The 288358-nt window shown below is 40.5% G+C and overlaps 2 protein-coding genes, 1 non-coding gene and 1 pseudogene across 6 annotated transcripts; 3 read left to right on the forward strand and 1 right to left on the reverse strand.

Annotated features, from left to right (window-relative positions):
* Positions 1 to 33481: 33481 nt before the first annotated feature.
* SLC16A2 (solute carrier family 16 member 2) lies at positions 33482 to 162697 on the forward strand. 2 transcript variants are annotated; one of them, XM_070462089.1, is made up of 7 exons: positions 33482 to 33865; positions 34066 to 34613; positions 142262 to 142406; positions 146111 to 146561; positions 147549 to 147692; positions 158265 to 158493; positions 160126 to 162697. In XM_070462089.1, exons 2-7 carry the CDS (start codon positions 34196 to 34198, stop codon positions 160344 to 160346), a joined length of 1608 nt encoding a protein of 535 aa, XP_070318190.1. In that variant the 5' UTR covers positions 33482 to 33865; positions 34066 to 34195; the 3' UTR covers positions 160347 to 162697. The 2 variants fall into 2 exon arrangements, with proteins under 2 accessions (XP_070318190.1, XP_020752032.2); XM_020896373.2 differs by lacking the exon at positions 33482 to 33865 and having other exon boundaries at positions 34016 to 34613.
* Positions 162698 to 189085: 26388 nt separating this feature from the next.
* RLIM (ring finger protein, LIM domain interacting) lies at positions 189086 to 215543 on the reverse strand. Of its 3 annotated transcripts, none has more exons than XM_020896369.2 (5): positions 215277 to 215543; positions 213401 to 213458; positions 198542 to 198734; positions 197514 to 197597; positions 189086 to 196318 (listed from the first exon to the last, which is right to left on the reverse strand). In XM_020896369.2, the coding sequence occupies exons 3-5, from the start codon at positions 198708 to 198710 to the stop codon at positions 194736 to 194738; spliced, it is 1836 nt and encodes a 611-aa protein (XP_020752028.1). In that variant the 5' UTR covers positions 198711 to 198734; positions 213401 to 213458; positions 215277 to 215543; the 3' UTR covers positions 189086 to 194735. The 3 variants fall into 3 exon arrangements, with proteins under 3 accessions (XP_020752028.1, XP_020752026.1, XP_020752029.1); XM_020896367.2 differs by having other exon boundaries at positions 213401 to 213463; XM_020896370.2 differs by lacking the exon at positions 213401 to 213458.
* On the forward strand, positions 206842 to 208736 carry LOC110138908 (serine/threonine-protein kinase VRK3 pseudogene; annotated as a pseudogene).
* Positions 215544 to 286173: 70630 nt separating the features above from the next.
* LOC139033243 (U6 spliceosomal RNA) lies at positions 286174 to 286279 on the forward strand. Its single transcript, XR_011485864.1, has one exon. It is a non-coding gene; the product is annotated as a U6 spliceosomal RNA (small nuclear RNA).
* The last annotated feature ends 2079 nt before the right edge of the window (positions 286280 to 288358 follow it).

Below are 288358 nucleotides of genomic sequence, written 5' to 3' on the forward strand. Positions count from 1 at the left end.
GTGTCTCCATACAAATTTTAAGACATTTTTGTTCTAGTTATGAGAAAAATGTCATTGGTAATTTGATAGAGACTGCATTGAATTTGTATATTGCCTTAGGTAATATAGTCATTTTGACAATATTGATTCTTCCAATCCATGAACATGATATATATGTTTTCATTTGTTTGTGTCTTCTTTTGTTTTTTTTTTTTTCATCAACATCTTATAATTTTTTGCATACAGGTCTTTTGTCTCTTTAAGTAGGTTTAATTCCTAGGTATTTAATTCTTTTTGATGTGATGTTAAATGGAATTATTTCTTGAATGTCTCTTTCTGATCTTTTGTTCTTAGTGTATAGAAATGCAACAGATTTCTGTGTATTAATTTTGTAACCTGCAACTTTACCAAATTCATTGATGAGCTCTAGTAGTTTTCTGGTAACATCTTCAGGATTTTCTATGTATAGTATCATGTCATCTGCAAACAGTGACAGTTTAACTTCTTGTTTTCCAATTTGGATTGCCTTTATTTCTTTTTTTCTCTGATCGCCACAGCTAGGACTTCCAAAACTATGTTGAATAAAAGTGGTGAGAGTAGACATCCTTGCCTTATTTCTGATCTTAGAATGAATGCTTTCAGCTTTTCACTATTGAGTATGATTTAGCTGTAGTTTTGTTGTATGTGGTCTTTATTATAGTGAGGTATATTCCCTCTGGGGATTTCTTGGTGGATCAGTGGTAAAGAATCCACTTACCAATGTAGATGTCTCTTTGATCCCTGAGTTGGGAAGTATCCTGGAGAAGGAAATGACAGTCCACTCCAGTATTCTTACCTGGGAAATCATTTGGACAGGAGCCTGGTGGGCTACAGTCCATGGGGTTGCAAAAGAGTTGGACATGAATAAGTGACTAAACAACAACATGATTTCTCTATTCCCACTATTTGAAGAGTTTTTTTCATGAATGAGTACTAAATTTTGTTAAAAGCTTTTTTCTCCATCTATTGAGATGATCATATAATTTTTATTCTTGAATCTGTTAATGTGGTGTATCACATTATTTGATTTGTGGATATTGAAAAATCCTTGGATACCATGAGATGAATATAACTTCATCATGCTATATGGTCTTTTTAATATATTGTTGAGTTCAGATTGCTAGCATTTTGTTGAAGATTTTTGCATCTATGTTCATCAGTGATATTGGCCTGTACTTTTAATTTTCTGTGGTGTCTTTGGTGTTGGTATCAGGGTGATGGTGGCCTCATAGAATGAGTTTGTAAATTTTCCTTCCTCTGCAATGTTTTGGGAACAGTTTCAGAAAGATAGGTGTTAACACTTCTCTAAATGTTTGATAGGATTGGTCCGTGAAGCCATCAGGACCTGGACTTTTGTTGGCTGGGAGTTTTTTAGTCACAGTTTCAGTTTCAGTGCTTGTGATTGGTCTGTTCATATTTTCTGTTTCTTCCTAGTTCAGTTGGGGGAGACTGTACTTTTCTAAGAATTTGTCTATTTCTTCCATGTTGTCTATTTTATTGGCATACAGTTGCTTGTAGTAGTCTCTTATGAGCCTTTGTATTTCCTTTTTCACTTTCAATTTTTTTTTAATTTTAGTCCTTTTTCTTTTTTCTGGATGAGTCAGGCTAAAGGTTTGTCAATTTTGATTATCTTTTCAAAGAACTATCTTTTTCATATCAAATTCAACTAACTAATTTTTCCTGCTCCAATCTTTATGATTTCTTCCCTTCTACTAACTATAGGTTTTGTTTGCTCTTCTTTCTCTAGTTGTGTTAGGTATAAGGTTAAGCTGTTTGAGATTTTTCCCATTTCTTGAGGTAAGATTTTATTGCTACAAACTTTGCTCTTAGAACTGCTTTTGTTGAATCCCATAGGTTTTGGATCATTGTGTTTTCATTTTCACTTGTCTCTGGGTATTTTTTTTATTTCCTCTTTGATTTTCTCAGTGATCTATTGGTTTTAAGTAGCATATTATTTACCTGCCAGGTGTTTGTGTTTTTTATAGTTTTTTTTTCCCTTGTACTTTATTTCTAATCTCATAGCATTGTAATTGGAAAAGATGCTTGTTATGATTTCAATTTTCTTAAATTTACCAATGCTTGCCTTTTGACCCAGCATGTGGCCAGTCCTGGAGAATGGTTTGTGTACACTTGAGCAGAGTGTATATTTTGCTGTTTTTAGATGGAATGCTCTATATATCCAGTCCATTGGTCTAATGTGTCATTTAAGGCCTGTGTTTCTTTATTTATTTTCTGTATGGGTGATCTGCCCAATGATGAAAGTGAAGTGTTAATTTTTCCCACTATTATCGTGTTATTGTCTATTTCTCCCTTCACAGTTGTTAGTATTTGCCTTAAATATTGAGATACTCCTATATTAGTTGCATATATATTTATAATTATGTCTTCTTGGATTGATCCCTTGATAATTATGTAGTGTCATTCTTTGTCTCTTATAACAGTCTGTTTTAAAGTCTATTATGTCAGATATGGGTATTGCTACGCCAGCTTTCTTTTGATTTGCATGGAATACCTTCTCTCATCCCTTCACTTCAGTCTGTATGTGTCCCTAGGTCCAACGTGGGTCTTTTGTAGACAGCATATATATGGGCCTTATTTTTGTATCAACCCAGCCAGTTTACGTCTTTTAGTTGGTACATTCAATCAATTTCCATTTAAGGTAATTATTATATGTATGATCCTACTACCATTTTCTTGATTGTTTTAGGTTTATCTTTTGTAGAGCTTTTCGTTCTCTTATGTTTTCTGTCTAGAGGAGTTCCTTCTGCATTTGCTGTAGAGCTGGTTTGGTGGTGCTAAATTCTCTTAACTTTTTCTTGTCTATAAAGCTTTTTATTTCTCCATCAAATCTGAATGAGAGCTTTGCTGGGTAGAGTATACTTGGTTGTAGGTTCTTCCCTTTCATCAATTTAATAAATATATAGTGCCACCCCTTTCTGGCTTGCAGAGTTTCTGTTGAGAAATCAACTGATAACCTTATGGGAGTTCCCTTGTATGTTGTCATTTTTCCCTTGTTGCTTTTAATATTTAATCTTTGTCTTTAATTTTTGACAATTTGATTACTACGTGTCTCAGTGTTTTCCTCCTTGGGTTTATCCTGCCTGGCACTCTTTGCACTTCCTGGATTTGGTTAACTATTTCCTCTCCCATGTTAAGGAAAGTTTCCACTATTATAATTTCAAATATTTACTCAGGTCCTTTCTCTCTCTCTTTTCCTTTTGGGATCCCTATAATGTACCTGTTATTACATTTAATGTTGTCCCAGAGGTCTCTTAGGCTGTCTTCATTTCTTTCCATTCTTTTTTCTGTATTCTGTTCTGTGGCAGTGATTTCCACCATTCTGTCTTCCAGGTCACTTATCTATTCTTCTGTCTTAATCATTCTGTTATTGATTCCTTCTAGTGTATTTTTCTTCTCTGTTTGTTTGTTCTTTTAGATCTTCTAGGTCTTTGGTAAACATTTTTTTTTTACATCTTATGCATTACTTTTCTAGGGTCATGGATCATCTTCAATATCATTATTCTGAATAATTTTTTGAAAATTTGCCTATCTCCACTTCATTTAGCTGTTTTTCTGCAGTTTTATCTTATCCTTCATCTGGGACATGATCCTCTGCCTTTTCATTTTGATTAACATTTTGTGATTGCAGCTTTTGTTCTGGAGGCTGCAGGATTGTAGTTCTTCTTGCATCTTCTGACTGGATGAGGCTATCCAAGAGGATCATGCAAGCTTCCTGATGGGAGGGACTGGCTGTGGTATAAATTGGGTTTTGCTCCAGTAGGGGGTGGGGGCAGCTTGGTACAACTTTAGTCCACTTGTCTGCTGATGGGTAGAGTTGCACTCCCTCCCTGTTAGTTGTTTGACGTAAATCATCCCAGCTCTGAAGTCTGCAGGCTCTATTTTCGGGTTAACGGTGACCTCCAGTGGGCCTCACATCAATGTGCACTTCCCATAACTGCTGCTGCCAGTGCCTTGGTCCTTGTGTTGAGCTACTGCCACCCCATGCCTCCACAGGAGACCCTCCAACACCAGCAAATATGTCTGATTCAGTCTCCTGAGGGGTTACTGCTTCTTTCCCCTGGGTCTTAGTGTGTAGAAGATTTTCTGTTTGCCATCCAAGAGTGGAGTTTTTGTTTCCCCTAATCCTCTGGAAGTCTTGCAATCAAATCCCACTGCCCTTCAAAGTCAGATTCCCTGGGGATTCCTAGTCCCACTGCTGCATCCCCAGGCTGGGAAACTTGATATGGGGCTCAGAACCTTTATAACAATGGGAGAACTTCTTTGGTATTATTGAAGGATAATTTCACTAGGTACAAATTTTTATACCAGTGCTTTTTTTTCCTTTTCTCTCTGTCAATATTTCAAATATTTCATTACACTCTCTTCTTGCTTGCCTAGTTTCTGCCTAGTCTGATGTAATTCTTATCCTTACTTCTCTATAGGTAAAGTGTTTTTTTCCCTTTGGTTTCTTTCAAGATTTTTTCCTTATTTTTGGTTTCCTGCAGTTTGAATGTGATATGCTTAGGTGTGGATTTTTTGGTTTTTATCTTGCTTGCTGTTCCTGAGATTTCTGAATTTTTGGTTTGGTGTTTTACATTTTACAAAATTTTCAGTCATCATTGTTTCAGATATTTTTTTCTGTTCCTTTCTCTCTTCTCCTGGTATTTCCATTGTGCATATGTTACATCTTTCATAATGGTTGTCCCACAGTTTTTGGGTATCTGTTCTTTTGTTTCATTTTGTTTTCAGTTTTAGAAATTTGATATATCCTCAAGCTCACTATTTACTCAGCCATGTCTAGTCTACTACTGAGCTCATCAAATACATTGCTTTTCAAAAAACAGTATTGAGATATAATTTATATACAGAAAACTGTACCTATATTATGTATTCAATTTGATGAATTTGGACGTATGCACACACCCATGAAGCCATCACCATAATCAAGTCATAGACATACTCATCATCTCGAAACATTTCTTGTGCCTTTTTGTTTTGTTTTGTTTGTGGTAAGAACATTTAACATGAGATTTATCCCCTTATATTTTTAAATGCACAGTACAGTATTGTTAACCATAGACACTAAGTTGTAAAGCAGATTTCCAGAAAGTATTCATCTTGTGTAACTGAAACTTGCTATCCATTTAGCAACAACTCTGTTTACGTCTCCATCAGCCCCTAGACACCACTATTCTATTTTCTTTTTCTAAGAGTTTGGCTATTTTACATACCTCATGTAAGAGGAATCATGTGATATTTGTATTTCTGACTGACTTATTTCATTTAGCATAATGTCCTCCAGGTTCACCTATGTTATTGCAAATGGCAGGATTTCCTTCTTTTTATTTATTTTTTATTTTTCATTTATTTTTATTAGTTGGAGGCTAATTACTTTACAATACTGTAGTGGGTTTTGTCATACATTGACATGAATCAGCCATGGAGTTACATGTATTCCCCATCCCGATCCCCCTCCCACCTCCCTCCCCACCCGATCCCTCCGGGTCTTCCCAGTGCACCAGTGCACTTGTCTCATGCATCCAACCTGGGCTGGTGATCTCTTTCACTATACATAATATACATGTTTCGATGCTATTCTTTTGAAACATCCCACCCTCGCCTTCTCCCACAGAGTCCACAAGTCTGTTCTGTACATCTGTGTCTCTTTTTCTGTCTTGCATATAGGGTTATCATTACCATCTTTCTAAATTCCATATATATGTTTTAGTATGCTGTAATGTTCTTTATCTTTCTGGCTTACTTCACTCTGTATAATGGGCTCCAGTTTCATCCATCTCATTAGAATTGATTCAAATGAATTCTTTTTAATGGCTGAGTAATATTCCATGGTGTATATGTACCACAGCTTCCTTATCCGTTCATCTGCTGATGGGCATCTAGGTTGCTTCCATGTCCTGGCTATTATAAAGAGTGCTGTGATGAACATGAGGGTACACGTGTCTCTTTCAGATCTAGTTTCCTCGGTGTGTATGCCCAGGAGTGGGATTGCTGGGTCATATGGCAGTTCTAGTTCCAGTTTTTTAAGAAATCTCCACACTGTTCTCCATAGTGGCTGTACTAGTTTGCATTCCCACCAACAGTGTAAGACGGTTCCCTTTTCTCCACACCAGCATTTATTGCTTGTAGACTTTTGGATAGCAGCCATCCTGACTGGCGTGTAATGGTACCTCATTGTGGTTTTGATTTGCATTTCTCTGATAATGAGTGATGTTGAGCATCTTTTCATGTGTTTGTTAGCCATCTGTATGTCTTCTTTGGAGAAATGTCTGTTTAGTTCTTTGGCCCATTTTTTGATTGGGTCATTTATTTTTCTGGAGTTGAGCTGGAGGAGTTGCTTGTATATTTTTGAGATTAATCCTTTGTCTGTTGCTTCATTTGCTATTATTTTCTCCCAATCTGAGGGCTGTCTTTTCACCTTGCTTATAGTTTCCTTTGTTGTGCAAAAGCTTTTAAGTTTCATTAGGTCCCATTTGTTTATTTTTGCTTTTATCTCCAATATTCTGGGAGGTGGGTCATAGAGGATCCTGCTGTGATTCATATCGGAGAGTGTTTTGCCTATGTTCTCCTCTAGGAGTTAAGTCTGATAACAGTCTATTGTGTTTGTATGCATGTGCATGCATGTGCATGTATAATATTTCTTTATCCATTCACTTGTTTATGGACATTTGGATTATTTTCTCAAATGCTTTCTTCTTTTCCATTACAGTGTTTTATTTTTAAAATTTCAAACACTTGTTTTGATTCTTTTTAAGATTTTCCATCTCTTTGCTTAGAATTACCCATCTGTTCTTTCATGCTGTCTACTTTATTCATCAGTGCCTTTAGCATATTTTATTTATTTATATTTTTAAAAATATTTATTTATTTGGTTGTTCTGGGTCTCTGTTGCAGCATGTGGGACCCCAAGTTGTGACATGTGGGATCCAGCTCCCTGACGGGGACTGAACTTGGGGCCCCCACACTGGAAGTGCAGAATCCCAGTCACTGGACCACCAAGGATGTCCCAGCATATTTTATTTTAAATTACTCGTGTGGTAATTTCAACATCCCTGCCATATAAGTATGGATCTAATGTTTGGTTTGTCTGGCTTCTTTTCAAAGTGTGTTTTTTACCTTTTAGAATGCCTTGCAATTTGTTGTCAAAAACTGTATGTGATGTAGTGGGTAAAAGGGATTGATGCAAGCTGGCTTTACTGATGTGGTATTAAGGTGTGGGAGAGAAACATTCTGCAGACCTACGATTAGGTCTCAGTCTTTTAGTGAGATTGTGCTCCTGGATAATGACTTTTACAAGTGCTTCTCAGTTGTTTCTTCCCCTTATGTGGGTCAGGAAGGTCAGAGTGTGCTGAAGTTGGATATTTTCCTTTCCCCAGGTTGGGTAGTCTCTGATAAAAGCCCAGTAGGTTACACCTTGATAAAATAGTTTGGAAGGTATAGCCTCACTGTGAAGAACAGGATGCTCTGGGCACATTTCCAAATGGCTCCTCTTCCCATTTTTCTATTAGAAGCCCAAGGATGTTTTTGTCTGATCTTCATTGTGGGAACTTGGTAGGGCTTCTGAAGGGAAAAATCACAAAAGTGTTAGGGCATCTCTATGACTAGACCCTTTGGAATTTTTAACTCTCAAACTTGCCCACACTGAGCTACCAGCTGTTCATCACTTATAGTTTAAGATTTTCCTACCCCAGAACTGGTTTCCATGGATGTTTCCACATTGGGTTTCTGTTCTGATAAATGTAATTCTCCGTATCTGCCTGTCTGTCTCTCCAATTTTGGGCACCTCAGTTTGTCCTGTATCCTCAATTCTCTCTGATGATCTATAGAGAGTTGTTGCTTTTCAGTTTGTTTGTTTGTTTTTGGCCATGCTGCGTGGCATGTGGGATCTTAGTTTCCTGATCAGGGATCAAAAGCACGCCCCTTGCATTGGAAGCTCAGAATCTTAATCACTGGACCATCAGGGAAGTTCCCAAGAGTTGCTGATTTTTAACTTGTTCAGTTTTTTAAGTTGTTTTTTAGACTGATGATTTGCAAGTTCCATACATGTACTGGAAAGTAGGTGTCTTTCCTCCATTTTAGAAGGTTATTTTTGCTGAATATATACTCCTTGCTTGATTTTGCCACCGGCACTTTATTTACTAAAAAATGTTTTACCTGTATTTTTATTTTTTTCAAACTTTTAAATTTTGTATTAGGATATACTGATTAGCAAAGTAGTGATAGTTTCAGGTGAAAAACAAAGGGACTAAGCCATACATATATGCATGTATCCATTCTCTTCCAAACTTCCCTCCCATTCAGGCTGCCACATAACACTGAGCAGAGTTCCATGTGTTATACAGTAGACCCTTGTTGGTTATTCATTTTAAATATAGCAGTCTGTACATGTCCATCCCGAATTCCCTAACTATCCCTTCCCCCCATCTTCCTTCCCAGTAACCACAGTTCATTCTTTCTAAGTCTGTGAGTCTATTTTTGTTTTGTAAGTTCATTTCTATCATTTCCTTTTAGAGTCCACATATAAAAGTTGTCATACAATATTTCTCCTTCTCTGTCTTACTTATTTCACTCAGTATGCCAATCTCTAGGTTCACGCATGTTGCTGCAAATGACATTATTTCATTCATTTTTATGGCTGAGTAATACTCAATTGTTGGAGAAGGAAATGGCAACCCACTCCAGTATTCTTGCCTGGAGAATTCCATGGACATAGAAACCTGGTGGGCTACAGTCCATGGGGTCACAAAGAGTCGGACATGACTTTGTGACTAACACAATACTCAATTGTATATATGTCCCTCTACTGATGGACATTTAGGTTGCTTCCATGTCTTGGCTATTGTAAACAGTGTTACAATAAACATTGCCCCCAGCACTTTAAATATGTCATCTCATTGCCTTCTTGTCTCCATGGTTTCTAGTAAGAAATTGGCTTTTAATCTTAGTGGGGATCCCTTGGACATGTTCAGTCACTTCTGTCTTGTTGCCTTTTTTGGGGGCTTTGGTCACTTTGAATATAATATATCTGAGTATGAATCTCTTTCATTTCACACTACTTGGAGTTGCATGAGCTTCTTAGATGTATGAATTCATGTATTTCCTCAAATTTTGGAAGTTTATGGTCATATTTCTTTCCAAATGTACTTTCTGTTCTCTCTTATCTCCTGAGAATCCCATTATGTGCATTGTGGTACTTTTAATGTTATCCCACAGGTCTCTTGGGCTTTACTCATTTTTCTTCATTTTTTCTTTCTACTCCCCAAAATAGATAATCTTGGTTGACTATTATCAAATTTACTGATTCTTTTTTCTTTTGAACCCCTCCAAATAATTGTATTTCTCACCTCTGGAATTTCTATTTGGCTCCTTTTTATAATTTCTCCATCTTTGTTGATATTCCCTATTTGCTCAGGCATCACTCTCCTGATTACCTTTAGTTCTTTGTTCATGGTTTCATTTCTTTAAGCATATTAAAACCATGCATTTAAAGTCCAATGCCTGAACTTCTTTATGGAAAATTTCTGCTCATGTCTCTTTTCCTGTGAATGGACCATATTTTCCTGTTTCTTTGATGCCTCTGATTTTTTACTGAAAACCAGACATTTTGAATATTATAATGTGACATTCTGGAAACCAGATTCTCTCTCCTCTTCAGGGTTTGTTTCTGGTGACTATTGTAAGTTGTTGTCTGCTTGTATAGTGACTTTTCTAAACTATCTTATGAAGTCTATATTCTTTGCTATATGCCTACTGAAGTCTGTGTTCTGTTAGCTTAATGATCAGTTGTTTTTACAGTTACCCTAAAAACCTGGAGCTGAGAAATGCAAAAAAGAAGAAAAACAAGAAAGGAAGAAAAATACTCTCACAATCTGTACTTATTGGTTTGATATTGGGGCCCTCCTTCAGTGCTTTGCTGGGTCGTTTACAACTCTGCCTCAGCTTCTACTTCTTATACATGTCAAGCCTGAAGACCAGTCAGAAATTAAAGCTTAGGGTCTTCTCAGGCCTTTTCAAGCATGTGTCTTGACCTTGTTATACATATGGGTTTTTAAAAAATTCCCTGGTATATATAAAAGCTTTTTTTAAATTTACTTTTTTATTGAAGGATAATTGGTATACAGAATTTTGTTGTTTTCCATCAAACCTCAACATAAATCAGCCATAGGTATACATATATCCCCTCCCTTTTGAACCTCCCTCCAATCTTCCTCCCTATCCCACCCCTCTAGGGTGATACAGAGCCCCTGTTTGAGTTCCCTGAGCGATACAGCAAATTTCAGTTGGCTATCTATTTTACATATGGTAATGTAAGTTTCCATGTTACTCTTTCCATACATCTCGCCCTCTCTTTCCCTCTCCCCATGTCCATAAGTATATTCTCTATGTCTGTTTCTCCACTGCTGCCCTGTAAATAAATTCTTCAGTACCATTTTTCTAGATTCCATATGTGTATGTTAGAATATGACATTTATCTTTCTCTTTCTGACTCACTTCACTCTGTATAAAAGGTTCTAGGTTCATCCACCTCATCAGAACTGACTCAAATGCATTCTTTTTGTGACTGAGTAATATTCCATTGTGCATATGTACCACAACTTCTTTATCCATTCCACAACTTCTTTATCCATTCATCTGTCGATGGACATCTAGGTTGCTTCCATGTTCTAGCTATTGTAAATAGTGCTGCAATGAACAGTGGGATACATGTGTCTTTATCAACCCTGGTTTCCTCAGGGTATATGCCTAGGAATGGGATTGCTGGGTCACATGGTGGTTTTATTCCTAGTTTTTTAAGGAATCTCCATACCGTCTTTGATAGTGGCTGTATCAATTTACATTCCCACCAACAATGCAAGAGTGTTCCCCTTTCTCCACACCCTCTCCAGCATTTATTGTTTGTAGACTTTTTGATGATGGCCATTCTGACTGGTGTGAGGTGATATCTCATTGTGGTTTTGATTTGCATTCCTCTAATAATGAGTGATGCTGAGCATCTTTTCATGTGTTTGTTAGCCATCTTTATTTCTTCTCTGGAGAAATGTCTGCTTAGGTCTTTTCCCCACTCTTTGATTGGGTTGTTTGTTTTTCTAGCATTGAGTTGTATGAGTTGCTTGTATATTTTGGAAATTAACCCTTTGACAGTTGTTTCATTTGCTATTATTTTCTCCCATTCTGAGGGTTGTCTTTTCACCTTGCTTAGAGTTTCCTTTGCTATGCAAAACTTTAAGTTTAATCAGGTCCCACTTGTTTACTTTTGTTTTTATTTCCATTACTCTAGGAAGTGGGTCACAGAGGATCTTGCTTTGATTTATGTCATTGAGTGTTCTGCCTATGTTTTCCTCTAAGAGTTGTATAGTTTCTGGTCTTACACTTAGGTCTTTAATCCATTTTGAGTTTATCTTTGTTTAAGGTGTTAGGAAGTGTTCTAATTTCATTCTTTTACATGTAGCTGTCCAGTTTTCCCAGCACCATTTACTAAAGAGGCTGTCTTTGCCTCATTGTATATTCTGGCCTCCTTTGTCAAAAATAAGGTGCCCATAGGTGCATAGGTTTATTTCTGGGCTTTCTATCCTGTTCCTTTGGTCTATATTTCTGTTTTTTTCCCCCAGTACCATACTGTTCTGATGATTATGGCTTTGTAGTATAATTTGAAGTCAGGAAGGTTGATTCCTCCAGCTCCATTCTTCTTTCTCAAGACAGCTTTGGCTATTTGGGGTCTTTTGTGTTTCCATATGAACTGTGAAATTTTTTGTTCTAGTTCTGTGAAAGATGTCATTGGTAATCTGATAGGGATCACACTGGATCTGTAGATTCCATTTGATAGTATAGTCATTTTCACAATATTGATTCTTCCTACCCAGGAACATGGAATATCTCTCCATCTGTTTATGTCATCTTTGATTTCTTTCATCAATGTCTTATAATTTTCTGTGTACAGTACTTTTGTCTCCTTATGTAAGTAAGTGAGAGTTAGTTGCTCAGTCATGCCCAGCTCTTTGCAACCCCATGGACTGCAGCCCACCAGGCTCCTCTGTCCTTGAGATTTTCCAGGCAAGGATACTGGACTGGGTCACCATTTCCTTCTCCAGGGGATCTTCCCAACCCAGGGATCAAACCCGGGTCTCCTGCACTGCAGGCAGATTCTTTACTGACTGAGCTACAAAAGGTAAGTTTATTCCTAGATGTTTAACTCTTTTTGTTGCAATGGTGAATGGGATTGAGTCCTTAATTTCTCTTTCTGATTTTTCATTGTTAGTATATAGAAATGCAAGTGATTTCTGTATATTGATTTTGTATCCTGCAACTTTGCTAAATTAACTGATAAACTCGAGTAATTTTCTGATACTCTTTAGGGTTTTCTATGTACAGTATCATGTCATCTGCAAACAGTGAGAGCTTTACTTCTTCTTTTCTGATCTGGATTCCTTTTATTTATTTTTCTTCTCTGATTTCTGTAGCTAGGACTTTCAGAACTATGTTGAATAATAGTGGTGAAAGTGGACACCCTTGTCTCGTTCCTGATCTTAGGGGGATTAGTTTTCACTACTGAGAATAATGTTTGCTGTAAGCTTATCATTTATGGCCTTTACTATGTTGAGGTAGGTTCCTTCTATGCCCATTTTTTTGAAGAGTTTTAATCATAAATGGGTGCTGAATTTTGTCAAAGGCTTTTTATGCATCTACTGAGATTATCATATGATTTTATCCTTCAATTTATTAATATGGTGTATCACATTGATTGATTTGCATATATTGAAGAATCCTTGAATTCCTGGAATAAATCCAACTTGATCATGGTGTATGAGTTTTTTGATGTGTTGATGAATTCTATTAGCTAAAATTTTGTTGAGGATTTTTGCATCTATGTTCATCAGTGATATTGGCCTGTAGTTTTCTTTTTGTGTGTTGTCTTTGTCTGGTTTTGGTATCAGGATGATGGTGGCCTTGTAGAATGAGTTTGGAAGTGTTCCTTCCTCTGCAATTTTTTGAAAGAGTCTTAGAAGGATAGGCATTAGTTCTTCTCTAAATGTTTGGTAGAATTCTCCTGTGAAGCCATCTTGTTCTGGCCTTTTTTTTTTTTTTTTTAATTCATTTATTTGGCTGCACCAGGTCTTAGTTGCAGCATGTGGGATCTAGTTCCCTGACAAGGGATCAAACCTGGGCCCCCTGCATTGGGACCAGAGTCTTAACCACTGGACCACCAGGGAAGTCCCTGGCCTTTTGTTTTTTGAGAGATTTTTTATTACAGCTTCAATTTCAGTGCTTGTAATTGGGTTGTTCATAATTTATATTTCTTCTTGTTTCAGTCTTGGAAGATTGAACTTTTCTAAGAACCTGTCCATTTCTTCCAGGTTATCTATTTTATTTCCATATAGTTGTTCATAATTGTCTCTTACAATCCTTTGTATTTCTGCATTGTCTGTTGTAACATATTCTTTTTCATTTCCAATTTTGTTGATTTGATTCTTCTCTCTCTTTTTTTTTTCTTGATGAGTCTGGCTAAGGGTGTGTCAATTTTGTTTATCTTCTCAAAGAACCAGCTTTTAGTTTTATTAATCTTTACTATTATTTCTTTCATTTCTTTTTCATTTATTTCTGCTCGGATCTTTATGACTTTTTTCCTTCTACCATTTTTTTGGGGGGTTGTTGTTATTTTTCCAGTTGTTTTAGATGTAAAGGTAGGCTGTTTATTCAATGTTTTTCTTGTTTCTTGAGGCAGGATTGTATTGCTATAAAATTCCCTCTTAGGACTACTTTTGCTGTATCCCATAGGTTTTGAGTTATCATGTTTTCATTATTATTTGTTTCTAGAAAATTTTTTATTTCCGTTTTGATTTCTTCAGCAGCCTGTTGGTTATTTAGAAATGTGCTATTTAATCTCCATGTGTTTGTTCTTCTTACAGTTTTTTTCTTGTACTTGATATCTAGTCTCATAGCTTTGTGGTCAGAGAAGATACTTTATACAATTTCAATTTTCTTAAATTTACTGAGGCTTGATTTGTGACCCAAGATATGGTATATCCTGGAGAATGTTCCAGGTGCACTTGAGAAGTGTATTCTTCTGCATTTGGGTGGTAATCCTGAAGATATCAATGAGATCCATCTTATCTAATGTATCATTTAAGACTTGTGTTTCCTTATTAATTTTCTGTTTTGATGATCTGTCCATTGGTGTGAGTGGGGTGTTAAAGTCTCCTACTATTGTTGTGTTACTGTCAATGTCTCCTTTTATGTCTGTTAGTGTTTGTCTTATGTGTTGAGGTGCTCTTATGTTGGGTGCATAGATATTTACAATTGTTTTGTCTTTCTCTTGGATAGATCCCTTGATCATTATGTAGTGTCCTTCCTTATCTCCTGTGATCTTCTTTATTTTAAGGTCTATTTTGTCTGATATAAGGATTGCTACTCCAGCTTTCTTTTGCTTCTAATTTGCATGGAATATATTTTTCCGTCCTCTCACTTTCAGTCTATGTGTGTCTTTAGGTCTGAAGTGGGTTTCCTGTAGACAGCATATATATGGGTCTTGTTTTTGTATCCCTTCAGCCAGTCTGTGTCTTTTGGTTGGAGTATTTAATCCATTCACATTTAAAATAATTATTGATATATATGTTCCTATTGCCATTTTCTTAATTGTTTGGGGTTGATTTTGTAGATCTTTCTTTTTCTCTTGTATTTCTTGATTATGTAAGTTCCTTTAACATTTTTTGTAAAGCTGGTTTGATTTCAGCTTTAAATTTACTGGAGGTTTGATTTGTGACCCAAGATGTGGTCTATCCTGGAGAATGTTCCATGTGCACTTGAGAAGGTTATTCTTCTGCATTTGGATGGTATGTCCTGAAGATATCAATGAGATCCATCTCATCTAATGTTCTTCTCTGAATTCTAACTTTAGCTTGTCTGAAAAGCTTTTTATTTCTCCATCAATTTTGAATGAGATCCTAGTAACCTTGGTTGTAGATTTTTCCCTTTCAGTACTTTAAATATATCCTTCCATTCCCTTCTGTCCTGCAGAGTTTTTGCTAAAAGATCAGCTGTTAAGCATATTTGGTTTCCCTTGTATGTTACTTGTTGCTTCTCCCTTGCTGCTTTTAATATTCTTTCTTTGTGTTTAGTCTTTGTTAGTTTGATTAGTATGTGTCTTGGCATGTTTCTCCTTGGGTTTATCCTGTATGGAACTCTTTGTGCCTCTTGGACTTGATTGGCTATTTCCTTTTCCATGTTGGGGAAATTTTCAACTATAATTTCTTCAAAACTTTTCTCATAAGCTTTCTTTATCTCTTCTTCTTCTGGAACCCCTATAATTCAAATGTTGGTGTGTTTGATATTCTCCCAGAGGCCTCTGAGATTATCCTTAGTTCTTTTCATTCTTTTTACTTTATTCTGCTCTTCAGAACTTATTTCCACCATTTTATCTTCCAGCTCACTGATTCATTCTTCTGCTTCAGATATTCTGCTATTGATTCCTTCTAGAGTATTTTTAATTTCAGTAATTGTGTTGTTTGTCTCTGTATGTTTATTCTTTAATTCTTCTAGGTCTTTGTTAATTGATTCTTGCATTTTCTCCATTTTTCTTTCAAGGTTTTTTTTTTTTTTTTTTTTTTAATCATCTTTACTATCATTATTCTGAATTCTTTTTCAGGTAATTTCCCTATTTTCTCTTCATTTATTTGGACTTCTATGTTTCTAGTTTGTTCCTTAATTTGTGTAGTATTTCTCTACCTTTTCATTATTATTATATTTTTTTAACTTACTGTGTTTGAGGTTTCCTTTTCCAAGGCTTCAAGGTTGAATTCTTTCTTCCTTTTGTTTTCTGCCCTGCTAAGGTTGGTCCAGTGGTTTTTGTAAACTTCTTATAGGGTGAGATTTGTGCTGAGTTTTTGTTTGTTTGTTTTTCTTCTGATGGGCAAGGCTAAGTGAGCTGGTAATCCTGTCTGTTGGTGATTGGGCTTGTGTTTGTGTGTTGTTTGTTATTTAGGTGAGGTGTCCTGCACAGGGTGCTACTGGTGGTCGGTGATGCCAAGTCTTGTGTTCCAGCAGTTTCCTTTGTGTGAATTCTCACTATTTAATAACCCCTAGGGTTAATTCTCTGGTAGTCTAGGGTCTTAGAGTCAGTGCTTCTTCTCCAAAGGCTCAGGGCTTGGTCTCGAGTTTTGCGTGGGTCTATATATTCTTTTCTGCTAGTCAGGCACTTCTGTCTGCTCTCAACTGGTATTCTGCATGCACTTCTGTGTCTGAAGGTGTATTCTTGATGTATCAGTGGAGAGAGATGTACTCCATGATCACCTACTCATCCACCATCTTGTTCTCCCCCACAAAACCTTTTAATATACCTCCTGCCCAGGCTCTTCCTTCCCAGGCTTCTAGATCTATTGTTTGTCTATGTTGTCCTTTGTCCAAGGCTGCTGTGCCCAATACCTTTGTATTTAAACACTTTTGGTAATAGCCTCCCTGGAAGCCACCTGACCCTAGTGGAGACTTTGAGTCAAGCAAAATAAAAAGAAACCGTTGTACCAGTTCTTGAGGGAGCCTCTAGGCAGATTGAGATCTATAACACAATTCTTGAAGAGTAAGGTCCATATTGCTCCCTTTGTGACTATCAACTTGCATCAGTTGTGCCAGGTACTGTCCTCATAGCTGCTGCTGATCTGGGGTGTGGGGGGTGGTAAATGAATGATTTAAAACACCATAGCACTTTCTTACTACAAAGCAACATCTTTAGCAAATTTTGGTGTTTTGAATCCCATTGTAAATTTCTTTTTACTAGATTGCAGAGCTTTTCTAAAGCTAATTCTGATAGTTTTTCTAGCTTAGTTGTTGCTTTTGGTGAGGGTTGTGTACCTGGAATGCCCTATTGCATAATTTTCGGTGATTGATCTATCCTAATTCTTGAAATATTATCCCCTGCTAGTTATGAGTGCCACTTGTAATCCAAGGACTGAAGTAGCTCTAGAATTCCCAAACAGTCAATTTTTAGGGGTGGCAGAGGGGATTGGTTAGAGAAGCAGACTAGGGACCTTTTCTTTAAGCCATGTTTGCGAAGCGCATTGCATAAATTTGAGAAAACACCATTTTTTAATATCATGGATGCATGAGAACTGATGGAAATTATGTGGCAAGGTATTAAATCCTTCCCATGCCTCTCAATGCTGTGGAAATAGCAAGTGGTTCTTTGACTGGGGAGCTGCTTCTAAGACTACATGTGAGAATAGGAAAATGAACCTGGTCAAATAGCAATAGTCTCTTCTTGAGATGGACTTGGGAGTCAAGCAAACTGTCTGAATGTTGGGTTAAGGCCAGGGTTTAGCGAGTCTTACTATCATTCGGTTTGGGGGCTGAAGGCAGTATATAGCTGACTCAGGTGTGACCGCCAGAGTTATAAAGATTTCTGATTTTTTCTTACTCCACGCTCAGCCCTGCACTACTGTACTCCATGGTCTCTGAGGTTTATTGAAAACCACTGTGCTCTGGAACTATTTGCTCTGAATGGATGCCAATCTGGGTCAAAAGGAACTCACTATCCATGCACATTGATGCTTATCCTATGGCCACTAGGGGGCAGCTGGGCTTGAGACTGTACACCACCCTGCCCCCTCAAAACTAACTTTGAATGACAGCTTCCAAATTTCTTCTGATAACTTTGCCCTGGAGTCTGAAGTACACTGCAGGAAAGTGGGCAGCTTTTCAAATCACATGATTCAGACATAGTCATCAAGTTACTCCTTGGACCAACAGAATATCCAAGTCTGGCTGTTGTGTTAGAATGTTAGAATGTCTGCACAGGGGTACCCTTGGAGGATCGCCTAGGCCAGGTTCAGGGGCTTTGGGATTTGTTTTTGTTTTTTAATTCTTTAAATAAGATGCAACTCCTTTGCATAGGATAGTGGTGATGGTTGATAGTGGTGATGGTTGACAGGGGGAACACCTGGGCTCAACCTTAGCCTGAAGAGATGCCTCAGAACTCTAGGGTAGCATGGTCCAACTTTCAGTCTTACTCAGAGTGCCTATATAATTATATATTATCTACCAGCCAGTGTGATAATGTTTATTTAATGTTTCTTTAAATTGATTCATTTTTTCTTAAATAAATCCAGCATCATACTATGTAATATAGATTTAATGTCCTAAGCATATTTTTCTAATTCATATTAAAATACATCCACAACTATTGAAATTTAAGATTTATTTTTGATAGCACTTAAAATTGTCTCTAGTCCTTGTATTGCACTTCAGGAGATGACACCAAAGAACACAGTCAAGAAAGTACTTGTCCTAGTTCATTCTATTGTCAGGGAAAGACACTAAAAGACCCAGAAAGGATAAGGGAGTTATCTGAGGTCACACAGTGACAGAGCTGGGACTTAAACCCAAGTCTACCGACTCCTAGTCTTTTGTTCCTTCAACTGTATCATATTCCAAGGGTATTAGAAAGCTCCTTCACTATCCAGAATCTCCCATGGGAAAGAAGGAAGGAAAGGAAGAATAAGAAATGCTATTTGCTTATTGAATTGGGACTGCTACAGAACCTGTGACTCTGGAGTTCCAAGGCAGGTGTGGGGTACAATGATTTCCCATGTCTCTCTAGGTCAAGTACCTGTGAGGTCTCATCTTCTAAATCCTAGTCTCATTTGCTCATGCACACAACATGAAATTATAGAGCACCTATTACATGCCTGAGAAGATAAAAAGGAGCTTAAATGCCAGTGGGTGAAACATCTCAGCAAATAGCTGATTAGAGTGCTGGGATGGGGAATGTAGGTTTCTGCAAGAGCAGAGAAAGGCTTGATGAAAGTGGGGAGGGGGAGGAGAGTGGTCACGAGCCCTGTCCTACACAACTTCAGAAGCCCTAGTCCAAAGGCTTGATTTTCTCTTCCCTCAACTGTGGAGACTGATAGGTGTTAAATACCTTTCAAAGTCTAGAGTTGCAAGGCCATAGCCATAGTCTTTTGTTTTTTTTAACCACTGACATTTGTCACCAATGTTCCTTCCTTTACCCTACTCCTTCATATTGGTTGCAAACACAGGACTCACTCTCCAAACAGGAATGAACAAATTGAATGTGACCAGAAAACTCAACTCCAAAAGTACTTAGAGCTGGGCTGTGGCTCCTCCCAAACTCCTCCCCCATCCAGACTTGTTCATGGGGCACTTCAAAAAGAAAGTGTTGGAAATGGGTCTGTAACTGATTAGTAATGTCTGATTCTGATAACCGACCCAGGGATTGAATCCAGGTCTCCTGCATTGTAGGCAGATGCTTTACCGTCTGAGCCACCAGGAAAGTCCCGATTCTGATAACTGTATTTGGCTTTCCATAGTTGGATGAGAAGTTGGGGATACATTCCCAGCCCCATTACACATTTGGTGCTTCCCCAGAAACCTGGACTGGACATAGGGATTTTGTTGCTGATTGGCTGGCATAGGGTCCATGTTTACCATCATCTCTGCTTCCCCACATACCCTCCAAAAGCTTCAAAAACCTAAAAGGAAGAAGGCCTGAAATATTGTTTCTTTCATAAGTATCCCCTGGACTGGGTTCCTCACAGCTAGGAAAGTGTTCACCTTGAAGGAGCTCTACTGATATAGGTGCAGGACTTAGCCACCCTGGTAAAACTGGCACCACTGAGACAATGAGTAGAAAGAGTACAGACCAGCCATAGCATCAGACTCATCTTCAACTGTCTCTCCCCACTTCCCACTTCTGTCTTCAGGATCCTTCTTCCCCTTTGTTGTTTTCTCTGTAGTTCTTTCTCACTCCATTCACACCCCCAGGGAGCTCAACTATACCAGCTTTCACCAATCTGATAAATTCATTTGTGGTGGGAAAATTTCTGGATGGAGATAAGAAAACATGGGTTCAAGTCTTGTCTTTTTCACTTACTAGTTGTGTAACGTGGAACAAAATAATTTCACCTCTCTGAGCCTCAGTTTCTTCTTTGCAAGACAGGCATGATAACCCCTGACCCACTTACCTCAGAAAACTGCTGTACAGATCAAAGGGGATACTGGACATGAAGTTGCTTTGTGAAGAGCCAATCACAATATACATGTGAAAAGTTAAGTGAATCACATCTCTATGGGCACTGGTATTTTGAAAGAGCATAACTTGAAGGAACCAGCCATTAATACAGCATTTTAAAAATCAGGATAGGATGGGATAGACGGTGGAGGCTCAAGTCACTTTGTTGACTTGATCAATCATGTGACAGGCAATAATTAAGCACCTACCATGTGTTAGGCATCCTTCTAGATACTGGAGATAATAGTCCCTGCTCCCATGAAACTGACATCCTAGGAGCATGGCAGGTACCTAAGAAAAATAGCCCCTGTCCTTCTAGCCTAGGAAACTGAATCCAAAGTCTAGTTCTGAGCCTAACGGCTATGGAAGAGCTTTCAATGACTTAATTCTTTCCGTACAAAATGTATTTTAGCATTAATTTGACATTATCAACCATTTGCTGAGGTCTTGTGTAGATCCAAAGTAATGTGTCATATATTCAATAACATGCATTTAAGTCAATAAATGTTTATTGAGAAGCTACTATGCACTTGTCACTCTGTAAGTGTGGGAATAGTAAATGGAGACGAGTGTGCAGAATTAAACAAGCTGGAATTTCTGTCCTTGGCTAGCCAAGTAAAAGAGGTAAGTACAAGAAGATAGGCCCATGACACAAATTTGGTGTTGCCTTAACAGTTTAACCCAGTAATGCATGAAAATAGATGCCAAATAAAAGTGAAATATAATTGAGTGCAAAGTGCTATGATAATTCTGAGGAGACATTTATGAGGCATATAAAATGGGAAAGCCTTATGAAAAAGGTGATATTTGAGCTGTATCTTAAAGGTAGAATATATTTTTAGTAAGTATAAAAGGAAGTAAATCACCTGCCAGAATGGTCACAAGTAAAAAGATGATAATCCCAAGAGGATAAATAAATGTTTCATAAATATATTAAAAGCCCTCAACCTTTTAATCAGGGAAATAAAATAAAAGCCACAATATCATTTACACCAGAATAAATAAAATGAAAAAGATTGACAATACCAAGTATTGTCAAGGATGTAGAGTGACTAGTGAGAGTACATATTGAAATAATCACTTCAGAAAACTGTTCATAAGCATCAACTAAAATGTAAAGATATGCATACCTTATGAGCTAGTAGTTCCACTTCCTAAGTATATATCTAACAGAAATGCAGACATGTGCGACACCAGTCATTATAGTCAAAGACTGGAAACAACACAAACATCCATGTCCATGTAGTTGTTGTTGTTCAGTTGCCAGTCATGTCTGATGCTTTGTGACCCCATGGACTGTAGCACACCAGGCCTCCCTGTCCTTCACCATCTCCCAGAGTTTGCCCAAGTTCATGTTCATTGCGTTGGTGAAGCCATCCAGCCATCTCATCCTCTGACACCCTCTTCTCCTTCTGCCCTCAATCTTTCCCAGCATCAGGGACTTTTCCAATGAATCAACTATTCGCATCAGATGACCAAAATACTGGAGCTTCAGCTTCAGCATCAGTCCTTCCAGTGACTATTCAGGGTTGATATCCCTTAAGATTGACTGGTTTGATGTCCTTGCTGTCCAGGGAACTTTCAGGAGTCTTTTTCAGCATCACAGTTTGAAGGCATCAATTCTTCAGCCCTCTGCCTTCTTTATGGTCCAGCTCTTACAACTGTACATGACCACTGGGAAGACCATAGCGGACCTTTGTCAGCAGAGTAATGTCTCTGCTTTTCAACACACTGTCTAGGTTTGTCATCGCTTTCCTGCCAAGAAGCAATCGTCTTCTGATTTCATGGCTGCAGTCATCGTCCGTAGTGATTTTGGAGCCCAAGAAGAAGAAGTCTGTCACTACTTCCACCTTTTCCCCTTCTATTTGCCATGAAGTAATGGGGCTGGATTCCATGATCTTAGTTTTTTAAATATTTAGTCTTAAGTCAGCTCTTTCACTCTACTCCTTCACCCTCATTGATGAGGTCTTTAGTTCCTCTTCGCTTTTTGCCATTAGAGGGGTATCATCCACATATCTGAAGTTGTTGATGTTTCTCCCACCTATCTTGATGCCAGTTTGTAACTCATCCAGCCTGGCATTTCTCATGATGTGCTCAGCACATAGGTTAAACAAACAGGGTGACGGCAGACAGCCCTGTCATACTCCTTTCTCAATCCTGAACCAATCAGTTGTTCCATACAGGGTTCTAACTGTTGCTTCTTGACCACATACAGGTTTCTCAGGAGACAGGTAAGATGGTCTGGTTGGTATTCCCATCTTTCTAAGAGCTTTCCACAGTTTGTCATGATCCACACAAAGGCTTTAGCATAGTTGATGAAACAGAGATAGATGTTTTTCTGGAATTCCCTTGCTTTCTCTATGATCCAGCAAATGTTGGCAATTTGATCTCTGGTTCCTCTTCCTTTTCTAAACCCAGCTTGGACATCTGGAAGTTCTTGGTTCGCATAATGCTGAAGCCTAGCATGCAAGATTTTAAGCATGACCTTACTAGCATGGGAGATGAGTGCAATTGTCTGATGGTTAGCACATTCTTTGGTACTACCCTTCTTGGGGATTTGGATGAGGATTGACTTTTCCTAGTCCATGTAGTATATTCATTCAATAAAATAATATGCAGCAATGAAAATGAATGAACTATGGTTATACTCAAAATTGAGGACTCTCAGAAACGTAGAATTGAAGGAATGAAGCCAGACACAAAAGAGTACACAAGTATGATTCTGTTTATATAAAGTAAAAAAATTAGGTAAAATTAATCTGTGCTAACAGAGATCAGGATAGTGGTTACCACCACAGCAGAAGGAGAGGTTGTAATTCTAAGTAGGCACAAAGAGGGCATCTAAGTTGCTAGTAATTATACAGTTACTGGGATATGGGGGCTGGTTAAATGGGAGTGTCCCATATGTGAAAATCCAATGATATGTACACATTCACTTTTTGAGCTAATAGTAAAAAGAGAAGAAACCAAAACAGTCCAGTGGAGGAAATGGAAGTCTTTCCAAATAGCATAAGAATAATAGGATATCCATATCACACACAAATATTCATTTGAAATGGATCATAAGTCTAAATGTATTATCTGAAATCATAAAGCTTTCAGAGGAAAACGAGAATATATATGACTTGCAGACATGCATTGATTTCTTAAACAAGTCACAGAAAGAATATCCAAACAAGAAAAAAGAAACTAAATTAGATTTTGTTGAAATTAAAAATGTCTACTAACATGTAAATCCATGGCTAATTCATGTCAATGTATGACAAAAACCACTACAATATTGTAAAGTAATTAGCCTCCAACTAATAAAAATAAAGGAAAAAAAATAAATAAAAATGTCTACTCATCAAAAGGCATTGTCAAGAAAATTGGTAATCAAACCATAGACTGGGAGAAAAATTTGCAAAACATACATCTGACAAAGGATTGGTATTCAGGACATGTAAAGTTCTCCTAAAACTCAATAATAAAAGATGAACAACCTAATTTAAAAATACACAGGGAATTCCCTCATAGTCCAGTGGTTAGGACTTGGCTCTTTCACTGTGGTGGCCAAGGTTCAATCCCTGCTTGGGGAACTAAGATTCCATAAGCCATGAGGCATAGCCAAGAAATAAAAGAATTCTTTTAAAAATAGAAACATTTGGAATTAAGAATGTAAACATATTTGAACATACACTTCACAAAAGATAAAGCCAATAAGGACATGAAAGGAAGTCATCAAGGAATTTCAAGTTAAAACCACTACTCGTCTACTACAATGACTAAAATGAAAAAATTTAAGTGAAAATACCAAACACTGGTGAGAATATGGAGTAACTGGAACTCACACTGCTGGTAGTAGCAGTATAAAACGGAGCAACTTATTCTGACACAGTTCTGACAGTGTCTTAAATAGCTGAACATCTATCTTACTCTCTGACCTGACATTTCCACTTCTAGGTATCAATGCAAAAGAAATGAAAATATGTCCATGAAAAAATAATTCATAGCAGCCTTCTTCATAAAAGCTGTAAGCTAGAAACAACCCAGAAGCCCATCAACTGGTGAATAAAATACAAATACAATACAAATACAGTGGAATATTACCCAGCACAACAGAGCTGAATCTCAAAAGCATTATGCTGTGAAAGATACTATGTTCAAAAAGCTACAAGCTGAATTATTCCTTTTATATGAGTCTCTAAAAAGGCACAACTAATCCATGGTGATTCTCTCGAGGGTGGGGGGGGAGGTTTGACTGGGAAGGCCCATGAAGGAAGTTTGCAGGGTGATGGTAATGTTCTTGATAAGGGTTTGGGTTAGTACTTGTCAAAACTCAGCAAATGTTTTCTTAAGGTTTATGTATTGCACTATATGTAAGTTTTACCTCAAAAGGAAAAAACTGCAAGAAAATTGAACTCTAACAATATACATACAGAAATATTGAGGGAAAAACATATAATGTCTTCAATTTACTTTGAAATGCATTAAAAAATAATATGGATTGATAGATCAACAGAGAATTGGATAGGTAGACAGATATGTGATAAAGTAAAATGTTAATATAGAATCCAGTGATGAGTATACAGGTGTTCACGGTAAAAGTATTTCAATTTTGGGGGGTTGAGTTGAGAAAAAGGAGACAAAGGCATTTGGGGGAAAGGAAAGAGCTCTGGGAAGTAGTCCAGAAACAAATTAGAGAATTGACCAGACCCCAGATAAGGAGGGGCCTAGTGGGGCAGCTCAGGAGTTTGGACTTTAATTTTTAGGCAATGAGGAATCATTTCAGATTTTTAAGGAGTTGAATGACATTATAAGAGGTAGTGTGGCATGGAGAAATGTTCTGTGATTAAGAGCTAACAAAGAAGGTTTCTGGTCCCACTTACAGCATGACCTTGGGCAAGTGGATTAATACCTCCAAGTCTCAGAAAGATTCAACAAAATATACCCTTCCTCCTTTGTCTCCTCCTCCGTCCAAAAAGAGGCCCTCGGGAAACTGAGTTTAATTGAACACAGAAGGAACTCTGTAAATATGTACTGAAGGAGAAAAATAAACTTCTTCTTTGTCCTTCCCCTCCACCCAACTCCTTTGCCCCTGCCCCTTGCACCCTTGCCCCTGCTACATTTGAATGATTTTTTCCTGCCATTTAACTTGCTTTCTTTATCTGCAAGATCAGCAAGTTAGACTTGAAACTTGGCCCCTGGACCAGAGCATACCAGTCACTTTCCTCTAACTCAGCTGCTTACTTGATTCTGGCCTTAATGCTCACCACTGTTTCATTCCTCTGTCTCTTACTCTCTAGAAATTTCCTGTGTAAGGGCCTTGGGGTTTCTAAAGGCCTTGAGGTCTATGGCTATCTTGGAGTCTGAAAAGCTACCCCAAAGAAATGGACCAGGAAATGTCTGAGAATGCAGACACACTTTGTCTACTCCAAGCCTTCCCACTGCTAACCTGAACCCCATCCTATTCCCACCCAGGTCTCCCCCATTTGGCCCTCTTATGCTCTCCTCAGCAGTTAGTGTCTCTACCACTAACCTGATATTAAGGGAGTTATATTTCTGGATGTGTTTGACTTACCTTTTTAGCTAGACTGAATTCTTAGAAGGACAAATGGGCATGGGGCAGACAAAAGATCCTGTAAAGCCAGAGCACTTCTTAAATTGAACAAAACAAAACAAAACCTGCCAAATGTAATACCTCAAAGACTTTACTAAAAGAAGCCTCTTGATGTGATGAGGAACTCCCATATCTCAACATGTCTCTGACACTACACTTTCTTCTTGAAGTTTCTCACTGTTTATTCTCCTTTAATAGTCTGACCCAAAGCCTGGCACAGAATTTCATGCTCCATAGAACAGATGAAACTAAACTGAAATGTTCAGCAAGACACTAGAAAAGGGAAGGAAATAACAAAAGGGAAATAAAAACCAACAGTACCTCAGAGCTAGCTAATTCTGGCCTCAAATATATGGCTTGATCTTAAGGCTAGCAATTCCTGATTGTATAATAGTTGCTCAATAAATATTTGTGAATGAATACCTATCCACAGTGGAAGTGAGACACCATTCTTATCCCTAAGGAATTTAGGTTCTAGTGAGGAGATGTGTTAAATGGATAATTTTAATACAATTTCATAAGTGCTGTGATAGAGAAGTGTTAGTGATTAAAAATCACAGACTCTGGAGCTAGACTGCCACAATGTGAATCATAGATCCTCGGGTAAATGATTTAACTTTTCCCTGTGTTAATTGTAAAACGACGCCCCTGCCTTATATGTATGTATGTCATATTGCTGTTCACAAGAATTTGAGGTAATTAGAAGGAAAAGCTTAGATAATTTAGATATCACCTTAAGTAAGTCCTACTGCTTCTTTAGGCTTCAATGTTCCCATCTGTATAATGAGTAGACTGGATTTTGTGGAAGGTACATTCCAGCTCTGACATCTAGGCTCTAGATTTTGGAGTTGAACCAATGCCAAAGAACATACTATGCTGTATTCTTCTTTTTCCAATGAAAGTATTCTGCAAACCATCCTGTTGTTAACATTTATTGAGCATTTACTACATGCTAACATTTATTACTAGGTGCTGTACCAGCTCCTTTCCATATTTCATTTCTCATCCTTGCAATAAACCTTAACAATAAGCCTCTTCTCTATTGTTTACAGTAAGCCTCCTACATACAAGTGAGTTCTGTTCCAAGAGCATGTTCATAAACCCAATTTGTTCATAGGTCTAACAAAGTGAGTCTAGGTTTCCAACTAACACAATCAGCTATCTAGTACTGTACTGTAATAGGTTTATAATACTTTTCACACAAATAATACATAAAAAACAAACACAAAAAATACAGAAAACATTTTTAACCTTACAGTACAGTACCTTGAAAAGTACAGTAGTACAGTACAACAGCTGGCATACAGGGGCTGGCATCGAGTGAACAGGCAAGAAGAGTTACTGACTGGAGGAGGGAGAAGAGGTGGGAGATGGTAGAGCTGAAGGACTGTCAGCAATAGGATATGGAAGGAAAGCTGCAATTTTACTCACACCTAATGTTGTTGGAATACACATTCACATCTTTGAAAGTTTGCAATTCTAAGGTTTGTATGTAGGTACTTACTGTATGGGCTTTGTTACACTAAATAGTTTAATCAATCAATTAATTAATTGCACCTTGTTTGTGTCAGGCATTTGTGTTAAATCCTAAGGACATAAAGATAAATAATGCAGACCCTATGCTCAAGGAGGTCACAGACTAGGAGAGGAAACCAGTATATAAAGCGCAAGGTTCATCCTTACACTGCATTGTAACCATATACCTAAGACACCTCTGTTTCAGTCCCACAAGGGAGCCACTCCTCAGGACGGGAAACTTTTAGCCAAGATTTAGTACAATGTTTAGCAGATGGTAGGCTCTCAGTTGGGCTTCCCAGGTGATGCAGTGGTAGAGAATCCGCCTGCCAATGCAGGAGATGCAATAGAGACAGGTTTGATCCCTAGGAAAATCCCTGAAGAAGGAAATGGCACCCCACTCCAATATTCTTGCCTGAAAAATCCCATGGACAGAGGAGCTTGGCAGGCTACAGTCCAAGGAGTCACAAAAGTTGGACATAACTGAGCAACTGAGCATGCATGCTTGCACGCGTGCACACACACACACAGACTCTCAATAAATACTCTTGAATAAATGAAAAAATTAATTAACAAAAGGTTTAAAAACTCATTCCATTTCTACCTTGGATATGATCAATAAACCAATCCATTTCACCCTTTCTCTCACTTCAAGTTTTGCTGCTCTGTACTACTCTCAGAGGGTTAAATCCCATCTCATTGTTCTCTATAAAGCTCCTTCTGCTTCTGTCATCTTTCTCCTCTATGCCTGCTCTAATAATAGGCCAACGATTGAGCAGAATTGCTTCCTTGGCATTCAGGAAGCAGGCTTCATGCATATGGTCAATTGATTTGTTTTTAATGTACCTATTATTATGAATAGCCCGCTGGCTCAAACTGAAATCAGGCTACATCCAATATCTTTTTCCTTCCATGCCTCCACTGTGGCTCCTAGGAGGTGTCAACATTCAATTTCCTTTCCCAATAATAAGGATTTCCATCAGTACTCTTTCCTGATTCTGGACAACAAAACCTAAGTCTTCTTTGCCTTTGGACTTCTTTTGCCATCACTATTTCTTTTGCCACTACAAGCATCCTGGCTCCTTTTCACAATCAATCTTACTTGGCTGTCAGATACAAGGTGGTGCCATGTCATCAGAACTCTTCAGTTACCCTTATAGAGATAAATAAAGAAAAGTGAACAAAGGAAGGAAAAATTATGTACTCATCTTGAGAAGGGCTTCCCAGGAGGCTCAGTGGGTCAAGAATCTGCCTGCAATGCAGAAGACGCAGGAGATGCAGGTTCAATCTCTGGGTCGGGAAGATCCCCTGGAGAAGGAAATGGCAACCCACTCCAGTATTCTTGCCTGGAGAATCCCATGGACAGAGGAGCCTGATGGACTATAGTCCATAGGGTTGCAGAAAGCCGAACATGACTGAAGCGGCTGAGCATGCACACACACTTCTTGAGAAAGTTCTCAATATGTCATTCATTCTCAAGTAGTTAGGATGATTTAGGCACAGGACAGAGGGATGATGAGAATGACCTATTGAGTTTTATTCAGCCTGAGACTTCTATTGAAAAAAAATAGAGGCCCAAAGCAAGCAAGTACTTTTGGCCTGAAATTGAGAACATCAGGGATAAACGGCTTTCAGAGGTCATCTGGTCCAGTGAATCCCAAGCAATAATCTGCAGACCCATGGCAGTCTGTGACATTTTCATCAGTCTGCTGACACTAGAAAACTTGTTGTCAACTGATCTTTCTTGAGAAAGATTTTCCTCAGTAAAACACTATGTCCTTACTACATTTTTTATATGTCAGTATTAAGACATCATTACAATAATGATATAATAGTGATGATACATGCCCTTACAAGACAATATTAAAAGTTGACATCTTTGTGGTGATCCCCAAAGTTTTGGGAGAAATTTTAGAGAAATTGTACTAGTCTTTGAGATCTAAAATTGTGGTTATTATTGTTTCGGTCTAGTGGTTTCATAACCTGGCAGTGCAGTAATATTACTGGGAACCTTCTTAAAACTATGTATTCCTGGCTCCCACCCCCAGAAGCTTTGATTCAGCAAGTGTGGAGAGGGACCCAGGAGTCAGTACTTGTACAAAAGTCTCTAGGTGATTCTAATGTGTAACCAGGTTAGGGAACTACTGCTTTGCTTCACCACTTGTATGATTAATCAAGGACACAAGTAATTGGAATGGTTCCATTGTGGGAGTATTCTGTTAGAGACAGAAATGAAGTACATACATTCTTTCCCTTGCAGTGTAAACCAGAGACCTCTGTTGGGGTTTTCTAAGATCCACAGACGGATAAGAAAAATAATTTAGAGTTTACAGGGGCCACACTCACTTCTCAAGAGCATGAGCCAAATTGAATGAAAAGGGGATGACAGAGGATGAGATGGTTGGATGGCATCACCGACTCAATGGACATGAGTTTGAGCAAGCTCTGGGAGATAATGAAGGACAGGGAAGCCTGGTGTGCTGCAGTTCATGGGGTCACAGAGTCAGACACGACTGAACAACAGCAACAACAACACATAGTAGGTGCTCTCTAATGATTTGTACCTATTGATGATGTCTGTCAACCAAGTCTGATTTAGAAATCTGTAGAGAAAACTTCATTCATCTTGAGACCTTAACTCTACTTCTATCACCTCACTCTCAACCTTGTATCATCCTTTACATCCTTCTCTTTTCTTTTCCTCAAGAGGACAAGGATCATTGTATGTTCCCGGGCTTGACTTAGTGACTGGCACATACTACTTGCTTAATAACTATTTGTGAAATGAATGACTGAATGGTATGACAAAGGCAAGAGGCATGTCTCCCCAGTTTAAGACTAACCATCCTATATACTTTGTTGAACCCACTCTGGAGATTCATGAAAGGAATAGAATCTCAACTGGAGGATAGTGAGGAGAATGGGTGGTAAGGGATGAGAGAAGAGCAGGTGTCCATATGTCATGGAATGATGGATAATCTGGTGTGTTTGGGGCCTGCCATGAATGGAAGAACAGGAAGGGGAGAAAATGTTAAAGAGTGGAGCTAGACAGGTTGAATATGAATGTCTCAGAGACAAGTAGCAGGTCCTTTTGTGTCCTTGGTATATACTATAGTCTGACACACAGAGGCTTTTAGTAAACACTTGCTGAATAATTGGGGCTGGTCCCAAAGGATAAAGGACTTTTATGCCTAGTTGAGGAACTTAAACTTAACTCAAAGAGAGAATCAATGAAAGTTTTTAAAACAGAGAAGTGTCATGATTAAAACTTGGACTCTGTGGGAGAAGGCGAGGGTGGGATGTTTCAAGAGAACAGCATTGAAACATGTATATTATCTATGGTGAAACAGATCACCAGCCCAGGTTGAATGCATGAGATAAGTGCTCGGGCCTGGTGCACTGGGAAGACCCAGAGGGATCGGATAGAGAGGGAGGTGGGAGGGGGAATCGGGATGGGGAATACATGTAAATCCATGGCTGATTCATGTCAATGTATGACAAAAACCACTACAATATTGTAAAGTAATTAGACTCCAACTAATAAAAATAAATGAAAACAAAACCTGTATTTTAAAGTTGTAATTGACAGGATTGTTTAGAAGAAGAGACAGAAAGCCACAGGCATCTTCAGATCTGATTTGGCTCTTAACTTCCAATCTTCACTAACACTATCATCCTTTCCTTCACTCAAGTAAGAAGGAAAGGTCAGCGTCATCTTTGCTTCTTCTTTTTCTCTTACTATCCAAATCTATTCTGTCAACTTTACCATAACAGCAGTTCACAGAGCCATCCCTTTGTCCTCATTCCTAGTCAGTGCCGTATTTCAGATTATCAACTTTTTATTACCTGGCTCATTGCTTGGTTTCCTTACCTCTTATCTTTCTAAGTCACAGTAACTTTTTACACTGTCACCATGGATTTTTCCCCTAAAATGTAGATCTGATATTAGTTGCCTACTCAATAATCTTCACTGGCTCTCTTGTATATCCAAAATAAAACCTAATACTTCTCAGTATGCTATTTAACAACTTTGTGATGTGGGTATTAACTCCATTTTGCAGATAAAGAAACTGAAGCTCAGAAAGGGAAAACAACTTGCTTAGGATTACACAAGTTTACAATGATAGAATAATGATTAGAATCCAGGTCTCCAGATTCCAGTGCTCTACCATTATAAAATACTTTCTAAAGAGGGAATAAATGGTAGGCACAGCATGTGTTTCGAGAATGGTAAGATGGTGGCTACATCATCTTGTCTTTTGAATGGGGCACATAATGTGAAGCTCATACAAGTGAGTTAAGATTCCTGTTCTAACCTCTTGATGGCTTTGTAGACTTAAAAAATTGACTTAAGAGGTTTCCTCACTTGCTTCCTCACTTGTGAGACAGGGACAAATCATTTCAATCTTATAGCATTGTTATGAAGATCCTATGAGATCATTTTTGTAAAGGGCTAGCATAGTCCTAGGTTCACAAGAGCTTCTTACTGTCATCACAACCCCCAATCCAGTGATCTAAAAAAAAAAAAAAAGTCATTTAAATGAGAACAGAATTTAAACAGGAGTCTGACATGAGCTACAAGACTCCGGGGTCTATTCCTGGTTCTGGGTTTGGAAATAACCCTTTTCAGCATTTTAATCAAGTTCCCTGAAAATGGAAGCCAAGGCTGGTGTTCCACTAGGGCAATAGTTGGGAGACTGTGAGACTGCTGAGTAAAAAATCAAACCTTAAGCACCAGTGCCCATAACGTCCATGATTCGTCACTCCTCATGACTGAAGCATTGAGGATTTTTATTAAAATGCAAACGTTTCCTGGGAGATGCAGTATACATATTAACTTTTTGGCCTGATTAGCTTTCATTTACCTCTTTCTATGAGTAGAATTCTTCATGCCTCTTTACTTTGTCCCTTTTAGGTAGGGACACCCAAACTCCATCCCCAGCCTGTTAAAATCCTTCTCAAGATTCAAGGGCTATCTAAGCCACTACCTCCTCCGGAAGCCTACTGTGATAACTCAGCCACATCCTGCCTTTCCTTCCTCTGTCCCTCTCCCGGGGAGTACCGCCCCAGCGGCCTGTTGTGAAGCTCAGGGAGCTCGAGACTTTGCCTTGAATTTCAGCTGTATTTGACTTGTCCCATAACTTTAGGCTAATAAACACCTTGATTTCCTTAAGCCTCAATCTTCCAGCCTGGGAAAAGCAAGTGATAAAAACACTCACCTCCAGGCAATAAGGAACGTGCTCTACTCCTCTAGCAATGACTGCTTTGCTGACTGGTGGAGGCCCCATGATTTGTGAATTTGGCCTCTTCCTCTCATGGCATGGCCTGTTACCTGGGACACGTCTACCCTCCCGCTCAGCTCACCCCGCCTTCAGCTGCTTAGTGACTATGTTCCTGGGCATCTGGCGCAACCCTGAGCTGCATTTTCACCTGCCGTGCAGTCTTTTCACCCAACAAGAAGGTTAATGAGATGCTGGGTAGAAAGGGCTTGGCGCTTGCCCGCCCGCTGGTGGGGAGCGAAGTAGCTTGGTAACCACACCACGAATTCATGATTAGTGCATTAGACGCTCGGGCCCTTAGGGGAAGCAGAGCTTCCCGGGATCGCTGGGGCCGGCCCCGAGGGCCGAGGCTGGAAACAGCCTTGCACTCCGGCAGGGAGCTCAGCCGCCCGCGGGGCAGATCACCCCTCCCGCCTACCCGGACCCGCTCACTCTCTAGGGAGCAAACTCTCCCTTTCCCTCGCTGGGCTAGGGCCTTAGTCTCGGACTTTCAGCGGGACTCTGGTGTCTCTATGCCAGAGGTGGGCGGAAGGGCGCGGTGGGTGCTGGGAAGACATCCCTCAGCTAGCGGCTCGGCCGAGTTCTCGAGCGCCCGAAAAGCCGCGGCGGAGACCCGAGGGACCAGCCCGGGATGTTGGGGGCAGAGCGGCCCTTGCCCAAACTGGCGGCTCGACCTGGCCCCAACTCCTACTTCTCCGATGCGGGAGAGAGAGCCGGGAGAAGCCAGAACTGAGCTCCGTCTCGTGCCCCGCCTGGGCCCGGCCCCCTCCGGTGCTACTGAACCTCCCTCCCTACCTGGCCCAGCCCCCGGCCCAGACCCGGCCCTCTACGGCTCCTCTGGGCTCCAGGTTGGCGCAAACAAAGCCCTGATTGACTGCCCGGAGGGGCGGGCCTCGCTGCCGGGCCGCCTCCTCCCATCCGTGCCCCGCCAGGGATTTGCCGGGAAGGGCGGGGGCGGAGGGGGAGAGACTGGGGTGGGGGGGCTGTTGCGCAGGACTGTGGGTGGGGGCTGAGCTCCTGAGCTCGAGAAGACTGTGCCCACCGTCTGTCTGAAGCTTGGGCTGTGTCCTCCAAGTCCCCCTTAAGCCCAAGGCGGGGGGGGAGCATAGGGACTACTGAGGGCGGGGTGGGGTTCTTAGGGGCCATCTCTCGTCCTGGGTTCCCTGGGGAGACCCTAGTTCCAGGCTAGTTGTGAGGAAGGAGCGAGAGTGGGAGTAAAGGATAGGCGGGGTCTTCCCTGGGGATTCTGGGTTGATCAATGCTCGTTTGGAGCCTGCGGGGAGGAGAGGGAAGGAGAACAGGATAGTTTATGCTCTCGTTTTTCCATTTTAACTATCCCTCTACTGGGCTTCTGGACTAGGAGAGCGGGATTCAGTAGTTCGGAAAGGGAGTTGAGGAAGGCAGTGGCGAATTGAGGAGGAGGTAGGCAAGTGTGAGGAGGAGGAGGAAGGGCTGGGGAGAAGAGCGAGGCTGTAGGGCTGCCTGTTGACGGAGGAAGAGGTTGAGGGGGAGGGAGAGGAGGAGGAGGAGGGGGAGGAGAGAGATGACATGGGGAGAGGAGGAGGGGGGTTGGACGGGGGAGGAGGAGTAGAGGGCTCGAGGGACCGTCTGTCTCGGGACAGGCTGGCCAGCTGGGGCGCGGAGCCGGGAGGAGGAGGCAGCAGCAGCAGCGCTTGGAGCAGCAGCAGCAGAAACAAGTACCAGCCACAGAGCGGCTCCTCCGGCCCGAGCAGCCACAGTCCCCCGGCCGCGATGGCGCTGCAAAGCCCGGCGAGCGAGGAAGCTAAAGGGCCCTGGCGGGAGGCAGACCAGGAACAGCAGGAGCCGGTGGGTAGCCCCGAGCCGGAGCCGGAGCCGGTGCCCGTGCCCCCACCCGAGCCCCAGCCAGAACCTCAGCCGGAGCCCCAGCCCCTACCGGACCCTGCACCGCTGCCGGAGCTGGAGTTTGAGCCTGAACCGGTGCACGAACCCGACCCTACACCCACGGTGGAGACCCGCGGCACCGCGCGTGGCTTCCAGCCCCCCGAAGGTGGCTTCGGCTGGATGGTGGTCTTCGCTGCCACCTGGTGCAACGGCTCCATCTTCGGCATCCAGAACTCCTTCGGCATTCTTTACTCCATGCTGCTGCAGGAGGAAAGAGAGAAAAATCGCCAAGTGGAGTTCCAAGCAGGTGAGCGGCCCCGCGCGCCCCACCTGGCGTTCTAGGCAAGGGTGTTCGTTCCGGCTGCCGCAGATCTCATATCTCCTGGTCCGAAGCGCCCCTCATAGTGCGCCGCTTGGACTTATCGCCGTTACGCCTAGTCCTTGGCGCTGCTAGGGCGCGGGTTGCTTGGCTCTGGGCAGCCTCGGCTGTGGAGACTAGGTGCAAGAAATACCGGGGGGTGGGACCTGGGACCTTCGTTGATCATACACAAAGAATGAACTTTTTTGCTCTGGGACATATCCAGACGCACCTTTCGGGTTTGTTTAAAGTACGCTGAGCGTTTGTACGGGGAGGAGGGGGGGAATATTTGCAGAAAGGGTTTTGTTGTTGTTGTTGTTGTTGTTTTGTTTTGTTTTTTGGGGGGGTGAAGTGTGAAGCCTTGGAGAGAGGAGAGAGTTGAAAGGTTGGAAAGACTTTGAGAGAAATACCGTATCTCAGATGTCCGCAGCAGCCGCTGTTCCTGTACAGGAAGTGGAGGTGTTTTCTGTCAAAAACACTTTAGGAATCCTGATGACTGAGCGAAGAGTCAAACACATGGCAGGCGTGTGTATCTGTTGGAGAGAGAGGAAGGGAGGGAAGGAGTGCGAGTGGGGGGGTGTGCGCGCGTCTATTTGCCCGCAGTGGTTACTGCCCAATAGGGAGGGCTGTCCTCTGCCACACTGAGGGAGCTAGCGGATCTCTGTGCCCTCTGAGCTGAACCCCAAACCAGGCAGGGAGGCAGTCTCCAGAGAGGCGTGAGGCGGCTGGCAGACTGGGCCCTGAGACTCACTTTGCACCGCCTCCAACCTCAGCCTTGCCCTCCCTGGCGCCTCGCGCCTCTTCGCTATCCACGGGGTGCCTCGTTAGTCTTTATACAGAAAGCCGGCCTCCACCCCTCCTGCCTACGGGTGGTGCTGACTTGGTCTTCTTTCCTAAGACAAGCAGGGCTAGGGGCATAGCTCTCTCTGTTCAAAGCCGCGGCTGCAGGACTGCATGATTGTGCGCTCCTCCCACTGAGCCTGCCAGTGGACTCAGAGAAGTCAAAGTAGCCACCCGGCTTTCTCAGCAAGCCGCCGGTGAAGCCCGTAAGCCGTTTTGATGAGGATTCTCAGGAGCGAGCTGAAGGGCTTGGGATGCCTTCCTCAAGGCTCACTCCCTCTTGTGGCTCCTCAGGACAGCTCCACTCTAGACCTGTTGCAAATTGAAAGCTTAGAATACATGGCTTTTTAAAACGCAGCTCAGAATGTGTTGCCCTGGGACTGAAGGGTTCCCTCCTCTCCCCGCCCCCAAACACACACTTCTGCTGCTCTCTGAGGAGCACTAGGGATTATTTAGTAAATAGAAACCTTGAATTCTGTGGGCATCCACCTGTGGATTCTCTGAGCCCTTGGAGAGCCTCTCCTACCGCTCTCAATCAAGGACTCTTTTGTTTTTTACTTTGCAGATTCGCTGGGCTGCCCTTAAAGAGGTTTTGGGACTCTTGGTGCCCCTGGCCTTGTGATCCATTGGTGTCCTAATGTGCAGGCCCCACTTGAAAGTTTGAGTGCGTGTCAATGGCTGTACAAGGCAGTCACAGGACTCCCCAGGCTGCATTGATGCCTGAGTGGAGGGGGTTCCTGACTGTGTGGAACATCTGGGCAGAAGGTCACTACCACACTCACCCCGGGACTACATTTTCCCTGTTTTGATGCAGTTCAGGGGCTCTTGGGAAGGCAGCCAGGGTAGGGTCTCTGGCTTTTGCCTAGATTACCTGCTGAGCACTGCCCTGTGGTTAAAGACAAGCTGTTGGCCTTTTAGGTCAGTGGCAACGTCTGGGCAACATTCATGTGAGTGAGCAGGCCTAGAGCAGGGGACTTAGGAGTGTGTAATAAAACTTGGAAAAACTACTATTCTACCAGGAAGAGGTTCACTGCTGGGGAACAAACTTCAAAGTAGGTGATCATAGGGGACTCAGGGGGAGGGCTGGCTGTGACTTTCCGGTCAAGACCTCATGGTGAAGCTGGGAAGTGGGGGTGGCAGTGAGCTGTACAGAGGTGTAGCTGGTGTGTACTCTGACACAGACTAGGTCCATTGAGGGGCTGGGGTTACTTGTTTAAATTATGGTGAGTATGGATCAGGAAAGGATGGAAAGGAATTTGGTATATCCCTAGGGTCTCAAACTACTTTGGCTTGGGTCCTCGCTGTATGTGTCTTGAATTCATGAAAATTATTTTTTATACTGGAGGCTCTAGGGAGCACCTCAGTTTTTATTTTTAAAATATCAGGAGCCCCCCCACTACTTTACTTGGTTCCTAGAAAATCTTATCCTCACCACTACCCTTCTTGAGCCCCTCAACTTTCCCAAGCAGCCATTTAGGTCCTGAGATTCCAATTATGTCTCTGCCTCCCTACACTTTCTGCAGTTTACTCAGAATTTCTCAGCTAACTGTGCCACGGTGCTGGTGTCTCAAAGGGATAGAAGAAGCCAGTAGAAGCTTGCTGAGATCTTTATCAGCCAGTGTTTGCCTAATAGCTATTCTGGGGAACATGGAATATACACCCATACAGTCAAGGAGGTTGGTGCATTGTCTGTTTCTATTAATGTCTGACATGCATTCTATCTCTAGAAATCTATGAATTAAATATTTGGAGGCACCCCCACAGCCCAGATTCTCTATGGCTAGGCCTATGGCCCTGCCCATCAGAACAAGACCCAGTTTCCCCCTCAGTCAGTCTCTACCATCAGGAACCTTCCATAGCCTCTTATCCTTCTCTATCAGAGGGCAGACAGACTGGAAACCACAATCACAGAAAACTAGCCAATCTAATCATATGGACCATAGCCTTGTCTTACTCAATGAAACTATGAGCCATGCCATGTAGGGCCACCCAAGACAGAAGGATCATGGTGGAGAGTTCTGACAAAATGTGGTCCACTGGAGAAGGGAATGGCAAACCACTTCAGTATTCTTGCCTTGAGAACCCCATGAATAGTATGAAAAGGCAAAAAGATAGGACACTGAAAGATGAACTCCCCAGGTTGTTAGGTGCCCAATATGCTACTGGAGATCAGTGGAGGAATAACTCCAGAAAGAATGAAGAGATGGAGCCAAAGCAAAAACAACACCCAGTTGTGGATGTGACTGGTGATGGAAGCAAGGTCCAATGCTATAAAGAGCAATATTGCATAGGAATCTGGAATGTTAGACCCATGAATCAAGGTAAATTGGAGGTGGTCAAACAGGAGATGGCAAGAGTGAACGTCGACATTTTAGGAATCAGTGAACTAAAATGGACTGGAATGAGTGAATTTAACTCAGATGATCATTATATCTACTACTGTGGGCAAGAATCCCTTAGAAGAAATGGAGTAGCCATCATAGTCAATGAAAGAGTCTGAAATACAGTACTTAGGTGCAGTCTCAAAAACGACAGAATGATCTCTGTTCATTTCTAAGGCAAACCATTCAATATCACGGTAATCCAAGTCTATGCCCCAACCAGTAATCCTGAAGAAGCTGAAGTTGAACGGTTCTATGAAGACCTCCAAGACCTTTTAGAACTAACACCCAAAAAAGATGTCCATTTCATTATAGGGGACTGGAATGCAAAAGTAGGAAGTCAAGGAACACCTGGAGTAACAGGCAAATTTGGCCTTGGAGTACAGAATGAAGCAGGGCAAAGGCTAATAGAGTTTTGCCAAGAGAACACACTGGTCATAGCAAACACCCTCTTCCAAGCACACAAGAGAAGACTCTATACATGGACATCACCATGTCCAACATGAAATCAGATTGATTATATTCTTTGCAGCCAAAGATGGAGAAGCTCTATCCAGTCAACAAAAACAAGACTGGGGCAGTCATAGCCATCTGACTACGGCTCAGATCATGAACTCCTTATTGCCAAATTCAGACCTAAATTGAAGAAAGTAGAGAAAACCACTAGACCATTCAGGTATGACCTAATCCCTTACGATTATACAGTGGAAGTGAGAAATAGATTTAAGGGACTAGATCTGATAGAGTGCCTGATGAACTATGGACAGAGGTTCGTGACACTGTACAGGAGACAAGGATCAAGACCATCCCCAAGAAGAAGAAATTCAAAAAAGCAAAATGGCTGTCTGAGGAGGCCTTACAAATAGCTGAGAAAAGAAGAGAAGTGAAAAGCAAAGAAGAAAAGGAAAGATATTCCCATTTGAATGCAGAGTTCCAAAGAATAGCAAGGAGAGATAAGAAAGCCTTCCTTAGTGATCAATGCAAAGAAATAGAGGAAAACAACAGAATGGGAGAGACTAGATATCTCTTCAAGAAAATTTGAGATACCAAGGGAACATTTCATGCAAAGATGGGCTCAATAAAGGACAGAAATGGTATGGACCTAAAAGAAGCAGAAGATATTAATAAGAGGTGGCAAGAATACACAGAAGAACTGTACAAAAAAGATCTTCATGACCCAGATGATCACTTTGGTGCAATCACTCACCTAGAGCCAGACATCCTGGAATGTGAAGTCGAGTGGGTCTTAGGAAGCATCACTTCAAACAAAGCTAGCGGAGGTGATGGAATTCCAGTTGAGCTATTTCAAATCCTGAAAGATGATGCTGTGAAAGTGCTGCACTCAATACATCAGCAAATTTGGGAAACTTAGTGATGGCCACAGGACTGGAAAAGGTCAGTTTTCATTCCAATCCCAAAGAAAGACAATGCCAAAGAATGCCCAAACTGCCACACAATTGCACTCATCTCACACCCTAGTAAAATAATGCTCAAAATTCTCCAAGTCAGGCTTCAGCAATACATGAACCGTGAACTTCCAGATGTTCAAGCTGGTTTTAGATAAGGCAGAGGAACCAGAGATCAAATAGCCAACATCCATTGGATCATCAAAAAGCAAGAGAGTTCCAGAAAAACATCTGTTTCTTCTTTATTGACTATGCCGAAGCCTTTGACTGTGTGGATCACAATAAACTGCAGAAAATTCTTAAAGGGATGGGAATACCAGACCATCTGACCTGCCTCTTGAAAAATCTGTGTGCAGGCCAGGAAGCAACAGTTAGAACTGGACATGGAACAACAGACTGGTTGCAAATAGGAAAAGGAGTACGTCAAGGCTGTATATTATCACCCTGTTTATTTAACTTATATGCAGAGTTCAGTTTGGTTCAATTGCTCAGTCATGTCTGACTCTTTGTGATCCCATGAACCGCAGCATGCCAGGCCTCCCTGTCCATCACCAACTCCTGGAGTCCACCCAAACCCATGTCCATTGAGTCAGTGATGCCATCCAACCATCTCATCCTCTGTCATCCCCTTCTCCTCCTGCCCTCAATCTGTCCCAGCATCAGGGTCTTTTCAACTGACTCAGCTCTTCGCATCAGGTGGCCAAAGTACTGGAGTTTCAGCTTTAACATCAGTCCTTCCAATGAACACCCAGGACTGATCTCCTTTAGGATGGATTGGTTGGATCTCCTCACAGTCCTTGAGACTCTCAAGAGTCTTCTCCAACACCACAGTTCAAAAGCATCAATTCTTCGGCACTCAGCTTTCTTCACAGTCCAACTCTCACATCCATACATGACCACTGAAAAAACCATAGCCTTGACTAGACGGACCTTTGTTGGCAAAGTAATGTCTCTGCTTTTTAATATGTTGTCTAGGTTGGTCATAACTTTCCTTCCAATGAGTAAGTGTCTTTTAATTTCATGGCTGCAATCACCATCTGCAATGATTTTGTAGCCCAGAAAAAATAAAGTCTGTCATTGTTTCCACTGTTTCCCCATCTATTTGCCATGAAGTGATGGAACCAGATGCCATGATCTTAGTTTTCTGAATGTTGAGCTTTCAGGCAACTTTTTCACTCTCCTTTTTTACTTTCATTAAGAGGCTCTTTCGTTCTTCTTCACTTTCTGCCATAAGGGTAGTATCATCTGCATATCTGAGGTTATTGATATGTCTCCCAGCAATCTTGATTCCAGCTTGTGCTTCTTTCAGCCCAGTGTTTCTCATCATGTACTCTGCACATAAGTTAACTAAGCAGGGTGACAATATACAGCCTTGATGTACTCCTTTTCCTATTTGGAACCAGAGTACATCATGAGAAACACTGGGCTGGGTGAAGCACAAGCTGGAATTAAGATTGCTCGGAGAAACAGCAATAACCTCAGATATGCAGATGACACCACCCTTATGGCAGAAAGTGAAGAAGAATGAAAGAGCTCCTTGATGAAAGTGAAAGAGAAGAGTGAAAAAGTTGACTTAAAGCTCAACATTCAGAAAACTAAGATCATGGCATCTGGTCCCATCACTTCATGGCAAATAGATGGGGAAACAGTTGCAGACTTAATTTTGGGGGGCTAGAAAATCACTGCAGATAGTGACTGCAGGCATGAAATTAAAAGACCCTTACTCTTTGGAAGGAAAGTTATGACCAACCTAAACAGCATATTAAAAAGCAGAGATATTTCTTTGCCAACAAATGTCTGTCTAGTCAAGGCTATGGTTTTTCCAGCAATCATGTATTGATCTGAGTGTTGGACTATAAAGAAAACTGAGTGCTGAAGAATTTATGCTTTTGAAATGTGGTTTTGGAGAAGACTCTTGAGAGTCCCTTGGACTGCAAGGAGATACAACCAGTCCATCCTAAAGGTAATCAGTCTTGAATATTCATTGGAAGGACTGATGTTGAAGCTGAAACTCCAGTACTTTGGCCACCTGATACGAAGGGCTGACTCATTTGAAAAGACCCTGATGCTGGGAAAGATTGAAGGTGGGAGGAGAAGGGGACAACATTAGATGAGATGGTTGGATGGCATCACCAACTCAGTGGACATAAGTTTGAGTAAACTCTGGGAGTTGGTGATGGACAGGGAGGCCTGGTGTGCTGTAGTCCACGGGGTCGTAAAGAGTCGTACATGACTGTGTGACTGAGCTGAACTGAACTGCATATCTTCACAGCCCTAAAGCTGTGCTGATTGGCTTAATGGGTCTAAGGTTCTGCAGATGATTGGTACTATTATGAAGGTGCCCCCCCCAAAAGGTTGTTTTTATGTTTAGGGGCTAACTCCACGTCATAGTGGTCTCTGGGCATGGGAAAGAGTCATAGAAAGTGTAAGGAAAGTGGAATTCAGTGCATTCTACAGCATGCAATGTCCAGTCTTTGTGAACTCTGTGGTGCATACAGTTCTGTGGTGGCAGTGTATCTTGTCCTTTCTCTTCACCTATTTTGAAAAGGAAACCAGCTTTCCCTGGGTCCTAAGCCTGGGAGGACCGGCAGGCAAAAAGTCCTTGAGATGAAGGCAAGTGACCAAGGTCTGATTTAGGGGAAAAAGGGAAAGATCAAGAGAGAAATGAGCCTATACTTTTTGTAGAGCTTGTGGGAAATTTGCGAGTTCCCCTAACCCAGACCAAGCAGCATACAGGACAGGGGCAACCCAACAATTTGATGGGAAGTCTGTAATGCCCCCCTGATATGAGAAGGGAGGCTTTTGGTGGAGAGAAAGAGCAAGGTAGCATTGGTTGCAGTCCTCAGATCATTATTGGAACCCTAAATGAGTTGTATCAGGGGCAGGTTAGGGTTGGGGGTCCAGAAGACAAGGCAGAACAAGTCAGAGTTGTTAACAATGGCTCCAAGCTTAGGTCTTTTTGGACATGCCCCAGAGTAATTCAGCACCCTGTACTTTCCACCTTGACTTCCAGTCTAGCACTGAGTCATAAAACATGATGGGAGGCATCTTTTCCTTTGCAGTTTATAAGCAATGACCCTTGTAGTCTCCCAGGTGGAGGTGGGGGTATGTCTCTCACCACTCAGAGAAAGAGGTAATAATAGTCAGGAAGGTTCATCATTGGGTACAAGATAGTTCAGGCTCATTTTCTAGGCATGGGATGAATGATACATTCTGTCTTTGAGCAGAGTCCCAAAGATAGGTCAGACCAGGGGCAATTTAGACTATCTTTCTCTTCCTCATTTTAGAAGCTTTCATTGCTTAGTTCAGTGTCTCACTGGGATGGCCACTAAATTGCTGACTTTGGGAGCCAGGTATCTTTCGAGCAAATATGCCAATGTCTTGCCTTTGGCTGAAGGACTTTGCCTACTGCCCATAGAAGACAGAGGTTGGCTCAGAGAACCAACCTCGGTCAGCCATAGAAGGTTGGCTCAGAGCCTGCTATGGAGCTTTGGGACATAGGGCCAGGCATCTTCCAAGCCACTCCTCTGACTCCTCTCCAATCAAACTGGGTCCCAAACTGAGACCCTGACTCATACTGGAGGGGATGAGGAAGAGAGGTTGCGGGTATTTGGAAGCCAACTGGGGGGTGCTTGTTTGAGCTGAAGTGGCTAATTGAAGTTAGATCCCTGGCTTATTGTACAGTGACCTCAAGTGCTCATTCTAAGTCTAAATCTGGATCCTAATGGGTTGGTGATCTCAGTAATGCCAGCTGGGCAGTGACTAGGAGTTAGACAACTTGTGTCCCTGACTTGCTCTGTGACTTTGAGCAGTCACTTTACCTCTCTGTACCTCAGTTTATCTAGTTGTAAAGTGAAAGGGTTTGACTAGATGAATACTAGATGAACTTCTTAGCTCTTCTGTTCTATCCTTCTAAAATTATATGATATTTTATTCTTCACTATTCACTTAGCATAAATTTTGACTCATTCAAACAAATGGAAATATGCTAATCTGCATGAATGAGGGTTTGAATGGGTTGGGAGGAGATTGGGAAAACAATGAAAAGCTATACAGACATCATTTCTCCATGTTGTGTGTACATATGCTACTCATATGTACCAAATATGGTTAAAAAGACCCACCTAAAAAAAACAGTATGTAATGGTAACTTCAGATCCATAACTGCTTCCCCCAGAATGTCTTGCTTAGCATAGAACTAGACCTCCAAGAGAATTCCCTCAACTTGGCCTGCTGCAGGCCAGCAGAGTGGTTCTGTATGCTGCTGTTTCCCAGCATTTGAGCCTGTTCTTACAAAGCATTAAACTGAAAGCATTCCCTTAAGCCTCAGTTTGGACCCCTCTCCTGAAACTTAATTTTCTATAGCTCATTCTCATTTCTCAGAAATGCGTGGTTAGTATGACCTTGGTTTGCTGTTACTTCAGGATAGAAGAGTAAACCAAGATTTATAAATTCAATAAAGTGGTTTCCTTTAAGGGGCTTCAGGCGGGGCATCCTTGTAGCTAGCTAAGGTCTGCTGCCTGGTAGTGGGTGTGAGAGAGCTGCTGCCTGTCATCCAAGAGAAGGCCATATTCATTATTCCCAATTTCTGGGCAACTTCAGCTTCACTCAGGATTTACTGAGAGTGACTACTGAAGGCACAGAGCTGTCTCTTTTCTTTTTTCTGAATTTATACTTGCTTTGGAAATATTTCCTCCAGTGCCATGAAGAGTAAATAAGCAGATGGACTGTCAGCATTTGCAGAAATATATAAAGGATGTCATCTGTACATTTTGAGCAGACCAGTTTCCCAGGAGAGTGTGCCGCTTTTCCCATCAGCATCTTTTTGTTTTGTTGCATTTTTTAAGATTTTATTTTTGACTGTGCTGGATCTTTGTTGCTGTGCCAGGGCTTTCTCTAGTTGCAGTGCATGGGCTTCTCATTGTGGTGGCTTCTCCTGTTGTGGAAGACAGACTTTAGGCCCATGGGCTCAGAAGTTGCAGCTCAGGCTTAGCGGCATGTGGGACCTTCCCAGACCAGGGATCAAACCTGTGTCTCCTGCATTGGCAGCCAGCTTCTTAACCATCGGACCACCAGGGAAGTCCTGCTTTGCATTTTGGAGAAAAAAAAGAATCATTTACTCTTTTCATATTGTGTGAAAGAAGGTGTGGGATTTCCTGTTTTGAAAGAACTATCTCACCTGGGACTGAATGAGTAAACCTTAGAGAAAACACTTTTTTCATAAAATGTTTATGCATACACACACATACACATACACATACTCTACACCTCAAGCCATGGATTATGAGTATTTTGCCTGAAAATGTCTTTTCTCGTCTGTTTATGGAATTAAGTTTTAATGTAACAGAAGCTTCTGTAGGGTTTGTGTGAGACTTGTACAAAGGGCCCAGACTGAGAAAACTTGTTAAGGAGGAGTGATGGAGAGAATATGGTCAGCCTAGATTGTACCTCTTGGCATGGATTCTTTGCAACTTCCCTATAGTAGCGCTTGGAAACATTTATATAAGTTTCTTTCTGCTTCCATCCTCCCCTTATCCTGCATCCCATTTAAAAGTTATTGGGAAGAGGATTTAGGATACTCCAGTCCTCTCCCATTTTAAGGATGAGAGAGGACTAAGCCTAGGGATGTTTAATCATTTGCCTTGAAGTCGAGGTATTGTGATTACTAATGTGAAATCACTTGACATTTATTTGTGGGTGGAGAATATGGCCTGCTTGGGTGGCTTGAGGAAGTACATGCTTTTTCACCCTAGCAGTCTTGCCCTTCTCTATTCTCTTGTTTGCTTTTTCTGGGATTGGTAGGAGAAGAAGGGATAAAAATGGCTATCCCAACCATATATTTTCTTGGCTTTTCCTATTTTCATAGGGCATTTGTAATACCTCTGCTTGATATGCCATCCTTTTGCTCCTAGTATTGTTCTTTCTTCTTTCTTTCCCTCACTCAATTAGAGGAACAACTAGGGTTTCAGATGTTCTACAGTCTTTACTCCAGACTGGATCTCAGGCTCATTCCCACACACCCTGTGGAAGTGTTTCTTTTCCCCTTTCCCCTCTCTCTTACTCTCCACTTTCCAAGGGAAGGGTGACTTCCTATGAAACACTCAAGAGTGTAGAAGCTATCGCCTCTGGATTTTTGCAGTAAGATTCACAGCCCTGGGACCCCAGTCAAAGACATAGTACTGTAGCAGGTCTTACTCAATAGTATTCAACAAATGTCCTGGTCAGTTGCACCCTTTCTCTTCAAATCTGCACTATCATTGTCCCTCAATTACTGAGCCTATTGAACTTCTAGAGACTTCAGATTGGTTTTTGGTAGCCTGAGGGGTTCTGAATAAAATAGAAATCTCCACTCTATTTTGATACCCTATCAATCTCTCTTCTTGCCCCACCCCCAAAAAGATACTATAAAATTGATTGTAGAGGAGTTGGAGGAGGCAGGAGACAAACACACTATACTTAAAAGTGCTTTTAGTGAGGATGTAGAGGGAGGAAATGAAACTCCCAGGTTAGTTGCTTCCCTGCAGCTGAAGGGAAAAAAAGAAATGTCACTAAACCAGCAGTTCCCACAGAATCTCTTGTCTAACTTATCCTGTGGCTCTGTCCACCCACCTTCTTACCTAGGCTAGAAGAGTATGTGCATGTGCCCATGTGTCCAGACCTGTGGGTACATGTGTATAGCTGGGTGTGTGATGTCTGTCTGGGCCAATTAGCACAGTTGCTTAGAATATGATGCCCATGAGATTCAGGTCACAATTTTAGTCACTTGTTTAGGTTACTGAGCTTCTCACAAGAAGAAGAACTCCTCTTCTGGTCACCACTCATGCCCTTCATGTGTGGTTGCCACTGATTCCAAGAGGACTGGGTATAAGTATGGAGATGACTCCCTATAAAACTTCTTTTTTATGGGGGAAAAAGTAACAAAGCACACAGCCTAGTGGTATCTGCTTTTTCACAGTGTGATTTCTTTGACATTTAGCTTCTTACTTCCATCAAGCACCCTGATCATAATAATAGTAATTGCTAACTTTATTTAGCATTTATCAATTAATTCTGTGCTTCTTTGAGATCCCATGGTCTATACAGTCCATGGAATTCTCCAGGCCAGAATATTGGAGTGGGTAGCCTTTCCCTTCTCCAGGGGATCTTCCCGACCCAGAGATCAAACCCAGGTCTCCCACATTGCAGGCAGATTCTTTACCAGCTGAGCCTAAAGGAAGCCCAGTTCTGTGCTTGACATTATATTAAGCACTTTACATGTACCATCTCATTTCAGTTCTGAACAACTCTATGAGGTAGGTACTATTATTTCCTCCATTTCACAGATAGAGACAGATACACAGAAATTAAGTAGCTTGCTTCAGTTCATATAGCAAATAATGGCAGAGCCAATATTTGAACCTAGGGAGTATGAATCCAGAGCTCCTTCTTTTAGATATCGTTTAATACATCTAAAGATGAGAGGGGCCAAGTACCAAGAAGGACTACTACAGAGTTTCCCATTCCTTTAGCCTCCAGGCATCCTTATGATTAAGGGATATATGAGACGACCATGAAAGAGCTTAGTAAACAAAAGTCTGACAGTCTTGTGATACATGGTATACTCTTCTAACCACTCATCTTACTCTACCTAGAGTCATGGGTCATTGGGTCCAAAAAGGGCCAGAGAAAGTGTCTCTTTTTAGTTGGTTAGCCTGAATGTCACATCAACTTTCAAGGCTTCAGTGTTCTCATCTTCATAGTGAGATTGACAGTATTTACTTTTATAAGACTGTGAAGGAGCATATGAGATTCTGTATGTGAGTGGTATTTGTCAATTGTGAAGGGGTTGATATTATCATCATCATCATCATATCATCCAGTAGCATTTTCCAGCTCCTAGAAAGTGAGTTGTTATACCTTTCTCTAAATATTTCTGCAAGAGGAATCAACCCCTCCCCACTCCATCTCGTCTCAATCTCCTGTCTGTATTCTTCTGCAATTTTACCCGGGTGTCTCATAGCTAAGGATTGGCCACTGGCCACGTTTCCTTTGTTCCTTAGTTCTCTAGGAGCCCAGGGAGAGGAGGGGCCAGATCCCAGGCCATATACATTCAAGGAAACAAGGCATGTTGAAATATTTACAGCTCTTGGCAGGAGCTCACAAACCTCCCTTTGAGTCAAGGACTGACTTTTTTCTTTTTTTTTTTTTAAATAAGGATTACTAGGCATTGGGGGCAGATGGTGGGTGGAGTTAGGGTGTCATTTCCTCCCGAGGGTCTCTCACAGAGCCTCTGTTCTCCTGCAGGTAGTGAAAAGAAGGAAAGGGATATTTAGGGTCAGAAGGTCTGGGCCAGGGGACATAAGCAAAGAAGGGACCTTGCTCTTTTGTATTCAGTTTTTGAGTGGGCCAATTTCCTTATGTTCTAAACAGGATAGCCCCAGAGAACAGAGGCCACAGAAGGCCAGAAGCCTGGAAGAGGCCTGCAATAGCAGTTTTGAGCAGCATTTCAGTGACCACTTGGGAACTTCCATTAAGACTATTTAGTAGGCAAATGTTTATACTATCTCACAATGAAAATATTTCTCTTTTGTTGTTGTTGTTGTTGTAAACAACAAAACTAAATTCTCAAGTCCTTCTTTGAGACAAGATTTCAAATATACTAAGACTCACCATCTTGATTTTCAGTTATTTAAACATGTGAGTTAGAAGGCATTTTAGAGACTACACATTCTTATCCATCTGGTTCTCATTTCATAGGAGAACTGACATCTGGATAGATATAACCTCAGTCAGTATTACAGGTAGATGATTGTAGTCAAGGTTGGTTTATAAGAGTAGTTGGGGATGGGTGTAAGAAGTATGGCTTCTGGCACCTTGGGAGTTCCTTAGTTCAGTCACTGGCATACTGCCCACTTTGTCTCCCTGAACTTTTCTAAAGTCAATCCACAGGCACTATGTTGCATAAAGAGACTGCATTATGTTGTAATAGGTATAATTTCATTTATTTAATATGAGACAAAATTCAAGAGGTGGAATGGTGAAAAGTCTCCCTGTTACATTATCTTAAAAGTGAAAGTTGCTTGGTTGTGTCCAACTCTTTGCAACCCCATGGACTATACATGGACTATACAGACTATTCAGTCTCTAGGCCTGAATACTGGCGTGGGTAGCCTTTCCCTTCTCCAGGGGGTCTTCCCAACTCTGGGATTGAACCCAGGTCTCCCACATTGCAGGCAGATTCTTTACCAGCTGAGCCACAATGGAAGCCTAAGAATACTGGAGTAGGTAGCCTATCCCTTCTCTAGCAGATCTTCCTGACCCAGGAATCGAACTGGGGTCTCCTGCATTGCAGGCGGATTCTTTACCAACTGAGCTATCAGGGAAGCTACATTACCTTACAGCTACCTTGTTCCCCTCCCTAGAGGCCACTAATGTTATCTGGGGTGTTCTTCCAAAGATATTCTGTATATGTACAAACAATTGTGTATGTATGTGTATATCCTATTTTAAAAACACAGTGGTAACCTGTAATTCACATTATCCTCCACTTTGTCTTTTATGTTGTTGTTCAGTCACTCAGTCATGTCTGAGTCTTTGTGACCCCATGGACTGTAGCACAGCAGGCTTCCCTGTCCTTCACCATCTGCCGGAGTTTGCACAGTCATGTCCATTGAGTTGGTGATGCCATCCAACCATCTCATCCTCTGTTGTCCCCTTCTCCTCCTGCCTTCAATCTTTCCCAGCATCTGGCTCTTTTCCAGTGAGTCAGTTCTTAACATCAGGTGGCCAAGGAATTGGAGCTTCAGCATCAGTCCTTCCAATGAATATTCAGGGTTGATTTCCTTTAGGACTGACTGGTTTGGTCTCCCTGCTGTCCAAGGGACTCTCAAGACTCTTCTCCAACACTATGGTTCAAAAGCATCAATTCTTCAGTGCTCAGCCTTTGTTATTGTCCAGCTCTCATATCCACACATGACTACTGGAAAAACCATAGCTTTGACAAGATGGACCTTTGTCAGCAAAGTAAGGTCTCTGCTTTTTGATACACTGTCTAGGTTTGTCATTGCTTTTCTTCCAAGGAGTAAGCGTCTTTTAATTTCATAGGTGCAGTCACCATCTGCAGTGATTTTGGAGCCCAAAAAAATAAAGTCTGTCACTGTTTCCATTGTTTCCCCATCTATTTGCCATGAAGAGATGGGACCGAATGCCATGATCTTTGTTTTTTGAATGTTAAGTTTCAAGTCAACTTTTTTCACTCTCCTCTTTCACCTTCATCAAGAGGCTCTTTAGTTCTCCTTCACGTTCTGCCATAAGGGTGGTGTCACCTGCATATCTGAGGTTATTGATTTTCTCCTAGCAATCTTGATTCCAGCTTGTGCTTCATCCAGTCCAGCATTTCGCATGATGTACTCTGCATATAAGTTAAATAAGCAGGGTGACAATATACAACCTTGATGTACTCCTTTCCCAATTTTGAACCTGTCTGTTGTTCCATGTCTGATTCTAATTATTGATTCTTGACCTGCATACAGGTTTTGCCAGAAGCAAGTAAGGTGGTCTGGTATTCCCATTACTTTAAGAATTTTCCATGATTTGTTGTGATCTACACAGTCAACAACTTTAGCATAGTCAGTGATACAGAAGTAGATGTTTTTTCTGAAAATCTTTTGCTTTTTCTATGATCCAACAGATGTGGGCAATTTGATCTCTGGTTTCTCTGTCTTTTCTAAATCCAGCTTATACATCTGGAAATTCTTGGTTCATGTTCTGTTGAACCCTAGCTTGAAGGATTTTGAGCATTACCTTGCTAGCATGTGAAATGAGTGCAATTGTGCAGAAGTTTGAACATTCTTTGGCATTGCCCTTCTTCGGAATTAGAATGAAAACTGACCTTTCCAGTCCTGTGGCCACTGCTGAGTTTCCCAAATTTGCTGGCATATTGAGTGAAACACTTTCACAGCATCATCTTTTAGGATTTGGATAGCTCAGCTGGAATTCCATCACCTCCACTAGCTTTGTTCATAGTGATGCTTCCTAAGGCCCACTTAATTTCACACTCCAAGATGTCTGGCTCTAGGTGAGTGATCACACCATCGTGATTATCTGGGTCGTGAAGATCTTTTTTGTACAGTTCTTCTGTGTATTCTTGGCACCTCTTCTTAATATCTTCTGCTTCTGTTAGGTCCATACTGTTTCTGTCCTTTATTGAGCCTATCTTTGCATGAAATATTCCCATGGTATCTCTAATTTTCTTCAAGAAATCTCTAGTCTTTCCCATTCTATTGTTTTCCTCTATTTCTTGCATTGCTCACTTAAAAAGGCTTTCTTATCTCTCTTTGCTGTATATCTTGAATATTATTACACAGTAAGTCCATAAAATCATCACTTAAAAAATAACTGCACAGTAATCCATTATATGGATATGTTGTAATTTATTTATTCAGCACTCTGCTAATAGGAATTCAAACTATAACCAATCTTTGAATATAGGCTTTAGAATCAAACATCACTTAATTCAAATACTCACTATATGGCTGGCCTTGACAAAGATTTTAACTTCTTGAAGTTTGAGTTCTCACATGTATAAAATACAGATAATAATAACATCAGTCATTATTGGTGTGGAGATTAAATGAGAGGAAGCATATAAAACATCTAGTGTACAGCCTGGCACATACAACCACAGATCACTGCTAGCTAGAAAAAATATGTATATGTGAAATTGAATGCAATTTTGGTGTGGTGATGTGGAAAAGGAGAGCTAAGTGTAAGGGCCAAAGGAATCAAAAGAGCTTTGCTAGTACCGTTGTAACTTGAAAAGAGATTTAGCTAAGTGGAGAGGAGCCTATGAATTGGGCAGTGGTCGACTGAGACTTGCAAATTGGACAGATCAATTGTTACTCAAAATTTGGGTCTTTGCCCTCTGGAAGTCCCTGACCCAGAAGGTGGAGTGGTGTCAAAAGGAAGGGGGAGAAGAAAATACTGAGGACATTTAGAGAAAATGGTATGGGGAAGGGGGATGTTTGGATATTAGGCCACAAAATGAGGTGCCTGCAAGTGGCTTGTGACATAGCCCACCCAGCCTACACCATCTGCTCTTCCATGTCAGCAGCCAAGCACTTTTTAAGAGGTCCAAGAAGAAGGATAACTGGCCTGAGAGTAGAAATAGCAGAAGCTCTCAGCCCCTCACCCTGAGTCCCAAATAGGTCCAGATGTTGTGAGCCCCAGGAGAGGGGGAGACAACTGAGTGATAATAATCCCTTCTCCATGTGGTACATTGTAATTTACATCTTAATTGACATTTATCCTTACAACAGAGACATTTATGAAATAAAGTACTCAATTGAATCTTATCATGTGCCAACATCTTTGATAACAAGTGCTATGTTGAGAGGTTCTGGAAAATGAAAAGTCAGTGTGGTTTGTATTAGTCAGGGAGAAGTTCATGGCAGGGAAGGGCTGTATAGAGATTCATATTCCCATTTTATAGTTACAGAAAATGGAGAGCAGACTGAAGGCAACTGAGTGGCCTAAGGTCATATACTTAATATATAATAGAGCTGAAACTAGAAACCAGGGATCCCAATCCATGTTACATGGGGGCTGAGATGTAGGACCTCCCTAAAACCTGTAACAGGTTTCCCTTAACTTGATAGCAGCCTGAAACAAATTGAAATAAAAAAACTAAGGGGGGAGAGAAACAAGGGTCATGGAAGGAAGGATATGGGCATAGCTAAGACCTGCTGGCTAAGGTCAAGAAAGAGCACCAGACTGGGAGTCAGGAGATCCAAGTTCTACTTCTGGCTCTACTACTGTGTTTGTGACCCTGACAAGTCTCTTCCACTTTCTGGCCTTGATTTCTCCCCTTAAGTGATAAGAAAGCTGGGCCTCCCAGAAACTTAGTGGTGCTTAGAACCAATGGTTTATATAAACCAAAGAGACATTGGATGCTCCCTGGCAAGGGGTCAGAGGATATAGGGACAACTTCTCTGATGAAAATTGAAAACAGATACTCTCAGATTTGAGAAAAAGATAAGTCTTGGGAAGGGTAGTTATCCCATGGTCTCTATTCCATCTTCTTGAAGAATTCCACCCGTGACAGGCAAAGAGAGAACATGTATGCCCAAGTGAGCAAGTACCTCAATGTGAAACTGAGATTTGGTGGGACAGATATGCTGAGACAATGCCAGAACTCTGTCCTGAATATTCTCTACTAACATCACTTTTCTAAAATCTTAGCTTTATTATTTTTTTGAAAGAGAGTTTGTGTCTTATGGACAAAGTACCATTGAAGTCCTACTTTCATGGAGCCCTCTTGAGTGAGCGCTGACCCTGGAGCCCAACTGCCTGGGTAAATCTGGCTCCACCATTTACCAGCTGTGTACTTAGGCAAGGGACTTAGCATCTCTGCACCACAATTTCCTCATGTGTAAGAGGAGGATCGAGGAGGGCATGGCAACCCACTCCAGTATTCTTGTCTGGAGAATCCCCACAGACAGAGGAGCCTGGCGGGCTATAGTCTATGGGATCACAAAGAGTCAAGCACGACTGAGCAACTAAGCACAAGAGGAGGATAACAAAAGTACTTACCAATAAGATTGTTAAAAGAGTTATATATATCTCAGAATTACATATGTCTCAGAACAGTAGGTGCTATAGAAGCATTTGCTGTTATTATCTCCCTAGTAAGCTAGTGTAACCCCAAGTGAGCCCAAGGGAGTTTAACACCACTCATTCAGGAATTTTGAAGGTAAATGTGCCTTCTCAAGACACCATCTGGGCTGCCCTGATGTTGGTCATTCCCAGGACCAGATTAATACCTTTAGAGACCCAAAGCACTGTTTTTCCAATTGCCAAATTCTGGAGCAATTTAATAAATTTAATAAATTGTAATTTTTTTTATTTTTGGTGCCCTTGCTTCGTTGATGTCCTACACTTATACTTAGTCCACCTGTTGGATAATCCTGCACTGGCCACATCAGCCTATGAGTTCCTCCTCTCATTCTGGAAGGTACCAATGATTGTGGGTGATCTACTCATCCACATATGACAATTTTTAACCTGAACAACTCCATCTACAATAAGGTGCTCTGTGCCCTGCCTCCCAGGAACTTATCCTGCCAAGCCCCTTGACCTCCTTGCCCACTGGGACATCCCATCCTAACTTGGAAAGAGGGTTTATCTTCTGGGGTGGTGGAGGGGAAGACAGGTGCCAGGAAGTCCCAAGAGGGGTCCCCCGCAGGAAGCTCTAAACATTAGCAAGTTAAAATTCTGGTGACTAGTTGGGATGACTGAGTAGTAGAGACAGGGAATGGTGAGGATCCCCTGCCTCCAGATGACTAGGAGACCCTCCCCACTTCCCTGAACCCTGACTTCTACAGGACCTTCAAATTAATGATCCTGAAGCTTTGGAGTTACTAACGTTCTCTCTACAACTCTTGACCAGGTTCTAACCATTCAAATGGTGAACAACAGGAAAGTTGTGTGTATTCCAAGAGCCATAGTGGTTTTTTGGCTTTGACCTAGATTTTGCCTATGGAAAGACTAGTCAAAAGCAAGTTCTTAAATTTTCTGCTTAACCAGCTGGAGGGACCTGTTGGCCAAGGTAAAGGAGGTTAGCAGGACCCCAAACAGGTTCCTTTGCTGCTTTGCCGTGGGATGACACCACTCACATTCAAGCCTAGCCAAGCCTGTGCTCCCTACACTACTCACAGAGTATCTCGAACATGGAAGGCTCAGTGGAATCGGTCAGACCAGATGTTGAGAGCCCACAGCTTTTAGGAAGAGAAAGACAGACAGCCAGAGGATAGAATAAGGAAGGAACAAACCTATTGTCTTGGCTTCTAACCCTAGGAAGCCTCCCCTTAGGCTCCAGGGTAACACCAGTGAACACCCACTCAAGAGAGCCATGGCTTTTTTGTGTTCCATGAGTGGATTTGGCCACATCTCCAGGCAGGACCAGAAACCTGAAGGCCAGTCTCCAGACCATGGTTCAACAGAGAATAGTACAGGTCCTAAAGCCCTCTTTTTAGTTGTTTCAGCACTAACAGAAAAGATTACCTTGGAATGGGAGGTCATAAAAAAGACTCTGAAGTTCAAGTTCCTTTTGCCTTATTTCTCCTTGTGCTGTATGTTATAGGGTAAGGAACAGGATCTGACATCAGATAGACCAGCATTAGAGTCTTCACTTTGTCATTTACCTAATTTGCAACCCATGAGCAGGTCATTTGGCATCTCTGAGCCTCAATTTACCCATCTGTAAAGCAGTGGTGGGAGGGGTAGTAATAATCTCTCACAGTCTTGTGATGAGGTTCAAATAACAGGATGGATGAGACAGTCCTTTGAAAACTGGATTTGAGCCTTATGTATGGATTATCGTCATGGCTGCCAGGTACATAAGTTTATCTATAGATTTGCACATGTACTCATGCATGTAGAGCTGAATTGTGGCATAACCAAAAACACATATATGTATAAGCAACCACTTGTGTGTACAAAACTTTATACATAATCATGATGTAGGCAACTAAAAGCATACACATAGGCATACAGATACACATTTATCTATATTGACAGCCTCTTTCTCTTTCTGGCACATATATATCCACACATAAGTAGATGTATATGTATATATGTATGTTTCTACATGCATATGTACATATATGTACCACCCCTTGCTGTACAGGTGAGCATACCATTCCCTTCAGCTTCTCCCCAGACTATTCACTTCTCTAAGGGTCTGAGAAAGGTCCTGTTTGTTAATTCCCCCACTTCATACTGAAATTGTCCCTTTTGTCCTTGCTGGGGCTTCTTCCTTGCTTCCATTTTGTTTACAGATTAGCACAGCTGCTGCCACAATTCAAGCCGCATAGTATGTGGTATCCACATGTCTGGAGAACATGGATCCTTATTCAGTTGCTCTGTGAATTGCACTCTATTATGCACAATATATTATTATCCATATTTGACAACTGTTTCATATTTTTTTCAAAACAAGTTAATCCAGCCATGAAAATAGTCACTGGCCCACATGCCCTGAGGCTAAAAGAAATTAGGTAGAAAGCCTAATGAAAATTAGTCAGAGCCTAAATGAGGTTGAATCAATCAATATCTCCTCTCCTTTATTCTCCTTCTCCTCTTCTTCCCATTCCTCTCCTTCTCCTCCTTTTCCCCCTCCCCTGTCTCCTCCTTCTTCTCCCTCCCCTCTCTCTCATGGTAGTGGTAAGGGGAGGGGGGTTGTGTTCACATGGTGTGTATTGGATTCAGAGAGATCCTGTGGTCATCAAGCCCTCATTGGGAGGAAGGAAGGGGAAGAAAGGGAAGAAAAAAGTTAGGATTTCTGGGATTATAAGCTGGAAGAACATAACTGGGGAATTAAATGGGGTGACACCTAAAGGAGGCAGATTAATGCCTACTTTGAGGCCATCTAGGATGGCAAACCACCCCAGCCTCCCCTTTATCACCTAGATGTGAGCTAATAAGTGATTTTGCTTGTATGCAGGGTGGGAACACTAAAAAGATTCCCTAGTGATAGAATTGAGAAGTTAAACTTAGTTAAAGAGCAAAATAGTTTTCCAGGAAGAGAGCAAGCCCAGGCCAGATGTAATGGGCCCCCCTCCAGGGGGCCTAGTCATGGCCCAGGGTGAGGAGAGCTTTAGGTAGGGCTATTAGATCATTTATGTTTCAAACTGTGATAATTTAAGAATAAAAGGGTACACTATTAATATTATTCTGAGACAACAGGTATAAACTAGGATTGTCCCAGGCAGACCAAGATGTATTTTCATTCTAGATTTAGGCCATATTGCTCTAGTTTTCCAGGAAAAGACACACTGTAAGGAGTCCTCACAAGTATGACTTAAAAAATGTGTGTGAGCGGGTTGTTGGGTAGTGGGGAGCAGGGCGGGGAGATTCAGTCTTGAGACTAGGGATTGTTTATTCTGAACACAAATTCCCTTTATTGTTGTTGTCCATAAATATATAATGGAACTCTATCCCAAGTATGTTTATTTTCTAGTCAGCTTCAGAAAAGGAGAAATTTTGTGTGTGTGTGCAATTTTGTGTATTGTGTGTATGTATGTGTGTCAAAGTTTTGAAAGCATGTATGAATGTCCCCTGGAGAAGGAAATGGCAAACTACTCCAATATTCTTGCCTGGGAAATCCCATGGACAGAGGAGCCTGGTAGGCTACAGTCCATGGGGTCGCAAAGATTTGGACATGACTTAATGACTAAACAACAAACAGCAAATGAGGGTGACTGGAAATATAAGTATATGTAACTGTGTGTATCTATGGGCATGTACATGTGAATGGACGTGTGAGTGTATTGAACATGGATGTGGTGAACATAAATAAAGTTGTGTGTGCATGTGTGTGTATGTGTGTGCACGTGGTTGCCAGGCCTGACCCCCTAATTCATTAAGTTGTGAACTTTTTAGCTTCCAGAGAACAATCACATAGACCACCACCTCATTGTGCATGTGAGGAAACAGGTATGTGTAATGAGACCTACTTTTACTATTTTCTTATCAGCGGTTGGGGGTAGACTAGTGACAGTCACAATAATCCTGATTGGGAGCCACCTGCCAATGGATTATGCATTGGAGTAAAAGCCTAGCTGTTTCTTTAAGGTTTCTGAAAACAACAGGTGCTTGGCAAGTATGGGAAGATGCTGCTTGAGAGTAAACTTGAGGTACCTGTAAGCCTAGATTTGAGCACAAGGGGAAGATTTGACAGATGGCCAGTTCCCCTAAGCCTGCCTTCCTGAAGGACCTTTTAGAATAATGGAAACTTTCCAGTGTTTTGAACATCATACAAAGCCTCCCAGCTCCAAACATACAATGTACAGATGAGATTTACCTTGGAGACAAACCCAGATAGTAAAGACCCACTAGAGGCCTTCACAGGATGTGGGCTAGACATAGGCTGCAAATATCCTCAGACTGAGCAATAGGACAGGAAAGCCTCTCCCCTTCTAATCTGTGACCATACGGCTCCTGCCCTCATCATTTTGGGCTCTGAGCAAAGGAAATGGCTATAGAGGCTCCAGGAATGTTAGAGTTGGTTGTTGGAATGGGAATTTGTGCCCCCAGGAGGGTGGGGGACTCTCTCATGAGCTCTGGCTTTTTTTTTTTTTTTTGGCAGTTTTTATTTTTTATTTTTTATTTTTTTTAAATTTTTATTAGTTGGAGGCTAATTACTTTACATCATTACAGTAGTTTTTGTTATACATTGATTTGAATTAGCCATGGATTTACATGTATTCCCCATCCCAGTCCCCCCTCCCACCTCCCTCTCCACCCGATCCCTCTGGGTCTTCCCAGTGCACCAGGCCCGAGCACTAGTCTCATGTACCCAACATGAGCCGGTTATCCGTTTCACCCTAGATAATACACATGTTTCAATGCTGTTCTCCTGAAACATCCCACCCTCGCCTTCTCCCAGAGTCCACAAGTCTGTTCCATACATCTGAGTCTCTTTTTCTGTTTTGCATATAGGGTTATCGTTACCATCTTTCTAAAGTCCATATATATGTGTTAGTATACTGTAATGGTCTTTATCTTTCTGGCTTACTTCGCTCTGTATAATGGGCTCCAGTTTCATCCATCTCATTAGAAGTGATTCAAATGAATTCTTTTTAATGGCTGAGTAATATTCCATGGTGTATATGTACCACAGCTTCCTCATCCATTCGTCTGCTGATGGGCATCTGGGTTGCTTCCATGTCCTGGCTATTATAAACAGTGCTGCGATGAACATTGGGGTGCATGTGGCTCTTTCAGATCTGGTTTCCTTGGTGTGTATGCCCAGAAGTGGGATTGCTGGGTCATATGGCAGTTCTATTTCCAGCTTTTTAAGAAATCTCCACACTGTTTTCCATAGTGGCTGTACTAATTTGCATTCCCACCAACAGTGTAAGAGGGTTCCCTTTTCTCCACACCCTCTCCAGCATTTCTTGCTTGTAGACTTTTGGATAGCAGCCATCCTGACTGGCGTATAATGGTACCTCATTGTGGTTTTGATTTGCATTTCTCTGATAATGAGTGATGTTGAGCATCTTTTCATGTGTTTGTTAGCCATCTGTATGTCTTCCTTGGAGAAATGTCTGTTGAGTTCTTTGGCCCATTTTTTGATTGGGTCATTTATTTTTCTGGAGTTGAGCTGGAGGAGTTGCTTGTATATTTTTGAGATTAATCCTTTGTCTGTTGCTTCATTTGCTATTATTTTCTCCCAATCTGAGGGCTGTCTTTTCACCTTGCTTATAGTTTCCTTTGTTGTGCAAAAGCTTTTAAGTTTCATTAGGTCCCATTTGTTTATTTTTGCTTTTATTTCTGAAATTCTGGGATGTGGGTCATAGAGGATCCTGCTGAGCTCTGGCTTTTTCTATCTGTGGCTGAGGAGTTATCTGTACGAGCGAGTAAGTACAAGCTGTGCATTAACCCCAAGTGGTAAGTACAAGCTGTGCATTAGCCCAGTGTTAATGAAGCCAAATTCCAAACCGTGGTTTAGTCCTCACTTGAACACATTCATGTTGTATGCATTTGCCTGACCAGTCACACAAAGGATAAAGCAAAAAGAGTATGGGGTGCTGCCGCACAATGAAAAAGCAACCCAGGTCTCATGTTGTGATATGCCAATTCAGACTCAGTCAGTGTTTATTGAGCATTTACTATGTGCCTAGCACCATGAGAAACTTTTACCTGTGTTAATTAACTGCTTGAATCCTTACAACAGCCCTGTGAAGTAGGATTCATCTCATTAAGAAGCTCCAAGAGGTAAAGTAGCTTGCTTAAATTAAGGCAGCTAGTAATGGGGAAATCAGAATTCAACCACAACTTTGGTTGGTTAGTGGTAATAAATCTATTTACATTTAAAATAAATTATTGAGAACCCACTGCATACCAGGTGCTATGCTAATATTTTTCCATGGATTATCTCACTTAATAGGCTTCCCAGGTGGTGCTAGTGGTAAAGAATCCTCCTGCCAATGCAGGAGACATAAGAGACACACATTCAATCCCTGGGTCAGAAAGATACCCTGGAAGAGGGCACAGCAGCCCACTCCATTGTTCTTACCAGGAGAATCCCATGGACAGAGAAGCCTGGTGGGTTACAGTCCATAGGGTCACAAAGAGTCAGACATGACTGAAGCGACTTAGCACACATATCTCACTTAATTCTCAAAATAGCCCTATGAGGAGAATACTCCTCCCTTTTTTTTACAGATACGGGTATTGAAGAATAGAAGTGCTAGGTAACTCATCCAGGGTCTAGTGCTACTATAGCACTAATATTGCCTGTTGATTCCCAAGTCTAGGGTTTTTTTCCCTGACCCACCATGAATATCAGATTCCCCATAAAGATGGTTCCTAAAACCCCTTCCAGTTTTGACATTCTAGAGTTTGGCAACTCTATGGTAACCCTTCCCCACTAACTCAAGCAGCCTTAAGTCACTTGGCTGTGTTCTCCTGCCATGCTCTCCTTCCCACTAGGGAAGAGTGAGCAAGTGACCCCCAATCAGCTTAGTCTGTTGGCCTGGGGCTCTGACTCAGCTCCCCCACTGCTGGCCCCAAGTACCAGGTGAGGTGCTTTCTGTATCAACCTCAGAAGCTGCTCGAGGCTCTAGGCCTGGGCCCTGTAATTCTTTCCCTCTGTAAAAACCAGGTAATATCTCCTTAAATTGGCAAATGATAAAATCCTGCAAAAGGGGCACAGAGAAGCTGCCTCCATGCCTTCTGTGACTGTACCTGTGTTTGTGTGCTCATTTCTCTGGGTGTATGGTACAGCCAGGAATTGCAGACAGAGGTCAACCTTTAAAAAAATAAAAACATTTTAGTGACCCCTAGTTGGTGTACAATTTTATATAAGTTCCAGGTGTACAACATAGTCACTCACAATTTTTAAAAGTTATGTTACATTTATAGTTATTGTATGATATTGGCTATATTCCCCATGTTATACAATATATCCTTGTAGAATAATTTATATTTATTTATTCATTTGTATATATAGTAGCCTTTACCTCTTAATTCCTTACTCCTATCTTGCCCCTACCATATTCCTTCCATCAAATGGTAATCACTAGTTTGTTCTCTACATCATCTGTGAGTCTGTTTTCTTTTTTGTATTTTCATAGTTCATTGTATTTTTTAGACTCCATGTATAAGTGATATCATACAGTATTTGTCTTCCTCTGTCTTACTTGTTTTACTACGCATAATACCATCTAAGTCCATCCATGTTGTTGCAAATGGCAAAATTTCACTCTTTTTTTTTAATAGCTGAGTAGTATTCCATTGTGTGTATGTGTACCACATCTTCATCCATTCATCTGTCGATTGGCGTTTAGGTTGCTTCTATATCTTGGCTATTGTATGTAATGCTACAGTAAACACTGGGGTGTATGTATCTTTTCAATTTAGTGTTCTTGTTTTCTTCAGCTATATATCCAGGAGTGGAATGCTGGAACATATAGTGTTATATTTTTAGTTTTTTGAGAAACCTCCATATTGTTTTCCACAGTAGCTGGACCAATTTAAATTCCTATCACCAGTATGGGAGGATTCCTTTTTTTCCACGTCCCCACCAACATTTGCTTTTGGGGTTCTTTTTGATGATAGCCATTCTGACAGGTGTGAGGTAATATCTCATTGTGGTTTTAATTTGCATTTCTCTCATGATTAATGATGTTGAGCATCATTTCATGTGCCTGTTGGCCATTTGTATATCTTTAGAAAAATGTCCATCCAGCTCTTCTGCCCATCTTTTAATGAGATTGGTTTTTTTATGTTGATTTGTGGAAATTGTTTATATATTTTGGATATTAACCCAGATAGAGATCAACCTTGATTCTGAATCTCTTTAGTAGGCTGAGATGAATATTTCCTTCTCTGCCTGCTCCATCAGACCTTTTCCTCTTGGAAGCTGATGATGAATTTTCCATCTTTTTCTTGAGCAGAAGAAGGCAATTTGGCTCACAGAATGATATTAGTCAGGGTCTGGTACCTGGTGGAGGTAATACTGATTTATCCAATTAGAGATGACTCAGATGTACCCGGTGGCCAGAGTATGGGATGAGCCAAGATGCCTGTGGAAGCAACATCTTGGTAGAGGAGTTCTCAGAGGAGGGTCCTGAGCAGCACTTGAGAAGTTACTATGGGTGGAAGGGCTGTGGTCTGGATACCTTTCCATTCTTCTTTTATCTTGATGCTATTTTCCTTCTCTATACTACCTTGCTTTCCTGGAATTGTATCCTGCCCTTGCCCCACTTCTCCACCCTTGTTATGTGTTACAGGGAAAGGAGAACTCTGAAAGGAATCAGAAAACGTGAGTTCTACTACTATCTGCAAATTTCACCACTATCTCCCTGTGTGACTTTGAATGATGTACTTTATTGCCCTGAACCTCAGTTCCATTATCTGTAGAACAGGAAAAAACAAACTGTTTTTTAAGGTTTGACTCAAGATTTAAATAAAAAGTATGCAGAAATATCTAGGACATTTCTTTTGCTTATTTTGAGAATCAGATGAGAGAATAAACTGTAAATATTTGGTGAGCTCTAAAGCGCTGTTTGCATAGGAGGAGCTGCTATTGTTAATACCCTCTGTTCCCTAACAGCTTTGCCATACATATATATTAAAAGTTACCCAGTCTGGCTAATGTCCTGTTCCCCTCTGATGCTTGCTCTGAAGATTAGGTAGTCATCTGTTCCTAGACTCTCTATGGCAGAGAATCACAAGGTTCCCACAGGGCCCTCTTTCTTAATACAGGGACAAACTTAGCTTTTTTGCACAGAAATTCTTTTTCACCTCACCCATAAGAGTAGCGGCAATCTTAAGTCAGTGCAAATCAGTAGGGAGAAATCTATTTGGAAAGATGCATCTTTTCTCAGTATATTTTTAGCCCAGTTTTGCAGATGAGGAAACTGAAGCTCAGAGAAGTGAAAGGCACATAGATAATAAGGGGTAGGTTCTAAGTTGCATGTATGAGTGTGTGTGTGTGTGTGTGTGTGTGTGTGTATTGAGGTGGGCAGGGAGTTCATCTGGAAGCATATGAGAGGTAAAAAGTCTGGATTAGCTATTAAGATAGCCATCAGTCTCCAGGAATCAAATAAAACCAGGCAGTAAGCCTAATAAAAGTCAAGCATTGCACCAAAAAGATACTGACTGTGCACTACCTTTTCATCTTCTCTATTTGGCTTGAGTTCCTACAGGAAGACTTATTTTATTTCACTGTATATACCACTAAATCAAATCCCTTATGATTATATAGTGGAAGTGACAAATAGATTCAAGGGATTAGATCTGATAGACAGAGTGCCTGAAGAACTATGAATGGAGGTTCGTAATATTGTACAGGAGGTGGTGATCAAAATTATCCATAAGAAAAAGAAATGCAAAAGGGCAAAATAGTTGTCTGAGGAGGCCTTACAAATAGCTGAGAAGAGAAGGGAAATGAAAGGCAAAGGAGAAAAGGAAAGATATACCCATCTGAATGTAGAGTTCCAAAGAATAGGAAGGAGAGATGAGAAAGCCTTTTTAAGTGAACAATGCAAAGAAATCGAGGAAAGCAGTAGAATGGGAAAGACTAGAGATCTCTTCAAGAAAATTAGATACCAGGGGATTATTTCATGCAAAGATGGGCACTATAAAGGACAGAAACAATATGGAGCTAACAGAAGCAGAAGATATAAAGAAGAGGCAAGAAGACACAAAAGCGTTACACAAAAAAAGGTATTAATGACCTGGACCACTACGATGGGGGTGGTCACTCACCTAGAGCCAGACATCTTGGAGAGCTAAGTCAAGTAGGCCTTTGGAAGAATTACTATGAGCAAAGCTAGTGGAGGTGATGGAATTCCAGCTGAGCTATTTCAAATCCTAAAAGATGATGCTGTTAAAGTGCTTCACTCAATATGCCCACACATTTGGAAAACTCAACAGTGACCAGAGGACTGGAAAAGGTCAGTTTTCATTCCTATCCCAAACAAAGGCAATGCCAAAGAATGTTCAAACTTCTGCACAATTGCACTCATTTCACATGCTAGCAGGTAATGCTTAAAATCCTTCAAGCCAGGTTTCAACAGTATGTGAACCAAGAACTTCCAGATGTATAACCTGGATTTAGAAAAGACAGAGGAACCACAGATCAAACTGCCAATATCTGTTGGACCATAGAAAAAGCAAGAGAATTCCAGAAAAACATCTGCTCCATTGACTACCCTAATGGCTTTGACTGTGTGGATCACAACAAACCATGGAAAATTCTTAAAGAAATGGGAGTACCGGACCACCTTACTTGCCTCCTGCAAAACCTGTATGTAGGTCAAGAAGCAACAGTTAGAACTGGACATGGAACAAAAGACAGTTTCAAAATTGGGAAAGGAGTACATCAAGGTTGTATATTGTCACCCTATTTATTTAACTTATATGCAGAGTACATCATGCGAAATGCTGGGCTGGATGAAGCACAAGCTGGAATCAAGATTGCTGGGAGAAATATCAATAACCTCAGATATGCAGATGACACCACCCTTATGGCAGAAAGCAGAGGAACTAAACAGCCGCTTGATAAAGGTAAAAGAGGAGAGTGAAAAATCTGTCTTAAAACTCAACATTCAAAAAACAAAGATCATGGCATCTGGTCCCGTCACTTCATGGCAAATAGATGGGGAAACAATGGAAACAGTGACAGACTTTATTTTCTTGGGCTCCAAAATCACTGCAGATGGTGACTGCAGCCATTAAATGAAAAGATGCTTGCTCCTTGGAAGAAAAGCAAAGACAAACCTAGACAGTATATTAAAAAGCATAGACATCACTTTGCTGACAAAGGTCTGTCTAGTCAAAGCTATGGTTTTTTTGAGTAGTCATGTACAGATGTGAGAGCTGAACCATAAAAAAGGCTGACCACTGAAGAATTGATGCTTTCAAACTGTGGTGTTGGAGAAGACTCTTGAGAGTCTCTTGGCTTGCAAAGAGATAAACCAGTCAATCCTAAAGAAAATCAATCCTGAATATTCATTGGAAGGATTGATGCTAAAGCTGAAGCTCCAATACTTTGGCCACCTGGTACAAAGAGCTGTCTCACTGGAGAAAACCCTGATTATGGGAAAGATTGAGGGCAGGAGGAGAAGGGGGTGACAGAGGATGAGATGGTTGGATGGCATCATCGACTCAAGTGACATGAGTTTGAGCAAACTCCAGGAGACAGCGAAGGACAGGGAAGACTGGCGTGCTGCAGTCCATGGGATTGCAAAGAGTCAGACACAACTGAGTGACTGAACAACAGCAACAATATATATAGCACATTTCGCTAGGTGCTATGATCAGATGGTCGAGGTGAAGTAGAGAACTGTCTCATGTTTCATGTCTGTATGAACAGACATATAATTGAGTGGAGTGATTTATAAAGAATGATATGGTCATCCCAGCACATAACACAATGCACTATATATAGTAAGTGTGTGATAAATGTGTATTGAAAAAATGAGGGACACAAGTAGGAGACCATGGCATGTTTGGGGAAAGGTTAATGCAATGTGGGCATGTTTAATGTCCCTTACTTCAGGATGCACTGCTAACTTCTCAGGGTTTATTTGCAAGGCTACTTTAAAGGTGGGATGTATTTGTTTTCCAAATCATTGTTCTTAACAGCCAAGGTTTGAGATTTTGGCTTTTCCTTTGACTACTGACAATGCCCCTCTGCCTAAGAAATCTCATAGGAAGCCCCCAAACTTCACTTTGCTGTTGGACACCTGGCAAATGACTTTCCCATTTCCTTGCCCCATCTATGGACTCTGATTTTATTTGTCAGGCCAAGATTCCACCCCTCCCTCTGCCTCTTTCCTCTGGGAAAAATCAGGTTTCTCAATTCCAGAGGAGAACTAGTCTCACCCATTCTCTGGCTGAGTCTGGAATTCTCAAAGAAGGTTTGCCTTGTCTGTACTCCAGGGGCACCTAGACAAAGTAAATTTTCCAGACATCTGCTCTATCCTTCTCTGGGCAGCCTGGTCTCCCAACCCTCATTATTCAGACTCAATCTAAGTCAATTCTCTGCTTTCTTTCCCCTTTATGAGAATATCTGGTTGGTGGGGGGCGGGGACCGGCTTCTTTCTTGTCTGCTCAGTGACACCTTTGGATGGAGCAAGCAGATTGCATCCCAGGTTCAAGTGGATTCTGATATAATTATCCTATATGCTAAGTTCCTTCAGTCATGTCCGATTCTTTGCAACCCTGTGGACCATAGCCTGCCAGGCTCCTCTGTCCATGGGATTCTCCAGGCAAGAATACTGGAGTGGGTTGCCATGCCCTCCTCCAGGGCATCTTCCCATCCCAGGGATCAAATCCACGTCTCTTACTTCTCCTGCATTGGCAGGTGGGTTCTTTACCACTAGTGCCACCTGGGAAGCTCATATGATTATTTAAGGACTGGCATTCTAAGCTTGCCTACCTCTCATACAGAGAGACCAAATTACTGGTGAGGTAAACTTGGAACAAAAAGAGAATTCTAAGACATTGTTACAGATACAGTTCTCCATAATGCCTTGGATTCAGCTTCCTGCCTCCAGTCATGCTAGAGAGATGAAGGTCTCTATCTATTTTCTTAGTGTCAGAAGTTCAGATTTTGGCCTAGGGCCTGGATGAAGATGAGGATGACAGAATGACAGAGTTACCTAACTGCAACAGAGAATGCATTCCTCCCCACCCGGTCCTGCCCCAACATGTAATTAAATACCTCTCCCTTTGCCACCCCTCAATAAGCTTTTGCCCTTTTCTTCCTAAATAAGGTTCTTAAGTTATTGACTTAGTTATTCAAATAAAAGTTTCAGTGTTCAAGAGACCATAGTTATGTCCTTTGGGTCTGAATACATGGTCAATTTCAACCTTTTTGAGTTCTCAGAGACGCCCACAAACTCCCTATGTGAAATGCCTAGATCTGAGTCATGTGAAGGTAATTACATGATAAAGGCTTTTTGGATGGTAACATTGATAATCATGATAAAGTACTTGGTCCTAATTTGACTTAGATTCATAGATAGCCAGGGCTGGAAGGTCCACAGCAGTCATCTAGTCCAGTGGTTCCTAGCCCTGGCTGACCATCAAAATCATCTAGGGAATGTGTTAAAAATACAGCTTCTCTGGGGCCCAAGATAAATCTAGTGATTCAGTTTCTGAGGTGGGGCCCAGAGTCTGTATTGTATTATAAATAATCTCATCAAGTGATTCTGATAACAGACCAGGCTTGGGAACTGCTTGGTTGAATCTTTTGGGTTTGGGTCAGTGGCCTGCAGCAAAGTGGCCAGACATGAAAATAAGGGCAGAGACATTCTGCCTTGGTTCTTACCATGCCCTCTTTGCATACAACACCCACATGCACTCTGCCATTACTTATCTTTCTGTGTCTCCAGAATTATGAATACTTTGATGATGGGACAAAGTCAGATCCATCTCTGAGGCCTCCAAGTTCTTGAGTTTGATCTTTGAAGCCAGACTCTCAGATTGCTGCATATTCTTAGCCTCTGTACCTTCATTTTTCCAGGGATAAAAGGTTGAGGTAGGAGCCACAGTGCCTCTCCTTCTTCAAAGAGCAGGGCCAGCTGTAAAGTTTCAAATGTGTGTACTGCCAGAGATCTGCCCAGAGCTGTGTGGGAGCTGGGAGCTCAGTTCTTGTGCTGAGGGAGGCAGAATGTCTAGTGGCAGCAGGTTACCTAAAGCTCAGACTGGGGCTAAGTGTCTGTATATCTTGGGGAATTTTGGCCTTATTCCCATCACACTATTGCTGGCGGCAGCCTTAAGTGCAAGGATAATGACATGCTTTGAAAAATGCCTTAAACGTCAATTATGCAGCATTGAGGCAAACCCTGGGAGTTGTTCCTGCATGTCTGCATCTTAAGCTGTGCTTATCGCTCTCACAGCACTGTGTTTCACCCTGCCTAAGTCTGCAGGGCTGTCCATAGCTTTGACCTGCTCTTCTTCAGGACTAGGCTAGGAAGTAGAATGGAAAGATGGCTAGTGGAGGGCAAGGCAGGCCTGACTTGTTTGCATTTTTATTCTTTGAAGTGAGCTCAGTGCCAAGCTAGGTAGGGGAGTATGGTAGAAAGAGCACTGACTGTCATTAGACCTAGGTTCTAGCCTCACCACTACTTGATGTGACTTGAGAGTAAGCCCTCACCCCTCTGTTTCCCCACCCACACAATGAAGAGGTAGTACTCGGAACCTTTCACTTTTTTTTTCTTCATTTATTTTTATTAGTTATAGGCTAATTACTTTACAATATTGTAGTGGTTTTTGTCATACATTGACATGAATCAGCCATGGAACCTTTCACTTTTGATTGAATGATGCTAAGTTATGAGCCACGCTGTAGGGTCAGAGAGAGTGTACCTAATGGATGTTGACCATTCCCTGACCCCATGGTGCCCTATTGATCCCACATCTTCAGTTCATTCTTGGAGAAGTTGTGCGATTACCCCAGGTTCAAGATCTAACCTCCAGAGCAATTTACTTAACATTTCCCTGTCCTACTGTGCTGGCTTCAGTGGGCCTCAGCTGAGCGATATCTCAGTGCAGCCTGGCTCCACTGCATTTCAGATATTTCAGCTTCTTGAAGGCAGCCAGGTACAACAGAAAATTGCTTTTCCCACTGGATATGAGAGCCTGAGGATACAGCTAACTTCGCTTTTCAGGATCCCTGGCTGTCTGTTGCCTGGTCTGCAGCATCTGTGGGGCTTTTTAGCACATTGACTGCCTTAGCCACACACCCCTCTAACTAGGTCACCTGCTGGCAGCCTGTGGTTTCTCTGACTGGAAAGGTCTTGATTCATCCTGTTGTGGGGAACTCTTCTGTTTGGCAATTTTACTCTGAGGATTTCTCCTCTGCCTAATCCTTCTCCTCCCAATAACCCTCCCTCCCTCCTCCTACTCTTCACCCTCCACCCTAATCCTCTAGGGATAATGGGATGGTTTTGTCTTGAAACAAGCCCACCCTTCCTCTACCACCAGTGACAGTAACAAGGGTTGCCTTGGGAAACTTTAGCATCTCTCAGAGTTATGATTAATAAATTGATAATCTAAGCAAAATTCATGCACTTGTTATATAAACAAGCAAGATAAGTCCTCTAGTCACCTCCTTCCAGCCAAATTGCTTTCCTTATGCCCTTCCTATTGAGAAATTATGGACGCCCCATTGTATGCCTCAGGGCCTAACGCAAGGTCTGACTGCCACATAATAGATACCAAATAAATATTTGTTGAATGAATCAGTTCAGTTCAGTCACTCAGTCGCGTCTGACTCTTTGCGATCCCATGAATCACAGCATGCCAGGCCTCCCTGGCCATCACCAACTCCCAGAGTCCACTCAAATTCATGTCCATCGAGTCAGTGATGCCATCCAGCCATCTCATCCTCTGTTGTCCCCTTCTCTTCCTGCCCCCAATCCCTCCCAGCATCAGGGTCTTTTCCAATGAGTCAACTCTTCGTATGAGGTGGCCAAAGTATTGGAGTTTAAGCTTCAGCATCAGTCCTTCCAATGAACACCCAGGACTGATCTCCTTTAGGATGGACTGGTTGGATCTCCTTGCAGTCCAAGGGACTCTCAAGAGTCTTCTCCAACACCACAGTTCAAAAGCATCAATTCTTAGGCACTCAGCTTTCTTCACAGTCCAACTCTCACATCCATACATGACCACTGGAAAAACCATAGCCTTGACCAGATGGACTTTTGTTGGCAAAGTAATGTCTCTGCTTTGTAATATGCTATCTAGGTTGGCCATAACTTTCCTTCCAAGGAGTAAGTGTCTTTTAATTTCATGGCTGCAATCACCATCTGCAGTGATTTTGGAGCCCCAAAAAATAAAGTCAGCCACTGTTTCCACTGTTTCCCCATCTATTTGCCATGAAGTGATGGGACCAGATGCCATGATCTTAGTTTTCTGAATGTTGAGCTTTAAGCCAACTTTTTCACTCTTCTCTTTCACTTTCATCAAGAGGCTTTTTAGTTCCTCTTCACTTTCCGCCATAAGGGTGGTGTCATCTGCATATCTGGGGTTATTGATAATTCTCCCGGCAATCTTGATTCCAGCTTGTGCTTCTTCCAGCCCAGTTCTCATTATGTACTCTGCATATAAGTTAAATAAGCAGGGTGACAATATGCAGCCTTGACGTACTCCTTTTCCTATTTGGAACCATACTGTTGTTCCATGTCCAGTTCTAACTGTTGTTTCCTAACCTGCATATAGGTTTCTCAAGAGGCAGGTCAGGTGGTCTGGTAGTCCCATCTCTTTCAGAATTTTCCACACTTTAGTGTGATCCACACAGTCAAAGGCTTTGGCATAGTCAATAAAGCAGAAATAGATGTTTTTCTGGAACTCTCTTGCTTTTTTGATGATCCAGCAGATGTTGGCAATTTGATCTCTGGTTCCTCTGCCTTTCCAAAAACCAGCCTGAACATCTGGAAGTTCACGGTTCACGTATTGCTGAAGCCTGGCTTAGAGAATTTTGAGCATTACTTTACTAGCATGTGAGATGAGTGCAATTGTGCAGTAGTTTGAGTATTCTTTGGCATTGCCTTTCTTTGGGATTGGAATGAAAACTGACCTTTTTCAGTCCTGTGGCCACTGCTGAGTTTTCCAAATTTGCTGGCAAATTGAGTGTAGCACTTTCACAGCATCATCTTTCAGGATTTGAAATAGTTCAACTGGAATTGCATCACCTCCACTAGCTTTGTTCATAGTGATGCTTCCTAAGGCCTACTTGACTTCACATTCCAGGATTTCTGGCTCTAGGTGAATGATCACACCACTGTGATTATCTGGGTCATAAAGATCTTTTTTGTACAGTTTCTCTGTGTATTTTTGCCACCTCTTCTTAATATCTTCTGCTTCTGTTAGGTCCATACCATTTCTGCCCTTTATCGAGCCCATCTTTGCGTGAAATATTCCCTTTGTATCTCAAATTTTCTTAAAGAGATCTCTAGTCTTTCCCATTCTGTTGTTTTCCTCTATTTCTTTGCATTGATCGCTGAGGAAGGCTTTCTTATCTCTCCTTGCTATTCTTTGGAACTCTGCATTCAAATGAGAATACCTTTCCTTTTCTCCTTTGCTTTTCACTTCTCTTCTTTTCACAGCTATTTGTAAGGCCTCCTCAGACAGCCATTTTGCTTTTTTGCATTTCTTTTCTGTGGAGATGGTCTTAATCCCTGTCTCCTGTACAATGTCATGAACCTCCATCCATAGTTCATCAGGCACTCTGTCTATCAGATCTAGTCCCTTAAATCTATTTCTCACTTCCAGTGTATAATCGTAAGGGGTTTGATTTAGGTCATCCCTAATGGTCTAGTGGTTTTCCCTACTTTCTTCAATTTAAGTCTGAATTTGGCCATAAGGAGTTCATGATCTGAGCCACAGTCAGCTCCCGGTTTTGTTTTTGCTGACTGTATAGAGCTTCTACACCTTTGGCTGCAAAGAATATAATCAATCTGATTTCAGTGTTGACCATCTGGTGATGTCCATGTGTAGAGTCTTCTCTTGTGTTGTTGGAAGAGGGTGTTTGCTATGACCAGTGCATTCTCTTTGCAGAACTCTATTAGCCTTTGCCCTGCTTCATTCTGTACTCCAAGGCCAAATTTGCCTGTTACTCCAGTGTTTCTTGACTTCCTACTTTTGCATTCCAGTCCCCTATAATGAAAATGACATCCTTTTTGTTTGTTAGTTCTAAAAGGTCTTGAGGTCTTCATAGAACTGTTCAACTTCAGCTTCTTCAGCATTACTGGTTGGAATAATACTGAACAAATGGAGACTAAACCAACCGAAGAAAAACAAAGGAAATAGTGCTAGCTGAGTCAGAAGACCTGGATCAGCCACTAACTCTTTTTTAAACCTTGATCATATTCCTTCCTCTCTCTAGGTCTAAGTCTCTCCCTCTATAGAACTGGATGCTGAATTCAGTGGTCCCTTAGAAATCTTCCATTTCTGTCAGTTTATGACTCTGTGATCTGAACTCTAGTACCAAATGCCCACCCACAGGAAGTGAAAGAAACCTCCATCTACTTATCACGTAGTATTTGACTCAAGTTAGTGGGAAAAAAGAACTTAACTCTGGATTTTGGACCAATCCAATGTCAGACAAGGCACTGCCTCCCTGACAATGGAGGGGAGGTGGATCAGGTGGATCAGGTCTCACTTCTATGAGTGAAAGTCACAACATTCAAGGTCCCCCACTTTTGCTCTTCCTACCCTTTCTTTGATGGCCCATGGGAAGTATTTTGTACAAATGGTGTCCCCTCAGCTCTAGTGGCAGTGGGGGTGGGCAGGTTCCTGACAATCTGGGAGTCTTCATCATGAAAGAAGAAATCCTTGTCTTGACCTTGAAAGTCTCATTCAGCCATAAAATATATACAGGTTTACCTGTCTGGAATTGAAGGAAATTAAGCAGTAAAAAAACAGAAAAGGTAGAATCTCTCTTAGTTAACTTTCTTTTCTTGTCCCTCTGTATTGGGTTTCTGTAGGGCTCTGTGGGTAAAGCACTTGAGCTTTAAAAATGCTTTTTATTAAGGATAATCTTTAAGAAACTTTCCAATCCCTGACATGTATAATTCTGATTCCAAATATACAACCAGTAAAAAGGTGGTTTGTTTTGTGCATATCCTTTTTAAAAACTATTTATTTATTTTTAATTGGAGGATAATCGCTTTACAATATTGTGTTGGTTTCTGCCATACATCAACATGAATCAGCTATAGGTATACATATTAATCTCCCTCTTGAACCTCTCTCCTACCTCCCACCCCATCCCACCCTTCTAGGTTGTCACAGAGCACCTGTTTTTGCTCCCTGCATCATAAGCAAATTCCGTCTGGCTATCTAGTTTACATATGGTAATATATATGTTTCCATGCTACTCTCTCAATTTGTCCCACCCTCTCCTCCTCCCACTGTGTCCACAAGTCCATTCTCTATGTCTGCATCTCTACTGCTACCTGTAAATAAGTTCATCAGTACCATCTTTCTAGATTCCATATATACATGTTAGTATACGATATTTGTTTTTCTCTTTCTGACTTACTTCACTCTGCATAATAGGCTCCAGTTTTATCCACTTCATTAGAACTGACTCAAATGTGTTCCTTTTTAGGGCTGAGTAATATTCAGTTGTATGTATGTACCACAGCTTCTTTATCCATTTATCTGTCGATGGAGATCTAGATTGCTTCCATGTCCTTCCTAGCTATTGTAAATAGAGCTGCAGTGAGCATTGGGGTACTTGGGTCTTTTTCAATTATGGTTTCCTCAGAGTATATGCCCAGTAGTGGGATTGTTGTTCATATGGTAGTTTTATTCCTAGTTTTTTAAGGCATCTCCATACTGTTCTCCATAGTAGCTATATCAATTTACATTTCTACCAACAGTGCAAAAGGGTTCCCTTTTCTCTACGCCCTCTCCAGCATTTAACGTCTGTGGATTTTTTGATGATGGCCATTCTGACTGGTGAGAGGTAATACCTCATTGTAGTTTTGATTTGCATTTCTCTAATAATGAGTGATGTTGAGCATCTTTTCATATGTTTATTAGCCATCTGTATGTCTTCTTTGGAGAAATGTCTATTTAGGTCTTCTGCCCACTTCTTTATTGGGTTGTTTGTTTTTCTGGTATTGAGTTACATGAGTTACTTATATATTTTGGAGATTAATCCTTTGTCAATTGTTTCATTTGCTATTATTTTCTCTCATTCTGAGGATTGTCTTCTCACCTTGTTTTTAGTTTACTTTGTTGTACAAAAGCTTTTAAATTTAATTAGGTTCCACATGTTTTTTTGTTTGTTTGTTTTTATTTCTGTTACTCTAGGAGATGGATCCAAAAAGATACGGCTGCAATTTATGTCAAAGAGTGTTCTGCCTATGTTTTCCTCTAAGTTTTATAGTTCCTTGTCTTACATTTAGGTCTTTAATCCATTTTGAGTTTATGTTTGTGTATGGTGTTAGGAAGTGTTCTCATTTCATTCTTATATATATAGCTGTCCAGTGTTCCCAGAACTGCTTATTGAAGAGGCTGTCTTTTCTCCATTGTATATTGTTGCCTCCTTTGTCAAAGATAAGTTGTCTGTAGGTGTGTGGGCTCATCTCTGGGCTTTCTGTCTTGTTCCATTAGTCTATATTTCTGTTTTTGTGCTAGTACCACACTGTCTTGATGATGGTAGCTTTGTAGTATAGTCTGAAGTCAAGAAGGTTGTGTATATTCTTTGAGTGTGATAAGTAAGGCTGGAGGTGGGGTTAGGCAGTGGGTATGTGACTATGTGGTGAGTTTCAGAGGGGAGGTAGAGGCAGCTTTCTGAGGAAAGGCAAAAAAACATTCATTGGACAAAGTATGTATATAGCCTAAAAAGTGTAATCAATAAATTGAAAAGTTGATCACTCATTCCTCCCACTTTCCCTCATATACACAGTTAGGCTCCATGATGAAACATCAGATTTAGGCAACATAATGTTTGAGGTATGTTCCAGTTCTGCTGCCCATTCTATGACTCTATGAGATTATTCCAACTTGAAATGTAGTTTGTCAATGATATCTCTGAGGTTATTTTCAATGTTTTATTCCAGGCAAGGAAGAAATGACCATGTCATATGACTAGACCTTGGTAGGCTTGGCTATGAATTGACATGAAATGTTGTTGGTTAGTGATGAGGGGATAAGCTATGAAGCAAGGAAAACTCTGAATCCTCAAGGCCCAGTAGCTCAGGAAGGGATTATAAAGGAAGTGTGTGAATGTGTATGAGGGGGAATTTCTCATAGTGATATGCCTATTTGCATTGACATATCATCTCCCTGGGGGGTCCCCCACCTGTCATGGGACAAATGTCTCATTGGAGAATGTGACAGTTAAATGTGCCACACTGGTCAAATGCTTTTGGTGTACTTAGCTTCCCTGGTGTTATAAATAGGAGGGAATGAAGCTGGATTCAAGTATGGCATGCTCTCTCAGAAGAAGGGACGTACCATTTTTAAAGGGCTTGGAGGAGCCCACAGTTAGCAAAAGGGTCCAAGGATGCCCTCTATATGAAGAAGGGAAAAGTCAATGTCTTTGTCCACTGTTAGAGCACAATTTGAGCTAAATGACTAGCAGCAGATTGGTTCTGGAACCCCCTCGGATCATGGTAAAATGACCAGAATGGAGTTGGTAAGTCTCCTAGGCACCCCCACCCCAAATGGACATGTGTTGAGGCTGGGCCACCCAGTTTCCACCACCTTTCTGACTGCCAATCATCAGCTCTCTTTCCTGAAGCATTACCACCCTACTCTCAACAGAGTGGGTTTGAGAACTAGCCTGGAGAGGGGCAAGCCTTCTCTTTTGTCCTAATGCAGGCAGTCTTATAGCTCCTGCTCTAGAAAAGAAAAGTAGTGACATGCCCATAATTCAGGTACCATTTTGGACTAGGAAGCAAGAAATGAGCAACACAGAAGGGTAGGGACTTATAGCATGTGGGACCCTCTAGATTTATCTAGTATACTCTTTTTCAAAGTGTGCATTATACCCCATTAGTGGGTCATGGAATTAATTTAGTAGGTCACATTCTGCATTTTAAAAAAATACAATACATCAGAAAGTGTTAGTTTGTCGCATAGAGTAGGAATAATTGCTGTTTTGTGAGATTTGTTTAAGGTAATATAAATATCACATGTATATTTAAAATATAGATTATTTATATGTACATTTTGCATCATGACACAAATGTGGCATATACATATATAGGTATGTGTAATACATATATATTTTGCACATATAAATACAGATATATATACAAATATACCCAGGTCTTCTTTCACTGATGCTCATATAAGTGCAATTGTCCTCAGTCTACTCTCCTCTAGACATATTCTAGTTGCTCTTTGTGTGTGGGGCCATGGAACCCCAGCATCCCTCCAGGTGATAGTCTGCTCAGAGCAGAAGAAAGAACAACTATCTCCTCCTTTGTTCTGATCAGTACATTTTGGACAACTCAGCTCAAGATTTCCAATAAGATGGAACATCACAACTTTGTTACCTGTTAAACTTATCGTTGTCTAAAACTCCTAACTATCTCTCCTAGGTCTCTACTAAGCCATAGCTCCTTCAGTCTATAGTTGTGCTGGTTTCTTTTTATTCCAAGTAGATTAACTGTCATTTATCTTTGTTGCAGTATACCTTTCACCTTGACTCTCCTTTTTTTGAATCCACTTACATATCTCATCCTTGACCATCCTCATGCATATGTAAATTTGATTTCATTGGCCCAGAGAGAGCGACATCTAAACCCCATGTAGCTCTTGTTCAGCAGGTCATGTTTATTTTTTTATAGGCCATTTCTTTTACTGTTCATCTATCCCTTCACTGTCTGGCTTCCATTATGCCCCAACTCCAGCCAACTCGATGTCCTCACTGTTTTCATCCCTGTACCTCAGACATACTTCTGTCTCTGGGCTTTTGACTAATCTTATGATAGTCTCCTTGCTCTAATTCATCTTTCATGACAAAGCTTAAGTCAATATATATTCTATGATGCTTTATTCAACAGGTTTAAATCATATCAATCTATTCTCTGAATTCCTAAATTTCTATTTCTTTTCCTATTACATCACACTTAATATTAAAATTCATAAGAATATATATATGCATGCATCTGTGTGTATATATGTAAATTAATATCTTGTTGCCTGCATTGGAGTTGTATTACTAAGTCATACGTGAGCACTCAAAAGCTAGACTGCCTAGATTCAAATTGTGTGTCCTTGTGCAGATTACTTTATCTCTCTATGTGTCTCAGTTTCCTCAAAATCAGGATAATAATTGTAAGCTTTGAATAGGGTTGCTTGTTGGTTTAAGTGAATTGATATACATATGAAGTACTTTGAATAGTGCCTGGCACATATAATGATAGGTAATAAACATTATCTATCATTATGATTATGTACTATATATTTCACATATTTTATCTCATTTAATCCGGGAGGTAGTTAGAGCAAAGATTGTTATCTCCATTTTATAGATGAGTAACTAAAGCTTGAGAAGTTAAGTGACTTGTTGAAAGGTCATACAACAAGTGAGATATCTTAGTGTTATTGAGCTGTTAATTACAAAGTAGAATAGAAAATGCTAAGGGCCATGAGAGAGAGGAGCAAAAGGCCTCTGGGAATTTAGAAGTTCTTCTGGCTGGGAGAATAGGGAAGAATAGTGATGGTGATGAGAAAGCAATGAAGAAGGAATGGGGTAGTACTAGCCTTGATAAGAATCAGGCCATTCCAGGCAGAGTGGACCCAAGTAAGGTGAGGGGTAGTGAAGGAGGTGGAGTGTTGCTCCTCCTACATTCTACTGCTGGTATAGAGGACCTGAGTCAAGAGGAGAATGAACCTGAAGAGGAGGCACCAGGGCATGAAAGACATGTGGGGAGCAGGCAGGAGTAGTTCTATGGCACAGGTAGGAGTATACTGTGTACTGTAGGAGTGCACTATGTGAAAGAGGGACAAGAAGAGCCTGCAGTGGCAAGCCAAGGCTTTGGACCTGTATTCCAAAATGAAGTGATTTTGCTCAGTCATGTCCGACTCTTTGCTACCCCATGGTCTGTAGCCTATCAGGTTCCTCAGTCCATTGAATTTTTCAGGCAAGAGTACTGGAGTGGGTTCCCATTTCCTTCACCAGGGGATCTTCTTGACCCAGGGATCGAACCCAGGTCTCCCGCATTGCAGGCAGACGGTTTACCATCTGAGCCACCAGGGAAAATATCTATTCACAAAATCCATGAATATCTGGCTATTGCACTGGGCTTTTACAATCCTTGATTGATTAGCCCTGGCAACTTTATCAGATGAGCCAACTGGCCTCTTGTGAAAGGTATGCACTGACTGCTCAGTTCTGTGTTAAGCTGTAGGGGACTGAGGAGAAAGAAAGCAAGATCTCTTTTCCAGGAAGCTTCCAGTCTAAGTAATTGACTTACTTCTGAGTTGTGATTGTTGCATGGTGAAATTGTTATTGAATGGATTGTGTTCTGTAGTTGTAGTTCATGAGTAGGGCTACAGGGGAGAGGCAGGAAATGGATGAAGAAACTGCCAGGAGGCTAGTAGTGCCCTACTGACTGGGAAAGGAGGTACAGAGAGGAGAAGTTATGAATTGAATTGGAGGTGGAAGAAGACACTTTGCTCCCTTCCCAACTGGGCAGCAAGCCATTCTTAGAGTCTAGTGTGTGGGCTGAGAGTCTTGGCCACATTTGAGCTTGGAAAACAGTGACTTGAAATAGGAATTACTACATACACTTCTACCTCAGTTCCCTGGGCCTTCATCTTCCCAGTGGGGAGATAATAAGAATGAAGAAGAAAATGCAGTTGAAGTGGTTTAAGCTCTTTAGGATGCTACTGCAGATACACTTGTGCTGTCATGAGATGGAAATGTAGATATCAAATTAAGATTATTATCACTACTACTACTATTGCTGCAAATACTGTTAATAAATATGTATGTGATGCTATCAAAGGAGCCTGCACTTAGGCACTGCCTCTACCTAGTGGGCTCACGATTAAGGAAAATAGTTTCGATTCCTTTCAATTTGAGCTCTAGATAGGCAGGTCCCTGAGATCAACCTTTCCTCATAGGCTGAGTTAGCAGTGCTCTTTTGCATACCCCACAGGTCAAGCCTTGAGTACACAGCAGCAGCAAAGCATCTCCCACTCCTTTCTCCTGCCTGGTAAATTCCTGTAATGTTGAAGAAGTTGGAAGAACACTTAGAGGCCATGAAATCCAACTCCTTTGTTTTACTGGTGAAGATATAGGGGCACAGAGAGAGACAGGAACTTGACCAAGGTCACACACTAAAGCAGTAGCAGAAACAAGTCCTCGACCTAGGTCTCCTGGCTCATATAGGCCAGTGTGTACTTTCTACAGCATCCATCTCTTGCTATTTCTTCCCTTTCTGTCTTTACCAACTCCCGGTCACTTGACCTGTTACCTAAGCTGGCATCAAACTGAGACTGTGGACTTCTTCCAGAGCAATGGTTCTCAGTCCAAGCTGCCTATGAAAATCCCTTGTGCTTAGTTGCTCAGTTGTGTCCAACTCTTTGTGACCCCATGGACTGTAGCCCACCAGGCTCCTCTGTCCATGGAATTCTCCAGGCAAGAATACTGGAGTGGGTGGCCATTTCCTCCTCCAAGGGATCTTCCCAACCCAGGAATTGAACCCAGGTCTCTTGCATTGCAGGTGGATTCTTTACCATCTGAGCCACCAGGGAAACCCTTGGGGATCTTTAAAAAATGCTGATGGGCTTGCCCTACTCCAGACCAATTGAATCAACATCTCTGAGTGGGGGTGGAGGGGCAACATTTTAAAAAGTTCTCTAGGTGATTCTAATGTACAGTCAAGATTTAAAAAAAAAAAAAAAACTTGCTCTACAGAAAGCAAACCTTATATCTTCGAGGCTTGAACGGCAGACTCCCAACAAATCAGGCTTCCCAGCCTCTACTCCATTGACTCTGGGTCACCCTGCACCTCAATAAGACCCTGAACCCTGAAATATAGACAGCCTACGAGTGTAAAAGTCTGAGATTCAGAATCACTGATACTGTCCTAAGCCCCACTGACGCCCTTGTCATCACCTTTCCCCTCATGCTAGATCAGAAGTCTTTTTTACTTCTAGCCTTCTTACTCTTTACCTACCATGAATGCTTATGAAGAGACTGCCTACCTCCAATGAGAAGCCCACAAACAATTTGGGCCAGTTTCTGACTTTTCTTGGAAGCCTCTCATATAAGGAATGTTTCTTCTCTGGCTCCCTCCAAAGGACTCATGCTACCCAGAATATCCTTCAGCTTCTACCCCATCTACTTGCAGTTCTTACACAGAGCCTACCTCCTATGCACCAGAACTTTAGGGAGAGTTAGCACAGAGGAAGGAGAAGAGAGACACCAGGCACTGGGAATTCTGATGTCTGTTCATCTATGCTTGCTCTCTTGCTGGCTCTGGGCCCGTAGTTGTGTGTAAGCTTGACTTGCCCAGGAATGAGGGATATATATATATATATATCTTTCCTTTCTTCAGAAAAGTAAAATTTATTGAACTATTCTACTAGTAAAATGAAACATTAGTGATACTGAATAAAAAGAACATCCTCTTCAACATACTCTATATACCTGTCTTTAAATAATCAGGCTGGAAGGGAATATCAATAACTGTTTGGCAACATAGACACTTTGCTATGTTGTAGTCTTTGACTACAAAAAAAAGACTTGGTCAGATTTCTGCTTCTTTCTCTACCTCCTACCACCAATGACTCAGTGCCCAAGAATGTGCTTGTTAAATCTCCAGGACTGGTGTTCTGTGGGCTTTTTAAAGTAAAATCAAAGCTAGCGCAATAAAGAAATCCCTTTGGACTAGTGTTGTAGTGAAAGTGAAGTTGCTCAGTCATGTCTGACTCTTTGCGACCCCATGGACTGTAGCCTGCCAGGCTTCTCCATCCACGGGATTTTCCAGGCAAGAGTACTGGAGTAGGTTGCCATTTCCTTCTCCAGGGGATCTTCCCAACCCAGGGATCAAACCTGGGTCTCCTACATTGTAGGCAGATGCATTTGCCATCTGAGTCACCAGGGAAGTTGCAGTTTTGTAGGGGAATGGTTTATTTTGTTCATGCCAGTAAGTGGTGTGTAGACTGGGGTGTCTGGAAAGCCCAGCTAAGCTCCAATCCCTGTCTTATCAGAGCCCTGCCTGGATCCTCTCAAGCCATTCCAAACCTCCACTTTGGTCTCTACCTATAACTGAGCTCTGACCCTGATCCTAATCCAGGACTTTTCCTGCCTCCTATCAAGTCTAGAAGCTGAGAGGTAGTCTGGAAAAGAGACACTGAGGCAGTAGCTACCCCAGTGGCTGAAGCTGAGTTGAAGCCATGGCAGTTACCAGAAAGAAAATGCAGATTAGTGGTGGCCTCCAGTGGTTCTGAAAGAGGGAAAACTCACTGAAGGACAAAACTTGGGTCCCCTCCCACCAAGGTCTGTTATAAGTTTAGGGTCTCTGCCACTTAGAATTGTATGACTGTAGGCAAGTGGCTTACATGTATCCTCAGTTTTCTCATCCACTAAGCAGGTATACTAATTGCCTGTTAGTACGGGTGTATAGACTAATGGAGGTTAGGTTTATTGGGTGGGGGGGCGGTGGTCAGCAAAATGTTGACTTGATCCCTACAGTAACACCCACTGTTAGAAGAAAACAGTTGTGTGTGGCATTCTCTCCAACTTTCACCCCACCTCCTTGGCCATTCTTTGTTTGCTTTGTGTTCTCCAGGCCCAGGTGATTAAGAAGCTAGAGAAAGGAAGTATAAGAGTGTGCTTGGCTTCCCTGGTAGCTCAGATGGAAAAGTGTCTGCCTACAATGCGGGAGACCCGGGTTCTATCCCTGGGTTGGGAAGATCCCCTGGAGAAGGAAATGCCAACCCACTTCAGTACTCTTGTCTGGAAAATCCCATGGACCGAGGAGCCTGGTAGGCTACAGTCCATGGGGTTGCAAAGAGTTGGACACGACTGAGCGACTTCACTTTCACTTCACTGGAACAAGAAACAGTCTATACATTCAGGGTACTTGGAAGGGCTGCTAGAATTGAATGGCTCTAATCGACAACTAGCATGGGTGGTATCAACATGTTAGTCCACGACAGAGGGCAGGTCCATGGAAGAAAAGAACCCATGGTTCCAGGTGGTCTGACTTCATTGTTCCAGGGAGAGGCTCTCTGATCCCTGGTCCTCTTCTGTTCTTTCTCTCTAGAGACTCAAGGTTCCAGTTGCCCTATGGATATGGGGAAAGCATATGTATCTGGGCAAAGAAAGGGTATCTTCTACTGAAGATAAAGATGGAGTTCTTTGGTACTCGAGAGAATGTACCTTGGTGACCTCTGACTACAAGGAGCTTAAGTGACCAAGGATTGCTGTGCTCTGAAACCCACCCCAGCATTTGTGCTAAGGTGCCCACTATATGGCAGAGATACTAAGGTAGACCCATTCATGAGAGACACAGAATTCCTCTGACTGCCTACTGACATCAGTCACATAAATCCCTGATGGCTTTTTCAAACCTTCCTTAGAGTGTAGAGCAGACTGGGACACCTCTACCCAAACTTCTCTACCTTTCCCTTTTGTTCAGGGTCAGACTTAGATTACATTCTCATGGCTCTCTTAACCTTCCCAGGCCCCCTTCTCCATGCTCTCATTTCCCTTAGTAAATCCTAGAACATTTAATCCTATTTTATTGTCTGATTCTTGAAACTCCAGAATAACACCAGTTCTGAGCAATGTGAAATCAAATGATTTGACCTGGAATTTGGATCTTTAGCCAGGGTCCTATGTGATGAGAAGACATGGGCCACCCTTAGAAAATAGTCAGCACTTTTCTAAACTTTGAGGAAGAATCCCTATGGTTTAGAGAAACTTTGTGCTGTCTTGCTTTACTCCAAATCAATGTCTTATATGAAAAAGATATGTTTTTTCAGGTTTCCTAACTCAGCGTCTTATATGACTTCTTATGGTGGAACATCTTTTTTTATTGAGGTATAATTGAGAAAACATTATAGTAGTTCCTGGTGTACTAATGATTCAGTATTTGTATATATTGCAAAATGATCACCACAATAAGTCCAGTTAACATCCATCACCAAATGTTACAAAATTTTTCTTATTATGAGAAATTTCAAGATCCACTCTCCTAGCTACTTTCAAGTATGCAATACAGTATTTTTTATTGCAATATAATTGTTTTGCAATTACAATAAACTGTGGAAAATTCTTAAAGAGATGGGGATACCAGACCATCTGATCTGCCTCTTGAGAAACCTGTATGCAGGTCAGGAAGCAACAGTTAGAACTGGACATGGAATAACAGACCGGTTCCAAATAGGAAAAGGAGTACGTTAAGGCTGTATATTATCACCCTGCTTATTTAACTTATATGCAGAGTACATCATGAGAAATGCTGGGCTGGAAGAAGCACAAGCTGGAATCAAGATTGCCGAGAGAAATATCAATAACCTCAGATGTGCAGATGATACCACCCTATGACAGAAAGTGAAGAAGAACTAAAGAGCCTCTTGATGAAAGTGAAAGAGAGTGAAAAAGTTGGCTTAAATCTCAACATTCAGAAAACTAAGCTCATGGCATCCGGTCCCATCACTTCATGGCATCCGGTCCCATCACTTCATGGCAAATAGATGCAGAAACGGTGGAAACAGTGGCTGACTTTATTTTGGGGGGCTCCAAAATCACTGCAGATGGTGATTGCAGCCATGAAATTAAATGACACTTACTCCTTGGAAGGAAAGTTTTGACCAACCTAGATAGCATACTAAAAAGCAGAGATATTACTTTATCAACAAAGGTCCATCTAGTCAAGTTTTTCCAGTGGTCATGTATGGATGTGAGAGTTGGACTGTGAAGAAAGCTGAGCACCGAAAAATTGATGCTTTTGAACTGTGGTGTTGGAGAAGACTTTTGAGAGTCCCTTGGACTGCAAGGAGATTCAACCAGTCCATCCTAAAGGAGATCATTCCTGGGTGTTCATTGGAAGGACTGATGTTGAAGCTGAAATTCCAATATTTTGGCCACCTGATGCGAAGAGTTGACTCATTGGAAAAGACCCTGATGCTGGGAAAGATTGAGGGCAGGAGTAGAAGGGGACAACAGAGAATGAGATGGCTGGATGGCATCACCGACTCAATGGACATGGGTTTGGGTGGACTCCAGGAGTTGATGATGGACAGGGAGGCCTGGCGTGCTGTGGTTCATGGGGTCACAAAGAGTTGGACATGACTGAGTAACTGAACTGAACTGAATTGCTTTATAATGTTGTGTTAGTTTGCAATACAGTATTACTAACTATTGTCACCATGCTGTTCATTACATTCCCAAGATTTATTCATTTTTAATTGGAAATATATACCTTTTGATCCTCTTCAACCACCTCAACTAACCACCAATCTGTTCTCTATATCCATGAGCTCTGGGGTTTCTTGTTTGGTTGGTTTTTTGTTTTTGTTTTATTTTTAGACTCCATATACAAGTGAGATCATATAGTATTTATCTTTCCCCCTCTGACTTACTTTACTTCGTATGATGCCCTCAAGGTCCATCCATCTTGTCACAAATGGCAAGATTTCATAGGAAGCTCTTTCTTTAGTCTAGCTGTGTATTGCCTCAGAAACATTCATTCCATCTTGATCTCCATTTTGGATTGGGAGTTAGGGAAGTCTTATCTCCAAATCTGCCACTAACAAACCATGTCACCTTGAACAAATCCTTACACTCTCTATGACCTTCCCTTTCTGGACCTCAGCTCTTATTTTTTGTGACTACCAATTTTTCTCTGTTTTCTCAGTCTTTTCTTATCCAAATCATGGTGTTCAAGATCTTCTAAAGGACAGCAATGTGTTGGAAAATGAGTGTGTGCAGTGTATGTGTGAGAAGGGTGGGGTAGGGTGGGGAGAGACATCCCCTCCATGCAGCTTGTTTCCAGCTTTGCTTGGCGGTTCCCTCACACGCAGTGCTAGGCAACACACATGGTGACCTACTTTTTCAAGAAGGCTCTTTTTGTAGTTACAATCTTCTTTACCTTGCTCCTTGGCCTGGGTTGGATCTACCACTAAATGACAGATACAGATATATGGAACAGAGGGTCTGCAGCTCTGGTATCATTACCAAATTAAAGAAGTTACAAAGTTGAAAAACATTCTAGCTCTTAGCTTTATGTTGCCAGAAACCACCCCAGAGATTTGAAACTTAATCACTTCCAACTCCTCCTAGGAGAGATTCAGCCTTAATCCCATCTCCAGCCCCATATGGAGAGGCCAGGTGCTTTGCTCCAAGCTCCTGATTTCTCTAAATCTAAGCCTGTGCCCTGTAGTGGCCTTCACTCTCCCCTACCCTCAGTGGAGTGTGTCTTCATGAGCCCTTCAGCTCAGGCCATGCCAGCTGCTTTCATAGCTGCTGTTCCCCCTGGACTCCCTCTTCCTGTCCCTTATTCTCCTTAGTGATGGAAACCCCACCTCTGTTGACCCAGTATCTTTGAAGAGGGTCTGGAGCTGCCCCTCTGAGTTTGGGTGGAGCCCCTTACAGGCATCCAGAGAATGACTGGGAATCAAGGTTGTTTGTGTTTTCTGGTTCCATGGCTCCTTTGAGGCTTGAGGTTCTCTTCATTTAAAGCGGCACTTGTACTGAGGTACAAGTTTCCTGGGGAGACTTCTGACTGCTAGTGTTTCACCCAGAGTTTTTGATTCCAGTTTAGTGTTCTTGTCCCAGCATGTCACAACTTTGCTGTTAAACCTGCTGCACATCCATGGAGAAAGGTCTTCTCCAGAAAGGAGGGGGAAGGTTTTATAGGACTGAGCAGGGAACAGAAGAGTAGCTGTGCTTAGGACGAGGGGAGCAGGAATTCATTAGGGATTCAAGACACCTGTAAAGAAACTAAAAGAAAATCCCATCAAAATAAAAGCCCTTCAGAAATACCACCCACAGGCTCAACACAGTCTTGGGACTCCCAAAACATTTGGGCCACCAATGTCTGCTTCTGTCTTGTGAGACCATGTGCAGGTCTCTTCACGGCTCAATTTCCCTACCTATCAAATGAAGAGACTAGGCTTCATCATCTTTTAGGACAGATAGTGAGACAGTAGCTAGCCTGAGAAAGACGAGATCTATATAACTCCAGAGATTATTCAGATCCCCTCAGGGACTGCAGCAGAGGGACAGTATGGATGAGGAGAAAGTAAATGAGAAAAGACTGAGTGGAGTTTCCGGTATCCTGACAAGAACCCCCACCACACTAATGCAGCCCTGCTTTTATATGATTTATACAATGTGCTTCAGTGTAAAATTGCAATTGGAAAGGAAAAGAGATTCCATGGATTTAAAAAGATTTTTAACTTTCTAACTTTTAGCTTGGAGTCTGGAAACGTAAGCAATTAGCTTTTGTAGCTTTTGTAGTAGTGACAGAAATAAAGAATTAAAATGGATGTTGAGTAAGCCCAGCAGCATCTGCTACAATAAACTTTTTGCTCTGTATCTAATTACTTTTTAATAGGTTATGAAGCTATAATTGATGTACAATAAACTGTATATGTTTAAAGTTTATAATTTGGTAAATTTTGGCCAATAAATGTACCCATGAATTCATTGCAATAGCCTAGGTAATGAACATATCACTCCCAAAAGTTTCTTCATGCCCTTGTGCAGTACATCTTTCCTTCCATCACCATCCCTAGGCAACCACTGATCTGTCTTCTGTCACTGTAGGTTAGTTGGAAGTTTTTAGAATTTTGTATAAATGGATGCATACAGTATGTGCTCTTTTGTCTTAGAAATTCTTTCACTAAGTGTAATTATTTTGAGATTCAAAATAATGTGTATATCAACATTTTGTTCCTTTTTATTGCTAAGTAGCATTCTACTGTATGGATATAACACTTATCCATTCACTTGTTGACAGATGTTTAGGTTATTTCTAGGTTCGGACTATTACAAATAAAGCTGTTATGAATATGTATGTGTAAGTCATTTACAAGTACCTTGTAACTGGTGACTTCCATTTTCAAAATGTGTTCAGCAGAAACTGACTTGGCTAATGTTGCATTTGTGTTTTTATTTTGTCCTCAATGCTATTTTTGGTAGTTTTTGTTGCTGTTGACATTTTACATCCTTTTGATGTTATTACACATTGTTGACCCTACAGTAACACTTCCCCAAGTATGAGGAATGGGTTTCTGAAAACCTATCCATGTAGGAAGAATTTTAATTAAAAACTTAAAACTTTTCATATAGGAAGTTGTCTGGGGTGGGCAGGGAATGAGAGCCAAAACTTTTGTAAATATTATGTGTTTACTAAAGCAAACTAATAATAATACCAAAAAAGGACAGTATTAATTTCTTTTTAAAGCCACTGGCTTAGACAAAGGCTAGGGTCTTCAGTTAGGAGAGACTAGAAGTCCATAAGTGGAAGGGGGGACACAATCCTAAAATAGTCAGTTTCAGACCTATTGCTCTGTAACTGAGCCAGAGAATATGGTAACATGGAGGAACCTGGCCTTCAGCGTTGGGCTGGCCCATGGCCAGCAAACAGCTGTTGTTTCAGGAAAGGGGTTCAGAAAGAGATCACATGGTGTGCATCTGTTAATAGAACTATCACTAGAATGAAATATGAGATCTATCTCATGTCTTCCTTCTAGAAATCCCCAAGGAAATTGCCATACTTTTATTTTACTCTTATTTTATTTAAGTTTATATTTCCTTAACAAAAATTAAAATGGCCTCATGGGACTATTTGAAAACCAAGAGTAACTCTCAATCCAGGAGAGTGTGGCTTGAGAAGATTTTGTCACAGTGTGAGAAGGGGCAGCCTGGAATGGGGAATCCAAGAACAAAAACTTTGCCCTGGACTCTAGAGTCCCTGCATGTGTTCCTGAGAATGAATTACTATAGAGAAAGGCAGGAACAGAACCCTTTAGAAAGCACTGACTCATCAGCTACTGCAGCCCTCCAGGTTCTTGCTGCCCTTGCTTACCCTTCAGATTCTTCCCCTGGGCCTTAAGGCCACTCAAACCAGCTATTTAAGTATTTTTTGCTATGCTAGGCTTCCAGGGAGGTTGGGGGTGGTGCTCAGCCCATCCTGTAGGTTGGAGACTGTTTGTGCACCAGAACAGTCCCCACTGGCAGGCAGGAAAGGGCTGGAGAGAGTTGGAGGGAGGCCTAGTGAGGAGCACAGTGCACTTTTCTTCCTCAGCCAATCCCCATTCTGGAGTGACAATTCCAGGGAGGTGGGATGCATTGTTCTTGGCTACCTGCAAGTTTCTGGGCAATGAACAAAGCAATCTAGAGGCTGTACGGGGGGAAAATGATGAGGAGGGGACTAAACAGGAGGTGGTGGAGGCTATCTGGACCAGGAGCCCCTGGGGCTGCCCAGGAGACTGACTGATCTGCTTACAAACATTAGAACTTCCCTCTCCGGCCCTCCCAGACCCCAGGGAATAAGGATTGCTTTGCTCTCCTAGATCAGGAAGAACATGATGTCCTTATCTGGTGGGGGAGGGCTTGTCAATACCACCTCCAAGGAGAAATGAGAAGGGAACCAGGAGACCTGCAAACCCAGCAGGCAACGCCATTGGGGGAAACCTAAGAAGAAGGATACAGACTCCATCCAACGCCCCAGGGTTCCAGGAGTCCGGATGGGCGGTGGATTCAGACTCCATACTCTCTCACCAATGCTTCAAAAGCCTTGGTGCTTGGGGGCTGGTGTGAACTTTCTACTTTCTTTGTCTTTATGAGCTTCTTCTAGACCTGCCTCTAAAGAGCTACAAAAGCCAAACAGCTACTCAGGCAACAGCAGCACTTCTCTGGGTCCCTTCATGCCATTCCTGTCACTTGAATGTATTTTTTTTTTTTCTATCAATAATTGTTTTATTTTTTTTTTTAATTTTTATTAGTTGGAGGCTAATTACTTTACATCATTACAGTAGTTTTTGTTATACATTGATATGAATTAGCCATGGATTTACATGTATTCCCCATCCCAGTCCCCCCTCCCACCTCCAGAGCAAAGTAAGCCAGAAAGATAAAGACCATTACAGTATACTAACACATATATATGGACTTTAGAAAGATGGTAACGATAACCCTATATGCAAAACAGAAAAAGAGACTCAGATGTATGGAACAGACTTGTGGACTCTGGGAGAAGGAGAGGGTGGGATGTTTCAGGAGAACAGCATTGAAACATGTATATTATCTAGGGTGAAATGGATAACCAGCTCAGGTTGGGTGCATGAGACAAGTACTTGAATGTATTTTATCTGAGATTTGCTGCAGACCCACGCTTCTTCTAGGACTATTATTTCTCTGTGCCTATTCTCAACACAAAGAAATTGACCCACTGAGCCTGGTGAAAACAAAGTTGCCCTTCCCTGAGTTGCTTTACCAAGCTCCAACCCACTTACAGCCACTCTGAGCACTGGTTCAATGATATTGGAGGTGCAATAAAACATCACCTGGCTCCCACTGCAAAGGCTCTAGAAAAATGGTTCTGAAGAATTTATTTACAGGGCAGCAATGGAGAAACAGACATAGAGAATAGACTTATGGACATTGGGAGAGGGGAGGAGAGGGTGAGATGTATGGAGAGAGTAACATGGAAAATTACATTACCATATGTAAAATAGATAGCCAACAGGAATTTGCTGTGTGGCTCAGGGAGCTCAAACAGGGGCTCTGTATCACCCTAGAGGGATTGGATGGTGAGGGAGATGGGAGGGAGGTTCAAAAGGGAGGGGATAAATGTATACCTATGGCTGATTCACTTGTTCCTTGGAAGAAAAGTTATGGCCAACCTAGACAGTATATTAAAAAGCAGAGACATTACTTTGTCAACAAAGGTCCATCTAGTCAAACCTGTAGTTTTTCCAGTAGTCATGTATGGATTTGAGAGTTGTACCATAAAGAAAGCTGAGTGCAGAAGAATTGATGCTTTTGAACTGTGGTGTTGGAGAAGACTCTGGAGAGTCCCTGGGACAGGAAGGAGATCCAACCAGTCCATCCTAAAGGAAATCGGTCCTGAATATTCATTTGAAGGACTGATGCTGAAGCTGAAACTCCAATACTGTGGCCACCTGATGCAAAGAACTGACTCATTTGAAAAGACCCTGATGCTGGGAAAGACTGAAGGCAGGAGGAAAAGGGGACGACAGAGGATGAGAAGGTTGGATGGCATTACCGACTCAATGGACATGAGTTTAAGTCAACTCTAAGAGTTGGTGATGGACAGGGAGGCCTGGCGTGCTGCAGTCCATGAGGTCGCAAAGAGTCAGACACAGTTGAACGACAGAACTGAACTGGCTGATTCATGTTGAGGTTTGACAGAAAACAACAAAATTCTGTAAAGCAATTATCCATCAATAAAATATAAATTAAACAAATCACCTGGTAAGAGGGGTGTGGGAATTCTGAAATTTAGAATTTGGGTTGAAACCATGATATCCTGATCAAAGTTATGGTTGCCATAGGTCTAGCATGGTTCAGAAGTCCATGGCTTTGTAATAATACATAATACTTATTGTGTACTTATTAATACTCTCTCTAGAGTATTTTAGCCCAGGCTCTACTTTCTTGGCCCAATTCTGCCAATCCAGGTAACTTAATGACCATGGAACCAATCAAGCCAGACACTTTTCCTGGAAAAGCTGATGGGTTTTGTTCAATTCAACAAAACTTTCTTGAGTACCTACTTTGTTGTGGAGGGATAGGTAGTCTTGAAGTGGAGGAGTGGAAACAGGGTGCTGGCTGGTGGTTATATCTGGGCTCCACATCTGGCAGGTCTACTCACTATGTGACTTCAGACAAGTTACTTCTCTTCCTTGGGTCTCAGTTTCCTTATAAGTAAAATTAAATGTTTGGGTTCCACTGTGTCATTGTTGTTTAGTCCCTAAGTTGTATCTGACTCTTTTGCAACCCCGTGGACTGTAGCCTACCAGGCTCCTCTGTCCATGGAATTCTCCAGGGAAGAATACTGGAATGGGTTGCCATGTCCTCCGGGGGATCTTCCCAAGCCAGGGATCAAACCCACGTCTCTTATGTCTCCTGTATTGGCAGGCAGGTTCTTTACCACTAGTGCCCTGATAAGCCTTTTTTACTGTTCCCAAATTTTTCACCCTTAAAAATATTTCCACTCCTGGACCATATATTTTTGAAAGATTTTTTAACCAATAAATATATTGCTTACATGGTAACTTATTTCCTCATCTTATTAGCTTAAGTAATAACTGCCCATCAGAACTCCTGACCAGTAAAGATAATGACTGTTACAGGCAAAGAGAAAGAAATTTCACACTTTAGTGAGCATGTGCTATGTGTCACCTTATCTTGGGTCAATCTAGAATTTCTTTGAGGGTTTTGGATTCATTCCATGATTTCTCTCCTCCCTTCCATTCCCTCCTTACTACCTTCTACCATTCTCAGTCAGGGGCCACTGGAATAGATGGTCACTAAGCTCCTATCAGCCGTTTACATGCCCCAGGGAATGAGTCCATGCTCCCAACTTGTTGCTCCCAAACCTGGCTCCCCTGTTTCTGTGACACTGCCATACTAGTCTCTCAAACTGTGGTTGCTTTGTAGAGTGGTAGACCTTCTTCTCTGGGTTGTTTGTCCCAGTTTTAAGGCCTCTGTGAAGTATGGTCAAGAATCCAGATGGGCTAGTGGGATGAGGGCAAGGATCCTCACCACAACTAAGCCAAGCTTGAATACCAAAGTTCTTTTGGTCTGCTTGCCATTGTTCGGTGGAGGTGGCTAATGAAGGGTATGCTTCTTATAGGTTCCTATATTGCCCAAAACAAAATGCTCTCCTGTGATTTGGAGACACATAGAACATTGGAAAACATGAAGTACATTTTGAATTTGAAAGTGGAATCCTCCCAAGGGGCAGATGCCAGATTGAGGGTAGCATGTTTGGCTTAGGGACAGTCCTCACCCTTCCCAGGCTGAACTAGGTCACTGTAAACCCAGTGAGCTCTCAGCCAGAGAGAGAGGTTTAAGTCCCTCTAACAGTTTACCCCTCTTATCTATTTTCCTGTCTTTCTCTGTCTCTGCTCCTCCTGTGCCCATATGTTAAAGAACATATTTTTAGAATCCTTTGTGATGTAGACAGAGAAACAAAGATCTAGAAGAATAAAGGACTTGACTTAGGCCACAGAGCAGCTTGTGGTAGAGCTAACTGGAGTCTAGGGCTGTGGGTTGAAAGAAGCTTCTAAAACAGAATATCCTAAGTGTGCGGGGTGGGGGTGAGACATGCAGAAAACAGGTTAAGACCCATACTGCGGACTCCGTGACCACCTCTAGAGTTGGTCTGCTATTTACCTAGTAGGCTCCTAGGACTGGCACCAAAGTTTCTCTCAGAAACAGAGATGCTGCCTCTGATTAATTCTTTTGGAGCTTGAAAATTGTGCATATTTAATTTTCCAAAAATAAAATCTTAGTATAGTGAGACCTTGTAGGAACAAGGCTCAGGGCAGGCCCTGGGGGAGGCAACTCAGAGAAGACAATTGAGAAAGCTCCCAGTGATAACTTTTGTGGTCTACACAGTTTACAAAAGCCTAACTGGTATTCCTGCCTCCTCTCATATATTCTACAGACTAACTATTGTCAGGGCATGCTCCATAAAGTGGAAATCTGACTTTGTCAGTTCCTAGCCCAGATACAAATCTTGAATCTCCATTGACTTGGTAAGATTAAGTCCAAACTCCTGAGCACGCTATTCAAGTTCCCAGGTTGCTTTCCCAGGCTCATATTCTTCCACCCAACACCTACATCAATCACCCACACATACCTTCTCCATTTACCTTCATGTCATTCATATTTCAAGCATCCAAACCATTGTTCATGCTGTTCCATCAGCTTGAAATCCTTTCTTTACTTTGTGATTATTTAATTATCCTTCAGGACTCAAAGATCACCTTCTATTCTATTAAACTTTTAAAAAATATCAGTTTTATTGAGACAAAATTCATATGCCATACAAACAACACATCTTAAGTATACAATCCAGTGGTACTTAGTATATTCACAGAATTGTATAACCATCACAACAATCAATTTTAGAACATTGTCATCTTCAAAAAGAAGCCTATACCCTTTAGCTCTTACTCCTCAAGTCACCATTCCTGCATTTTAGCAAACACTAATCTACTTTCTCCCTATATGTCTTTCATGTTCTGGACATTTCATATACATTGAACTATACAATATGTGATCTCTTTTGACTGGCTTTTTCACCTAGTATAATGTTTTTGGAATTCTCCTATGTTGTAGCATGTATTATTAATTTATTCATTTTTATGGCTGAATAATATTCCATTATATGTATATATCACATTTTGCTTATCCATTCATCAATTCATGTACAGTGGGATTGTTTCCATTTGGGTAATATTACAAACAATGCTGCTATGAACACATATTCAAGTTTTTTCGTAGATATATATTTTCATCTGTCATGCATATATACCTAGAAATAGAATTGTTGGATTATGTGGTAACTCTATGTTTAACATTTTAAGGGGCTGCCAAAATATTTTCTAAGGTAACTGAATCATTTTACATCCCCACCAGGAGTGAATGACAATTTTCGTTTGTCCACATCTTTACCAACATTTGTAATTTTCCTCTTTAATTATTATTATAACCACCCTACATGTATGCAGGCTCAGTCGCTGGAGTCATGCCTGACTCTCTGTGACCCTGTGGACTGTAGCCAGCCAGGCTCCTCTGTCCATGGGATTCTCCAGGCAAGAATACATGAGTGGGTCGCCATGCTCTCCTCCAGGGGAATCTTCTCCATTCAGGGATTGAACTCGTGTCTCCTGCATTGCAGGTGGATTCTTCATCACTGAGCCACCGGGGAAGCCCTATAACAACCCTAGTCAGTGTTAGTTTTTTGTTTTGTTTTGTTTTTTTGCAATTCTACATTTTCTTTTGACTTACACTTCTTTAATGATGTTGGACATCTTATCATACACTTAATAACAATTTGTATTTCTTCTTTGGAGAAATGTCTATCCAAATTTTTTTGGTCTGATTTTGAAAAAGACTATATTTTTAGAGCACTTTTAGGCTTGCAGCAAAATTGAGTGGAAGGTACAGAGATTTCTTATATACCCCCTGCCTCAACACACACAGAGCCTCTCCTACTATAAACATTCCAAACCAGAGTGATATATTTATTACAACGAGTGAACCTACATTGGTACGTCATCAGTATCCAAAGTCCATAGTTTACATTAGGTTCACTCTTGGTATCAGTACATTCTATGAACTCTGACAGATGTCGAACTCCCCCATTATAGTATACAGAATAATTTCGCAGCCTTAAAAATCCTCTCTGTCTTACCTATTCTTCTCTCCCTCCCCCTGAAGCCCCGGAAACCACTGATTTTTTTATTGTCTCCATAGTTTTGCCTTTTTCAGGCTGATATATAGTTGAAATCATATGGTATGTACCTTTTCCAGATTGGCTTCTTTCACTCAGTAATGTGCATTTAAAGTTCCTCCATGTTTTTTCATGTCTTGATAGTTCATTTCTTTTTAGTACTGAATACTATTCCATTTTCTGGATGAACCACATCCATTCACCTGCTGAAGGACATCTTGATTGTTTCCAAGTTTAGGCAGTTATGAATAAACCTGCTATAAATAATCATGTGCAGATTTTTGCATGGACATAGGTTTTTTGATTCATTTCCTTAAATACCAAGGAGCATAATTGCTAGATCATATGTTTAGTTTTGTAGGAAACTGCCAAACTGTCTTCCTAAGTGACTGTACCATTTTGCCTTCTCACCAACAACAAATGACACTTTCTGTTGCTCTACATTCTCACCATCATTTTGTTGTCAGGGTTATGGATTTGTCCATTCTTATAGGTACATAGTGGTATCTCATTGTTTTCATTTGCAATTCTCTAATAACACATGATATGCCATGTCTTTTCATATGCTTATTTGCCATTTATATATCTTTTTCAGTGAGTTATCTGTTAAAATCTTTTGCTCATTTTTTAACTGAATTGTTCATTTCCTTGTTGAATTTTCAGTTCTTCTTATATTTTGAATAGCAAACAGTCCTTTATCAGATATGTCCTCTACAAATATTTTCTCTCAGTCTGTGGCTTATTTTCTAATTTCTTGATATTGTCTTTTGCAGAACAAAATTTTTAAATTTTAATGAAGTACAATTTATCAATTTCTTCTTTCATGGATCATATCTAAAAAGTCATCACCACAGCTAAGGTTGTCAAGATTTTCTCCTATATTATTTTCTGGGAATTTTAGAGTTATTGCAGTACAATATGGAAAAAAGAGTGGTAAGAGGGAATATCCTTCCCTTGTTCCTGATCTTAGCAAGAAAACTTCTAGTTTCTCATCATTAAGTGTGATGTTAACTATAAGTTTTTTGCAGATGTTCTTTACCAGGTTGAGAAAGTTCCCCTCTATTTAGAGTTTGCTCAGCGTTTTATCAGTAGTAGGTTTCAGATTTTGTCAAATGCTTTTTCTGCATCTGTCGATGTGCTCATTTCATTTTAGTTCTTTAGTCTGGTTATGATAAATTGCATTAATTGATTTTTGAATGTTGAACCAGCCTTGCATACCTGTGATAAATTCTACTTGGTTGTGGTGTATATATCTTTGTATCCATTGTTGGATTCTAATATTTTGTTGAGATTTTTGCACATATGTTCATGAGAGATACTGGTCTGTAGTTTTTATTGTAATAACTTTGTCTAGTTTTGGTGATAGGGTAATGCTGGTCTCAGAATGAGCTAGGAATGATTCCCTCTGCTTCTATCTTTTAGAAGAGATGGCCAAGAATTGGTATCATTTCTTCCTTAAATGCTTGGTAGAATTCACCAGTGAACCCATTTGGGCCTGGTAACTTTATGTTTTGTAAGATTGTTAATTATTGATTCAACTTCTTTAATAGATATAGCCTTATTCATATTGTCAATTTCTTCTTGTGTGAGTTTTGGCCAATTGTGTCTTTCAATGAACTGATCTATTTTATATAGGTTATCAAATGTGTGCCATAGAGTTGTTCATAATATTTCTTTATTATCCTTATAACGTCTATGGGATCTGTAATGACATCCCTCTTTCATTTTTGATACTAGTAATTTGTGTCTTCTCTCTCTTTTTTTTTCTTGGTTAGCCTGGCTAGAGCCTTATCAATTTTATGTATCTTTCCAAAGATTCACTTTTAGTTTTATTGACTTTCTCAATTGATTTCCTATTTTCAATTTCATTGATTTCTGCCCTGATTTTTATTTTTTCTTCTACTTACTTGTATTTAATTTGCTCTTCTTTTTCTAGCTTCCTAAGGTAGAAGCCTAGGTTATTGATTTACAGATTTTTCTTCTTTTCTAATATAGGCATTTGATGCTATAAATTTCTCTATAAGCATTGCTTTCACTGCATCCCATAAATTTTGATATATTTTAATTTTCATTTAATTTAAAATTTCTCTTGATACTCCTTTTTTGACCCATATGTTATTTAAAAGTGTGTTGTTTAATCTCCAGATATGTTCGTATTTTCCACCTTTTTGTTTTTTATCTATTTCTAGTTTAACCCATTGTGTCCTGAGAGCAGATATCGTATGATTTCTATTCTTTCAAATTTGTTAAGGTGTGTTTTGTGGTCCAGAAAACGGTCTATGTTAATGAATGTTCCTTGTGACCTGGAGAAGGTCTCTTCTGTTGTTGTTGGATGAAGTAGTCTATAGATGTTTATTAGATCCATTTGATTGATGGGGCTCTTCAGTTCAACTATGTACTTACTGATTTTCTGCCAGCTGAATCTATCCATTTCTGATAGAGGGGTGTTCTATCTGTTTTTGTTTCACATATTTTGGCACTCTGTTGTTAGGCATATTCACATTAAGCATTGCAATGTCTTCCTAGAGAATTGACCCCTTTACCATAATATAAATGTTATTCCTGAGAGCATTTCTTGCTCTGAAATCTACCCTGTCTGTAATTTTTTTTTTACCCTGTCTGAAATTAATATAGCTACTTCAGCTTTATTTTGCTTAGTGTTAGCATGGAGTTATTTTTAGATTTTTCTTTAATTTCTTTTTTGTCTTTATTCATCCTTTTACTCTTAATCTGTATGAGTATTTATATTAAGAGTAGGTTCCTTGTAGGCAACACATAGTTGGGTCTTATTTTTTTATCCCCTCTGGCAATGTTATTTAATTGATATATTTAGACCATTAACATTTAAAGTGATTTTTTATATTGTTGGATTAGATTAATATTTTCCATATTTGTCACTGTTTTCTATTTGTGGCTCTTGTTCTTCATTTTAATTTTTGTCTGCCATTCTTTTTCTGCCATCTGTGGTTTTAGTTGAGCTTTCTGTGTGATTCCATTTTCTCTCTTTCCATAGCAGATAAGTTATACTTTTTTTTTTTTACTTTTTCAAGTGGTTGCCCTAGACTTTGCAATATACATTCACAATTCATGTCCCCTTTTATATAACACTATACTGCCTCATTAGTCTTATAAAAACAAAATACTCCTAATCTTCCTTCCTGCCCCTTCTGTCATTGCTGTCATTAAACTGTTGCTATTATTATTTTGAGCAAAAAATTGATCTGTTAGATCAATTAAAAATAAGAAAAATAAAAGTTTTAACTCATCTCCTCTCCAATTCTCTTTCTTTCTTTATGTAGATCAGAAGTTATGACCTATATTATTTTTCTTCTCTCTGAAACACTTCTTCTAAGATTTTTTTGCATGGCAGGTTCACTGGCAACAAATTCTCTCAGTTTTTGTCTGAGAAAGTGTTTCTCCTTTAATTTTGGAGGTTAGTTTTCCATGATACAAAATTTCAAGTTGGTGAGTTTTTTTCTCTTAGCATCTTAAATATTTCATCCCACTCTCATCTTGCTTAAATGACTTCTGAGTAGAATCCAGATATAATTCTTATCTTTACTTTTCTTTAGGTGGGATAATTTCTTTCAAGATTTTTTCTTTATCTTCGTTTTTTGCAGTTTGAATATGATATTCCCAGGTATTATTTTGGAACGTTTATCCTGTTTGGTGTTCTCTGAGTTTCTTGGATCTGTAATTTGGTGTCTGACATTAATTGGGGAAATTCTTAGTTCTTGTTGCTTCAAATATTTTTTCTGTTCCTTTCTGTCTTTGTCTCCTTCTGGTATTCCCATTATGCATATGTTGCATCTCTGATAGTTGTCCCAAAGTTTATAGATATTCTGTTCCATTTTTTCCAGTCTCTTTTTCTTTGCTTTTCAATTTTGGAAGTTTCTATTGACATACTCTCAATCTCACTGACTTTCCTCAACCATGTCCAATCTACCAATGAGACTATTAAAGGCATTCTTCATTTAGGTTACACTATATTTTTAATCTCTAGTATATCTTTTTTATTCTTTCTTAAGATTTCCTTCTCTCTGTGTACAGTGCCCATCTGTTCTTGTATATTGTCTACCTTATCCATTAGAGCCCTTACCATGTTAATCATAGTTGTTTCAAATTCTTGGTCTGATAATTCCAACACCCTAGCCATATCTTGTCTGGTTCTGATGCTCTCTCTGTCTCTTTAAATGCTGTTTTAGCTTTTTAGTATGCATTGTAATTTTTTAGTATAATTTTAGTATAATACTTTGCCCTGTGACCTCACTTCTCTAATGAATCTAAGAAGAGTTGTTGATTTTTCAGTTTGTTGAGATTTTTATTGCTTGTTAGGATATTATTGTTGAATTGTAACTGTTCTTTATAAATTCTGGATACTCAACCCTTTTCAGATAAATAATATGCAAATATTTTATCCTATCATGTTGGTTGTCTTTTCACTTTCTTGCTGGTGGCCTTTGAAGCATAAAAGTTTTTAATATTTTATTGTGGTAAAATATACATGATGAAATTTACCATTTTAAGCCTATGCTTCAGTGGTATTAAGTACATTCACATTGTTGTGCAATCATCACCACCACCCATATCCAGAACTTTGTTATTTTCTCAAACTGAAACTCTATACTCATTAAATAATAACTTCCCATTTTATCCTCCTATGAACCCCTGGCAACCAACATTCTACTTTCTGTGTCTATGCATTTGATTACTCTATGTAATTTTTTATAAGAGAAATTGTATGATATTTATCCTTTTTAAACTCATTTAGCAGCATAATGTCTTCAAGGTTCATCCATGTTGTAGCATACGTCAGTCGGAGAAGGCAATGGCACCCCACTCCAGTACTCTTGCCTGGAAAATCCCATGGACGGAGGAGCCTGGTAGGCTGTAGTCCATGGGGTCGCTAAGAGTCGAACACGACTGAGTGACTTCACTTTGACTTTTCACTTTCATGCACTGGAGAAGGAAATGGCAACCCACTCCAGTGTTCTTGCCTGGAGAATCCCAGGGATGGGGGAGCCTGGTGGGCTGCTGTCTATGGGGTCGCACAGAGTTGGACACGACTGAAGCGACTTAGCAGCAGCAGCATACGTCAGAATTTCTTTCCTTTCTAAGGTTGAATAATAGTCTATGTTTGTATACATCACATTTTGTTTATCCATTCATTAATTGATATTTGGGTTGTTTCCACCTTTCAGTTATGAACATAAGTATACAAATATCTGTTCAAATCCCTGCTTTAAATTATTTTGAGTATATAACCAAAAAATATTCTTAATTTTCATGAAGTTCAATTTATCTACTGTTTTCTTTCGTTGCTTGTGCTTTCATTGTTATAACTAAGAAACCATTGCCTAGTCTAAGGCCATGAAGATTTACCTTTGTGCTTTCTTCTAAGAGTTTTATAGTTTTAGTTCTTATATTTAAGACTATGCTTCATTTTGGGGTAATTTTTATATTTGGTGTGATGTATGGGTTTTACTTCATTCTTTTGTATGTGGACATCCAATTGACTCATCATCATTTATTGAATTCACTACTTTTTCCACACTGAATTATTTTGGCACTCTTGCAAACATTAAATTCACAATAAATGCAATTTTTCTGGACTTTCCATTTTATTTTCTGGACTTTCCATTTTATTTCATTAATAGATGTGTCTATCTTTATGCCAGTACTATACTGTCTTGATTGCTGTAGATTTGTAATAAATTTTAAACAAAAAAGTATGAGTCCTCAATTTTTTCAAGCTTTGGTCATCTGGGTCTCTTGTATTTCCATGCAAATTTTAAGGTCAATTTGTCAATTTTTCCAAAAATCAATGCCACTGGGATTTTTATAGTGAACCTGTAAATCAGCTTGGAGAGGTTGCCATATTAACAATATTAAAGACATTAAACTTTTTAACCTATGAATATGGGCTATAGTTTCATTTATTTAGGTTTTCTTTAACTTCTTTCAACAATATTTTATAATTTTCAAAGTGTTTTTACTTCTTTTGTTAATTTTATTTCTAAGTAATTTATATTTTGGTGCTATTGTTAACGGAATTTTTCTTAATTTCATTTTCAAATTGTTACTAGTATGCAGAAATACCATTGATCTTTGTATATTGATCTTGTAACCTGCAGCCATGCTAATTTATTTGAATAGTTTTGGGTTTTTTGTTTTTTGTTTTTTGTTTTTTTTTTTTTGCAAGATTCCTTAGGAGTTTCTATATACAAGATCATGTTGTCTGCAAACAGGGATAGTTTTATTTTTCATTTTGAATCTGGATGCCTTTTACTTATTTTTCTTGCCTAATTGGCCTAGCTAGAACCTTGAATTCAATGTTAAACAGACATGTTGACAGCAGACACCCTTGTGTTATTTCTGATCTTAGAGGGAAAGTAATCAGTCTTTCACCAATAAGTATGACATTGCCCTTGGGTTTTTCATAAATCATCTTTATCAAGTCAAGAAAGTTCCACTCTGTTCCTAGCTTGTCAAATGTTTTATCATGAAGGAATATTGTGATTTTTCAAGTGACTTTTCTGCTTCTCTTGAGATAACCATGTGTTTTTTCCCCTTTCATTCTATTGATACTGTGTATTACATTAGTTGATTTTCAGATTTTAAGTCAATCTTGCATTCCTGATATAAACATCAGTCGATCATAGTGTATAATCTTTCTTTTATGTACTACTGTATTAAACTTGCTAGCGGTTCATTGAGGATTTTTACATTGATATTCATAAGAGATAAAACCACAGTTTTCTTCTCTTGTGAAGGCTTTTGCTTGCTTTGGTATCAAGATAATACTGGCCTCATGAGTTGAGAAATGTTCTTCCCTATTTATGGAGAGTTTGTGAAGATTGGTATTAATTCTCTAATGTTTGACACAATTCACTAGTAAAGGCATTTGGTTGGATTTTTTATTTTTGATAGAGTGAAAAGTGTTTCGGTTACTAATTCAATCTTTTGTTATATTTCTCTTCAGGTGTTTTGTTTTTTCTTGCAACAATTTTGGTAGTTTTTGGTTTGTATGACTTTGTCTATTTCATCTAAGTTGTCTAATTTAGTGTCACACAGCTCTTCACAGTATTCACTTCTGCTCCTTTATTTCTGTATGGCTGTAGTGATATCCCCTCTTTGTACTTAATTTTACTAATGAAAATTTTCTCTTTTGTTGTTCTGATCAGTTTGGTTAAAGGATTGCCAATTTTGTAGATATTTTCAAAGAATCAACTTGTGGTTTCATTGTTTTTCTCCATTTTTAATTCTCTCTTTTATTTGTTTCTGTTCTAGTCTTAATTATTGCCTTCCTTTTGCATGCTATGTGTTTAGTTGGCTCTTCTTTTCTAGTTCCTTTAGCTGGAAAATTAGGTTCATGATTTGAGATCTTTGTTTTCTTTTAACCCTTTGTTGAGATAAAAATTCACATACCATAACATTTTCCCTTTTAAAGTGTACAATTTGGTGTTTTTGGTATATTTTCAGTGTTTTCCAACCATTTCTACTTACTAATTTCTGAATACTTTTATCACCCCCAAGAAGACTGTTCCTAGTAGCAATCTCTTCCCAACCTCTCCATTCCCCAGCCCCTGGTGAATCTACTGTCTCTATGGATTTTGCCTATTCTGGACATTCTATAGCAAATATTTTTGGTTGATAGGTTTTCTCTTTCATCATTTTGAATATGTCATCCCGCTGCCTTCTGACCTCTATTTTATTTGGTAGAAGTTAGCCATTAACCTTATAGAGTTTTTCTTGTCCATGATGAGTCATTTTTCTCTTGCTCCTTTCAAGATTTCCCTTTGTTTTTGGCTTTCAACATTTTGACTATGATATCTCTGAGGTATCCCTCCTTGTGCTTATCTTATTGTTATTTGTAGAGCTTCTTAGATATGTAGATTAATGGTTTCTTCAAATTTGAGAAGTTTTCATTATTTTTGAGTATTCTTTCCTGACCCAGGGATGAAACCTGGGTCTCCTGCATTGCAGGCAGATTCTTCACGATTTGAGCCACCATGAAATCTAAAATCTCACTGCATATATATTGGTGAGCTTATTGGTGTCCCACATGTGTTGGAGAAGACTCTTGAGAGTCCCTTGGACTGCAAAGGAGATCCAACCAGTCCATCCTAAAGGAATTCAGTCCTGGGTGTTCATTGGAAGGACTGATGCTGAAGCTGAAACTCCAATACTCTGGCCACCTCATGCAAAGAGTTGACTCATTGGAAAAGACCCTGATGCTGGGGGGGGGGGGGATTTAGGGGCAGGAGGAGAAGGGGACAACAGAGGATGAGATGGCTGGATGGCATCACCGACTCAATGGGCATGAGTTTGAGTAAATTCTGGGAGTTTGTGATGGACAGGGAGGCCTGGTGTGCTGTGATTCATGGGGTCACAAAGAGTCGGACACGACCGAGTGACTGAACTGAACTGAACTGAACATTTCTCTGAAGCTGTTCATTTTTCTTCATTCTATGTTCTCAACCTTTTTCAATTTGCATAATATATATGTTGATCTACCTTCAGATTTGCTGATTCTTTTCTTCTGCCATCTCAAATCTACTGTTGAACTCCTTAGTTTTTTAAATTAATTTGTTTTTAATTGGAGGATAATCACTTTACAGTATTCTGTTGGTTTCTGCCATAAACCAACATGAATCAGCTCCTTATTGAATTTTTCATTTCACTTATAATACTTTTCAACTCCAGAGTTTTCACTTGGTTCTTTTAAAAAAAATTCTGTTTACTGATATTCTCTTTGTGATGAGACATTGTCATCATGCATTATTTTAATTCTTTAAGTATGATTTCATTCAGTTCTTTGGAAATGTTTGTAACAGCTGATTTATCTTCTAAGTCCAACATTTGGCCCCCTTAAGACAGTTTTATCACCTAGTATCTCTTTCCAGTTTATGGGTTACACTTTCCTGTTTCGTAATTGTGTATGTTTCATAATTTTTTGCTGAAAACTAGACATATACAACAAGTCAGATAATATACTGTAGGAACTCTAGCTACTGTTACTGACTTTTCTGGACAAGGTTGGTGAAGTCTATTCCCTACAGTATGCAACCTCTAAAGTCGCAGCCATGGATATATACACAACATCACTACTACCAGTGATTATTGTGATTTCAAATGGATTCTGTTTCTTCCACTGAGATCCCCATTTAGCTTCTGAGTAATGTAACTCTAGTTAGTGGTATCATACCCAGCTATTAGCCTCTACTAATTACTCCTTAATTTCATTATTGTTTTTTTAATGATGCCTGTGGGCACAAGGTGTTCCACAATCCGATCCAATTAAAGTTGCTGCTCCATTGCAGGGGTAAAGTGTTATCAGTCTTTGAGGCTTGCTCACACTCTAGAATAGTTCTTCTTAGTTATTTCCCTGATTCTCTCTTTTAAACTTGTGGCTGGTCCACTATTTTACAGTCCCCTACTAAAAATTCTGAAGCCCCTAGTTCCTTCTAAATTGCTTATCACCAAGACCTAAATTATTTCTGACAATACCCTTAAGCCAGAATTTTTCCATTCTCTTTTCTAAATAAAGTTATTTCCTTTAGGGAGAGCTAAAGGGACTCTCCAATCTTAAAATACTTTCTTTCTTCTGGGTTGAACGTCTGCTTTATTGTATTTGAGCTGGAGGTAGGGAGAGGATCCCACATTCCCAGAGTGCCATTACTCTATGAGAAGGGTGCTAGGCAAGATGGTAGATCCTTATTTTTCTGACTTGTCTTTCCTAGCATGGAACCTACAACTTATGAGTAAACTAGGGCAGAGGTTGAGAAATCTGTATGTAGGCAAGGAAGCAACAGTTAGAAATGGACATAGAACAACAGACTGGTTCCAAATAGGAAAAGGAGTACGTCAAGGCTGTATATTGTCACCCTGCTTATTTAACTTATATGCAGAGTACATCATGAGAAATGCTGGGTTGGATGAAGCACAAGCTGGAATCAAGATTGCTGGGAGAAATATCAATAACTTCAGATATGCAGATGACACCACCCTCATGGCAGAAAGTGAAGAACTAAAGTGCCTCTTGATGAAAGTGAAAGAGGAGAGTGAAAAAGTTGGCTTAAAGCTCAACATTCAGAAAACTAAGATCATGGCATCTGGTCCCATTACTCCATGGCAAATAGATGGGTAAACAGTGGAGACAGTGGCTGACTTTATTTTTTGGGGCTCCAAAATCACTGAAGATGGTGACTGCAGCCATGAAATTAAAGACGCTTACTCCTTGGAAGTAAAGTTATGACCAATCTAGACAGCATATTAAAAAGCAGAGCCATTACTTTGCCAACAAAGGTCCATCTAGTCAAGGCTATGGTTTTTCCAGTAGTCGTGTATGGATGTGAGAGTTGGACTATAAAGAAAGCTGAGTGTCGAATAATTGATGCTTTTGAACTGTGGTATTGGAGAATACTCTTGAGAGTCCCTTGGACTGCAAGGAAATCCAACCAATCCATCCTAAAGGAGATCAGTCCTGGATGTTCATTAGAAGGACTGATGTTGAAGCTGAAACTCCAATACTTTGGCCACCTCATGCGAAGAGCTGAGTCATTGGAAAAGACCATGATGCTGGGAAAGATTGAGGGAAGGAGGAGAAGGGGATGACAGAGGATGAGATGGTTGATGACTCAATGGAGATGAGTTTGAGTAAACTCTGGGAGTTGGTGATGGACAGGGAGGCCTGTCGTGCTGTGGTCCATGGGGTCGGGAAGAGTTGGACACGACTGAGCGACTGAACTGAACTGAGGGCAGAGGTAATCAGAGACAATGGTCTTGGTGCCATGTTTGGAGTAGAGCTCTCACAATACTAGTAAGAGCTGAGTGGCCGAAAGGCTCCTCCATCCTCCTGGCTCTGCTTGTCTGGAACAAAGATTTTACAACACAGAGCTGAGGGAGGGATAAGAGGTAACTGTATCCTATACTTCTAGGAGTCACACTGGAGACCAATACTGGGACCTGGAGAAAGACAGAGCTCCCTATTATTGGCCACAGTCACTTAGAATAGAGCTTATATTACACTGAGCAGGATAAGGCAGAGATGGGAGTAAGTCACGGCCCAAATGCCATGGGCTATTGCTGTTCTTACCAAGATTTATTATGGTATTTTGGATAAATGCTTCTCGATTTGTCATATGTCATTAGAACAGCTTTTTAATAAAATTTAAGGAATTGTACCAATTATGGCTTTTTCCCTAGAAAATGGATCCACACACCACCATTTTTGAACTGGAGCCCTTTCTTTTAAGTTTGTAAACACCCTCCTACATGTCTTTCTATCACACACACACACACACACACACACACACACACAGACTCTTTTCTTTCTGACCCAAAATATCATCTCAGTGAGATAGTGGGAGAAGCCTGGACCATGGGACAAGAATTGGATCCAGGACCCCCTTGTAAATTTGTCCATCCTAGTAGCTTCTTCCTTAAGGAGGATAAAGACTAGGCTGAGGGTGGGGAATCAGAAAGCACCAAGTCGTGGTGAGGCCCCAGCCATTCTGCCCCCTGAGTAGTGGCAATAGTAAGAGATAGGCTTTACAGAAGAGAGGAGCTACAGGTCCCTGCAGCAGAGCAGATTGGGAAAACACCCTTGGCCCCTGCAGGAAAGAGACACAGGAAGACAGACTTGGGCCATGTTGGGCAAAGCACTTTCTAAGGGCAAGCTACAGAAAGGGCTGTTTCAGGAAGAAGTAGCTCCCTGACATCTGGGGGTTATTATCTAAGCAGAGGGCACTGTGTCGAGGGGCCTCTGTCATTCAACAGGAGGTAGGACCCCAGGACTGTTGGGGGCCCATAGACCCTAAAATGCTCCAATCCTTCCATCTTTGGAGGATGGACCTTGCCCGATCCCATCTGGCCTGGTCAGATGGCTCAGAAACACCCCAGGGACTGCAGGCCTTTTCTGGGGTTTCAAAAAGGAACAGTATTAGCATTTATTAGTGCTCTAACTGGCATTTAATTGCCAGTTTCACTCTGGTTTTTTGGTCTTTATAATGAATACCTGATGCACAGCCTGCCCCCAGCTGCCCCACCCTCGAACTTCTCCCTAGAGATCAGCTCCCAGCTGGATCTCACCTCACCAGTCCCTTCACCTCCACTCACACCCACCAACAAAGGTTGGAGGCAGGGATGAGCTTCCCCAGGGCATCTGCATTGCACCTTCTCTCCCTCCCCTTCCAGTGAGCTCAGAAAATTGGTCTTAATCCACCAGGCTTCAGTTGCTTAGCAACGGAAGAGCCTTCTCCTAGCAACCAGGAGCCACAAAGATGCTGCAGAGAAAAGGGGCTGTCTGGGCCCTGTGCCTGCTCAGCTCCTGACTGCTGCCTCCCTGATGTCTTTCTCATTGAATATAGCCAGCCTTCTCAGATGCTGGGTCTTGAAAGGCTGATCTCCCGGCCAGCTGCCTGACCTCACCCCCCATCCCACCTGCCTAGAGCTTCTCTGAATCCCACCTTCCAGACCAGCAGGAAGTAGCTCATGATCACAGCAAGGTGGCCCTAGGAAAGGCCCTCCTTCTGTCTCTCAGAGGGCGCTGGCTATGTTGGTTCTTCCAGTCTGGCCTGGTGGGTGGAAGTAGAGAGGGCCAGGCTCCTTTCGCCCCACCCCAGGTGAGAGCAATTCCTGCCCAGGAATAGGGGGTGGGGAGTGCATTGTAATCCCAGACCATCTGAGTCTGAAGGGAGGCAGGGTTCCACACTCAGGGCTTCTAAAGATCAGGAAGTTGAGACTCAGAGATGGGCTCAGGCCCACACAGCCTTCCAGTGAGAGGTGGGTCTGAATCAACATCAGAATACAGGGCTCCCCAACACAGTCAGCGCCCACCAGACTGCCAGGCCACTGTGCAGCACCATAGGCTTCTGCCTTCTCTCCCCAAAGGACAGAGAGGACAGATTTCTCCACTCCAAAGAGGAAGCCTCCTGCCTTCCTGCCTTCTGGAATGGCCCCAACAGAGGGTGATCACCAGTGCAGAATTTCCATTTGATGAGCTGCTTTCCCAGGATTATTTTTGACTCAATAAGAGTTCAGGAACATCCCCCAGAGGAGGTCTGTCTGAAATTCCTGACTCTGCATGGGTGCTAACTGGTATCTTACTTAATCGCAGACCTCCCTAATCTTTGCAGGAGGTGCACATGTACACCCACCCCACCCCCACCCTGCTTCTGTGGAGCCTCAAGCTCGGATGGTAAGGCTGCCCCCAGGAATAAACCATGGAAAGTGGGAGCTGTGGGAAACCAGCATCCAACAAGAGACCCCACCCCCATCTCTCCCCCTGGGCCAGGCTGCTAGACAGGGACAAGCTTTCCTCTGGGCAACTTCTTTCTACCTTCCCCCTCTCCTTGCTTCTCTCCCTCCCTTTCCCTTTTCTCCCTCCCAAGAAAAGGGCTTCTGGCTTCCAACTCCTGGCAACCAAACTGGGCTGCCACAGGCTGAGAGGAGCAGCACAGATGCTGCCTAATGAGGGGGCTGAAGTGAGGGGGTGAAATCAGTCTCTAGTCATATGTCGCTGTTGCTCACAAAACAGATACCAGGCTTTTCTTAAGTTTGCAATTGTTGTTCTCTATAATGAAAACCCTCCAAAGGCAGGCAGCTAAGCCACATTTGGGTAAACATCTCCTTGATCCACCCTTTTCTATTTCATATTAAAAGCTTTTTGTTGTGGAAAATTTCAAGTCTATATACAAGTAGAATAGCATAATGAACCTCCTGTGGACATCACCCAGCATCAACAATTAGCAGCCCCTGGCCAGATATCATATCATTGAATCTGCATTTCAGTATGTAGCTTTGAAACATGAGAACTCTCTTTTAACAGAACTACAATGTCATTACAACACCTAAAGTAATTAATAATTCCATAATGTCATCAAATATCCAGGCAGTGTTCAAAGTTCAAACACCTCATCAATGTCATGAAGGGTTGACTGTTGTTTTTTTTTTCCACAGTTTACTTGAGTCAAGGTCTAAAAAAAGGACACACAGAAATCTAGAGCTTCCCATTTGTGAATATTTTGGGGGAGGAAAACCTTTTCTTCTACTCTCTTAGGTTTAGCTCCTAGGCCCTGTGAATGAAAACTGGTAAAAGACAGACTGACAGGAGGAAAAAAAACCCAGAGCTTTATTTACATGTGCAACTTCCATATACACAGAAAAACTCAGTGATGATAACTCAAAGGTGTGGTTGGAATTTGGGGCTTACCTGCCAACTTGCTAGATGAAATAGAGGAGAAAGGTACTTGCCAGGAATATAAATGATTTTTGGAAACATACATGGATATTCAGGAGAACAAACACTTGATAGGAGAGGCTGTAATGTTTGTCTATATAGGTGTGAGTGATCTTTCTTTTTCAGGGCCGCAAACTTACTCAGAAAAAAGATTTGGGGTAGACTTTATTCTACCTTCCAGAAGTGGATCCCGAGAAGGAATTTTTGGTAGCTTCATTTCCTAGAGTTGCTGCTTTTAGTCAGATAAAGGAAGCTCCAAAAAGTCTTTTTACCCTGTTGTCTGTCGAATCTCAAATGTCTTCAGCTAAAATAATCTTTACACCAACTCTGGGTCCAAAGTGAGTCTGTACAGTATGTTGAAATCACAAGGAAGTGAAATTACCCTGCAAACCACTAACTCTGGGCTCTTCCCAGGAGACCTCCTGTGAGCTCTGCCTTGATTTATGTGAGGCATTATTAATTCCCAAACCTTGAGATTCAAAGTGATGAAATGAAGAGCTCAAGGTCACCCAGCTACTGAGGCACTAGGCCAGGCTGGTAACTCACATCAAGAGCCTAAACTCATAGCAACCACGCCCTGGCACTCCACCCATCCTGCCTCCAGAGGCAGGGAAGGCCTCCACACTGAGCCCACCTCCTAGTCCAGGTCCTACCCACAATGCGTCAAAGACTGACACATTCCCACCTCCTCTGACCACCCTGGCCCATTTCTCTCTGTTCCCAGGTGTCTGCCCTTGGGTGCATGTACCTCAGTCTCTCTCTCACCCAGAAGCACCCCAAGTACAGGGATGTTTCTGGATATATGTGACCTGCCCCAGCTGAGCCTCACCCAGAGTCATTTGGAAGGTGCTCCCCAAAGGGTAGCTGACTGACTGGCTGCCTGAGTGAAGGGCCTTCTGGAGGGTGAGTGGGCTGGATGTACTGGCGAGGCTTTGAGGAGAGATCCCAGATCCCAGGCTGGAGCAGCCATCAGACACACTCCACAGTGATAGGGGGTCTTTCTTGCCTGCAGAGAAGGAAAGGGATTGTCTAGGGAGCAGCCTGTACTTGGGCATCATGAAGACAGAGGCCTCTGGCCTCACTCCTGCCTCCCATAGGTCATTTACCCTCAAGACCTCAGGAAGTCTTCACATGTACAGAGAATACACTCCAGAGAATCGCCTGGGCTACCCTGCTGTTGAAGGAAGCCGCTCAGTCTGGAGTCTGGGGAAATTGGCTCTTGCCAGAGAGCCCTGGTCACAGGTCTGGGTCTCTGCTCTTTCACTATGCTGCTCCATGACCCTGGGCAGGCTACTTCCTCCCTGGGGATCTCAGCTTCCTCATCTATACAATGAGGGGGCTGCACCCGTCCATCTCCAGGGGCCCATTAGCTTCCATGTTTCTGTGATCTCCAGGAAAGGGAGACCCACAACATTCCTCAGTAAATGATTGCTGGTTTTAATTATGTTTACAGTCAAGAGGGTCCTCCTGCCTGTATCCTACCGTCTCTGAACCTCATTTGTCTGGCCGAGGCCTGCATCTAGCTAAGCTTCTTTATTGACCCAGAAGTACCTGGGTGGTGACAGCCATTTCCATCACAACTCAGTGTCAACGGTAGGAGAGTAAGCTCTAGCAGGGCCTCAAGGCCCTGCTCCCAATCCCTGAGGTATTCAAGAAGCAGCAGTGTTAAGACATCATGGAGACGAGCAATTGTGGCACCAAGTGGCTCCTTGCCCTTCATGTAGCCCAACATCCTCACCTTCCAGATAAGGAAACAGGGACAGGGAGGAGAAGAGCTTTGGGGTTGGAAAGAGCTGGGGACCTCCTCAGGAGGGATCTTTCCTGGGCAGGGTGGCTGATGGTAAAGTGGAGAGCCAGCCCACTAAGGAGCAGAGTTGTGGCATGAACTAAAACCAGTTTATGAAACTACCCTCAGGAAGCTCCTGGGTTATCCTGGGCAAATACAGGACACACCCACAGGCACACATGCACACATGCATGCATGCACACCACATAAGTCATAAAGAGGTCATAAGCACATCACTTTCCCAAGTGCCTGAGCTGGGACTCTAACTTGAATACCCACCAGGAGTCACTGAGTATCTTAGCTACTTCTTTTATTCAACAAATAGTGACCCGAGTGAATGGGAAGTGAATAGTGAACAAATGGGATGTGGTCCTGTCCTCTCAGAGCCTGCAGCCTAGCCAGGTGGGCAAGTGCTCCAGAGGAGAGTCCAACCCAGGAAACTGCCCCACCCCAGGGGCAGTGGGAATCCAGCAGAGTCCACCTCAGGGGCTCAGGGACCATCAGTGCTGCAGGCCCTTTCCTGGCTGTCTGTGCCCATTTCTGGAACAGTCAATTCTGGTTGATTGGGAAGGTAGCCTTGAGGAGCAATTGGTCTTCTCTCTTCAGGCCAGGCAGACATGGTCAAGGCTGCAGATGACCCTCTGGAACATTTTGTCATGTCAGTGATAACCGGGCAACTTCAGGGGCTTGGAGAAGAGGTGAGGCTCCCCTTCATCAGACCAGGGGTTCTCAAAGTAGTGGCCTGGGACCCCCAAGCTCTCTGTTGAGTCTTCAGTGGCTCTTCTGAGCAGAAGTTGCATATTAGCAGGGTGCCCTCCCTCTTGCTGGCTTTTGTGATGCCAAGTGTGGGTTGTAAGGCCTCCAAGAATGGCAATAGTTCAACTGCTCTGAAAAAAGTTTCCTTCCCACTCCCCATCCCTTACCCCTTGCAGAGGGCCAAGATATTTCCTTCTTCAAACCTGTGTGTGTGATTTAGCTTCCATCGACCTTGACAATTGACACAATGGGTAGGAAACAAGGCTGCCCCTTTTCTCCATCCCTGCTGCTCTTCTCCTATGTATGTGGGAGTGTGTGTGTGGGGTTGTGGGGGAAGTGACACAGGAAGGAAGAGGGGAAAAGTATGGGAAAATGTCCTGTGGATTCTTTACTTACTGAGCTCAGGGACACACAGAGATGTTTAAGTGAAACTTTCAGGGGAAAAAAAAAAAAAGAAAACACCTTATTTTACCTGCCTATTCATCCCTGCTGTTTGACTTCTGAGTCTTCTGGTTTCCAGGCTGTTTCATAAGTACTGAGGTGTTGAGAAGCTGTATGTGTTCTGGAAACAAGAGGAAGGGCCCTCTGGCCCCTGGGGCCCACTCCCACAGACTCTGTCCATATGGTCTATGCCACTGACCCTGGTATGGAGCCTGTGTCCCATCATCATGAAAAGCAATGATCCCTGTGGGTCTTCAGTCCTTTTGTGGGCCACACCTCCCCTCTTGCCCCCATGCCATACCCCACCCCTGTCAGATTTTGGAATAAGAGAGGAAGCATAGGTGTGGTGGCATCTAGGCCCTTATTTCTCAGAGCTGCGATCTGAGACCCAGGGAACACAGGGCAGTTGCTGTTTGTATAGTGATCAGAAAGCTGAAAGTCTCTATTTTACTTAGTTATTATTAATTTAAACCAGTGCCTTAAATTTTAAATATTCTGAAGTAAAATGCACAATCCTGATGAATCTGAAAGGAACAATTATAAACATCAGTATATCAACATAAACATCAAAACATCAATATAAACATCTATATAATTCTGAGCCTGTACTTTATTTATTCTATTTCACAGATAGACAAATTCTAGAGTCATTTGCTCAGTGTCCCACAGTGATCATCTGCACAATGAAACTCTTTTCTTAGTAATACCTAACCTTTGTAAATAGAATAACTGGATGTCATAATTTATATATGTTTTCCCATTCTTATTATTGTCATTAAAATTTCATGTGAAAATTGGCATAGTATGGGTGATAAATTAAGTATCCCCCTTCTTTACGTACCATTCAGTTTACTTCATAGTTTCTGGTCTTACATTTAGATCTTTAATCCATTTTGAGTTTGTTTTTGTGTATGGTGTTAGAAAATGTTCTAGTTTCATTCTTTTACATGTGATTGACCAGTTTTCCCAACATCACTTGCTAAAGAGATTGTCTTTTCTCCATTGTATATTTTTGCCTCCTTTGTCAAAGATAAGATGTCCATAGGTGCATGGATTTATCTCTGGGCTTTCTATTTGTTCCATTGATCTATATATTTCTGTCTTTGTCTCAGTACCATAATGTCTTGATGACTGTGGTTTTGTAGCATAGTCTGAAGTCAGGAAGGTTGATTCCTCCACTTCCATTCTTCTTTCTCAAGATTGCTTTGGCTATTTGAAGTTTTTTGTATTTCCATACAAATTGTGAAATTATTTGTTCTAGTTCTGTGAAAAATACTATTGGTAGCTTGATAGGCATTGTGTTGAACCTATAGATTGCTTTGGGTAGTATACTCATTTTCACTACATTGATTCTTTCAATCCATGAACATGGTGTGTTTCTCCAACTATTTGTGTCATCTTTGATTTCTTTCATCAGTGTTTTATAGTTTTATATATATAGGTCTTTTGTTTCTTTAGGTAAATTTATTCCTCAGTATTTTATTCTTTTCATTGCAATGGTGAATGGGATTGTGTTCTTAATTTCTCTTTCTGTTTTTTCATTGTTAATGTATAGGAATGCAAGGGATTTCTGTGTGTTAATTTTATATCCTGCAACTTTACTATATTCATTAGAAGATTATGTCATCTGAAAACATTGAGAGTTCTACTTCTTTTCCAATTGGTTTTATTTATTTTTCTTCTCTGATTGCTGTGGCTAGGTCTTCCAAAATTATGTTGAATAGTAGTGGTGACAGTGGGCACCCTTGTCTTGTTCCTGTTTTTAGAGACATGCTTTCAGCTTTTTACTATTAAGGATAATGTTTCCTCTGGGTTTATCATATATGGCTTTTCTTATGTTGAGGTATGTTCCTTCTGTCCCTGCTTCCTGGAGAGTTTTTTTTTTTTAATCATAAATTGGTATTGAATTTTGTCAAGGGCTTTCTCTGCATCTATTTAGATAATCATATGGTTTTATCTTTCAGTTTGTTAATATGGTGTATGACATTGATTGATTCACAAATATTGAAGAATCCTTGCATCCCTGGAAGAGATGCCCACTTGGTTATGATGTGTGATTTTCTTAATATGTTGCTGGATTCTGTTTGCTACAATTTTGCTGAGGATTTTTGCATCTATGTTTATCAGTGATATTGGCCTGTGGTTCTCTTTTTCTGTGGCATCTTTGTCTGGTTTTGGTATTAGGGTGATGGTGGCCTCATAGAATGAGTTTGAGAGTTTACCTTCCTCTGCAATTTTCTGGAAGAGTTTGAGTAGGATAGGTGTTAGCTCTTCTCTAATTTTTTGGTAGAATTCACCTGTGAAGCCATCTGGTCCTGGGCTTTTATTTGTTGGAAGATTTTCTATTACATTTTCAATTTCCATGCTTGTAATGGGTCTGTTAAGATTTTCTATTTATTCCTGGTTCAGTTTTGGAATGTTATACTTTTCTAGGAATTTGTCCATTTCTTCCAAGTTGTCCATTTTATTGGCATATAATTCCTTGCAGTAGTCTCTTATGATTGTTTTTTCTGGGTTTTTATTTTGATCATTCTTCTGCAATATATTTCTTTGTCGTCTACTTTGGTCTAATTTTCTGTGCTTGTAGTCTCCTTACCATAGGCTACAGGACTGTAGTTCCTGTTGCTTCTGGTGTCTGCTTCCTGGCGAGTGAGGTTGGAATAGGGGCTTGTGTAGGCTTCCTGGTAGGTGGGAATGGTGACTGCCTGCACATGGTGGGTGGAGCTAGGTCTTGTCCCTCCGGTGAGTAGAAACCTTGTCAGGAGTTGTGTTTATCAGGCAGCTGTGTACTCAGGAAGACTTTAAGCATAGTGTGTGCTGATAGGTGTGGCTGTGTTCCTGCCCTGTTTGTTTTTTGGCCTGAGACATCCCAGCTCTGGTGCCTACAGGCTGGTGTGTGGAGTCACATCATGGTGAATAAATGGCAGCTTCCAAGAGGGCTTATGCTAATGAGTACTCCCTAGAATTGTCACCACTAGTGTCCTTGTTCCCACAGTGAGCCACAGCCACCCCTTACCTCCACAGGAGACCCTCCAATACTAGCAGTTAAGTCTGGCCCAGTCTCTTATGAAGTCACTGCTTTTTCCCCTGGGTCATGTTATACATGAGACCCTGTGTGTTCCCTTCAAGAGTGGAGTTTCTGTTTCCCCTGGTCCTTTGGAATTCCTACCATCAAACCCCACTGAACTTCAAAGCTAGATTCTCTGGGGGTTCTTTCTCTCATTATTGGGAAGCCTGATGTGGGGCTCAGAACTTTCACTCCTGTGAGAGAACTTCTGTGATATAATTATTTTCCAGTTTGTGACTCACCCACCTGGTATGTATTGGATTTGATTTAATTGCATTGGAACCCCTCTTACCATCTTATTGTGGCTTCTTTGTCTTTGAATATAGAGTATCTTTTTTGGTAGCTTTCAGCATTTTTTTGTTGATTGTTGTTCAGCAGTTAGTTTTGATTTTGTTATTTCTATGAGAAAAGTGAGCTCATGTCCTTCTACTCTGCTATCTTGTCTCTAGGAGCAGTTTTAAGAAGATTTAATGGATGATTTTAGGATCTTTACCTCTTATTTCAGCCCAATACAATTCAGGTAAAGAGTTATAGGGTCCTGTCAGGTCCAGAGGCCTGGCAACAGCTTTTCATGTTGCTTTATATCCAGTGAGAAAGAGGCAATTCTGCTCTCCCTTATATACATTTTCTTCTATTTTCTTTAGGGGAGACAAAGTGGCAGTCATATGTATTATTTTATATAGTCCTTTTAATAACCTTATAATATGACTACCATTACCCCCATTTTACAGAGTAGGAAAATTAATTTTAAGAGGTTAATTGTATGAAGTTATACAGAAGGTAATGATGAAGCTATAGCTGGGCATTAAATTGTCAGAGTATTCTTTAATGTGTCTCACCAGAAAGGCCTAGGCTGTGTATAGAATAGCTACCTGGCTTCCGCCTGTGCCATGTTGGAGATAGTATTTACCTGGGCTGGGCAGATAACTCAGAGAATATGCACCTCAGGGTGGGAGGGGTTAGAGGGCTTCTATTCCCAGGGCTGATGGTGAAGAAATTTTTCATGGCAACTGATGATAACAGCACAAGCCAGTTGAGGAAGAAGGTTGGAGAGGATATGTTTGAACCCTTTTGGCATGTAGGGCAGGAGGGAAGAACCCAGTGCAGTTGCTGCCATCTCTGGTGGGCTCCATCTCTGCTCTGGCTCTGTTTTGTTTCAGTTTCTGGTGAAACCAACTTGGTAAAACTGTCTCCCCCTAGATAAGCATCACTTTCTATACAGAGAAGACTGTTGAAGGGTACTGGAGACACCACTTCCCACCCTGCCCTTTCATGTTCACCTGCTGCCAACTGACACGGCTCTGTTCATCCTGAACAGAGCCATTTCTCTCCTACTAAATCCCAAAGTCCAAACTCATAATTAGTCTTTTATGTATCATATTTATTTTTGGAGGAGTTTGTCTTGGCATGAGGCTACTCTCTCCAAAGAGTACATGCCTCAACAAATAGCTCCTGCTCCTCTTCACCTTGGTGTTTGTTAGCTTGTTCATCCTGCCCCCACATGGCCTTTGGGGAATACCACCCACATAGAAGAGTGGAACAGGTTGCAATGGAAGCTGGGCAGCCTGGTTTTACAGATACCTGCTACTCCACCATAACCCATCAGGTGTGGATCCTAACCCAGAGCCCAAACCAACCCTTAGCCCACTTCATGGAAAAACCCCTTGGGGATAGGCCCTCAGCCATTTCCTTTGAAGTGTTCCCTGAAATCCTATTCATCTTCCACAGGGTGGGAGGGTCCTGGGTTCAAGTACTGTCTGGGATAGAAGTATGTACTTGAAACCGTGGAGTCCTCCTCAGCTCTCTCCTCTATCCTATCTCTTTAATACATTAAGATTTTGTGTACTAGAAGGGCTTCCCTGATAGCTCAGTTGGTAAAGAATCTGCCTGCAATGCAGGAGATTCCAGTTCAATTCTGGGTTGGGAAGATCTGCTGGAGAAGGGATAGACTACCCACTCCAGTATTCTTGGGCTTCCCTTGTGGCTCAGCTGGTAAAGAATCTGCCTGCAATGCGGCAGACCTGGGTTTGATCCCTGGGTTGGGAAGATCCCCAGGAGAAGGGAAAGGCTACCCACTCCAGTATTCTTGGGCTTCCCTTGTGGCTCAGCTGGTAAAGAATCTGCCTGCAATGCGGGAGACCTGGGCTTGATCCCTGGGTTGGGAAGATCCCCTGGAGAAGGGAAAGGCTACCCACTCCAGTATTCTGGCCTGGAGAATTCCAAGTCGGACATGACTGAGCAACTTTCACTTCACTTCACTTGTGTACTAGAAATATATAACATGTTACCTGAAGCTCTAACAAATTAGTGACTTTGGGTGATACCTTTAATTTCTCTGGGCCTCAGTTTCTCCATGTGTAAAGTAAGAATGTTGGTTTTCCCATGGACACAAAAGCCTGGCAGCTACAGTCCATATGGTCATGAAAAGTCGAACATGACTGAGCACAGCATAACATAACAATAAAAGTGAGAAGGTTGGTTTCGATGAACACTAAGTGTTGCTGTTTTGAACTCTTGTGTATGTGGTTCAGTCTTAAGTCTGTTCTTATTGGCAGGTCTCCAGTTCAAGTTCCTTCCTACCATCCCTAAAAAATTCTGACATTGGCCTTATCAGTGGTGGTTCCCAATCCTGCCTCCATACTCATAGCCACAATGACCACAGTTATCTTTTTTTTAAATTTATTTATTTTAATTAGAAGCTAATTACTTTACCACAGTTATCTTTTGAACATTTCACTTCAACTGCGTGAGGGGTCTCCTTTACCTAAAGATTCAGGTCCTTTTCCTGACCCTGCCATTCAAAACTCTCCACACTCAGAGCTGGAGAAAGGTTCAAGACAGCCATCCTGTGAGGGTCTCTGGGTATTCTTAAACAAGGAATTGTCAAAATATGCTATCAGAAATTGTCTTAGTTTTGAAATATTTACCTTTAACAACTAAAATTTTAACATGCATCACATAAATACAAGGCAATCAATGTATGTCATTCAAAAGACAATTACAAGATTAATAGGGTCTACACTGGAGATCTTTTCTGAATGACAGCTCTTGCCAAGTTGTCCTTCTGACCATTTCCCACAATGTGGTCCCTGACATTGAACACTACTAGTTGAGCCAATCCATAACTTCCCAAACTTGACAGTGCCCTTGAATTACCTAGGTGGTGCATATGCAGCCAGACAAGTATGGTCCCCAGACTGGTATTTGGGATCACTGGACAAGCTCCCTTTATATGTGTATTAGCTTCCTACTTGGACTGGCTAGACCTTTGACTTGCATTGCTTCATAGCCACTTCAGGCTCTGGTATGAGGCCAAAACCCTGGCAGGTTCTTTGACAGTGTTCATTTCATGACTGAAGACCAGGATGGAAATGTGGTTATAACTGCCTGTATTCCTGTCTTCTCCATACCCTCTTTAGAGATAACACATGTGTGCATGCTAAGTTGCTTTTCCTGGCCAATTCTTTGCAACCCTATGGACTGCAGCCCACCAGGCTCCTTTGTCCATGGGATTCTCCAGGCAAGAATACTAGAGTGGGTTGCCATGCCCTCCTCCAGTGGATCTTCCAGACCCAGAGACTGAACCCGCATCTCATGCCTCCTGCATTGGCAGGCAGGTTCTTTACCCTTAGCACCACCAACTCAGAGCCTCTACAAAAAGAAACTCCAAGTCTTCAAGACCCTAACATTATCCTCTACCTTTACCCAAATTATTTGATTTTTTTTAAGCTTCTCTTGTCCTATCCCTGCAAACCCCTGACATTCTCTTCAGTAACCTCACTTTTGTGTCAGCAATCTTTGTCCAAGCCCTGAGGGCTCCACATATCCAATTAAAAGGAAACAGGGAGTATATTGGCTTTCTTTTATTTGATTCTCTTTTGACCCACACTGCTTCCCTTGCTGCCTTGTGGGCACACACATAGGTATTCAACTGAAACAAGCCCAGACTTGAGAGTTAAGAACTTCGAGGAATTTCTCTGCTCCTGGTACAGCAGGAAATCTGGGGCAAGCTATTTGCTTTCTTTGCACCTTGGTTACTTCATCTACAGATCAGGTATCATAAAACAATGAGAGATTAAACTCTGACTTTGCTGATAGATGGCATGTTCACCTCATCTGTGCATTCCAAGTATATGGTGACCACAGGGTGCCACAGTATAGTACCAATGGCTGGGAAGTGAATAAGGGAGTGAACACTAGGCTAAGGGTCAGAAGGCCCAAATTAGGCCCCTTTCTATTACTAGCTTGTTTTGTGTCCTTGGGCAAGCCACTCACGCTCTCTGGCTTCATTTTCTTCCTTTTGTAAAATAGGGTTATGTACCTTAGCATAGTAGCTAAGAGCAAGGTCTTTAAAGTCAGATAGACCTGGGTTGGTGTCCCAGCTCTACCACTTACTAGCAATGTGTCTAGTCTAGTCACCAAATCCCTTTTGGTCTGTTTACTTATTTGTGCTTAGTAGCTCAGTCTTGTCTGACTCTGTGACCCCATAGACCATAGACTACCAGGCTTCTCTGTCCGTGGGGATTCTCCAGGCAAGAATACTGGAGTGGGTTGCCATGCCCTTCTCCAGGGGATCTTCCCAACCTAGGGATCAAACCCAGGTTTCCCACATTGCAGACGGATTCTTTACTGTCTGAGCCACCAGGGAAAGTAAATGGGGGCTCTAACAGTATTCACTTGATGAGGTTGTTATGAAGATTAAATGAGATGACATAGCTAATACACATAAGGAATTTAACCTAGTGCCTGCCACATAGTAAGTACTATGCAAGTGTCAGCTATAACTACTACTACTATGAAGAAAAGGAAGACTTGGGGGAGAACATTTGCTGGCTTATCTATATCAGGTTATTATATACTTGCTATGAGGATGTAATAATATAAGTGCTGGAAAAGGGTTTGGAAGATAAAAGGATTTTTCAAAAGTGAGGTGATATTGAAATTAAAACACAAAGGTGTTAGGTCCCCTTGCTGCCAAGAGGTTTATCCTGAGTCTGTGAGCTCTGGCTTGCTCAGTGGTGGCATGAAGGGCTATTTCCTTTCCTTCCTACACACCTATCCTTGCCATCATGATGATTTTTTCCTCCTGGCAGACTGAATTAGAAGAGGAGATTTGAAATCTTGACCTCCATCCCGCTGCCAACTATCACTCCTACCCTTACTGCAGAGTCACCTCTCAGATAAGTAGCCAGTGCCCAGCCCAGGCCTGTACAGCACTTTCCATTTGCTCTGCTGAGGGTCTGGCTTTTAGTTGCTGCTGCTGCATTTCAAGTTTTGGAGTGTGCTGGAACCCATGGGATGCCATGAACACTCACTGCTCTGAGCAGTCATTAACTTCCGCACACAAAGATCAGTTGCATAATGACCATTCAACAAATCTGGGCTGGTTAAAGGAGGGAAATATGTGTCTGGGTGTGGAATTACCTTCAGTAGCAGCTTGAGAGAAGTGACTGTCTTCATCTGCTGTCTCCAGGACAGTATTTAATTTCTATTAGTACATGCCAGTTTTCTCTTTTTAAATTTATTTATTTTTAATTGAAGGATAATTGCTTTACAGTATTGTGTTGGTTACTACCAAACATCAACATGAATCAGCCATAGATTTACCCATGTCCCCTCCCACCTGAACATTCCTCCCACCTCCCTCCCCATCCCACCCCTCTAGGTTGTTACCAAGCTTTCAGTGTGAGTTCCCTGAATCATATAGCAAATTCCCATTGGCTATCTATTTTACATATGGTGACATATGTTTCCATGTTACTCTCTCCATGCATCCCACATTCTCCTTCCTCTCTCCCTGACCAGCTGTGTCCATAAGTCTGTTCTCAATGTCTGTGTCTCCATAGCTGATCTGCAAATAGGTTCATCAATACCATCTTTCTAGATTCCATATATATGCGTTAGTATATGATATTTGATTTTCTCTTTCTGACTTACTTCACTCTGTATAATAGGCTCTAGGTTCATTCACCTGATTAGGACTGACTCAAATTTGTGCCTTTTATGGCTAAGTAATATTCCATTGTATATACATACCACAGCTTCTTTATGCATTCATCTGTTTATGGACATCTAGGTTGCTTCTATGTCCTAGCTATTATAAATAGAGCTGCAATAAACATTGGTGTATATGTGTCTTTTTCAATTTTGGTTTCCTCAGGGTTTATGCCTAGTAGTGGGATTGCTGGGTGATTTGGTGGTTTTATTCCTAGTTTTTAAAGGAATCTCCATACTGTTTCCATAGTGGCTGTATCAATTTACATTCCCACCAACAGTGCAAGAGGGTTCCCTTTTCTCCACATCCTCTCCAGCATTTATTGTTTATAGATTTTTTGATGATGGCCATTCTGACCAATGCGAGGTGATATCTCATTATAGTTTTAATTTGCATTTCTCTAATAATGAGCAATATTGAGCATCTTTTCATGTGTTTATTCATGTCAGGTCTTTTATAGTATGTCACTTAATCTTCAGAAAACATTTAGCTGGCACTTAAAAAAAAACTTTTTATTTTGTGTTGAAGTATAGCCAATTAACAATGTTATGATAGTTCTAGGTAAACAGCAATGGGACTCAGTCATACATATACATGTATCCATTCTCCCCCAAACTCCCTTCCCATCCAGGCAGTAGTTGGCACTTTTATAATATCTATTTTCCAGATGAGGAAATTGAGGCTTAGAGATATGAAGAAAGTTGCTCAACATCAACCAGCAAGTAAGTAGATCTTGTTCTTAAATCCATGTCTATTTGACTTCAGAGACTGTACTCTTAACCTATACATTATAGAAAGAGTAATCCATTCCAGAATCTTCCTTGCAGTGGTACAGGTCCCAGCCTGGTTCCAGGATGGCCAGGTTGAAGCTATAGGAAATTTCTCAGTTGGGAAGAAGGTTGCCAACCATTTGTGACATGCAGGAACTTAATTTTTCTTCCTCTGTTCTTTTCCTCATTTTTTCCCCATCTTTTTTATAAAATACTCAACAGAAAGGGTCAGTATTCTCGGAAAAGGCATTTTACATTGAAAAATGGGTTCTACCCATGTTTTCCCAGTGCCTCCTTCTGCCGTCTTTTCCCTACCTCCCATCCCTCTGCTCTAATAAGGAATCCAGCAGTGCTAGGGATTGTCAGCAGATTCTTGTTCAGAGGCAGGAACATGGAGTAATCTCAGGAGTGAGATTTACTCTGGCCTTCATACATCCTTGAAGCCATAGCAGAAGGTCCCTAACTGTGTTGCTAATATTAGTGTTTACCTCAGCTTTGAGGATCAAAAACTTATTGATCCGAGCAGCCAGACTTACCTTGATTGATTACTCTGTCATATGTCTCAGGTTTACCATCCAAGGTTTCCTTACTAATTGCTGGACTGCAAGTATGGGGAGAGCTGCTTCTGGACACAGAGCTATCACCTGCCTACTCAAAGGAACTACCCAAACTGGCTACCTCCTTAGCTCAAGAGTGTTCTCAAAGCTGAGGGCAAAGCCCTATCTAGTTTCAATCTCAGGCCAGGAAGTGGCTCATCATTTCAGCATTTGTTTCTTGTTCTGGCTCTGCAGAGGCGCTGATGATTCTTGAAAACAGAGATTAGAAAATCAACCATCTGATCCCTGCTGCTTTTGCCTGGTGGTTGGACAGATCATTGGAGGCCTGTTGGGCATTGTGGTACAGTGGAAGGAGCACTATGTTAGGAGTCCAAAGATAAGGGTTTTAGTTCTGGCTCAGCTGGTAGGCTACAGTCCATGGTGTTGCTAAGAGTCAGCCACGACTGAGCAACTTCACTTTCACTTTTCACTTTCATGCATTGGAGGAAATGTCAACCCACTCCAGTATTCTTGCCTGGAGAATCCCAGGGACAGAGGAGCCTGGTGGGCTGCCGTCTATGGGGTCGCACAGAGTCGGACACGACTGAAGCAACTTAGCAGCAGCAGCAGCAACAGACCTACTGTCTTCTTAAATAGTTTATGTCCTCTCTGAGCCTTGATTTCCCCATTAATGGTTTTTTTAAAAGCTTTATTAAGGAAGAATTAATATACAATAAACTGCATATATTTCAAGGATACAGTTTGACGAGTTTTGACCTGTGTACACACTCATGAAACCATCACTATGATCAAAGTAATGGACATACCCATCACCCCCAAAAGTTGTCTTATGTCTCTTTATAATTACTCTCTCCCACTCTACTTTTTGTCCTTCCCCAGGCAACCACTAATATGCTTTCTCTCACTATAAATTAGTCTGTAGTTTTTAGTTTTACATAGCTAGAGTCATATGATATGTATTTTTTGGTAAGCTCTGGCTTCTTTCAAGCCAGCAAAATTGTTTCAAGCCAACAAAACTCAACAAAATTATTTTGAGATTCATCCATGTTGTTGCACATATCACTGATTTGTTCTTTCCAAACTTCTTACCTTCCTTCTTTCCTTCCATTATTTATTTTGAGATGGTGTTAAATTTTATTAACATGGAAAGGTTTCCAAAACATATTTAAAAATTTAAAAGCAGCTTATAAGTCATATGTACTATATATATTGTCTTTGAAACAACTATATAGATATATATATATATATACATAGAAAAACCTGGAGGAATACATATCAGTGTAAAAATACTTGTCTTCAGGTGATTGGGATTATGGAGATTTTTTTTGCCTTCCTTCTTTGATTTTCTAATTTTTCACTTGTGAAAATATGCAGCTGTTTTTAAAAGTAAGGAAATGTTACTTTATTTTGAATAGCTTTCTTTAGGTATAATTGACATACAATAAACAACTCATTTAAAATGCACAAAATGAGAAGTTTTGATATATGTATACATCATGAATCCATTACCATATTCAGGATAATGAGCATATCTATCATCCTCCAAACTCATCTTCCTAACTACAGGCAACTACTGCTCTTCTTTCTATCACTATGGATTAATATGTATTTTCTAAATATTTTTATATAAATGGAATAAAAAGTAGGCATTTTAAAAATTTGCATTCTTGTACTCACTACAATTGTTTTGAGTTTCATTCAAGCTGCTGCATATATCTGTAGTTCATTCCTTTTTAATTGCTGAGTACCATTTCTTGATATGGATATACCACAATGTATTTATCTATTCACATATTGATGGACATGATTGTTTCTAGGTTTTTTTTTTTACTATTACAAATATAGTTGCTACAAATATTCATGTACAAGTCTTGATGTGGACATATGCTTTCATTTTGGAGGGTTGCTGAATCATTGTAACTCTATATTTAAGCAGCTAAGGAATTTCTAAACTGTTTTCCAAAGTTATTGCACCACTTTACAGTCCCAGCAACTATTCAACTAGAATAAGTTCCAGTTGTTCCAAATCCTCACTAACACTTGGTATGGTCAGTTTTAAAAATGTTAGATGCTTTAATGGGTGTGTATTGGCATCTCATTAGGGTTTTTTTTTTCATTTATTTTTATTAGTTGGAGGCTAATTACAACATTGCAGTGGTTTTTGTCCTACATTGAAATGAATTAGCCATGGATTTACATGTATTCCCCATCCTGGTCCCCCCTCCCACCTCCCTCTCCACCCAATCCCTCTGGGTCTTCCCAGTGCACCAGGCCCGAGCACTTGTCTCATGCATCCAACCTGGGCTGGTGATCTGTTTCACCCTAGATAATATACATGTTTCGATGCTTATCTCTCGAAACATCCCACCGTCACCTTCTCCCACAGAGTCCAAAAGTCTGTTCTGTACATCTGTGTCTCTTTTTCTGTTTTGCATATAGGGTTATCATTACCATCTTTCTAAATTCCATATATATGTTTTAGTATGCTGTAATGTTCTTTATCTTTCTGGCTTACTTCACTCTGTATAATGGGCTCCAGTTTCATCCATCTCATTAGAATTGATTCAAATGAATTATTTTTAATGGATGAGTAATATTCCATGGTGTATATGTACCACAGCTTCCTTATCCATTCATCTGCTGATGGGCATCTAGGTTGCTTCCATGTCCTGGCTATTATAAACAGTGCTGCGATGAACATGGGGGTACACGTGTTTCTTTCAGATCTAGTTTCCTCGGTGTGTATGCCCAGGAGTGGGATTGCTGGGTCATATGGCAGTTCTATTTCCAGTTTTTTAAGAAATCTCCACACTGTTCTCCATAGTGGCTGTACTAGTTTGCATTCCCACCAACAGTGTAAGAGGGTTCCCTTTTCTCCACACCAGCATTTATTGCTTGTAGACTTTTGGACAGCAGCCATCCTGACTGGCGTGTAATGGTACCTCATTGTGGTTTTGATTTGCATTTCTCTGATAATGAGTGATGTTAAGCATCTTTTCATGTGTTTTTTAGCCATCTGTATGTCTTCCTTGGATCATTTGGTTTTAACTTGTATTTCCCTAATGGCTAATGATGTTCAGCATTTTTTTCATGTATTTGTTTACCACTCTTTGGAAAACTGTCAATTCAAATCTTTTTGCTTATTTTCAGTCAGGTTCTTTATTTTCTTGTTTTTGAAAATAAGAAATTATTCTCATACACTCTGGATATAATTCCTCATTTATCAGATATATTTTTGCCAAATATTTTCTCCCAGTCTGTAGCTTAAGTTTTAATTCTCTTAAAAGTATATTTGAACCAGCACAATATAAGGCAAATATCTTGCAATAAAATTTTTTTAAAAGTATATTTGAAGAATAAATTTCAAAATTTTGATAAAGTCAATTTTATTTATTTTTATACTTTGTGGTCTTCATGCTCTATTTAAGAAATCTTTGTCTAACCAAAGTTCACTATGATTTTATCCTATGTTTTCTAGAAGTTTTATAGTTTTAATGTTACATTTAGGTCTACTATCCAATTTGAGTTAATTTTTGAGTATGGCGTGAGATATTAGTTCAACTTTGTTCTTTTCTACGTGAATATTCAGTTGATTCAGTACCATTTGTTGAAAAATACTATCCTTCCCTATTGAATTATTTTTTATTTTTTCATTTATTTTTATTAGTTGGAATCTAATTACTTTACAATATTGTAGTGGGTTTTGTCATACATTGATATGGTATGGGCATAAAGATATACATATTGTTCAATGGAACATAACAGAGAGTCCAAAATATATTTTGACATTTTTAATTGAAAATCAACTAGCCATATAAGTGTGGGCTCATTTTTGGACTCTCTGTTATGTTCCATTGAACAATATGTATATCTTTATGCCCATACTGTAATGTCTTAATTGCTGTAATTTTATAGTCTTAAAATCAACTCATATCTTCTAACTTTTTCCTTCAATGTAACAATTATGTTTGCAATTCTATATCCTTTACATTTACAAATAAATTTGAGAATCAATGCCAGATTCTATGAAAAAAAAACCTTGCTGGGATTTTGATTTGGATTGTATTGTGTCTATAAGATAAATTGGGGGAGAATTAATATATGAACAATATTAAGTCTTCTGATGTATGAAAAAAATATATCCCTTCATTTATTTAGGTCTTCTTCAATTTAGCTCATCAAAATTTTATAATTTTCACTGTAGAGGTCAAATTTTCCACAAGTATGTTCATTATTTTCATCAAATTTATCCATAAGTATTTCAAATTTCTAATGGTATTATAAATGGCATTTTTATTTCAATTTTTAATTTTTCATTGCTAATATATAGAAATGCAATTGTTTTCGTATTATATCTTGTGAGCTTGTTTAACTCACTTATTACTTCTACTAATAGTAGCTTTTTTTAGTCTCTAAAGTTTTCTAGATAGACAATCATACTGTCTGTAGATAGAGTTGTAAAACTATGTTACTCTTATTTATAATCTGTATGTCTTCTATTTCTTCTTGTCTTATTTCTGGAATAAATATCACTTGGTCATTATTTTTATCCTTTTTATATATTGTTGAATTCAATTGACTAAAATGTTGTTAAGAATTTTACGACTGTGTTTATGAGGGATAATTCATTTGTAGTTTTCTTTCTTGTGATGTCTATCTGGTTATGGTATTAGGGTAACACTGGGCTCACAGAATGAGTTGTAAAGTATTGCCTCCTGTTTTATTTTTTGTAAGAGTTTGTGTAGGCTTATTATTATTGCTTCCTTAAATGTTTGTAATTCACCAGTGAAGCCATCTTGGTTAACCCTCTATGATTCTTGAGGGCCCTTTCATTTTTAACACTTTGCAGTTCTAGTAAGATGCTTATCGTCAATCTTTATATTTTAGATATGTGCATCTCTCTGTCTCCTTATTTTCTATCACTGACTTCTGCCTCCTTTCCATACTCTATCAGGTGAATTCATGTCTGATAATCAGAGTCTCTAGGCGCTAACCAACCCCTTCAGAGAAAACTGACGAAACTGTTTCAATTTGTAGTTCCGCTAAAGCACTGATGATTTGGGTTCAAGAACCACCACTCATATATGTTAGCCATTAGAGTAGATAACTGACCACTCTCCTACACCAATGGTTGCCATATCAGTGGCCATAAGGCATTAAGTAAAGCCTGTTATCCCTTAAGGACTGAGACAGGAGTTAGAAAGACTGCATTTTCAGACTTTATGTGGGTACTTCCAAGTGAGTCTCGCTGGGCCTCAGTCTGACTATCTGTAAAATTAGGAACTGGATCTCTAGGCCTTCTGATTCCAAAAGTGGAAGTAAATAAACAATAGGAGCACAGAGAAGGAGGTTAAATATACTAATAAGAGGGTAATAAGACAACTTATGTTTTCAGTGATTATTTGATTTTACAAGTTTTGACATTCAAAAGTAGGTAGCCCATTAAAGTTGACATGTTTTAAGATAAAGTGTGGAAGGTTAAAAATGGGGTTTGTTTAGATGGTGAATGCTTGGAAAAGAATGTTTTCCAGTATTGCTGTGCCAACCAAGAAAAGCATTATCACATTCTAATGAAGAGAAAAAATAAAAAATGTCAGGACAAATATGAAAACACTTCTGGGATTTTTAAATAAAGACTTGTTACAGATCTGGAGAAGAGTTCTAGACACAGTGGATGGTGAGTAGCTATCAAAGTAAATGGACTTAGGCTGAAAGCTAGAAGTAAAAGCTTCTCAATATAATGTTTATCAGAACATGGGAAAAGGTTTGGAATCAGCTTTCCTGAACAAGAGCATTACACTTATTCACTGGAAAAAATAGCTACCTAACACTTAACTCTGAGCTCTGTACAAGGCTAAAGAAACAGAAAATGAAGCTCAGTTGGAGGTCACTCTAGTCAGCCACAGAGAGAATGACGGGCAGGGCTCCTGCCATCTCATTCCCTAAGGAAGACCAAAGTGTTGCATTTTTTTCTTTACAGCACCCCAGCTGATCCCAAAAGTGCTTTTATTTGCCTCCTTTTAAATGGATTCCACCAGTGCTTTCAGTCATCTTACTAAGGTGTGCTGATCACCTGGCTAGATGTGCCAGCATACCATCAGCACAGTCCTGAGCTACCTGCCACCAACCCCACATGGTCCCCATGCCCTATCTATGCCATTCCTACTGTGCTCACTTATCCCAACTAGGTTTAGTCTCTTTACTATGTTCTGGGGACTCTAAATAACAATGGAGATGGGGCAGAAACAGGAATATTTCTGGCAACAGAGACTCCAATTCATAGTGACATTTTCTCCACTTAGCATTGAGTACTACAGTAATTGGGTACTAAGTAATTGGGTACTAAGCAAGCCTCAGAGTGTGGCCTCCTAATACTGTTTGCTGGTCTTTCATCATACTGTTCACCTTGTCCTGAAGCAGGGGCTCTTAAATGGAGACAGCTCTGCCCTCATGTCACCCCCTTCACCTCTCTCTCATCTACCCTTCCCCAGCTTTGCCTTTTCTTTGGCCTTGTTCCATCGTTCCCTCATTTGAGCTTTTGTTAGTTCCCCCACAGCAACAGGAATTTGTGAAAGCCTGTAATTTATTTGGAGAGTTTGGCTCTTAGAATACCCTCTCCCCCTTTCCAACTCAGAGGGAGAGCTCAGAGAGTTTGGCTTTTGGCAGCCAAGGAGTGGGGAATCTGGTCTCACATTTGAGTTCTTTTCTGAGCAGCCTCCCTGTATTTCAAAGACTTTAGCCTGTGAGCCTGGGTAAGGAGCCAGAGCACTAATTGGGCACTTGAGTGAAAAGACTTTGAATATAAGGAAACTTGAGGGCCAATAGGTCCAGAATGGAGCTGGAGAGGCCAGGGTTCTGCTTTTGCACTGCCCAGGCTCAACAGAAGCCCAGCTGGCAATGGGTGCTTAGAGGAAAAAAGGAGGGAGTGCCTAATGAATACAGACGTTGTATTCACTTCAGGTACAGAGATTTTGGGGGCCAACTTTTGGGGAGTACTTAACTTATTAAGGGTAGTACTTGAGGCTGAAGAAAATTCTGAGACTCATTGGCAGAAAATTGTGCATGATAGGTTTGTACATATTTAATCCTTAAAGTTCTGGGCTATGTTGGACAGAAAGTTTATTAGTCAGAAATTAGGCACTTGCTTAGCTCTTAGGACAGTTGCGCATTGAAAAAAAATGTTTTCTGCCTAATAGAATGTTGTGGGGTGTTATCTCTGATTTTGTCAAGTCTTTTTATAAAAATGACCCTCTATATCTCCCACTAAAATTTACTTCTCACCCTTTGAACTCTCCCACATCTCAACTACTTCATCAAAAATACTTCTTTGTCTACCTCACGAGAGCAAGGGTAATATGTGTGTATGTGAGTTGTTCAGTTGTGTCCAACTCTTTGTGACCCCATGGACTGTAAACCCACCAGGCTCCTCTGTCCATGGGATTCTCCAGGCAAGAATACTGAAGTGGGTTGCCATTCCTTTCTCTAGGGGATCTCCCCAACTCAGGGACTGAACCCAAGCCTCCTGCATTGCAGGCAGATTCTTTCTGTCTGAGCCACCAGGAAAGCCCAGGAGTAATATGTGGGACAACAAAAACTCTCTAGCTTTGATTCAAGGACTGTCAAGCATTCTAGAAAAGCTCTACACATCTTGTATTTTCCAAAAAAGGAAACTAAGTGCAAGAAAGATAAAGGATAACTGATAGCACTCTTTTATCATCAGCATGGTTATAATTATCATTATTTGTATTATCACTATTGGTCCTTTTTTAAAATATAGTCATCCCTTGATTGTTTTTCTCTTATAAAATTTTCTCTGATAACCTTTCTTGCTAACAATTATGCTATTTTTCTTCAGTCATTAATCTAGCTATTAAATTACCTTTTTTATCTGGTGGCCCTTCCCCTAAGTGCTGTGCTGAGTGCACCTGACTGCCCTCGTGGCCAGGAAGGTGGGCATATCTCTCCCAGGCATGCCACTGGGGGCCTGGGTGAGTCTTCTGCCTCTGATAAAGTTAGGTTTGCTGTCATCCATTCTCTGGGGACTCAGCTATCCAGAGCTCTGGTTTGTGTTGATTGCGTTGTAGGTTCTCAGGCTGTGTTCTCCACAAACATTTCATGTGGTCTGGGAGCTCAAATCACAGCTACATTTTTTATCCCTCCAAGCTCTGTGAAAGACTAAGGGGCATGGAGTCTGGTATCATTTTCCTGCCTCATCCAGGATGATTGGGTGGCCAAGTTGGGGGACAGAAGTAGCCCCTCCTTTGGTTGAAATACTTGGGGTGTGAGGGCTGAGGACAGACTCTTCTGAGGAGGAAAGGAGACCCAGCTATGTGGCAATGGGGTGAGCACTGTCAGCCTGGTTTTCAGGTGGCCTTCTTGTCCTGTTGGCTCTCAGTAGGTGCCCCAAGGGGATAAGAAGGACCTTGTCCAGCCTAGAACATCCTTGGGATGCTTGAGCCCCTGATTCATATGTTCTTAGCCAAGGAAAAGATTTGTCATTTCCAGGCCACTGAGATGGTTCTCCCCCTGCCCCTAGGGACCAGTCTGACCCTCCTTTCATGGCTTGTCCTATCATGCCTTTGGGAGCTGAGCAGGTGACCCTACAGTTCTGCCCTGTTTCCTTTCTCTCCAGTTAGCCACGTTCTTGTTCCCTGCTGCCCTGCCCCTCCTCACTGGGTGCTTGGGCTGTGTGTGTGATGTTTCCTTCATGGCAAGCCAACCATGTATTGAGGATTCACCATGTGCTGTGTGTGGCTCAGAAAGCCCATCCTGTGGCCCCTGTACTCTGAACCATGAGGACAGGGAGGGAGCTGTTCCATTCAAGGCAGAAGGACTAGATGGCCCTCTTGCAAATGGAATTCTGCCTCTTCAAGAATGCAATGTGAAGTTCCCTGCATCTATTGGTAATACAAGGATTTCACATTTTTTAGAACTATGGTGAGCATATGTATGTAAGTTTTTAGAGTTGGTACTAGAAATTGGTGGATTTCTAGGTGATGCTAGTGGTAAAGAACCTGCCTGCCAATGCAGGAAACATAATGAGGCGTGGGTTTGATCCCTGTGTCAGGAAGATCTGCTGGAGGAGGGCATGGCAACCTATTCCAGTATTCATGCCTGGAGAATCCCATAGACAGAGGAACCTGGTGGGCTACCGTCCACAGGGTCTCAAAGAGTCAGACACGACTGAAGCAACTTAGCATGTACACAAACACTAGAAGTTGAGGGGCTTCCCTGGTGGCTTAGTGGTAAAGAACCCAACTGCCAATGCTGGAGACACAGGTTCAGTCCCTGGGTCGGGAAGATCCCCTGGAGTAAGAAATGGCAACCCACTCCAGTATTCTTGCCTGGGAAATCCCATGGACAGAGGAGCCTGGCAGACTACAGTCCATGTGGTCACAAAGAGTTGGACATGACTGAGTGACTGAGCACACACACATACATCCTTAATGTAGCAACTTTTCTTTTCACTTAGAATGTCTGACCTCTCTGAAAATCTTCAAATAAAAATTTTACTCTGGTCTTAAACCATGTGATTTATATACATTTTTGTGAGTGCTTGGGTGCTCAGTCATATGTGACTCTTTGCAACCCCATGGACTGTAGCCCACCAGGCTCTTCTGTCCACGGGATTTTCCTGAAAAGAATATTAGAGTGGGTTGCCATTTCCTCCTCCAGGGAGTTTTCTTGACCCAGGGAATGCCCTATGTAAAAAGTGTCCCCTATTCTACTGTGAGATCCTTGACCACAAAGACCATATGTCACTCATTTAACATCCTCAGTGCTGTAGGATAGCTATGTGTTTGGGCCAGAGAAGATGTTAAATAACTGTTAAACAAATGAATGGCTTCATTTTAAAATGTACTTTTAGCATCAAAAGCTATATCAAAGTAATTTTCCCTATTCCTCCCATGAAGTATGGCTAAGAGCACTGACCAGTATATATAAAACAAATATAAGAAGACCAAAAGGTAAAGAGAAGAAAGCTGATGGACTAAGTATCTCAAGACTCAAGGAACAACACAGTGGTGAATTAAACTGAGTTTTTTTTTTTTTTACCTTATATATGTTACACATGGAGCTGAAAAAACTTGCACCTGGGAAATGCCAATACAGACAGATAAAATGAGCACCAAGAAAAGCCTGATTTCTCTAACCAAAAGACCAAGAGAGGGGCAGCCTAGCAAGACAGAGAACTTTTAGACAATAACCACTCCACTCCAACCAAACACCGTGGGAAAAAATGTGTCTCTTCTGACCTTTACCAAAAAAAAAGGCCTAATAAGGAACCTCAACTTATAAACTCACCCAGTTGTAAAAAGGTGCCCTAATCTGTCCCTCTACCATTCCAAGGTAGTATTAGAGAAAACTGAGTAGGGAGCCAGAAATGTCATTCCCTCTTAATGGCAACAAGGCCTATTCCTAAAACACTGTGTCAGTGGAGACCATGCAGGGAGACTGGACATTCACCCTTGCTAGACTGTAACCTCCAGTTCTCCTCCTATTTTTGAACAGGTACAAAGATGGTGTCAGTGAATGCCAAGTAGGAAACTAGGACTTTTAGCATCACTCAGTATACAATCCATTGAAGCAACATGGAAAATAGTAAGAAAAGACTCTTACCTCTCCCAACCAGTTAAGTATCAGAGGAAGACAAGTGGAGATCTTGAACATCAACTCCTGCTCACTGTAACAATGCATCTATCCTCCCCACGGTGTCCATGGAGGCTAAGCAGGGAACCTGGACTTCCATCCCCATCTCTTCCACCCTATCTAGAAATAATAAGGAGATACCTTGCTGGCACAGTGTCATAGTAGGCCTACTAATACACAAGGTTTAAATAAGACACGAAGTCTTATTATATTCAAAATGCCCAAGGTACAACAGAAAAACCACTTGTCACACCAAAGATTAAGAAAATCTCAACCTCAATGAGAAAAGAAAATTAACTGCCACCAACACTAAGATGACACAGATGTTGAAATTATTTGACAAGCATTTTAAAGCACCCACTATTAAAATGCTTTAATATGCAATTACAATCATACTTGAGACAAGTAAAACAATACTAAGTCTCAGCAACTAAATAGAGAATATAAAGAAGAAACAAGGGAAATTTTAGAACTAAAACATAGAACTGAAATAATGATAATTTTTAAAATTTCACTGGATGAGTTCCATTAAATAATGGAGAGGGCAGAGGAAATAATGAGTAAACTTGAAGATAGAACAATATATTATCTAGGGTGAAACAGATCACCAGCCCAGATTGGGTGGAGACAAGTGCTCGGGCCTGGTGCACTGGGAAGACCCAGAGGGATCGGGTGGAGAGGGAGGTGGGAGGGGGGACTGGGATGGGGAATACATGTAAATCCATGGCTAATTCATTTCAATGTATGACAAAAACTACTGTAATGATGTAAAGTAATTAGCCTCCAACTAATAAAAATAAATGAAAAAAAAAAAAAGAAATTATCCAATGTGAACAAGAGGGGGAAATACATTTTTAAAAAGTGAACAGAGCATCAGAGAACTGTGGTCCTATAACAAAAGATGTAATGTTCCTGTCGTCATAAGAGTGCTGGATGAAGAGGAGAAAGAAGGTGCAGCTGAAAAATTACTCACAGAAATAATGGCTGAAAATCTCCCAAATTTGACAAAAGACAAACCTACAGCATTAAGAAGCTAAGTGAACTACAAAGAGGATGAATTCAAAGAAATCTAGCTAAAACACATTAGAGTCAAACTTCTGAAATATAAACACACACTAATCTTGAAAATATTGAGAGAGAAGTGATACCCTAACTAAGGGAAAAGCCATCAAATAATAGTGGATTTCTCATTAAAAAACAAACAAACAAACAAACACGGAGGGCAGATGTAAGAAGTGATAAAAACATTTTTCAAGTGCTGAAAGAAAAAAACTCAACTTGGAATTGCAGATCCAGTGAAACTGTGCTTCAGGAAAGAAGGAGGAATCTAGGCATTTTCAAATGAATGAATATTAAGAGAATTTGTCACCAGCAGACCTACCTTTAAAGAATGGCCAAAGGAATTTCTCCAAACAGAAAGGAAACAATAGGAAACAGAATCTTGGATCATTAAGAAGGAAGAAAGAACTCTTTGCAACTTCATGAACTCTGTCACATCAGGTTCCTCTGTCCTCCACTCTCTCCCAGACTTTGCTCAAATTCATGTCCATTGAGTCAGTAATGCTTTCTAGCCATCTCATCCTCTGCTGCCCCCTTTTCCTTTTGCCTTCAATCTTTCCCAGCATCAGGGTCTTTTCCAGTGAGTTGGCTCTTCACATCAGGTAGCCAAAGTATTGGAGCTTCAACTTCAGCATCAGTCCTTCTAATGAATATTCAGGGTTGATTTCCTTTAGGATTGACTGGTTTGATCTCCTTGCAGTCCAAGGGACTCTCAAGAGTCTTCTCCAGCACCACAATTCAAAAGCATCAATTCTTTATCACTTAACCTTCCTTATGGTCCAACTCTCACATATCAATGATTGTTCTTGCAAATGGTCTAAATACATCAAATAAAAAACAGAGATTGGCAGGAAAAAAATACCCCAACCATAAGCTGTCTACAAGAAACTTCAAATATATATCTCCAGGGAATCATGCTGGTTGAAAAAGCCAATTTCAAAAAGTTACAGATTATATGACTCAATTTATATGTTTCATGAAATACTATTATAGAGATAAAAACAAAAATAGTGGTTGCCAAGAGTTAGGGATGGTGGACTGGGTGTGACTATAAAGGAGTAGCACAAAGGAGATTTTTGTGGTGATGGAATAGTTCTGTATCTTGATTGCAGTGGTGGTTATAGAAATCTATATATGCAATAAAATGATAAGTATGTACACATATTATAGCAGTGAAACTTTCTGGTTTTGATATTATAGTCTAGTTATATAAGATGTAATCATTAGAGGAAACTGGGTGAAGGGTTCATGAGAAGTCTCTGGACTATCTTGACTATTTCCTGTGACTTTATAATTATTTCAAAAGTTAAAAGTTAAAAACACTCAGGTTAACTTTTTTAAATCTATATTTTAAAAACTACTGATAATATCATACAAAATGGTGAGAAAATTTCTGCTTTCCTACTAAGGTCAGGTGCAAGACAAGGCTGTCCCTTCTCACTACTCCTTTAACATTGTAGTAGAAGTTCTAGCTGAAATAATAATACAAGAAAAAGAAATACAAGTATACAGACTGGGAAGGAAGACATAAACTTTCTTTGTTCACAGATGACAAAGTAATCTATGTAGAAAATATGAAAGAATTGACAAAAAATTCTGGAACTTAAAAGCAATTACAGCAATGTTTCAGGATATCAGATTAATATACAAAAGTCACTTTCCTATATACTAGCAATGAACAAGTAGAATTTGAAAATTTTAAAATGAATACCATTTACATTAGCACCCCCAAATATGAAATACTTAGGTATAAATCTAACAAAATATGTACAAATTTCTATGAAAAAACTACAAAATTTTGATGAACTAAAATTCAAAGAACTAAATAAATGGAGAGAAATCCAAAGAACTAAATAAATGGAGAAATATTCTATGTTCATGAACAGGAAGACTCAATATTGTCAGGATATCAGTCCTTCCCAACTTGATATATAGATTCAGTGCAATCACAATCAAAATCTGAGCAATTTGTTTTGTGGATATTGACAAACCAATTCTAAAGTTTACACAGAGAAGCAAAAGACTCCAAATAACCAACACAGTATTGGAAGAGATGAAAAAAGTTGGAGAACTGTCATTTCTTGACCTCAAGACTTACTATAAAGCTACAATATTCAAGACTGTGTGGTATTGATGAAAGAATAGATAAATAGATCAATGGAACAGAGTAGAAGGCCCAGAAATATCAATAGATCCACAGAAATATAGCCAACCAATCTGTGACAAAGAAGCAAAGACAATACAGTAGAGCAAAAGTAATATTTTCAGGAAATGTTTCTGGAACAACTGGATATCCACATGCAAAAAAAAATTAATCTAGACACAGACATTACCTCCTTCTCAAAAATTAACAGAATGGATCACTGACCTAAATATAAAACATTTGTATAAACACTAAATGTTTAGTTCTTTGAAAGTGAAAGTGTTAGTTGCTCAGTCATGTCCGACTCTTTGCAATCCCATGGACTATAGCCCGCCAGGCTCTTCTGTCCATGGAATTCTCCAGGCAAGAATACTGGCTGGGGTAGCCATTCTCTTCCCCAGGAGACGTTGCAGGCAGATTCTTTATTATCAGAGTCACTAGGGAAGCCCTTAAATATAAAACATGAAACTCTAAAAAACTCCTAGAAAATAACTTAGGGTAAACTTCGATGACCTTGGGTTTGATTACAGCTTTTTAGGCTCAAGACCAAGTCATAATCCATGAAAGAAATAATTGGACTTCATAAAAATTTAAAACTTCTGCTCTGCAAAAGACAATGTCAAGAGAATGAGAAGCTAAGCCACAGATGGAAAGAAAACATTTGCAAAAGACATATCTGATAAAGGACTGCTATCCAAAATGTACAAAGACCTCCTAAGACTCAACAATGAGAAAATAATCAACCCACTTTAAAAAATGGCCCAAAGACCTTAACAGACAGCTCATAAAAGAAAATATATAGATGACAAATAAACATATTAAAAGATACTCAATGCTATATGTCATCAAGAAAATACAAATGAAAGCAATGAGATGCCACTACATACCTATCAGAATGACCAAAATCTGGGACACGGACACCACCAAATGCTGGTAAGGATGTAGAACAACAAGAACTCACTCGTTGAGAATGCAAAATGGTACAACCACTTTGGAAGAAAACTTGGCAATTTCTTACAAAACTAAACATAAAATTTAGCATGCTCCTTAGTGCTTAACCAAATGAGTCAAGAACATACATCAACACAAAAATTTACACACATCTCTTTATAGCAGCTTTATTCATAATTGCCGAAATGTGGAAGCAACCAAGATTCCTTTGGGGAGTGAGTTAATTAAATAAACTGTGGTACATCCAGACAATGGAATATTATTCAGTGCTGAAAAACATCTTTCAAGTCATGAAAATACATGGGGGGAATTTATTTATTTATTTATTTAAATATAAATTTATTTATTTTAATTGGAGGCTAATTACTTTACAATATTGTAGTGGTTTTGCCATACATTGACATGAATCCACCACAGGTGTACATGTGTTCCCCATCCTGAACCCCCCTCCCACCTCCCTCCCCATCCCAGTGCACCAGCCCCAAATACCCTGTATCATGCATCGAACCTGGACTGGTGATTCGTTTCACATATGATAATATACATATTTCAATGCCATTCTCCCAAATCATCCCACCTTTGCCCACTCCCACAGAGTCCAAAAACTGTTCTATATATCTGTGTCTCTTTTGCTGTCTCACATACAATGTTATCATTACCATCTTTCTAAACCCCATATATATGCATTAGTATACTGTATTGGTGTTTTTCTTTCTGGCTTATTTCACTCTGTATAATAGGCTCCAGTTTCATCCACCTCATTAGAACTGATTCAAATGTACTCTTTTTAATGGCTGAGTAATATTCCATTGTGTATATGTACTACAGCTTTCTTATTCATCTGTCTGCTGATAGACATCTAGATTGCTTCCATGTCCTGGTTATTATAAAGAGTGCTGTGATGAACATTGGGGTACACGTGTCTCTTTCAATTCTGGCTTCTTCAGTGCATATGCCCAGCAGTGGGGTTGCTGGGTCACATGGCAGTTCTATTTCCAGTTTTTTAAGAAATCTCCACACTGTTCTCCATAGTGGCTGTACTAGTTTGCATTCCCACCAACAGTGTAAGAGGGTTCCCTTTTCTCCACACCCTTTCTGGCATTTATTGCTTGTAGACTTTTGGATAGCAGCCATCCTGACTGGCGTGAGATGGTACCTCATTGTGGTTTTGATTTGCATTTCTCTGATAATGACTGATGTTGAGCATCTTTTCATGTGTTTGTTAGCCATCTGTATGTCTTCTTTGGAGAAATGTCTGTTTAGATCTTTGGCGCAATTTTTTGATTGGGTCATTTATTTTTCTGGAATTGAGCTGCAGGAGTTGCTTGTATATTTTTGAGATTAATCCTTTGTCTGTTGCTTCGTTTGCTATTATTTTCTTCAATTCTAAAGGCTGTCTTTTCACCTTGCTTATAGTTTCCTTTGTTGTGCAAAAGCTTTTGAGTTTCATTAGGTCCCATTTGTTTATTTTTGCTTTTATTTCCAATATTCTGGGAGGTGGGTCATAGAGGATCCTGCTGTGATTTATGTCGGAGAGTGTTTTGCCTATGTTCTCCTCTAGGAGTTTTATAGTTTCTGGTCTTACATTTAGATCTTTAATCCATTTTGAGTTTATTTTTGTGTGTGGTGTTAGAAAGTGTCCTAGTTTCATTCTTTTACAAGTGGTTGGCCAGTTTTCTCAGCACCACTTGTTAAAGAGATTGTCTTTTCTCCATTGTATATTCTTGTCTTCTTTGTCAAAGATAAGGTGTCCTTAGGTTTGTGGATTTATCTCTGGGCTTTCTATTCTGTTCCATTGATCTATATTTCTGTCTTTATGCCAGTACCATACTGTCTTGATGACTGTGGCTTTGTAGTAGAGCCTGAAGTCAGGCAGGTTGATTCCTCCAATTCCATTCTTCTTTCTCCTGCTTTGTCTAGTTGAGGTTTTTTGTATTTCCATACAAATTGTGAAAGTATTTGTTCTAATTCTGTGAAAAATACTGTTGGTAGCTTGGTAGGTATTGCATTGAATCTATAGATTGCTTTGGGTAGTATACTCATTTTCACTATGTTGATTCTTCCGGTCCATGAACACGGTATATTTCTCCATCTGTTTGTGTCCCCTCTGATTTTTTTCACTAGTGTTTTATAGTTTTCTATATATAAAAATCTCTTTTGTTTCTTTAGATAGATATATTTCTAAGTATTTTATTCTTTTCGTTGCAATGGTGAATGGAATTGTTTCCTTAATTTCTCTGTTTTCTCGTTGTTAGTGTATAGGAAAGCAAGGGATTTCTGTGTGTTGATTTTATATCCTGCAACTTGACTATATTCATTGATTAGCTCTAGTAATTTTTTGGTGGAGTCTTTAGGGTTTTCTATGTAGAGGATCATGTCATCTGCAAACAGTGAGAGTTTTACTTCTTCTTTTCCAATCTGGATTCCTTTTATTTCTTTTACTGCTCTGATTGCTGTGGCCAAAATGTCCAAAACTATGTTGTATAGTAGTGGTGAGAGTGGGCACCCTTGTCTTGTTCCTGACTTTAGGGGAAATGCTTTCAATTTTTCACCACTGAGGATAATGTTTGCTGTAGGTTTGTTATATACAGCTTTTATTATGTTGAGTTATGTTCCTTCTATTCCTGCTTTCTGGAGAGTTTTTTTTTTTTCTTTTATCATAATGGATGTTGAATTTTGTCAAAGTCTTTGTCTGCATCTATTGAGATAATCATATGGTTTTTATTTTTCAATTTGTTAATGTGGTGTATTACATTGATTGATTTGCGGATATTGAAGAATCCTTGCATCCCTGGGATAAAGCCCACTTGGTCATGATGTATGATTTTTTTAATATGTTGTTGTATTCTGTTTGCTAGAATTTTGTTAGGGATTTTTGCATCTATGTTCATCAGTGATATTGGCCTGTAGTTTTCTTTTTTGTGGCATCTTTGTCAGGTTTTGGTATGGGGGAAATTTAAATATATGAAAGTGAAAGAAGCCAATCTGAAGAGACTATTCACTCTATGATTCCAATTATATAACATTTTGGAAAAGGCAACACTATGGAGACAGTAAAAAGATCAGTTGTTGCCAGAGGTTGGGAGGGTAATAGGGATGAATAGGCAGAGCATGGATTTTTACAGCAGTGAAAATATTCTATATGATACCATAATGATGAATATGTCATTAACATAAAGAGCTATATCCAATGTAATTTAAACTTTCTTTGACTGTGTAAAAGATACTTTAAAGCCCAATCATTATCAGTTTTCATTGTATTTTAGATATTCAGAAGGGCCAGATATTAGTGAGTTGTAGTTGATAAAATGTCAGTAAGATAATTTACCGAATTTAACTAATTTTCCTTTTTGTTCAAGTTCAATACACTTGAACTAATTTTTTTTTAATCTGGCCAGAATAAAAATACATATATCATAAATGAGATCTCCCACTGGCACTTCTTGCTTCTCTGCCCCTTTTCCTCTTCTCTTTTTTTTTATAACAGATTTATTGAGGTATAGTTTACATATGGTAATAGCCACTCTTTTTATATGCTGAATTCTATGAATTTTGACTAAAGAATACCACCACTTACAGTCAAGCTATATCACATTTCATTGCTCCATTTCATTACTCCAGAAAGTTCCCCCATACTCCTCTATAATGAGTCATTTCCCCTCACCTTTCCTCCTGGCATTCACTGATCTGTTTGCCCAGTTTTGCCTTTCTGGGATTACATATAAATGGAATCATTTGTGTCTGGCTTCTTTTCACATAATGCCTTTGATAATTGTTCTAGTCATTTCATGTATCAGTAGTTTATTACTGTTTATTGCAGCATTGTATTCCACTATATTAATGTATATTCACTTATTTATCCATTCATCAGTTGAAGTACATTTTGAGTTTTTGACATGTTTTGGCAGTTATGAAAAATCTGCAAAAACATCTAGGTACAGGTTGTTTTATGAATATAATTTTTCATTTATCTTGGCTAAGTACCCAAGAGAGTGATTTCAGGATCATAGGGTAATTGTATGTTTAACTTTTAAGAAGCTGCCAAACTGTTTTCCAAAGCAGGTATACCATTTTTGCATTCCCATCAGCATTGTATGAAATTTCCAGTTCCTCTACATCCTCACCAGTACTAGGTAATGACAATTTTTATAAAAGCTTTTTTAGTGGTTATACAGGTTTCAATATGCATTTCTTGAATGATTAATAATATTGAACATCTTTTCATGTACTCAATTACTATTCATGTCATACATTTGTGTGTGTGTAAAATGTCTGTTCAAATCTTTTGCCCAGATTTTAAACTGGATTCTTTGCTGACTTCTTACTGAGTTATGAGAGTCAACTCACACTTGTACTCTGGATACCAGACTTTTATAAGACGTGTGTGTTGTAAATATTTTTCTCTGTCTGTGTCTTGCCCTTTCGTGTTCATAACAGTATTTTTCAAAGAGCAAAAGTTTTACATTTTGATGAAGTCTAGTGTATTGATTTTTTAATGGATCATACTTTTGGTAATTATGAAATCTTTGCCTAACTAAAGGCTACAAAGATTTTCTCCTATACTTGCTTCTAAATATTTTGTTTTACTTGATTCATTTGTATTAATTTTTATATATGGTGTGATTATTGGTATCTACAAAGCTTTCATACATATGATCACATTTGATAATCATTAGATTAAAAAAAAACTTTGAGGAAGGCATATGGAGAATTTCAATCTCCATTTTATAAATGAGAAGACTGAGGATTAGAGGAGTGCTGTGTGACTTGCTCAAGGTCCCATAACTGATAAGAGGTGAAATCAAAAGGTATAAGGTAAAATTCTGATGAGAGTTCAGGTCTCCTGCTGTCTCAGGCCAAGTGCTTTTGGAGCCAGCCACTAAGATTCAAGATGGCACCCCTAGCAAAATAAAGATTCCCAGTGGAGATCTGGGAATCAACAACCTATTAGGTACTGAGGTAAGAGACACAGACAGTAGACTAGTCTAACCTCAGACTGTACTCCTCTGGCCCTTCTGGGGCTGCACAATTCAAGACAGCCAGAAGCTGGCCTGGCTTGCTGTTCAGGTGACACTCAGTGAATACTTTTTGATGATGATGAAGAAGACTTGGAACATACCCAGAGGAGAGCTCTCAAAGGAATTACAGAATTAGGAATTAAAGCTAAGAAGAAAAGTTAGGGAAACTAAGATTGTTTAGCCTAGAAAAGAGAGGCTCACGATGAAACTTGGTAACAGCCTTCAAAAAAAACAAAACAAAACAAAAAAACTTGTGTTTTCTTTCTGATGGCTGAGCAAGAATCTAAGTAAAAGGGCAAATTTCTTCCTCCCTGTTGAGGATTGTTACAAACACTTAACAGCCTTTATAAACAGAGTAAACTCTTCTTATTTGAGTTTAGAGTCGGGGATTTGCCAAACATGGGCTCTGATGAAGGATTTCAGCGGGAGGGTTATATGACTCTCTTGTACAGTGTCCTTATAAATCTTTGGGTGACTCCTGAACCTGCCCTGTGTCAATTCCAGGAGGCCTTTGTCTGTGGCCTTCCTTACTCCTTAGTCTTAGCATTTTCACAGGACTGTTATAGTGACCAAGACAAATCTTACCTAAGCTTCTGAAGGCTTAATTAACTTTCATGTTCCTTGGCACTGAAACCAAGTAGCCTAGTGCCTAAGGCTATAAATCTGGCTTAGTATCCCTGGAAGGAAGCCTGAAATGCTGGCTAGTCCAAATCTGACACCAGTGGTTGAATCCCCTGTTTTATATCTAGCCTCTGCTTGCACACTTCCAATGATGGGAGCTTCATTAATCCTAATTAGAGAGATAATACAATGAACATTGGACTAGAAATAAGGAGAGTTAGGTCTGAGGCCCAGCTCTGCCACTTAACTTGCTATGTGATGTTTGGCAAGTCCCTTCACGTTTCTAGACTTGTTTCTTTATCAATAAAATGGTAGTAGAGGAATCTCTTTGTCTTTGTTTGTGTTTATTTAACTGCTATAACAAATAGTCCTCGAAAATTCAGTAGTTTAAAGGAAAAGAAGTTTAATTATTAGGTAACATTCAGGGCAAGGGTTCCCCAGACTTGAGAGAAAGGAGGAACTCCACTCCATTCAGGGTCCCAGACAGAACTGATGGCAGTTCTGCCAGTCTTAATACATGGCATCCAAGGTCACTCTGCCATTATGGCCACCAAGAAAGCAGAAACATCATGGGAGTCTTTTCATGGTCCAAACCCAGAAGTGGCATGTGTCCTTTTTACCCACATTCTATTGGTCAGAATTCTGTCACATGATCATACCAAATAGCCACAGGAAACAGGCTAAGAAATGTAGTGCAACTGTGTGGTATCTAGCCTGACAACTCTACCACAGACTTGATCTCTAAAGGCCTCTTGCCCCAGCTTTGAAGTTCTGGGTATGCTTATGAACTAGACCCCTGGTTCTCATATTGCCTTGTTATAGGCACTTGGAAAATTGCCTAACCTCTCTGGCCATCAGGAACTAGCAGGCTGGCAGTGCAGGCCAACACAATGCCCCCTGTGAAAGGTCAGAGAAGAACTGACGTACCAGCTGCACCACCAGGTACCACATTAAACTAAAATGTCTTTGTGCTTCTTTTCTCTGCAGCATGGGTAGGAGCCCTCTCAATGGGAATGATCTTCTTCTGTTCTCCCATTGTGAGTATATTCACTGATCGTTTGGGCTGCCGAATCACAGCAACTGCAGGGGCTGCTGTTGCTTTCATTGGCCTCCATACCAGCTCCTTCACCAGGTAAGGCTAAGAATTGCTGGCCATTTGCCCTTGGCTTCTTTCTGGGCCTCAAATGGAGACACTCTTCTCATTGCAGAATCCCCTATGGCCTTTTCCATGTAGGGTCTTCAAATACCTTGCTCCCAGGAATTATTGTTCAATGGGATTTATCTAGATAAGGTCCGCAAGGACATATTGGTAGGGAATATACCCAAAGAGGACTCAACATTTCCAAAGTGGTGAGAGAAGCTTAAGCTTGGGCATTCATACAGCTGAGCCCAGGCCACTGAATGGCAATGGAACAATTGATGAGTATCATTTCCCTCTCTGGGCCTCAATTTTTATATCTACAACATGAAATTAGATCAGGTCTTTTCAGGTGTGTCTTCCACTCTGCCATTCTATTTCCCTTCAATATGTCACACATCTCATGACCTCAACTGCCCTCCTAGGAATGAAAATCTAGAGTAAGACCATGTGAACACCTACCATTAGAGGATTCTTGGGTAATCTTATGCTGAAAAAGAGGTCAGCTGAGCCCAAGGCTGTTTGGTATTTCTGATCCGTTTCCATTTCTGCATGGCAATGAAAAGACCCTGATGCTGGGAAAGATTGAAAGCAAAAAGAAAAGAGGGTGGCAGTGGGTGAGATTGTTAGATAGCATCTCCAACTCAATGGACATGAGTTTGAGCAAACTCCAGGGGACAGTGAAGGACAGGGAAGCCTGGTTTGCTGCAGTCCATGGGGTAGCAAAAGTTGGACATGACTTAGAGACCAAACAACAACAAATGTTAGGACAGTTTGGGAAAAAGATTCATGTCTTGGGCATGAGAAAGGATGTTCAGCAGCATCCCTCACTGAGATACAGACCCCAAACCCAGCTATCCGACTAGGCCTAAACTGGGTAAACTCAAATTCTGGTCCCATAGATCCCACTGGCAGAATTTGGTCAGTGTCCGGCAAGGAGTAGGTTACAAGTTCATATTCTCCTTATCTCTGCTGCTCTCCAGAAGCATATGTGTAGGAGAGGGGAGAAGGCAAAACCCTCCACCACAGCTTGAGGAATATGGCATTCCAAAAGAACTCCAATAATTTTCTGCCAAAGACACTTTGAAAGTTATGGTACCTCCTACTTCCAATCTCCTGGTGTAGGAGAATGCTGGCCTGGAGACACAGCTAACGTGTCAGAGACTTGTTTTCTGAGATTGGCTTCCCAGAGAAGGACCATGGTTATGCACTCTAGGCCTAAGGATCCACTCACAGCAGAGAATGATAATCGTGTTCTGTCACAACTGGGCCCTGTGAGGTTGAGCCCACTTTATGACTTGAGCATTTCTGGCTGCCCAGTCTACCCTCCAGCAGAGCTTGGGTCTGGCCTGCAATAGTTTCTTGGCTTGGTTCTATCCAATTGGAACAGAGGCAGGGAAAACCACATCCTGTCTGTAATCTGCTCAGCCCTCCCAGGGCTGTAGCTCCAAATCTTTTCAGGACCCCTCTGGTGGCCGGCCTCATTTGCCCTCAGCAGGCTGGTGCCTGGCTTCTTGTGAGAAGGAGTTAGGCCTCAGAAGCAGCTCCAGCCTCAGCACTACTCAGCAGTGGCCTGTGTTTAAGGCCAAGCAGAGCAAAGTGTAAACAAATTAGCAACATACGGATCCCATTTTCTTTCCAATCCGCATGAGCTCAGTTACAGGAGGGGAAAGAGCTCATATGTGCTTTCTCCTGGCATTCTTCTTTAGGCACACTGTTCCCCAGCCCTTAAGCTCCTCCCCTACTCCCTTTGCCCTTTCTGTAAGAACATCTTTAGAGCCAAGAAACTTTCTGGATGGCTTCACATCCAGTGGAATATGGTTCTGTTTATGGCTAGAACTCCAAGTTATCTCTCCTGTTGTGTCTAAATCAGGGCTCTGAGTTCCTTTGGATGGTGTGAGATGGGGCAAAGTTTAGGCAGGGCTTTGGCAAACCTACTCAGGGGCCTCCTGCCTCGGGGCCCAGGTAGAAATAGATCCACTACACAGCTCCCTGAACAGAATCCCATGCTTTACTCCCACTGGCCCCCTCCCTGAGTGTCTCCTTCAGACCTTCATAATGCATTTCCCTTAGCAAGGCCCCTAGCTTGGGTCAATCCCAAAGGGTACCTCGATTCAAATGGAAGGAAGCCCCAAGGAATTTGACAGAAGAGGAGCAATTGGCTTAGCTATGTGTTCTAAGTAGAGGCAACCCTTTTGAAACCAAAGCCCTTGCTCATACCTAATGAATGCAAACAGATGGAAAGCAATGATGACAGTGACTGTCTTAGAATCATGAGAGCTAGCACTACTTCATCTCTGTGCCATAGGTCCAGTCCTTTAGTATGAGGACTAGGTCTATTTATGAAGAGGAACTACCAGACCATGGAAAGCACTAAGTTATTAAGTGGCCAGATTAAAAGTATTGCAAAATATGTGGAGGCATCATAAAGAAAATAATTTTTTTACTAGTTTATGCCAGTGTCATCTGATGGCAGATTGCAAGCCAAGCTGACCTTCCCATAGCCTTTTCCATTCTGATACTTTGCCTTCTGTTATAGAAGGTTATGGCCAAAGCAGAGCCTAAGAGTTTTAGCCAGAACTTGTCCTACTTGGCCAGGCCAATAATTTCTTTGAGGTCCCATTTCCCACCAAGTAGCCAAGCTACTCTGGGAAACTAGTCCATATAATGTCCAAGAACAGGGGCCAGGATTCAGAAGTTAAAGGAACTCCTTATCTTAGGATCCCTATGGAGATTATCTAGGGCCTGGAGTAAAGGGTTTTGGGATATCCAGACCATGGGCATGGTTGGGGAAGGAGTATCTCTAAGGATACCACCAACCACTCTGAAATATTAAGGGCCCTGAACATGGAGAAAGACACTGAAGAGTACCATGGAGGGTCTCAAACATCCAGAATCTTGGCTCCTTGCAGAATTTTCTTGTTACTTGGGATAAAGCTTTGGTTACCACCCTACCCATGTTGTCTAGATGAGCAGTAAGTGAAACTGTTCTCTCTAAGCCACTAATTTACTCTTGTAGCCTCTCATCTAGACTTTGCATAGGATAGTTGTGGCTTTCTTTTGAACAGTACTGATGGGGCCCTATGATTCAAACTAGAGTCACACAGGCCTAGAGACAAGTCCAAGCTTTGCTCATCCCCAGTTATGCTGTGCTGTGCTGTGCTTAGCCTCTCAATCATGTCCAACTCTTTGCGACCCCATGAACTGTAGCCCACCAGGCCCTTTTGTCCATGGGGATTCTCCACACAAGAATACTGGAGTGGGTTGCCAAGGATCAAACCCAGGTCTCCCACATTGCAAGCAGATTCTTTACCATCCAAGCCACCAGAGAAGCCCAAGAATACTGAAGTGGGTAGCCTATCCCTTCTCCAGGGGATCTTCCCAGCCCAGGAATCAAACCAGGGCCTCCTGCATTGCAGGTGGATTCTTTACCAGCTGAGCTACCAGAGAAGCCCCCAGTTATGCTATCTTGGGTAAATTCTCTGAAACTCTGTCTCCCTATCTATAAAATGGGGATCAGAAGGTTCTATTTCTTGTCTATTCTGAGGGTCAGCAGTAACTGGGGCTGTGGGTTGAGGGTGGGGGATATAGATCTTGGTGCGGGGGGCAGAGGAGGGGGGCTGGAGGGGTGGGGTGGAGAAGGGCAGATAAATTGCTGGTCAGGCTTCTGAGAATAGCTCTTGGTGTCTCTCCCACAGCTCACTAAGCCTGCGTTACTTCACCTATGGGATTCTCTTTGGTTGTGGCTGTTCCTTCGCCTTTCAGCCATCTCTTGTCATCCTGGGCCATTACTTCCAACGCCGTCTGGGTCTGGCCAATGGTGTGGTGTCTGCTGGGAGTAGCATCTTCTCCATATCCTTCCCCCTCCTCATCAAAACACTGGGGGCTAAGATCAAGCTCGCTCAAACCTTCCAGGTGCTGAGTACCTTTATGTTTATTCTTACGCTGCTTTCACTCACCTACCGACCTCTCCTGCCAAGCTCACAAGACACCCCAAGCAAGAGAGGTGTCCACACCCTGTGCCAACGCTTTCTGGCTCAGCTCAGGAAGTACTTCAACATGCGAGTGTTTCGCCAACGTACCTACCGCATCTGGGCCTTCGGGATTGCTGCTGCTGCCCTTGGCTACTTCGTTCCCTATGTACACCTGGTGAGAAATACAAGGGTTGGTCTACCCTACCTGACCCCAAGAAGCTTCATGTAATCTGCCTGAAGTTCAGAGGGTAGGAGCAGAGGACATTGAAAGGGCAGAGCTAGGATCTTTGGAAAAAGACAAAAGAGGTATTTGGAGAGTAGGAAACAGCACAGGATGAGGGAAGACCTCAGTGGGAAATGGGGGAAGTTCCTTAGGGAAAGACCTATGCCTATGGTTTCCCCTACTGATAAATCTAGATGGATGCTCAAGAGAAGATAAGCATCACTGAGATACAGAAGACTGCCCCTAGATGAACCAACAATAGGGTTTTCTAAGAGAGTGTCTTAAGGAATGCTGGCCTTTGTAGTCAAGTAATTTTGTTTAGGAAATAATGTATACTAGATCTGTCTACCTTCATAATGTGTAGCAATCTTATAAAGGTACCAAGAGATCCCAAAATACAGTAAAAAACTCTATTCAGCTTTGTTTAACCAGCATCTACCCAACTTACATGATCACAGAAATGTTGGTTGTTTCCAGCTGTTATCTTGCACAGACATTGTGTTTCTTAAAACATAGTTTTGGAGTGTTACCTGGAAGTTGATGGATCCTTCTCCCTTGGTGACCTGTTGTTGCCCTAGGCTGTCAGTTCTGGGTCAGGGAATGGGGAGACAATAAAGGAATTCCTAGATTTCTTTCAGTTGTTAAAGCTGTATTCTGTCCTGCCAAGGCTTGGAAGAGGCTTAGAGACACCCACTGTCCTCAGCTGTTGCTCAAAAGCCCAAAATCCAGAGAGCCAAGAGATGTGCAGCCTTTTAAGCTGTTAGAAACAACCAGAGAGCTGGTTCTGGAGCTAAGGCTACAGGGGAGGGGGCTGCAGGAGAAAGCACTCTTGTCATGTTCCAGGGAAGTAAGCAGTAGAGGATTCTGGGTATGCTAACAATTAACCAGTCAGATCCTCTTCTTTCTCTTATCCTGGGGGCCTGGTGTTATGCTTTTCAGATGAAGTATGTGGAAGAGGAATTCTTGGAAATCAAGCAGACCTGGGTGCTCTTGGTGTGTATTGGGGCTACCTCAGGCCTTGGGCGCCTTGTGTCAGGCCGTGTCAGTGACTCCATTCCTGGACTTAAGAAGATCTACTTGCAGGTGAGTGTGACCACCCTGTTGACTGTGGACAGAATAGCCTGACACATGATGCTAGGTTATCTCCAGCCTTTGGGATATAATGGTAGGGTATATCTGACACAGCTTGCTATGTAACATGGGAAATCAATCAAAGTCTCAAAGCCTCAGTTTCCCTAGGTTTCAAGTGAATATCATCATCCCTGTTCTGCTCCTTCCTCAAGATGGAATACGGATCTAGTAAAAGCAGCCACTATAAATGAAGCTCTAAGAACACTTTCAAAGAAAATATTTATTTATAGAAGTTCTACCATCTGAAAGAGGGAAACTGAAGCCAGGAATTAGACGCTACCTGCCCTGAGAACTGAACTCATTGGTACCTTATACACTCTTGGAGGGTCTTAGGCATCTGTAGTACTCAGTGGCCCAATGTCTCTCTCCTCTAAGCCCAAGTGCACCACTTCTTATACCTCCAGAACTACTTGACACCAAACACTGGCTCTCAAATGCCATCCTCTTGATGGACACAAAAAAAGTGCCAGAAAAGGCCAGACCTCACTTGCCCTCTCCAGTCCTCACTTTCCTCTTCTGTATGATGAGAATAATTCTTTTCTTCCTATCTCACCTCACACGTGAGGATCAAAAGAAATAAAAATGTGACCAGGCTTTGAGAAGTAAAAAATGTTTTAACTCTGCAAACTTATATTCCTTCTCAAAGTGACACAGATAGCCGTATATTTTGGGCAGTATCCATGCTTGAGAGGCCACATTCTGTGTGAACTAGGCTCTGGTCTGGCTTGAATACAGACTACTGTTCAATCTGTCTGTCTTTATCTACTGGATAGCAAGTGTACCAGAAGGTACCCAAGTGTGGAACCCTATGGGGGCGTAACAGCAGCCCCAGATAACATGTGGTTCATAAGGAATCCATTTGGAAGTTGGTTGAGTTCTGACTCTACTGGAGATGTCCTGAAAGCACTTCCAAGGGGCCCTGACTACACACAGCAGGGATTTCTCTGTCTTCTGATAGCCCCAACTGTTTTCCTAAATACCCTCATATATCTTGGATGAGGATATGAATAAGGTTTCCTATTGTTTTTAACTTTGTGTTAGATTTGCAAGAGTTGGTGAATCTGCTTTGTCAGAGCTTAGGGGCACCATTATGGTCCATCCAGTCCAACCTCTCATTACAGTGATGGAGAAACTGAGGAAAAGACTCAGATAGTCATGGCAGAACTGAACTCCTGTGTAGCATTCTTTTCATATTCTGCTTTACCCTAAGTGATGGATGGCAGAACCAAGTCCCAGACATGATAAGTGACTTGACCAAGGTCAAACCAAAAGCCTGTGATTGAGATAAACCAATTATGAAAATTTAACTTCCTGTGCCAAAATCAACAAGACCTTACCTGGGTGACTTTTTGTATAGGACTATATGTGGCTTTCCCAGCTTCTTCCACATGTCCCCATTGTGGCCAAAGGGTGCTGGAAATCAGGGTAAGTTAGCATTTGGCCAGAGCTTTATCTTGAGGAGTGGAAGCAGTCTTTGCCCACCCACATAGCTAATTTCTCAACATATTCCCTAGGAGAGAGGTAGGGCCCAAGCAGCTCTTGTTTTCTATTGTTCCAAGAGGGAGTTCCAAGGGAGGAAGAGGCAATAACCAGTCAGAAGCAGTACTAGGCTTATGGCTCAGTGCTTCTGCTGTCCATTGCCCCTACCTATCTGACATTCTCTCCCTTTTCCCACTCTTAGTTGACCCAGTTTTACCACTTACAAAAAAATAAAATAATCTTGGAAGTTTAAAGCTGAAACATATCTTCATCAACTCATAGTCCCAAATTCCTCATTTTATAAACTGAGGAACTGAGGCCCAGAGAGGGAAAGTGATTTGTTCAAACACATTGTGCTGGTAAGTGTCTTAGTCTGAGGACATGAAACAATGAATGAACTTCTCCCTCTTGAGCTACTCTTGTGATCTTCTTGATCACAAGAATTTGCCTCCCTTTCTCCCTGGGTCGGAGCAGGGGTACAGGTCTAGGAGAGGAAAGGAGTGTACACAGCTTCAGGTTCAGAAAAGTCATCCACTAGACCTTCTGGTTCCTACTACTGACAAAGAGGCACATGTGTCTGGTGTAAAGCCCCTGGACAGTCTGTTGGAAAGGAACTAGTGACAACTTGCAGGACAACCTCACTTTGGGTCAAATCTTGAAACCTGTTTCTTGGTTCCAAGAGGGATTTTTAATTTCCAAGCCTTGGCAAAGCTTCATGGAGGTTATTAAGAGGTAGCTAGATACAATAGATAGTAATTACCACCAGTTAACGGGGTACTTTGTAGTATTTACTGGTATTAACTCCTTAATTGGCATATCATTATGACTTGGTTGATAGGTGGGTCTGGTTTTGTCTTACAGTTGCACATGAATCTCTTAGAGGAGGAAATGGGATGTATTCCTAGACTCTGCATATCTATCCCAAAACAGCCTAGGCAAAGTTCAAAAGTTCCTTAAATAAGAGTTTTCCTCAGATGGCATGACCAGGACATTTCTTATCCTCTCCAAAAACCAACCAATCAGCCTATCAAACACACTACCAGCAACAACACAGAAAATCTTTGGGGGCTTGAAATAGCCTTGGCCCTCCTATCTACCTTCCATCTGGTGATGTGGTGACATTTACACTTATCATGTGGTGACTTTTCCTGGGTAAGTCAGCCTGCAAATGGGCACTATTAGAAAATCCTGGATCCTGTCAAAGCCTTGGTTAACAGATCAAGTCTTAGCCCTGACTCTGGGACAACCTGCCTCTGCTGGCTACAGTGGGTGGAGCCCAGGTCTGGCTCACAGACACACATTGCAGGTGACCTTAATCAAAAGGCCAGTTGTGGGCAGAAAACAAAAGGAAGAAGGAATATGACCTCAAAGCCTGGGAAAAGGAGAACTCAAACACAGTAAGTTTGGAAAAAAAATGAAAAGACAGAGAAATATTTTGTAAATGAAGGAATAAGATAAAAACTCACAAGACCACATAAACAAGAAGGAAATAGGCAAACTACCTGAAAAATAATTCAGAGGAATGATAATAAAGATGCTTTAAAACCTTTAAAATAGAATGGAGAAAATGAAAGATTCAATTAACACATTTAACAATGACCTAGAAGAAATAAAGAATAAACAGAAATGAACAACACAATTACTGAAATTAAAAATACTCTAGAAGGAATCAATAGCAGAATAAATGAGGCAGAAGAATGGATAGTGACATGGAAGATAGAATGGTGGAAATAACTGCTGAAGATCAGAATAAAGGAAAAAGAATGAAAAGAATTGAAGATAGTCTCAGAGACCTCTGGGACAATATTAAATGCCACACCATTCAAATTATAGGGGTCCCAGAAGAAGAAGAGAAAAATCAAGGGTCTGAGAACATTTTTGAAGAGATTATAGTTGAAAACGTCCCTAACATGGGAAAGGAAATAGTCAATCAAATCCAAGAAGGACAGAGAGTCTCATACAGGATAGACCCAAGGAGAAACATGCCAAGACACATACTAATTAAACTAATAAAGATTAAACACAAAGAACAAATATTAAAAGCAGCAAGGGATTTACATGTATTCCCCATCCCGGTCCCCCCTCCCACCTCCCTCTCCACCCAATCCCTCTGGGTCTTCCCAGTGCACCAGCCCCGAGCACTTGTCTCATGCATCCAACCTGGTCTGGTGATCTGTTTCACCCTAGATAATATACATGTAAACCCATGGCTAATTCATTTCAATGTATGACAAAAACCACTGCAATGATATAAAGTAATTAGCCTCCAACTAATAAAAATAAATGGAAAAAAAATTAAAAAAAAAAAAAGGAAGATGCCATGGCTCCTGAGGGGGGGAAAAAAAGCAGCAAGGGGAAGGCAACAAGTAACATACAAGAGGAAACCCCATATGATTAACAGCTGATCTTTGAGTAGAAACTCTATAGACCAGAAAGGAATGGCAGGATATATTTAAAGTATTGAAAGGGGGAAACTCTACAACCAAGATTACTCTATTTGGCAAGGATCTCATTCAAAATATATGGGAAATCAAAAGCTTTATAGACAAGCAAAAGTTAAGAGAATTTAGTATCACCAAACCAGCTTTACAACAAATGCTAAAGGGACTTCTATAGGCAGGAAACACAAGAGAAGGAAAAGATCTATGCAAAAACAAAACAGTTAAGAAAATGCCATAGGAACATATATATCAAAATTACTTTAAATTAAATGGATTAAATGCTCCAAATAAAGGACACAGACTGAATGAATGGATACAAAAATAAGACCCATATTTATGCTGTCTACAAGTCACCCACTTCAGACCTAGAGACACATTCAAAGAGAGGATGGAAAAAGATATTCCATGCACAAGGAAATCAAAAGAAAGCCAGAGTAGCAATTCTCATATCAGACAAAATAGACCTTAAAATAAAGAATATTATGAGATAAGAAAGGATACTACATAATGGCCAAGGGATCAATCCAAGATTGTAAATATTTATGCACCCAACATAGGAACACCTTAGTACATAAGGCAAACACTAACAGACATAAAAGGAGAAACTGACAGTAACACAATAAGAGTAGGGGACTTTAACACCCCACTTACATCAACAGATCATCAAAACAGAAAATTAATCAGGAAATGCAAACCTTAAATGACACATTAGACCAGATGGTCCTAGTTGGTATCTACAGGACATTCCATCCAAATGAAGAATACAAGTGTACATGAAAGAAGACAAGAATTCAAGTGCACATGAACCGTTCTCCAGGATAGACCACATCTTGGGTTACAAATCAAGCCTCAGTAAATTTAAGAAAATTGAAATCATATCAGGCATCTTTTCTGACCACAATACTATAACACTAGATATCAACTTTGGGGGAAAGAAACAGTAAAAACACAAACACATGGAGATTAAACAATATGATTCTAAATAACCAACAGGTTACTGAAGAAATAAAAAGGAAATAAAAAAATTCCTGGAAACAAATGACAATGAAAACATGATGACTCAAAACCTATGGGATGCAGCAAAAGTAGTTCTAAGAGGGAGCTTTATAGCAATAAGATCCTACATCAAGAAATAAGAAAAACATCAAATAGACAACCTAACTTTACACCTAAAACAACTAGAAAAATAAGAAAAAAAAACCCAAGTTAGTACATGTAAAGAAATCATAAAGATTAGAGCAGAAATAAATGAAAAAGAAATGAAGGAAACAATAGTAAAGATTAATAAAACCAAAAGCTGGTTCTTTGAGAAGATATACAAAATTGACAAACCACTAGCCAGACTTATCAAGATAAAGTGAAATGAATCAAACCAACAAAATTAGAAATGAAAAAGAAGTTGCAACAGACATCACAGAAACACAAAGGGTCACAGAGTATTATGAATTACATGCCCATAAAATGGACAACCTGGAAGAAACGGACAGATTCTTAGAAAAATTCAACCTTCCAAGACTGAACCAGTAAGAAACAGAAATTATGAGGAAGTAAATCACAAGCACTGAAATCAAAACTGTGATCAAAACTCTCCCCCAAAACAAAAGCCCAGGGCCAGATGGCTTCACAGGTGAATTCTATCAAACATTTAGAGAAGAGCTAATGCCTATTCTTTCCAAACTCTTCTGAAAACTTACAGAGGAAGGAATACTTCCAAACTCATTCTATGAGGCCACCATCACCCTGATACCAAAACCAGATAAAGATATCACACACAAAAAAGAAAATTACTGGTCAATATCATTTATGAACATAGATGCAAAAATCCTCAACAAAATTCTAGTAAACAGAATCCAACAACACATTAAAAAGATCATATACCATGATCAAGTCAGGTTTATCCCAGGAATGCAAGGATTCATCAATATATGCAAATCAATCAATGCAACACACCATATTAACAAATTGAAAGATAAAAGCCATATGATAATCTCAATAGGTGCAGAAAAACCTTTCAACAAAATTCAGCACCCACTTATGATTAAAACTGTTTAAAAATGGACACAGAAGAAACTTACCTCAACATCAGTTCAGTTCAGTCACTCAGTCATGTCCAACTCTTTGTGACCCCATGGACTGCAGCACGCCAGGCTTCCCTGTCCATCACTAACTCCTGGAGCTTTCTCAAACTATGTCCATTGAATTGGTGATGCCATCCAACCATCTCATCTTCTGTTGTCCCCTTCTCCTCCTACTGTCAAGCTTTCCCAGCATCAGGATCTTTTCCAATGAGTCAGTTCTTTGTATCAGGTGGCCAAAGTATTGGAGCTTCAGCTTCACCATCAGTCCTTCCAACTAATATTCAGGACTGATTTCCTTTAAAATTGACTGGTTTGATCTCCTTGCAGTCCAAGGGACTCTCAAGAGTCTTCTCCAACTCCACAGTTTAAAAGCATCAATTCTTCAGTGCTCAACTTTCTTTATAGTCCAACTGTCACATCCATACATGACTACTGGAAAAACCATAGCCTTGACTAGACAGACCTTTGTTGGCCAAGTAATGTCTCTGCTTTTTAATATGCTGTCAAGGTTGGTCATAGCTTTTCTTCCAAGGATCAAGCATCTTTTAATTTCATGGCTGCAGTCACCACCTGCAGTGATTTTGGAGCTGAAAAGATAAAGTATGTTTCTGTTTCCATTGTTTCCCCATCTATTTGCCATGAAGTGATGGGACTGGATGCCATGATCTTAGTTTTTTGAATGTTGAGTTTTAAGCCAACTTTTTCACTCTTCTCTTTCACTTTCATCAATAGGATCTTTAGTTCTTCACTTTTTGCCATGAGGATGGTGTCATCTACATATCTGAGGAGGCTGTATATAACAAACCCACAGCAAAGATCATTCTCAATGATAGGAAACTGAAAGCATTCCCTATAAGATCAGGAACAAGACAAGGGTACCCAATCTCACCACTATTATTCAACATAGTTTTGGAAGTCCTAGCTATGGCAATGAAAAAAGAAAAAGAAATAAAAGGAATCTAGATTGGAAAAGAAGTAAAACTCTCACTGTTCACAGATGATGTGAAACTATAGATATAAAACCCTAAATATACTATCAGAAAATTACTAGAGCTAATAAATGAATTTAGTAAAGTCACAGGATACAAAATCAATACACAGAAATAATTTGCATTCCTATACACTAACAATGAAAAATCAGAATGCGAAATTAAGGAATCAATCCCATTTACCACTGCAACCAAGAAGAATAAAATACCTAAGAATAAACCTACCTAAGGAGACAAATGGAGAAGGAAATGGCAACCCACTCCAATATTCTTGCCTGGAGAATCCTTAGGGCAGAGGAGCCTGGCAGGCTACAGTTCATAGGATCACAAAGAGTCAAACATGACTGAGCTACTGACACATACACACACAAGGAGCCAAAAGAGCTGTATACAGGAAACGATATGACTGATGAAAAAAATTCAAAGATGGCATAAACAGATGGAGAGATATTCCATATTCCTGGGTTGGAAGAATCAATATTGTGAAAATGACTATACTACCAAAAGCAGTCTACAGATTCAATGTAATCCCCATCAAATTACCAATGGTATCTTTCACAGAACTAGAGCAAAAAATCTCACAATTTGTAGGGAAACATAAAATATCCTGAATAGCTAAAGTAATCTTGAGAAAGAATGGAGCTGGAGGAATCAACTGACTTCAGACTATACTACAAAGCTACCATTGTTATAACAGTTTGGTACTGGCACAAAAACAGAAATATAGACCAATGGAACAAGATAGAAAGCCCAGAGATAAACCTACACACCTATGGGCACCTTATCTTTGACAAAGGAGACAAGAATATACAGTGGAGAAAAGATAGTCTCTTCAATAAAAGATGCTGGGGAAAGTGGACAGCTACATGTAAAAGAAAGAAATTAGAACACTTCTTAACATCATACACAAAGATAAACTCAAAATGGATTAAAGACCTAAATGTAAGATGAGAAACTATAAAGCTCTTAGAGGAAAACACAGGCAGAACATTTTATGACATAAATCACAGCAAGATCCTCTATGTCCCACCTCCCAGAGCAATGGAAATAAAAACAAAAATAAACAAGTGGGACCTAATTAAACTTGAAAGCTTTTGCATAGCAAAGGAAGGGCTTCCCAAGTGGCACCAGCGGTAAAGAACTCATCTGCCAATGCAGGAGATGTAAGAGACATGGGTTCAATCCCTGGGTTGGGAAGATCCCCTGGAAGAGGGCATGGCAACCCACTCCAGTTTCTTGCCTGAAGAATCCCATGGATAGAGAAGCCTGGCGGGCTATGGTCCATAGTTTCCAAAGAGTTGAACACGACTGAAGTGACATAGCACACATGCAGCATACATGTACAGCAAAGGAAACTATTAAAAAGATGAAAAGACAACCCTCAGAATGGGCGAAAACAATAGCAAATGATCAAGGGATTGATTTCCAAAATATACAAGCAGCTCATGCAACTCAATACCAGAAAAACAAACAACCCAATCAAAAAGTTGACAGAAGACCTAAATAGACATTTCTCCAATGAAGACATACAGATGGCTAACAAATACTTGAAAAGATGCTCAACATTGCTTATTATCAGAGAAATGGAAATCAAAACTACAATGAGATATCATCTCACACTTATCAGAATAGCCATCACCAAAGAATCTACAAACAGTAAATGCTGGAGAGGGTGTGGAGAAAAGGGAACGCTCTTGCACTGTTGGTGGGAATGTAAATTGGTTCAGCCACTATGAAGAACAGTATCGAGATTCCTTGAAAAACTAGAAATAAAGCTACCATATGACCCAATAATCCCACTACTGGGCATATACCCTGAGGAAACCATAATTGAAAATGACACATGTACCCCAATGTTCATTGCAACACTATTTACAATAGCTAGGCATGGAAGCAACCTAGATGTCCATCGACAGATGAATGGATAAAGAAGTTGTGGTACATATAAACAATAGATTATTACTCAGCCCCCCAAAAGGAATGCATTTGAGCTGGTTCTATTGAGGTGGATGAACCTAGAGCCTATTATAGTGAAGTAAGTCAGAAAGAGAAAAACAAATATCGTATGTTAATGCATATATATGGAATCTAGAAAGATGGTACTGATGAACCTCTTTGCAGGGCAGCATTGGAGGTGCAGACATAGAGAACCAACTTGTATGGGGAGGATGGGAAGGAGAGGGTGGAATGGATGGAGAGAGTATCATGGAAACATATATAGTACCATGTGTAAAATAGATAGCTGGGGGGGATTTACTATATGACTCAGAAAACTCAGTTCAGGGCTGTGTGACAATCTAAAGGGGTGAGAGGGGATGGGAGGTGGGAGGGAGTTTCAAGAGGGAGGGGACATTTGTCTGCCTGTGGTTGATTCCATGTAGATGTATGCCAGAAACCAACACAATATTGTAAAGTAATTATCCTTCAATTAAAAATAAATAGATATTTTATATTGATTAATTATTTTTTAAAAACCAGTTGTGTTTCCAGTGGCCCTACCAGCCACTGGAAAGGCAGCTTTATTACTTCAGAGTAATTTTACTCAGCCCAAGGAAAGCCCAGTGGCTAGTCAGTGTCCCTGGGCCTGGCTTCAGGCTCCCTAGACCTCCTGAGTGCCTTGCTTCTCATTAGAATCCCCTTTGTTGTCTTGGCAGGGTGCTCAGACAAATCCAGAAGCCCCCAGAGCCACACTGCCTTGAGCATCTGAGATGGTGGTGTGTCCCATGTCCTAAAACCTGGGTGAACCTGGGTGAACCTCCTGGTTGTCTCCCTCATACTAAGGTGTTTTCTTTTAGAAAACTGCTTTTGGCAGTCTCCCACAAAAATGGGCACTGGCTCCTTCCCCATTTCAGGAAGCTGTGCCCCCATCTAATCATTATTCAAGTCATCCTCACTTCCTCCCCTTCCTCTTCCTAAATCTAACTTGGATATGAAAATACCAGCATGGTCTGGTCCCAGACCCTGATGCCTGTGGCAGACAAACACAGGATCAGAAAGCAGAAACAGCAATTCCCTTTATCTCAAAATCTAGTCAAAAGACATCTTCTTGAGGACAGGGGCCATGTCCTTTCTTTTAAAAATCTTGACAGAATCAACGTTAAATAGGGGCTCTCTTTAAAATTTTGAACTCTAAGTCCTTCTAAATGACTTAGAAGGAACTTAAGTAACTATTTAGTCCACTGGGCTTTCTGTTGACATCCCCTTGCCCCATTTTTCATGGGCTTCCCTGGTGACTCAGATGGTAAAGAATCTCCCACCTGCAATGTGGGAGACGTGGGTCCAATCCCTGGGTTTGGAAGATCCCCTAGAGAAGGGAATGGCTACCCACTCCAGTATTCTTCCCTGGAGAACTCCATGGACAGAGGAGTCTGGTAGGCTACAGTCCATGGGGGTCACAAAGAGTGGGACACAACTGAGCAATTAACACTTTGTCCCATTTTACAGACTGTATAAATAAGGCCCTGAGAAAGGAGATGTGATTTACTGTGTGGGCTTGATGGGCAAGCACAACATGACCACAGGCTGTTGTTCCTTTAGGTCATTTCCTTCTTGCTCCTGGGCCTGATGTCCATGATGATTCCCCTCTGCCGGGGCTTCGGGGGCCTCATCGTTGTCTGCCTCTTCCTGGGCCTGTGCGATGGCTTCTTCATCACCATCATGGCCCCCATCGCATTTGAGCTGGTGGGCCCAATGCAGGCCTCACAGGCCATTGGCTACCTCCTGGGTATGATGGCCCTGCCGATGATTGCCGGACCCCCCATTGCAGGTGAGGTTAACATTGAAGGGAGAGCATGAGTGGGGGGGGTCTTGTTTTCCTCAGGACCTAGCCCTCCTAAGTGCCTCTGCTTAAAGTCCCTTTCTCCCTCCTGTCTCTTCAAGTAGTCTCATCAGAGTGCATGAAACCTCTTACCACTATTGATGAAAGAGACTAAGCACAGTATATGTGCATGGATTCATTTGAGGGGATGGGGTTTTCATGGCTCTGAGTTTTTGTTGTAGACAGCATGGCTGATTCCAGGAGGGTAGAGAGAATAATGGGTTTGGCCTTCTGACCATTCTATTGATCCCAAATCTTCTCTCCCTCTCTCTCTCCACAAGCAAGTAATTATTTTCAAGGTAGTTGAGCAGGAAGAGAAACAAAAGTGGGCCCTGGTTTTATTAGTACTTAGAGACATCCCTTCCTCCTCTACCAACTTCTGAACTGAGCCTGTAGAAACCATTTAATTAAGACCACAACTCAAAACTGGACCTATGAAGCTCACTTATAGCAGGCAACAGGCAAAGTGTTGGCTTGCCATCTTTCACACTCCTAATTTCTCTCTCTACTTCCGAGAAGGGCATGGTTTGTACCCTAGAAAACATAGGAAACAAAGAAAACTAATAAGAGAACATCATTTCCTCTCTTTATGATTTATTGCAAATATTGATTCATGGGGTAGTGTCTCAGGCTGGCCAACTAGGCTAACTCAACAATTATTCCTCGAATACCAATTCAGTGCAAGGTGTTGTGAGGTCACTGGTTGTACTGCATTACAGTGACAAAGGCTCCTACTCAGGCCACTGTACAACAGCCACACTGTCCACTGAGGGAAGGAAGCTTCTACCTAACTCCTGATTCCAAATGTGGATCCCAGAATCCATATCTCTTTCTACTTTGCCTACCTCCTAAGCAGCCCCAGGGCCTACCTGCCTTTCATTAGTACTGTTTCTGGGCTCAGCCTCCCTATGGGATATCCCACATTAGCTTCTGGAGGTGAGCAGAGAAGGCCCCATGTATCATGCCAAACACATTCACCACATTGGCAACCTAGAAAAACCCAGAGGGGCCAACCATATCTGTAACTTGAAGGAAGGATACACATATACCCTAACCCTAACCCTAACCCTAACCCTAGCCTCCTCTTAGGGCAAATGAGCACTTCAAAGAAAGGGAAAATAGGAACTTGGCTGAGTTATTACATAAGAACACTCTAGCCTAAGTTGGGTGTGAGAAGGTGTATCACTGTGAACCAAGACAAGTCTTGGTCATCTTCTGTGGAGTTCTTTTAAAATAGCCTCCCTCCATACCTATCTCCATACCTTGGAGTGACTAGAAGTTAACTGTAGCTTATGAAAGTAAAAAATGGAGAACTTTGAGAAGTTTCATTTGCTTCTTTCATAATAAGCACTTGCCTCAAGAGCCTGCAGTCTCAGTGGCTCAGGGAGGAGCTGCTTGTCTTTATAATAGAGGTTTTGTGTCTTCCATCGAGGAGTGTTTAAACTGAGTTGGGCTCCCGGGTCAAGGCAGTAGAGGCCAAGATTCTCTGGATAGGCGTTTTGATGGCTCCTAGAAGAAGCAGAGGACATCTTTGTATAGTAGAGCAAAGCTAAACTTGACTTGTCTCTGTTAACTTTTCAGGCCTCCTCCGCAACTGTTTTGGGGACTATCATGTGGCCTTCTACTTTGCCGGTGTACCCCCAATCGTTGGGGCAATAATCCTCTTATTCGTCCCTCTGATGCATCAAAGGATGTTCAAGAAAGAGCAAAGGGATTCCAGCAAGGATAAGATGTTGACCCCTGACCCAGACCCCAATGGAGAGCTGCTGCCGGGCTCCTCTACCCCTGAGGAACCAATCTAATGCCTTTTATTTGCCATCGTGTGCTCCTCCCCAAACCTTTCCCTTCACCTTGCCCTGCTCGGCATTTACATTTTTGCCACCAGCACACTTGTTCCCAAACCTGCACACACAGCATTTCAGCCACCTGACCATCCCCTTGGAGCCGAAGCTCCAGGTGTTCCAAACTCATTAACCAAATTCTCCCCATGAATGCCTTTAAACTTGCCAGGGTCATCTCCTTCCAGGCTCTAGGAAAGCTTGGGATCACCCACTGGCCTTTGGAACCTCTCCATAAACTTTGTAACTCTTGGGGGAGGAGAAGGATGGGAATTCCTGGCCCAGCTTATTAGTCACCCACTAAAAGCAGCTGCCAAAGGTGCTACTGTGTCCCCAGGAGCCTGGGGGGAAGATCTAAATCTCTGTGTGCTGAGTAATTCCTTGACATCTGTCCTTAGGAACCATTGAGAGGTGTGGCAGAAAGGGCATAGAGGTAAAATGACACAAGGAATCTTGTTTAGCCTCAGTGTCTCTGAGGGCTGTGGCTTCCCAAGAGGTGTGGGTGACATCATTTTACAAGTGTATAGACAGTCTCTCCATCATAAGGTTAGTTAACAGTCTGCCTCCTCCTTTCCTTCCTCCTTTTATTCCTCTACTGCCTCTTCTCCCTTCTCATTCACCTCTATTTCTTTTCATAACTGTCATAGACTAATGGGTGCTTGAAGAAAGGAGGGACCCAGAGCTTGGGCCAATCAACCCCTCACCTTGGCCCAACCCACCCCTAACACTAGCATCAATTCCACTCATCTCAGTCTGAGCCACATCTCACCATTTGGCTCAAGCTTCTATAATCATTGACTGGAATAATAGAATATCACATAGGAAAGGGACCTTAAACACTATAAAGTTCCATTCACTGATTTTTACAGATTTTCTGGGCTAATGCATTAACCTGTAGGCTGTCCCCACTCCCCATCCTTATATCCACCTGTCCAAATGTGAAGAAATTACTCTCATCTCAGGAGGCAGAGGGAGACTGATGACAGGGGGAATGGCATGGTGGGGGAGGGGCAATAATTATTGACCTGGGGAAGGACCAATGCCTCCATCGCTCATTATTCATGACAGGTCAACATTTTCACCTGGGCCAAGCCAGGAAAATAACTGTTTGAGGGAAAATCCTATTTCCAACCTGGATCCCCCAAATGTAGAGGCAGCAGCTGCACATAGGGTTGGAAAACTTCTTTTAGAAAGGGCAAACCATCACAGCCTTTACTACCCAATGTGTCCCCTATGCTGGGCATCCTAGACCACTCGGTTAGTGGGAATTAAAGGTGCCAGGAAAGATAGACTCTGGACCATCTTCATCCTCTGAAGTAGGTACCAGGTACTTCCCTATGCCTAGGCTCTGGCTGACACTCTTGCTGAAAAGAATTTCCAGCCAGGCTGTGTCCAGCTAGCACAACTCACCTTATTAGGAACTCGCCCACTTCCTTCATTCAGCCTCTTTGTGTCTCTCCCATTCTAGGTATTTTTCTGTTGTATTCCTGTTACCCTAATCTTCTCACCAGGCACCTTGGCTGTCACTTAGAGCTAACAGTGACTTGCTATTCCAAGCCAGAGCCATCCCAGGGCCAGGAGGATTAGGTGGCCCCTGAGGAGCTCCAAAGAAGACAGTGGTCCCCACCCATGAGTTTTTCCGTTACAGACAGGCAGCTGGGGCATGGTTGGCCTCTGATGGCTTCATTCAAGGCCAAACTCTGGAGCCCCCTCCATTGGTCCCAGTCCAGCTTTTATCAACCCCCCAAAGGAAAACCCATTGGTTCTTGGCTCTGTGAACATGAAGGGACCTGCCTAATTACTACCCTGTTATCCCAAACAGCAGTGGAACAGGAGGAGCTGGCCCCCAGGAGCTTTGTAACTCCCAGAAGAAGCCACTGAAAATATTGGAGCAACATAGCTCCTGATTCCATTCTTCCCTGCCCACCCCAACCAAGTCACCTGAGGGCAGTTCTGCAGGGCCTCTTTTTTTACTCATGGTGTGGATAGCTCTTAAGAATCAGGCTGCCACCCACTTCTCTCCAGATGAAGGAAAGACATTCACGGGTCCCAAATCTGCTCTATCAGATGTCATATAACATGGCAGGGTGTCAGTTTACTTCTTCCACACATGTACATGTGCATGTGTGTGCTTGTGCGCTTTTGGGGAGAATGTTGGTTGGTGAAAGCAGCACAGTATTAATATTTAGGGTAAGATGCAGCTTCTTATTCACTACAGTTAAATCAAAGAGAATGAACAAAACTTGGGAGCTTGATATCTGGGACATTTAAATACTCAAAAGGTTTGGAACAAAATAAACAAATCTAAAAATCCAGCTTTGGTGTGTATGTTGCCTACACTGGTGAAATAGTCCTAATCTGGTTAACAGCAGAGGTTTAGCTTCAGAACTGAAATCATGTCACATCAAATTTCTGCCAGGGTCTATACTCTGTGAGAGCAGAAATCGGAGGAGCTATATAGGGTTGGGTGAAGTTGGGTGAACTATTCAGGACTGGATTTTTAGGGAGCTCTGAAGTAAAAAAGTGTTTACTTCACAAAATGAGAACATGGTTAATGGCTGAGTTGGAGTGGAGGCCCCATCAAGGCTACCACCTTGTTACAAGAATGCCATGTTGAAAACTATCAAAGACCTTGCCAATAATCCAGTGAAAGCCCCTTTTCTTCTCCCTTGTTACTGATGGGGTAACTTGAAGGGACTAGTATAGTTGGGTTAAATAACCAAGCAGCAGCCTAAAATTGAGGGTAACACAGAAGAGAGATCTACAGCAATGACAAAGTGTATCCTTAGAATCTCTGTTGTTCATACTCTGCATTGAGTTTAACTGGGGACACTAATGTCTGGATAAAAGGCACTGCAACAGGTTCACAGAGTTCATCAGTGACAGAGTAGGTTGAAACTTTGAACTCAGGTCACTGACTTCCAGTCCAGTCCAAACCTCTCATTTCACAGATGAAGAAACTGACACAAGGAGGGGGAAATAAATTGCCCACTTCATTCAACAACTATATATCGAACCCATCTGCAAATGAGTGTTGGCAGGACCAGATCCAAGCAAAAATGAAATCTGAGCCAAATCTGACTTTTAGCATAGCCCATTTTTTCACAATTAACTCTCACTTCCAACTGACATACACTTCTGGAATTCTCTCTTCTCAAGCCATTCCAGACTTTCATGCAGCCTTAACCTTGGAGAGCTGGTCCCACCTATTGCTCTTCTAGCCTCAGCAACCCAAGACATACAAATAAAGCCCATCTCCCTGTGGCTATACACTGGGCAGGAGAAGAGTGGAGAGGACTGGTTTCCTTTGCAAGAAGGTGGTTTACCACCCAGCTCTTGGCTATTGTTGTTTCTTCCCTGACTCGGTGCAGACATCCTCAAGCTGCCAGCCTCATCTCTTCCCACTGAGACTAATTACTCTGTTCTGCTGCCTAGCCCCAGGCTCTCCCACCCAAGGTCTGCTGCCCCCTCGATTCCCCCTTTAAGAGCCACAAGGCCCTAGTCTGTGTTTGATCACTCAAGATCATTAGATTTCAAAGCTGTGGAATCCCATAATTTTTATGAGCATATGCTCTCCCCTAGGGCCTTTTCATGTCTGAAGGGGCAATCAGCAGTTCCCTGCTGCTTCACAGCAGCAGAGCAGGCCAGCTAACAGGAATTACAGGTGCCTCCAGCAAAACCGTGGTATCTGACAGCTGGTGCTTAGATAGGGTGTGTGCTGGTTTGAACCACAGCCTTTGAAGCAAGTTCAAATTCTAATAAGCTGAAATTTAGAGAAGACTCCAGAAGAATAAGAAAAGGGATTAAATAACCAACTTCAGCAGGCATTGAGAAGGCTTTACTTTAGACCTTTCAAATCTTGCGTTTCAGCTCTCTCTAGTGGTCACCAGAAGCAAAGTTCCATGCCTGGTTTTCAAATCGTTTCAGTAATCTTTTCTAGGGACCTGCTTTGACAGGCACTTTGCTAGAACCCAGGGATTTCAAGAATGAAAGGAACAGATGTGAAGAAAAAAGAGAGAGAAGAAACACAAGAAGGAATTTGAACTACCTGCTTTCCAAGATGCCTTTTCCTTTTCTGGACCCCAACAGCAGGAGCCTATGGACCTTAAAGCCTTTGGCACAGGCAGGGGCTACCATGCCCCTTCCAGGTTGGAGGCCTCAGCATTTCCCCCTCCCTTTCTCCCTACGACTGGCCTCCCCGGGCCAGAACCTCTCATAAGAACTACGCTCTCCTCAGCGTTGGTTTCTTGCTGAGCTGGAGTGAAATAAAATTAGTCCATTGCTCACGACTAACAAGTGTCAACCCACGTCCAGCTGGAGGGAGAGAAGGACAGAGCTAACCCATGGGCGCTCCTGCTAGCCAGTCGACACGGGGTCTGATTTCGGCTGTCCGACAACCCTGGCCCAGGGCCTCCTCATTCCCCCTGTCCTACCTGCCCCAGAGATGGGAAACTAGAAAGGGGCGGGGCGACCGCTACTCTACTTTCCCCAACACACACCCACCCTACACTGCCCTCGCAACGACTGGGGATTGGGCCGTGGGATCCGCAGATGAGGATGCTAGCCGGCACCATTTCCCGCCAGATCCCCATGCCCACTCCACACTTGGAGAATGCCTGAGGATGGAGATGGGGCTGGAGTTGGGGGCAGCTCACCGGCCCTGGCTGCTCTCCTGGTCCTGCCACTGACTTAGAGTCACTTTAAGCAGGGTGGTGGGTGGTTCTTCCCCCTCCATGGCTTTCCATCCATTTCCCTGTCTGGGAGGGGTCGGAACCCGGGAGACGTGCCAACTGAGACGCATCTGCCCCTGCTACTCAAATGGGAATCAGACCCATCCAGGAAAACCAAGCCTTCCCTCTCAGAGGAAGCGGATGGGAAGGAAGGTGGGAGGGCCCAACTCCGGGCCCTGCCAACTGTCTGGGGAGCCAGATGGATAGACAGCAGCTGCACATGTCCTGACCTCAGCTCTTCCTCAGTCCCCCACTCCCACTGCCCTGCCCGGGCCACCACCACCAGGGATTGCAGCATTGTCACCCCCATTGAGCTTTGGGTCGAGAAACCTGGAGGTGATTCTGTCTGAGCCATCCAATAACACCCCCCCTCACAGCGACTCCCTACCAGATCTGTCCCCAAGGTCCTGATGGTGGGGTCAACCTGCAACTAGCAAGGACCTAAGGGCATCCCAGGTGGTGCTAGTGGTAAAGAACCCGCCTGCCAATTCAGGAGACAGAAGAGATGTGGATTCCATCCCTGGGTCGGGAAGACCCCATGGAGGAGGAAATGGGCAATCCACTCCAGTATTTTTCTGGAAAATTCCATGGACAGAGGAGCCTGGGAGGCTGTAGTCCATAGGGTTGCAAAGAGTTGGACATGACTGAAGTGAATTAGCATGTTCTCATGCAAGAGATTCCAGGCAGGAGGCCTGCCTGTATGAGGGGACTAGAAGTAAGAACTACCTCCAGAAAATGCTCTGCTCTGTCCCAGAGCAGCTATCCTCCTCTCTCTCCTCTCCAACCTCCAACCCTGGGTTGGCTGTTCCCATAAAAGTTGTCCCAGAACCCCAAGGGACAACCACGCTGGCTGATTGGAGCTCTTAACTCAGGCCTGCTCTCCCAACACATTGCCCCCAGATCCTACTCAAGATGAAGGTGAGCACCCACCAGATGCCCTGGGCTCACACAGGTGAACTAGCAGGATTTCCTAGGGTTCAGAACCCTCCTTAAAACATGGACAGGCCACCAGGAATGGAACAAGTTAACTCTAAGACCTGCCCCCTCAATTTGCTCCCCACCCAACACTCCTCCACCTTACTCTCCAACAACCTACTTCCTTCAGCTGGTTGCTTAAGAAGGGGTGAAAGAGGGGGCCAGGGCAACCATCTCCACTGCTCTCCCACACACATCCACATACATCCTTTCTCTCCCCAAGATGGAGTATTCTGAGGCCCAGCTTTGTAGATTCTTCTGCCTTAAAGCCTGTAAAGGCCAGAGTTTCCTCCTGTCAGTCCAAGACCTTCCAGCTACTTTGCCTCCTCATTTGCCCCCCTCCCACATACATGTGCACAGACATACTCCTTTCATCCTTGAGCTCCAAGAACACAAGAGCCTTCCCCTAGCATATTTGGACACTGAGGACACTTTAATGATAACAGGGTATCTTCACCTGTTAGAAGGCACAGTTTACAGGTCATAGGTGCTTCTATATCTCTCATCACACCTGACCCTCCCCCCAACACTGGAAGGCAGCTACTCCTGTAAGCCCCAGAAAAAACTGAATGCCAGTTTTCAAACTCCTTCTCCAAGGCTCTTTCCACTGCACCTCAGAAAAAGTATGGAAGTAAGTGAGTATTTCTTTTCCCTTGACTTCTCAGAAAGCCTTCTTGCTACTCCTGGAGTTAGTACCTGCTGTTCCTCAGGCCCAATCTACCCTTCAAGGAAGGCTCTGGGTAGTGAGTGGCACTACAGCCCCAAGATAAAGGCATAGAAAGCAGCAAAAGCTGAGCAAGAGTCCATGTGCACCCCTAACCACATACCCCAGCCTCTCTTTTGGAGGGAATGGGACAGGGAGGAGAATGTGGAAGAGGAATTGGGAATCTCTGATCTGCCTTTCCCTGGGGGCATACAATATTGTTTTCTGGGTTCCTCTTTGCCTCAAAATTGTTTGTTGTTGTTGTTCAGTCACTAAGTTGTGTCCAACTCTTTGTGACCTCATGGACTGCAGCACACCAGTCTCCTCTGTCTTCCACTATCTCCCAGAATTTGCTCAAACTCATGTCCATTGAATTGGTGATGCCATCCAACCATCTCATCCTTTGTTGTCCCTTTCTCCTCCTGCCTTCCATCTTTTCCAGCATCAGGGTCTTTTCCAGTGAGTCAGTTCTTCACATCAGGTGGCCAAAGGATTGGAGCTTCAGCTTCAGCATCAGTACTTCCAATGAATATTTGGGACTGATTTCCTTTAGAATTGACTGATTTGATCTCCTTGCAGTTCAAGGGACTCTCAAGAATCTTCTCTAGCACCACAACGTGAAAGCATCATTTCTTCAGCGCTCAACCTTCTTTACAGTCCAACTCTCACATCTGTACATGACTACTGGAAAAAACATAGATTTCACTATATGGACCTTTATCAGGAAAGTAATGTCTCTGCTTTTTAATATGCTGTCTAGCTTTGTCATAGCTTTCCTTCCGAGGAGCAAGCATCTTTTAATTTCATGGCTGCAGTCACCATCTGCAGTGATTTTGGAGCCCAAGAAAATAAAATCGGTCACTGCTTCCACTTTTTCCCCTTCTATTTGCCATGAAGTTATGGGACCGGATGCCATGATCTTATTTTTTTGAATATAGTTTGAAGCCAGATTTTTCACTCTCCTCTTTCACCTTCATCAAGAGGCTGTTTAGCTCCTCTTCACTTTCTGCCATTAGAGTGGTATCATCTGCATATCTGAGGTTGTGGATATTTCTCCCTGCAATCTTGATTCTAGTTTGTGACTCATCCAGCCCCACGTTTCTCATGATGTACTCTGTATATAAGTTAAATAAGCAGGGTGACAATACACAGCCTTGAGTACTCTTTTCCCAATTTTGAACCGGTCAGTTGTTCCTTGTCCAGTTCCAACTGTTGCTTCTTGACCTGCACACAGGTTTTTCAGGTGACAGGTAAGGTGGTCTCATATTCCCATCTCTTTAAGAATTTTCCAGTTTGTGATCCACACAGTCAAAGGCTTTAGCATAGTCAATGAAGCAGTAGATATTTTTCTGGAACTCCCTTGCTTTCTCCACGATCAAACAAATACTGACAATTTGATCTCTGGTCCTCTACCTCTTCAAAACTAGCTTGTACATCTGGAATTTCTCAGTTCACAGACTGCAAAAGCCAAGCTTGAAGGATTTTGAGCATAATATTGCTAGCATATGAAATGAGGGCAATTGTATGGTAGTTTGAGTATTCTTTGGCATTGCCCTTCTTTGGGATTGGAATGAAACTCACATTTTCCAGTCCTGTGGCAACTGCTGAGTGTTCCAAATTTGATGGCACATTGAGTAGAGCACTGTAACAGCATCATCTTTTAGGATTTTAAATATCTCAGCTGGAATCCCATCATGTCCACTAGCTTTGTTCAGAGTAGTACTTCCTAATGTCCACTTGACTTCACAATCCAGGATGTCTGGCTCTAGGTGAGTGACCACACCATCGTGGTTATCCAGGTCATTAAGACTTTCTTGTATAGTTCTTCTGTGTATTATTGCCACCTCTTCTTAATCTCTTCTGATTCTGTTATTAATAGGTCCTTACTGCTTCTGTCCTTTATCTTGTCCATCCTTGCATGAAATATTCCTTTGATGTCTCCAATTTTCTTGAAGAGATCTCTAGTCTTTCCCATTCTATTTATTTGCATTTATTTCCTCTATTTATTTGCATTGTTCATTTAAGAAGGCCTTATCTCTCCTTGCTATTCTCTGAAACTCTTCATTCAGTTGGGTATATCTTTCTCTTTCTCCCTCGCCTTTCACTTCTCTTCTTTCCTTAGCTATTTGTAAAGCCTCCTTGTGCTCAGTTGCTCAGTCATGTTCAACTCTTTTTTTTTTTAACCCAATGCAGTGTAGCCTGCCAGTCTCTTTTTCCATGGGATTCTCCAGGCAAGAATACTGAATTGGGATGACATACCTTCCTCCAGGGGATCTTCCCAACCCAAGGATCAAACCTGGGTCTCCTGCATCTCCAGCACTGCAGGCAGATTCTTTACCCACTGAGCCACCAAAGCCTGCTCAACTATTTTGTTTTCTTACATTTCTTTTTCTTTGGGATGGTTTTGGTCACTGCCTCCTGTACAATGTTACAAGCATAGTTCTTAGTTCTCATAGTCTATAGTTCTTCTGGCACTCTGCCATATCTAATCCCTGGGATCTATTTGTCACCTCCACTGTATAATCAGAAGGGATTTGATTTAGGTCATACCAGAATGGGCTAGTGAGTTTACCTACTTTCTTCAATTTTAGCCTGAATTTTGCAATAAGGACCTGAGCCACAGTCAGCTCCAGGTCTTATTTTTGCTAACTGTATAGAGCTTCTCTGTCTCCAGCTGCAAAGAACATTATCAAGCTGATTTCTGTATTGAACATCTGGTGATGTCCATGTGTAGAGTCATCTCTTGATTTATTGGAAAATGTTGTTTGCTATGAACAGCGTATTCTCTTGATAAAACTCTGTTAACCTTTGCCCTGCTTTATTTTGTAATCTAAGGCCAAACTTGACTGTTATATCTCTTGACTTCCTACTTTTGCATTCCAGTTCCCTATGATGAAAAGGACATCTCCCCCCCTTTATTTTGATGTTAGTTCTAGAAGGTCTTGCAGGTCTTCATAGAACTGGTCAACCTTGGCTTCTTCAGCATCAGTGGTTGGGACATAGACTTGGATTACTGTGATGTTGAATAGTTTGTCTTGGAAACGAACCCAGATCATTCTGCCATTTTTGCAGTTGCACCCAAGTTCTGCATTTTGGACTCTTTTGTTGACTATGGGGGCTACTCCATTTCTTCTAAGGGATTCTTGCCCACAGTAGTAGATACAATAGTCATCTGAATTAAACTCACCCTTCTGGTCCATTTTAGTTCACTGATTCCTAAGATGTCAATTGGAGAAGGAAATGGCAACCCATTCCAGTACTCTTGCCTGGAAAATCTCATGGATGGAGGAGCCTCGTAGGCTACAGTCCATGGGGTCTCAAAAAGTTGGACACAAATGAGCGACTTAACTTTCACTTCACTTTCATGTATTGGAGAAGGAAATGGCAACCCACCCCAGTGTTCTTGCCTGGAGAATCCCAGGGACAGAGGAGCCTGGTGGGCTGCTGTCTATGGGCTCTCACAGAGTCAGACACGACTGAAGCAACTTAGCAGCAGCAGCAGCAGCAAGATGTCAATGTTCACTCTTTCCATTTCCTTCTTGACTACATTCAGTTTACCTTGACTCATGGACCTAATTCCAGGTTCCTATACAATGTTGTTCCTTACAGCATCGGACTTTACTTTCACCACCGGACACATCCACAGTTGAGCATCATTTCTGCTTTGGCCCAGCCACTTCATTAATTCTGGAACTATTAGTAGTTGCCCTCCACTCATCCACAGTAGCAAACCGGACAGCTTCCAAATTGGGGGGGGGTGGTGGTGGTGGTGGTGTTCATCTTCCCATGTCATAGCTTTTTGCCTTTTCATAATTTTCATGAAGTTCTCGTGGCAAGAATACTGGAGTGGGTTGCCATTTCCTCCTACAGTGGATCACGTTTTGTCAGAACTCTTCACTATGACCCGTCCATCTTGGGTGACCCTGTACAGCAGGGCTCATAGCTTCATTGAATTACAGAAACCCCTTTTCTATGACAAGGCTGTGATCCATGAATGGGTCAAAATGGGATAAAACTCCAAACAGCTCTCCTATGCCTTACTTCCTCAGTCTTTCTCTTATTATTCAATAAAATTATCATCAGTGAGGGCTAATTTCCATGACCTTTCTAACTGCTCATAGACCCCCAAAGGACCCTTTGTCTGGTCTAGTTATGAGGGAAGAGGAGGCAAGGACCAGTTCCTGGGAGGCCTTGCTTTCTTGGGAAAGGATTCATGTGTCTAAGTAGTCAGCACAACTAGCTCAGAGGCTCCCTCTCTTCTCGACTTCTAACACTTTGTCAAACTATAGAGAGGGGATTCAGTGTGGACAGGAGTGGGGCAGGGGTAGCAAATATCCTGCAATTAGGAGTAAGGGAGCTTACAAGGTAGCACCCAGGGAAAGGAAAAGTGGAGAACATGCCTAAAAACCTGACCACAAATCTCAGTGAGGTGGACTTGTCCTATATATGCCTCTCAGCAACTGTGACCTTTACCCTCCTCCTCATCTCCCCTGCCCCCAGATGAGGGATTCCCTATATCTGCAAGAGAGCTTTTTGTCATCCAGCAGCCTCTACCTCTCAGTACCATATTTTTGGTGGGCTCTAAATTCCCAGATCCTGATAAATCCTAGCCTAAGCCTTTCCTTCAAGGTAAATAGCTTCAAGCATCCAAATCAGATCCCTCCAAGGGGATCCAAGGTTAGGACTCACCTGTCAACCACAATGACTGGGCCTGGAAATCAGAGAGAGGCAAGTTTCATAGAAAGTCAAGTTCTAGGCAAAGCTAGTTCCAGTTCAGTAGCTGTGTACATAGTTGTAACTAGTAAACTTCAGAAGCACCTTAAACATTATAATGATAGAACACAAGGGCTATAAAAAAAACTTACCTTAATTCCCTATTTCTAGTCAACCAAGTACTTTCTTCACAATCCTTGGTCAACACAGTTAAGGGCTTCTCTACCATGAGGAAATCAAAGACCCAAAAATCAGAAGTGAAATGGTGGAGAGCTTCTGATCTAGTAATTTTCATACTGTACTCTGTGACTCTTTGGGGGATTTACAGAGGTACCTCAAAGACTACTAAAATTTCTGGGTCTGGTTTTCCCTATTCTTCCAGTGAAGAACAGCTTAATTGCTGGGTATTATATATTAAAAAGGACTTCCCTGGTGGCTCAGTTGGTAAAGAATCTGCCTGCAATGCTGAAGTCCTGGGTTCAATCTCTGGCTTTGGAAGATCCCCTGGAGCAGGGTATGGCAACCCACTCCAGTATTCTTGCCTGGAGAATCCCCATGGACAGAGAAGCCTGGCAGGCTACAGTCCACGGAGTCACAAAGAGTCGGACACGACTGAGCAACTAAGCACAGCACATATATAAATAAAACCTAAGATGACTCTGAAAGTTGGAGAGAATAACACAGACCAGGTAGGAGTGAAGAACCTGAGGCAGAACCTGAGGGGTGATTCACTTGAAGTGAGTGCTGTAGGTTTCTGTTTTGCCTTAATATCCCAGAGTTGGTGATGGAGAAGCTAGAAACCCATAAATGGCAATGGGCATAACATATAAAGTCCAATGAAATCTTTTTTTTCTCTCTCTAGCCAAAGAATCAGGAAAGCAACAGTATAGAAAGATAGAAAAATTTTATATAATGACTGTTCTTCTACAGTCAAACACCATTGGAAAAATTGTGGCCCCACCACAGCCAGAAAAGGCAAAGTGGAGAGTCTAGATTTCCACCTTCATCATGCTATAACTGCTCCCTTCCATCACCATGGTGGTATCACAGAAAGCCAAATATAGAGTCCAGATTTTCATCCCAGTCAGGCAGAAAAATGTGGGAAATAGTAATGAGGCACCCCTGTCCCTTGAAGCCATGCATATATCAGACGAAGCCTAGTGGGTGCCTGAAATGAACCTCAAAAAGCAGTAATGATAAGCCCTTCACCATCTGTATATCAATGAAGGCCCAGTGAAAACCTGGGCATCTGTTAATACCTCGACTTGACAGTAATGATGCAGTGTACCCTTTCTCTCAATGGCACACTGTCAGAGGAGGCCTGCTGAAACTACAACAAAGATCTAATATTCAGGTAAACAGAATTCCAGAAAGAGAGGAGAAAGTAGGTGGGGCTGAAAAAGTTTCCAAAGTCATTATTTAATGACTGAAAACTCCCTAAATTGGGTAAAGGACACAGTCTTACAGGTTCAAGAAACTGAGAAAACCCCAAACAGGAGAAACTCAAAGAAATCTATGCTAAAATACATCATGTCAAATGTGAAAACTAAACACAAGCAAAAAAAGATCTTGAAAGCAGTGAAAGAAAAATGACGCTGTAATTATAGGAGAAAAAACAATTAGAATGACAGTACATTTCTCATCCAAAACCATGGTGGGGAGATAGAAGAAGTCATAAATTTTTTCAAGTACTGAAAGAAAAAGAACTATCAACTCAGAATTGTATAACGAGCAAAAAATTCTTGAGTAATTAAGAAGAGCTCAAGACATTCTCAGATGACAGAATACTAAGAAAATTTGTTGCCAGCAGAACTACCCTAAAAGAATGGTCAAGGAAACTCTTCCAGCAGAAAAGAAGTGACAAAAGAAGAAATTTGAAATGTCAGGAAGGAAGGAAGTTCAATGAAAAGAGCAAAAAATAAGAAAATACAACAGGTTTCTCATATCATCTTCAGTTTTTCTAAATTGTGTTTTAAAAAATAAATTATTTAACAATTGAAGCAAAAATTATAATAATATCTGATGTGGCTCTCAGTGTTTGTAGAGAAATTATTTAAGATAATATTATAAATGGGAGAGAGTGAAAAGACAAAAAATGAGGTAAGGTTTCTACACTTCACTGAAACTGGTAAAATACTGATGCCAATTGACTGTGATAAGTTATGCATATATAATATAATACTCACATCAACTGTTAAAGAAGCAATACAAATAGATATTCTCAAAAATCAAATAGAATTCTAACCCACAGGAAGGCAGGAATAAATGTGATAAATAAAAAACAGAGGGAAAAAAACAGAAAACAAACTATGAATATCAGATCTAGGCCATAATATATCAATAAATATATAAATATAAATGGTGTGAATACATCAACTATAGAGATTAGCAGAAAAGGAAATGTCAACCTACTCCAGTATTCTTGCCTGGAGAGTCCTGTGGACAGAGGAACCTGATCGGCTGCTGTCCATGGGGTCGCATAGAGTCAGACACGACTGAAGTGACCTAGCATACATGCATGCATTGGAGAAGGAAATGGCAACCCACTCCAATATTCTTGCCTGGAGAATCCCAGGGACGAGGAGCCTGGCAGGCTGCCATCTGTGGGGCCGCACAGAGCCAGACATGACTGAAGTGACTTAGCAGCAACAGCATAGAGATTAGAAGAGTGGATTTCTTAGCACTGTGCTCTATCCAAATGATCTAACCAGTTAGCAGATTAGAGTTATTTTTTAAATGACACAACTACATGTTGTTTGCAGGAAACTCACCTCAGATATTATAATGATAGGTAGGTTGAAAGTAAAAGGATGGGGAAAAGTATATCAGTAGATGTCAGTCCAAGTAAAATTATCAAAAGAGAAAAGACAAAACATAATGATAAAAGGGTTAGTCTACCAAGAAGATATAGCAATCCTAAACTGTTGAAGCAAAAGCTGAAAAAATAAAAGGGCAATAAATATTATAGTTGGAAACTCCAGCACTGTATCTCAAAAATTGACAGAAAAAAACAGACAGATAAATCAGTAAGGACATAGAAGAACTAAAAATACTACCAACCAGTAAGATCTAATCAACTCTAAAAAGCACTCTACGTCACAACAGCAGAATACACATTCTTTTTTTTTTTAACCTTTCTTTCCCCATTTATTTATATTAGTTGGAGGCTAATTACTTTGCAATATTGTAGTGGTTTTTGCCATACACTGATATGAATCAGCCATGGATTTACATGTGTTCCCCATCCTGAAGCCCCCTCACACCTCCCTCCCCATCCCATCCCTCTGGGTCATCCTAGTGCACCAGCCCCGAGCACTTGTCTTATGCATCAAACCTGGACTGGCAATCTGTTTCACAATTGATAAAATACATGTTTCAATGCTATTCTCTCAGATCATCCCACCCTTGCCTTCTCCCACAGAGTCCAAAACTCTGTTCTATACATCTGTGTCTCTTTTTCTGTCTTGCATATAGGGTTATCGTTACCATCTTTCTAAATTCCATATATATGCGTTAGTATACTATATTAGTGTTTTTCTTTCTGGCTTACTTCACTCTGTATAATGGGCTCCAGTTTCATCCACCTCATTAGAACTGATTCAAATGTATTATGTACATTCTTTTCAAGCACTCATGGAACATATACCAAAATAGACAATATTCAAGCCATAAAACCAACTTCAACAAATTTAAAATAATTGAAATCATGCATAATGTGTTTTCCCAGTGTAATGGAATCAAAGTAGAAATCATAATCAGAAAGACAACAGGAAAATCTCTAAACAAGTAGAAATTAAACAACATACTTCTTAACAATGCATAGATCGAAGAGGAAGTCTCAAAGAAAATTTTAGAAAATACAGACAACTGTTCTGTACATCAGTGTCTCTTTTTCTGTTTTGCATATCTAGGGTGAAACAGATCACCAGCCCAGGCTGGATGCATGAGACAAGGGCTCGGGCCTGGTGCACTGGGAAGACCCAGAGGAATCGGGTGGAGAGGGAGGTGGGAGGGGGGATCGGGATGGGGAATACATGTAAATCCATGGCTGATACATGTCAATGTATGACAAAAACCGCTACAATATTGTAAAGTAATTAGCCTCCAACTAATAAAAATAAATGGAAAAAAATACAGACAACTGAATGAAAATTAAAATACAACACATCAAAATACATGAGACAGAGCTCAAGCAGTATTGAGAGGGAAGTTTATAGCACTGATTGCTTATCTTATAAATTAGGAACGGCCTCAAATCAATAATCTAAGTTCTTATCTAAAGAAACTAGAAAAAGAAGTACAAAATAAACTCAAAGAAAGCAGAAGGAAGGAAAGAAAACACAGAAATCAATAAAACTGCAAAATAGGGAAACAATAGATAAAAGCAATAAAATAGAAAGTTAGCTCTTTGAACACATCAATGATATTTATAAACTTCTAGTAAGATTGAATACAAAGAGAGACAATCTAAATCACCAATATTTGAAAAGAAACAGGATATTACAGACCACACAGCTGTTAAAAAGGTAATAATGGAATACTTGAACAACTTTCCACTTATAACTTCAAAAACTAGAATAATTGGACAATCTCCTCAAACCCCACAAGAATTCAATCAAGAATTCAATCAAAAGAAAACAAAAAATAGAATTCAATCAAGGAAATATATTACTTGAATAATCCTATAAATAATCCTATTAAAGAAATTGAATTTGTAATTTAAACACTCCTCTAAAAGAAAATTCTATATGGATTCATTGGAAAATTTTGCCAAACACCCAAACAAGAATTAACAGCAATTTTCACATTCTCTTCCAGAAAACTTAAGATGAAAAACACTCCCCAACTGGTTTTAAGAGGCCAGCATTACCCTGATAATAAAACCAAAAACAATAACCAAAAATGAAAGCTATATACCAGTTTCCCTTATGAATATAGATGCAAAATTCCTCAACAAAATATTAACAAGCCAAATCCAATAATATAAAGAACTGTACACCATGACCAAATGGCATTTATTCCACAAATATAACGCTATTTCCATCTTTGAAATTCAATTGATATAATGCACCATATCAATAAATTAAAGATGAAAAATCATAATAATATCGGTTAGTGCAGAAAAAGCATTTGACAAAATCACAGTAATTCATGATTATGAGCTCTCTGAAAGTTAAGAATGGAAGGGAAATAATTCAGTTTGATGATGATCATCTATAATCAACATCAAACTTACGAGGAAATATTCTGTGCCTTCCTGCTAATATCAGGAAAAAGGTAAAGATGCCCATTCTCACCACCGCTATTTAATCTAGACACTGCAATAAAACAAGGAAAAAATGTATACAGATTGGAAAGAAAGAAACAAAATTGTATTTGCAGATAACAGGATTGTCTGCATAGAAAATCCTAAGGAATCTATGAAAATCTTACAGAATATGTACAGCAACATCATGGTAGATAAGACCAACATACATAAATCAATCACATTTCTATATATTAATACTATCAATGAAGATGCAGAAATTGAAGTTGAAAACAGTAGTATTTACAATAATTACAAAGAAAACAGGAAAAAAACTGGCTTAAACCTCAACATTCAAAAAACTAAGATCGTGGCATCTGGTCCCATCACTTCATGGCAAATAGATGGGGGGAAAGTGGAAACAGCGACAGATTTTATTTTCTTGGGCTCCAAAATCACTACAGACGGTGACTGCAGCCATGAAATTAAAAAACGCTTGCTCCTTGGAAGAAAAACTATGACAAACCTAGACAGTGCATTAAAAAGCAGAGGCACCACTTTGCCGATAAAGGTCTGTATAGTCAAAACTATGATTTTTCCAGTAGTCATGTATGGATGTGAGAGTTGGATCATAAAGAAGGCTGAACATTGAAGAATTGATACATTTGAATTGTGGTGCTAGAGAAGACTCTTGAGAGTCCCTTGGACTGCAAGGAGATCAAACTAGTCAATCTTAAAGGAAATCAACCCTGAATATTCATTGGAAAGTTTGATACTGAAGCTGAAGCTCCAATACTTCGGTAACGTATGCGAAGAACTGACTCATTGGAAAAGACCCTAATGCCGGGAAAGATTGACGGCAGGAGGAGAAGGGGGTGACAGAGGATGAAATGGCTGGATGGCATCACTGAATCAATGGACATGAATCTGAGCAAACTCCAGGAGATAGTGAAGGACAGGGAAGCCTGGCATACTGCAGTCCATGAAGTTACAAAGAGTCCGACACAACTTAGAACAGAACAACAACAAAGAAAATTAAATACTTAAGTATACATTTAATGAAACATGTACTGTATCTGTATGCTGAAAATGTTAAAATGCTGTTGAAAGAAGAGCTAAAAAAATCAAAAGGCATAGTCTGTTCATGGATTGGAAGACTCAACACAGTAAAGATGCCTATTTTCCCCAAACTGATAGTTTTAACTCAATTCCTATCAAAATCCTAACGAGATTACTTTTTTGGAAAAATGGACAAGATTATTCTAAAATGTACATGGAAAGGTAAAGGAATTAAAATAACTTTTTTGAAAAACAATAACAAACTGAGAAGAATCACGTCCTCTGATTTCAAGACATTATATAGCTATAGTAATCACAAGTGTGTAGTATGAGCTATGTAAGCTAGTTATATAGATCAATTGAATAGAATAGAAAACCTTGACATAGTTCCACACAAGTGTGATCAACTGATTTTTGACAAAGGTGCAAAAACAATTTATAATCTGTCAGAGCAATTGGATATCTATAGGCAAAAAAAAAAAAACATACTAAATATCTGGATCATAAACTTAAATGTAAATGTCAAAACTATAGCACTTTCAGAAGAAAACATGGGAGAAAATCTTCAGGACCTAGAGCTTGGAGAGGAGTTTCTTACACATGACATAAAAAACACAATCCAGAGGAAAACAACTGATAAATTGGACTTTATGAAAAGTAACAACTTGCTCTGCAGAAGACTCTTAAGAGGATGAAGAGACAAGCTACACACTGGGAGAAAATATTTACAAACCACACAGCTAACAAAGGACTCAAATCCAGAATATATAAATAAAACTCAATAGAAAAAATGTCTAATTGAAAATAGGCAAAAAGTGTGAAGAGATATTTCACCAAAGAGGATATATGTTTGGCAAATAGTCACACGAAAAGATGTTTAACATTTCTTGCATTAGGGAAATACAAACTAAGATCATAATGAGATATCCTTATATACTTATTCGATGTCATGTGTTCTCAGTCGTGTCCAACTCTTTGCAACCCCATGAACTGTAGCCTGCCAGTCTCCTCTGTCCAGGGGATTCTCCAGATAAGAATACTGGACTGCGTAGCCATTTCCTTCTCCAGGGAATCTTCCTGACCATTTTACAACTGTAGCAAAGACTTCTTTTTTAGTATCACACAGCACATGTGGAATCCTTGTTAACTCACATGGAAATTTTAAAAGAAGAACGCAAGTTTTGCCACTTATCTTATTTTACCAGCAGATTTTTTTTTTTTTTTTTTTTGGCTGCTCTGCCCTCGGTTTGCAGGATTTTAGGTCCCTGACAAGGAATTGAACCTGTGCCCTTCCACAGTGAGTGCACAGAGTCCTAACCACTGGATCACTAGAGAACTCCCTGGTTGTTCTTTTAGCTTGTGGGAGTTTTATTGTTCATTAGTTTTGCGCCTGGTGTATCTAATTATTTGCCTATCCAGACCCTGCTGTAGCCTGTAAATAGTGGCTAGGTGGTGAATAAGCAAAAATAAGAAGTTGCCATAGCAACAAAACTCTAGCCATTGGCTTTTTGCTTCACAGGCAATTAGGTGTAATCCTGGTTTATCTGGTACCTATAACATGGGCTTTTTTCCCCCTGAAAGTGAAAGTTGCTCAGTTGTGTCTGACTCTTTGCCACCCCATAGACTGTAGCCCCCCAGGCTCCTCTGTCCATGGGGATTCTCCAGGCAAGAATACTGGTGTGGGTTGCCATACCCTCCTCCACGGGATCTTCCAGACCCAGGAATTGAACCAGGGTCTCCTGCATTGCAAGCAGATTCTTTACCAACTGAGCTACCAGGGAAGCCTTTATCCCCCTAGTGTCTTACAATAGACAGGTCCCATCTCATTCTAGAACAACTGTATCTGTCCCCTGCCCGTTTCTTTCACACACACCTAGATTTTTTTTGAGCATCCAAAAAATATTGGGCAGATGCATTCCTCTTTATTGAAGTTGTTTTCCAGGCCACAAGCTCAACAGTTTCTAAATGTCTCAAAATTAAATGTACAGATTTCACAGTCATCGGAGGTTGGCTCAGACACCTCTCCGGTGCTATTAATAACTCAATAGAATGTCTCTCCCATTAAAGTACTAGGGAATTTACCTATGTGATTGTTAAGCTTCCCAACAAAGTTAGGCATCATTATCCCTGCTTTGCAGAAAGGAAGATTGAGACTCAGAGAAGATGTGTCATCTAAAAGCACACAGCTTGTAAGAGGCATATGAATCTAACTGGCTCTTAAACATGCATTCTTTTCACTACACCTTTAAGTCCTCAAATCACCTCTCTCATGGGCCATTTGCTCAATAGGATCATTGCCGCTCATTATCGGTAAGGATCTGAACACTTGTATTGCCTTTTAAAGTTCCTAGGGCCATGTGTATTTTATCCAGACATAATTCTAATTATTCAGTTGGATCTCCAGGTGAATAGATTCTTCTGAAGGAGCCAAGATAGAGGGAAGTTTCAGTGGGGCAAAATCCGCTAGGTGGTAAAATTCCTAGCCAAGTGTCTTTCTTGCACAGGACTAGGGTCCATGTCAAATATGCTATTTGCAGTGTCCTTTGTCACATAAACTTAGGTCAAGGTTAGAACCAGAAATTGAACTAGGGCCTCTTCCCAAAACTTGCTGCTTAATCTGAGGAGATACCTCTGCAAATGAATCAAGCTCCATGTGCACTTACCTGCAGCCCTAGACATCTCTGGACTTGCTTGGGTCCAGGAGGAATATGGCTATGAAGTCACCATTAGATCCATCCCAACAATTAGTGATGGCATGGCAGAGAGATGAGGTAGTAGGACTACAACATGGACCTACCAACTAGATTAATGAAGCAATGTATGTCACCATAACAAGTAGAAAAATACCCAATTTCCATATATTTTGGCTTGTTTCCTGTGTTATAGCCCAGAGCTTCCTTTCCTTTGGCTTCTATATCTGAAACCCAGAAGATGAACTAGTAACTTGGACACTGAGGTTGGGACCTCTTTTCTCATGGATAGGTTAGGGCCCTATGTCCAGTAAATAACTGTAATCTTTCAATCCAGAGTCCCCAATTTTTAAGCTACCAATTCTCTTGGGATGGTTTAATTTAGACCTGCTTAGATACAGACAGCTGAACTGAGTGACTGTCAATCATAATATGCCAAGGCATATTAGCTAATCCATAAATGTATGTTAAATTTACTAGATTCACCTGAGCTTGTTGAATTTAGCCTACACAAAAATTTAAAACTCAGCTGTCTCTTTGCTTCATTATATGGACAACCCTGCCCCCTACAGGTACTAGCAAAGAAAAACAGAGCAATGCTAGCCTAGTTTTCAGCGAGAAGAGCTTGTTACACTATATTTGTGGCATTGGGTTCTATAACTTGTGGATTTCTCAGTGATGGCAGAAAACACTCATTCGAATCAGATTAGAATAAAACAACATAAAAGTCACATTGTTAGGAAAACAAAGAAACCTAGAAAGAGAAATCAAAAGCTTAATGTACTTCAGGAGGGTAGTATGGGCTTAGTTTTCCAGCACTTACACTTGAAAGTAAAGCGGCAGGGAAGAAAGAGTCTCATGTGGTATTATGGAACATGCAGCCAAGCTAGAGTCAGGTCTGTCTTTGATTTTTCCACTTAGTTAAAATCTGAACACTTCACTCCCATGATCGAGACTCCAACAGCTTCTCATCTCAGAATAAAAAGTGGACTCTGGGAGAAGGCGAGGGTGGGATGTTTCAGGAGAACAGCATTGAAACATGTATATTATCTAGGGTGAAACAGATCACCAGCCTTGGTTGGGTGCATGAGACAAGTGCTTGGACCTGGTGCACTGGGAAGACCCAGAGGGATCGGGTGGAGAGGGAGGTGGGAGGGGGGTACTGGGATGGGGAGTACATGTAAATCCATGGCTAATTCATATCAATGTATAACAAAAACTACTGTAATGATGTAAAGTAATTAGCCTCCAACTAATAAAAATTAAAAAAAAAAAAATAAAAAATAAAAAATAAAAAAAAAAAAAAAACAAAAAACCCTATCTCCCTTCCCTGGGCTATAAAACCCTCAAGAATTGGCCCTTACTCATCTGTTACGTGTTTCCATCCTTCAACATTGCTCCTTTTCCTCCCTCCAAATAATGAGAAGAGCTCATTTTCTGGGACTGGAATAACCCTAATCCTCTTCATTCAGGTATTGGTTTATATCACCTCCTCAGAGAGGTCTTCTCCAACCACCCTATTCTGACTCAGTTACAATCACATCATACAATATAATTTTTCCCCAGCATTTAGTCATTGTCTTCAATTACATTTACAAATGTATCTGCCCCTCCCTACTAAAATGTAAGCTCCATGAAGGCAAGGGCCTGTGTCTTGTTCACCATTGTATCCTCTATATTTGGAATGGTACTTGGGACATAGATACCAATAAAAATTTTTTTTGATGATCAGTACTAGCAGTGGGACCTGGAGCAAATTAGTTAACCCATGATTCTACTTCAGTTATAAGATGCAAGTATTCAATTACCCCCCAACTGTTGTATCAAATAAGAGGGGAAGTGTAGGGGGAAAAAAAAAAAGCTTAGTTCAGTGGTCAATAAAGAGGTAGGTATTCAACACATCTATTTATCAATTCTTCAATCTGTATCCATCTCTCCTTCCCTTTCCCTTTCAGGCCTATGCTGACACTTTACATTAGCCTTTCAGTGAAATCAAAGTGTGTACACAATACTGGTGATTGGAGGGTGGGTGCTATAAGTCATGGTGTGCCTTTAAGTGGGTTCCCCAGCACCTCTCTGTAACAGTTGTGTGTAGATATTTCAGGTCATCCAAAGATGTCAGGGTCAGGGATTTTGCCCACTCAAGTTTCTAGGCTGATTTTTAAACTGGCATTTTAAACAGAAAATAAGGTCTAAGCCAGGCATAGTTAATATATGCTGGACAGTTAACTTATAAGGTATTCATGTGAACTGAAGGGAACATTTTGGGGTGGGATGGAAAGAAAGAACAAGAATAGCTTCTCCAACTTTTTTCCCAGGTGATTTTGACCTCAGACTTAAAAAATAACGGAGAAAGGGCCTAGTCAGTGCCCATATCTGTACAATGCTGCTGTGCTGTGCTCAGTCATGTCTGACTCTTTGCAACCCCATGGACTCTGTCAGGCTCCTCTGTCCATGGGATTCTCCAGGCAAGAATACTGGAGCAGGTTTGCATTTCCTCCACTAGGGGATCTTCCGGACCCAGGGATCATCCTGCATTGGCAGGCAGATTCTTTCCCACTGCACCACCTGGGAAGTCAATATCTGTACAAGGGCTGTTAGATAACAGCACCAAAATGAATCTTGGAATATATTCCTATTTAGTAGATTAGGCTGAATGATTTTCCTGCTTAAAAATGTAGATGCTACTGGTCCTCACATGTGGAGAAAAGGGATTAACTCAGATTCTGGAGAAGACAGTATTATTAGGGATGTTTTCTTTTTAATTTGAGAGGAGGGCAGAATTTGGGCTTAGTTGCCAAGTTGGTCTCTCCTTAGGAATAATTCTGTACTTTCATGTTAACAGAGCCTCAGACACTCTTCCATTCTTTTCCTTCTCCCAGGAAAGGGCAGGGCCAAGACAAAACAGAATGACTCTTCCTTAATTTTCAGCTTTAATCTAGGGGGGCTACACCCAAGATTCTGAAAGAAGCTGAATGATGTGCTCCTCTGGCTTCTTCCAAGTAGGCAGTCTGATTCAAGAGCTATAGATAGGTTTGTCACCCATGCAGATGACAGAGCAACTTCTTGGAAATTATTTGTATTACTTTAACATAACTGAACTCAGAGAATCTACATTAAACTTTGGGTGCTTATTTTGCAATAAGTAAATGTAGTAAATGTAACAACTGCTGTTTATTAGCTGCTATGTAATACTGCAGTTGTGACGGGCCTAACTTTTAATCATAAGAGCCCTCAACCAGCTAAGGTCTTTTGCTGTTTAAATATTTTATTTCAAACTTTTTTCCCTTATTGTGTGGCATGTGGGATGCATGGTCTGAGTTCCCCACCAAGGACTGAACCCATGCCCCCTGCAGTGGAAGCTCAGTCTTAACCACTGGACCACCAGGGGAAGTCCATTTTGCTAATTATTAATGCCTAAGCTTTGGTAGGCAGTGTATTCTTTTAACCTCAGAAGGGGAGGAGAAAGATGGTAGTTTTGTAAGCTTGGATAGACATTCTAAGCCACAGTTTTGATACACAATTAGCAGCATGTCTGTTTAGTTCTAAGGTAGTGTAGATGAGCAGATGAAGTGTGCATATCTACAGGTGAACTTTTAAAACTTAACACCATTTGCACTTTAATCAATCTCTAATACCCACTTTAATCAATCTCTCCCATATTGTTCTAGAACTGCACTGTTCAATATGGTAGCCACTAGCCACTTGTTGCTGTTGAGCATTTGGAATGTGCCTTGTTCAAAATGAGACATACTATAAGTGTAAAATAAGACACTATGAAAAAAAACCCAATGTAAGTATCTCAGTTTTTATATGGATCACATTTAAATATTTTTATTTAATGGGTGAAATAAAAGTATTAACATTAGTTGCAACTATTATCTTTATTCCTTTTGTAACATGGCTGCTGGAGCTTCCTAGGTGGCTCAGTGGTAAAGAATCTGCCTACTGAGGAGACACTGGTTAAATCCCTTCAGGAAGATGGTAGAGGAAGAGGGAAATGGCAACTCACTCTAGTATTCTTGCCTGAGAAATCTCATGGGCAGAGGAGTTGGGCAGGCTACAGTCCATGGGGTCAGAATTGCACATGACTTAGCAACTAAACAACAATGTAGCTGCTAGAGATTTTAAAATTACATGTGACTTGCATTTTATTCCCACTAGACAGCACTATTCTAGAACATTTGGTATAGATAGGGGAAACTGCGTTTTTTGTATCAGTCAGCAACACTATCCACTGAGAAATTCAACAATATCTCAGAGACTTTGGGTCCGCCAAAAACAAGGGGAAGAGAAACCTTGGACCAGCACAATGCCTAGTACATAGAGAACAACATACATTTATCTATTAGCTGAGGAAACAAACTCTAAATTCAGATGGGCCTTTGTTCACTCCATTACTCCTCAATGCTCCCCTCTAATACCATCTGCCATGGGGATGGATAATTATGCTATGTGTATCTTTTAAGGTTTTTGTAATACCTGATGTTTCCCCATTGAAGTACCTGCTTCTTGTGAATAGGGATCCTATTTCTCCATGTTTAAATGTTGAATGAGACGTGATCATCATTTTAAAGCACTCACCTCAGCAGCAATTTACTTATTCTAAATCTAGTACTTGAAATGCCATGTTCTTGGTTGCTTTCAGAGTAGAAGTGGATGTGAGAAATAGATTCAGGGGATTAGATCTGATAGACAGAGAGCCTGAAGAACTATGGATGGAGGTTCCTGACATTGTATAGGAGGCAGGGATCAAGACCATCCCCAAGGAAAAGAAATGCAAAAAGGCAAAATGGTTGTCTGAGGAGGCCTTACAAATAGAAATAGCTGTGAAAAGAAGAGAAGTGAAAAGCAAAGGAGAAAAGGAAAGATATACCCATTTGAATTCAGAGTTCCAAAGAATAGCAAGGAGAGATAAGACTTCCTCAGTGATCAATGCCAAGAAAGAGGAAAACAATAGAATGGGAAAGACTAGAGAGCTCTTCAAGAAAGTTAGAGATACCAAGGGAACGTTTCATGCAAAGATGGGCACAATAAAGGACAGAAATGGTATGGGCCTAACAGAAGCAGAAGATATTAAGAAGAGGTGGCAAGAATACACAGAAGATATATACAAAAAAGATCTTCATCACCCAGATAATCATGATGGTGTGATCACTCACCTGGAGCCAGACATCCTGGAATGAGAAATCAAATGGGCCTTAGGAAGCAACACTATGAACAAAGCTAGTGGAGGTGATGGAATTCCAGTTGAGCTATTTCAAATCCTGAAAGATGATGCTGTGAAAGTGCTGCACTTAATATGCCAGCAAATTTGGAACACTTAGCAGTGGCCACAGGACTGGAAAAGGTCAGTTTTCATTCCAGTCCCAAAGAAAGGCAATGCCAAAAATGCTCAAACTACCACACAATTGCACTCATCTCACACACTAGCAAAGTAATGCTCAAAATTCTCCAAGCCAGGCTTCAATAGTACATGAACCGTGAACTTCCAGATGTTCAAGCTGGATTTTAAAAAGACAGAGGAACCAGAGATCATATTGCCAACATCCGTTGGATCATCGAAAAAGCAAGAGAGTTCCAGAGAAACATCTATTTCTGCTTTATTGACTATGCCAAAGCCTTTGACTGTGTGGATCACAAGAAATTGTGGAAAATTCTGAAAGAGATGGGAATACCAGACCATCTGACCTGCCTCCTGAGAAATCTGTATGCAGGTCAGGAAGCAAGTTACAACTGTACATGGAACAACAGACTGGTTCCAAATCGGTAAAGGAGTATGTCAAGGCTGCATATTGTCACCCTGCTTATTTAACTTATATGCAGGGTACATCATCCAAAATCCCAGGCTGGATGAAGCACAAGCTGGCATCAAGATTGCCAGGAGAAATATCAATAACCTCAGATATGCGGATGACACCACCCTTATGGCAGAAAGTGAAGAACGAAAGAGCCTCTTGATAAAAGTGAGAGGAGAGTGAAAAAGTTGGCTTAAAACTCAACGATCAGAAAACTAAGATCATGGCATCTGGTCCTATCACTTCATGGCAAATAGATGGGTAAACAGTGGAAACAGTAACAGATTATTTTGGGGGGCTCCAAAATCACTGAAGATGATGCCTTCACCCATGAAATTAAAAGATGCTTGCTCGTTGGAAAAGTTATGACCAACCTAGTCAGCATATTAAAAAGCAGAGACATTACTTTGCCAACAAAGGTCCATCTAGTCAAGGCTATGGTCTTTCCAGTTGTCATGTATGGGTGTGACAGTTGGGACTATAAAGAAAGCTGACCACCAAAGAATTGATGCTTTTGAACTATGGTTTTGGAGAAGACTCTTGAGAGTCCCTTGGACTGCAAGGAGATACCAGTCCATCCTAAAGGAAATCAGTCTTGAATATTCATTGGAAGGACTGATGCTGAAACTGAAACTCCAATACTATGTCCACCTGATGCAAAGAGCTGACTCGTTTGAAAAGACCCTGATGCTGGGAAAGATTGAAGGTGGGAGGAGAAGGGGACAAGAGAGGATGAGATGGTTGGATGGCATCACTGACTCAATGGACATGAGTTTTGAGTAAATTCTGGGAGTTGGTGATGGACAGGGAGGCCTGGCGTGCTGCAGTCCATGGGGTTGCAGAGTCAGACACGACTGAGCAAATGAACTGAACTGTGAGTAGGGATCCTATTTCTCCATGTTTAAATGTTGAGTGAGATGTGATCATCATTTTAAAGCACTTACCTCAGTAGCAATTTACCTATTCTAAATCTAGTACTTGAAATGCCATGCTCTTGGTTGCTTTCAGAGTACATAGTATTCTTCTGAATTTGCTTATTGGTGGCAAATCTCCATGGAGAAAAAGAATTCTTCTAAACAGCCAAGATTCATCTCAAGGATAGAAGTAACATGAACAAACCTGAATAAGGGCTGCTTCTCTCAGTTGCTCACAAGTTCCAAATATCTTCTGAGCAACAATGACATTCTTCAAATGCCTGTGGTTGCCCAAAGCAACTTTAAAGGGCATTGACTTGGATGCCAATCAAGTAGTTGGCATACTAAAAGAAAAGACTGCAATTTTTTTCCAGTCATTTCATATTTCAAATCGTTGTAACTAGGGCCAAGAGCACATTTAATGAGACCGAGATGACCATTAACATTAAAGATTTGTAAAACGCATTCCTGCCTCCTTCCAAACTTTTGGAAATGAAATCCCTTGATACTCATAGTGCCCAAAGTGATTTACAGAATTTACACTATGTGATCTTTAATCCTCCTCAGATTTGCCCTTTAAATTTTCCTTGGCAAACTCCCCCAATGTTTAGTCTAAGAAATGATATCTCATAAGTAATTACTCTAGGACTTGAGACGTATTAAAAAAAACTAATTAGGGACTGTATTATGGCAGCAGAATTAAGAGCACATTGTGAAAATAAGCTCTCAAATCAGATCTGACTTGGAAACACTCTGCCACTCACTATGTGACCTTGGGCAAATTATCAAATAGAGTGGCAATAATATACCTCAGAATAATGTGAGGATTAATTTATAATATTTAATAAAATACCTGACAGCAATCAGAAAATATTATAGCTATTAGTAATCTATTTGCACAGTCTGATTTAAACATTGAATGAAGTTAAAGACTTCAAAGAAACTGGACCCTAGCTTTCCTGTTTTTTAAATGATCATTAACAATATGAAAGTCAAAGTCACTCAGTCATGTCCAACTCTGTGACCCCATGGACTACACAGTCCATGGAATTCTCTAGGCCAGAATACTAGAGTGGGTAGCCTTTCCCTTCTCCAGGGGATCTTCCCAACCCAGGGATCGAATCCAGGTCTCCCACATTGCAGGCAGATTCTTCACCAGCTGAGCCACAAGGGAAGCCCAAGAATACTCGAGTGGGTACCCTATCCCTTCTCCAGCAGATCTTTCTGACCCAGGAATCAAACCAGGGTCTCCTGCATTGCAGGCAGATTCTCTACTAACTGAGCTATGAAGGAAGCCCTTGTAACAATATAGTTTATAATTCACTCTGCTAGGTAATGGTCCTTTTCACTAAATTTCCCTCAATAAGATGCCTGTGTACTGGCTTACTTTGTTATCTAGAATGTGAACTTTTCAGTGGCATTTTTGAACTACAAACAGAATCATGAACAACACTAAAAGTAAAAGCTTGTGAAGGTATGAGGCAAAGAAGCACTGACCACTCCAAAATTATTCCAAGGAACCGTGTTCCTATGCCAGTGATAGGGTAGTTAGGCACTAGAGGAAATGAAGCTGTGATAAAATTCACCATTAGTTAAACAAATACCAGTACCAAGGGGAAGTCACATCCACATATCAGAATGTGATGACTTACTTAGAAACAAAGACTCTTAGGGGTTTAAGCAACATGTGTGAAAGGCTGGAAGTAGGAATGGAAGACAAAAGCTGTCTGAGTACACATGCACACCTAGACGAGTCTTTATACTTACAGAGGTCAAGGAAGGGAATCACCAGGTCAATAGTAATACAAGAAACATCAAAGATGCACCTACTTAAAATGTCATTTACACAAATGTTTCCAGGATTCTTATATACGAATAGACTTCAATCTTTTATTTTACCACTGAAAGATTAAGCCATTACACAATACAGAACGGAAGTTATATTTCATAAACCAGTACCTGCCCACACTCAAACAGTGAGGGGAATCAAAATCAAGGTTGCACTGTAATTCTACATGATTTTTAAAACCATGTCTATCTGACATTGGCGTGAAGCAACAGAATCTTTATCAGATTCCTCTTTTAAAAGAAAAACCCAAGGAGAGATGATCAAGCACAAATGATCACTTCATGCATTTTATTGATAGTCTATATTTTAAATCTGCAGTATGACATCTTACATAGGGAAAAAGCTTCTTCCTAAAAGATAACTATTAATAATCAAACCAGCTTTAGTATGACTGACCTTTCAAGGTCTTGTTTTGCTTTAAACAAGTTAATTTTAAGCAGGTGTAAAGAAAGCACTGTACAAAAAAAAAAAAAAAAAGGAAACTGGGTACATTCTCAAAATTTAATACAGGGCTTCCCAACCAGGAGTCTGCTGGATAGACATTGGAAAAGGGTGTTATGTTCAGCTTTAAATTGAAAGAAAATGAGAAACCAGACAAAGTAAGACAACCAAATTCACTTCACTTTGTGATCCTTTCTGCTTTTCTGAAAGTCTCTCCCAGAGGTCAGGAAGCCCTGGTATAACAATCACTATAGTCTTTACAGAACATACATTTATGTGCTTCATGTTCAAAGACATAAAGGCAGTCTTTGTTACTGTTCCCCCTCCAAATCCCTTTAGATTCTTATAGGCTTCAGAAAGCTCTCCAAAACCGCTGCCCAGTTCTTTATTCGAATCTAAGTAAACATCTATACCAAAGCAGCTCTTCTTGGGAGAAGACAAAACAGGCACAGATACATAATCAGGCCAATTGCGTACCTACTCAACTTGATACCGGATCACATGGCCCTACATCTTTAAAAGCAGCACCAGGAACAAATGGAGCTATAAAGAGGTAAAATCCAAACATTGGACAGTTAAAACACATACAAATCACTCAGTTCAAAGAATGTTAGCAAAGGGGCATTGAAAAGAGTTAAGGCTGGGCAGCCAGTTCAGCCATATCTTGGTATTAAGAAAAATCTGCAATATGAGGAACTGATATAGAGGAACCCTGAAATAACTAGGCACAGTCATACATTATGGGGTTTACTTTCACTGCATGTCTTTAAGATATCAGTCAATCTAAGCTTGGGGGTCTTTAGTAAACAAATCCTAACCAAAAATAAGTATTTTGGTGATTTTGAGACTGTTGGAGGGTGTGCCTATTTTCTTGAAATTTGAATTAGAACACGGTCTACCTACGTAGACATGAAAATAATCATAAAACTGATATAAACTGTTGTTATTCCTTGAACAGCTCAAATATACTGCATTTTAGATACAAAATGGAGTTACTCAAAGCAAGTGAGATTGCTTACTTGTTCCAATATTCCTATTTTAGTAATGTTCCAGTTAAGAACTCTTTTCAGAATGCTAAAAATGTAAAGGGTAGGTATATAACTCACAGCTGTTTCTTAGCTGCTTTCTAAAAATCTAATTTAAAAATAAATGAAATACTAGTTACTTGGACCTTGTATTTTAACTTTCCAAATGAAGCATAAGTTGATTTACATTTTTTTCAAAAGTGAACAATTTACTTGTTAATGAATTACAAGTTACTGAATATTGAATAATAATTATTGAATAATCCGTGGGATTTTCCAGGTAAGAATACTGGGTGGGTTGCCATTGCCTTCTCCAGGGATCTTCCCCACCCAGGAATCAAACCTGGGTCTCCTGCATTGAAGGTGGATTCATTATCAACAGAGCTACCAGGTAAGCCATTATTGAATATTACACATATACTAATGAATTATATTAAGATAAATGCCTGACATTTGAACATGTGCCTTATCAATCTCTTGCATTACTAAGGTACAGTATACTTTAGTAAGTAGCAATCAGCATAGTCTTATAAGACAAAAGTGCCCGCAAATGTGGCTTCTATGTATTTAGTACTGGTAATATATTTGACAGGGAAGCCGGTAAAACTTAAAAACTCAAATAAGGCAGATGACAAATATTTCTTGTTCACAAACAGCAAAGAAAAGAGGTGGAGTAAAGGGAGGAATAAAAATATCCTCCATCTTTAAAAGTATCAAAAACAACCACAAGGTGCCACTGTATTCTAGCAAGCTGTAAAAATGGCTTTTTAAAAAGCATTTTGTAACATTCACTTCCCTATTACATGGGTAGTTTGAGAACTGCTGAAAAATTAGGGCTGATGCTGCCCCACTTCATGTCATGGACATCTGAGAAGCAGGTGATTAAATACAAAGTATATTAAGCGATAACCCTTCATAAAAATAATTTGAGACACTGACATTAGGAGAGAATACTTGGCAGGGAAAGAACATATTTTTGACGGGGTGGTGGGGTGGGGGCGCAAGCGGATTACTTGAGGTAACACTTGTAACAGTTTCCTAACCTTAAATTTTGGATGAACTCCCATGATCATGTTTTTAGAGATTGCATGTATATACACATACATACATACATACATACACATACACACACACACAATCCTGGTACTAAATGTTTTTTTGTAATTGCTTATACAATTGATTACTTATACTCCAACACTAACATGAACACTTTTCTCAATCCCCAACCTCCATTAACACCACTAAGGTATAACTAATGTGTTCTTTTTAGAGCAAATATTCCAAATTAAGTTTGGTTCCTCTAGTGTTGCTGAAGTTTGCAAACTTTAAAGCTAACTTGTTCAATTTCGTTTTTAGTACTAATAAATCTCAATCACGTCAGCTGCTTGCCGGTAAACACCTCAAACGTTTCAGACTAGTAAATGAATTTTTAAAAATAATCTGAAATATTCAAGAAAATTCAGTTTTTAGTACTTTTTCCCTATGCATTGAACAACGTAATGCCCCAACATTGTTTTTTCTTGTTCCTATTATTGCATGAAGTCCAAACAAGGTCCTCAAGACCTTGTCTTTTTCGTAATAAAGAAAAAGTGCAAAGGTACAAAATGAAATGTAAAGTCTTTTGCAAGAAAATGCTCCCTCAAGAGAACAGGTGTTTGGATGCAGGTGGGAAAAAAGATTTTTGTTCTCCATTGTACATCTGACACCTACAAATGACCTTGTCTTCAATGTCCATACTAGAAAGTACATATTGGTCATGGACCTTGCAAAAAAAATAATCAAGTAGCAAATTCCACTAAAATATTTTTATCCATTCTACACAGTCCAATGGAAATTAATGAGTGCTACTGAAAAAGGTTTTCACATGCACATGTCCAATATGTGCACTGAAGGCTAAAAACTTAAAATTCTATTTCCAGTGTTTATGAATAGCTTCAGTATCTACATTCATAACCAGCATTCTGCATGAGTTAACCTCTTAATACTTCACAAATGAGTAATAATACATCTTGGGAGGTTAGGAAGGTACCTGTTAATAACTCTTTTATGCTTAGAATGTGATGCAGTTGTTTTTAAACTATTTAAAATGAACACCCCTATTATAATGGGACATTTTATACCAAGAGGAAAATGAGTTTGTTTTTAGCCAATCAGGACTACCCTGCAGATCTGAAAACCGTAGATTACACCCTTAGTAAAGGTACAGGAGGCTCACAAATATAAACGAATCCTGACTTTTACATGGACAATTTTTGTAGAAAGATAAAATGTATTACATAAGCGCCATAAACAGTAAAATCTGCTTATATTAAAAAAAAATAAGTGAAGCTTTGTTTGGACATTATTTTCTTGCAAGAGCAGTACATATCCTTAGTAAACAACTACCATATTTACAATTTCCTTGATACTTAGGTAGGATTGAAAGCCAGAGGAAAATATACAAGAATGAGCTTTGAAATAATCTTTACAGCTGAGTTGGTAACAGTTAAGGTAGCCAGATTTCTAAAGCAGACTTGTTTATTGTGTAGAGCATCTGACTACGTACACCTGGGTCATCAGCTCACTTTGTTAAGAGCCAAGGATGTGTTCAATCCCTCTTTGGGCGCACTAGCGTTTCCCAGAAAAAGACAGTCCTCCACAGTCAGACTAATCCTAACCCCAACTTGCCTCAAAAGAAAGTCAGCAAGAGTACTGGGGTTCTTCACAAGGCTTACTAAGGAAACAACATAAAGTGCATATCCCATAGATTGTGAGTCAGCCTTCTCATCTTCAAATATGGGCAGCACAATTAAAATTTGAATTTCAAATAACCAAAACGACTCACTTTTCACAAAAAATAAAAATCCCTTATTTCTTCATCTTGCCTTTAGGTATGAGATATTAGGTCTGTATTAGAGATAGTAACAAGTATGCACTGGTACCTTGAATAACCAAAATACCAAAAACAATGCAAATTCGAGACTTTCCTATTAGTATACACATCTGTGCCAACTTTAATTCTTATGCTAAATAAGTGGTTTATAGTCTCTTTCCTCCATTTTTTTTTTTTGAGAAGCAAACTTGCAAAAACATCAATGTAACTTGTGCTAGAGGGTAGTGGTTTGTTTTTCTTAAACCAAACTCTGCCAAATTTGCTTCATCTGCTCAAGTAGAATACTGTGCCAAGGATCTCACTATATGAAACCAGTTTATGTCTGTGGAATTACTGTCTTCACGAAAAGTTCTTCCAAGCAGTTTTCTCTGTTCTCCCTCTTTCATTTCCTGCCTAAATCCATACTCTGTCCTTTCCTTTGCAGGTCACAGTAGCTGTTCACATACATTAAATATTATAGATATGTTCTGCTCTTACATCTACACACTTACAAAAGCAGCTTTGTACTTTGTTTGGTGTGTTTTTTTTTTTACTATGTTGGCTCACAAAAAGCAGTTTTTTCATTTCTAAGCATGGTACTTTACAATTTTTAATGCATTAATACAACAGTGCATTGGAAAAAGTACTGAGCCTCTACAAAATAGCTTTACATTTTTAAACAAATGAATGTGATTTTTTCACTTACACAAGCATAGGCTTTTTTTTTTAATATTTCCACAAGATAAATATCTCAATTAAACTATAAGCTCACTCTACAGTGTGCCACAGTGATGGGCTTAGAAGACAGTTATACACTTAGAAGATCCTAATCTTAGTGTTATTTACACTGATAAGTCCATTATCACCTTGTCTGAAAGGTGAACAAATGATATTCAGAATGTAGCTGAATGTGTGCCAACTAATAACTGGGAACAGTATAGCTTTAAGCAGTCACTTAGGAAACATGTACTGTAACTGAGTCTAAACTGGGAATTTCCTTCACTCCTCTTTCCTATGGCATATGAAACTTTAAAGATCAATATGAAACAGGTGAGAGTCATTGCTAAGGCAGACCTTTTAAGGTAACAAAGGTGAAACTGACAAGTACATGATAAATCATCAGTAATAACCATTACTGATACTGAAATCAGATTTTTATGTCCTAACATGTTGCTTTTTAAATATTTCCTTTTATTTTGGAACAGAAATTAGAGAAAGGACAATGATTCAGTCAAAAAGCAATGACTCAATTTAGGTTGCTACTTTACATTTAAGCACCACTCAAAAAGTGGACAGAAAGCAAGTGATTCCTGTTTGCCCATCACTATACCAGCTACACAGCTGAGAGTTCAGACCTTAATCACACAACACTTTCTCTGTTACCAGAAGCTAAGACTGCTCTGCGACAAATAGGACAAGTAGAATTTTCGGATAACCAGCGATCGATGCAGTGGACATGGTACTCATGGGAACAAGGTAGTTTACGAAGTTTGTTGCCTTCTGTGTATTCTGTAATGCAAACACTACAGGTTTTTAATGCATCATTTTCACCAAAACTTCTCATTGCCAAGTTGTCAATCTGTTCTTTGGTGAGTCCTCTAGGTTGGTCATCATCATCCTCATTTAAGAGGAAAAACTGAGCGAGACTAAGGAAGGGCAGAGAGCCACTTTCATCAAATGTTACTGGGGCCCTGTGTCGACCCTCTCTCCTGGCACCTGATGAGCCTGATGATGAGCTTCCTTCATTACTGCCTTCAAACACCTCTGAGCTATTCTCTGAACTTTCACCATTGGAACTGGAACTAGGACTCGAACTGGAACTTGAACCAGAACTGCTACTACCACCAGAGCCCCCTCTTCCATTCCGTGACTCTGACCTTTCCATATTTCGACTCGAGACTGAGCCACTAGGCTCTGAATCACTATCACTGTACATAAAGTAGCTTAACTCACCAAAACCTGTCATTATCTGCCTTAACATGGTCTGAATTGCAACAGATGTAGTCTCACTTAAACCAGTATTTAAGATTCTACGAATTGGAATTCTGATGGTACTGACATAGGTTCTCACACCTGCTCGCTCAGAACGTGAAAACGTACGCCTAAAACCTCCTCGTTCACTTTCATAAGTGACGGTGTTGTTTGGTGTCTGAGACCTTGACCGAGTTCTGCTAGCTATGCTATCTCTCTGCCGATATTCTCCAGGACGAACTCTTCTTACTTGAAGATCAAGGACTATGGTTGGAGGTCTCTGGCCTGATCCTGTAGATTCACCATTGCCAGTTGTGTCTGAAGATCCTGCTCCTTGTGAAGCATTTCTTGTTCCAGAAGCTGCAAAAAGACCTCTAGTTAGTAAGTCAGGTCCACTGATTTGCTGTCTTAATGTCACGTGGTGCCGGGTTCTAGAACTTCCTTCAGTCTCATTTACCAAAGGATGCTCAAAAGTCTGAGATGAGATACTATGATGAGATCTTCGTGGAATTTCACTCATTGGATGTAGAGGTGATCTACTTCTTTCAGCTCTTGCTCGGGTTCTCCGATGGTCTGGGCTCCTACTTCTTGCCCTTCTCTGACCTCTGGTAGGTGGGGCTTCTCCTGTTAATGCTTCAGTTGAATTTCGTTCTGATCTGGGTGGCCTTGCAGATGTTGATTCAGATCGTGGATTTTCCACTTGTCTTTGGCTGTTGTTGTCCATACTTTCTCCACTAGAACGTCTTGTAGATGGTTCATTTTCATTCTCTGGATTCTGGCTCCCATTATTACGGTTAACATTGATCTCTAAACTGAATCTGAAATCACCACTGTTTGGATTAGTCCGGCTCACTGCTCTCCAAGATTGGTTTCCTCTTTGCCCACTTCTTGTCGTATTTCCAGTTTGTCTGACTGAGTTAAGCCAGTCTATTATAGAGTCACCATTAGATACATCATCTGAAGAGTCTCCACCTGTTTTTCAAAAAGGGAGGGGAGAAAAGGAACTATTAAAAATAGGAAATCACACTCTGAAACTTCATATTATTAACAGAAAAACATTCTGAACAGATTTCAATTTACAGATTTTTTTAAACAATACTGCACTGATTGGCAAGTAAAAGCAAGAAACTTTCAATTCCATTTTAAAACAGCAAGCTAATCCTAGAGAAATTTAAAGCATTTTTTAAAAAAGGGAATTGGGAGGAAGTCTATTTTTAGCATTGTATACAGAGCTAGTGTACCACTGGGGACTGTCAGAAGACATTTTTTCAGTCCACTGTCAAAACACTAACATAATCAAATAATGTAAAACACCAGTTAAGGTACAGGGCTAGTATTTTAGTTCAAATTACATTTTTTGGTTAAATTTTTATTAATCTACAGCATTTCTTTGGGCTCTTAAGTGCCTCGGATAAAAATACAGGACATTTAAAAACTATAAGACTGCTTTAGACATTGCAAAAATATAAACAAGATTTACAGGTTACTTCTTCATGTTATCAAGATTTTAAATTAACATGAAATTAGAGATCAGAACAAGTAAACAGTCTGAACCTAGCACAGTACATATACAGTACATTCAACAACCTAACTGTTATCATATTTCACACTGAAGAAGAAACACCAGACCTGAGGTAAGAACAAGATTTCTTAACAGTGCAACTATTTACATTTTGAGCCAAATAATTCTTTGTTGTGGGGGCTGTGCTGTGCATTTTAGGATGTTTAGCAGCATCCCTGACCTCCACCCACTAGAGCAAACAGCAAACTCCCAACCAAAAATGTCTCCAGACATTATACCCCACTGAGAACCACCAGATTAGAGAATGCAACCTTTCTGCTGGTGAGGAACTCAGGTTTATAAGGAAGGAATAATTCAGTGGGTATGGGGAAATTTCAATGAAGGTAGAAAATCAAGAAAAATCAAGAAAAATGATCACATTTAAGACAGGACATTCCTATATCAAAAAAATCCCAAAGGTGAAGCAGGAAAAAAAAAGTTAACATTCTCACCAAATATCAAGAAAATGCCAGTTCTTTTTATGAACAGTTACTTTAACACCAAATTAATTTGTGCTACTGCTGGATTATCTTTGGCTGACATTTATCATTAGGAAGCTCCTTATCCATTTCATCCTTTACACCCCCTCTCCCAAGAAAAGCTTACCTCTATTTTCATCTGAGTTTTGTGGTGGTGGGCCCTCTTTAATTTGCTGTAGTCTCCTCAGCAACTCTTCCTCAGTACTTTCACCTGAAAACAGTTTAAAATGTTTGCAAAGTTATAAATAAAATCCAATGATTTATCCATTTGAGATGACAACCAAAGAGTGGGAACCTGAGTAAAATTCACCTATTTGAGAGTATGACATTACAACTTATATTTATTTGTATTCCTTTCCAGTTTACAGTATGCTTTTGCATACAATATCTCATTCTTTAAAAATGCAACTCTGGGAGATAGATATTATCTGCATTTTAAGACAAACTCAGAGTAAGTGAGCTGATTTGTTAATATATAGCAGGGCAAGAAGGCCAACTCTGGCATTCTGACTCAAGTCTGGTACTGCTGGCTCAAAATGAACTCTGGCTCATAGTAACCATGCTAGCACCTTACCTTTTAAAATTTAAGCAATCATTCAAACATTAATAGAATTAAATAGAAATGAGGAGGAAGTGATATAATGAATTTTAACTAGAATCAAATGAGACCTAATGAGGCAAAACAGAATAACCAAGCACAAATTTCTGAATAACTGACTATTTTACCCAAGGCTAGCTCTGGTTGATTATGATTGGGACACATTCAGAGAATGAGAGATGATAAAACAGAGTTAAGTCTGTCCTAAGAACCAAAGTTCCCATTAGCTCTTCCAGACCACTGTCTAGTAAGTTAAATAAAGATAAATAACAAAAAGACTGTTCAGTTCCACTCTTTTCAATTCAGCTTACTATAAATTCATAATATAATTCCTCACTAAAAATCCTGACATAGGGATAATTCCAAATATGAGTGAACAAAATCAAGCAATAAGTACAGCAGTAAATTTCATTCTATATCCCTGGTATTAAAATCATACTTCACAATGGTAAACAAAACATTTTTTTGAAAAAACAGTTGTTTTTTTTAAAGACAAGCAATTTATATATATGTGTGTGTGTGTGTGTGTATAAATCTTTAAACTACACATTGCATACCTGGGGTGCCTAGCAAATTGTTATCCCTCATAAGCCTATAATCTTCTTCACTGAGGTTATTTACAAATTGATAGAAAGCTTCTTCCCGATCCAATCGGTCCATCTGACTTCTGCGCTGTGCTGCAGACTGATCACCACTTCCTTTATCGTTACAATCTGAGCTTTCCATCTTGATAAACAAGTGGAAAATTATCTAAAAGGAGAAAGGAGATCACTCTTGAAAACAAAAGTCAGTATATCTTCTATAGAACAGTTTTAATTATGTGAAAATCCAGAATTCAGGTTGAGACATGGATTTTAAGACCTCATATGAATGGAAACTTCATAATAGAAACACTGAAAAGCACTGTTATACTAGGAAAAGACTAGGTCAGGCGTTGGCAAACTATGGCCCATGGACCGAACTTAGCCCTGGTGACTATTTTTCCTCCTTGATATCTAAGAATGAGTATTACACTTTTAAATGTTTTTCTAAGAGAATATTTTATAATGTGTGAAAATTACATGGGATCCAATAAATAAATTCTTAGCTACTTGTCCAGAGTAAAGTTTGGTTAGAGAAATACAGATAAGAATTCAGCAGTGTAGCAAGAATTGAATGGTGTCTGTTCAACAAGGCTAGACCCAAGCAGCTTACTGAATTCTTGGCACTATTATAATTGCTTTTGTTTTTTAGTTCTCACAATGACACTGTGCACAAACACTGTTGTTATTGTTATTACTTTTTTACAGATGAAGAAACAGATAAAGTATAGAGAGGTTATATAACTTGACCAGGGTTACATAACAAGTGACAAGGCCAGAAGCTGAACCTGGACAATCTGAATTCAGGTTTCTCTATGCTCTATTGCCTCTCACAGAGATAAGACATGTAGAAAAGAAGTTCTAAAAATGCTAATGGTCAAGCCCACTTTCTCCATTTAATACAATGAGTGTGCACTGGTAATTTAGAAAAATGTTACAGTATAAGCATGGCACTTGAAATGCTGTCAAGTTATAATTTCATCACTGCAACTTGCAGTGCACAGATCACCAGTGCAAAGCAGTGACAGTGCCACACAGTCTCTGTCACAACTACTCAACTCCGCCATTATAGCAAGAAAGCAGCCCACAGACAATATGTAAATGAATGTGTACAGCTGTATTCCAGTAAAACTTGATGAACACTGAGTACCATCTCTAAAGGCACAGTATGGATTATTTTATTAGAGTAGATGGCAAATATTCTAATACAATGACACTAAAACTGCGCTAAAATAATAAAATATACATTAATATTATTAGACTAAGCACTGATCATACTATTTACAATTCACAAGAAAGCTATGGTCTGAAAAATTAGAAAATTTAAAACAAATATCACAAAGTATTTCCTCACAAAATTAATGAAGCTTCAACCAGAGTAAGTTTCTAAGTGGCTCATTTGTTGGCTAAGCAAGGAAAGACATTTATCAATGCTATGTTAGCTAACTTGTGTTTGACTGCAGAAGCTAAACAAATAGTCCACAGAAAATAAACTGGTTTAAGATTATTAGCCTTTTCATGAGAACAGTTGCTCAAAAAGTGACGATACTGGGATATATCAATCATCAAGTGAAAAACAAAGAAGCAAATGATTGAGTAGTTCCCTTTGGCTCTTGATGAGTTGACAAATATAACTGATACTATTCAGTTGCTTATTCAAGGAGTCAAGTTATTTGAGGAGTTTGAAGTAACTAAAGAAGTAGTCTCTATGAATAGTTTGCATGAACAACTAACTACAGGTGATAACATTTTCAAAGAAGCTGAGAAACACTAATTCAACACAACCTGAGGTGGAATCTGCAAAGATGTGTTACAACTGAAATGGTAGTTAAAAAAAAAATATGTGTAGAGCTAAAATATATCTAGTTGGGCAAATTTACAATTAAAATTATATGCTTGTATACTGATCAGACAGCGTACTTGTATGTGTGAAGACATTTTCAAGGATGAAATATGTAAAATCTCACTTCAAATCAGAAAACACTAAATGGACATCCGCAAATGATTCTGATGATAAAGAACGTTGAGCCCCAATTAAGCAAAATGTTATCCCACCAAAAAGAATACCATCCTTCTCACTAGTAGACCTATATTATAAAACATTGTACTCATTTATTATTACATCTAGAAAAACTTTGTGGAAATTTGGCTTCTCTATTTTTATATAAATAATTATGTAATATGTTCAATTTTGACTAGCAAAGTGAAAAAAATTTACTATCTGGCCTTTTACAGAAAAAGTTTGCCAACCCCTACTCTGGATAGTACATAAAACTAGCCAAAACTTAATTGTCACTATTTGTACAGCCCTAGGAAATATATATATATATATATAGTATATTCTTTTCCTTCTAACCCCAGATTGACTTAAATTCACAATGACAAGATAAAAGTTAATTCACAAACATGTGAAAATCTGATTTGTGGAAAAGCAGTCATCTATGTTGGTACTACAATTTAATCCAACACACAAAACACGAAGTATCTGGATGTTTATGTCAATACTAGAGAAAAATAAAAACAAACCATCTTTCAGATATTAAAAAAACAAAGAAGACTGTCTACCTGTCTGATGAGTCTAAACAAATTTTAGTCTATACATGGGTACATCTGGCTCTCCACTGTTTTTCTTAGATCATTATTCTTAGAACTAGTCTATCATTCTTTAAACAAATAAGATGAATTATCTCAAGGAAAGGGAAAGGGAGAGAGACCTTAATATTTTTTGGAGTTTCCTAATTTCATAACTAAGATTTCTTAATTTTGGTAAGACTAAACTATATAAATTTCTGAAAGATGTTGTTTTTTAAATAACTTGAAACTGTAAGACTAGAAGTCAACAGGTTAAATAAAACACCCATTAACATTATATGGGCCAGGCAATGAAAAAAAAAACAAGAAGCCAAAATTTTCCACAACTTAGTATTAGTAATAAATAGCACACAGTTAATTTAAAAAAAAATACAGAAAAGCACAAAGAAAGTTCAGCCATAATTTCCCAAACCAAAGAAAATCACACTTGGCTAATATTAAGCAATTAATATTCTGAATAGTAGTAACATGAAAGGACCAAGTCCACTTATGAAGGAATAGATCAATAGTTTCAAAAATAATTTCTAAAAACTGAAAACTCAGTAGGGTTGAAGGGCTTTAAGAATGTAAAGCTTTCAAAGAAGGCAAAAATTCCTGATAAGTTCTGACATTTGAAGGAAAGGAACCACAGATAACAGAAAAATCACATACCAAGGACTATTACAAGAATGGCACAAAGTCTTAAAAATAGCATCAGAGGTTAAAGCCCACAAGGAACAGAAACTTTCAAAAGTATGGGAAAGAGCTTTTAAATGGCTTTGAAAAACAAATCTGAAGTAAGAATGAGATCTTTTACTAAGCCTCTGGTACAGATGGTATATTAATAGAAGATGGTAGGTAGAGGCACTCAACTTCTATCTTATTCAGCAAGGAGAATCATCTTCCAACTGGAAGTAGTGGAAAAAACCAAGTTTCTCAAAGAAAAAAAAATCTAAATCCAAACAGCAAAATTTCCAATCTTTGAGAAATCAGAGAACAGGAGATACCAGATGATCTAATCTGCAAAGAAAGTGACGTCTATAAGCGATAACACAGCAAAATCTGGCACAAAACCTGGGGGTGTGTGTGTGTGGAATTCTGCTATAGACTATCAGATATATTGCAAACACGTAGAAAAACATGTTCACCAGAAGTGGAATTCACTGTCAAATTAACCTCATTTGCATTACACAGTCTTCTTTCACATAGAACTTGCTTTACAAGATTCTCACATTAAAATCACCTGAGGAGCTTTCTCTGGGGCCAGACAGCGACATTTTAAAAAATTCCGCAGGTAATTCCACTGTACAGTCAGAGTTGAGAAACTTTTTGATAGAGGCATCAGGATAATACTGCTGAAACGTCTGGCTTGGTTTTTGTACAGAGTCTGAAAAGCTTCTGCATCCTATTTTATGGAGAAATATAGGCTAGATCCATGCTTCTCAAACTTCAGCATACAAATGAACCACCTGGAAATCTTGTAAAAATACAGGTTCTGATTCAGTAGATTGGGGGTGAGGCCTGAGAGCATGCATTTTAAATAAGCCTCCATATAATAATGCTGATGCTGCTAATCCTACAATCAGTTTGAGTAGCAAGGAGCTTGATGACAATACAATTTAACAGATTCACAGTTGCTGAATACCGCTCTCAAAGATTATGGAGCAATGTTAACGTGCAAAGAGCCCAGTCTTAAGCATTTTGAAAAGAACCAAGTCAAAGACATACCAGCCAAATCTATAGACAACTCAACGCTGGGAGTTAGTAATGAAGATGTATATAATAAAAAAATAATCCTGAATTCTCAGTGGGCTGTGAGGATGAGTGGAAATCAACAAAAATGATGGTAAATGTGCTACTTTAAACACTTTAAGGGTTATCAAGCTGATGGGGAGAGGGGGGACCTGTCCTGGCAACATGAAGATGACTTGAAGTTTTTAGTTAACAAAAGCTCAGTTAAAAGCCTGTTTGACTTGACCGTTAAGAAACCCTAGAGTCACAGGTTGACAAACCTTTCCTAGGTCACAGTGTTCAGATAAAAATAGGCAGCAGTGTCAATGCTACTTGCTGTTCAGACCATACATGGTGTATTTGAAACATTAAAAATACATACAAAAGGACATTGACAAACACAAGAAAATATGTAGAGTGACCAAAATGGTGAGAAGCCAGGGAATACCATAAAATAAATGGCTGAATTACTTGAAAATGTCTAGCCCAAAGACAACACTAAAAATGGACACGATTACCATCTTCAAATATTTGGAGTTATAACATATAAGAGAGCAAACCACAGGGTCAAATTAGAGCCAAGAGTTGAAGAAATATGAAGCAAATAACTCTGTCTTTTAATAGTCAAACAAATAAGACTGTCCAAAAATAGAGATGCAACCAGTCTCTTCAAGCAAACTACTACCAATTTCTGGAAGTATTCAAGTAGAGGCTAGATATTAGGTAGGAATTTGAACAGACTGATTTCAAAAGACCCTTTGGACTAAAATGTCATTAAGAATAGACAGTCCCTTGGTTTCCTTATTCTGGGTCTAGGGTCATACTAAGCCACATATTCCCAGTGACACAATTTTGTTATAACATTTTCTTGACAGGACCAATCCACTTATACTGCCCCATCCTTTCCCTCCAACACATCTTGTACTTTACTACCTTCACACTTGTAATGCTCTCCCTTCAGCCCTCCATTTAGTCTCTCCCCATTTCACTCACCCCTCAAGGTTCAATGAAATCTTACCACCTAAGAAGCTATTACTGACTACCCCAGCTAGCAATTTTTTTCAACTATCTCTGCACACAGCATTTGCCTGTGCCACTAGTGTCACTTCCTGCATCACAAGGTCTTTTATATTTTTGAAATACTAATTTTATTAATATCTTATGTACCCAACAGATCCAAAAGATCATTTCAACATATTATCAATATAAAAATTATTGAGATGTATTATATTCTTTTTTAAAATTCTAAGTCTCAGAAATTTGGTATGTATTTTATACTTATAGCACATCTCAAATTGGATGCTAAATTTTCAATGGTTAAAGTGAAATGTAGTCCTAATGAAACAAAAAAGTCATGTTTAATGGAAAAAAATTTACATTATTTAGCTTAATTAAAATGAAAGACAATTAAAAGTTCAGTTCCAGTTAATTAATGACATTTCAAGTGTCCAGTAGCCACATGTGCTTACAGGTTACCATATCGGACAGTGCAGCTTTAAAGAATTTGTTCGTAAGGTAGAGAAACTCCACATACGGAAAGTGCTCTAAAGTGTTCCCAATATATTGTTTCTGCTCTATAAACCCACTATTTATGAATCCCCTTTATACTTTTCAAAAGTAAAATAATAATGGTGAGGGTGAGTGTTAGTCACTCAGTTATATCCAACTCTCTGTGACCCCATGGATTGGGGCCCACCAGGCTCCTCAGTCCATGGGATTTTTCCAGGTAAGAATACTGGAGTGGGTTACCATTCCCTTCTCCAGGGGATCTTCCCCACCCAGGGTTCGAACCTGGGTCTCCTGCAGCAGTGCAAACACTCTTTACCATCTGAGTGACTAAGGAAGATAATGGTGAATACTCTACAAAAACACATGGAATAGATGATTCTTAATTACAATCACCAATCTTCAAGTTCACTCTTGACCTAGAAATTCTAATATTTCCTACATGGAAACTAGAGACAAAAAAAAAATCATAACTCTATTTAAAACCCTCTCAACACTGTGATTTTGGAGACTGCTAAATCCTAAATAGCTCCTGCCTGATGAGTTTAGAAGTTGGGTTATTCCATTCAAGAGGGATTTTTACTTCGGTTTATTTTTTAATTCAAAATTTTAACAATGAGACACACAAAGTAACATGTGAACAAATCCAAATTACTATTACTTCCATAGTAACATGCTGCTCTCCTTTCCCCCTGTCTACATCAGAGAAAATAAATTATTTTCCCCACATGGCATCCTTGCAACACATTTATTTCAAAACTGCAATCAAACTGGCAAGGCTTCATTAAACAGAACACACCACGTTTTTTGCTAAGGTATAGATTTCCATTTAAAATGCTGTTCGTTTCTTGCAGATGATTAAGGCACAGGGAGAGAAAAAGCCTATTTGCTTCCCTACTTTTGCCCAAAGCATTCATTCTTTCTGCTTTATTCTGTATTTCCCTGGGTTGGGAGTGGAGGTGAAGAGATTCCAGCACTGGCAAGACAGATGTTACAGCTTTAGAGAGTTACAGCTTTAACATCTGCCAAGGTCCACCGGACTAGAAGTTAATTACATTTTGAAAAAATAAAGGAAATCCTGAATGTAAGCAATGCCTTTAAATGCCTTGTAAAATCATCTTATGAACATACGCCCAGTGAGTCTGGTCTCATTTTAAGCAGTGTCTTCACTACCTAAGTGGTAAAAAAAAAAATGAAAAAAAAATTTAATAATTCTAAATCAGAAGTTCAGAAAGTTAAAACATGCCAAAGATGTCAGGAGACTGCAGTTCAAATGATTAAATACAGATCTCTCTCCATTTTGGTGTGAAAAGATCGTTGAAAGATTATGTTAATAAAATGGGTCTCTAGATTCTACTCTGTGGTGAACAACATTGTGGTACATTTCCAGTCTAAATAAGGTATGAGAAAAAAAGAATCCCCATACCCCCTGGGCTCCTTCTATCATCATTAATGAGAAAATTTTAAATCTTTTCATTCAGTTACCTTATATTGAGTTATAATATTCATGTGCACAGTCAGAAATTTTGTATTAAATATACAGTTATCATCAATTTTAAACTTAAATATTTTTATGGAAAACTTAACCAATGAAACTTAAGAGAAAAAATGTGTAAGTGTTCTTAAATCACTTAGGTCTCTTCCTAGTTAAAAGTAATATGCATTGCCCTATTCATACAGCCCTTTCGCCTATATTTCATTTAAGCCTTACAACAATTCTATGAACTAGGAACCACAAACTCTATTTTACAGATAGGAAACAGAAGCAGAGAGAGAGGAAGTGATTTACCAAAGCCCACGAGGCTAGTAAATGGAAAGGGCCAGCAATTAAATCCAGGTCTCCTGATTCCAAATCCAATCAACTTTTCAATAAACGGTTCACTGCCTCCCAATATATCCTAAGACCATATACCTTAAAAATACATTCCTTCAATCCTAACAGGCATGTCCAACATAATCAACCTCACTATCAGCTTTTTAGTTGATGTTTGGGGCTTCCCTGGTGGCTCAAAGGGTAAAGAGTCTGTCTGCAATGTGGGAGACCAGGGTTTGATCCCTAGGTTGGGAAGATCCCCTGGAGAAGGAAATGGCAACCCACTCCAGTATTCTTGCCTGAGGCATGGACAGAGGAGCCTGGCAGGCTACAGTCCATAGGGTCACAAAGAGTTGGACATGACTGAGCAACTTCATTACTTTCACTTAGTTCATGTTCACTTCTGATATGAAAATTTCCAAAATGACAAAACATCTTTTATAAGCAGTATGAACCCAGCAGGGCTTCTTTTTAAACAAGTCAACTTTTAGTATTTTTGTTTTAAATACAGTTGCCCCTCAGATGCATAGCATATTTTATTAACCTTATTTATTTCAGGGTACTATGTGCCAATACAGCCAAATCCATTCCTGGAAAGTTAGTAGCCAAATTAGAAAATTTGCCCAGTCATTTCAAAAACTACTCATTGAGTCGGGAGGTCGGCATAGGCTGCGCGGGCGCAGTCCTCCCTCGGGGGAGAGGATGCGCGCGCAGCGCCTCCCGCCCTAGCGGAAGTTTCCGCAGGGCAACTGAGAAGGACACAGTTAAGATGGAGTTTCCAGCCCAGTGAATCTGAGGGCCAGATCGTGACCCCATAAAGCATGATCTGTCCAGCCTGTGGCAAAGGTATTGAAGCAACATTCAAATTCTGCCCCTACTGTGGAAAACCTTTGCCTACAGAGAAGCATGAGGAGTCCCAGTCCTTTGTTAAACCGTTTACATCATCCTCCCGAGGCTCAAGGAGAAAAAGGAACACCAGTTCCGAAACATCTTCCAAGAAAGTGAAATGGTCCAGCTATGCTACCTCCCCCTCCTTCTCCCTCCCCTCGGAAGGCAAGAGTTCTGGGTCTGAAGACACCTTGAGTACCAGTGGGAAACCCAAAGGGAACCTGAGCAGATCCCCAACTCCCCGTAGCAGCCCTCAGACGACCAGACAAAGCCCTCAGGCCCTGAAGCGAAGCTGGATGACCACCTCGCTGGAGGCTTTGCCAGTGGGGACGGTGTTGACAGACAAGAGTGGGCGGCGCTGGAAGCTGAGATTCATCCAGACCAGGGGTGACCAGGGCATTCTCTATGAAGCTGAGTCTGACTCCACCACCGGCAGCGAGACAAGCCCCCAGAAACAAAGATTCTCACTTAAACTAGATGCCAAGGATGGACGCTTGTTCAATGAACAGAACTTCTTCCAGCGGGCTGCCAAGCCTTTGCAAGTGAACAAGTGGAAGAAGCTGTACTCAATCCCGCAGCTGGCCATCCCCACCTGCATCGGTTTCGGCGTTCACCAGGACAAGTACAGGTTCTTGGTGTTTCCCATCCTGGGGAGGTGCCTTCAGTCAATCCTGGATGACTTCCCAAAGCACGTGATGTCGGTGAGGTCTGTGTTCCAGATGGCCTGCCGGCTGCTGGATGCCCTGGAGTTCCTCCATGAGAGTGAGTACGTTCATGGCAACATGACAGCTAAGAATATCTTCGTGAATCCACAGAACCTATGCCAGGTGACCCTGGCAGGCTATGGCTTCACCTTCCGCTATTCACCAGGTGGCAGACACGTGGCTTACACTGAAGGCAGCAGGAGCCCACATGAGGGGGACCTTGAGTTCATTAGCACGGACCTGCACAAGGGATGCGGGCCCTCCCGCCGCAGCGACCTCCAGACCCTGGGCTACTGTTTGCTGAAGTGGCTCTATGGGACCCTGCCATGGACAAACTGCCTTCCTAACACCGAGGAGATCATTAAGCTGAAACAGAAGTTTCTTGACAACCCGGAGGGCCTTGTGGGACAGTGCAGTCGCTGGATCACCCCCTCAGAGACCCTGCAGGAGTACCTGAAGGTGGTGATGGCCCTCCAGTACGAGGAGAAGCCGCCCTACTCCACACTGAGGAACAATCTGGAAGCTCTGCTGCAGGACCTGCGGGTATCTGCCTACGACCCCTTGGACCTCCAGGTAGTACTCTAGAACTTTCAGCCTGGGGTTTGAAATAGGAAAAAAAAAAAGGAGCTATGTGACTTAAGGCCTGCTGTAGAATCACAGATAAGCTTCTCGAAAGATCCCTCGAATGTGCATTCCTGCCGCTTCTTCAGGTGAAACTGCTCATCATTGGTCTAGATCAGCCTCAGGGAACCCGGAAGTTAGGCCCCAGATACTGTGAACTCCCTCCTTTCGACTGTCCCTCCCTTCAGCTGTTGTCTCCCGCCAGCCCCTGAGGCTTCAGGCAGAGAAGACCCCCGTTCACAGATGGGGGTCGGGCTGGTCCCCTCAGTGGGGACGCTGCCACTGGCACCACTAGGCTTTGACAATAAATGGTTTCATTGGAAAAAAAAAAAAAAAACTACTCATCTAGTCAGTAACTGTATGACCATGACTGTGTCAGGTAAATTTAATTCTGGGAAGGAAAAGCCAGCAAGAAGACCAAACTTGAGATTTATTCTATAATTAGGGAGTTTAAAGCAGATTTTATTCACTTTGAGAATTTTAAAGCATTTTTAGTGATTTCAATTCTTCTACAGTAATTATCATATATTAATATAAATTATGCAGATTACTATATTTCTGACCACAGCTATAAGTATTTAATTCTCCTAACCCACGTACACTAATCTTTAAAACATGTATTTCTGTTATGATGTTAGGGCAAAAAGTCACTTAAAACATACTGTTCAGTATTAATGGGTCAGGAGACCTGGTGCTAAATATAAGCACACATACTATATTCAATGGACATACTCCATCAATTAAGATTTAAGGCACCAAAATATACAGTTAAAAAAACAACAGACATAAAAAAATGAATTCTGAAATTCAAAAGGTTGTATGAGTATCAATTTTAAAATAAACCACATCTATTAAGTCTGGAAGAAATCACTTCTTTTTAAAAATCAGAAAGTATAGTGGGAGGGAGGAATCAAGATAACCTAATGTCAACCAACTACTGAAGTTATCTTGGGCACTGTCACTTTTTGGATGTGTTCAAACAAGCTCCAAAATTCAATAGTGTCCTAAAGTACAACACGCCAAATAAAAAAAAAAATCATAGGTATCAACATAAAAATGTGTCATACTGAAAAAGGGCAAGCATTATTCTGTTTGCAACAGAGCTTCTTTCTTGATTAAGAACCTCATAGAACAGATGAGAATTAATGACAGGCAAGCCTTGTGTATAAAGAAAATGTCAGGTCAATAATACCATCATCAAAATGAAAAATATTTAATATAGTTAAAAACAACAAAAAAAGCCAAGTCACAAAGAACTACTGAATTTGAGGTCTGGATATAAAATACCATCGTATATGTAGTTACCAAATGTGTTGGGAATTTTTCCTATATAGAATGATTAAAACTTTACAGCATTTGCAGCCAACAAATCAAAGGTTGACTGAGTAGCAGGGTGGAATTCAGCTCTGTGAAAATGAAAAAAGAGAAGATACTAAGTTCCAGTCTTGGCTGTAAGATTAACTATGTGAATTTGGCCAATTATTTAACCTTTTGTGTCTCAGGATCTCCATCAGTATTAGTGTACTGGATTAAGCTATCTACAAGATACCTTTCCAATTCTAATAATCCAGACTATGATATAACCCACATCACATTACAATATTAGGTTGGAAAAATAAAGGTCAAGAAACAACATGAATAACTAGGATGTAAGCAACCTGTGCTTTTCTTACTGTTATTTCACTCATACACTTCTCTCTTTTTATGACTATCTTATTTTTAAAAAAACAAATACAAAGCATTCCTCTTTAAAAAAATAGGGTAGGGTTTATGTTTCACTGCCTTATTGCACAGTACCTCTCACCACCCACACAACTTATTTCCATTATTGGCCTATTGGAGGATGGTACTAAGGCCTCTGCCACTGCTGATACTCCTAGAGCAGTATGAGATTATAAAATATCTGCATGGCAATGTTAGCTTAGCCTCACTTGTATTATCTTTATCACTTGAAAAGGACATCAGGGAAAAAAAAGGATTCAGCATGTGTTTAATCTCTTGACAGGAATTCTGCAGCTCACAAACAATTCTAATGACAACAACCTTCTAAAACAGTTAAATCAAAAGAATATTAAGAATGCCAACAAATCAAAGGATGGAGACCAGGCCAAATGCTGCCAATTCACAGGAACAAGTTAGTTTAAAAAGGAAACCATTATGACACTTTAATTCACTCAAGTACTTAAGACAGGGAATTTAATCTTCGATTACCCAGTTCATGTTCTTTTAGTATCAAGCTATGCCACTAAATTAGAATTTGGTCTTATGCACACTAACTCAATTCTGATTTCTCATTATTCTCAAGAAGTCAATGACTCAAAAACCCAAAAGGCTCATGTGCTTATTTTTAAAATGTTTTAATGCAAAAGTCATTGATTACTGGCAATTCTGGTGTTAGTAAATAAAGTACTATTTTTTAAGATATAAGTTTTCCACCAAAAATGAACTATTTTAAAATCATGTGACTGAAAAATATCATCTACACAAATGACTCCTATATTGTCTGAGGAAAATAATTTTGTGTTACAGAACCAAACACATTGACAACAGTGATTTCTGAACCAGTGCTCCTACAGAGAAATGATAACAAAGGTGACCACATATACCCAGTTTGTCCATATGAGTAGCAGTCTACAACTGTTGTCCTGTAGTGATTATTAACACAGCCTTCTTTCACTCTTAAAAGTGTCCCAGTTTGGATAAATTATAAGGTGACCTCAAATGTAATTGACACTAACAGGAACTTTGGTCAATACAAAATGAAAACTGTAATTACGAGTTAAACCCTTTCTTCACAGAATCAAATGTAGAGCAAGAGGAAAGAGACCATTTTTCATTTCAGAAAAATTTGAAAACACTGAACACAAATATCTCCTTCCCACCACAGAATGGATCATGTTCATCATCATGCAAATGCTGTAATAGCAGTCCAAACTGCTGCTCTGAAATTATTGCAGTAAGCCCACAAATCTATATACACACATGTACTATTTACAGATATTTGTCTTCCAAATATATGTGGTATTTTGACTAATGAAATTAAACCCTTGAGTTGAAGCACTAAAATACAAGACTTTGTTGTTGTTCAGTCTCTAAGTCACGTCCAACTCTTTTGCAACCCCATGGACTACAGCCGGCCAGGATCCTCTGTCCATGGGATTTCCAAGGCAAGAATACTGGAGTGGGCATTTCCTTCTCCAGGAGATCTTCCCAACCCAGGCGTTGAACCACTTCTCCTTCACTGGCAGGCAGATTTTTTTTTACCACTGAGCCACCAGGGAAACCCAAAATATAAGACTATGTACAGCAAAAACATCAAATATCTATTTCAGGAGCAAAACCACAAGTTCACAAATATACTCCCAAATTGTTGAAGATTGTCAAGATTTTTACCTCTAAAATAAATTGCTTTATTATCTGGGAAACTTCTATTTCAAAAAAATGAAAGAAAAAATAGAAGTGTTATTGCTTTCTTACACTGGGTATCAAAATGTCAAAGGATCATGTAGACTGGGTACTTTAAATCAATGGGCTATAAGGTTTGGAAATGTCTGTATTACAAAGAAATGTTATGGAAATAGATTTACAAAAGAAAAACATGTCGCAGTCCTAGGCACTGGCCCAAAATTCTAGCATCTCACTGGTCTGGTTTTGACAGAGGACTTTTCATGTTCTAATTTGTTATCCACTCTATGGTAAATCAAGGGAACAGGAGGTTGGTGAGTGGTTTGCTATTTCCCAATCCACTACAGCTATGGAAAAAGTAATACACATATTGTAATTGGATAAATGCAAATGTCCCATTTGATCTACTGTATATAAGGCCTCACTACATGTTCACTAACATGAAAAATATATCCAATCAGCCTAACACTTCTAGATATCACTTCATTATCAAGCTACTTCTTAAAACCACTTCTAATTTTAAATTGTTTTATCAAATTATATTACAAGCAGTAACAGCTGAAACAAGAACCCTGACAGACTGAAAGAGAGAGTGCAATCGTCAGATAAGTCTCACTTGCTTCATAAAGCAAAGTTCCTTCGAGTGTTAACAGAAGTTTTTGGTGCAACCTAACCTATAGATTTTTTTTTTATTACAACCTTTCATTTTCTTTGCATTTCTGATCTAACAACAAGTCTAAGGATATAAAAGTTTATTGACTTTGGCATCAGACAGACCTGGGTTAAAATGGGGGCTCCTACCACTTATTAGCTTTTTGAGACCAAATTATCTAATTGAGAACAAATTATCTAATCTCTCCAAGTCTCAGTTACTCTGTAAAACAGGTAACATCCTCATGAAGCTTGGCTGTAATGATTACAAAATCACGCATGTGAAGCACAGAACCTAGCACGTAAGTATTCAATACAAATTAATTATGAATTTAGGCTAATTACCCATCCCAGTTTGCATGGGACAATCCTGGTTTGCACCTGTTGTCTAGGAAAATAATGTTCCTTTTTCTCTTTAGAGCATCCTAGCTAGGGCAATAAATTATATGATTACCTTAACAATGATGATGAAAGAGGTTGATATCAATTAAGAATATTATATATTATGACTTCGGATCTTGAAGGAAAAATATAAAATGTCACACAAAATAATTATATTCCTGTAATATAGTCTACTGTTAGTTCATTTAGTTATTCAATAAACATTTAAATACTACTTATTTATACTCATCCCATTCCAACAGTGATTAAAGGAAGCAAATTTCTATTTTGTTCTTTCTGTTCTATACAGGTACTGGTAAATTTCAGACATTATTTTAAAAGAAGAAAATTGACAGAGCACTAATGCAGTTCCAGCTACTCAGAAACACTACCCTTTGAATTCCCAGTGAAAAACACCCATTTTCACCATTAAGAATGCCCGACACCAACTAACATATATCAAAGAAGCCCATTCAATTACAGGGCCCCCAAAACAGAATAAATATTTTAAAACATGCATTCTACACATAAATCATCAGGAGACGCAACAAAAAATAAAATTACCTGACTGTTATGACATAGTATTGTATACAATAAACTGGATTTTAGTTTTCTTCACTCTCTGCTCTAGAAAAAAAAAGAATCCATTATTCTTCCTCTTTTATAAGATAGACATTTTCTTTGAAACAGACACATCCTAAAAATTACATATCCTATGTATTTTAGATACACACCCGCCATTAATTCAACCTAATTCCACATTAGTATTAGGATATTTGGGGAGACTAAGAAGGTCAGAGGGAACCAACAATCTTATATGTTAGAAGATATCTTTTAAAGGCTGACAGCCCATCTACCTTTTAATATAAACTTATTTAAAATGGGCTTTTATGCATCAGATCAGTAATTATTTTCAGATTCTCACAGTTACTTTCAATAACTTATTTGGTACGTTACACTAGCCTAAGGCAGGAACTAAAGTATGAAGATCATCAGGACATTTTAGGCTAAAGAAAAACACTTTTTCAGTAAGAGAAGAGTATCCTAAAATAAAATTTAAAAAATATTTAGATTGGTCTTCCTGGGTACTTTATTTCTACAACTTAGAAAACTGATTCTGGGGCAGCGATAACTGTGCCTGTCTGCTCTCAAGTCATCCAGGACGGACATAATGTACCTGATGGGGTGATAAGAGTATTTTGTCTTTAATAATGACAAGAATTGTTTTAAAAAATGACTAGTAGTAGTGTATTTCTTCCTCCTTTCAATCATCCAAAGCCACTGCGGTTAATTCTGATTCAGGAAATGCGGACTCCTTATTTCCAGCAAAAGAAAAAATAATTGTGGGGCCTCGCTAAGAGTGAATGACAACCTAATATAAATGCTTCCTCTTTCCGCAAAACGAAAGAACGACCTAAATAGACAAGCCTGCTAGGCCTCAGATTCCCGGACTAACCTGTGGAATAAGTATGGTGAAACTGTCTAGGGAAGGAACGTGGCTGTCTCCTCCATCTTGAAATTAATCAGCATAAGGGAAAAAGGGACGGAGTATTCAGGAAGCAGAAGCCCAACCGGTTAATACTAGTTACTAAAGCTATGGCGTACGTGGCAGGTACCGCCCGCAGAAGCCGAGACCCTTAGGCATTTTTTTGAGGGGGGAGGGGTTGGGTTGTGCACGGATTGAACGGAAATTAACTTCAAAATCATTTGGCCCAATTCCCATCCTCAGCCAGGGAAAAACAACAAACACGCAACGGCTTTTCCCTCCCTTTTGGGGGGAATCCGTGGAGTGGTATCTGGCAAAGGATACGCCAGGGTTATTCAAGCAAGGGAGTAAACCACATTTGTCTTAGATCCTCAGGGAAGATGTCATCGTGGCCTCAGGGGGCGCCTAACTGATAGTGCCCTGCAGAAGCAGAAGGCTCAAAATGGGGTTTTGCAAATCCTGGGAAATCTAAAGGCCCGACAGTTCCCAGCATCTAACTTAGAGCAGTCTGATTTTTTTTCCCCATTTCCTAAACCCAAGCCCGCCATGTAAAAGAGAGGGGGAGGAGGAGGAGGAGAAGGAAGTCTCCAGAGAACTGAGGAGAGGAAAACCTGAGACGATCAAAGATTCTCATGCATGAGGCCAACACTCGAAAATCGCCTCCCCCAAATTCTTAAGGTTCTGGAGGGCCCCAGCTGCGGCTCGCGCGGCCACTGAGAGGAAGTACTACCTTCCTCCTTCCCCTTCTTAAAAAAGCCTGTCGACTATACACCCAACTAAAATGGCAGCGGAGACTACGCCACGGAGCCCCCCACAGCAACCGGTGCCTGGGGTCTGGAGGCGGCGCTGAGCCTCCGCCACGATGCACCACTCAGGCCATTTTGAGAGAAAGCAGCAGATGGGGCTTCGCTGTCTTCCTCTCGCTCTCCATCCGTTTCCCAAGGCTTCACTTACCCGGTTTTGGTGTCGGGATCCGACTCGGTCGGTTCGACCACCGCCGCCGGGGCTCCTGCGCGCCTCCCCTGCCGCAGCTCTCAAGCCCGCCTCCGATGAGTCGCTGGTCGAGACCCGCCTCTAGCCCAGCGCCTGCTCGGAGACGTTGCTCAGGCAGCCATTATCTTCCCCATTGTTACCAAGCAGCGACAGGAAACGCCTGCCCACAACAGGAAGTGATGATGCCGCGTCTTGGCCCCGCAGCCCCAGCCGATTATCCACTCCCAGCCGATTATCCAATCCCAGGCGATTCCTCGAAAAACCCTCGGTGAGAGGAGTAGGTGGCCGGCTGACGACGCGGCAGGGCGGGCCGCGGCCTGGAAAAGGAAAGCTGCTGTGCCGCCCACCATGTGACAGGCCCCACCCTCCTCCGCCATTTTGAATTGTGGCGAGAAATTGGCGTTCTGAGAACTGTGAGAACCTTTCCCATTTTGAAAACTGGAGGACGTCACTGTATGACTGCTGGAAGCCCTTTTCAGAGAGTGAGAAACGCGGTATTAGTCTAAGCTGACGTCGATTCACACAGTCAAGACTGGTTAATACAGCATCCTACCTTTATCCGAATACATTTATTGAATACCAACTGTAGGTGTCAAACACTAGTATAGATGTTGGGGATACAGCGCAAATTAAAGCAGACCAAAATCCCAGTTCTTGTGTATCTTTATATTCTTGGGGGAGGGACAATAATAACATATATATATATAACATAAAATTAATGACAAATGCTAGGGAGAAAAATAAGGCGAGGGAAGGTGGGTGGGAGAGCGCTCGGTGGCGGTAAAAGGGAATTGCAGTGTTAAAGAGTGGTCAGAGGTGGCCTCTCTCAGATGGTAATTCTGAAATTCTTGAAAAGGGGCGGTGTTTGTAAAAGGGTGGGAAAATCTGATAACGTTGGACTTTAAGGGCGGTTAAGGAAGACCTTTCTTAGATAGTAATGCATGAAAGAAGGTACTGTATGAGCTAGTAAGCAACAACTCGTTTTCACAGTTAAGAAAAACAACCACAGTTTTAGGATGTTATCTCATTTCCTTTCTCAATTTTCTGTTTTCTGTGTTTTCAGGTAACAGTCCAGCTACACTGGCTTTCTTAGTATTCTTCCAGCGAACTAAACTTGTTCCCACCTCTACAACTTTACTTAGGCTGGCATTTTCCTCTTCATATCTTTGCTCTCATCATCCAAACCTTTTCTCAATTGTCATCTCCTCAGAAAACACTCCCCTAACCACCCTATCTATACAACTTCCTATTACAACTTCTTATCTATACATATATATATACAATACATATATATATACTATATATATGCAATACATATTTATACATATATGTACACAATACATATATATATACATATATATATACACATAGATATATATAAAATATATCTATATTTTCTCCCCAGAAAACACTCCCCTAACCACCCTATCTATACAACTTCCTATACAACTTCTCACATGCCCTTACTGGGCTTCCCTGGTGGCTTAATGGCAAGGAATCCACCTGCCTACGACGCAGGAGACACATGTTCCATCCTTGGGTCAGGAAGATTCCCCTGGAGAAAGAAATGGCAACTGACTCCAGTATTCTTTCTGTGGAAATCTCATGGACGGGCGACTCTGGTGGGCTCCAGTCTATGGGGTCTCAAAGAGCTGGACACTACTTAGCAACTCAGCAACAACAACAACATCCCCTTCCCAGCTTAATTTTCTTTAAAGAAATTCATCTGAAAATATTTGTTTACCCCCACCCCCTTAACAGTAAGCCTCTTGTTCACTGTTATATCCCCAACAAGCTCATAGTAGAACCTCAAATATTATTTGAGAGAGTGCCAGCCTCAGCATGATGGCCATTTCATCAGCCAGATATGTATTTCACTCCAAGCAGTTACAACAATATCCCTCATACTTACCTGCTCAACTTTCAAGCATTCTTGATATTAATATTACCATTTTTGACAGTATGGAAATGTGGATTAGATACTGTGTCTCTACTCAGTGTTTGTCTTATATTATGTAATCATATACTAGAACTTTTACCTTTTTACCTAGTGTAAAGTGAATTCTTCAGTGGCCAGCAGTTGCTGTTAAGCTTGATATTGAGATTATGGCAATAACATTAGCCACTCCTTGACATATTCTTGAGACAAATATGGCTTAATGTAAAATATAAAATGATAAAAGAAGTAGAAAACATAAGTATATATGTCCATAGCTTTGGGGATGTGGAAGGACTTTCTAAATTTGACACAAAATCCACAAAAGGGATTACTGTTAAATACAACTTCATAAATGAAAGCTTCTGAATATCAACACACAATGCTAATAAAATTAAAAGACAAATGATACACTGAGAAAAATAATTTAAGTATGATTGCTAAGGATTAGTACTGGTTTATAATAAAAAGGGAAATTGGCAAAAATGCTGCATATATGATAAATATATGATAAGCATGTATGGCTAATATTACTACAGACAGTGTCCAATTTATGATGGTTTGACTTAAACAATTTTTTTGACTTTAAGATAGTATAAAGTGATACTTATTCAGTACTTCAGACTTTGAATTTTGATCTTTTTCTGGGCTAGCGATATGCAGTACAATACTTTCTGGTAATGCTGGGCAGCAGCAGTGAGCTGCAGTTCACAGTCAACCACATCTTGAGGGTAAATAACCCAAATACTAGTAACAATTCTGTACCCACACAACCATTCTGTATTTCAGTATTCAATAAATGACATGAGATATTCATCACTTTATGATAAAATAGACTTTTTGTTAGATGATTTTGCCGAATTGTAGGCTAATGTAAATTATCTGAGCGTGTTTGAGGTAGTCTAGGCTAAACTATCGGAGAAGGCAATGGCACCCCACACCAGTACTCTTGCCTGGAGAGTCCCATGGACGGAGGAGCCTGGTAGGCTGTAGTCCATGGAGGGACACGACTGAGCAACTTCACTTTCACTTTTCACTTTCATGCACTGGAGAAGGAAATGGCAACCTACTCTAGTGTTCTTGCTTGGAGAATCCCAGGGATGGGGGAGCCTGGTGGGCTCCCATCTATGGGGTCACGCAGAGTCGGACACAACTGAAGCGACTCAGCAGCAGCAGTAGGCTGAACTATGCTGTTTGGTAGGTTATGTGCATCAGATGCATTTTCCACTTAGGATATTTTCTACTTAGGATGGATTTTTTGGGACATAACCCCATCATAAATTGAGGAAGATCTGTAGTCTATGAAGTACTATTATAAATGTTTTTAAAAGTAAGTGCTCCAATGAAAAAATAGGCAAAGGACATGAATAGACAATTTGAAGGAGAAAACATTTGGCTGATAAACATAACAATAATAGTAATCAGAGTGAATAATCAACCTCACGAGTAATCAGAAATAAAAACAATGATATCTTTTTTTTGCCTAGCAGAATGTCAAAGATTAAACATTTTATAATATTAAGTGTTGGTAAAGATGGTATGAAATGTGCACACTTGTATGCTACTAATACAAATTGATACAACCATTTTAAGGTAATCGGGCAACATGTATCAAAAGCCTCAACATCCATATTGTTTGACCAACAAGTCCACATATAGAAATTTATTTTAAGGAAAATAAGTGGACAAGTTTGCAAAAGTGTACCTACTAAATATACAAAGGTGTTAATCTTAATTAATTGTATAGTATTGAAATACTGAAAAATCAGAAAAATATTCAACAATAATAAGTTACAGTGTATCCACATAATGGACTACTACATAGCCATTAGAAATGAGTAGCTAAAGAAATGGGTAGATCTGAAAATATGTTTTTAAATAGAAAGACAATCTATAAAATAGTACATATTCTATTTTTATATTAAGATACATGTGTGTGTGTATATATATATATATAGAAAAAAGTCTAGATGAGTATGTATGCAAATAAAATGAAAGGATTATTAGTCATTTTGACTTCTTTACCTCTTTCTGTTTTGTCTTGAATATTTACAATATGCATTTATTACTTGGTATTGAGAGAGGGGCAATTTTTATTTTGAAAGAAAAGTCTGTTTGAATCTGGAAAAAAAACCAAAAACGAATATCTCCCCAACTACTTATTCCTTCCATGTTTCAACAAGTCTACTCTCTTCTTTCTTTCTTCTCTCTCCCCGGTGTATTCTTTCAAGCTTTTTATAAGCCAGAGAGTGCTTACTTCCAACATCTAGGAAATGAATTCTCAAAACAGTTTATCCGATAATGGCGTTCAATGCCACACTAGAACCCAAGGAAGCAACCACTGAATAATTCTCATTGAGTTTCTCTCTAGCCTAATTACATCTCTCTCTTGTGCTTTTTACATATGTGTGATGTTCACATCATTTTTATCACTTCCTTAACAGAGAAAAATAAAAGAATATTCCAATTTTCCTTCTGTTCATTTATTCAGCAAAATGTATTGATCATCTACTATATGATGATCATCTACAGTAGATTGACCATCTGCTGTATTTCCCAGATATTAAATGGTGGCTGGGAATAGATCAGTGAATCACAAACCACAAGTCCCTGCCCTTGTGGCAAGACAGACATTGACTAAATACTTTTAAATGTAATGAACATTACAAAAGAGACATGGATACAATAGGAGAGATATATGAAAGGAACGTTTAACCTAGAAAAGCTGCCATTTTTAGCTGTGACTTGAGCTGAAGGAAAAATGATGGTTAGAGAGGAAAGGAAGATAAGGGAGGAGCCCTGAGGGAGGGAATAACCTATACAAATTACCTGCGGTCAGAAAATGGAGACTAGGAAACTGAAAGAATAGCTTGTTTTCTCTAGAAAATCATTCTATTTTATTTTCTTCATAGCACTTATCACACTGGAATTTATCTAGTCTATTTGCTTATGATGTTTACTGATTGTATTTCTATGTTTATAGTCTGTCAGTCTTCCCACTGGCCCACTCCCAGTGTAAAGTTCTGTGGGAACTGAGGCTTAGCCCCACTCCTTCACCACTGAATTTTCCAAGCCTGAAATACATAATAGACACTCATCAGTATTTCTGGACTAAATCAATGAGTTGCTGTGCTGTGCTTAGTTGCTCAGTTGTGTCCGACTGAGTGGGTTGCCATGCCCTCCTCCAGGGGATCTTCCCAACCCAGGGATTGAACCCATGTCTCCCACATTGCAGGCAGATTCTTTACAATCTAAGCCACCAGGGAAGCCCAAATCAATGAATTAGCTTGTAGTTCAAATTAGAGATTTTGGATCTTATCCTCAGAGCAATGGGAAGTAGTTGAAGAGTTTTAAAAGGATTACTTAAAAGCAAACTGATGAAGGATTTTTCATTTTTTAAAAAAGATCTTTATGGCTGCTATGTGTTCTTTTTTTTTTTTTTTTTGCATTTTCTTTATGGTGGATTTATTTACTATTTTAGGAGTCCAAACTCCTTTATTTTTAAGAAATTCAACAGGTTTTGTGGCATCCTCCTAAATATCTATTTATTTAGTTTGGATACTGCCTCTAATGTCTTTGTTAAAATTTTTTCATAGGAATCACTGAACAAAATCAGTTAACCAGAAAACCAGTATCTGCTTCTTAGCACTTCCATTTTGCTTAAGTTCATTCCTTTAGGAGTTCATAATAATATTCAAAACATGAATGGGTTTTAAATGTTTTCTTCAGTTTGCCCTGAGAAAGGGGCAACAGGATGGGAAGAGACAGCTGAGCTCATTCATTCATTTATTCATTGATTCAGTTAAGTCTTTCATTCAACAGTATTTATTGTGTGCCATGGCACTGTGCTAGGTCTTGGGGCTACCGATATAAAAGATATAGTCTCTGTCCTGAGGAACTTCACAATCTAGAGGAAAGGCATCCTGGGAGGATATATTTCATTTGCAGTCATTTTGTGACAATATGTGGAAGCTAAAGCTGATCTGTTGGTTCCATTATAGGGGCCCCAGCAACACTTTTTCGGAAGTCAGCCACAAGTTTGTATTTATAGAGTGTTTGAGGTCTTAAAAATAAATGAAAGATTAGAGAGTAAAGCACACAAAGTGTAAGAGTAAATCCCTTTTATTCCTTACCATCTGTGAAAGATATCTTTAACCTAAAAACCTTAAGAACATCTTGTATATTCGCCTTAGACTAGTTAAAAAGATTACAGTTGGTTTTATTCCTAGCAGCACAATGTCATGTTTACACCAGCACTGCTATTTAAGACCTAGTTGCTCTAAAACTCAGTTCATCTCTTTGAAAAGGTATATAGTGATGTGTATGATTTCTCCAACCAATGCCCTGTAAGTTAATTAACTGAGGTTGCTCTCCTCCAGGAAAATATACTCTAGAAAAAAATAAGAAGTGTTATTGCAAATATTCAAACATAGTAGAAATAAAATATGTACTGATACCTGCTTAATTATATCAGTAGTGGGGTAACTCAGTAGATTCACTGTCATGTCTCTTTTCCCCAGCTATTACAGCAACAATTAAAGAGTTCCTTTTCCATTCTATGCTTTGGGGGGATATAAAAAATAACCTGCCTAAGGAAGCAATATCAAGCACCTTATGTACCAAAACATCAACATTTCAGATGTTCTGGTTTAGAAAGCACAGGGCAGTTTTCCAGCTCATGCCAGAAACAACCAGGAAGTGATCTTCCTGTAACAAATCAAGTGCAATATAACAGAGAGAAGACAGAAAGCTTGGATTTAGAGAAGAAATACCCATCTTATCTCCAATTATTAATCTATTTTAATAAATACTTTGTCACTTATTTAAAATGGCAAATAACTAAATGTTTTAAATAGATTAAGCTGACTACGCACTTTCCCTGGCATCAAGCAACTTTATACCAAGTTTCTGTTTAGAGAGATGACTCTGTCCATGCTTATCTCTGTCCTTTTCAGTCATCATGAAAGCTTCAGGATCATCCGGCCCAACACCCATTTAAAGTTTCATTTCCATAGAGATCAGCTGTAAATAAACTTCTACTACCACCTGTCCAGTTTTACAGCCTCTCAACACTTTCCACGGAGCCCTCTGGGACTGCACACTCAATACTAACACACTCCCCTGCTTTCTCAGTCTATTCATAGAAAGATCTCTCCTTCTCAGCACTTTGAAAAGTGTCAGCTTCCAAAAGACCTCCTCTCCCCTCCAAACTCACTGAGAAATAAAAAAACAAGTGCAGACTTGGTTTTCCTCACAAAGACTTTATATCTCAAACCCAGAAGGAGAGTTGGGAGGGCACTTAGATAAAATACAGATTCCTAGGCCTCACTCTAATAATTTGATTCAGAAATTTTAGGACAGAACCCAAGAATCTTCATTTTATTTTATTATTTTGCATTTTATTTATTATTAATTTTTATTGGAATTTACAAATATACTCCAATAATTGTGTTAGTTACTGCTATACAGCAAAGTGAATCAACTATATATATACATATATCCCCTCTTTTTTTAATTTCCTTCCCATTTAGGTCACCACAGAACATTGAGTAGAGTTCCCTATGCTATACAGTAGGTTCTCATTAGTTATCTATTTTATATTAATACATAGTAGTGTATATATATTAATCCCAATCTCCCAAGTCATCCTACCCCACCTTCCCCTTGATATCCATATGTTTGTTCTCTACATCTGTGTCTCTATTTCTGCTTTGCAAATAAGTTCATCTATGTCATTTTTCTAGATTCCACATAGAAGTGATATTATACGATATTTGTTTTTCTCTTTCTGACTTACTTCACTCTGTATGACAGTCTCTAGGTCCATCCACATCTCTGCAAATGGCACAATTTCATTCCTTTTTATGGCTGAGTAATATTCCATTATACATATATGTATATGTATGTATATATGTATGTGTGTGTGTATATATATATATGTATATATATATCTCACATCTTTATCCAAGGAATTTTCATTTTAAAGAGACCCTCTAGGAGATTCAGATACAGGTTATCTGCAGAGAAGTGTTTGGAAGATGGGCTTTAGTTAAAACAATACTAATAGTTACCATCTACGGTGTCCCTAATATGTGCCAAGAATATTATGCACATTTTATCATTTAACTTTTACAAAAAAAAATCTTGAGATGTTACAAGCATTTTATAGTTGAGGGAAATGAAGCTTAAAGCAGCAAAACCAAAATTTGCATGAGATCACACAACTGGTAAATAATGAAGATAAATTTGTACTGTGTAAGTGCATGCTGCTTCTAACAACCCAGATCTCCAAGCTCCTAAACCAGAGGTCAAGTGAATACTACATTAAAAAATATGTTCCTAAAGATGATTGAAAAGGCAGAAAACCTAACTTTGCTGGAAATCATATTCCCTAGAAGTTCTATATATCTGACAATACTAAAGATATTGAATGGGAATGGTCTTTTCAAATAAAAGTTTTCACCTCCCTCCACCCTGCCCTCACAGACAATTGCAGAAATCAGGTAAAGTCACACATTTCTTTGGCTTAGGTTAATTTCTTGTTTTGTGTGTGTTTGTGGGTTTTGTTTGTTTTTTTTTTTTTATTTTTTTGGCAGGACATAAAGCACTTGGAAATACCTACAGAAAGGGTGCAGTCTCTGACTTCAAGAAGGCCTGAACAGTGCTCACCTGCTTCTTTGGTCCAGGGCTTGGTTGAGCAAGAATCCTAAAGTCATAAACAGAATATCAGACTTAGGCAGCAGTGTAGCTGGACTGGTCACTTTCCATTGGTGTAGAGTTGGAATTGTACAGTTTGGCTGGTTCATGTTGCCCGTTGAGTAAATGTAGTAAAAGTCAGTACAAGATGAGATGAGGAAACTAAGAGACACCAATACAGTTGGTATTAGCTCTAACCCTGAGCAATGCTTGCCAGACAAACAAGTTCATTTTAGTTTTCCCTTTGGCATTCCTCCCTAACTAAATTTCCAACCATCTACCCCAGGGTCTCACTGTCAGAGTTTAGCGAACCTCAGTTATTTCTAATCATAGTCAAAAGTTTATTATATCCCCTTACTATCAGTGATGTTTTCCTTTAAACTTATCCACATTTTAAAATGTATGTTTATTTAAAAGATATTTTGTATCACTATTATAAATGGAAAACCAGTATCACTTGTTATAAATGGAGGAAAATCAGAAAAATCAATACATAATTAGTAAAACAGTGTTCACCTGAATATCACCTAAGATCATGCTGATTGCACCTAATATGCTGACTAACATAAGCAAGAGAAACTTTGTCTATGGACTGGTATTCCTAGCCTGGAACCCAATGCTGTCCAGATGTTATTACTGCATTATGTTCCTTCTTTACCTTCCAAATTAAGCCAGTTCTATATTTTTCCTTTCAGGGCTCAAGCCTCTGGTGGCCTATTCCAAGGGGATAATTAGCTCAAATTGAATAAACCGATTTATAACATAGGAGAAGGATTAGAAGAGATTCTCTCCAGATAATACATATGGGTTTTAACTCTTGCCTTCTTGAAATAACTGTTATCTTTTTTTCTAGAAACCTATGATTGCCAAACCTCCAAATCACTGGGGCCAGAGCCTACCCTGGTGAGTCTGATTCCAGTAGAACTAAGGTGGCGTCCAGATATCTGTACTTAAGAAACAATCAATCAAACCTCCCCAAGTAATTTGAATGTGCAACCTGTTTGGGAACTTTGGAATAACCAAAAGAGAGGTCTTTTGAGGGGAGAAATAACAAGTTGATGGGGAAGATATTTTCATATAGGAGTGCTTGATGATATTTGTCAAATCACAGTGACTACAGACAAGGTTAATTCTGTAGACTTCTGTACCTAAGGAAGAATTTAATTGGAATTAAATGAGGTATATTCTTATTACATTATTAAAAGAATTTCAAAGTAGTGCCAGATACAAGTTTGGGGTAGGGGGCATAGACAGCCTGAGCCATATGCAAATATTCTGAGTAAATATCTGATAAAGATGGAATTTCAAATCAACTGAATGATAGACTACTTTTTAATCAGTGATTTTGAGACAATTAACTTTGTTTTTTTTTTTTTTTCAAGACAGGAATTATTTTTTATTGCTGTCAGTTATCTACAATTTACAAAATTGTAAAATACATCTCATTGAATCAGAATCATGAGAGGGTAACAGGCAGGAAGGCCAGGGGTCTCCAAATGGAAAAAAGAAGCTGCAGGTGCCAGACATTTTTATCTCTCTTAAGCCGCAGGAAGAAACAAACCAGCGATATGTCTTTCCTTCCCTATACAAATTTAAAAGAGGTTTCTCTTAAAGTGCTGTGTTGCCATGACACCTGGTCTCACCTGAAGCTAACTACTCTCAAACCTTGAGTTGACCAATACGTTTCTTTTTCGTATGGAAATGTTGTCTTAAGCTATGTTAATGAACCCCAGACTCTATCTTCAAGTTGGTTCCGCCAAATGGCCTAAATTTACTTACTCAGGTATTGTTTCCCTAAGCTATGTAAATGAAATTATTTGTTGGTATTCTGCCCTTCTACAAGATTCAAGTCAATCGTTTTATGGCCAGAGATGAATTATCTGGTGTCATTCTAAATTTTATGACATCCTTTTCATTAACAGACTGTGAGTGACTATATAACAGACAGCTAAAGACTAGAAGGGGGGTATTCTTTTGCCCCCTTCTGATGCCTATGTCAGAAGCTTTCTCTATCTCCTTTATACTTTAATAAAACTTTATTACACAAAAGCTCTGAGCCATCCAGCCTCGTCTCTGGCCCCGGATTGAATTCGTCTCCTCTGGAGGCCAAGAATCCCGCGTCTAATCGTTCAGCAACAACCTTTCATCTTGGGGGCTCGTCCGGGATCCTTCAAGACAAGGTAAGGATGCTTGGAGCTCTAGTTCTTTGTTCTCCTAGCAAACATGTTTTCTGCTGTACTTTACTAACTCTTCAGTGTGCTTGTGTGAATGAATGAAACGCCCTCGCGAAGCAAATGAGGAGCCCTGCTCTGCGTTTCCGCGGCGACCTCATAAGGCTTATGACAAAAACCTGTCTGGGGTTTATACCGACCTGCCAGTGGCAAGAGGCACCCAATGTCTTCTTCAGGAACCGACCAGAAACGGGCAAAGCGTGTGGACCGAACTCTCCTTTCTCGGTCAACTTTTCGGTCTCTTTGACCATTTCATAACTCTTTGGGAATTAAAAGTACTAACCTAATCTATCGGATCATAGGCTTTCAAGGGACTTGTAATCTATGTTGCTACTGTACTGTGGCCTAGGTCTCAAACTTGGATTGGTAGTCAGGAAGCGCCTAGCCTCGCTAGGCATGGAAAGTTCGGAAGCTAGGTGGAGCTCTAACTCCCAGAGCATCTCTGAGGTTAAAGGTGACTCGGATTGGAGCTGCAGTGGCTTTCTTTCCTTTGGTAACACTGGCTCTTAGTGGACCAGAGGAGGCTCTTATACCGGTGTGGTAACACTTGGAAGGAACATCTCAGTTTCATGTTTGTATCGGTCTTGCTGTGGTCAGGAATATACTTAGGGTCATGCACAGGCACTCAGGTGACAAATGTGTCCCCCAGAGGTCTTAGCCTGGAAAACATTCTGGAAGGTTACTCTGATTGCACCCCGGGTGGCATCAGAAGCAAGCGAGGTGAAGGGCTGGACGTCAGTCAGGGATGCCGTCAGGTCTACCCCTGGTGCATCCCCACCCCGTCTCGGTGGTAGAACCGGGAGGGACGAGTGTGACGCCTGCGTCGGTAAGGGACAGACTAAGTCCGACCAGGAAGGAAAAGCTTTTGGTGTAAAGTCTGTCTACACCCCCATCTAGAGCAGGGAGGGACGCCTCCGGTAGAAAAAATGGCGCTGGTCGCTTTTTTTCTCTCTTACAGATGGGAGCTAATAATTCCAGCCTCACTCCTTTGAACTAACTGTATCCTGAAAAACTGGGATATGTGCAGGGCAGCCAGAGAGACTGAGGGACAGCCACGCATGCTGTTGCCTCTTCATGAAGTACCCACTGGGAGAAATTATCAGTCTATGAGAGTTAATAAGCCTTTCTCTTATCAAGAGATACAAAGAATCAAGGAGGATCAGGGAGACTATTTAGAGGACCCAGAAAAATATATTAAAGCTTTTAAAGGTGTTACTCTGCATTATGACCTTACTTGGAAAGATGTGATGTATATCTTGGGACAAACGTTGACTCCCGACTCAAAGGCTCGAGTTTTGGGAAAAGCGGTTGCTTATGGAGATGAATGGCTTGGTAATGAATCAGTGGGAAAGAGAGAGGACGAGATAACTGCCCTCCCCACTGGGAGTCAGGCGGTCCCAGCTACAGAACCAGACTGGGACTATAACACTGCTAAAGGAAGATGGGATCAGAGTCATTTTGTCAGATGTATTCTTGAAGGTACTCAGGCAGGCGCGTTCTAAGCCTTTAAACTATGGCAAACTGGCAGACATAGAACAGGAGGAGAAGGAAGCTCCTGGTAAATTCCTAGATAGACTGAGAGAAGCCCTTCGCAGATACACTGAGATTGATCCCGAAAGTGAAGAGGGAAAAGTGATCTTAAAGGATAGATTTCTCACTCAGTCGGCTCCAGATATTCGCCGTAAGTTATCAAAACGGGCGCATGGACCAAATCAGTCTTTAGATAATCTGTTACAACTGGCTCAGTCAGTCTATTATGGAAGGGAATATGAGGAAAAGAAAGAAAGGCAGAGAAAGACGAAGGAAAAGGCGGAAGCTCTTGCAATGGCTATGAAAACCGTTCTTAACCAGCCTGAGAAAAATGCCCAGAGGGACCCAGGTGAAAAGGGATGGGCTTGCTATTGCTGTGGAAAGGAGGGGCATCTCAAGCGAGATTGCCCTCAGGCATCTAAGCCGCCCCCTGCTCCATGTCCGGTCTGCAAGGGACCACACTGGAGGAGAGACTGCCCCCAGAGGCGTAGGTCTCAGGGGTCTGACTCTCAAGACCATCAGGACTGAAGGTGCCCGGGGGTCCCCACACAAGCTCCCGTCCTAATTACACCTGAGGAGCCCCGGGTATTGATAACGGTGGGAGGCCAATCCGTCAATTTCCTTTTAGATACTGGGGCAACTTACTCCGTGCTTAATGAAGCCCCTGGCCCACTTTCTTCCCGATCCGCTTCCGTAATGGGACTGTCTGGACGAGCCAAACGGTATTACTTCAGTTATTCTTTATCGTGCAACTGGGATTCTGTGCTATTTTCACACGAGTTTCTTATCGTGCCAGAATCACCCTCACCCCTTTTGGGAAGAGATATACTGAGCAAGGTCCATGCCTCTGTTTTCATGAATATGGAGCCCTCCCTTTCTCTCCCTTTAGTTGAACAAAATGTAAATCTTAGAGTATGGGCTGATGGAAAATCTGTGGGTCGAGCACAGAATGCTATTCCTGTAGTTGTCAAGCTCAAAGACCCACACTTATTCCCACATAAGAAGCAGTATCCACTGAAACCTGAGGTTAAAGAAGGGTTAAAACCAATCATTGAGAATTTAAAAGAGCAGGGACTGTTAGTTCCCTGTAACAGTCCATGCAACACTCCTATTTTGGGTATAAAGAAATCAAACGGTAAATGGAGACTAGTTCAAGATTTACAAATAATAAATGAGGCTGTGGTTCCTTTACACCCTGTGGTGCCTAATCCTTATACTCTATTGTCTGAAATTCCTGAATGAGCCAAATATTTTTCAGTCATTGATTTGAAAGATGTCTTCTATTCAGTGCCTTTGGCGAAAGAAAGTCAGTTTTTATTTATTTGCCTTTGAAGACCCCACGCAGCCAGCTTCTCAGTTAACCTGGACAGTTTTGCCCCAGGGATTTCGTGACAGTCCTCACTTATTTGGACAAAGTTTGTCATGGGATCTACAAAACTTTAATAGCTCTGAAGCGGTAGTGTTACAATATGTAGATGATATTTTGCTCTGTGCTGAAACAGAGGAAGCTTGTTCACGAGCCTCAGAAGATTTCTTAAACTTTCTGGCAGGCTGCGGTTACAAGGCTTCAAGAGAAAAGGCTCAGCTTTGTCAACAATCTGTTAGATATTTGGGCCTAATCATATCAGAAGGGACTAGGGCCATAGGTCCTGAGAGAATTAAACCTATACTAAACCATCCCCTACCTATGACTTTAAGGCAATTGAGAGGATTTGTGGGAATCACAGGCTACTGTCACATTTGGATTCTGGGTTATGGAGAACTTGCCTGGCCTTTATATAAACTTATAGCTGAAACTCAGCAGGCCCAAACCAAGAAACTAGTTTGGTCTCCAGATACTCAAAAGGCTTTTAAGGTTCTTCAGATTGCTCTCCTGCAAGCTCCGGCTTTGAGTTTGCCCACAGGGTCAGAATTTAACTTGTTTGTCACTGAAAGAAAAGGTATGGCCTTGGGAGTTTTGACACAACCCCGAGGGCCTCATCAGCAACCTATTGCATATCTAAGCAAAGAATTAGATGTAATTGCACGTGGGTGGCCCCACTGCCTAAGAGTAATTGGAGCCACGGCTTTATTAGCACCTGAAGCTTTAAAAATAATTAATGGACGAAACCTTACTGTACTGACTTCTCATGATGTGAGTGGAATCTTGAATTCTAAAGTTAATATTTGGATGACAGACAGTAGGCTTCTTAAATATCAGTCACTATTGTTAGAAGGACCAGTAACTAAGCTTAAAGTTTGTGGAAATTTAAATCCTGCTACTTTCCTTCCTGAGAAAGAAAATGAAACACCTGATCATGATTGCTCCCAATTTTAAACTTTAAACTATGCAGCTCGGGAAGATCTAATGGATACCCCATTAGACAATCCTGACATGGAAATATTTACAGATGGCCGTTCTTTTGTTCGGGATGGAAAGCGTAAAGCAGGTTATGCTGTGGTGACTGCTGAACAGGTTTTGGGAGCAAAATCTCTCCCCCAGGGAACCAGTGCCCAGTTAGTGGAGCTTGTGGCCCTGACCCGAGCTCTAGAGTTAAGCAAAGGGCAACGTGTGAATATTTACACTGATTCTAAGTATGCTTATTTGACTTTACATGCTCATGCTGCAATATGGAAAGAAAGACAGTTTAAAACAGCAACAGGAGAACCTATTAAGCATTTCAGAGAGATCGAGAGACTTTTAACTGCTATCTATTGTCCTAAAGAAGTAGCAGTTATGCATTGCAAAGGGCACAGCAGGGATGGGAGTAAAGTAGCTGCTGGTAACCTGTTCGCTGACTCTCAAGCCAAAGAAGCGGCACTTTACGAAACCCCTTCCCTACAGACGCCTTTGATCTGGACAGGTCCTGTGGAACAGGAAAAACCACAATATACTGAGGAAGAATTAGAAAGATATGAGAAAAGAGGAGCAAAGATTACTGATAAAGGATGGTTACAGTCCGAGGATGGACGATTAATAATTCCTGAGAATGCTCAGTGGAAAATTCTTAAGGGTTTACATCAGAGTTTTCATTTGGGTGCAGAGAGTACTTACCAGATGGCTTCTCGTTTGTTTGAAGGTAAAAATGTAATAAAAACTTTAAAGAACATTATCAAACGATGTGAGGTTTGTCAGAAAAATAACCCAAAGACTGAAAAGCTAGCCAAATCTGGGTTACAACGAAAGGGAAAGTATCCTGGAGAAGACTGGGAAATTGATTTTACTCATATGCCAAAAGCTAATGGGTATTCTTGCTTACAAGTTTGGGTGGATACTTTTACTGGATGGATTGAGGCTTTCCCCTGTCGTAGTGAACAAGCTAAAGAGGTTATAAAGATTTTAATCCATGAAATTATCCCCAGGTTTGGGCTGCCACGGAGCCTTCAGAGTGACAATGGCTCCGCCTTTAAAGCTGCTGTAACTCAGGGGGTGTCTAAAGCTCTAGGAATAGAGTATCACTTACACTGTTCCTGGAGACCCCAATCCTCAGGAAAGGTTGAAAAAGCTAATGACATTATCAAAAGACATCTGCGCAAATTAACTCAAGAAACGCAGGACAACTGGATTAAAGTCCTACCCATAGCTTTAATGAGGGCTCGAACTGCCCCCAAAAAGGAGGGGCTCTCCCCCTTTGAATGTATTTATGGAAGGCCTTTCTTACACACAGACATTGTTATAGACCCTAAAGCCTTGGAATTAACTAATTATGTAACTCAGCTCTCAGCTTTTCAACAGGCATTAACAGAACTCCAGGAGACGACTCCTGACCCAGCCTCTGAATCCAGCAAGCCTCTATTTGAGCCAGGAACTGAGGTCCTTATAAAAACATTGGGATCTGGGGGCTCATCCCTCGAGCCCCTCTGGGAAGGCCCTTACCAGGTTATTCTTTCTTCTCCCACAGCTGTCAAAGTGCCAGGAATTGATTCATGGGTGCATCACACTCGAGTCAAGAGATGGCACCCTGACCAAAACTAAGTGATGTCATTTTATGTCTTTACTTTCTATGCTCTGGCTTTGTACGTTTCAGATGGGCCTGATAACCTATGTGAGCCTACTTCTGCTGACTCCAGAAATCCTGAGTCTGCCATTTGATCCTCAAGACAATGCCTTCCTGTCCTGGGCTCACTCCTATGCTGCATTCCACAATCGGTCTAACTGCTGGGTCTGCGGAGCACTCCCCACTTCATCAGTGGAAGGCTTCCTGTGGTGGACATCTCCACTTGAAGGAAAAGACTTTCTCCAAGTCTGCGAATACCTTCAATAACAATCACATGTGATGCCTCTTCTTCGTCTGGTGACATCTAACAACCCTAGAATGGACTGGTGTAATACTCTGTACCTTAACTATGGACATAATGTGACTTTTAATTTTGATTATACACTGTTTCAGTTTAATGACTATTTTGCTGCACATAAGACCAATAGGTCTAGATCTGATGGTTTTTTACCTGATGTTTATCAAATATGGGATGAGGTTATTTGGCTAACTCCTGAAAAGGGACGTCTAATATCTACTGCCCCTGTATGCTGGGAACAAACTGAGCCATCCCCCAAAGTTAGCCAACAACTTAATTACAATGATTGGAAACAATTGGGATTTTTGCCTCAAGAAATATGTAACGTATTCATTCCCGTGTTTTCCAACCCCAGTTCAGGACCTCCCTTTGTCTGGCCAGGCACTAATTGGGACTGGATATCTCAGTCACGCTGGCTTGCTCCAAACGGGACTTATTGGATATGTGGCTCTTACCTATGGGCTTGGCTTCCCCCTGGCTGGATAGGGAGATGCACCCTGGGTCTAGCATTTACTCATGGCTTTATATTTTCAGAGCTTCCAGAAAAGCCTGCTAATTTACCTCACCTTAAAACTCGGTGGGCAAGGTCTGTATTTCACTGGTATGATTATTTGGCTGCAGTGTTTGTCCCCTCTTTGGGAACTACAGATGTTATGCTACGAGTAGATGCTTTGACTAATTTTACTCAACAGGCATTACAAGATTCTCAAAAAGCTATTTCAGCTCTTAATGCTGAACAAACACAAATTAGAAAGGTGGTTTTACAAAATAGGTTGGCTTTAGATATTCTGACAGCTGCACAAGGAGGAACTTGTGCCATCATTCATACTCAATGCTGCACATATATACCTGATATGAGCACTAATGTTACTCATTTTACTAAACACATGAACAAGATGATTGGGGCCATGGATACTCCTGAAGCCTCTATTGTCTCACTTTGGGAGACGTTAACTAGTTCCCCATGGTGGAAATCTATCTTAATTACAATAATTCTGATTGTTTTGTTTTTGCTGTTTGCTCCCTGCATCTGTAACTGTGTAACTGGATTTGTTTCTAGTCGCACGAAAGCTTTTAAGTTACAAATGGTTGCTCAAACTCCTGCTATCACTGCAGCTTCTCCCGACTACTATTTGGGGCCCCTGGATCAGACATCCTCACTATGAGGATTAGGAGAATATGTTGCCTCACCAATTTAGGGACAACACCCCTTGTCAGCTCGGAAGCAGTTATGGAATGAAAACGACGCCCCTTTTCCCTAGGCAACATAATTCTCCTAAAAGAAAAGGGGGGAATGAGAGGGTAACAGGCAGGAAGGCCAGGGGTCTCCAAATGGAAAAAAGAAGCTGCAGGTGCCAGACATTTTTATCTCTCTTAAGCGGCAGGAAGAAACAAACCAGCGATATGTCTTTCCTTCCCTATACAAATTTAAAAGAGGTTTCTCTTAAAGTGCTGTGTTGCCATGACACCTGGTCTCACCTGAAGCTAACTACTCTCAAACCTTGAGTTGACCAATACGTTTCTTTTTCGTATGGAAATGTTGTCTTAAGCTATGTTAATGAACCCCAGACTCTATCTTCAAGTTGGTTCCGCCAAATGGCCTAAATTTACTTACTCAGGTATTGTTTCCCTAAGCTATGTAAATGAAATTATTTGTTGGTATTCTGCCCTTCTACAAGATTCAAGTCAATCGTTTTATGGCCAGAGATGAATTATCTGGTGTTATTCTAAATTTTATGACATCCTTTTCATTAACAGACTGTGAGTGACTATATAACAGACAGCTAAAGACTAGAAGGGGGGTATTCTTTTGCCCCCTTCTGATGCCTATGTCAGAAGCTTTCTCTATCTCCTTTATACTTTAATAAAACTTTGTTACACAAAAGCTCTGAGCGATCCAGCCTCATCTCTGGCCCCGGATTGAATTCGTCTCCTCTGGAGGCCAAGAAATCCGCATCTAATCGTTCAGCAACAACCTTTCAATCAGATGACACTAAAGGTGTGCTATGATTTTCCTTTGAGGCATACATTTCCCTGACAGTCCCTTCCTGTTAGGAAAATTCTGTGGACTCAGCACAAACAAAAGGACTAAACTCACAAGTTAAACTCTTTAAGAAGCTCTCCATTGCTCAAAGCCATGGGTGCTGGTCTGTGTTATGCCCGATGTCCGAATCCCTGAGCGGGAAGAGAGAAGGCTTCCAAGACAATGCAACTCGCAAAAAAAGGGAAGTTTATTGCTGACTCGAGTCAGGGCTCCCTCCGCGCGTCCAACGCAGTGGTACGGAGTCAGAGAGTGCTGAGCCCAAGCTGTTACCCAATTTATAAGGTGTGCATAAGCAGTTGGTAGCTGGCTTAAGTGGATTGGTTACATGTTTGCAAAGTAATCATTGGCCCAAACCTTCGCGGGCTTTTTTCAAACTTGGGCGTTCGCGGGCTTTTCAGCTTTCCCCTGATAGGTTCCCTTTTTCTTGCTAGGCACATGTTGATTGGCTGGCTCCAGGTTACCTGATGGGGGCGGGGAATCCCACCATTTCAGGGGAAACCGAAACCCATGTCCAGGCCGCCTGCCAGCCCCAGCAGCCCCACATTCCCCCCTGTCTTTGTTTCTATGGAAGGCCCAATCATGGGTCTTTTATATCATCTGTGGGGACAGTCGAATATTGAGATCTGAGTAACATTAGGTGGACGGACAGGCAGTGTGTTTTTCCTAACAACTCTCCCTTGAGAGACTTCATACTCAAGATGCTTTTTGGGATTTGGGGCGGAGGTCTCTTTCTTCTGTAACTTCTTCCTGCTGTGCCTGGGCATAGGCCTGCCTAGCAGAGCAGAAGTCTCTCTATACCTGACCTAAGTTGGGGTGTTTTATATCTGAAACCAGCTTTTACTCTTGTAATAACAGCAACTTAGTTTGAAACTGTCGGTGCCTCTCAGAGGTAAAATAGACAGGGGCCAAACAGGAGACATAACAGGATGGTCATCACTGGTCCCCAGAAACAGGAGGCACCGCTGGGATGATTGGCTGGTGGCCAAGCAACAGAGCTGTGTTTTAGGAATCTTATGTTTAGTCTGAAGTTACCATCTTCCACCTGGGTGGGGGCTCCAGTTCTGTAGAAGAACTCAAAAGACATTGTTATGTATATTTCTTTTTTAGAAGAATAGGCCTGAAACCCAGCCTGGACCTGGCACTCCAGGGAGACTTGTAGCCAGGTGGCCAGTTGTCTAGTTTTATAAAAAGTAAGGTAGAAGTTATTAGCTTTTAGCAGACGTTGTTTTGAGAATGGTGGCATCTAAGCCTGATACAACTCAGAAAACTCAAGTGTTTAGCAATACAATGTCTAATCTGAAATTACACCCATAGTAACATCTGTTTATTTTTCAGGATGTCTGAACCATAGCTGAGTACTCTATTTTGACTTTTAATTGTAAAATTTTTTTTTAATAGCCAAGGCAGATGGCACCATTAATGATGTCAGTGTTTCTCTAGGTTTGAGAAGATGCAAGAATTGGGACTCATAAAATCTCTTGAAAAGATCTAACTATCTGAAGGCCTGTTTTGCCAGTTTTTCCCAGAGCACGGAACACCTCATTCTTGATCTTCACCCTGAACTCCTTTCAGGGCCATTGAAAGTCAGCAGTTGCAGTGGCCATGATATAATCTCCGTAGATGTAGATGGCAAGTGTCAATCTTAAGTTGGCAGAGCCTCTTTTTGCTCACAAACTTGACCACGACTTTGAGGGGGGCATTTCATGACCATTTTATCCCATGGTGCTGAGAATGTCCTTTCTCAGGTTTGGCAAAGATTTTGTCGACTGGCCTCTCAATGTGCTGTTACTGGACTAGGCCATAAAACAGTATCTAAAATTCTCTGAACCACCTGTCTTACTAGAACAAAATGGTAGAAAAATAATATCTGTATGGAGGAAACCATTTTATGTATAAAAAATGTGTGAGGCTGCCAGGGTTAATACCATGACAGGCGGCCTGGACCTAAGTTTTGTCTTCCCCCGAAATGATAAGATTCCCTACCCCCATCAGGTAACCTGGAGCCAGCCAATATGCGCCCAGTAAGAAACAAAGGAAGAGCTGAAAAGCCCGCGAATGCCCAGGTTTGAAAAAAGCCCGCGAAAGTTTGTACCAATAAAATTGCTTTGCAAACATGTAACCAATCCGCTTAAGCCAGCTACTAACCTCTTATGCATACCTTATAAATTTGGATAACAGCCTCTGCTCAAGGCTTTTCTGACCTTGCGCCACTGTGTTGGTTGCAGCAGAAAGCCCTGACTCGAGTCAGTAATAAAACTTCCCTTTTTGTAAATTGCATTGTCTTGGAAGTTCTCTCTTCCCGCTCAGGGATTCGGACATCGGGCAGAACATTTGGGGGCTCGTCCGGGATCCCTTGACCGGGGAAAGAGAACATTTCCAGGACAGAAGGGAAGGATAGATAAAAACACCGGTGCTTAGGCAGAACAGGAAAGTCCAGCGTAAATCCGAGGCCCTGCTGGGAAGCAGGAAGGTATCTGGCGCTGTAGAGGGGAGCGAGCCGGCGTAAGGCCGAGGCCAGCGGACGCGCTGGGAGGCAGCCGACTCTGCGGAAAGGTTTTGTATAAAGGGGGAACGGATTAAACGTTCCAGCCGGCGTAAGGCCGAGGCCAGCGGACGCGCTGGGAGGCAGCCGATTCTGCGGGAAAGAAAGTTACCCCAAGTCGGGAGACGCCATTCGGTAAGGTGAACCTGCGACCGGGAGGCAAGAGAATTCAGGGGGCCCGAAAACCCAGCGCTGTGTTGGCGGCCGCCGTTCGTTTGTCCGTGTGTTCGTCTACGCCCCTCCGTGTTTGTGTGTGTGCCGGCATTGTCTTTGGTCTCGTTCCCTTCTGATACATCGTTCTTTTCTCTCTTCTGACTTATTCTCCTTCTCTTCTTCTCTGATCTGCCCTCAACTCCTCTCCTTTTTGGGAGTTTCAGTGAACAGACGAACAGTTGTGGGGGCAATTGATGAGTCCGGCCAGGGCTACACTCTGGCGGACTCTGAAGGCCCTACAATAAGTGAGCCTTAGTAACTAGAGCCCGACCGGGTGAAACTCTCCTTTAATATCCCTAACTGAGGACGTGGCCTAAAATTCTTCGTGTGGGCACGGGTCAGGCACTTAAAGGCCATTAGGGCGCCTGCCACTTGAAGACTCCCGTGAGAGGATAAGGGGGTCACGGAACGGGCTAGAAACCCCTAGGGTGCCCGCCCCCAGCAAGAAAACTTCCGTGCAACGACGCAGGCACATAAACAGTTCCAAAAGCATACCATAAGCCCAACCTCTTGGCCGCCACCACTCCCGATAGGATTTTTGGTGGTCGTTCTCAGTGACTTCTCTCTCTTTCTTCCCTACCATTTATTCCTTGACCATGGGTCAGGGAGAATCTACCCCACTTTCTCTCATGACTGACCATTTTTCAGATGTCAGGGCCAGGGCCCATAACTTGTCTTTGTTAGTCAAGAAAAGTAAATTAATAACTTTTTGTTCTGCAGAGTGGCCCGCCTTCCAGGTTGGATGGCCTCCGGAAGGCACCTTTCAACCGTCCATAATACAGGCTGTGAAGGAGAAGATTATGGCGCCTGATCCCTGGGGCCATCCGGGTCAAGTCCCCTATGTCATGGTTTGGCAGGATCTAGTGGAAAACCCGCCTAAGTGGTTAAAACCTTTCGTTCACAAACCTCCTAGTTCTTCTAATTCACAGGTCCTGGTGATGGAAACCCCCCCAGAGGAAACCAAAAAGAAAGAGGACCCAAAACTAGTCTTTCAGGAATCATCTTGTCCAAACCTGATAGACCTAGAAACGGAGATGAGGCCTCTGCCTTATGTGCCCTCCTTGCAATCCCCTCCGAGGAGAGAAGCTCCCACGGGTGAACCGAGAGGATTAAGAGGGCCAATGGGAACCGACCATGAGGGGGGACCGGCGTTGGGGACCCGGGGGAGAACTAGGGGAGATAGGGGTGGGCAAGACCCTGGGGACCCAGAGTTACCTTCATCCACTGTTCAGGCGCTCCCCGTCCGAGTGGGACCAGCTAACCTGGGCGGAGAGCGAACCTACCAGTACTGGCCCTTTTCCACAAGTGACCTGTACAATTGGAAGACCCAAAACCCTCCTTTCTCAGAGAAACCCCAAGGCCTCATTGACCTCTTAGATTTCATTTTGTTCAGTCACAACCCCACCTGGGATGATTGTCAGCAGCTGTTACAGGTGCTCTTCACCAAAGAAGAACGGGAGCGAATCCTGGCAGAGGTGCGTAAACGGGTCCCGGGGGTCGACGGGAGACCAACCGCCCAGCCTCATCTCGTAGACGAGGGTTTTCCTCTGTTGCGGCCTAACTGGGATTTTGAGCGGGTGGAAGGTAGGGAGCATCTCCAAGTGTACCGCCAGACTCTGATGGCTGGCCTGCAGGCCGCAGCTAGGAAGCCGACAAATCTGGCGAAGGTAAATTTAGTGAGGCAAGAGCCCACTGAGAGCCCGGCAGCCTTCCTAGAGAGGCTGATGGAAGCCTTTAGGCAATATACACCTATGGACCCCCAGGCTGAGGAATCACGCTCTGCAGTTCTACTAGCGTTTGTGAATCAGGCAGCCCCAGATATTAGGAAGAAATTACAAAAGATAGAGGGGTTGGGAGAACAGACAATACAGGATTTACTGAAAGCAGCTGAAAAGGTATTTAATAATAGGGAGACCTCAGAAGAAAGGGAAGAACGAATTCGACGGGAGGAAAGGGAATTAGCTGAGAAGATCAGGAAGGAAGATAGAGAATATAGAACGAGGGAAAACCGGAAGAACCAGAGAGAGCTAGCCCAGATTCTTTTTGCGGGGATAAAGGCCGGAACAGAATTGAGGGAACCTCGAGACCCCCAGACGGGAGAAAGAGAAAAACCAAAAAGGCAGGCCCTAAAGAAGGATCAGTGCGCCTACTGCAAAGAACAGGGGCACTGGAAAAACGAGTGCCCTAAGAGGGACTCGAGGAGAGGAATGACCCAGAGGGAGAAAATCCCCCCCTGGAACTCGAGTTCTATATGCGGGGGGAGACAGTGACTAGGGGAGTCAAGGCTCGGCACCCCTCCCCGAGTCCTGGGTAACCATACATGTGGAGGGGAAACCCGTTGGCTTCATGGTAGATACTGGCGCCCAACACTCTGTTTTAAATAAAAAGCTGGGACCAATGTCTAAGAAAACCAGCATAGTGCAAGGAGCCACGGGGACAAAAAGATATTGTTGGACCACAGAACGAAAAGTAAATCTGGGGACCCACCAGGTGTCCCATTCGTTTTTGGTGATACCAGAATGCCCAGCCCCTCTACTTGGAAGAGACTTGTTGAGTAAAGTTAATGCTCAGATCCATTTTGACCCTGGGGGAATGTCAGTCACAGATGGACTTGGACAGCCGATACATGTCTTATCCCTAGCCTTAAGGGATGAATACAGACTTTTTGCGCCTAAGCCCTCAGAGGTTATAGCACCAGATGTACAACCGTGGGTCCATAAATACCCATTGGCCTGGGCAGAAACGGCAGGAATGGGACTGGCCAAACAGAGACATCCGGTCGTCATCGAGCTAAAGGCCGAGGCAGTTCCTGTGAGGGTGAGACAGTACCCTATGAGCCAGGAGGCTCGGCGGGGGATCACTCCCCACATTCGACGGCTCATGGATGCCGGAATTCTCAGGCGGTGCCAATCCCCTTGGAACACCCCCTTACTGCCGGTGAAGAAGCCAGGGGGGACAGATTACAGACCTGTCCAGGACCTGCGAGAAGTCAACAAGCGGGTGAGTGACATACACCCCACTGTCCCTAACCCGTATACCCTCCTGAGCAGCTTACTGCCTGAGTACACTTGGTACACTGTGTTAGACTTGAAGGATGCCTTTTTCAGCCTACCCCTGGCGGCCCAGAGCCAGGAGATATTTGCCTTTGAGTGGACCGAGGGGGAGGGCCAACCGGTAGTACAATTAACTTGGACCCGCCTCCCACAGGGGTTCAAGAACTCCCCTACCCTGTTTAATGAGGCTCTGAGTGAGGACCTCTACGAATATCGGGCTTGCCACCCAGAGGTCATTCTGCTACAATATGTAGATGACCTTATGTTGGCTGGAACCACGGAGGAGGCATGCAGCCGTGCCACCGGGGACCTCTTACAGACCCTAGGCACCTTGGGGTATCATGCTAGTGCAAAGAAGGCACAAATAGCCCGGCAAGAGGTCATCTATTTGGGGTATAAGATCAGGCAGGGGCAACGGTGGCTAACCCAGGCCATGAAGGAAACAATATTGCAGATACCAGAGCCCAAGACCCCCCGCCAGGTGAGGGAGTTTCTGGGGACTGTTGGATATTGCAGACTGTGGATCATGGGGTTTGCTGAGAAGGCCCGGCCCTTGTATGAGGGAAGTAAAGAGACCCCAAACTGGACTTGGACTGAGCCAATGAAACAGGCTTTCCAGACACTCAGACGGGCCCTACTAGAAGCCCCAGCCCTTGCCCTGCCTAACCCAAATAAGCCATTCCAGCTGTTTGTAGATGAGAAGCAAGGAATAGGAAAGGGGGTCTTGACGCAACAATGGGGACCATGGAAGCGGCCAGTGGCATACCTTTCGAAGCGATTAGACCCGGTGGCCGCTGGGTGGCCCCCTTGCCTTCGCATCATTGCAGCCGCTGCCCTCCTCGTCCGCGACGCCGACAAGTTGACGTATGGACAGCAACTCTCGGTTTTCACCCCCCACGCCATCGAAGGGGTTTTGAAGCAGCCGCCGGGTAAGTGGATCTCCAATGCCCGCTTGACACTTACCAGGCCCTGCTGCTCGATGCCCCACGGGTGCATTTTCAGACCCCTTGCTTCCTGAATCCAGCCACACTCCTACCTAACCCAGAGAAAGACCGCCCTCTCCATGATTGCAGTGAGATACTGGCTGAGGCCCTGGCAGCACGAAAAGACTTAACTGATGTACCGCTAAGCAACAGTGAGCTAGTATGGTTCACTGATGGGAGCAGCTATGTAAAAGATGGGCAAAGGAAGTCGGGGGCCGCCATAGTTGATGAGTCAGGGCAAACGATATGGGCTGAGACACTTCCCCCAAACACTTCTGCACAAAAAGCAGAATTGATTGCCCTAATACAGGCTCTGGAGCAAGCGAAAGGGAAGAGAGTCACCATTTTCACTGACAGCCGTTATGCTTTCAGCACTGCCCATATTCAAGGTCCCATATACCAAGAAAGGGGATTTTCGGACTGCTGAGGGAAAAGAGGTCAAAAATTTGCCTGAGATTCGCAGGCTCCTGGAAGCTGTCCAATTGCCCCGGGCAGTAGCTATAGTACATGTCCCCGGTCACCAGAAAGGAGAGGACCCAAAGGCACGGGGCAATCGTGCCGCTGATGCGGCCGCTCGAGAAGCGGCTAGCCGGGACTATGCCACCCCCATATTGGCCGTGGGACTTCCACCTCCTGGTATGGGGACCTTGCCACCAGTTCCCGAATATTCCCTCCCTGATCTCGCCTGGATCAACAAGGATACCACCCTCCAGAAGGATGACCAAGATGGATGGTACCGAGACCAAAACAACAACCTGATATTGCCTGCCACCCTGGGTCGTCACCTGTGTAAACACCTACACGCAACTACACACTTGGGAGAAAGAAAGACCCTAACACTTCTCCAGACGGCCTGCCTGAGGTTCCCTCGACAAAATGCAACTGTACGAGAGATAATTCAAGCCTGCAAAGCTTGCCAGCTGATGAGGGCAGAGAAGAAGCAGCACTCGGGAACGAGGTACCGAGGGGAAAAGCCAGGGCAACACTGGGAGATAGATTTCACTGAGGTAAGGCCAGGCAAGTATGGGTACCGCTATCTGTTGGTTCTGGTAGATACCTTCTTGGGGTGGGTGGAAGCTTTCCCCACTAAGGGAGAGACAGCAATAGTGGTTGCTAAAAAGATCTTAGAGGAAATAGTGCCTAGGTATGGGCTGCTAGTGACTATGGGCTCTGATAACAGACCTGCCTTTGTGAGCCAGATTGTACAAGGGCTGGCCCGAGCTCTGGGGACGAAATGGAAGTTACATTGCGAATATAATCCCCAGAGCTCAGGACAGGTTGAGAGAATGAATCGGACCCTAAAAGAAACTTTGACAAAGTTGGCAATAGAGACTGGCGGGGACTGGGTGACCCTCCTCCCCTTTGCACTCTTTCGGGCGCGTAACACCCCTTATAAGCTGAATCTTACCCCTTTTGAGATTCTGTATGGAAGACCCCCTCCTGTGTATCCTATTTTCGAAGGAAAATGCCTGCCACCCCCTACTTTGGGACAATTCCAGCAAACAGTGATGGCATTAAGTAAGGTGCATAACCATGTTTGGAAATTGATTCGAGAAGTATACGAGGGCCAGAATGAGAGGGCCCTCCCCTCTCATAATATTGGCCCAGGTGATTGGGTTTGGGTAAAACGACACCAATCTAGAGTATTAGAACCTAGATGGAAAGGCCCTTATGTTGTTCTCCTTACCACTCCTACTGCTGTCAAGGTCGAAGGGATTGGACCCTGGGTTCACTGCAATCACGTGTGGCAAGCCACACCAGAAGAACAGGAAAAAGCACGAGCAGAATGGAAGGCGAGTCCTCACCCGTCAAATCCTTTGAAACTGAAACTCACCCGCCGGGAGGCCTCCTAATTCTCCTGCTGATGGCAGCTCTCATCGACCCAGGAGCGACCAGTCACAACCCCCATCAACCTGCTAAGATCACCTGGAAACTCAACGACGGGCAAACTCATGAGCTGCTCAATGAGACCTCAGGAATCCACCCTCCGAACACCTGGTGGCCAGACCTGAACTTCGACCTCTCAAGCCTCTTCGCAGAGCAGGATGGTCTCCATGATAAGTGCTATAGGGATGGGATAAAAAACCATAGGTTGGGGTTCTGGGCGTGCCCAGGCTATGTAAGAAATAACTGGAAAGCCTGTGGTGGCATAGAAAGCTATTACTGCAGGAGCTGGAGTTGTGTGACCTCTTGTGATGGACCTCAGAGGTGGGATGTTGGAAACAGAGATCTAGTTAGCTTCACCTTCAAGGACCGTAGACACCAGGGGCCTCAGGTACGAGTACAATTTAACCAGGAACAGGCGAAAAAGGAAAACCGCTGGTCCTCAGGACTGACTTAGGGTTTTCAGCTTCACGTAAATTGGCCTGGCCCCTACCCAGGCGAGCTTTTAATCATTAAACAGGTTATTGAGCCGGTGCAGGTACATAGTTTAGGTCCCAATCTGGTCAAAACATTACAGGGGCACAAGGCGACCCCCAAGCCAACCACCTCCAGACCAAGCTCGCCGGGAACATGTAACATCTCCTCTACCCCGAGCCTCAGAGACAAACTGTCGGAAACCCCTGGCCCTCTGGCTGTTACCATTAGCTCAGCAATTCAGGACCCCCTATGGGCCTTAGTGAATGCAGCCTTTACGGTCTTAAACCATACCAACCCTAGTGCGACCCAATCCTGCTGGCTTTGTTATAATCTTCACCCCCCCTACTATGAGGCCATAGGCCTCAATGTCTCTTACCACTTGTCTTCAGGCCAGAACCCACGCCAATGCTGATGGCAAGAACGCAAGGTTGGCCTCTCAATGAATGAAGTTTGGGGACAGGGACTCTGTTTGGGCACAGTGCCACGTGATAAAACTTCCCTCTGTGCCCGGACTATTAGTAACCTATGCTTACACGGCAAAAATTGGATTGTGCCAGAGGCTGGGGGTTGGTGGATTTGTTCACATACTGGGCTAACCCCATGTTTAAATGTGAAGGTTTTTAACCAGAGTCAAGAATTTTGTGTCCTGGTTGCTGTAATGCCAAAAATCTTATACCACTCTGAAGAGGTTATGTACTCACATTGGGACCGGGAAATGCTAAGACAAAAGAGAGAGCCAGTCAGTGCGATCACCATGGCAGCCTTGTTCAGTCTTGGGCTGGCAGGAACAGGGACAGGAATAGCTTCACTATCTCTGCAAGGCCAGGGGTTTTCCTCCCTACGAGCCGCTATAGATGAGGATCTGACTCGCATAGAAGAATCAATCAGCCACTTAGAGAAGTCTCTGACTTCCTTGTCTGAGGTGGTCTTGCAGAATAGGAGAGGATTAGACTTGGTTTTTCTCCAGCAGGGTGGGGTCTGCGCGGCTCTGGGAGAAGAATGTTGTTTCTATGCAGACCATACAGGAGTAGTAAGAGAATCTATGGCAAAAGTGAGAGAGGGACTGGCGCAACGCAAGAGGGAACAGGAGGCCCAGCAGGGATGGGTCGAGTCTTGGTTTCAACGCTCCCCCTGGCTGACCACCATAGTTTCCACCCTCCTGGGCCCACTTATAGTGCTATTATTAGCACTCACGTTTGGCCCTTGTATTTTAAACCGGCTAATGTCATTTATTAAAGAACGTCTAAATACCATTCAGATTATGGTATTGAGGCAACAATATCAGATGTTAGCCCAGGATGAAGAGAAAGATTCCTCTACAGGAACAAGATGACAGGGGGGAATGTGAGGCTGCCAGGGTTAATACCATGACAGGCGGCCTGGACCTAAGTTTTGGCTTCCCCCGAAATGATAAGATTCCCTACCCCCATCAGGTAACCTGGAGCCAGCCAATATGCGCCCAGTAAGAAACAAAGGAAGAGCTGAAAAGCCCGCGAATGCCCAGGTTTGAAAAAAGCCCGCGAAAATTTGTACCAATAAAATTGCTTTGCAAACATGTAACCAATCCGCTTAAGCCAGCTACTAACCTCTTATGCATACCTTATAAATTTGGATAACAGCCTCTGCTCAAGGCTTTTCTGACCTTGCGCCACTGTGTTGGTGCAGCAGAAAGCCCTGACTCGAGTCAGTAATAAAACTTCCCTTTTTGTAAATTGCATTGTCTTGGAAGTTCTCTCTTCCCGCTCAGGGATTCGGACATCGGGCAGAACAAAATGAAACTCCTGAAAAAAGTGAAACACACAATTAGTGAAAGTATACATTGGTCCATCCTTTTTGAAGTAAAATTCGACATTATATCCCCCAAACCTTACAAATACTTTTACTTAGCAATTCTGCATTTAGAAATTTATCTTGAGGAAATAATCACATAAGTGCACAAAGTTGTAGAATTCTCAGAAAACACTTAATAATAATGCAAAACTTGAAACAAAATATTCAGAGATACGGTTTGGTTACAAAACTTATGGTACACTTGTACAGTGAAATGTATTTGAAGAATGAAATATGATTATGCCTACTTATTGGTATGGACCGACACATGATATGTTATAATATGAAAATCCAGGTTACCAAATACAATATGCTTATTTTAAAATATATATAGGTATATATTCAAAGAAAAAACCTGGATAGCCTCCAAAATATTAATAGTCTTTTTCTCTGGATAGTGGAGTTAAAAGTAAGTTGTTTTTTTTTAAATTTTTTGACATTTTCTGAAAAAAAAAAAATGACAAGCACAAATTATTTTTAAAATTAGGAAAAACAATAAAGATATTTCTATTTTTTCACATACCCTTTAGCTTAGCAGTTCTAATTCTAGGAATTTTTCCTATAGAAATAATCAGAGATATATGTGCATGCACAAAAATAACACTCAAAGATTGTTCACTATGGAATTATTCATAATAATGAAAAATTAAAATACCCTCTTTTCAATGATTAGGGTTTTTCTATTTGTTTTTAAAGTTATTTTAACCATCTTAACTAAGTGTATAGTAGTGTTAAGTATGTTCACATTATTGTGAATTATGATATTTGTTAATAAATTATGGCATACTTTTTGATGAAATATTATTGATGTGGAAAACTTTGTGACATAATGTCAGGTAAAAAAATCATTTCATAGCAAGGTATGCATAGTATGATTCTATTTTGTTTTAAAGACATTTAAAACAATTTTTATTGAAGTATTAAAGTATTAACAATATTATGTTAACTACTGCTGTACAACAAAATTATTCAGTTAGACACACACACATATATGTATTCTTTTTTCTTCTTTTTGGTCATGCCACATGACGTGTGGGATCCTTCCCAAGCAGGGATCGAACCCATGCCCCCTGCATTGGTAACATGAAGTCTTAACTATTGGACCACCAGGGAAGTCCTATACATTTTTTAAAAAAATTCTTTTCCATTATGCTTTATCATAAGATATGAACATAGTTCTCTGTGCCATACAGTAGGACCTTGCTGCTTATCCATTCTACATATAAAAGCCTACATCTACTAACTCCAACCTCCCACTCCAACCCTCCCATAACCCCTTCCCCCTTGTCAACCACCAGTCTGCTCTCTATGTCTGTGATTTTGTTTCTGTAAAACAAGCTTTTAAAAAACAGTTCACTTTTTGGAGAAGTTTTAGTTTCATAGGAAAATTAGGGGAAGATATAAATCTTTCCCATATACCCCCCTGTCTGCACACATGGCTAACATTTCCCACTTCAACATCACTCACCAGAGTGGTACTTTATTATAATTGATGAACTGGCAGTGACACATCATTATCACCTAAAGTGCATAGTTTACATTAGGGTTCACTTCTCATGTTATATAGTCTGTGGTTTTGGACAAATGTATAATGACATGTATCCATTGTTATAGCATCATAAAAAGCGTTTTCACTCCCTGAAATTCTCTGTGTTCTGACTTCTCTGTGCTCTATTCATCCCTCCATCCTTCTCCCTCAACCTCTGGAAACCACTTAGCCTGTTATTATCTCCATAGTTTTTCCTTTTCCAGAATGTAATATAGTTGGAATCATACCATATGTAGCCTTTAAAGACACTTTATAAGCATAGGAAAAACAAATCTGGAAGGATATATATTTAAATGTATACATACATATTTCTGGTTACTGGCATTACAGGTGATTATTTCCCCAAGTTTTTGCAAGAAACATGTATTACTTTTGTACTCAGAAGAAAAAAAAAAGTAAATGTTATGGAAGAGAAAGAGGTTTTTATCTCTAGAGTAATCAATTTTTGTTCATCTTCCTGCACATCTCAAATTGTCTATTAGAGTATAACTATCATGAGGGCAGAGATTAGGTGTTTGTATATTTTTTTAAATTTCCCTTGGTTCTTCCTGCTATATAGAGTTCTGCATTCAGTAAATGTTGACTAACTGCATTCATGCATGTGCATACATATAAGCCTGTGTACCTATGTGGGAATGCATGTTTAAATATGCCAACTTCTTTCTCATCAATAATGAGAAAAATAGTGACAAGTTTTTGTTTGTTTTTTAAGTGCCATAGTTCTATTGACTTTTCGCCATATGTTGGGAAAAGAAAATACTTGCCAAGCTAAGAGTACAAAGTGACTATTAAAGGTTTGGGGGGCATACCAGTCAAGTTTGTCAGTTTTAGACCAAGCAGTTATTTTTGTGTGTGTGCTATCTCACTTTGGATAATATTTGCTCTAGTTCCAGTTTTCTATAATTCTACTAATTAGTTTACTGGGCATTTTATTTTTAATATTTAAATAAAACTCCAACTGGTAAATGGGCTATCTGTACCCACTCTAGGCTCCTAATTATAAGCAAGTGTTAAATCAGCTGAAGTGATGAGGGCTTTGAGCTGTTGGGAGGCTGGTAAGCAGGACAGGTGTGTATGTCTTTAGTCACATTTCATTTCTCATCGCCAAAACTCCATATTCCATATCAAAACTGAGACAAGAGTACAAAGTTTGTGCTTTAGGTTGTCAGCAGGTGCCCAAGAGAGAATTAATATTAAAATCCCTAAAACCACTAAATTATTTAAAAAGATTTCTTAAAGTTCTGCAGAATCAGATAGCAGAGCTTAAGGATTTATACATTTAACCTTAGAAATAGGACAGAATAAAGACCCAATTTGAGTCCTTGATGATTTGATTTTTTTTGAATAGTTATGGCTGTGCAAGGAGGGCTTGGAATGTGATGGACATTTTAAAGGTAGATTGTGGTTTATCCTTAATTATAGCTGCAGCTGAGCCTAGTACTTGGGTTGCGGCCTAATCATGGCTCAGGCCTTTCCTCAGAGACACAGCTGGTAATTGGGTAGTACTTCTGCTTTCTTAAATCCTCTGATAGAGAATTATTGATTCTGAAATCTCCTGTAGGATGTTTTTACACAGGGAAGTGGTGACTATAGAGGTGAGAGTTTAGAAATCTGGGCAGATGGACCACCTGTGAATTTATACTGCCTCATTATGTTAACCTACTAGAGGCTGTATCTGAGTTACAGCCCAGATACATCTACCTCTGTTTCATGGACTACACTAAAGCCTTTGACTGTGTGGGTCATAACAAACTGTGGAAAGCTCTTAAAGAGATAGGAATACCAGACCATGTTACCTGTCCCCTGAGAAACCTGTATGTGGGTCAAGAAGCAACAGTTAGAACCCTGTATGGAACCAACTGATTGGTTCAGGATTGAGAAAGGAGTATGACAGGGCAGTCTGCTGTCACCCCATTTATTTAACCTATACACTGAGCACATCATGAGAAATGCAGGGCTGGATGAATTACAAGCTGGAATCAAGATAGGCAGGAGAAACATCAACAGATTCAGATATGTAGATGATATCACTCTAATGGCAGAAAGTAAAGAGGAAATAAAGAGCCTCTGATGAGAGTGAAGGAAGAGAGTGAAAGAGCTGGCTTACAACTAAATACTAAAAAAAAAACTAAGATCATGCCATCTGGCCCCATTACTTCATGGCAAATAGAAGGGATTTGACAAAGTGACAGATTTCCTCTTGGGCTCTATAATCACTGCGGACGGTGACAGCAGCCATGAAATCAGAAGACGATTGCTTCTTGGCAGAAAAGCTTTGACAAACCTAGACAGTGTGTTGCCTAGCAGAAACATTACTCTGCCAACAAAGGTCCGTATAGTCAAGACTATGGTCTTTACAGTGGTCACATACAGTTGTGAGAGCTGGACCATAAAGATGGCAGAGTGCCGAAGAACTGATGCCTTCAAACTGTGATGCTGGAGAAGACTCCTGAGAGTCCCTTGGACAGCAGGGAGATCAAACCAGTCGATCTTAAGGGAAATCAACCCTGATCACTCATTGGAAGGACTGATGCTGAAGCTCCAGTATTTTGGTCACCTAATGTGAACAGCCGACTCATTAGAAAAGTCCCTGATGCTGGGAAAGATTGAGGGCAGAAGGAGAAGAGGTCATCAGAGGGTGAGAAGGCTGGATGGCATCACTGATGCAATGGACATGAACTTGGGCAAACTTCAGGAGATGGTGGCCTGGCGTGTTGCAGTCCATGGGGTCGCAGAGAGTCAGACATGACTGGGTGACTGAAAAACAACAATGTTAACCCATTGGAGGCTGTATCTGGGGGACATTCTAATACCACTGTCTTCTTACATATTTAATGCACTGTCAAGGTATAAATGTCCCTATGAAAATCCAAAGTGCTACTCAGCAGGCCTTATATTCTTTCTGTTCATCAGCAAGCCCTATAAGTCTCACACACCCAAAACCTGGCAGTGGGGTACCTACACTCAGCAAAGATTTAATAGCAGAGGGCACTAGTGAGGTCTCACATGACCCAGATGTACTCCTTTTTCAAATTAACCAGGACGTGTTAATTTGTGAATAATTAAAACCCTAACCCACTTTGAGGCCCCTCAACCAGACATTGTGTGGGGAGACACAGGGGGTACCCTTGTGATGCAAACATGGGAACTGGCACAGGAGTCAGTGAGAATTACAGGTTTATAAGCAACACATTCCTAATGCAGCATGCTATGGTCCCACTCACACCCTTGTTCTGTGAAACTTCCATACCACAGCAAGGTCTGTACCCTTATAGAATATACTCACAGCCTCTAATTTAGTGACTCATCCTCAGTTTCACCCGATGAATAAATAAGTGACTCTAGAGAAGTGGTATTTTTAAAGTGCCTGGTAGTGTTAAATTGTGTATAAATGAACTTTCAAAATATAGTCCATCATAAAAAGTGTGACCAGTCATAGGGAGTGGACCCTTGAAAAGAGAGGTTGTCCAAAAGTGACCACTGAGCCTCATTTCTAGATATTTTTCTTTAGCAGTTCAGTTTCTGGGCTGAGCCACTCACTTTGCCTTTTTTGTTACAGATTTTGCTACAGATTTGCTACAGATTTTGAAAGAGTCAGAAATCTGGCCTTTGAAGTTCTTTGTAGAAATCTGCACACTGGCTACTTTTATTGCCTCCTGGCTGAATACTTTTAAATTCTGTTATTTTATTTCCATGTTGTCGTTGGTCTAGCCAATGCCCATTCCTTGTTTATTCCTCTTCATCCTCATATAAGACTCCTGTTTCACTTTCTCACTCTCCATATACAATTATCCTAACTTTAGTTTAATGTGTACCTTTTCACTTATAGGTATTCTTGCAAAATGTGTAAATGAATATCTTTTCAGTTGATGTTAGTGGCATTATGTTGCATATCTCATTTCTTCTTTAACATTATTTAAAAGTTCCATTCATGTTTCTTGTGCACATCTAACATATAGCTTTTATCTGCTGTATTCACTCTCTGAGCATCTTCAACTCCCCACTACCACAAACCATACTACAGTGAACATAACTCTGCATGAACCCATGTAAGAATCTGGGATACCAACTCAGGAACAAAAATGCTGGGGCATGGACATGCAAATTTAACTCCCTCCCAGTTAATTCTTCAGAGTGACAGTACAAATCTACACTCTTACCTTCATGAGAAGGTCTCCCCCAGCATTTGGCATGACCCTACTTTCTCATTTTTATCAGTTTAATAGGTACAAAGTGATATTTCATATTTTTTAAATTTACATGTCTCTGATTACAAATGAGCTTCAGCATGTCTACATATGCTTTATTAGTCTTCTGGGATTTCTGTTATATAAATTGCTTATAAATATAATTTGCCTATTTTTCTACTAAAGTTGCTGATCTTTTTATTTTAAAAATAAGCTTATTTAGTTATAATTTACACACAATGAAATTTGCACTTTTCAGTGTATAGAGTTTTGTCAGTGTACACTGTCATGTAACCAATAGCACGGTCAAGATACAGAACATGAAGTTGCTGACTTTTTGTTGACTTGCCAGTTCTTGTATACTTTAGGTATTCCTTCATCAGTTTCAGACATTGGAGTTTTTTCTCTAACCTTATCATCTATTAGTTTCCTGCATGGAACTTCATGTTGAATAGAAATCCTTAATCTTAACATATTTGAATTTATCAAAGATTTGCCTTATATTTTGATTATTAGGATATTGTTTCCACTCTAAATTCAGAGAAACAAAGAATTCCTCTTAGGGAACCCAGAGTTCAGCTTGAGAAACATAAGGCTAACTTAAGTGAGAATTAAATATTGGAGGATGAGGAGGATTTAGCACAAACAGGTAGTTACCCTGATATAACTGCTGTTCATTGGGTGCAAAATAAAAAGTAAGCAGATCATTCTCATAATCCTGAGAATGGTTCAGAGGTAGAGATATGTTGTATCAGTCATTTTAATTTATTTTATTAAAAATATTTTGTTGAGCAAAGATTGACACAAAGATTACTACATTAAAACGTTGTTGTTCAGCAGAAGATATTAACAAGTGGTGGCAAGAATACACAGAAAACTATACAAAAAAGATTTTGATGACTCAGATAACCATGATGGTGTGATCATTCACCTAGAGCCAGACATCCTGGAATGTGAAGTCAAGTGGGCCCTAGGAAGCACTGCTATGAACAAAGCTAGTGGAGGTGATGGAATTCCCGTTCAGCTATTTCAAATCCTAAAAGATAATGCTGTGAAAGTGCTGTTCTCAATATGCCAGCAAATTTGGAAAACTCAGCAGTGACCACAGGACTGGAAAAGTTCAGTTTTCATTCCAATCCCAAAGAAGGCAATGCCAAAGAATGTCCAAACTACCACACAATTGCACTCATCTCACATGCTAGCAAAGTAATGCTCAAGATTCTCCAAGCCAGGCTTCAACAGCGTGTGAATTGAGAACTTCTAGATGTTCAAGCTGGATTTAGAAAAGGCAGAGGAACCAGAGATCAAGTGGCCAACATTCGTAGGATCATTGAAAAAGCAAGAGAGTTCCAGAAAAAACATCTGCTTCTGCTTTGTCGACTACACCAAAGCATTTGACTGTGTAGATCCCAACAAATTGTGGAAAATTCTCCAAGAGATGGGAATACCAAACCACCTTACCTGCCTCCTGAGAAATCTTTATGCAGGTCAAGAAGCAACAGTTAGAACTGGACATGGAACAATAGACTGGTTCCAAATAGGGAAACGAGTACGCCAAGTTTGTATATTGTCACCCTGCTTATTTAACTTATATGCAGAGTATATCATGCCAAATGCCGGGCTGAATGAAGCACAAGCTGGAATCAAGATTGCCAGGAGAAATATCAATAACCTCAGATACACAGATGACACCACCCTTATCGCAGAAAGTGAAGAACTAAAGAGCTTCTTGATGAAAGTGAAAGAGGAGAGTGGAAAAGTTGGCTTGAAACTCAACATTCAGAAAACTAAGGTCATAGCATCCGGTCCCATCACTTCAAGGCAAATAGATGGGGAAACAATGGAAACAGTGACAGACTTTATTTTGGGGGGGCTCCAAAATCACTGTGAATGGTGACTGCATCCATGAAATTAACAGACGCTTGCTCCTTGGAAGAAAAGCTATCATCAATCTAGACAGCATGTTAAAAATCAGAGACATTACTTTGCCAACAAAGGTCCATTCAGTCAAAGCTATGGTTTTTCCAGTAGTCATGTACGGATGTGAGAGTTGGACCATAAAGAAAGCTGAGCACCGAAAAATTGATGCTTTTGAACTGTGGTGTTGGAGAAGACTCCTGAGTCCCTTGGACTTCAAAGAGATCTAACCAGACCATCCTAAAAGAAATCAATCCTGAATATTCATTGGAAGGACTGATGATGAAGCTCCAATATTTTGGCCACCTGATGGGAAGAGCTGACTCAGTGGAAAGACCACGATGCTGGGAGAGATTGACAGCAGGTGGAGAAGGGGAGATAAAGGATGAGATGGTTGGATGGCATCACTGATTTGATGGACATGAGTTTGAGCAAGCTTCGGGTTTGGTGATGGACAGGGAAGCCTGGCATGCTGCAGTCCATGGGGTCACAAAGAGTCGGATACGACTGAGCGACTGTGACCCCATGGACTGCAGCACACCATGCTTCTCTGTTCTTCACTATCTCCCAGAGTTTGCTCAAACTCATGTCCATAGACTCAGTGATGCCGTCGAACCATCTCATCCTCTGTCGTCCCCTTCTTCTCCTGCCATCAATCTTTCCTAGCATCGGGGTCTTTTCCAATGAGTCAGTTCTTGGCATCAGGTGACCAAAACATTAGAGCTTCATCTTCAGCATCAGTCCTTCCAATGAATATTCAGGATTGGTTTCCTTTAGGATGGACTGGTTTGATCCCCTTGTAGTCCAAGGGACTCTCAAGAGTCTTCTCCAACACCACAGTTCAAAAGCTTCAATTCTTCCGCGCTCAGCTTTCTTTATGGTCCAACTCACATCTATACATGAATACTGGAAAAATTATAACTTTGACTAGACAGACTTTTGTCAGCAAATTGATGTTTCTGTTTCTCAGTACTCTGTCTAGGTTGGTCATAGCTTTTCCTCCAAGGAGCAAGTGTCTTTTAATTTTGTGTTTGCTGTCACCATCTACAGTGATTTTGCAACCCAAGAAAATAAAATTTGTCACTGTTTCCACTTTTCCCCATCTATTTGCCATGAAGTGATGGGACCGGATGCCATGATCTTAGTTTTTTGAATGCTGAGTTTTAAGCCAGCTTTTCCCTCTCCTCTTTCACCTTCATCAAGAGTCTTTTTGTTCCTCTTTGCCATTAGGGTGGTGTCATCTACATATCTGGGGTTATTGATATTTCTCCCAGGATTCTTGATTCAAGCTTGTGCTTTATCCAGCCTGGCATTTTGTGTGATGTACTCTGCATATAAGTTAAATAAGCAGGGTGACAAAATACAGCCTTGACGTACTCCTTACCCAATTTTGAACCAGTCCATTTTTCCATGTCCGTTTTTTACTGTTGCTTCTTGACCTGCACACAGATTTCTCAGGAAGCAGGTAATGTGGTCTGATATTCCAGTCTCTTTAAGAATTTTCCACAGCCGTGATCCACAAAGTCAAAGGCTTTAGTGTAATCAGTGAAGCAGAAATAGATATTTTTCTGGAATTCCCTTGCTTCTATTTTATACATATTTTTTATATCAACATAAAGCCCTAAAGTCAAGATAATAAATATATCTATACATCCCACATTTTCCTTATTCCACATTTCAATACCTCCCTTCCAAACTTCATCATTTCCTAACCTCCCTCCCCTATCCCCTGTCTATAGACAACCACTGTCAGAATTTCTGATTATCTTACTTTTTTGAAGTTTTATGTAAATGGAATCAAACAGTAAGTACTTTTTTCCGACTGTTTCACTCAGCAAAATTATTTTGAGACTCATCCATATTGTACTGTGACTAGTTTGTTCTTTTTTTCCCTAAAAACTTTTGCATTGTATAGATAAAGCATGTTTCATTTATCCACTCATCTGGCAGTGGACATTTAGGCTATCTTTACTTTTTGGCTGTTTATGAACATTTGTATGGATTTATGTTATTATTTCTTTTAGGTAAATTCCTAAGAATGAATGGCTAGAACACATGATAGATGGGTTTTACCTTTATAAAAAAATTCTGAAGTAATTACACCAGTTCACATACACAGCACCATAAGAGGGTTATAGTTGTTCCACATCCTCACTAACATTTAATATGGTTAAGAAACCTGTTGCATTTCTACACATTAAGAACAAACTATTAGAGAAATTGAGGAAATAATATCATTTATCATCTCATTGAAAAGAATGAAATACTACCTAGGAATACCTACCTAAGGAAGTAAAAAAACTTGTATTCAGAAAACTATGACACTAATGAAAGAAATTGAAAACAACACAAACTGATTAAAAGATATATTATTTTCATGGGTTGGAAGACTTAATATTGTAAAAATGACCATATTACCCAAGGCAATCTACATATTCAATGCAATTCTTATCAAAATACCAAAGGCATTTTTCACAGAACTAAAACAAATAATTTTAAAATTTGTATGGAAACATAAAAGACCCAAATATCAAAAACAGTTTTTAAGAAAGAACAGAGTTGGAAGAATCATGCTCCTGAACTGCAGACTATATTACAAAGCTACCGTCATCAAAACATTATGGTACTGGCACAAAAACAAACACATAGATCAGGGGAATCAAATAGACCACCCAATTTTAAACCCATGTACTTATGGTCAATTAATCTATGATGAAGGAAAAAGAATATACAATGGAGAAAAGACAATGTTTTCAGTAAGTGGTGCTGGGGAAATTGGGCAGCTAAATGTGGAAGAAGGAAGCTAGAACATTCTCAAACAGCTTATAGAAAAATAAACTAAAAATGAATTAAATATCTGCATGTAAGACCTAAACCCATAAAATTCCTAGAAGAAAATATAGACGGAATGCTCTTAGACATAAATCATAGCAATTTTTTTTGATCTGTCTCTGAAAGAAAAGGAAATAAAAGCAAAAATAAGCAAGTGGGACCTAATTAAACTTAAAGCTTTTGCACAGCAAAGGAAACTATTGCCAAAAAATACAATCTACTTAATGGGAGACTTATGCAAACTATATGATATATAAGAGGTTAATATCCAGCATACAGCCATCATACAATTCAACATAAAAAACAAACCCAATTTAAAAATGAGCAGAAGACCTGAATAGACATTTTTCCAAAGAGGAAATGCAGATGGCTAATAAGCACATAAAAAGATACTCAACATCACTAATTATCAGGGAAATACAAATCAAAATCATGTGAACACCTTACACCTGTCAGAATGGCTATCATCAAAAAGAACAAAAATGTGGAGCAAAGGATACCTTCATTCACAGTTGGAGGGATTGTAAGTTGGTACAGACATTGTGGAAAGCAGTATGAAGGTTTCTCAAAAAACTAAAAATAGAACTACCATGCTGTGTTGTGCTTAGTCACTCAGTCACGTCCGACACTTTGTGTCTCCGTGGGCTGTATGTAGCCCACCAGGCTCCTCTGTCCATGGGTATTCTCCAAGCAAGAATACTGGAGGAGTGGGTTGCCATGCCCTCTTCCAGGGGAATTTCCTGACCCAGGAATCAAACTAGGGTCTCCTGCATTGCAGATGAATTCTTTACCAGCTGAGCTACCAGGGAAGCCCAGAACTACCATTTAACCCCGAATCAATTCCACCCCTGAGTATATATCTTAAACAACAACAACAACAAAAACACACTAGTTTGAAAAGATAAATGCACCCAAATGTTCATAGCAGCATTAGTTATTCACTATTGCCAATTTATGGAAACAACCTCAGTGTCCATCAACAGATGAATGGATAAAGATGTGATATACTGTACAGAACTGTGTGTGTGTGTGCTGTGTTTATGCTCAGTTGTTTCAGTTGTGTCTTACTCTTTGCAACCCCATGGACTGTAGCCGGCCAGGCTCCCTCTGTCCATGGGATTTTCCTGGCAAGAATACTGGAGTGAGTTGGCATTCCCTCCTCCAGGGCATCTAACCCATCTAACTCTAGGGTGTCTAACTCGACCTAGAGATCTAACCCATTCCTCCTGCGTCTCCTGCATTGCAGGCAGATTTTTTACTGCTGAGCCACTAGGGAAGCCCCAGAGAACAGTGTGGAGGTTCTTTAAAAAACTTAAAACAGAGCTACTATATGATCCTGCAATCCCACTCCTGGGCATATATCCAGAGAACACTATAATTTGAAAAGATATATGTATCTCAGTGTTCATTGCAACACTATTTACAATAGCCAAGATGTGGAAGCAACCTAAATATCCATCAACAGGAATGGATAAAGAAGGTGTGGTATATTCATATAATGGAATTATTATTCAGTTAGAAAAAGAATGAAATAATGCCATTTGCAGCAATATGGATGGACTTAGAGATTATCATACTAGGTGAAGTAATCCAGAGAAAGACAAATATATCACTTATATGTGGAATCTAAAAAAAAAATTGATATGAATGAATTTCTATACAAAGCAGAAATAGACTCATAAACATAGAAAACAAATATGTTTATCAAGGAAGAGGGAAACTTCCCTGGGGTCCAGTGGTTAAGAATCCATCTGCCAATTCAGGGGACACAGGTTCAATCCCTGGTCTGGGAAGATTCCACATCCTATGGAGGAACTGAGCCTGTGCACCACAACCACTGAGCCTGTGCTCTAGAGCCCTCGACCACAACTGTTGAGTCTATACACCACAACTATTGAGGCCCACGTGCCCTAGAGCCCATGCTCTACAACAAGAAAAGTCACTGCAAAGAGAAGCCCATGCACAGCATATAAAGAATAGCCTCCACTTGCTGCAACTAAAAAAGGCTCACTCACAGCAACAAACACCCAGCACAGATAAATAAATAAAATTTATAAAAGTTGGGGAAGGGAGAGGGATAAATAAGGAGTCTGGGATTGACTTGTACACTTTACTATATATAAAACAGATAACCAATGAGAACTTACTGTATAGCACAGGGTACTATGCTTAATAGTTTGTAATAAACTCCATGGTAAAAGAATCTGAAAAAAATAGATATATATGTATGTGTAACTGATCACTTTGTTAAAACTAACACAGCATTGTAAAGCAATTGTATTTTTGCTTTACAAGCCACCTCAGTCCCCCCAAAAATGTAATATGTATATTGGCCAACTCAGTATATATAGAATACTACTCAGTCATAAAAAAAGGATGAAATTTTGCATTTGCAACAACATTGAGGACTTGGAGGGTATTAAACTAAGTGAAATAAGTCAGACAGAGAAAGAAAATACTGTGTGATATCACTTATATATGAAATTTTAAAACTAAAAGAAACTATTGAATGTAACAAAAATGAAGGAGACTCACAGATATAGAGAACAAACTAGTGGTTACAAGTGGAGAAAAGGAAAGTGGGAGGGGCCATTTAGGGGTAGGGGATTAAAAGGTACAAGATACTATGATAAAATAATTAAGCTACAAGGATATATTGTACAACATAGGAAATATAGGCAATATTTTATAATAACTATAAATGGAGTATAACCTTTAAAAATTATAAATTACTATGTTGTACACCTGAAACATAACATTGTGCATCAGCTATTATTCAATAAAAAATAAACATTTAGTGTGGTTAACATTTTTTGTTTTAGCCATTTATTTATCTATTGGCTATGAAATGTTATATTAGTTTCCTATTGCTGCTGTACAAACTAACATGAATTTAATGCCTTAAAACAGCAGAAATTTATTTATCTTACAATTCTGAAAGCCTGAAGTTTGAAATGAGTATCATAAGGCTAAAATAAAAGCACACAACAGACTGTATTCCTTCGGGAAACTGCAAGAGAAACTCTTCCCTTGCCTTTTCCATCTTCTAGAGGCTACCTACACTCCTTGGCTCATGCCTGGCCTTTTTCTCCATCTCCAAAGTGTATCACTCCAATCTTTGTTTCTGTTGTCACATCTCTTTATTTCAACCGATATTCCAGCTTCTCCCTAAACTGAATTCTGGTGGTTATTTTGGGTCCATACAGATAATCTGGGATGATCTCCCCAGCTCAAGATCCTTTACTTGCTTGTATCTGGAAAGCACCTTTTACAATGTTTGATAACAGTCACAGGTTTCAGAGATTATGATGTAGGCAAATTGGGGGAGAAGAAGCATTATTTACCCTGCCACAATTGACACTTCCTTTTATGTGTATGTTCTTAATAGCTTGAGATAAAATTCACATACCATAAAATTCACCCTTTTAGTAGTTTTTAGCTTCAGTAGTTTTTAGTTCATTAACAAAATTGTGCAACCTTCACCACTAATTCCAGAACATTTTTATCACCCCAATAAAATATCTGCATACCAGTTAGCATGTTCCCTCCTACTTTCCTCTCATTCCCTTTTTCTAGCCTTAGGCAAACATTAATCTGCTTTCTGTTTTCATGGATTTGCTTGCTCATTTAATATACATGGAATCATACAATACATGGTCTTTCATGACTGGATTCTTTCACTTAGCATGTTTTCCACATCCATCCATTTTGTAGCATGCATCAGCACTTTATCATTTATTCTAATTTTATTTTTACTTTTCTTTAATCACAAAAAACATTTTCTACTGGAGTATAACAATGTTGTGATAGTTTCAGGTGAACAGTGAAGGGACTCAGCCATACATTATACGGTATCCATTCTCCTGTAAACTCCCCTCCCATCCAGACTAGCATAGAACATTGAGCAGAGTTCTATGGGCTATGCAGTAGGTTTTTGTTGGTTAATCATTTAAAATACAGCAGTTTGTACATGACCTTCCAAAAGTCCTTAACGACCCCTTGCCTCCAGCAACCATGAGTTCATTTTCTAAGTCTGTGAGTCTGTTCTGTAAGTTCATTTGTATCATTTCTTTTTAGATTCCACATATAAGAGATGTCATATGATATTTCTTCTTCTCTATCTGACTTACTTCACTCAATATGACACTCTCTAGGTTCATCCATGTTGCTGCAAAAGGCCTTATTTCATCCTTTTTAATGGCTGAGTAATATTACATTATATATATGTGTGTGTGTGTGTATATACATATATATATATACATACAAACATACATTATATCTTCTTTATCCATTTATCCATTCCTCTGTTGATGGACATTTAGGTTGTTTCCATGTCTTGGCTATTGTAAATGGTGCAGCAATGAACACTGGAGTGTATGTATATTTTGGGGCCATGTTTTTCTCTGGATATATGCCCAGGAGTGGGATTACAGGGTCATATGGTAGCTCTATTTTTAGTTTTTTAAGGAACCTCCATACTGTTCTCCATAGTGGCTGAACCAATTTACATTCCCACCAACAGTGCAGGAGGGTTCCCTTCTCTCCACACCCTCTCCAGCATTGTTGTTTGTGGGTTTTTGATAGCTATTCTGGCTGTGTGAGGTGATATCTCATTGTAGTTTTGATTTGCATTTCTCTAATAACTAGCGATTTTGAACACTTTATCATGTGCCTATTGACTGTGAACAGTGAACAGTGGATAAAGAAAATGTGGTGTATATAGGAATATTACTCAGTCATTAAAAAGAATGGCCTATTCTTGTGTATGTCCTCTTTAGAGAAATGTCTATTCAGGTCTTCTGCCCATTTTTTTGAGTGAGTTGTTTGTTTTGATACTATTTATTGTCATAAGCTGTTTGTAAATTTTGGAGACTAATCCCTTATCAGTTACATCACTTGCAAGTATTTTCCCCCAATTTGTGGGTTGTCTTTTGTTTACTGTTTCCTTTGCTGTGCAAACGCTTTTGAGTTTAAGTAGGTCCCATTTGTATATTTTTGCTGTTACTTCCGTTATTCTGGGAGGTGGTTTAAAAAATATGTTGCTGTCATTTATGTCAGAGAGAGTTTCGCCTATGTGTTCCTCTAGTAGCTTTTTTTCTCTAGGAGTTTTATCGTGTCTGGTCTAACATTTAGGTCTTTAATCCATTTTAAACTTATTTTTGTGTATGGAGCTGAGTGATCTAATTTCTTTCTTTCTTTTTTTATATGTGGCTGTCCAATTTTCCCAGCACCATTTGTTGAAGAGATTGTCTTTCCAACATTGCGTAGTCTTGCCTCCTTTGTCACAGATTAAAATTGACTGTAGGTGCATGGGTTTACTTCTGGGTTTTCTATCCTGTTCCACTGATCTATATTTCTGTTTTTGTGCCAGTACCATACTGTTTCGATGACTGTGTTGCATTTCTATATACTAACAACTAAAGTTCAGAAAGAGAAATTCAAGAATTCCATTTACCATTGCATCAAAAAGAATAAAATACCTAATGATAAACCTACCTAAGGAGACAAAAGACTTGTACTCTGAAAATTATAAGATACTAATGAAAGAAATTGAAGAAGACATAAACAGATGGAAAGATATATCAAGTTCACGGATTGGAAGAATCAATATTGTCAAAATGACTATACTACCCAAGGCAATCTGGACTTCTACCCCATGACTCAGTGGTAAAGAATCTGCCTGCAATACAGGAGATGCAGGAGACTTGAGTTCAATCCCTGGATCAGGAAGATCCCCTGGAGGAGGGCTTGGCAACCCACTCCAGTATTCTTGCCTAGAGAATCCCATGGACAGAGGAGCCTAGCAGGCTACATTCCATAGGGTCACAAAGAGTCGGGCACAACTGAAGTGAAAGAGCATGCATAGATGCACCCAAGACAGTCTTCCCTTGTGGCTCAGCTGGTAAAGAATCCACCTGCAATGCGGGAGACCTGGGTTCAATCCCTGGATCAGGAAGATCCCCTGGAGAAGGAAATGGTAACCCACTCCAGTACCCTTGCCTGGAGAATTCCATGGACAGGGGAGCAGGACAGGCTGCAGTCCATGGAATCGCAAAGAGTTGGACAGGACTGTGCGACTAACTTTCACTTTCACAAGGCAATCTACAAGTTTGTTCAATGCAATCCCCATCAAATTACCAATGACATTTTTCACAGAAATAGAACAAAAAATTTCAAAATTTGTATGGAGACACAAAAGAACCCGAATAGCCAAAGCAATCGTCTTAAAAAAATTTTTAAATTTTTATGGCTGTGCTGGTTCTTCGTTGCTGTGTAGGCTTTCTCTAGTTGAGACAAGTGGGTGAGACTGTCTAGCTGTTGGCGAGGGCTTCTCATTGCAGTGGCTTCTCTTGTTGCAGAGCACAGGCTCTAGGGTGCTCGGGCTTCAGTAGTTGTGGTTCCAGAGCTTTAGAGCACAGGCTCAATAGTCGTGGCACACAGGCTTAGTTGCTCTGTGGCATGTGGGATCTTCCTGGATCAAGGATTGAACCCAAGTCTCTTGCATCTCCTGCATTGGCAGGTGGATTCTTTACTACTGAACCACCAAGGAAGCCGGCCAAAGCAATATTGAAAAAGAAAAATGGAACTGGAGTAATCAGGCTCCCTGACTTTAGACTATATGGTACTTTATCAATTTCTGTAGCTGAACAATATTCTATTGTATAGATAAACTACATATTGTGTATCCATTTTTCAGTTGATAGACAATATAGGTGTTTTCATTTTTCCCCACTATTATGAATAATGCTACTGTGAACATTATGTAGATATTTTTCATAGGCATATGCTTAGTTTCGATTGAAATTTCATTTCTCTTGGAAATTCTGGTTCAGATGGTATTCCTTTGTTTTACTTTTTGTTGTTGTTGTTCAGTCACTGCCAGGTCCAACTCTTTATGGTCCCATGAACTGCAGCATGCCAGGCTTCCCTGTCCTCTATCTCCCAAAGTTTGCTCGAACTCATGTCCACGGAGTCGGTGATGCCATCCAACCATCTCATCCTCTGTTGCTCCCTTCTCTTGCCCTCAGTCTTTCCCAGCACCAGGGTCTTTTCCAGTGAGTCAGCTCTTTGCATCAGGTGGCCAAGGTACTGGAGCTTCAGCTTCAGCATCAGTCCTTACAATGAATATTCAGAGTTGGTTTCCTTTAGATTGACTGGTTTGATCTCCTTGCTGTCCAAGGGACTCTCAAGAGTCTTCCCCAGCACCACAATTCAAAAATATCCATTTTTCAGCGCTCAGCCTTCTTTATGGTCCAACTCTCACATCTATACATGACTACTGGAAAAACCATAGCTTTGACTATATGGATCTTTGTCAGCAAAGTGATGTCTCTGCTTTTTAATATGCTGTCTGGGTTTGTCATAGCTTTTCTTCCAAAGAGCAAGCATCTTTTAATTTCATGGCTGCAGTCACTGTCTGCAGTGATTTTGTACCCCAAGAAAATAAAATCTTCCACTGTTTCCACTGTTTGCCCTTCTATTTGCCATGAAGTGATGAGACCAGATGCCACGATCTTAATTTTTTGAATGTTGAGTTCTAAGCCAGTTTTTTCACTCTCCTCTTTCACCTTCATCAAGAGCCTCTTTAGTTCAACTTCACCTTCTACCATTAGAGTGGCACCATCTGCATATCTGAGATTATTGTTATTTTCCCCGGAAATCTTGATTTCAGCTTGTGATTCATCCAGCTCTGCATTTTGCATGATGTGCTCGCCATGAAAAACTGCCAAATCATTTTCCGAAGTGTCCACATTTTTTTTTTTTTTTTGCTATAACCTTCCTAGTGGTTGAGATGTACTATCTCACTGTGGGATTTATTAGTATTTCCCTGAAAACTAAAGATGTCAACCAACTTTTCATGTGTGCATCGCCTATTTGTATGTCTCTTTTGGAGAAATATCTATTCAGATTATTTGCCTGTTTCTTAATTGATTTGTTGTTGAGTTGTAAAAGGTCTTTTATATATCTGGGTATATAAGGTCCTTATCATATAAATGATTTGCAAATATTTAATCCCATTATTTATGTAAATCTTTTCATTTTCTAAATTATGTCCTTTGAAGCAGAGGAACTTTTAATTTTGTTGTCTTAATTATCTATTTTTTCCTTTGTTGCTTGTGCTTTTGGTGTCACAACTAAGAAACCATTGTTGAACTCACAGTCACAAAGATTTACTCCTATTTTTCTTTAAGAGCTTTATTGGCTTATCTCCCACATCTAGCTCTTTCATATATTTTGAATTATCTTTTATGTATGGTGTGAGGAAAGGCTCTAACTTCATTCTTTTGCATGTGTATATCTAGTAGTCCAAGTTCATTTGTTGAAAATACATATTTTTCCCCATTGAATTATCTTGGATTGCTTGTCAAAAAGCATCTATCCATAAATTTGAGAGTTTATTTCTGGACATCCAGTTCTACTCGATCTATCTGTTTAACTTTATGCTAGTACCACACTGTCTTGATTACTCTACTGTAGGTTTGTAGTAGGTTTTTAAATTAGGGAAGAGTGAGTGTTCCAACTTTGTCCTTTTTTCAAGATTATTTTGACTATTCTGAATCCCTGAACAGCCATGTACATTTTAGGATTCACTTGTCAATTTCTGCAATATGGTCAATTTGAGCACTGCCACTTAATATTTAAGTCTTAATTCAGAAATATTGGATGTCTTACTATGTTTAGGTCTTCTTTAATTCCTTTCAACAACATTTTGTAGTTTTCATTTTACAAGTCTTGCATTTTCTTGTTAAACTTATTTCTAAATATTTTATTTATTTTGATGCTATTGTAACAAGAATTGTTTTCTTAACTTCATTTTCAGATTGTCCATTCCTAGTGTAGAGACACACAGTGGTTTTGTATATTGATCTGCAACATTGCTTAACTCATTTATTTGTTTGAATAGGTTTTTCTTTTCTTTTTCTCTCTTTTTTGAGATTCTTTAGTATTTTCTTTATACAAGATTGTGTCATCTGCAAATGGAGTTAGTTTTGCTTCTTCCTTTTCAGTCTGCAGGTCTATTATTTAATTTTATTGCCTAATTGTCCTGGCTAGAAATTCCAGTAGAATGTTCCATTGAAGTGACAAAAGGGATATCCTTGTCTTGATTCTTATCTTAGGGTGATATCTTTTGGTCTTTCACTATCATGTACAATAGTTCTATGGGTACTTTTGTAGATATTCTCTTATCAGGTTGAGGAATCTCCTGCTTCTAATGAGTTGGGTGTTTTTCGTTTTTTGTTTTTGGTCATGAAAGCATATTGGATTTTGTCAAATGCTTTTCCATATCAGTTCAAAGGATCATGTAGTTTTGTCCTTCATTTTATTAATACAGTATTTTACATTGATTAAATCTTATATTTAAAATAAACTTTCATTTCTTTGGGTAAGTCCTACTTGGTTCTTGGTTGTGATAAATAATCTTTCTACATATCACTGGATTCCAATTTTCTGTTGCTAGGGGTTTTGTTTTGTTTTGTTTTTGAGGATTTTGTATCTATAGTCACAAGAGATATTCAGACCAGTTATTTTTTCTTGAGGTCACTTGCTTCCTGTCTGAAGAATTTTTCTGAGTATTTCTTATAAGGTAGGTCTGCTAGCAACAAATTCTCTCAACTCTTGTTTATTTGGGAATGTTTTTATTTAGCTTTCATTCTTATAAGACATCTTTACTGGATATATGATTACTGATTGACAGAGTTTTTTCTTTCAGCTCTTTGAATTTATTTATTTTTGATGCTTTTTGATTAGTAGTCACCTGTTCATCTTACTGGGGTTCCCTACATGTGGGGAGTCATTTTTCTCTTGCTGCTCTTAAGATTTTGTCTTTGTCTTTTAATATTTTTACCATGGTGTGTCTAGGTATTGATTTCTGCATTTATTCTACTTGCAGTTCTTTGAGCTTCTTAGATTGTAGATTCATGTTTTCTGTCAAAACTCAGAAATTTTCAGCCATTATTTATTTGAATATTTTTATGCTCCTTTTCTTCTCTCTTTTCCTTCTTCTGATATTCTTTTTGTGCATATTTTGGTGCATTTAATGTTGTTGTACACATCTCTGAGGCTCTGCTAATATTTCTTCATTCTTTTTTCTCTTTATTATGAAGATTGCATAATCTCTATTGATCTATTTTCAAGTTCACCATTTTTTTCTTCTGCCAGTTCAAGTCCACTCTTTGAAGCCTACTAGATCTCTTATAGTGAATTTTAAATTTTGTTATTATACTTTTAAACTCCAGAATTTTGATTTTAAAACTAATTTATATTTTTAATGATATTTTATTTTTATTGAAACATTGTCATCATACCTTTATTCAATTTTTTAAGCAAAGTTTTATATAATTCTTTGAACATATCTACTATAATACCAATTCTGAAATATTCGTCTTCTCAACTGAGATCTAGGCTCTCTCACTGACAGTTTCAGTTTCTTCTTTTTTTCCCAAATATGGGAAAAACCCATGTATGAGTTACACTTCCTGTTTTTTCTTTTTTGCATGCCTAATTGTAACAGCTCTGTATACTGACCCTCCCTTACTCAGGGTTTATTGTTGTTGTTTGCTTCTTTGTTTAGTGATATGGGTAGACTATTTTATAGTCTATTTCCCCTATAGTGTGCAGTTCCTCCTTAATGTCATTCCTCAAAAAGCACAGCTTTGGGCATGCATGCAGTCACCTTGAGATGACAGTGGTTTTAGCAGAGATCTTTTTTCTCTTTCTCTGATGTCTCTGTTAAGCTATCTACCTCTGCTGGTAACACACAGAGCTATTAGGAATCACTAATTGCCAAGTAATTACCCTGCTGCTTTTGAGATTGCCCTGTGTCATATATTGCTCCTCAGTCCAATCCAATTAAATTTGTGCCCCTTTGTAGAGGTAGGTTTTGAGGCCAGCCTTTGAGTTTTGTTCTGACTACTGGAGGACTTTACTTATTTCTTTCCCTCATTCTCTCTAGTAAGTTGGTCTATGCTTAGTTTTGCTTATTCTCATGAAGTTACTAGCCTCTTCTTAATTGCTTACTACCAAAATCTCCAGCATTTCAAAAGCACCCTTTGGCTTGAATTTCCCCATACTATGTTTCAATAAACTCATTTCCCCTGGGGACAGCATCAGAATTCGCTGTTCTTATGGATCACCTTTCTCCCTGGGGAAAATCTCTGTATCACTGCTCCAGAGCTAGAACTGGGATCAGTGGTCTGTTTCAGAATGACACACCTACTTTACAAGCACAGTGTGTCTTGGCCTCTCTTGCTGTGGAAAATAGCCTATAAGTCAGCTGGAGTGAGGGTGACTGGGGATGAGTGTTTTTGACCTGACATGCCTAAGTTAGAGTTTCCATACTATGATTTAAAGCTGGCTAGAGGAAGGGAGCCACAATCCTCTCAACAAAGCTCAGATGGAACAGAACTTCAAAATAGGTCTGGGGACAATAAGAAATGCTGGTCGGGCACCCCCTCCTGGGGAACATCGTCATCTTCTTGGATGCATCTGTCTGCAGTGGAGCTTCTGTCATTGAACTTGAGATTCTCACTGTTTTTTAAACCAATATTTAGTAGATTTTATTGTATGTGCTGCCAACTGTATATCTTCTTTGGTGAAGAATCTGTTCAAGTCTTTGGCCCATTTAAAAAAACTGAGTTCTGTATAATGGGCTCCAGTTTCATCCATCTCATTAGAAGTGATTCAAATGAATTCTTTTTAATGGCTGAGTAATATTCCATGGTCCAGAAAGATAAAGAACATTACAGTATACTAACACATATATATGGACTTTAGAAAGATGGTAACGATAACCCTATATGCAAAACAGAAAAAGAGACTCAGATGTATGGAACAGACTTGTGGACTCTGGGAGAAGGCAAGGGTGGGATGTTTCAGGAGAACAGCATTGAAACATGTGTATTATCTAGGGTGAAACGGATAACCAGCTCAGGTTGGGTACATGAGACAAGTGCTCGGGCCTGGTGCACTGGGAAGACCCAGAGGGATCGGGTGGAGAGGGAGGTGGGAGGGGGGACTGGGATGGGGAATACATGTAAATCCATGGCTAATTCATATCAATGTATAACAAAAACTACTGTAATGATGTAAAGTAATTAGCCTCCAACTAATAAAAATTTAAAAAAAAAAAAATAAAAATAAAAAAACTGAGTTCTTTGTTTATTATTAAGTTTAGAAAATTAGTTATATATTCTTTACTGAATATGTGATTTGCCAATATCTTCTCTCAACTGATTTTTTTTACAAAAGTACAATGGAGAACTGATAGGATTTTCAATGAATAGTGCTGGAGCAATTGGATATCTGTATGGCAAGGCAAACCATGACCTCTACTTCACATCATACACACACAAAAATGAAATGTGCAGCAAGATAATGCTAGATTTTCAGAATTGTGACATGAGGGACTTGGCACATTACTTCTCCTTTTAATTCACTATTTTCTATTGCTTTATAGTATTCCACTGAATGGATATACCACTGTTTATTTATTTCATTATGTGTAAATAATACCCCAATAAAGCTGCTTTAAAAAAGTTTGAACACAAATGCATTTAACAGTTTGGCTGAATCTCAAAAGCTTTCTGTTGATTTAAAGAAGTCAAACAGGGAGGAGCTAAGATGGCCGAGGAATAGGACGGGGAGACCACTTTCTCTCCTACAAATTCATCAAAAGAACAATTGAACGCTGAGCAAATTTCACAAAACAACTTCTGATCGCTAGCAGAGGACATCAGGTGCCCAGAAAAGCAACCCATTGTCTTCGAAAGGAGGTAGGACAAAATATAAAAGGTAAAAAGAGAGACAAAAGAGCTGGGGATGGAGACCTGTCCTGGGAAGGGAGTCTTAATAGAGGAAGTTTCCAATCACCAGGAAACCCTCGCACTGGCGGGTCTGGGGAAGTTTTTGAATCTCGGAGGGCAACCTGACTGGGAGGGGAACAATAAATAAAACCCACAGACTACGTGCCTGAAAGCAATTCCCAGCAGAAAAGTACCAGACGCCCGCATCCGCCACCAGCAAGTGGGGGCGGAACGGAGAGGAGCGGGCAGCATTGCTTAGGGTAAGGACCGGGCCCGAAGGCCCTGAGAGCAATCAAAGGGAACTTTTTTAAACTGTAGGATAGCAAGAGAGAAAATTAACCGGCCGGAACACACTGCCGGCCGTTCGCAAAACAAAGGGACTGAGAAACTCCAGAGAAGAGCTAGCCTGTGGCAGACCGGCCCATCCCCGCCAGACGTAGGAGGCAGGGGGGAGGGGAAAGGGACAAACTCAGCCCCAAAGAAGGCATCCCCTCCCACACTGCAAACAGGCCTCCAGTTTCTATCCAAAGACTTCCTGAGATACTGGATGGTCGACATCTGCCGCAGGGAGGGTCGCGGCTAGAGGCCAGCTACTGAGAACAAACAAGCCGCTGGCACCCTACCGGTGTGCACAGAAACTGAGGCTGGGGCCGCGGAAGTGAGAGGGCATGCCGCACCCAGGGGAGAGTGTGCCCGTCAAGCTCCTGGCTGCCTAAGCCGCTCAGGCCGGGGAAAGCACAAAATGCAGGCGCAATCGACTCCATGCTTTTGTGGAGTACCCAAAAACTGGAACCACGGGCAGCACAGGGCACGCTCCCTATAGAGCAGCCGGGAGCCTGAGCAGTGTAGGCGGGGAAAGCACAGAAACCCATGAGCAGGGGCAAACCCAGTGTGGCCGGAACACTGTGAGTGCTGCCCACACACAGCGATATCTGTCTGCAGCGCCCCACCCTCCCCGTAGCAGGGCTGAACTAGCGAACCTAAGAGATCACCTCCACCCACCTGTGTCAGGGCGGAAATTAGACACCTAAGAGACGGCAAACGGAAGCCAAATAAACAAAGGGAACCGCTTCAGAAAGGACCGGTGCAACAGATTAAAATCCCTGAAGGTAAAACCAACTACACGGGAAGGGGCCTATAGATATCGAGATGTGTAAGCTGGAAAGAGGAGCTATCTGAAATTGAACTGAACCCACACTGACCGTAACAGCTCTGGAGAAATTCCTAGATATATATATATTTTTTTTTAATTAAAAAAATTTTTTCTTTCCTTTTTTTATTTTTTCTCTTTTATTTTCTTTTAAAATTCCCTATTACTCCCCCATTACTCCTTAACTTTCATTTTCATATATTTTTATGATTTTTTTAATTAGGGAAAAATAGTTATTTCTTTTTTTTCTTTTTCTTGTTTTTCTCTCTTATTTACTTTTAAAGTCCTCTAATACTCCTCTATTATTCCTTAATTTTCATGTTCATTTCACTATAAACTTGCAAAAAAAAAAAAGAAGCCCTATTTTTATTTTTTATTTTTTTTTTTATTTTTTATTTTTATTTTTTTTTTTTCAAATGTACTTCAGTTTATTTTTTTTTTTTTATTTTTATTTTTTTGAGGCTAATTATTTACAACATTGCAGTGGTTTTTGTCATACATTGAAATGAATTAGCCATGGATTTACATGTATTCCCCATCCCGGTCCCCCCTCCCACCTCGCTCTCCACCCCATCCCTCTGGGTCTTCCCAGTGCACCAGGCCTGAGCACTTGTCCCATGCATCCAACCTGGGCTGGTGATCTGTTTCACCCTAGATATACATGTTTCGATGCTGTTCTCTTGAAACATCCCGCCCTCGCCTTCTCCCACAGAGTCCACAAGTCTGTTCTATACATCTGAGTCTCTTTTTTCTTTTTTTTGCATATAAGGTTATCGTTACCATCTTTCTAGATTCCATATATATGTGTTAGTATACTGTAATGGTCTTTATCTTTCTGGCTTACTTCGCTCTGTATAATGGGTTCCAGTTTCACCCATCTCATTAGAACTGATTCAAATGAATTCTTTTTGATGGCTGAGTAATATTCCATGGTGTATATGTACCACAGCTTCCTCATCCATTCGTCTGCTGATGGGCATCTAGGTTGAGAAGCCCTATTTTTAAACTGAACTTCATATATATTTCTAAATTCTTTTTGTGTTTTTGTTTTTAAATATTTTATTTCAAAGAGTTTAACCTCTATGCTAGATTTTTAATCTTTGTTTTTCAGTATGTTATATAAATTTTGGACATTTAAGAATCCAATATTCAGTTCCCATTTCTATTCAGGAGTGTGTTGATTACTCTCTCCCACTTTTGACTCTCTGTTTTCTACCTCAGAACACCTCTATCTCTTCCTTTCCCCTTCTCTTCCCAATCCAATTCTGTGAATCTTTGTGGGTGTCTGGGCTACGGAGAACACTTTGGGAAGAGATAACTGCGTAGATCTGTCTCTCTCCTCTTGAGTCCCCCTTTTTCTCCTCCTGCTCGTTTCTACCTCCCTCCTCCCTCTCCTCCTTTTCATGTAACTCTGTGAACCTCTCTGGGTGTCCCTCACGGTGGGGAATCTTTTCACCATTAACCTAGAAGTTTTATTTTCAGTGCTGTATAGTTGGAGAAGTCTTGAGACTACTGGAAGAAGAAAACTGAAATCCAGAGGCAAGAGACTGAAGCCCCAAACCTGAGAACACCAGAAAACTCCTGACTACATGGAACATTAAGTAATAAGAGACCATCAAAAAGTCTTCATACCTACACCAAAACCAACCACCACCCAAGAGCCAATAAGCTCCAGAACAAGACATATCACACAAATTCTTTAGCAACGCACAGGAATATAGACCTGAGTGTCAACATACAGGCTGCCCAAAGTCACACCTAACACATAGACCCATCGCAAAACTCATTACTGGACATTCCATTGCACTCCAGAGAGAAGAAATCCAATTCCACGCACAAGAACACTGACACAAGCCTCCCTAATGAGGAAACCTTGACAAACCAATCGTCCAATCCCATCCACTTGGTGAAACCTCCACAGTAAAAAGGAACCACAGACCACCAGAATACAGAAAGCCCACTCCAGACACAGCAATCTAAACAAGATGAAAAGGCAGAGAAATACCCAACAGGTAAAGGAACATGAAAAATGCCCACCAAGTCAAACAAAAGAGGAGGAAATAGGGAATCTACCTGAAAAAGAATTTAGAATAATGATAATAAATATGATCCAAAATCTTGAAAACAAAATGGAGTTACAAATAAATAGCCTGGAGACAAAGATGGAGAAGATGCAAGAAAGGTTTAACAAGGACCTAGAAGAAATAAAAAAGAGTCAATTAAAAATGAATAATGCAATAAATGAGATCAAAAACACTCTGGAGGGAACCATGAGTAGAATAAAGGAGACAGAAGATAGGATAAGTGAGTTAGAAGATAAAATGGTGGAAATAAATGAAGCAGAGAGGAAAAAAGAAAAAAGAATCAAAAGAAATGAGGACAACCTCAGGGACCTCTGGGACAATGTGAAACGCCCCAACATTCGAATCATAGGAGTCCCAGAAGAAGAAGACAAAAAGAAAGGCCATGAGAAGTTACTCAAGGAGATAATAGCTGAAAACTTCCCTAAAATGGGGAAGGAAATAGCCACCCAAGTCCAAGAAACCCAGAGAGTCCCAAACAGGATAAACCCAAGGCGAAACACCCCAAGACACATATTAATCATATTAACAAAGATCAAACACAAAGAACAAATATTAAAAGCAGCAAGGAAGAAACAACAAATAACACACAAAGGGATTCCCATAAGGATAACAGCTGATCTATCAATAGAAACCCTTCAGGCCAGAAGGGAATGGCAGGACATACTTAAAGTAATGAAAGAGAATAACCTACAACCCAGATTACTGTACCCAACAAGGATCTCATTCAGATATGAAGGAGAACTCAAAAGCTTTACAGAAAAGCAAAAGCTGAGAGAATTCAGCACCACCAAACCAGCTCTTCAACAAACACTAAAGGATCTTCTCTAGACAGGAAACACAGAAAGGTTGTAAAACGTAAACCCCAAACAACAAAATAAATGGCAATGGGACCATACCTATCAATAATTACCTTAAATGTAAATGGGTTGAATGCCCCAACCAAAACACAAAGACTGGCTGAATGGATACAAAAACAAGACCCCTATATATGCTGTCTACAAGAGACCCACCTCAAAACAAGGGACACATACAGACTAAAAGTGAAGGGCTGGAAAAAAATATTTCACGCAAACGGAGACCAAAAGAAAGCAGGAGTCACAATACTCATATCAGATAAAATAGACTTTCAAATAAAGGCTGTGAAAAGAGACAAAGAAGGACACTACATAATGATCAAAGGATCAATCCAAGAAGATATAACAATTATAAATATATATGCACCCAACATAGGAGCACTGCAATATGTAAGGCAAACACTAGTGAGTATGAAAGAGGAAATTAATAGTAACACAATAATAGTGGGAGACTTTAATATCCCACTCACAACTATGGATAGATCAACTAAACAGAAAATTAACAAAGAAACACAAACTTTAAAGGACACAATGGACCAGCTAGACTTTATTGACATCTATAGGACGTTTCACCCCAAAACAATCAACTTCACCTTTTTCTCAAGTGCACACGGAAGCCTTCTCCAGAATAGATCACATCCTGGGCCATAAATCTAGTCTTGGTAAATTAAAAAAAATTGAACTCATTCCAGTCATCTTTTCTGACCACAGTGCAGTAAGATTAGATCTCAATTACAGGAAAAAAAAATTAATAATTCAAACATATGGGGGCTAAACAACACGCTTCTGAATAACCAACAAATCATAGAAGAAATCAAAAAAGAAATCAAAATATGCATAAAAATGAATGAAAATGAAAACACAACAACCCAAAACCTATGGGACACTGTAAAAGCAGTGCTAAGGGGAAGATTCATAGCATTACAGGTCTACCTCAAGAAACAAGAAAAAAGTCAAATAAATAACCTAACTCTACACCTAAAGCAACTAGAGAAGGAAGAAATGAAGAATCCCAGGGTTAGTAGAAGGAAAGAAATCTTAAAAATTAGGGCAGAAATAAATGCAAAAGAAACCAAAGAGACCATAGAAAAAATCAACAAAGCTAAAAGCTGGTTTTTTGAAAAAATAAACAAAATTGACAAACCATTAGCAACACTCATTAAGAAACAAAGGGAGAAGAACCAAATTAACAAAATTAGAAATGAAAATGGAAAGAACACAACAGACAACACTGAAATACAAAGTAGTCTTATAAGAGACTACTACCAGCAGCTCTATGCCAATAAAATGGACAACTTGGAAGAAATGGACAAGTTCTTAGAGAAGTATAACTTTCCAAAACTGAACCAGGAAGAAATAGAAGATCTTAACAAACCCATCACAAGCAAGGAAATCAAAACTGTAATCGGAAATCTTCCAGCAAACAAAAGCCCAGGACCAGATGGCTTCACAGCTGAATTCTATCAAAAATTTAGAGAAGAGCTAACACCTATCTTACTCAAACTCTTCCAGAAAATTGCAGAAGGTAAACTTCCAAACTCATTCTATGAGGCCACCATTACCCTAATTCCAAAACCAGACAAAGATGCCACAAAAAAAGAAAACTACAGGTCAATATCACTGATGAACATAGATGCAAAAATCCTTAACAAAATTCTAGCAAACAGAATCCAACAACATATTAAAAAAATCATACACCATGACCAAGTGGGCTTTATCCCAGGAATGCAAGGATTCTTTAATATCTGCAAATCAATCAATGTAATACACCACATTAACAAATTGAAAGATAAAAACCACATGATTATCTCAATAGATGCAGAAAAACCCTTTGACAAAATTCAACATCCATTTATGATTAAAACTCTCCAGAAAGTAGGAATAGAAGGAGCATACCTCAACATAATAAAAGCTATATATGACAAACCCACAGCAAGCATTACCCTCAATGGTGAAAAATTGAAAGCATTTCCCCTAAAATCAGGAACAAGACAAGGGTGCCCACTCTCACCACTACTATTCAACATAGTTTTGGAAGTGTTGGCCATAGCAATCAGAGCAGAAAGAGAAATAAAAGGAATCCAGATAGGAAAAGAAGAAGTGAAACTCTCTCTGTTTGCAGATGACATGATCCTCTACATAGAAAACCCTAAAGACTCTACCAGAAAATTATTAGAGCTAACCAATGAATATAGTCAAGTTGCAGGATATAAAATTAACACCCAGAAATCCCTTGCAGTGCTATACACTAACAATGAGAAAACAGAAAGAGATATTAAGGAACCAATACCATTCACCATTGCAATAAAAAGAATAAAATACTAAGGAGTATATCTACCTAAAGAAAGAAAAGACCTATACATAGAAAACTATAAAACACTGATGAAAGAAATCAAAGAGGACACAAACAGATGGAGAAATATACCATGTTCATGTATTGGAAGAATCAATATTGTCAAAATGGCTATACTACCCAAAGCAATCTATAGATTGAATGCAATCCCTATCAAGCTACCAACGGTATTTTTCACAGAACTAGAACAAATAATTTCACAATTTGTATGGAAATACAAAACACCTCGAGTAGCCAAAGTAATCTTGAGAAAGAAGAATGGAACTGGAGGAATCAACCTGCCTGACTTCAGACTATACTACAAAGCCACAGTCATCAAGACAGTATGGTACTGAAACAAAGACAGAAATATAGATCAATGGAACAGAATAGAAAGCCCAGAGATAAATCCACGAACCTATGGTCACCTTATCTTCGACAAAGGAGGCAAGGATATACAATGGAAAAAAGACAACCTCTTTAACAAGTGGTGCTGGGAAAACTGGTCAACCACCTGTAAAAGAATGAAACTAGAACACTTTCTAACACCATACACAAAAATAAACTCAAAATGGATTAAAGATCTAAACGTAAGGCCAGAAACTATAAAACTCCTAGAGGAGAACATAGGCAAAACACTCTTCGACATAAATCACAGCAGGATCCTCTATGACCCACATTCCAGAATATTAGAAACAAAAGCAAAAATAAACAAATGGGACCTAATGAAACTTAAAAGCTTTTGCACAACAAAGGAAACTATAAGCAAGGTGAAAAGACAGCCTTCAGAACTGAAGAAAATAATAGCAAATGAAGCAATGGATAAATAATTAATCTCAAAAATATACAATCAACTCCTGCAGCTCAACTCCAGAAAAATAAATGACCCAATCAAAAAATTGGCCAAAGAACTAAACAGACATTTCTCCAAAGAAGACATACAGATGGCTAAAAAACACATGAAAAGATGCTCAACATCACTCATTATCAGAGAAATGCAAATCAAAACCACAATGAGGTACCATTATACGCCAGTCAGGATGGCTGCTATCCAAAAGTCTACAAGCAATAAATGCTGGAGAGGGTGTGGAGAAAAGGGAAGCCTCTTACACTCTTGGTGGGAATGCAAACTAGTACAGCCGCTATGAAAAACAGTGTGGAGATTTCTTAAAAAACTGGAAATAGAACTGCCATATGACCCAGCAATCCCACTTCTGGGCATACACACCGAGGAAACCAGATCTGAAAGAGATACGTGCACCCCAATGTTCATTACCGCACTATTTATAATAGCCAGGACATGGAAGCAACCTAGATGCCCATCAGCAGACGAGTGGATAAGGAAGCTGTGGTACATATACACCATGGAATATTACTCAGCCATTAAAAAGAATTCATTTGAATAAGTTCTAATGAGATGGATGAAACTGGAGCCCATTATACAGAGTGAAGTAAGCCAGAAAGATAAAGACCATTATAGTATACTAACACATATATATGGAATTTAGAAAGATGCTAATGATAACCCTATATGCAAAAGAGAAAAAGAGACACAGATGTACAGAACAGACTTTTGGACTCTGTGGGAGAAGGCGAGGGTGGGATGTTTCAGGAGAACAGCATCAAAACATGTATATTATCTAGGGTGAAACAGATCACCAGCCCAGGTTGGATGCATGAGACAAGTGCTCGGACCTGGTGCACTGGGAAGACCCAGAGGGATCGGGTGGAAAGGGAGGTGGGAGCGGGGATTGGGATGGGGAATACATGTAAGTCCATGGCTGATTCATGTCAATGTATGACAAAAACCACTACAATATTGTAAAGTAATTAGCCTCCAACTAATAAAAATAAATGAAAAAAAATTTTACAAAAATAAAGAAGTCAAACAAAATAATATATACTGTATGATTTCACATACTGAAATTTTAGAAAAGATTAAACTAACTAACAGTGACAGAAAACAGCAATAGCTTCCTAGGGCTGGGGATTAGGGAAGGAAATTGACCATCATGAGGCCTGCAGCAATTTAGGGGAATTCTGTATCTTGATTGGGGTTGGTGATTATATGTCAATGCTGATTGAACTGTAGACATAAAACAAAATTTTAGGTGATTGAAAAAACAGGGCAGCCCACATCCCAGACCCTCGTAAAATCAGAGAGCCCATCTTGCCTTCAGTGATGGGAACCAGGGCTGCTTCATGTCTACTTGGTGTAAGAAAAAAACTCAGTTGAAGAATTTGGAGGCCACCTCAGAGACTCTGTCTTATAGGGATGCCATGTAGACTAACCAATTCTTAGCCAGACTAACAAAGCCCTTCAAATTTATATTGGGTATTGTTTATTCTGATGTCATCTAAATATATATACTGCCCATGTTCATAAGAACAGATTCTAAAAAGCTAAACTTTTTACTCCTAGACATCAAATCTCTTTTTTTGAAAATGATTCAGTCTTGCTCTATTAAGATGCTAGGGTTAGAGGGAGGGAGGCACAACTGGGAGGGTATACATGTATGCCTATAGCTGATTCACTTTATCATACAGCAGAAACCAACACAACATTGTAAAGCAACTATCCTCCCAAAATGTTAGTATTCCTATTTTATACTCTGACATTATCAGGGCCCTATACCCTATCAGTATCTGAGATCTTTCACCAACATTTTAATGGCCATGTTTTGCCTTAAGGGCATACCAGATATTTGAAAATACTTTTTCCCTAACTCAATCACCTATAAAAAGGGCAATCAAGACTGAGTGATACTAAGATATAATTTAATAACTGGTTTTGTTTTTCAGAGAATATTTACCCTTTGAGACAGAAACTGGTTGTTTTAGGAGGAATAAAAAAATGATTTAAAGACATATTGAGATTTAAAGACAAAATGAGAATTAAATGAACAAATAGTATATTATTTATCATTTGTTATGATGAGCATCATCCCTTATCATAGAATTTCAATATTGACATTCTCCCCTGAGGGATATGAGTTTTATTTATTTATTTATTTATTTTAGTGCTACATCGTTTGATTTAGTTGATTTACAGCATTGTGTTAGTTTTAGGTACACAGTAATGAGTTTAATTTCTAAGACCAGACTGGAATTATGGGTAAAGGAAACTTTCTTTCTCTCTTCTGATTAAATTTTTTAAATTTATGGAATTTTCTTTCGTTGTTTTTTTTTTTTTTCCGTTTCCCTGATTATCAAAGTGGTAAGCATATAATTTGGAAAGTTTGGCAAGTATGGAGAAATATATAAAAAGAAATAAGTCACTCATCATCTCTACAGCAAGAAGCCACAAGAAATAGTAGACACACAAAGAAAAGCAACATTATTTCCAGTTACTGAGAAATTAGCTTTGTCCATCCACCCCAAATGATTGACCAGATTAATGATAATAAGCTAACTTCATTTCCACCAGGATTTCATTGATACACGGACTTTTAGATGGAGCTTGTCATAAAAAGGGTGAACTACAGATGAAAAGGATTCTATGACAAGTTTTAACTAGAAATCATAAAATAAAGTATTAGCGATGATGGTTCCAGGGACCAACCTCATTTCACTTCTAGTCTGTTTCTTGATCATATCCTTATGGATGTGGTCAGTCCTGTAAGTCCCAATCCCATAAGTCCTGCCTGCTAGGTACTAACATAAGATTTTTGATGATAGTAACTTGGTGTTATAGGCAGGGACTCATGGATAATTGTTTTGACTTAACCCATGCAAAGGTCATAAAGGAAAGATATACACAAGGGGCAAAGATAAATAGAATTTAAAATATTACTTTGTGATTAGTGGAGTTAGTGCCCAGTACTTTGGTACAGGGCTCTCTGCAAAGCTAGGTTTCAGTAAATAACCTCAGCTCAAGGTCCAAAAAGGACTCCACATTCTCCTGCCAAGTCCCAGTCTTAGTAATTGACTATTGAATTAATAAGAACTCTTAACTACATGAAATACCAAGTGAAGGACACAGGAAAGCAGGATGGTTGGGCACACAGGAGACTCTGGCTCAGTGTTTTAATATCTCTGAATGGCAAACAGAAAAGCACTAAAGAGAAAGATCTCTTAATCCATAGTGAACAGCCCAAACACACTAGCAAACATGGCTCAAGGGATCCAATCAAATTACTAGGTCTGAAAGAGATGGGAATACCACACCACCTGACCTACCTCTTGAGAAACCTGTATGCATGTCAGGAAGCAACAGTTAGAACTGGACTTGGAACAACAGACTAGTTCCAAATCAGGAAAGGAGTATGTCAAGGCTTTATATTGCCACCCTGCTTATTTAACTTATATGCAGAGTACATCATGAGAAATGCTGGGCTGGAAGAAGCACAAACTGCAATCAAGATTGCCAGGAGAAATATCAATAACCTCATATATGCAGATGACACTGCCCTTATGGCATAAAGTGAAGAAAAACTAGAGTGTCTTGAAAGTGAAAGAGGAGAGTGATCTGGTCCCATCACTTCATGGCAAATAGATGGGGAAACAGTGGAAACAGTGGCTGAATTTCTTTCTGGGGGCTCCAAAATCACTGCAGATGGTGAGTGCAGTCATGAAATTAAAAGACACTTGCTCCTTGGAAGGAAAGTTATGACCAACCTAGACAACATATTAAAAAGTGGAGACATTACTTTGCCAACAAAGGTCCGTCTAGTCAAGGCTGTGGTTTTTCCAGTGGTCATGTATGGATGTGAGAGTTGGACTTTAAAGAAAGCTGAGCACTGAATAATTGATGCTTTTGAACTGTGGTGTTGGAGAAGACTCTTGAGAGTCCCTTGGACTGCAAGGAGATCCAACCAGTCCATCCTAAAGAAGATCAGTCCTGGGTGTTCATTGGAAGGACTGATGTTGAAGCTATACTTTGGTCACCTGATGCGAAGAGCTGACTCATTGGAAAAGACCCTGATGCTGGGAAAGATTGAGGGCATGAGGAGAAGGGGAAAACAGAAGTTGAGATGGTTGGATGACATCACTGACTCGATGGACATGGGTTTGGGTGAACTCTGGAAGTTGGTGATGGACAGGGAGGCCTGGCGTGCTGCAGTTCATGGGGTCGCAAAGAGTTGGACACGACTGAGTGACTGAACTGAACTGAACTGAACTGTGAGGGAGGTAGGAGAGGTGAGGAAGCTGTGATCCCTCTCTTTATTCTCACTTTGTGCTTAACGGTCACTCTGAGAGAAGAAACTGTACAATATGTGGATGCCCCCATAAAATTGGGAATCAGATGGTCCTAATTCTTTTATAGATGGGAATTTTCTCTAATTGGATCTTAAGGACACAAGTTTTGTCTTCAGATCACTGGGATAGACAGGCTCACATTCACAGTCTTCTTTTAGTATTACATTCATTGTAGTGGTCCCTCAAGCCTCTTCATCCTTCCTAAGCCCCCTTTTTTCTTCATTATCCATCCTAACTTTTGAATAACACGGATTTGAATTGCATGAGTTCATTTATGTATGTTTTTTTAAATAAATATTTATCATGTACTATATAGTACCTGATGGGCTTCACAGGTGGCTCACTGGGCAAAGAAACCACCTGCCAATGCAAGAGATGCAAGAGATGGGGATTCGGTCCCTGAGTTGGGAAGTTCCCTGGAGGAGGGCATGGCAACCCACTTCAGTATTCTTTTTCTTTTTTTTTTCATTTATTTTTATTAGTTGGAGGCTAATTACTTTATAATATTGTAGTGGTTTTTGTCATACATTGACATGAATCAGCCATGGACTTATATGTATTCCCCATCCCAATCCCCCCTCCCACCTCCCTCTCCACCCGATTCCTCTGGGTCCAGTGCACCAGGCCCGAGCACTTGTCTCATGCATCCAGCCTGGGCTGGTGATTTGTTTCACCCTAGATAAGATACATGTTTCAGTGCTGTTCTCTCGAAACATCCCACCCTTGCCTTCTCCCACAGAGTCCAAAATTCCGTTCTGTACATCTGTGTCTCTTTTTGTGTCTTGCATATAGGGTTACCGTTACCATCTTTCTAAATTCCATATATATGCGTTAGTATGTTGTATTGGTCTTTATATGAAACTAGAACACTTTCTAACACCATACACAAAAATAAACTCAAAATGGATTAAAGATCTAAATGTAAGACCAGAAACTATAAAACTCCTAGAGGAGAACATAGGCAAAACACTCTTCGACATAAATCACAGCAGGATCCTCTATGACCCACCTCCCAGAATATTGGAAATAAAAGTAAAAATAAACAAGAGGGTCCTAATTAAACTTAAAAGCTTTTGCACAACAAAGGAGACTATAAGCAAGGTGAAAAGACAGCCCTCAGATTGGGAGAAAATAATAGCAAACGAAGCTACTGACAAAGGATTAATCTAAAAAATATACAAGCAACTCCTGCAGCTCAACTCCAGAAAAATAAATGACCCAATCAAAAAATGGGCCAAAGAACTAAACAGACATTTCTCCAAAGAAGACATACAGATGGCTAAAAAACACATGAAAAGATGCTCAACATCACTCATTATCAGAGAAATGCAAATCAAAACCACAATGAGGTACCATTACACGCCAGTCAGGATGGCTGCTATCCAAAAGTCTACAAGCAATAAATGCTGGAGAGGGTGTGGAGAAAAGGGAACCCTCTTACACTGTTGGTGGGAATGCAAACTAGTACAGCCGCTATGGAAAACAGTGTGGAGATTTCTTAAAAAACTGGAAATAGAACTGCCATAGGTATCCCACTTCTGGGCATACACACTGAGGAAACCAGATCTGAAAGAGACACGTGCACCCCAATGTTCATCGCAGCACTATTTATAATAGCCAGGACATGGAAGCAACCTAGATGCCCATCAGCAGACGAATGGATAAGGAAGCTGTGGTATATATACACCATGGAATATTACTCAGCCATTAAAAAGAATTCATTTGAAACAGTTCTAATGAGATGGATGAAACTGGAGCCCATTATACAGAGTGAAGTAAGCCACTTTAGTATTCTTGGACAGAGGAGCCTGGCATGCTACAGTCCATGGGGTTGCAAAGAGTCGCACACGACTGAAGCAACTTAGCATGCATGCATACATATAGTACGTGATACAATCCAAGGGTGGTTGAATCCAAAGATGTAGAACCATGGATAAGGAATTGGTTCCAGCTGTAGATTTATATCTGTGTTTTTGACTTAGGAGAGTGTTGGTGCCCCTAAACATCGTGTTGTTCAAGGGTCAACTGTATTTTCATTTTCATTTCCCTTTGACTCTTGTATTCTTTACAGTCTCATCTATTTCCTGTTTGAGAAGGTGCATGCTATGTCGCTTTAGTCATGTCTGACACTTTATAATTCCAGGCTCCTCTGTCCATGAAATTCTCTTTGCAAGAATACTGTAGTGGATTGCCGTACCCTTCTCCAGTTATGAGAAGGTACCTTACATTTATAAAAGATAGCTCTCTGAGTGAAATTTATGGCCTAACAGTCTTCACAGTATCAGTCTCTTGCTCATCTATATGTACATCTCTGTCCCCAGCAAGATACCAAGGATTTTGCTCTATGTCACAGTGACTGCTGTTATCACTCTCTGCTCCAAGTTCCTTCAGACTACAAAACCTGCCATTTAAGGAAGGTTCATCCCTTGTTCTCACAAATGACCCAATAAGGAAAGCACCCTTGACAAATTCCTAAACCAAAGGGGCTGCTGTTGATAACTTCCAAAGGCACTCACCCACTCAGTGAGTACCAGTGTATCTGCTGTCATGTCTTTTTTCCTGAAACCTTGTGTTCCGTTTGGTTTTTAATAACCTGTAGTATAACCTTCTTTTGCACTCTCCTCCCAGAAGTAGTAGCATATGCTTCTATTTCTATTTCTTTCTATTTCTCCCCGATTTATTTATTAAAGTTCTGTACATTCTCTACCATGCGTAATGCTAACACTATTTGTTGGACCATATTGTCTTTTGTCTTTCCTCCTCTTTGTTTTGTGTTTTAGACATTTGTTTTCTTAACATACTCCAGGCTTTACCTTAGGGGATTCCTCCCATAGTAAGAACTGTAAAGAAAATTTCTAGGGGCTTCCCTGATGGAGTGGTTAAGAAGGTGCCTCCCAGTTCAGGGCATACAGGTTCGATCCCTGCTCCAGGAAGAGCCCACATGCCATAGAGCATGGGCATAAGCCCATATGCCACAACTACCGAGCCAGCACTCTTGAGCCTGCAAGCCACAACTACTGAGCCCAGGCACCCTAGAGCCAATACTCTGCAATAAGACAAGCCACTACAGTGAGAAGCCCATGAACTGAAACTAAGAGTAGTCCCCACTCACTGCAACTAGACAAAGCCTGGGTGCAGCAATGAAGACCCAGCACAGCTAAAAATAAATAAATGAATATTAAAAAGAAGAAAAGAAGTTCTAGGTCTGCAAAAAGCATTCACAGTTCAAATAAAACTACCTTATCCATCTTCACATCCCTGAATAGAAGAATTTCTTTCAGGTGATATCTTTGCATCATTCCATTATCTAACCCACACCATATCCATGCATATTAAAATCCTAGTTTAGTGATTTCATCTTTTCTCCTCTTCCCTTAGAGCTCTAACTCCCTAAGTGTTATGGGCATCTTCCTCCTTGCTCCAAACTATACCTGCTTCCCCAATCACAAGTGGTGTCTCCTGAAACTCACTAAATAATGCCTGAAGTATCTTATGCCGCTCATTGTGGTCTTTTGCTGTTGATTTTTTTTCCTGAATATTTTGTAATCTGTCATGAAAAGGACTGTAATCTGCTCTTATTAATAACACTTTGTCTGTAATACTCAGAGGGCTCCTCTATAGTTTTCTGGACCTGGGTTAGTTTGTGGGAAGAGAATGGGCAATGATAGGTCATTCCAGTTTACTCTCATCTTTCTTTTTTCTGTTAAATCTCTTTGACTTATCTTCCTTGACCTAATAATAGAGCATATACCCTACCCTCCTTTTTTCCTACTCTATACCAAAAGGCTTTTAGGCCTGGGGGCATTTGGGGGGCGGAGTTATCTTTCTTTTCCTTTTCATATAAGCCAAATTTGACCACTAAGATCCTAAGCCTTCTCAATCTTCATTTCCTGATAAACCTCGGGCTTGCTTTCTGACATTGCTAAATCTAAAATGGTCTCCTAGGCTGTGATTCTCTGTTCATTTACAACACGCTGTACTTTCTCTGCCTGCTGCCAATGTCTTTAAGCTGTTGCTGTGCCAACCAGATTCTTGAAGCCAAGGCACTACTTCCAAAGTCTCTTTTAGTGTATTGCTTTTTTGTTCTGACTTTTTCTTTTGAATTCTTGGCAATTTATTCCACTGTCCATTCCCCTCCCCCTGCAACCTTAATTGTAAAAGCCGCCATATTATTCCATGTATTTAAGGCTTTCACACTTCTTAATCTGGTTTCTAACAAAGTGTACCATCCTTTGAGTCTTTGAAATCAACAACAAGGATCATGGTATACCTAAGGGATAGCTAGAACCGATTCACGAACTTATGAAATAAGAAAGGGAGCCTTAGGAGTATGGCATACAAGTCACACAGAATAAGGTAAGCAGCAACATAATATGGGCAGATGGCACCAACTATAAACACTTAAAGGCCTAATTGTCTCCCACCAAAGTCCAGTTTACAGTCATGACAGAGGGACAGAATGAAAAAAGGGGGAAACAAACTATGGTATCCAAAATAATTCCATTGTATTAAAGAGAAAGGATATGTCCAAAGAAAAGACACATAAACTGTCACTGTTTGAAGATGACCTGTTACTATACATAGAAAATCCTAAAGATTCCACCAGAAAACTATTGGATCTAATCAGTGAATTTGGTAAATTTGCAGGATGCAAAACTAATGCATGAAATCTCTTGCATTCCTATACACTAACAAAAAGGCAGAAAGAGAAATTAAGGAAACAATCCCATTTACCATCACAACAAAAAAAAAAATGCTCAGGAACAAATCTACCTAAGGAAGCAAAAGATCTATACTTATAAAATTATAATATTCTGATGAAAGAAATCAATGAGGACACAAATGGATGGAGAAATAAACCATGTTCTTGGTTTGGAAGAATCAATATAGTGAAAATGAATATACAACCCAAAGAAATCTACAGATTAAATGTAATTCCTATCAAATTACCAATGGCATTCTTTACAGAATTAGAACAAATTTTTTTTTTGCAATTTGTATGGAAACACAAAAGACTCCAAGAGTCAAAGTACTCTTGAGAAAGAAAAATGGAGCAGGAGGAACAGGCTCCACTTATACTTCAAATTATACTAAAAAGCTATAGTAATCAAAACAGTATGGTACTGGCACAAAAATACAAATATAAATCAATAGTACAGGATAGAAAACCCAGAGATAAACCCATGTACCTATGGTCACCTAATCTATGACAAAGGAGGCAAGAATAAACAATGGAAAAAAGAGAGTATCTTCAATGAATGGGGCTGGTAAATATGGATAGCTACATGTAAAAGAATGAAATTAGAACACTACTTAGCACCATACATAAAAATAAACTAAAAATGGATTAAAGACATAAAAAGGTCTGCATAGTCAAAGCTATGGTTTTCCAGTAGTCATGTATAGATGTGAGAGTTGGACCATAAAGAAGGCTGAGTGCCAAGGAATTGATGCTTTCCCAAGAATTGATACTTTCAAACTGTGGCTCTGGAGAAGACTCTTGAGAGTCCCTTAGACATCAAGGAGATCAAACCAGTCAATCCTAAAGGAAATCAACCCTGAATATTCATTGAAGGGACTGATGCTGAAGCTGAAGCTCCAATACTTTGGCCACCTGATGGGAAGAGCCGACTCTTTGGAAAAGACCCTGATGCTGAGAAAGATTGAGGACAGGAGGAGAAGTGGGCAACATAGGATGAGATGGTTGGATGGTATCACAGACTCAATGGACATGAGTGTGAGCAAACCCCAGGAGATAGTGAAGAACAGGGAAGCCTGGCATGCTGCGGTCCATGGGGTCACAAAGAGTCAGACACAACTTAGTGATTGAATAACAGCAACAACAACAAATAAGACTAGAAACAATAAAACTCTTGGAGGAAAACATAGGAAAAACAGTCTTTGACATAAATCACAGTAAGATCTGCTTTGAAGCACCTCCTAGAATAATGAAAATAAAAACAAAATAAATAAAAAATGTCTGCATAGTCAAAGCTATAGTTTTTCCAGTAGTCATGTATGGATGTCTGGTTTGACATAGGTTTCCTTCCAAGGAGCAAGCATCTTTTAATTTCATAGCTGCAATCAACATCTGCAGTGATTTTGGAGCCCAAGAAAATAAAATCTGTCACTGTTTCCATGTTTTCCCCTTCTGTTTACCATGACATAGGATGGATGCCATGATTTTAATTTTTTAAATGTTCATTTTCAAGCCAGCTTTTCACTCTCCTCTTTCACCCTCATCAAGAGGGTCTTTAGTGGTCACTTTGACAGCATATATACTAAATTTGGAATGTAGAGAGAAGATTAGCATGGCCTCTGTGCAAGAATGACACACAAATTTCTGAAGCATTCCATATTTTTAGACATAGAGAACAGACTTGTGGACATAGCATGGGGGAAGGAAAGGGTAGGATGAATGGAGAGAGTGGCATGGAAAAATATCTACTACCATATGTAAAATAGGTCAGTGGGAATTTGATATATGACTCAGGAAACTCAAACCAGGGCTCTGTGACAACCTAAGAGTGGTGGGATGGGGTGGAAAGTGGGAGGAAGTTTCAAGAGAAAGGGCACATATGTATACCTATGACTGATTCATGTTGGCGTATGGCAGAAACCAACACAATATTGTTAACCAAGTACCCTTCAATTAAAAATAAATTAAAAGAGACTCTTTAGTTCCTATTCACTTTCTGCCATTAGAGCGGTAAGTAAGTGTTAGTCATTCAATGGTAGTCCAACTCTTTGCAACCCCATGGATTGTAGCTCGGCAGGCTCTTCTGTCCAGCATTCTCCAGGTGAGAATACTGGAGTGGGTTACCTGTACCCTTCTCCAGGGGATCTTCCCAACCCAGGAATTGAACTCATTCCTGTCCATTTTAGTTCACTGATTTCTAAGATGTTGATATTCAACCCTGCCATCTCCTGGTTGACTATATCCAATTTACCTTGATTCATGGATATAACATTTCAGTTTCCTAAGAAATATTGTTCTTCACAGCATCAAACTTTACTTTCACCACCAGACACATCCACAGCTGAGCGTTTTTCCCACTTTGGCCCAGCTGCTGCAGTCTTACGGGAGCTATTAGCAATTGTCCTTCACTCTTCCCCAGTAGCATATTGGACATCTTCTGATCTGGAGGGCTCACCTTTCAGTGTACTATCTTTTTGCTTTTCATACTGTCCAAAGTGTTCTCCAGGCAAGAATACTGGAGTGGTTTCCTTCTCCAGTGGGCCATGTTTTGTCAGAACTCTTCATTTTCAGCCAACCATCTTGGGTTACCCTGAGAAGCATGGTTCATAGCTTTTTTGAGTTACCCAAGCCCCTCTGATATGATAAGGCTATGATTCATGAAGCGGTTCAGTGGTAAAGAACCTGTCTGTCAATGTGAGAGACTCAGATTCAATCTCGGGGTTGGGGGGACCCCCTGGAGAATAAAATGACATCCCACTCAAGTATTCCTGCCTGGGAAATCCCAGGGACAGAGGAGGTTCCTGGGGTCACACACACACACACACACACACACACACACATCTGCACACAAATACATGGCAAGTAAACAATACACTACTAAACTAGCAATGGATCAGTGATGAAATCAAAGAGAAAATCAGAAAACACCTATAGACAAACGGAAATGAAAATGTAATTTTCATTTATATTTGTAAATAAAAGCACAACAGTCTAAAATCTATGGGATTCAGCAAAAGCAATTCTAAGAGGAAAGTTTACAACAATACAATCTTACCTCAAGAAACAAGAAAATCTCATAGAGATAGTCTAACCTTACACCTAAAACAACTAGACAAAGAAGAACAAACAAAACTTAAAGATAGTGAAAGAAAAAAAATCATAAAGATCAGAGCAGAAATAAATGTAATAGAGACATGGAAAACAATCTCAAAGATCAATGAAACTAAAAGTTGCTTCATTGAAAAGATAAACATAATTTATAAACCTTTAGCCAGACTCATCAGGGAAAAAAGGGAGAGGGCCCAAATCAATAAAATTACAAATGAAAAAGCAGAAGTTACAACTTGCACCACAGAAATACAAAACAACATAACAAAGCAACTGTGTGCCAATAAAATGAACAACCTGGAAGAAATGGACAAATTCTTAGAAAGATACAGTCTCCCAAGACTGAACCAGGAAGAAATAGAAAATATGAAAAGACCAATCACAAGAACTGAATTGAAGCTGTGATGAAAAATTCCCCCAAAACCGAAGTCCAGGACCTGATGGCTTCACAGGTGAATTCTATCAAGCATTTAGCGAATTAACACCTATCCTTCTGGAACTGTTCCAAAATATTGCAGAGAAGGAAAACTTCCAAATTTATTATATAAGGCCACCATCATGCTGATACCAAAACTAGCCAAAGATACCACACACAAAAGAAGAAAATTACAGGCCAATATCCCTGATAAACATAG

This window comes from Odocoileus virginianus, chromosome X (genome assembly GCF_023699985.2).
Source record: "Odocoileus virginianus isolate 20LAN1187 ecotype Illinois chromosome X, Ovbor_1.2, whole genome shotgun sequence".
Classification (NCBI taxonomy): Eukaryota; Metazoa; Chordata; class Mammalia; order Artiodactyla; family Cervidae; genus Odocoileus; species Odocoileus virginianus.

Excerpts from the sequence above, each read along its gene's own strand:
- RLIM (XM_020896370.2), bottom strand. The coding sequence starts at position 198,710 with ATGGAAAGCTCAGATTGTAACGATAAAGGAAGTGGTGATCAGTCTGCA. Across the intron at positions 197,598-198,541 it reads CAATTTGCTAGGCACCCCAG|GTGAAAGTACTGAGGAAGAG; the intron begins GTATGCAATGTG and ends AACTGTTTTCAG. Across the intron at positions 196,319-197,513 it reads AAACTCAGATGAAAATAGAG|GTGGAGACTCTTCAGATGAT; the intron begins GTAAGCTTTTCT and ends TTTGAAAAACAG.
- SLC16A2 (XM_070462089.1), top strand. The coding sequence starts at position 34,196 with ATGGCGCTGCAAAGCCCGGCGAGCGAGGAAGCTAAAGGGCCCTGGCGG. Across the intron at positions 147,693-158,264 it reads TTAAGAAGATCTACTTGCAG|GTCATTTCCTTCTTGCTCCT; the intron begins GTGAGTGTGACC and ends TTGTTCCTTTAG. Across the intron at positions 158,494-160,125 it reads TGCCGGACCCCCCATTGCAG|GCCTCCTCCGCAACTGTTTT; the intron begins GTGAGGTTAACA and ends TTAACTTTTCAG.